Source organism: Myiozetetes cayanensis, unplaced genomic scaffold, assembly GCF_022539395.1.
Source record: "Myiozetetes cayanensis isolate MyiCay16 unplaced genomic scaffold, myiCay2020 scf2-11, whole genome shotgun sequence".
Lineage (NCBI taxonomy): Eukaryota > Metazoa > Chordata > Aves > Passeriformes > Tyrannidae > Myiozetetes > Myiozetetes cayanensis.
In genome coordinates this window covers 19,228,951-19,517,308 of record NW_026087411.1, presented here as the reverse complement: position 1 = coordinate 19,517,308, position 288,358 = coordinate 19,228,951, and the positions used below count along the sequence as shown (strand labels likewise).

Genomic DNA, 288,358 nt, shown 5'->3' with positions numbered 1-288,358 from the left:
CTAAAGCAATGCTATCAAGTCTCTTGCAACACTCAGCAGTGACTTCAGCATTTCCCAGTGTCAGTACTTGAGAGATGATATGGAGACTGTTGCTCCAAAAGCTTCTAGGAAGGCAGTAATGATGGTAGCCCAGGGAAAATGCTGCTTGCCAAATTGATGATCCTGCACATGCCTCAGGTTGACCTTGTGTGCATCATTGGATTCATTGCATCATCTTGAGTTGCAGTTCGTCATAGTTTGTGTAAGAGATTGTTGTGGTTTAGGAATGGTATTCCCCAATTTAGAAATCCCACTAGAAAGACCCCTATCCCCCCCCTCTGATGGGAGGCACAAAAGGCAGAGATCTCAGGCTGAGATAAGAAAATTTACTGGAAACAATAGTGAGATAAGAAAACAAACAGTAGCAGCAATAATATATAACAAAAGTTTACAAAAGAGAGGATGATTCATATGCAAAGATGCTCCCTTTGGACCAATGGCAGACAATGCCACCATGTTTTTTACAACCTTAGGCCACATCCTTTTCGGAAGCCAGAAAGGCCCTCTGCCCCCACCAATGACATGAGGTGGTATAGAATAACCTCTGGGTTCTGGCCTAAACTAGGACAGTGACAGTGCTAACCAGGCCTGGACTGGGCAGAAGGGGGGTGGGTGGGTAAAGGAGAGAACAAGAAAATAAGGAGAGATGCCATCAGAACAGGTGACAATCTTGTGGTGCAGCAGCCCTGAGTCAAGATATAGATCCTGATCAAGTGCTGTCATCTCTAGCAGAGGGAGGGTTGCATCTCTTGGTCTCCTCCTGAACTGGAGATGCTTTTGCTGTTATGTAGTCCCTGACAACATGCTATGACGGTGCAGAAGTGAAAGGAAAGGTGTAGTTAAGTTTTATCTTTGTAGTCCCAATTGTCGAGCTGTATGATCTAAACATTTAAGAAAGGTATGTAAGGGGGAAAAGCATGTTTAGGCTGCTCTAACTTGGATATTTAAATTGTTAAATATTTGCAAAGACAGATGAAAATCCAAAGGCGATTATTTTGTCTATTATTAGCTAGTTGAACATGTTCTAATTGATGCTGTATTATCTCTTCCATTAATAAACATTACCAGGGTTTATGCAAAATTAACACTTGCAAGTATTACCTGTTTAAATGGATTCCTGAGTACAGACTAGTGCCAGTTTGCTTTTGTAGGTTTAAGAAAATTACTAAACTTGAAGTGTCTTACAGCCACTAACTCCTGGCAAACAAATGATGATGCCACATGACTTCTCTTGGATAGTCTATCCACCACAAAATCCAATCTTTGTGTAATACATAGGGATGTTCATTTGGTATGTTAAAACATAAATGGACTTACAGTGAAATTGAAAACTGCTGATGAAACCTGGGGTTATAACATCTAGAACTCTGCTTAGAAGCGTGTCTTTGAGGCAAAGTTTGTGGGACATTCTCTTCCTCAGGTTTCGATTGTAAATGTACATAAAGCTCTATCAGTAACTGAGCTGAAAAAGAAAAATAAAATCCACTTTTTAATTATAAAAGAGCCAGTGTTTCACATCTGGGCTCTGAGTAGAGAAGTGAAAGGAGCCAAGGTAGGCAGTACTGAAGCAACAATACTAAAGGCACATGTCTCTGTAAGAAATCTCTCTCTGCACTGGATGTGAGTGAGGAAGCTGTGCAATGCCCTGGTTTTATATTGCCTGCAATATAAAAACAAAACAAAATTTGTCGTAAACAGCAGGTAACCTATACTCGGTGATTTCATGTCAGCTTGCTCACAATTTACCTTGTCAAAAGCAGAGGTCTGCTGACGCATCCCTACTTTCCTGCTTAAGGGTCAGACTAAAAGATTTAGGCCCCATAGCCTGTGTCTTAGGGCAGTTTCTGTCCCTGCTTCTGTTGATGTCAGCAAAGAAAGGAGAATAAGTACTTGGAGCACAGCAGAATTACTCCTTGGTTGATATTTGAGTTAGCTGTCTGGGGGGTCCATCTCAATCCAGAGCCTGGATTGAGAAGTAGTGCCAAGCAAATTGGAGTGTGTCTTCTGGGATGTATTTTCAGCCTGTAAACTAATGGGTTTGTTTATATAGTTGAAATTCAAGGTTCCCAAATAAGCATCTTCTGGGACGTAGCGGCACAATTTGAAGTATGTAGATGTGGTAGAAAGGTTACATGCCATTAAGTGTTTAATAAAACAAAACCAAACACCCAATCCCCTAAAACAGATTAACTTCATAATTCTAGGTATTTTGTAAAAAGTGTCTAATATTTTCTCCTGCAGTTGAGTTTTGTTTGGTTTTGGTTGTTTGATTGGTTTTGTTTGTTTTGTTTGCTTTGTTTTTGTTTGTTGTTTTGTTTGAGTTTTGTTTGCTTTCGTTTTTTTTGTTTGGTTGGTTTTGTTCGGCTTTGTTTTGTTTGTTTCTGTTCAGTTTTGATTATTTTGTTGTTGTTGGTTTGTGTTGTTTTGTTTGTTTTGTTCGGTTTTGGTGTTTATTTTGTTTGTTTTCGTGTTTTGGATTTTGGGATTGTTTTTGCTTGGGTTTTGGTTTTTGTTGGTTGGTTTTGTTGTTGGTTGGTGGTGGTTGGTGGTGGTGGTTGTTGGTGGTGGTTTGTTGTTGGTGGTGGTTGGTGGTGGTGGTTTGTTGTTATTTGGTGGTGGTTGTTTGGTGGTGGCTGGTGGTGTGGCGGGTGGTGGTGGCGGTTGTTGCTTGTTTCTGGTTGTTTGGGTTTTGTTTGTTTTTCTTTGATTTTTGTTGTTTGGTGTTTTTGTTTCTTTTTTGGTTTGGTGGGTTTTGTTTGGGTTTTTTGTTTGGGGTTTTTTTGCAGGGTTTTTGTTTGGTTTTTTTGTTTGGGTTTTTTGTTGTTTGTTTTTTATTATTATGAGGTTTTAGAAGTTCCTGAAATCATAAACACAATGCATCTTGTGAAAACTGTTCTGCTTCCTGTAGTGTTCCTAAGTGGGAGATTTACTGCACAAAGCTGTCGTGGGAGCCACAAAAGTAGAAGGCACCCATGGCAGGATGCCGTAGATGTCAGCCAGCCAGCAGATCCAAATGAAGCATTGATTTGCTATTTTTCTGTTACCAGATAATAATAGTCCCTGTTGTGATCTCAGGCTCCTGTTGCACTGCAGTTGTAGACTTTTATGCTCTCACCTTCCTTCTTATTCTTCTTTTTTCTGTCTGCAATTAGCTCCTCTTACCAGCTAATATTCCTGCAGACACTTAGCTCCTGTTTCTAGCTTCCTCAAATCTGTATAGGTACTGCTGAGGAAAATGTGCAGAATATTCTCCCTGCTCTGAATGAAGTTCACTGCCACCTCCAGCAGGTAGGAGCAGGGTTTGCAGTATAAATTGTGCTCCTACCTGGAGTCTTGTCTCAGGGAAGGCTATTCATGCACAACAGGGTTGGCACAGAGCAGTGATGTGCAAGGGGAGCAGGGTCAGTACAGCTGGCAGATCCCTGCCACGGCTGAACTCCATCAGGCTTCTAGCTTTCACTCAAAGTCTAGCAGTTTCTCAGTAGATGATTTATATTCACTTTGGTTTTGTTTGCATAAGAAGCTTGTTCTTTCTGTAAACTCACACCAAGGAATCACTGATTTCTGCTGAAGTTTTAAAAAAAAAGAAATTCAGAGCAAGCCAGAATAGCAGACACTATTCCTTCATAGTCCTAGAGGGTCTCACCAGACCCAACTTGAATCCTGTATCCCATCATCTCACTATATACTCAACTTTCTCTCACCCTGGAAATACCTTGAATTTGGGAAGTGGCATTTAAGTTCCCACTTCAGAGATTGGGCAGTGTCTAGTTTTGAAGCAAAACAGGTAAGAGGTACTTAGCCTACTAGGATGAAACCAACCAAGAAGAAAAAAAGTGAGTAAAAGCATTTAAAAGTGGGAAGAGGTGTGAAGGCCTTCTCAAAAGTCAGTAGATAATTGGAGTGTATTTTGTATTATTTAAGATATCATCTGGCAACTGCAGTTTGGCCTTACAACAGCCCATTAAAGGAGAATTCTTTTTTTTAATATACCACAAAGATAAAACTTACATAGAAAGCTTGTAAATGTGTGTTTAGAATAAAGAACTTTTGTCTTAGTGCCAAATGAAATCTTTTGGAAACTGACTGTCTTCTTTACTGTGGAGAAATATATCCTTCCTACATCTGTTAGCAGCAAATTTTGACATCTGTTACCTAATAAGTAAATTTATCTGCTGCTCTTCTATTTTGAGACTTACTAATTTAGAAAAATGTTGAAAAGGAAGGTGTGTGGAATGCTCCTTTCCTCTGAGACATAAATACACATGGCTAAATTGAAGACAAGTTCATGTGAAATGCCTCTGTTATCCAAATGCCACATTTTAGGTTATTACATTTTTACAAATATTGCAGTGGCAGAGCAGCTGTAAGAAAGGTGATACAGGGAGAATGCTAAACAAGAGAAATGATGCCTGTACTCTGCAATTGCTACGTATCAGGAAGAGGAATGTATGTGGCAGGGGATCACCTGGGAGGTGGCGGGAGCTCAGAGGAAAGGCTGCCCTGAGAGAATTCAAAGCTTCTGCTGGGTTTCTGTGAGGACTTTGGAGATGGCATACATTTATATTGTAGGGAGAGGTAAAATCTGCACTCCACAGGGTTCGGCTGTGAAACCTTTTCTAAGATCAGTGACACCAAAAAGGACAGGAAGTAGATTCTTCCTCAACTTGAATATCCCAGCAGTAGCCTGGCAGACTTTTAAGATAGAAATAGAGGAATTAAAGGCACAATTGCAAAGAGCAAGGAAACTCTCTGCTTTGCAAATAGTACCTGGTGGCCAAACAGGAGCAGGAGCTGATAGAAGGAAAGAGCAGAGCAGCTTTGTTAACATCAGTAGGAAAATAGTGGCTTTGGAATGCAAGCCCTAAGGACTAAAGATCAAAGTACTGGGGTCCATACCCTTGGCCAGATGATGTGTTGAAATAAAATAATAGCTCTGCCTACAGATGCTACAGGTTGAGCAACGTTACCATGCCAGTATTCTGTGTAAAGAACGATCATTCAAATGCAGGAGAAGAAAGACAATTAAATAACTGGAGATGGAGTATTCAGAGAGCACCATGGAAGCAGAACAGCTAAAGATAATTAAATTACATAGAAATAAATTAGTTACCATAATGGTCAGATTAGGAAATAAAACACAGAAGCATAATCCTGCCAAATATTTGAGTAGAGCAGCAGAATTGGAACTTAACTGAACTGACAAATGAGAGAAAGATTTATAGCTCTTGCCTAAATTTACAAACAATTATGAATATTCAAATTTTACTGTCACATCTGAAAGCAATCACAACTCATCCTGAATAGACCTTGTTAAAATCCTAAATTTCAGTCTTTTCTATAAGGTTTTGAGGCAATGTTAGTTGATGACTTTGACTGACATTGTTAAACCTGAAGGATTTTGAGTCTGCTTTGCATCTCAGGCAAATTTACACTCAAAAGAAGTTAGTCTTGTGCATATGAAAAATAAAACCTTGCTTATCACAAGACCTGTGAACCAGAATGGTGACACTTGCATGGCTTCAGTAATGACAAACCCTTATTCACTTCCTGCCATGGCTGTGACTTAATTTCACTACTTTGTACCTGAAAACAAACTGTGAACAAAGGTAAACAGCAGAGAGATTATCTTCTCTTAGCACTTTCTGAAACCAGCAGGATGAATTAGCTGCTGCTGTCTCATCTTGTGGCAGTCATTTGTTATGCCCCTTGCCTGGGACTGTTTTTTGCCTTGTTCAGAAGGAATGGCTGTGTCTGTTGAAGGGCAGCTGGACTGTGAGTGAGGCCAAAGCTGTTTTAGGGGTGGCTGACACCCTCTGTGAATGTTGTACAATGCTGCTACCACAGCTTGGTACCCAAAGATGGTGGCTGTACCACCTTGGTTCCTGTAGCCATGCAGCTCACAGTGGTGAGGAGGGGTAGGGTGCTTCCTTTTTGTGGAGTTGGAGGCATCCCCGTTTCCCAGGCACAGCCCCAGACAGGGGATGAGGTCTGGGACTGCCCTGCTTTCTTTAGGGAGAGAATAAGCTATGGTCATCCCAGGTTTTGCTTAGCCTGAGCCTTGCTCTGGACTGTCCCATAGGGAGTGGGTATCTCTGGGAAAACTCTCATGATGTGGTCCATAGAGGACCATGGTCATCTCCAGTCTTTCGTAGGTAGCAGTGCTGAATTGCTTGCCGGATAAACTTGGGTGAGGCTGAATTAACAGGGTGATAGAGGGAGGAGATGGATGGATGGATGGATGGATGGATGGATGGATGGAGTCCTGAGAACATGCAGTACTGAGGTACCCTTCACACCTCCAGCATTAGTATCCCAGGCTGGGGTGAGCCATGTCGCACAGGATCATGCACACCAGGAGCCTGCTGAGGTGTGTGGGTGTCACTGCTGAGCTACAGCTGTGCTCCTCACGTGGACAGGAACATCCAAGAAAGTGCAGAGCAGGTTCTGATTTTTTTTAAATTTAATTTCAAAACTTACTGACCTTTCATTGTGGTTCTGTCAGCATCCCTTCTCTTACAGTCTGAAGCTCCTTTCTAGGCTGCTACATGTGCAGATCGGTCTGTCTTTCATAGTGACTTTGAACTGACTGGAAAGAAATCTTTCTTTTCTTTTTTATTTTTAATAGTAAGCCTCCATGGGCTACATTTTGACTTTGCAGGGGAGAAAGTATGAAGTAGTAGTAGCAATTGATGTATGGGGAAAATCTGGATATTAATAAATACAGCAATCCCAATGAGGCTAGAGCAATGTAAAGAGATTGATGTTTTTTCTCAGGTCGCAGTTTTGCCTCTGGCAGTATTAGCATAGATGCCATTTATTCATCAGTGTGATTTGTTTACAAAGGTAGCTGTATTCCTGCATTCTGTATTATATTTTGAGGTGGGTTTTTTTCCCACCAACTTGGAACTTGAGGACTGATAATAGGATGGTGAAGCTGCTGGGACTTGGTTACTTTTCAGGGGTGATCAAGAAATGAAGAGCCGAGTGTACCTTTGATTAATGCAGTAACTAACTTGGTTGTACCAATCTAGGGGGAGCTGTTGACTCCCTCAAACCAGGGAGGCCCTCTAGAGAGACCTGGACAAATTAGGGGACTGGGCAATCACCAACCATATGAAGTTCAATAAAGGAAAATGCTAGACTTTGCACTTGGGATGGGGCAACCCTGGCTGTACGTACAGACTGGGGAAAGAAATGCTGGAAAGCAGAGCTATGGAATCTTGGTTGATGGCAAGTTGAATGTGAGTCAGCAGTGCGCTGTCAGCCAGGAGGGCCAACTGTGTCCTGGGGGGCATCAGGCAAAGCATCACCAGCTGGTCAAGGGAGGGAATTGTCCCGCTCTGCTCTCCACTGGGGTGACCTCACCTTGAATACTGTGTGCAGTTTTGGGCACTGTAATAAAAGAGAGATATTAAGCTGGTAGAGAGTGTCCAATGGAGGGCAATAAAGATGGTGAAGGGCCTTGAGGGGAGCAGCTGAGGTCACTTGGTCAACCTGGAGGAGACTGAGGGGAGATCTCACTGTAGTTACAACTTCCTTGTGAGGGGTAGTGGAGAGGCAAGCACTGATCTCATTTTTGTGGTGACCAGTGACAGGACCTGAGGGAATGGCCTGAAGTTGTGTTAGAGAAGGTTAAGATTGGAAATTAAAAAGAGGTTCTTCACCCAGAGGTTTTTGGGCACTGGAACAGGCTCCCCAGGGAAGTGGTCACAGCACCAAACCTGATGGAGTTCAAGAGGTGTTTAAACAATGCCCTCAGGCACATGATGTGACTCTTGGGGATGGTTCTGTGCAGGGACAGGAGTTGAACTCAATGATCTTTGTGGGTCCCATCCAACTCAGCATATTCTGTGATTCTGTGAAATGATTAGTTTGGCCTTTCTTAATGTTCATGCTCTGCATCATGGAAACACTGCATAACCATTCATGATTTTCTGTCTGCTTTCTCTTTTCCTCCTTGTCATGAATCAAGGGAAAATGCATGTGGTGCCCTGCATTCATTATGAGAATAATTTTGATGGCTAGGGTAACCAGGATGCTTAATGTTGTGAGGGAACAGTATTTTCAAGAATGCTTTAAATAACATGTTTAAGCAAACAGTTGGGCAGTCATAACCTCCCACAGATATGAAATTATCTCTAGCTTCCAAGAGGAGAGAAATTTTAATAATTTCTCATCTTTCATAGTTTGTATTTGTTTTTGTATTTATTTAACAAGTTGACACTCCTCATTAAAATTACTAACTTGTTAAAGGCTCTGGTTTAAAATAAAAAAGAATTAAAAATGAAAAAAAGAGAAAAAAAAATAAAAAGAGCCCAGAAAACAAACTAAGGCTTCAAAATATGTTCTACTGCCAGAAAAAATGGTGTGAAAATAAATCTTTCAAATCACTTTTCAATAAATGCAAAATAAAGGCCAATTTTACTATACTAGCAAATAAATGGCTGTTTAAGCAAGCCAAGACACTGGCTGTAATGACAGCTACACTGCAGCTGGCCTGTCACCACAAATGGTTTTAGCAGGCTGTGTTTCCAGCTTTGCAGCTCTCCATTCATCTGAGCTGATGCTGCTTATGAATAAGTTAAGGAAACAGTGGTAATGTTTCAGTTTATACCCTCCAGAAAGGCTCGCTGTGATACATCTTTGCAAGGAGTTGGCCATTCCTAGGTAGCTTCTGGGTCCTCCATACCTTCCATGTGTGCACACCACTTCCAGATTAATTTTGGAGCCCCTGCAATGCGCTTTCCTCTCCCGGCTGTGCAGTCCCCAGGTGATAAGAGGCAGGATGCACCTGCAGCCCGGCTGTGAAACACCAGACAGCTGCTGGCTGGGCACTGCTGTGCCAGGAGCAGGAGCCATCCCAGCAGATGGGCAGCAGTGAGATGGAGCTGTTGCTTAAGCTGCAAGGTGGTAAACCTTGCCTACCAGAAACATTCCCAAATGAGAAGTCTTCTCACCTCCTCAGAAATCACAAGCAGAGAAGATCCAAAGATAATACACATCTTGAGTTGGTTTAGATATTTTGAGATGCACACAGTTTATGGTTCCAGGCTGATCCGTAGTCTCTAGGGCTAGAAATGCAATTAGAAGGAAAGATGTGTTTGTATGTGTGGGTGGGTGTGTAATATTCTCAGGCTTATGGCCTTAAGAGGAAACGGTAAATAGCATATGAAACTCCATAAAATGGTAAGCGTTGGCAGTTTTGTTCCTCGAGGATTATGTACCAGCCGAAAGAAGAAAAATGTGTTACCTAATAGGATAGACAGTATCTTGGCAAGCATGAGACTGGCAGGTATTACGCATGGGCAGAGTATGGTCAATATTGTGTTTGCTATGATTAAAGTTTGTTGCTAGTGTGTGATGAGAAATTTTCAGCAGTGAATTCTGGTGGTTGTTTGCAGAGGTTGTAAAAAATGGAAGATTCTTTCAAAACCAGTAAGGAGCAAATACTACTTTTCTTCAGTTGCACAAGCTATGCCCCCTTACACCTCCTACAGGATAAATCAGTAGATAAATCAGAGTTCAAAATACACGTGGTTGATCTGCTCAAGAGACAACTGTACCAATAAATTAGTATTTTTTTACTATGTATGTAATATATAAATGGCACATTCACAGATGTCAAATAAGCTTCCCTAACTAAGGAAACTGCTCAACACTTCAGATCTTAGTATCAGTGCTTAAAGTACAACCCTAATAGCATCAGTGTAGTAGAAACAATTTAGCAGAATAGCACAGACTTTATATAGGGTTATCTTTAGGCTGATAATTTTAGTCTTCAGTTACTCTTGCTGAATTAATAGTCTTCCTGAATATCTCTTTGATTTGAAATCTGCAAGCTTGACATTAGCTTTTCAGCTAGTTCTCCAGTATTGCAAACCTTACCTGTTTCCTTCACCCAGCAAATACGGAGGGAAGATAAAGCATACAGGATTTGGCCACATTCTCATAAATTCATGGAACATGAGATTTCTTGCTGTGAGAAAAACAGCTAAATGATTGCTGCTTTATCTAGTAAAACAAATGTGTCCTTCCCAAGAGAGACGATAATTCTTACTGACCTGAATATTTACTTGTAGATTTTGCCACTAAATATCAGTTCTTCAGAAGAGCTCAGATCCTACTTCAGCATCTAAATGAAGCTTTTGAAATACTTTGCTTCCAGCTGCTCGTCCCAAGGACTAGATGCCCAAATGAGAATACACACACACATACCTTAGTGTCTAAATTGGGATCTTTAGGTGCTGGGCTCATTTAAAGTTGAAGAAAATTGAAAGAATAATGGTAAGCTGCACTCAGAGAATTGCTAAAAAGGCTGGTGCTAACTGGGAAATGAAATGGCAGCTTTTTAATGCTGCTGTTTTAGAAAGTAAGTATCTGAAATTAGTCCCCTAAATTCTTATTTAGACACCCTTCTTTAAATCACATGTATATAGATGAAGATGGAGATACCACACTCATACATACCCATTTTAGACTAACATTACATAAAACCCAACATGGGTAATACCAGCTATCACTAATAAGCTATATTTCCACTAAATTGCTGCAGAACTGCTGCACTGAGAGGTGGATGTGAGGAGAAGCACTGGGAGACCGTGCCCTGATTGTCTTGTGCTACAAGGTGAATGGTGAAGAGATTATTTGAAAAACTAAATCCTGGTGTACTAGGTTTTTGGTGTAAATACTCTCCTTTTTGTGGAAATGACAAGATCATCTTCTGGGCTAAAGGCACAGCTGGTGCTCAAATCCAGGCTACTAAAAGGGGCCAGTGATGAAGGGTTGCAGCAGAAATTGAGAGTCTTCCAAGGAAGAAACTAGAATATTTAGTGTTTTAGAAAGCCTCACGTATGTATAATTGGGACTCTTTATCGCAGAGTTGAAAATGATGGGACATTAGGATAGTACACAGCAGTTCTGTGGTTCTGCAAGCATCGAGGAGAGGCATATAAATCTTTTAGCATGGGACCTCTTGGCTTAAATGGAGAGATTTCTAAGAGACCCCATGTTCTTGTGTAACTGCCTGCGAGGACATTTGCCTGAAGGAGCCCGTTTTGGCCACTGCTGAGGACAAGCTGGCTGACTGCACGGGCTGCTGCTCCCAGCCACGTCGACAGCTTGTGTGGTCACTGCGTGGCCTTGAGTGTCAAATAATCAAGTAGGTACTCAGTCTGACATCTCTTCAGCTTAGCCTTCCACTTCTGCTTCTGAAAAGAGCTGAGCTCCAGGTCAGCACTGAAAAAGTCTGAAATAGATGAAAGTTGGAGAGGAGGAGGAGTGAAAAGCAAGAGAAAATGGCTATTTATAACCATCTAATAATTTGGTTGATTTTTGTGGTCTACCTAAAGACATTTTTGGTCTTTTGTGATGGGACATGTGCTCAGCTTAGAGAAGGAGGTAATTATACTGTGGGAAAACAGAGCATATATGTTTGATATGATGTGCATAATAACATAAATTTAGCGTATATGTAAAGATGATTTCAGCTGTCTCATACAGAAAGGCAGCTGGATTTTGGGACTAGGCCACCCACTGTCAGGAGAAAAATGCTTGAATCTTCAATACCTTTGATTCACGGGCTTTAGGAGGTGAGAATCGTACTGTCACAGCATGTGCCTGGGAAGCATGTTAAATTTCCTACGCCTTGTCCTCTCCCTCTCTCTCACAGTCTGCTTCTAAATTGAACTCTTTGGAGATAAAACTTTGTTTCTGATACCTCTACATAAATCCCGTTTTCCATTTTGACAGGAATTTTACTGAAAAAAAAAGTTTTTTCCTCTTGTCTCTGCAGCACTGAAGATTTTGTACTTGTCCTTTCTTGAAATATCTAAGTTAATTTTATAGCTATTGAAGAGCGTAGTGTAAATGCAGCTTTATAACCTTTAACCACCACACAACACCCTCGTCTTTGTAATCTCCGCCTCCTGTACCTATTCTTGAAAACTGCCTGAAGCAATGTTTCTTCCTCATAAATCTGAGCCTTTAAGAGAGGTATCGTTGCATGCAGTGCTATAGCTGAAGTAGTCTATCTGGCTGATTTTTTTGCGACAATGCCTTTTTGATGTGTTGCTGGTAAATGGCTTTTTTTTGTAAGAGATTACAGTCACAGTAAAAATCCCTATAATGACAAAAATAACTATTATGGGCAATGCTGGAATTTCCACTGATTTGTAGTTTACCTTTAGCTGCTGGTTAAGTTTTTTGTCAATTATTTCTTTTGGTGCTTTCTATATACGGACCACAGAAGGTTTTGTTCTTCCTCAGTCTCAAGTCCCACACCATCAATTAGTACAGGAACACGGGTTGCTCAGCAGTATTTGAATCCAAGCAAACCTAAACTGAGCAATAATAATGCTTACCAGTGCCTGCAGAGGAGCCAAGGCTGCATCTGTGTGAAAAAACACCAACAGCTTTTCACTTGCAAAACTCGTAAATGTAGCAATTACATAAGGCAAATTGTGAGGGGGAGTGGTTTATTAGTGACTGCCTTTATATGATAACTTCTGTGCAGAAAATGAATCATCTGATACAGAAATGGCTCTTCAGGGACCAACATATGCAGATGAGCCCAGATCTGCATTTAAAAGATAAGAAAGAGATCTCTTAGAATATATCTGGAAGAATAATACTGCAAATCGGTGTGGTTTTGGCAGGTAACTAAAGAAAAAATATCCATATTTAGATACTTAGATGCTAGGCACCAAGAGAGAGTTACGCCTTTTCTATGTAGTAACTCTGAGAGATGTAAGTTTTCTAACACATCTAAAAATGGGGCTGCTGATGTTGATGCCTGTTTATTTCCAGAGTGTGTGTAGTTGGGTGAGCCATAGGATAATGGTGGAAGCCCCTTTCCTGTAGAGAAGGAAGCAGGGTGTGTGTAATGGCAAGAGCAACAAGCAGGTCTGTAGGGGCACACAAACTCATGCTGTCAGACGGGTATGGCAAAATATGCTGCCAGAGCTCTTGAGAAGTCCTGATCCAACTGAAAACTGAAGGTCTATCTGCGTCTCTGTGTGTTGAATGCACACCTTCAGGGTTTTGTTGGCACAGAGCAGCTCGCTTTCTAAAGCAGAGTAATTAATCATAGCCACAGAGAGAGCAGAAATGGCCACTCGGGGTTAATGAGTGTGTGACAGCAATGAAGTTGTGTGTGTTGGCAGAAACTGTCCCTTGGTGGAGTGCTGTGGATGTAAACATCCCTCACATTCTGCATAATTGTATGACCAGAGTATTGCCTAGTGTGTCCATTTAATTTCGCAATGGGAAAAAATGGAGTTTTGTTTGGTTTTTTGGTTTTTGTTTTTGTGGTTTTTTTTTTTGTTTTGTTTTTGTTTTTGTTTTTTCAAATGGTATCTTTGGAATATTGATATCACCGACAGTTAACTTGTCCCTTTCAGTCATGGAACTGGTGCTTCAAGACCCTTTGTCCTCTGACTAATCGATGTCCTGAATAACATGTTTTTCAGAATATAACATTTCTTTCCCTAAACATTAGATGCTCTGTCTTGTATCAGTACATGCACGGTGCAAGCATAGCTGTGTTCATAGTCAGCTCAGAAGTTTCAGCAATGGAGTCTAAAGACAAGCATGATGCTCACATCAAATGGGATGGTGATTGTCTCTGCCTGCATAAGAGATCCTTGGATTCCAGTGCTGAGAGATTATTCTGTATTTTTTTAATAACTAGAAGATACCATTTGGAGAATATTTTCCTGTTCTTGCCTCCACATTTTCCCTAAAATATCTTCACCTAGTTCAGGAGAGGTTCTCATTTAGAAAGTTTTGTGACATTGATCTATTGCTGCTCTGTTGACTTCTACAGAGTCTACCTTTGATGCAGTGTCTGTGAACTCACACATTGACCTTCATCCCCAGTCAGGCCAAGCAGAAAGATTAGAACTTGAAAATACTTTATGCCAATGCCACCAGACTCTATTAAGAGCATGAGGTTAGGATAAAGTTCTGCTCCACTCTTGCTTGATGACTTGTCTCCTTAAGATATTTTCAATATCTTCAAACCTTCAGTTAGCTGTAAGTTTTCATTTCTCCTTGGTCTGTGCTGTGCTTTATCTCCATTGTTAACAGCTCCACTTTTATTGCATTCCACAATATTTGAAAAGAGGTTGCATCCAAACCTCCTAATCCCATCTTTGCTAGAGGATGAAAGGAGACGTGAAAGAAGTATAGCTGAGGGGAAAAATATCCCAAATTACACTGCTGTATCGGAGCGTGAGAAGGAAAGGCAGAGAACACAATGCCATCATCTACAAATCATTTTGTCCCTTAGAGATTGAATTACCTAATGACAAAGTTATTCCTGCCAAGTTCTGATGGCTTTTTGCCTTCACAACGTCTGCATTAATCAGTAACTTCACTTGGAAGTGTTTCTGCAGAGTATTGTTCTTGTGTCAGTCATCAGACAGTGATACCTTGCTAGATGAGAAAGAGCCTCCTCTTATGCAGTTTGTTCAGTGATCTAACTAAATACATACCTGTGGTACTTAGACATCACTGGAACACAACTGAGGTGCATCAGTTATGAGTCCATTGGGTGGTCACAGGATCATTTGTGATCATGAAATAATAACACTGAACAAGTGCAAAAAAGACAAACATGACTAGAACATGTGCCAGGACAATGACTTCCAGCCTGAAGTATCTGGAGTATCATGTGAAGCTTGTTAAGAGTGTTCTTTAGAAATGCATTCAGTATGGAAAAGATAAGAAGGGCTTCAAGGAATGGAAAACCTATAATAGGTGAAAGTTCTTTCCTTGTTTCACACAGTAAAGCAAGACCCGGGGAGCAGCATGAGTGGAAGAAAAATCAATTTAAGGAAAATTCTGGCCTCAAACCATGTTGGACTGGACAGCCTGCAGCAGGAGTAGTAAAGGAAAAAAAAAAGCTGAACTATCTGTCAGAAGAATTATTAATTCATTCAAGTATTTATATGATGTGGTGCCTGCAATGATATAAGTTTACTCTCAGTAATCTGAGAGATTCTTTCCAATTCCATCTTCTCACTGCCCACAAGGGAGTGTAGTGGTCACTGGTGTGGTGGTATAATCCAGTACTTTTTTTCCAGCTAGAACACATTCTGCCAGGAGCAGCTGGTTAGTAGGAAACTGGTCTGTTTTTCTTACAAAGAAAGAAAAATTAGTCAGGAAGGATTTTACTATTGGTGGTAGAATAGGCACTTGTCAAACAAATAAAAAGAAGCCACAACACCCTGTTTTTAGTTTTAATTCCAGTATTTGGTATCGAATCTACTTAGTTTCCAGTATAAATCATAAGAGCCCATGTTTTCCACTGTAAACTGAGCATTGTGCTTTGAAGTGAGTGAGATATAGCAGTTCTGAAGTCTTCCTTGTACAGTCACATTTCCGCAAAACAACTTGCAGGATGTTATGAGAAATTAAACTTGCATTTTACTGTAAAATATGTTTTCTTTCAGTGTTGATTTACTGAAGTTCTTGTAGTCCTTTCCTTGCTCATCTTCCTGTCATGAACACAACTAGTTCATATGTCTTCCCTAGAGTTTCTACAACCTCCTCCTTTCTGTGCAAGTGAATAGTGATGATAAGATCTCTCATGACAAGTTTTTTTAATTTATTAAAGGTTTAGAGTTTGTTGGAAATTCACCAACATTTTTGCGGTGGGGGGTGTACAGGAAGAAGAAAATCTGGCAAAGAAGATAAATTGAATGGGCCTGGTAATCAGGGACATTTCAGACTGGTTTTACTGTGTTCCTTGTGTGCTATTTGGTCACTTAGGGAAACTCAGAACTCATTTGGAGAGTACAGTGTGGCTGAGGTACGGTATAGCTGAAGGTTATCCGTACATCACTGCAGACACAGTTTAGGTTGAAGAAGACAAATCTCTGGTTTCACACTAACTGGTAAAGACTCAGTGTGCTGACTACCTGCTGAGGGCTGTCTTTGTTAATATGGGCAATGTCTTGAATGATGACTTTCTTGGGATGCTTTTTTTCTTACTGAATGTATTTGTAAATTCCAGAATATTTACTGAAGACTGAATGTTGTCAAACATTTAGATAAACAAGTGATCTGAAACAGCTTATGTCACTGACTAATCCAGGTGCTCTGTGTGAAGGAATTTTCTATCTATTAGCTATACTCTCATTTTTTCCTTTAATTTTATGCTCTTTAAAGCATTTTTTTATTATTATTTTGTCATCTGTGTCACTACTACTAGCGTATACTACTAGAATCACAAACCCTTTTTAAAATAATTGAATATTGATGATCAGCTAATATATTAAAGAGTGCTGATGTAAAGATTTTTTCCATAATTTTCACCATACAAGTGCTGTGGTGAATCGACTATTTTATCTGTCTTCCTCTTTAATATCAAGTATACTGAATTTTGTAGACTAACTGAAATATAAATAAATGACAAGGAAAACCACTTTATGTTGCTGAAAGTGCATACTGACTGTATTTCAGAAATTTGTGTAACTTCATAACTTTGTGCAGAACAGCAAAGTACTGACCTGTTATAAGTGAGAAAGGAATGATTCCAATGATATTCAAAAATCATAGCAGATCCAAGTTATGTAAAAATAATAGCAATTCTTGTGGACTTCACAATTATGCAAAAAACCTTCAGATTTGGGGCTTGGTCTTTGGGTTTTTTTGCATATCAGGTTATCTCACGCAGTGGGAGCTGAATAATTCACAGTATAATTTAAGGAGAAATTCAATTTTTACATGAAGTACATACAACACTTCTGTGTATGTTTGTATGCATGTGAAGACCCAGTACAGAAAATTGAGTTTATCATATACCAGTATTCTCTCAGCCATCTCATACACTCCACAAAATAAGTTGCTTTTTCATGTTCTAATTATATACAGTTTAACTAAATTTACCTAATGAAATATTTTACTTAAAGAGAGGTTGCCAGATGAGGTGTTCACACATCAATTGCCTAAAACGCAGGGTTTACAGTTCAATAGCTTTGAAAACAATGACAGTGAAATTGCATTAGTGGACCATTTTCCTTTGTAAGTGTTTGAAAATCAATGGGACAACTTAAACAGGGTATTTCTGGAGAAGGAAAAAATGTTATGGACCTATACTGCAGCAAAAGAACTCCAGTCAAGGTATTTTGAATGTGTTGATAAACTATCGAGTGCTCTGATGTTTGAGCACCAGTTGATAAGCAAGGCTCAGTCTCACTCATATTTAATTTTTTTTATTCTTTTATACTTTGGCTTTAAGTATCCCAGATAGGCAGAAGAGAGGGAAATGGGTGCTCAAAAATGTCAGGTGAAAAACAGGGAGCTGAAATGTTTGGACTTGTTTTGGAGTGCCACCAACACTCTGATTTTACTGGTACACTTTGACAAGCTCTGGCCATTAATTTTCCACTCCTCAAAGTAAACATGAACACGACAGTAAAACAATAGAGTTGTCTTTTCAGATGACTTCTTTTTGTTTCCTTCATGCTGTTTATATTCCAGACATCACTATCTTCTTCTTGATCTAAGTTTCCTTTCATAAATTTTAAACCTTTCTGTTAGATGAAGTTTTCCAGCTGCTCTGAAAATCAGCCTTTGTGAATATTAGTGAACTAAACCCAAGTCTGACTCCTCCTTCAAGATCAAACCCAAATATTGGTCCCCTTTCCTTTTTGTAATACCATCTTTTTCCCAGAAGAAGGTCAAGCTTTTCTGTACATGTGTGGAAAACTCAGAGCTACACCCAGCACTTGAAGAACCTCTCCATAACAGCCATGGCCTTGAGACCCTCTTGGTTTCTTGGGCAGTGTTTCATGGAAACATAGTATGGCCAAAGCAAAATTCAGTGGTTATACTAAAATCACTTAGGCTGCTTGTACTGTGGAAAGATGCTGATATGAGTGAGACAAATTGTTGTCAGAAATAGTTTAAAAAAATAATATGTGTTGCTGAGGTTACAGTCTTAAGATCATTAAAGTCTGTTGCAAGTGGTATAGGTGAGAGAATCAGTGAAAATACTTGTGAGTACTGTGCAACAGTCCTCACTTATATGTATTAATACATTAAACAACACTTCATTATTTTTAAGCATAGTTAGTAATCTCTTCATTACCTCTTGCTTGTCTACTTCGTAAAAAGACAGGAATAATACGGCTGTCACAATAGGACATTCGTCAGCAAGAAAATTAATCTCTTGTGCAGCCAAACACTCTCAGCAACACGAGAGCTATACAAGGCCACTTCTGAGTAACAAAAGGGACAGTTTTGCCCTTGGATGTGTACAGATGGTATTCAGTGAAGTTCAAGGAAGCTAAGGCACATCTTAGTAGCAGGAATAGTTGAGATTTGTGAAAGATTAATGCTAGAAAAGGTGGTCTCTTTTTTTCACGTGTGTATAATTGATGTGACTGTGGGGCAGTGGTAAAGCACAAGCAAATATACAAAATTTGTACTATGCAGGAGGGTTATAATTGAAAAAAGAGAAGAGAAAACAGAGGGAGGAAGAGCTAGCTGTTATTTTTCTCCTTGGTTAAGGGGAAAAAAAAAAAAGCCTTCTCCTTCCTTTTAAAAGTAGTCCTACTTCTATCAGTACATTGCTTTCTGGGCAGCAGCATAGGGAGGAGAAGGAAAAAGAGGATTTTTCCTCTGTCATATTCCTTTCTGTTTTTCTTGTTCTGGCCTGCTGAAACAATCTATTTTTGTAAACAAAACCCCTAAAAGATGCAGTCTCCAAGAAAGAGCTAGGTCTCTGAGTCCCCTCTGGAGCAAACAGCTCTAAGTTAAACCCCAAATGGTGGCATGCCTGCCACTATTGAGAGTAATGCTTAGTCCTTAAGAAAGCAATGTGCATACACCAAAAACATGATCATTGTGGAGCTGACCAATTCGTGTGAATGTGATAATTATCAAAAGAAATATTAATCTTTTCTCTCTAATGGTAAATGGGATTTTTTGGTGAGATTTAGTTTGTCCCTGAAATAAGATATCTGTGTTTTTCTAGGTGCTTGTCATAAACTGACCTGTAGTACTATTAACTAAAGGAAAATCTTTTTCCTCAGGTAAGTAAGAAATAAAGAAGCCATAGCTGAAAAGGTAAGTGCTATTGACAAGAATGTACTTTTTAGGATAATGGGTTTGTGTGCATGTGTGTATGTCCTGATGAATAGCCAGAGCTGTAGATTTCTGAAGAGCCTACAACAGTGGTATGTTACAGCATGACAGTGTTACTGGTTACCAAGGGTAACATGAAGTGTGGGTTTAAAGATATTTCTCTTGGTATTGCAAACATTTTACATTTTCTCTAGGTTGATAGTAGATGACATAATGTTTGCACTCAGCTTTTGAGACTGTCTCTTTAAAGGAAGAATGAATTAGTTAATTGGGCATCTTTGAACATCAGAAACAGCTCATAAGAAATTTATACCACCACGTTTCCCAGGGTCTCATTCCAGTGCTAACACAAGTTTAAAATAAATAAAGCAAACTTGTATTATAGCTGATAGCTTCTGATATGCTTGTACCTGTGTTAATGTGATAACTGCAGATCTTGAATTAAGATATCTCTAAGGGCAAGCTAAAAGATTGCCTAATCTTAATATTGCTGAAAGTAAGTCAGTATTGTTTTTAAAGCTTTGTATTGAGAACTGTCTTTACCCCAGTACAGGGTAATATCTTCATTCCTGTTTTGTCACTCTCAGACTGAATATTTGTATAGAAGATATATTATGGCTATTATGTATAAATTACAGCATACAAAACTTGGTTTACTTATTTCTGTAACGTAGGTACCACTTCTGCATGTGGTCACTTTATGCCATGTTACTATTTTGAATGAATTATCTTCTGTGGAAGGTCAGCCATTTCGATGTCTTTCTCATGACAGGAGCTAGACAGTATTACCAGTTGTAATTTTCAGTTCATAAACTAAACTGCTGCACAACATAACATGCTCCTGTTGGCTTCACCTTGGGTAGCTGAATGTTATTCCTTTGTTAAATGGTCCTTAGGTGGAGTCTGAGCATTTTCTTTGGAAAGCTTCTGATTCACAGAGCACACATGCACTTTCTTGACTGGAGGTGTTAGCAGAGATAGCTGCTCAGCTCCCTTGGGACCAAGCACTGGGACAGGAGCAGAGGTTGTAATTTGGTGTGTCTTGGAAGGACCTTATCCCTTTTTCTACACTTAGCAGTTCCTACTTGATGTTTCTGTGTACTTTCCTGTGTAGTGCAAAAGAGTTTCATTTATTAACCACCTCCTGAGGCATTCACTTTATTTTCCATATATGCAGTCACTCAATATCTGTCTCAAGGTTGCACTGTTGGAGCTGGGTATCATAATAAAGCACCCAGGCCAAAGATGCCTCCTTGGAACAGAAGAAAGATAATGATAAGAAAGCAAAAGTCCTTCTCTACATGCTGTATAAAACTCTAACTTGAGCATTTGTCTGTCTGCCTGGTGAAGGCTGTCACGAGTCCAAAAGAGGAATTTTACACAGAATGAATTGGAAGACCATGCATATTGGGGCACAAGAGTAAGAACTCTGTCACTCCCTGTGTGAACACTGATGTTCCCAAAGTACAAGAAAGGAGGATGCCTTGGAGGGTTGTTTGCAAGAAAATTGTCAACTGAGCAGGTAGATTAGGTGAACATCTCTTATGTTTGCTATAGCTCCAACTGGATATCGTGACTGTTCATAAATGAGTTTTAATATTCCCTCTTTCTCAACTGCAAATTACATTCCTTGTTCTATTTCTCAGTAGTTCATAGAAAACCAAAACTATGTAAGCTCTCAGCATACGGAGAGGGTAAGCATTGTGTGTGGCCTCTCTCACCTCTTGAACTGTGCTGCAGACCTGGATCCACAGCCATGTGGGCTTCTGATGCTGTCATCTGTGTTCATTGTCAGGGAACACAGGAATAGAAAGTAAGAGGGAAATGAATGTTCAGAGAGTTGAGTGACACTGTGGGATCAAATGCAAGAAATAATGCAGGGGCAGATTTGTAAAAGAGATGTTTGCTGTGGCTTCTGATAGAAAACAATGTTCTTCTCCAGCTCTAATGAAGTCCACAGGCCAACAAGCAAAAGGGCACATCACCAGTATTAATTTACTGGAATGTCCTAGAAGAAGACCAATATGAAATATTAATCCCTGTGAGAGACAAATTACTGATGTGACCTTTGACCATGTCTGAAGTGTGTCTGCATGTAGGATTCCTCTGGTGGTTTGTTGACAATTTGGAGTACAGGCAGTACAATCCCTACAGCTGTGAAGTCACTCTGCATCTTCGTCAGAGAGGGTCTTTCCTCTTTTTGTCTCCCACAATGGCATTATGGCTGTGGGTTTTTTCAGCTTCACAATAGCAGCTGGTCAGGCAGAAAGCACGAAGAGGACCATGAACTGTATCTCGAACTAGGCAAGTTCAGATGTTTGCTGCAAATGTGATTTGTATCAAGGAATATCTGGAGAGAAAGGATAGACAAAGAGAGGCTGCTGATGTGCAAGCAGGATGCAGTGCTCCTGACAAAGTCCAACAGAGGAGCAGGTGGGGAAAATGACATAAAAGCAAGAAACTGCAATGTTTAGAAACTATCATTCACCTTTTCAGGGTACTGTATGATTAATATGACTACCCAAGTCAGCAAGCGGTGAGTGTGTATAATTAATGGTGTGCCAATGATTTATGGATCAAGGACTACTTGCTCTAAGCATAGTCTCATAATTCTAAATAATAAATAAAGTAATAATTTATTCGTTTTGGGAGCAGTTCTTCATCAGAAAAAGGAAAGAGAATTCTTCTTGTTGGTTATTTGTTGCATACTCTTCACTCGGGTGTATTTAGTGGCTTATACGCTGGCCTGGCAAAGGAGAGGAGAACCTAGTGTATGCTATAGTGAAAATAATATTTTTGTTGTTCTGTCTGAATGCTTAAAGATTAACAAAGTCCTCTGTGGCTATGGGTGTTCCCGTAACTACTGGTTTTGGCTGTTTTCCAAAACATGGACTTTAATCTGAGAAAGAAGTGGTAGAAAAATCCTGCCATGTTTTATGCAGATTTCCTGGTCAAAGCAGGTGCAATTGGATGCTGACTATGCAGCCTGTACCAGTGCACTTCAGCATGCCCCAGAAATCTGGAGCAAAGCTGAGGGAGGAGAAAAAACCCAAAACATAACAGATGCTATCATCATTGTCCTTTTAATCACTGCCAGATTTCCTACCTGTGGGCTTCAGTTGTACTGTGGGCTATGTGAATTGGTGTGACTAGAAGATAAAAGCTTTCATAAATTTTAGGTAACCAGGAAAATGGCAGTAACTGCTTCATGCCTCATCATCACCTGAAACCTTCTGCAAGCCTGTAAGCTCTGGGAGGGCAGAGGCTATAGAGCATCACTTTTATCTATACAGTTCCTGATACAATGGGACTTTGATTCCTGATTGAGGTTTCAAACTATGACTAAATATTTTATGGTAATTAATATCAAGGCTTAAAATATGCAAATGCATGCAGCTATAGCTCATGCCTTCATATTACCCCAGTGAAATAGGAGAGGGCAGTGTAGTGGGAACAGAGAGGCTCAGTTCATTCAGCTGTTGACCAAACAAGGAAGCTGCAGGTTTTCTGTATATTGTTTATTATTATTCTTTATGGGGTTTTTTTGTTATTCTTTGATATTCTCTCATAGCACTGCTGAATGGAGGTGGTCCACTTGTTGAGTCTACTCTCTACCTGCACTTCTCCAGGTAGTGTAGATGGTGGTCAAGCTGCACGTTCCTTTTCATCACCTGTGGGTGTTTTGGATCATTGATAAATAGTGTTCTTACTGTGGCTCATTGCAACAGACACTAAAAATATTGCAGGAGTTAGATCACTTTAGTGGTGACATCATGCCAGCACTGTCACCTAGGTAATGGAACTAATTGCCATAGCAACAAGGCTTTATCATTCAGCAGCCCCAACATTTTTGACATATGGAGTAAAGTAAAGATTTGAAGTAGGACACAAATGAAACATATCTGATTGGGCTAAGTCATATTAATGGTTATGAAAGGGAATCTTCTGTGCAGAGTAAATCACATCAGAGTAAATGATATATCTTTTAGAGGCCCATTTACTTCAAATTAAAGTGTTTAATGTAAAAAAACTTTCTTCCTCTGGGGAAAAAATAGCAGCATTTAATTAAAACAAGCAGATAATAAACCTGATTGTTTAACGTTATTGTACAACCCCTGGGTATTGCTCCTATTCTAGGCATTGTATGAGACTAAGGAAATTACAAGGTACTTCTAATAAATTTTAGCTGAGCATTATCTCACTTCAGGGTTAATCATATACCTTGCCAAAATGTGATTGTGGTGGGAGCTCTGAAGACTGGTGACAAAAGTGCCCTTAGCCCTGCCCTGGGGATCTCCAGCTTACTTGTGTACTTCCAGCAGTGCCGGCTCTGCCTCAGCCTTTTTTGGGAACAGCATAACCTCCAGCTACACCTGACACAATCTAATCCCACTAGGATTAGATCCAAAATTACAAAAAGTCAGAGTGAAGTTTTCCCTTGCTTTTGCTCTAAGCAGTGCAACTTTTGCTATAGAGTCAGTAGACCCATGTTTCACTCTGTGTGTTCTTCTCTTGCTTTACTTGGAAATTAAATACTGCAAGTACTCCTTCATTTTATTTTCTGGTCCCTGGACTATTAGTATTGCACATTTGACCACGGGCAGCAATGCTGCTTCTGCAGTTGGCATAGAGTGCATCAAGAAGGAATGCAGAGCTTTAGAGGCAAAGGTGAAGGATATTGTTAGTCCTTCTTGATCCAGTAGATGAGGGAAAAGTTTGAATAAGTGTGGACACATCCTGCAAGGTGACAAATGACTATGTAGTTAGCTGAGAAGGTGAGTAAAGACATCTTTGACATCAGGCTTGGCAACCTAGTGAGGAGGGCTTTAACTAAAATCATGAGGGCTGTGATAACAGGTTGCACTTTAATGAGGATAAAGGTTGGGATGGCAGGATGAAGTCCTCTTTGGTCAGTCAGGAAATCTGCAGATCATGGACTCTGGTCCTGAAGAGACTACTTTAATTTCCTTGCCTGGAAGTGCAGCACACTGGGAGCCAAAAATGGCAGGGAGTGTTTGAAGTGTGTAGGGTAATTTCTTAAGGCAAATACTGCATAAGTTAACATAGTTGTGATGTTCTTCTACTCACAAACAAGGAAGATCTGGTTGAGAATGAGACAAGCAGTGGTAGCCTTGAGTGTGGTGGTCATGAAATAGTGGAGATCAAGAGGCTGACAACAGTGAAGAAGACAAGTAGCAGTGTAGATCCCGGAGCTAGGGGGAGAAGGGTTTGATGTATTTAGGAAACTGGTTGGTAAGATACTGTGGGAGACAGCTGTGTCTTACCAGTCTTGCTGTTTAAAAACAGCAAGAATGATACTCAGGAAAAGTACAGGTCAATTGAGCATCTGTGTTTGTACGAATGAATACTCTCAGAACACGTTTTTGGACGTGTGGAGGGAAAAGAAGTTGGAAGTACCACTCATTAGACCCCATCTAGAGTACTGCATCCAAATGGAAGACCCCTGGTTCAAGAAAGGTATCAGTGAACTGGAGAAAGCTTAGGGGAGGTGACTGAGATCTTTGGAGCAGGATCACTTGCCCTGTAAAGGTAGAAAAACACTGCAAGAGGCTACACAGAGAGGTCACAGTTGCTCCATCCTTGGAGGCTTTCAAACCCCGACTGGACAAAGCACTGAGAAACTTGTTCTGAATTCAGTGTTGATCCTGCTTTGAGCAGGAGGTTAGGCTGGAGATGTTCCCAACTCTCTTCCAACTGGAGTTATTCAGTGACTTTGTGATTTTACTGGAAGATACAATTCCTCTTTATTCATCCTAATCTTTCTACCTATATCTAATCTCTTAAAGCTGCATCCCTATGGTGTCTTGTGAAGCAAGTGCTTGCCTGTACTGAGGTATGCATTACCATTTTAATCAACACGACTATATTGGTTCAGGCATAAACAGTGAACAAGTTCTCAGACAAAGAACAGTGACTCACTGTTAGTTTCTGCCTCCAACATAAATATTAGCTGCTCCTCAGTAAATGTAACTGATCTGTGCTTAAAAATGCAGTACTTGGCAGATAAAATGTCATTTCTTCCAATTATTTTTCCATATTATACAGGCTCAGTATTAACTTAAGCTTTTCACTCTGATGGAATTAGATGTAATAATGACTTTTAACATATTGTCTGATTGCTTTCCTTATCAGGAGTTCAGGTTTGCGTTTCCACCTTTAGTATCAAGCCATTTCTAATAGAAGATGAGACTTTGGGCAATTAGGTTGGAGGGTCGAAATAATCCTGACAATTACTTTTCATTCTAATCGAGACTGTAAGGATGTAACTTGGCACTAAGAATTTCCCTATGCATCTTGTAAGTTTTTCTCATCATCACCCTTCCAGGCACACTTACAAATAGGTGCTTTGTGGTTTATGTTCTATAACCTCAATGGCTTTGGGTCTTGAAAGCCAATTTTAAAGGCTCAGAAAAATCACAGCAAAACAGCTGCTTGGTTTTATAAAATATAAATGGTATAATTGAAAATGCACAGATGGCTTCTTGGTGATGCATTTCACAAACATGCTTAGATGTTGTTCAAAATATGAATTTGAATAAATCTGTGATTAATAATTCTGTAGCTGGTGACAGCAACTATTGGTGTGAGAGCAGGTAGTCAGATATCAGAGGCTTATTTTTCCCTTTTTTGGTTTTACTATGACTTTGAACAGTGTGGAAACATGATGGAGGATTATCACTGGTAGAAACAAAAGTGTAGCTTCATCTCAGCTTGAACCACTGCACTCTTTTCATCAGGAGAGTATGGGTGGTTTTTATTTGCTGTGCTCACATGAAAAGAATAAAGAGGAAGAGATGCTACCACCTTCATAACGTGTGCAGAATAATTTTGAGTCACAGACATTTAGTGAAAAATACCCAGTATTTTGTAATACACTTGAATAATAATTGCCTTAAGAGGGAAAAAAGGGTCCTTCATTGAGTGCTGGTAGGGATTTCTTCTCTGATTTAAGCAGTCACTGAAAGGAGATTGTTTATTTTGGTTAAGCTACATGACAAGAATGGTTTGAAAGAAGCAATCGAATGCTTTTCCTTGCATACTGATCGTTCATTATATAGCTATCAATAACTGCCTAATAAAACTAGTCCAAAATAAATCACGCTTTCTTAACTGCTTGGTAAAAATTGGACAACACTTCAGTGCACTTCTCAATACAGTAGCACTTTACAAAAGCAATCTATACTCTAAGCACCCATTGCTGTTACCAATTCGTTAAAATGTTACGTTAATATATTCAGGTTCCTTTATTGGAAAGTGAAAGCCAGCAACAAAGCCAACAAAGATGCATGTGTCTGATTATACCATGCCAGAAGTAAATAATAGAGCGTTATTCAATTCATGGCACAAGTAATGGATTTTGGATAGCAGCATACATCCTTTTGAAAAATGATGGACATGTCAAAATGAAATATGCCATAGTCAAAAAGTACAAACTTCTAAAGTAAATGATGATAAGTTCAAGACCTGTGCCTGTAATTTTGAGGTTCAAATAAGTTTTATTTGTTTCATTAAAAAAAAAAAGAAAAAAAAAAAAAAAAAGAAAAAAAGACCAGCAATCACATTTCATTTAATCAAAACTTCAGCTTTAGTGAAATGTTCACAGGATTTTCCAGCATGTGCCTTGTATCTGTAAAACTTAGAGCAATTGGAGACACGTATTGGAAGTGAGGCAATACAGGCAGAAAAGCATGCACATTTAAAATATTTTGTGTTAACCAGAAGTGATCAACTTGGCAGTCATGCTTCAGGCATGTTTGGGTTAGATTTCATTGAAAATAACTGCTAATTAATAAAATTCAGTGCTTCTAAACATTCAGGCCTGGAAATCTCAGTGCGGGCATCTGAAACCAATGAGTGAAAACTCCGTATGGAAATGTTGATCCTGAAATCCAATACAGTAGTCTCTATTCAACTAATAGTGTTTTAGCTACAGTAAAACCTGGACAGAAGGCCTGCAATACATTACCTGAGTAAAGCTGCTGATAAAGGAAGTGTGTGGAGTCTGTCCTGTTATTTGCAGCAATGAGGACATGATAACCTGCATTTGCGTATCATGAGAAAGTCCGACTGTTTGCTTATTGGAGGCTTGTATTTATTGAGCTGATCCACACCAGCTTCAGCCACCGCTGCACAGTTAAAGGCTTTTGCTGCCCTTTTTATGGGGACTTATATGGACTTTGCTTTTTGAAGCATGTTTTTCCACAACTTAGTTAAGGAAGCCTTCTGGGACCTAAGATCTCATTTGTCTGCTGCCTCGCCGTCACCTCTTCCTCTTGCAAACATAGTGAAAAGGTAAAGAAAGGACAAGAGGGCACGATCTTAAGCTCTGCCAGGTTAGATATTAGGAAGAAATTTTTTAAAGAGAAAGTAATCAGACATTGGAATTGACTGTCTGGGAAGGTGGTGGATTCACCATCCCTGGAGGCTTTAAAGATGAGACTGGATGTGGCACTTAGTGCCATGGTCTAGTAACCGCGGCAGTATTAGATCAAGGGTTGGACTTGATGATCTCAGAGGTCTTTTCCAACCCGGTTGATTCTGTGATTCTAAAGTGGAATTGGAATAGAACTTCATCTGCATGAGAAGGCCACATCTTTGTGTAGCTGTGACACTGATGGACAGGGTTTAGTGGTGGACTTATCAGTGTTAGCTTTATAGGTGGAACTTCATGATCTTGAACTGTTTTTTCCAACCTAAATGATTCTATCATTCTATGGAGAAGTGAGTGGAAGCTCAGGAAGTCAAGTAATCCATCTCCCTACCAGCCAGGTCCAATCACACCCCCGTGGCTCAGCGTAGGTTTTCAACCCAGTCTGTGAGGGAATTTTGGCAGACTGCTGACAATTCAGAGGTGCCACATATTGCTTGGCTTGTGCAGAGGAATATGTATGTGCTTCCCTCCCATCAGAGAGATATGGAGAAAATGCATCTATCTATATGTGCCACGGCTGCAACTGATAGGAAGAATGCATGTTCTACGAGGTCACACATGTCCCAAGGACTGTATCATCCCTTGCCAACTAGATGACAAGCTTGTACAGATTTGAAAGAAGATGTAGAGTCATGGTAAGGAAAGGGGGTTAACGTAGCAAAAGGAAAAATGTGGGGTACTAAAAATCTGATGAAGGAGTTACAACAGATAGGTCAATAAAGGGATGCTGTTAGGAATTGCTGTATGTTAAAGCATGGCAGAACTTCCATCAGGGAAGAGGAACTGTAGAGGGGAACCTAATGAGCACTGAGGAAAGGAGTCTGAAGTAAGCAAGTAGAGGAAAAGTGGTTTTTTAACTTCTATGGGTAAATTGGAGTTTTTAATGGACTACTTATGTGAATCTGTTACTAAAGATCTTGAGATGGAATTTCTAAAAATTCCATAGATAATTAAGTATCTTTACTGCTGAAAGCTTTTCCCAATATCTACTCTTGCTGTAGTTGAAGTTCATTAGCTTTTTACAATCTTCCTTTGACACGGGTAAGAGCTTTTTACAGTGTTCTTTTGCATAGATGAACACTGTTATATGCTGCCTCTTAGCATTTTCCTTAAACCAAAGTAGCCCAAATTTTTTCAGAAAATAGATCTTTTTGTCACTCACTACTTTTCCCCAAGTGTTCCATATCTGCTGAGAAGCATTATGGCCAAAACTGAATGCACTGTTCCCAGAGAGGCCTCGTGAGCCCCAAGGAGAAGGGAAGGATTGCTTTATGTAATTACTTTACTAATGTAAAACTTTGCATTTGTCTCTTACTTAATATGTTTGCAGACCTGTCAATTGGTCTTCTGGAGTTCCTCCTTCTGGGAGGCAATCAGCTGACTAGGGGGCAGAGCGCACTCATCCACCTGGGATTTAAACAGCTACTGGGAGTGAGGCAAACAGGAGTGGGCAAACAGGGTCATGGCGAGGCAGTTTGTGCAGGCAGGGCAAGCAGGAGGGCACAGCCACCTCCCAGCTCTCTCAGGTGAGGTGTTTTTTTTTTTAATTTGTGGATTTTTTTGTGGATTTGTGTTTTATTTTGTTTTCCCCCGCAACTCCACTATAGCTAGCAATGGTTTCCAAAAAAGTGAAAGCCGTTGCTGCTGTTATCACAAGGGGTGTGTTAACACAGACAGAACCCCCCAAGAAGGACACCAAGAAGGACGCAGCTGTTCAGGTCTCTGGCTGTGCAAAGCGTTTGAGCCTGGTGTCAGTACCAGAGGACAGTGTGAGTGGTGTCTGTGTACGATGTGAGCAGGTGAATGATTTGCTTTGCCTGGTGGCAGAACTCAGGGACGAGGTAGAGAGGTTAAGAGGCATTAGGGCAAGTTAAAGGGAAATTGACTGGTGGAGTCATACCCTTTCAACCCCAAAAGAAGTCCAGCAGGGAACGGTGAAGCCCTCCCCTCCTGCCAAAAGGCAGAAGGAGCAAACCAAGTAGATGGGGAGAATGGAAACAGGTCCCTGATCAAAGAGGTAAAAGAACTCCTTCTAACCCCTGTCACCTCCCCGACTGCTCTTAAAGAACAGATATGAGGCCTTGGACCCAGAGAGTCAGGTAGAGGACAGTCAGGAGGATGATCTATCTGGAAGGTCTCCTGGTTGCACCCTGTCTACCAGACAGATTACAACCACAGCTATAAAGAAAAAAAAAGGGTAGTTGTAGTTGGTGACTCCCTTCTGGGGGAACTGAGGGCCCTATATATTGACTGGACCCATCCCACAGGGAGGTCTGCTGCCTTCCCAGGGCCCGGCTGAGGGATATTAGTAGGAGACTCCCTGAGATAACTCGGCCCTCAGGTTTTTTTTTATTAACCACTGTAGGTAGTCCAGACTGGCAGCGATGACATTAATGGAAGAAGTACCAGGACAATTAAAAAGGATTTCAAGGCGCTGGGTCAATTAATTAATGGGACAAGAGCACAGGCAGTGTTCGCCTCAGTTCCTGCAGTAGCAAGGATGAATGAGGAGAGGAGTAGGAAAACCCGTCTCATCAAAAGTGGCCAAAGGACTGGTGCTGCCAGCAGAATTTTGGTTTTTATGACCATGGGGCAAATTCCATGGTACCTAGTCTCCTCAAATCAGATGGGCTTCATCTAGCAAGGGCAAAAGGACTATAGCCCGTAAATTGTTGGGGCTGATCAGGAGGGCTTTAAACTAGGTTTGAAGGGGGAAGGGATTGAAACTAGGCTCTCCAGAGATGAGCCTGAGAGTGGAAAGCCTGAGTTAGGAGTGAAATCAGCAGCCCAGCTGAAGTGCATGTACACCAATGCATGCAGTATGGGTGACAAACAGGAGGAGCCGGAAGCCATCGTGCAGCAGGAAAGCTGTGATGTAGTCGCCATCACAGAAACGTGGTGGGATGAGTGGCATGACTGGAGTGCTGTCAGGGATGGCTGCAAGCTCTTCAGAAGGGACAGGCAAGGTTGGAGAGGTGGAGGGGTGGCTCTGTATGTTAGAGAGTCTCTTGACTCTGTAGAACTTGAAGTCAGTAGCAATAAGGTTGAGTGCCTGTGGATCAGAATCAAGGGGAAGGCCAAGAAGGCTGACATCCTGGTGGGAGTCTGTTACAGACCACCCAGTCAGGATAATGAGGGTGATGAATTATTCTACAGGCAGCTGGCGGATATCTCAAAATTGCCAGCCCTTGTTCCTGTGGGTGACTTTAACCTGCCAGATGTCTGCTGGGAACTCCACACAGTGGAGAAGAGGCAGTCTAGGAGATTCCTAGAACTTAAAGAGGATAATTTCCCGCTTCAGCTGGCAAATGAGCCTGCCAGAGGTAGGGCCCCACTAGACCTTCTGTTCACAGAGAGGGGCTGGTGAGAGATGTGGTGGTCAGAGGCCGTCTGGGGCACAGGGACCATGAAATAATAGAGTTTTCAATACTCAGGGATGCAAGGAGGGCCATCAGTAAAACCTCTATGCTGGACTTCCATAGGGCGGATTTCAGATTATTCAAAAGACTAGTTCAGAGTGTACCCTGGGAAACAACCCTTGAAAACAAAGGGGTCCAGGAGGGATGGATGTGCTTCAAGAATGAAGTCCTGACTGCACAGGAGTATGTTGTCCGAGTCTGCCAAAAGGCAAGCCAATAGGGAAGATGACTGGTCTGGCTGAACAGGGAGATTTTAAAGGAAATTTTGTCAAAAAAGAGAGCCTACCAATTATGGTTTAGGAACATAGTTAAGTCTTGTAGAAAGAAAATTAGATGAAGGCAAAATTTGAACTCAGTCTTGCCACTTCTGTTAAGGATAACAAAAAGTCTTTCTACAGATACATCAATAGCAAAAGGAGGGACAAGGAAAACCTCCATTCTTTATTGGACATGGGTGGGAACATGGCTATCAAAGATGAGGAAAAGGCTGAGGTATTTAACACCTTCTTTACCTCAGTTTTCAACAGTAAGACAGGTTCTCCTGAGGACAGCTGGCTTCTGGAACTTGTAGACAGAGATAAGAAGCTGAGTAATCTCCCTACAATCAAGGAGGAAACAGTTAGTGACCTACTGGATCTTCACAAGTCTATGGGACCAGATGGGATCCATCCTAGGGTGATGAAGGAGCTGGTGGAAGAGCTTGCCAAGCCACTCTCCATCATTTACTAACAGTCCTGGCTCACTGGGGAGGTCCCAGATGATTGGAAGTTGGTGAATGTTACCCAAATCCACAAAAAGGCCCAGAAGGAGAACCTGGGAAACTCCAGGCCTGTCAACCTGACCTCAGTGCCTGGCAAGGTTAAGGAGCAGATCATCCTGAGTACAATCACACAGCACCTACAGGATGGACAAGGGATTAGACCCAGCCAGCATGAATTTAGGAAGGGCAGGTCCTGTCTGACCAACCCGATCTCCTTTTATGACCAGGTGACCCGCCTGGTGGATGAGGGAAAGGCTGTGGATGTGTCTACCTGGACTTCAGCAAAGCCTTTGACACCTTCTCCCACAGCACACTCCTGGAAAAGCTGCAGCCCATGGCTTGGACAGGGGCACTCTGTGCTGGGTTAGGAACTGGCTGGAGGGCCGGGCCCAGAGAGTGCTGGTGAACGGGGCTGCATCCAGCTGGCGGCCGGTCACCAGTGGTGTCCCCAGGGATCAGTGCTGGGCCCAGTCCTGTTTAACATCTTTATCAGTGATTTAGATGAGGGGATTGAGTCCACCATTAGCAAATTTGCAGATGACACCAAGCTGATGGGGAGTACCAATCAGCTGGAAGGCAGGAGGGCTCTGCAGAGGGACCTGGATAGGCTGGAGAGTTGGGCTGATTCCAACAGGATGAGGTTCAACAAGGCCAAGTGCTGGGTCCTGCACTTTGGCCACAACAACCCCCTGCAGCGCTACAGGCTGGTCACGGAGTGGCTGGAGAGCAGCCAGGCAGAAAGGGATCTGGAAGTTTGGATCGACAGGAGGCTGAACATGAACCAGCAGTGTGTCCAGGTGGCCAAGAAGGCCAATGGCATCCTGGCCTGGATCAGGAACAGTGTGGGCAGCAGGACGAGGGAAGTGATTGTTCCCCTGTACTCAGTGCTGGTGAGGCCACACCTGGAGTACTGTGTCCAGTTCTGGACCCCTCAGTTCAGGAAGGATATTGAGGTGCTGGAGCAGGTCCAGAGAAGAGCAACCAGGCTGGTGAAGGGACTCAAGCACAAGTCCTATGAGGAGAGGCTGAGGGAGCTGGGGTTGTTTAGCCTGGAGAAGAGGAGGCTCAGGGGAAACCTCATCACTGTCTACAACTCCCTGAAAGGAGGTTGTAGCCAGGTGGGAGTCATTCTCTTCTCCCAGGCAACTACCAGTAAGACAAGGGGGCATGGTCTTAAGCTGTGCCAGGGGAGATTTAGGTTAGATATTAGGAAGAAATTGTTTACAGAGTGGGTAACTAGGTATTAGAATGGGCTGCCCAGGGAAGCGGTGGATTCTCCGTCCCTGGAGGTTTTTAAGATGAGACTTCATGTGGCACTTAGTAACTGTGGTTGTGTTGGATCAAGGGTTGGATTTGATGATCTCAGAGATCCTTAACAGCCCCACTGATTCTATGGTTTAACACATATTCTGTATTTTATCATCTGGTTGTAAATGAATCATGGAGAGGACACATCCCTCCACAGAGTGGTATTGCATGGGATTGCACTCTGGCAGTGTGCACTCTCTGGATGTATAGACTCTCTGGATATTTTTCAGGACACTTTGGTGTCCACCCTCTATTTTCATTTATAGTGTTTCTTAGGTCATAGGAGATAAAGTCAGAAATCTTACCAAAGTCAAGATATATGGCATAAAATATGTATACACTCGTTCTCCAAGAGCTGAAATTGTGTGGTCTATAATATTCTTTTTTCTACTTTATGGTAAAGTAGCATTGCCTTTATCACTTTGTGGTCTTTTGGATCTCCAATTAATTTTCAGAAATTCTCAAAGATAACCACTAGGAAATCTGAGACTTCTTCAGCCAGTTCTACAAAATTGTTTTATGAGAAATTTAATCAGACTGAGCCACTTGGAAAACATCTAGTTTATCTTTATCTAAGAATTCATGGCACTGCTCTGAGAGATCATTCGTCCTTATCTATAGGTGTTTAAATAAGTAAGCACCTTAATTACAGCTGACCTTTTTAATAAAGAATGAAATGAAAAGGCATTGATGTTGAGATTAAGTTCATCGTCTCAGCTTTCTCTAAGCCTATCTTATGCTAAGAACTGCATCATCCATAAAACAAAGAGGAATAAAGGACCTCAGTAACTTTCCAGACTCTCTGAATCCCTGGCACTTAGAAACCCATCCTATCACTTTGGATCGAATTTTACTGGGGGAATAACAAGTATAGCTGGAATGTGTTCAAGGACTTCATATTATTTTGAGTCATTTGAGACAGGAAGGGTAAAAGGGGAATATGGGGATGTTTTCTGGCAAAGTGTCAGTTGAGTCCCCAGTGGAACAGGTAACATGAGATTGGCACCAGACTCCCAAGTCTCAACTGCAAATGGCTCTAAAGGACCTGATAGTCCACCTTGAATAAAAAAGTAATTTTTTTAATGCTATCTTTTTAAAGGTTTTTCATGCTCTGACATAAGAGAATATTAGCTGCAATAAAGAATATCAGTAAGCCTGAGTCATAGATGGGAGTATGATAGGAGTATAAAACAAGACTCCATAAATTTTAAATGTTTTGGCAAATCAGAAACAGCAGTCAAAAACATTTGTAGTGTACTGTGCAATATAAAACAAGGGATTATTCTGATGCACTTGCATACACCAAACACATTGTTTTGCCTTTAACATCCACTGCAGTCTCTCAGTACAGATTTTGATAAAAAAACCTGAATGAGTATGAATTCTACCACTGACAGAAGAGCCAAAAAATGCAATAGTTGTATTTCTGAGTCTTGCATGGATATGTCTTTTATTGCCAAGGGTGTCTGGTCATCAAGTCAAATGGGAAAATCTCACAGGATTTCTGTAATACCAGAGGAAAACAGCAAGTATTAGCTCTGACATTTCTTTTTTCTTTCTTTTTTTTTTTTTAAGACAAAGGCTTAAAGGCAAAGGCCTTTAATATGACTTTATCATCTTGAATAGCTCCGACAGGAGTTTGGACTTCTTAGGAGGCTGCAAGAAAGTTGCAGACATTGAGGGAATTGACAGAAATGTAGCACTTGGGACTTTCTTTAGTGCGTTTTTGCTGAACCAATAATTTTCAAGAGTAATGTTTCTGGAATTATTATGGTTCCCAATAAGAAAGATGCTTTAAAAACATATATATGTGTATGTGTGGGAACAAATCCTGTTCCAACCGAACTCCTCAATCTCTTGCCCTTACTGGACAAATTGACTTTAGGGAAGAAATATTCAAAGGCATCTTCTTGTAGTGATATCAGTTGTCATCCCATCAGGGATAAGAAGAAAGGACAAGATTTTCCTCACAACCTCATGATGTAGGATGCTGAGAAGGCTGAATTCCAAACCTGGTTGATGCCCTGAGTCTGCTGAGAGGCAGCTCTGGTTGCCAGGAAAGCAATGATGTTTTGGTCTTCTTATCCTCCTGTGCCTGAGCTGCTGCATCTTCCTGGTAGTGTAACTCCAACACATCTCTCAGTAGGATTACAGGCTACTGAGGACCTTGCTCAGTTGTCCCTGTTTCTAAGGCATAGAATAGCTGAGGAAGGAAAAAAAGTTCATGTGTAAGCAGTATTCTAGCCTTCTGTAAAATGTCTACTGTTGTGCCAGATGGGAAAATGTTAGTTAAACTTATAGTAACTTAATTAAATTAAGATAGAGTTTGATAAGTGAAAATTATAAAGTGATTGTGAATGGTTGTCCAGAGGAATCTGGCGAAAGATCATACTGAAAAGGAAACTGTTAGAAAATGTCTAACAAAGTGGAATTATCAGGTTGGGTCATAACCTGATTTAATATTTTCATCAACCATCTCAATACCAAAAAGTAGGAGTGAATTAATGACTTTTTTCCTGGTGATGTAAATGTGGGACATATTAATAATAAAAATGTGAATTACCATGTTATATAGAAATAATTAGATGACTTTGAGATCAGGAACCATATAAATGTGATGGACCATTATAGTACAAAATGAAAAAAATATGCATTTTGGGACCATGAACAAGAATTTCAGGCATTAACTAGTGCTTGAGCAGAGAAGAAACCAGGTCATATGTTTTAGTCAGCTATAACATAGCTATGAAAAAGTGCACTGGGGTCATAAGTTATTAAATTCTTCTTTGGATGTAGTGACTTCCATGCTGTCTAAAAGGCTCTGGTATGACTGTATCTGAAATACTGCATCTCTGTGTATAATCTCACAAAAATTACTTCAAGATAGAATGAGTGAGAAGGGTATTATGCTTTTAGCAGCCCATCTTATGAAAGAAATTCAGAAGTGCGGTTTCTTCAGGTGAGAAAAAACAAAGGCTGAGAGGGATATGATGGTCATCTACAGATTTAGCAAAGGATGAGACTTGAAAGAAGGGAGGAAGAGGGAAAAGAGCTCTTTGAGGAGAAATGGCAGCAACGACACGACAACATTTTCATACAGAAAAAGGGGAAAAACAGTTCTGAGAGATTTCCTGTACAGATAGCATGATTCCTGCAACTCGTTTTTAGGATAGGAATTGATGTGTTTTAGTGGAGAGTTTGTGAAACCCTGTTACCTAGTACAGCATGGGGCTGCAGGCAGATGATTGCAGATGTCCCTCTTACTCCTGTGCTTCAAGCTTCTCTGTGAAAATCGCCATTCCCTCCACTGCTCCCTGTTCCTCTCTGCTTGCTCCCATTTTCAGAACTGCCCAAATATATTTTATTTATTTTATTTGCATTGCTTATTCTGCAGTGGACATGGTTTGACTGGGTGTTTTCCTGAGATGGACTTGCCTTAGAAAGGGAACAAAAATTCATGCACTTTGCTCAGCCCTGTAGAGTCACGTGCAAGAGCTGTACTCACTGGTTCGCCTGCTTTTTTAATAGGAAAGAAATTCTACTTCACACTGGCTTTTCAGCTCACAGACAGGAGGCGAGAGAAGCACTGACGGTTTGAAGCAGAATTCAGAATTCATACTATTCAGTAACTAGGAACTCTGATGTTTTTGTGTAAGATCAGAGAAAAGCTCCTTGTATTAACATTCAAATAGGTGCATAAAGTAGTTATTGTTTTCCTGGCCATACCAAGTATGCTGCCATATGCTCACAGTCAGAAATGGCATGAGGTACTATTCATAATGGCTTTTATTTATGACAGTTTCTGGGATCCAGAGCTCTAGCTATAATGGCTCAGCAGGTTTCCACAGCTCAGCTGTGACTAGACCTAATTCTGATTCATTCAGACTGTTCCTGCAGTCAAAGCCAGTAGCAAATAGGAAAGATACTACTGATAAATTGCAGATAGAAAAAATATAAAATCAATAAAACAATTATAGCTGGTCCAATCAGAAACAAGTAGAGAAATTAAGAAGTTGAAGAAAGAACACGGGAATAAAATCCACCATGATTAGTACTAAGTGTGTAGTGCTTATCACAAGAGAGTCAGATACTTAGATATTATGCAGCAGGACAAAAGAATACAGAAAAAATGCTGCTGAGGAAGAAGCTATGTACACTTAAGGCTAAGTGTCTTGCAGGGTCAGGAGTGGTTTAGAAAAGTACCACCCCTGGCATCACATTCAGTTCTGTTTTGCACCTCTTTTCCCTTCTCCACTGTTGCTCCTGTGAGATTTTTGCAGTCAATTGCCAGCTCAGTGGTCAGTAAATTGCCAACTCAGTAGTTAAAAAGATAAAGACTACTAAGAGGTTTTGCTCTTCCCAAACATAGCATCCTCTGCATGTTTGCTAGGTTACAGAATGTGAAACAAGCCATTCAGGGCTGGGTTTGAATGGTCATCAGCCCTTGCCACTTTTCACAAACTCTGCATGCGGCAAAGGAGTATTTGTTAGAAGAATTTGTTGTTTCAGCCAAGGATTTAGCAAGTCGTGTCTAAATTTACTGTTACTTTGCAGGAGGAACTGCATCCTTTCAGGAGTTATCGGTAGGGGAAAGAAGGAGCTCTGTTGCACTATGTGATGGCATTCACAACAGCAGGACAAAGGCTGAGGGATACTGGGAGAAAATTATGCTGAAGGAAAATGCATATTGCCTCTGAAATGTTTTTGTAGCTCTTTTGAAAGATTAGAAAAAGACCCACCGTCATATTGGTAATATGTTTAACATGATCTTACCTGTGTTCAGCCAATTTTGACTGCAGTTATGTTTAACTGAATAATTGTTTATCTAGCGGAGAATAAATCACAGCTCACCAGCAGCAACTTTCTCAGAAGCCCTGTGAGCTTGCTTGGGTAGGAATTTACAAGTTAAAAGGGTTCCCAAAAATATGCTCCCCACATCTCAGCCAATATCCTACCTTTTCTGTTCCCCAGCACGGTTCCTGTCTGTAAGAAGGAAGGACTAGTCCCTCCCTAGCACTAGCCTGAGGCCTTTTGGCAAAATCACAGGTTATTTCTGGGCTGAACCCCAAATTCCTTTAGTTCCCTATGTGCCCTTACCTGTGTTATCTTAGCATTCAAGAGGACACAGACCTTTCGCCTCCCACTCAGCCTAAATTAGTATATGATAAGTTCTCCATCACTGCATGACTCTGATCCAGGGGAAGTCACGGACCTAGGGGAAGTCAGAGGATCTCACTTGCACCCTACATCAGGTATATGTGAACTGGGATCCAGCTGCCCACCCTGGTATGTTGCTTGACTTCCTGCTGGGGCAAGACCTGGGTATGCAATATCCCTTCCCCACAGTGACTTCCAAAGGGGAGAAAGCCTATGCACAAGTGCAGGGAGTTGTAGTGCATTCTACAGATCCAGAAGATCTCTCCACTGTTTAGTAGTGGCTGTTGACAGCCCTTGGCTGATGGAGACTGGCTATCAATACTTGTAAGTCCTCACTTCTATCCTCAAATAGGTATCTGAGCAGAAGTAAGAAGCAGGTAGATACTCATTCCTTCTTCTCTCACTGATTTGTGTGATGAAGATGGTTGGACACTGACAGTTTTTCCTGCTGGTCACCCTGGAGGATAATTAATAACCAAGATACCAGTTTGACTCCTGATCTACTGCAGTACTTGCTTCTTTAGAGATTACAAAAAGAATTTAGGAATTGCTCTTGAATGTGAAATACTCTATCTTTTCTATGGACACTTGAATTTAGCTGAGCTCAACCTGATGTCGCACTTTACTGCAATCCAATCATGATAGCAAAGAAAGAATTTTGTCTGTGTTGCCTGCCATGTAAAAGTAAACTTTGAAAAGTTACAGATGCCTCGTTCTCTAAATTCCTCACTAAATTTGTGTGAGACCTGAATTGATGGAAACAAAACAGAAGTTTTTTTGATTGTCTAGAATCTGTGTGATCCACTGGAATCTGCAGAGTCGTTACTTCCCTGTAGTAAGTGTCCCATTCCCAGTATCAGCAGCCAAGTGGAGTTGAATGTGATTTGTATAAGCAAAGAAAAAAAAATTGTCATCTCTGGGATGCATACACTTGGTTTGGCTAAGTTCTGATGAAATGTCACTGTGGGTTTTTTCCCCAGGGTGCTGCAAAGAGGCTTTTACCATCTAATTTCAAGAGCAGAACTAGGTCTCGTGGGACCTTGCAATTTTTTTTGCCATGTTACTCATGTTGTGGGATCTTCTGCCAGTCAATCTACCAGCAAAAACGGTAAGATTATCAAATGTAGTGTGTGTTTTGCTGCTTCTTGAAAATAGTTGAAAAAAGGGTTAAAATTATTAGCTCCTTCTTCTGTGAGCAAAATGGAGGCGAAAAAAATTGACTAATATCTAAAACTTGTACTCAAATTCACAGAACTAAGTGACACAGACCCTGGACCAGGTTCTTCCTCACAGGAAGACAGAAGGTGCTATTTCCATGTACTCCCCTGGAGACACCACTCCTTGGATTTTGGATGACTGAAATGAGGGATTCCTCTTCATCTGCCTCCAAGTGTCAGATTCTCCAAAACGGAAAAGGTAGAAAAGCAGTGTTGGGGCCATCCCACATCCTTTATGTTGGCTCCCGATGCTTGCCATGCACAGAAAAAGGAGCTGAATGCTCCTGCTTCGCTGCAGGCAAACCTGCCTGGCAGGGCTGCCTCCAGACAGGAGCTGTAGCAGGACTCCCCCAGGACCAGAGAGTTTTTTTCATTCCTCCCGCACTGTGGGCTACAATGTAAAAGCTATACCCAGGGCTCAATCTGCTTACTTCAAACATCCAATATCCTCACTGCTTTGCCAGGGAGGATTATACATTTTTCACAAAGTGAGCAAGTATGCTTTCAGAGAAAAAATATTTCCATGGCTACAGATCCTTCTCATGCGGTAGAATGGCTTATGCAACTCAGCTAACAGAGAGCTAATAAAATGAGAGCTTCCTATTTAATTTGATGAAAGGATGGCTGCGTGTTTGATGTCAACTTTCTGTTTTACACCTGAGACCCCTGGGAACTGTCTCAGGTGGCCAGAGATGCTGTCAGAGTTTTTATTTTGCATGAGGATCACACTCCATTTTTGATCCTGTAGGTTTTTGCTACTGCATTTTACACAGAAGTGGTCCTTGTGCAGTTTTGTAGTTGCAGTTAGTCCATATGCTGTTGTGCATTCATATCTCATGTGTAAGAAAACTTACCTGTTATGCAAACAGAAGTTTGACTTATGTTGCTGGCAGGGGTATGAAAGTATAAAATCATAGAGGATCTGAGCAGTGCTAAAATACCAAAAGATATTTACCTCCTTGTGCAATACTTTTGTGAAGTACTAGAATTAAGATCATGGTGTTAACAGAAGATGATGGTGCAGGGAATATCTGGCAGATAGTTTTTGTTATCTGTAGGGCACATCCTCTTGATGCCTAGACTTTCATATTTTCTCTGAAATTTTCTGTGATATGTATCGTGAGAGTAACATAAAATTTCCTTTCCTCTACCTAAGCTAAATTGCAGTTTATCTACAGGTAAAGTGTATGAGTGAAATATATAGGATTATGAGACTGTAAATGGGCTTTTGTTTTTTAGGTGTCAAATTCTTGTTGTTCTTGGTTTAATCACTTTTACAGCCAAGCAGACTAGGCAAATAGGAGGAAGTACTCAGAATTTCTGTTCATCTTTAAAACACCTGTCAAATATTTTTAGATACTTCTGATCATTTCTCTTAATCCTGCCATTGTAATGAACCTAGGATGAGTCTCCCCTTAATTTAATGAGGTGAAGGCATTTCTTGAGGATTAGACACTAGTGTGATGTATATTTGCAACTTTAAAAGTATCTGGCAAGCTAGAAAGAAATTCTGTGTTAATTGAATGACAGCTTCAGTAAAGATAAAATGAAATAATCCTCCTAATGATGTATGTATGAACCAAAACAGATGGAAGAGACATTTCACCAACATCTTCTAAGTACTAGTAAGTAAATGTGACAATATTAATTTTGGTGAAAGGACATGATTAGTACCCTTTGACTTTTTTTTATAGCAGATGAATCTAATGTATCCTATTTATATGGCTGTGAAGAGCTTCCAGTCATATTGTAAAGATTTCTAAGGGCCAATTTGAAAGAGATTGCACTACAAGTGTCAAGTTGACAAGCTCACATCCTCTCCTTGATGTGAAGTGCTAAGTTCATGAAGATGTCAATGTGTTGCCTTGCCAAGTCTCCCAGCTGGAGAGAAATACTGCATAATAGTCATGAGACTTTGAAACCAGCATTATCAGTTCAAGCATTGCAGGATTTCATGAGGAAAACCACAGCACAAGAAAGTAATTTTCAGATAAGTTACATTCGGTGGCATTATCGGAATTGATTTCACATTGCTGGGGTGGATGTACAAAATTCACGCTTGCTCTTTCAAGTCAAATAATGTTCCTGGTAAAATTCAGTGGAAGCTTTGCCTGGGCTGGCAAAAAAATCATGAACTCAAAGCAATTTCAGGCTGTTGCAGGAGATGTGCATACATTAGCACATATGAGTAGTATGCCTATACACATCTCAGTTCTAACATTCTCCTGGTTTTCTTACAATGTTAGTCTGAGCTATGATCAGCAGGGGTTATCTGGATTGGTGCCTCCTTGATTAGAACGAGTGAGAAAAGATGGGCCAAGCATTAACATATTTCAAAAGCTCTTGACAGCTGGTCTGAAAATGCCTCCTATCTTCTCAGTCTGGCTGAAACAGCGTCTGAGTCAGGGCACATTGTGAAGTCAAGGCGCATGATGGATTCACTCTTTTCCCCCAAAACAGCCCCTGAAATTAGTGGGACAGTATGGGAGTGACAAATGAAAAGGTTTAGAGCTGATGTGATTGGGTTTACTTGTGATGGGATGTCTTTAATTTGTATGGTTGCTTTTGAGAAGTGCTGTGAAGTTGTACCGAGTGTTCCTGTCCTTCTGGATAGGAGCCCTCGCCCTCTCAATAACACTTCTGTACATCTAATGAATCAGTCATTCAATACCAGTTTAAGGAGCTAGGCTTCTGAATGCTAACCATCTTTTTTTACTGCCACAGCAGTGCTGTTTTGTGTTTGACATTTTTACCCGTATTTTTAATTTGTATTTGATAAAATATGTATTCTTTTGAAGTGCATACCTTACAATGGGCAGCTTGAAAGCTACCACCAGGCTTGCCTCTCTCTGAGATGCTGCATGCTAAGCAGAGGAAATTGTCCAGCTTGTCAATGCCGAGCTAATAAGGCAATGTAAGTAATTTAAGTCCAGAGTGAGACTCTTGTCTCCCTTGGGTAGTGACCTTAAAATGTTTGAGCTGTTCCACATCAGATTCACCCTGTCTAGAAAAGAGGCTTTGAGTACTGCAGGGTAGCTCTTTGTCATTTATCCAAAAGAGAACATATTTGGTGGCTTTTTCTATGCTGTTTAGGCCAACATGAGTCATCCTCAGATCTTCTGGGGTGGCTATTGCAAAAGCAGTGCTAGACTGTGGTTCAAAGGTTCCTACCTCTCAAAAAGAGCAAGGGAGAAAGCCCAGCACCAACCAACATCCTTGTGCTCATTGAAAAGCCTCTACCTGGCTCCCAGACCTGTCTTCTGGGACTTAAAGGAAGAAATATGAGGATTATTTGAGCCAGGCAGTGTGCTGTCAGCCAATGAATACTCTCATTCTTCTCTTGAATTCTCCCATTTCAGCTTCTTGCTTTTCCAGTAAGTGGTCCTTGGAAACCACAGTAGCTGATTGCTCTTTAGTGTTGGATGTATGCATCTTTGCAATGTGTCTGGGAGGCAAATGTTAGCTCCACCAGAAGAGTCCAAACTACGACACTCAGGTTTTCGATGCCTAAAGAATTGGTGTTCAGTCTTCCATGCAGCAATACTCCTTGTGTACTGGAAAGGCATTCGATCAGCAAGAGGTCCTTATGCTAAAATTATGGCTTATAAGAATACCAAAACACTTTAGCAGTTGGATGAAGGCTTTTCTGGTAACCTTGTAGTTCTGCAATGCCTGAGGCACTGAAATATAAAGCTTTATACTTATGCTTTAACCAAGAGACCATCCAGCCTCTCTTGGATATTGCAAGGAACTTTCTCTGCTTAAGGCCTTTGAGTGGTTCTGTGATAGGAATATCCATTCTTAACTTTGGTAATGTACCATGAGATTTCCTTTCATAAGAGTTTCCCCTCAGTCTGGTTCAGTCTGTCTTCTATGTAGCTTTTGGACCTTTGCTGGAAGTAAAGCAGGTAACATAAACACTGACACAAAACATTGAAGATTCTTGTCTAATTTGCTGGAGTAGTACTGAAAACAAGGAATAAATGTAAGGAATTAAGCATAAGGAATGATTACTTGTCCTCACACAGATTCAAGTTAAAATACTGAACGTTATTTCACTTGAACGTGTTTCCCTCGATTTATTTGTTAAACACTCCATGAGAATAAATTTGATAAGCTGTACTCAGGGTTGGTGAGTTATGAAAATGGAAGTTTCATTGCTGTCCTGGTCCCAGAAGACAGTATCTTTATTACCTTTTTAGTTCAGATTCCAGGAATAATATTATGTATGAAAACATAGATCAAGCAGAAAGGCAATAGTTTTTATTTAAAGCGTGGTGTTTTTAAAAGACATAGGAAGCTGAACTGCTTTTCTTCATATGGCTGTGAAAACCCATTAGAAAAACTGAAGTTATTTTCTGTCTGTGCATTAAACTCTTGCTGCACCTTGTTATGATACTGCATGCTAGAAAACTCACATTTATATGACCTATAGGTTTTCTAAACCACCTGCATTAAAGTAGTTATGCTAAACAACATACACACAGCCTCAATTTATGTGATCTTATGAGCAACACCCACGGTGTCAGGGAGAAGCCTATTAGCCACTACCTAAGCAAGAATGATAAATGCCCTCCCTCCAAAATCACCCTGCACCCCAACCATGGAGCCATTTGAGAGAGCACCACATACACACACACTAAAGGCATCTTCACCTTATGAGGCACTGACTTCCTAATGGAAACTGGTTTTTAACATGAGCAGAGGCTAATCCATAACTTACATACTTGGGAAAATCAATCAATAAATATGCGTGTGACAATGGGATTTTTGACAAGAAGCACTGCAAAATCTTATTTACCCCCTCTACACAGCCAGCAAATATACATCAGGGAAACTGTTACTTTTGATGTAGACATATAAGTTAAATAATGCTTAAATGGCTGGCACAGGCATTGGCTACAGAGGATAAAAAGGAAAGCTGGATTAGCTAAAAATAGTTGTATTAAAAATCAGTGTATTTTCTTCCTCGAGGAGAAGCGAAAAAAAAAATGAACCCACAACTCTAATCTTGGACTAGAAGACTACAGGTAGAAAAGTTCAGGTCTTGCCCTTCTCATTTTTGAAAGACACTTTTCTAGTTCAAAGGGGCTTTGGTTTAGCTTCAGGGGAAATATCAAGGATTATAATTGGAAGACTTTTCTAGGTTTCCCTAGTTGGATTTCAAAAATACGGTATGTACTTAACAAAGCCACACACAGAAAAAAGAACAGAGCAACTTTGAAATAAACCTTTCATTCCTCCTGCTGCCATGCAGTCTGTACCGTCACCCTGCATTTTCCCTGAGAGGGAGGGGTATGGAACCAGGGATGAAGGATATTGGAAAATGGAGAAGTGCAAGATTAAAAATAAATCAAAAAAGGGAAGGCATGTTGAGAAAGGTGGATTTATGCCAGCTTCTAAATTCTCATCTTAAATGGGTACATCTGGAAAGATTTGTCTGTATTTAATGGGATATTTCTGCAATTATTTGCAACACAGTTGATTAGAAATGTTTGTGGAGATCTAAGAAGGTGGGCATCAGAAACAGCTGATTTTAACAATCTGCCTATCTATGCTGTGCTCTGAGCCTGTCCTCACTGAAAGCCATGGGAAATGAAATGCTGGCCCTACTGCAGTCAGAGGAGAGGTGTGACTGTCTTTGGGGGTTGTGCTGTAGGATTTCACTCTGGGAAACACAGTTTTTATATTAATGGCTGTCTAAATATTTGTATCTGTGCTTTCAATTCGAGGTGAAGGCTGCTAACTTCTGTCTTTTTTTTTTTTTTCTTAGGCCACTACTATGTTTTTCTGCTCCTACCTTTTCTTGGTGCATACTTTGCACTTGTTCTGATTAAATATGGTCTTCTGGGTAAAGGAGCATTAAATATTGAGAATGACACATTTCATCAATTATGTAGTTAAGATATATTAAGACAATAAAAACATACCTTCTTCATATAACTCCCTGGGGCAGAAGCTCTTATTTTGAAAACAAAGAACTTTGAACGGTATAGCTTGCAATAAATTAACCACTTTATATATTTAGAGTAAGAAATATTTGTGTTTATATATTTTAAGATCTCTAATGAAGAAGAGTCTTGCCATTTTTCTGAATTGTTTCTGAATTGCAATATAGCTGAAGACACACAAGTCATTTCAGTCTTTTAAAAAAGGCTGAAAAGGTTGATAGCTACTACAAATGATCATCCAGAAACACTTATTCACACTTTACTGGTTGCTAGGAAAACATCTTCTTGAATATATTTTCATCTGTTTGCTGTTCAGGGTTAAAAATTTACTCTTTAAAAACTCCTGATCCAAGGTTTTACAGCATTCCTGAGTCCTCAAGAATGAAGGAGTGATTAGCTTTGTTCTTTCTGTCAGGTTAAAGACACAGCAGCCAGAACCCTCAATTATTTCCCGGCTGGTCACTTCTGTGAAACCATCCAACTCCAGTGGTATTCCTTCTGCTGAAAAATGCGTTTGCCTTTTAACATTTTAGTGATAAAAACCTTAATTTTTATTCTGACCCCTGGATTGCCTGATAGTTTGACTCCATCTGTATCTTCTTCTGTGGGACCACTTAGTGTCAAAGGTTTGTGAAATGCTGGGAACTTCTCATTCAAGAGGGTTTTGATGATGACATCCCCAAGCCAGCAGTTTTAATGTTTGAGAATCAGTTCATCTGATGTTCAAAAGACTAGTGGGAGTTGGGGCTTGTGGGTTTTATTCCCTGCTCTACCACTGGTTTGTTATTTGCTGAAGACACAGAGTACCTTGTTGACAAGGCTCGCAATGCTTCATATTTTATTCCGAAAGCTCTCGTTCCTGCAGTCACTTTACAGGATATCTCAGTTTGCTGTTGTTAACAAGAGGAGAGTAAGGAAGAAAGCCAATTTCTATTCAGCTTGCTGGGAAGAGTCAGAAAAAGTAACTTATGAAAGTACTATTTCTTTAAAGGTTATTTAAAAATATCAAAATTATTGTTTCTAAGTCCAAAACCAGTACCAGATCCAAGCATGACTACTGCATGCTGTCAAAATCTGGATTCTGGTTTATGCTCAGATCTTTCTGTACTAACTAAACTCCAAGCAGTGTTTGGTTTTATCTTCCTTCGCTTTAGGAAGTTTTGTCTTGCAGACTCCTCTCAATAGTCTGAATATTAAAGCTTTAGTAATGATAGCAGTCTTCATTCTGACAGTACTGATGTTCCTTATAGGAAACTTGTTTCTAGATGCTGCCTTCGTTCTCCTTTTCCTTCTTCAGAGATTTGAAAACTTTCATTGTTTTATCCAAGACCACAGAGAAAGAACTCAAGGTCAATCTCTGCTACCAGTTTCCCAGTGAGAACTACAAGTCAGTGTTTATGTTCTCCAGATTACAAGATGCAGTGGTCACTTCCATGGTGTGACCAGTGTCTCTATTTACGGAGCTCTGATTTGAAGGGTAAAACATGGTCATGACTGGTGGACAAAAAACAGTAAAAGCAAACAATGAAAGGATGTTTTATAATATGATTATACAGGAAATTCTTATGGGAATGTGACTCACCACTGGCCTCTGTACTGTATATACCTTCTAGAAACAAGTACCCAATAACCAGAGTGGCTTTTCTTCTCTTTTGGCTTTTCTGAACAAAAATATTTTCCTCGTAAGCTTATTCTAAACTGTTAGTAAAGCCTATAGTGAAATTTAAGACACTGGCTCTTTATGCTCATTTCCATTATATCAGGAATTCCTGATGAGTAGAGCATGATGGACAGGTGCTCCCTGACTAAATCATGGGTGAAGTAGCTGTTGGCATCATGGTTATCTCATACTGTCTGTAATGAAAGAAATGACTCATTAGGAAATAATGTTTCATAAATCTAGGTAGAAATTATATAGTTAGAGGTTATAAGATGTAAAAAGGCAAAACAAAGGAGAAATAAACTAATAAAAGAACACCAACTCACCAGCTGTATAACTACTTTGTACTTTTCTAACAATGACTGATTTAGCTCTGTTTCTCTCCCAGGAGAACATCTCTAATACATAGGTGAGTGATGACCATGGGGAAAAAAAGGCTGGTTTCACCCCAAACAACAAGAAAAATGCACCCCTGAGGGAGAGAGGAAGTTTTAAATCCCTCTCAGACCAACGATGAAACAGAGCTGAAGTACCCATGGGATGCACTTCAGCCGTTCTGCACAGGCTGTGATGGAGGCAGTGTTTTCCCTGCAGCTGGCTGTATATTCTAAAAGAATTGTTAGGTCTATTTTTTGTAAAGCCCAAGAGAACAGGCACACAGCAAGCCTTGGCAGTTCCTGAGCCTCAGGGGACAGGGCCAGGACACCTCTTATTTTGTGGAGGCCTTCAAAACAGAGTGAAGGTGTGAGCTACTCAGCTCATTCCCAGTCTGAGGGTTTTCTGAGTATGTACCTGAAGACACCAAATGCAAAATAATATAGCCACCAATGGCCTCTGATATTTACAGGTTTATGCAGGAGCTGGCTCAGGAAATCCTCAAAATTGTCATACCATGTGAAAAAGTTCGTTGGAATCTAACACGTTATTTTTAGTTGTTGTTATCAATTGTGCTGCAGAGTCTGACTCTCATTCATGCTACACCCCTCCATCTCCCACATAAACACAGGCTGTCTGTAGCTGGAGTTGTGCACAACTGGAGTTATGCAAAGAGGTTGTTGGCTCTTTCAGTTCAGATTGTGATTATAGGTATGTCTGAGTCCAAGTCTCTGAGTTAGTCTGAGTTATTTCTCCTCTTAGCTTGAGAAAGCAGGGAAGCTTGAAGATGGGGAGTGCATTTGATAGAATTAAGAGGAACAAAAGGGCAGCTTTGATATCATAGCTTTAGACAAGGAGAGGAACTAAAGAGAATTATGGTGACCTCAAGTTGCCACAGAGTCTGCTTTAACTTGGACTTTGGCAGGCTGGTAGGGAAAAAAATATTCTGTTCTTTGTGGCAAATATGTGGTTTTGCCTTATCTGTTATTTGTAAGGCATGAAATCAGCATCTGACAGTTCAACCTTTGTATTGAAATCATAAATTTTCAAAGAAAGTTCAACTCTTGAAAAGGGGGAAAATATAATTTCTAGTTTCCTATTATTACCCCACACCCTTCCCTTCATAGATCTGAAAGATTCCACCCCTATAGGAATTGCTTTTACTATTTCACTTAATTTGCCTAGTGATTGTAATGTTCTGTGACTTTTTCCATAATTGTTCTATCGGAGAGGATGCCTCAGCACCCTTTCAAGACATTACTGGGGAATGAAAGTGGGAGGAACAGCAAAGGTTGAGCTGACTTCAGGACTGATGTGATCTTGCAGTTGACGGTGGGAGGCTTTTTTCCTCCTTTGCAATAACATTTGCTGCTATAGGAACTGTCAGTAAGGTGGGGAAAAGCAATTAATATTTTTGCCTCTGTCTTTCACAAAATCCTTACTTTTCTGCAAGCAAAGCTCTTGAAAGAAATCATAGTTCACCTTGAGAACTGTTAGGGGAAAAAAGAACCATAAGAACTTTCTACATGTCCTTTGCTCATTAGCAATGACAGACTGTTTAGGAAAGATATTCCACAGCACAAGTTTTGTAAATACAATTCCAATAAAATCTAATTTCAGGACAAATAAAAATCAGAAAAGGAAGCTAATTGGACATTTCTTTCAAAAGCTGCTTTTTCTTCAACTTTTTGTAGTAGAAAGTTCAGCACAGATTTTTGACAGCCTGAAAGTGCAACACAAAGGAGAATTATTATACTCTGTGTCAATTAGCTGGAATGTTTTTTAACAAAATATACCTGCCCCTTTTGCGAATTTTGCTTAGGAAGGTGGAAATCCGCCCCTGTGAGTGACTCACTAAAGTCCCGTTACCAGTACATTTATTCTATTATGTCCATCACTGATGTGTCCCGAGCCAAAAGGGAAGCAGCAGGAAACCATGACCTGTGCTCTGAGCAGTCAGATCAAATCAGGGGATTTTCACAAGGTGATGAGTTACTTTGGCCCCCATTGGAGTCCTGAGCTGCCTTTCTCTAGGGTGTTAGACAGGAGATTGCTGCCCTCAGCAAACTTCCTCACTGTGTGTCCTGGGAACAGACACTTGGCCAAGCACCTGCTGGTCCTGAGTCTCCACTTGGAGCTGGCACTGCCTTTGTTGGGTGATCTTGGTGTCTCCCAGAATGTGGAGAAAACCACTCCCTGCGTGCAATACAAGACAAGTACATATAAATTAAGGGAGACTATAATGAGCATACAACAAACTTGGCCTCTGTGTTGGAGAGTGTGCAGTTTGAAAACTTCCATTTGCAGTCTGACCATCTGTTTGGGATTTGCACCGTCAGTTTAGTAACTCTCCTACTCCAATAATCAGAAATGTGTTGCCTAGCTGTGCCCTATTGCAGTCCATAGGAATTATGGATCCAAATAGCTCTCATATATCTGAAGAGCTTTTAAAAACTTACCAAACTATTTCGAGGGCGTTGTTTTTAATTTTCCTCTGTAATGGAGTAGAGCAAAGAGCAAAACTCACACTGATGTAACCAGAATTAGGGCTTCACTCCTGTTCTTTAAACCCTCAATCTCTCCTGCATTAAATCTACTTTAAATTTTAAATATTTGTCAATGTAAATAATTTAAGAACATAAAGGGCAGTGCCTGGAGAGCCAAGTCGTGTTCATGATCTGATTTTTCTAAGCATTAAGTTGGTACCTTAATGCTCTCCTTGGATTCCATAGGTGCTCAGTAAGACTCTCTGAATTACAGATGATGCACAATGTCTGATTCATTTACAAGAGTGTTAAAGTTTCTATGTAAATGCCTTAGAAATGAGAGTGTGCCTTAAAGGTTTTTTTAAGTCCTTGGGACACTTTGTAAACAGCAAATGTCTTTGAGATGTGAATATTTCCTTTTTCAATGAAAGGCCAGCTGTACCTACAGTCTGTATGCAGGATGGATAATGGGGCTTAAAGGCTTCGACAGAAAGAGTTAATAGAGGGAAAGAATTTCCTGTGGCTTTCGAGGTTTTTCCAGTATCTGCAACCACATCCAGCCTCTGTAAACACTGGCCTTCGTAGTGAATCTTCTGCCACGTCAGGCACAAATGGATGGAACAACGAGAGTCGGGGGAGCCAGAAGTTTTTATATTCTATTCCCACCCTCAAATATCAGATTTCTTCCTCTCACCTCAGATTTCTTCTGACTTCCCCTATAAGCAGACACGTGAGTCTCTGCAGCTTTTGATGTAGCTGGGTAAGAATAAAGTGTTCATCTGGGTGGCTCTTGGTGAGATGGTGTTCAGAGGGCTCATGCCCTGATGTGAGGCTCAGTATGTGACTTACATCCCTATCACTGTCCTACACACCCTTCTGTCCATGAACATGCCTGCAGCAGCTCATGCCTGGTGATTCTGGCAAGTAGAGAGTGGGGGCTGCTTCTGAATAAAGTATGTAATCAACACAATTTATGGAAAAAAAGAAAACAAACCAACAAAACCAAAACCAAAAACCAAACAAGTGCTGAACAAAGTTCCAACTGAATCAAAAGGGAACAGAAAGGTTCCAGAGCACATCTCTTAATGCTTGTTGCACATGGTTTCTTTCTATGCTAAATGGAGAGTTCATAGGACCATAGTAAGCTTAATTTATTGAAAATTTAAGTTTAGTAAGATTCTGGGGTGGAAAGTTCTGTAGGAATTTGAAGTCTCCATAAGTCTTGGCTGGATAGTCTCATCTCTTCCTGTACATAGGAGAGATTGGAATTCTAGAGATAGGTAAGTTTCTTCAGTTGTGAGGTTCACTCTGGATTTTCTGGACCATTTGCCTGAAAAAGACTTCAGATAGAGTCTGTAGGAGTTGAAGGTTACAAGGTGTTTCCCCCGCTGGGGATCATACTTTACAATAATCTTGATTTTTAAAAAATTATTATTAATTTTTTTATCTCAATAAATATTAGTGGTTAGCTGAGTGACAGCTAAATATTTTTTTCCTCAAAACCACTCTTTTAAACAAACTGAAGGGTTAATGTAACATATTTTTCTAACAAGAATTTTTAGGTTTTTTGATTAAAAAAGGCTAATTATTTAAAAGCAGGAAAAACTTTCTGAAAATCCATTTGCATGTCTGTTGCTGAGAAATTCCTTGAAAATTTGTAGAGAATAGAGTTATGACAAGGAATTGAAGAAAGACAGCTTGTCTTTTTCATCTACTCTAATCAAGATTCTGCTCAGATGTTTTTCATGAGTTCCTCAATCTGCCAAACTTGTAGATTTTGAAGAAGAGAGCAGAGCTACAGGAGGTTTAATCTATTTTTTTTTTCAGTTCCTGTTGAATTATTACCAGTTTAATAGTGCAACTATTCTTTGCAGTGCCTGCTATTTGTTTCATGCAGTTTGATTACAAGCCTGAGTCCAGGTGAAGCCACTCACTTCATGCTACCCCTCCACCTTCCCCAGGCTGGGGGTGCTGGGCAATGTAGCTCCCTTGGGGCACTGCTCAGCAGCAGGGCTTGATGGGGCTCCTGTCCCTCCTTCCTGAGCCCCCCAGGTGAGCCAGTGCAGGAGGATGCTGCCCTGTGCTGCTGGTAAGTGCCAGAGCCATCTTGCTATGCACAAGAGCCAGGAGGAAGCATGGAAGGAGTTGTAATTTGGAGAGGTTTGTTGGCAGCACAGATTAGACCTCTGCTCAGAGCTGTGCCTAAGCAGTAGCTACCTTGTCTTTCCATTAGATAGTAAATCTTTTGTATAATACCTGCTTTAATTGAATTATGGCTCTCTTGCTTGCTGCACTCCCTGTTATAAAATCTGTGACTGTACTGGTATCACACACAAACACAGAAAGAGGGTTGTTTTGCTCAGTATTCTGTAGCATTTATGGTTACATATGGGGTTTTTATAGGTGTAGCTCAAAAGAAGCTCCTGGTTTCATTGACTTTTCCTTCCCAAAGTGAGGAAGCTGGAGATGTCTCTATATGAGCTGTGCAGAGTGTACATGAGTTTTCTTCTATATTGTGTAAATTTGAACCTGAGACCCATAGACCTATATTCTGTGAGAACCTGCCTTATTTGTCCCTACACAACTCAGTTTTGTCATTTTCATCACTAATGGGATTTTGTTACTGTGTGACCTTGTTGATACAGCAATATGTTGCCTACCATATCATCAGTAATAATAAAAGAGGGGGGAAAATGCCAGCCAAAAAAATGGTGGGGAAAAAATTATGCTAATTTCTTTCTATTCTTTTCCATGAAAAGAAAGAGGCCTCTATTATCTTAAAAGAATTATATTACTTTAGAATCCTACTTAATGTGATGAAATAGTTAAAGCACTGCTCTTCTCTAGTACAATTTGTCAAAATAGCTCTTTAAGATCTTCTTGGGGAAAGAAGGACATAAATATGAAGTGGATCCTTTCAACACAGCAAAGCCCGTCATTAGACTGGGAGGATATTGTGACACCAGACACCAAGAGAATAATTATTTTGAATGTACTTTATGATGTATCATGGGTTTATTTCAGATGTTTGTTTTCTCCTAATGTTCTATAGTTCAGCATATTTTACTATCATATTGATAAATATTATTTTCATAATATTCTCTCTGGCTATTTTTCATATGTAAAGCTGATATGCATAGTTAGGAGTGACCTGATGACTTTATGTACTGAATAAATAAGGAAAGGGAGCTAGGTATAGGAAAATGAAGTAACAATCAAGTCTCCTGTGTCACTGTCCAGTGCTACATTTGCCAGACCACACTGCCTCTTGATTTACGACTAAAGTCACCAAGGAAAGTTTATACTGCTGCCTGTCAAAAGGATATATGAAATGAGGTTGGAATCACATTCATCACAACTCCATGGCTGGCACAGCAAAGGATCATATAGGCAGTACTGAAAAGAAGGACCTGGAAATTCCACTAATTATCACTTTCTTGTAACAAACTAAGAGCAGTGTGTTCAGAAAACCATCAAATTAGTTCAAAGGCAGACTTTTTAGGAAAGGAGGTAAAAGGGTTTCTGGGATTAGTGGCCTGTAAGGGAATGCCAGTGTCAATGAGCAAGTCTCCACTGCTCAATGAAGCATCATGGTAATCACTCAGGCTGGAGCTTTCCTCTGCTGAGTCTGCCTGATGTCAGGGTGCAATGTCATGCTGAGGTGCTGATCTGATCAAAGAGAAGGAAAGCAGCACTGATGTCTAGCAAAGATATTACCTGCACAAGAGTCCGCACTGTGCTGCCTCTGGCACCATGGATATTTTGGAAAAAATAATTTGGTAACCCACAAGGTAATATTTTCTGTTGAATTCGAAACCCCTTGTGATGTCAGAGCATTTTTTTGTTTATGGAGGTGTTGTGTATTATATCAGACACAAAAGTGATATGCTGAGGATTTATACAATATGGGGTATTTTCAAAAGTGAGACAGTTTGAATCCTAGCTAATTAGTTTCCTTCCTGGTATGAAAATATCCTGCCCAGTTGGTTCACCTTGAATTTTCTGCTGGATACAATTCTTAGAGCTGGATAGTGAATTTTCTGCTGGATACACTTCTTACACATAATTAGCAGCAATTCAAGAAAGGAATAAGTATTGATATAGCATTTAATACTGTACAATCTTTTACATATGCTTGCAATTCTTATGTAGGAATTCATAACAAACTATAATCCACTGATCAGTATCCATGAAGCTCCTAGACAACCATTAAAAATAATAGCTAAAGAAGCAACAGTCAACAAGCTTTTGATGTATTCACATTGGATTATGTATTAGTTCCCTTAAAGAGAAAATGGTCTTTAAAGAAGGTCTGGAGCATGGTGCCTAGGGTGGCTGTGGAGTCACTGTCTCTGGGAGATGTTCAAAACCAGCTTTAGCTGGCCTTGCTCTGAGCAGAGGGAGCGGAATAGATGATTTTCAGAGGTAGAAATTTCTCAAACATTCTATGACTCTGAGTATATTCAAGATTTCATCCTCCGTGGAAAATGCGAGACATGGAATAAGAAAGGAAAAATAGCTCAATATATAGACTGCTTCTCTGGGCAAGCCACAATCCAATGAAATAAATTTAGGAATGTGAGCTGTGTAGCCCATAAAGCAGGCTTGCCACTTAGCCTTTAAGTAAATGGGTACTCTTATGCTTGAATCTTACATACTTAATTGCTTTGCTGAAACCAAAGAAAGAAAATAAGGACTCCTTTTTAAAAAAACATATAAATTTCCCCCAAATTAAATATGTATGTTAAGCATTGCTTGAACATATATAAATAAGTCTCAGACTAAATTTATGCAGAAGCTACTTTAACATTAATAACCTTTTGGGTTTTTACTTAAAGGAAAATTGGGGAAGAAAAATCTAGTCAGCCTTTAGCTTTCAGCTTTTTTACCAGCTTGAACTCCTGGGTTCCATATAAACAAGATTTAAGAACCAGTCTTTACAGGCTAAGTCTTAATAAAATCTGTACTATGTAGGGTTTTGTTGGCAGTGGGGTGAGGGATATGTGGAAAAGTGGTTATTTCCTTATCTTTTTTTTTTATTATTAAATCAAAATAGTTCATGATAAACAACTTATATTGTCAGCCATCTTTTGAGCCCAGGATTGGTGTCAAACAGAGTTGTTTAATGCACGGGGCCTGCCAAGTAGGCATCTTTCTTAGCAGACAGACCTAATCCTTCATGGTCCACTGACTTTACCTTTATGAGTTCTTTTGATTGGTAATTGAGAGAATAAATCTTTGAAGAACTTACATAAATGCAAAAAAGAAACCCCATTAAGATTCCAGCAGTAAAATACCTACTGGCATATTTTATATGGTACCTTTTAAGTCCTCTGCCACCTAAATTCATTTTCCTAGACAAAGATTTGAGATTGGCATCCAGCTATGGATTTTGTTTTCTTATGCATTGTCATCTGCACCCTCTATATTTTAACTTTTAATACCAGCACAGTAAGTGAACTGAGAGCTGGATTGTTCTGAAGAACTTTGCATTATTGAAGATGCAGAGCAGAATAAAGAATTCAGTGTAATAAAGCACTTTATCTTTCCTGTCCCTTTTTCAGGTATACAGAGACATTCTTTTTAGTAAATTTTAAGTCTTACACTGAGTGTAGGATTAGTTAGTGATGGACTAGTGCACCCCTTGCTAACAAAGAAACAGGAGAGAGCTCACACATAGAGTAGAGGAGGCAAATCTGAGCTTCTTGTAAAGCAAGAAAGAAAAAAGGGAACACTTGCACTTGCTACCTACCTACCTGCTAAGAATTTACCAGTCCCATAAACATGAGCTACTTTCTGTTCACTTACTTTTCAACTTTTCAGTCAAGTGACCACTAGGCCCTGGGCAATAAGTAACTCAACAAAGGGGAAAATTCAACTGAAAGCCCTAAAAGTTATAGTGAGTGTTTTCAAAGGCAAAACTTTCTCTGAAGTGTGTAGTGCACAGCTCATCCCCTATAGATTTGCTTACTGGTAGGAAGAATTATGTCAACATGACTTGTTAGGTTAAACGTAACCTCACACAGAGCATAATAAAGATTTGACCTCATTAAATTTGGAGACCTCTTGGCTTTGTGCCTCTTTACTTATCAATTTATAATTGCTCTTCCTACACATTTCTGTTATAAGATGAACACAATCACATACAAAGGGGGAAAACTGAGAATTTTAGTGGAGAAATGTAAGGGCTTTGGTCAAAAAACTGGACCGTTTACATTGTTCACATATTTGTGTAACAGTTCTAAAAGCAGTACTGTAGCAGTGCACCCATGATAGCCCATTTTCAAGAGGACACGCAGGAGATACTACATATGTAGAAAAAAATATAATTTCACAACAGATACATTGCTCATCCTGTGGGATTATGGCTGTAAAACTTGCACAAACTGCATATTGGCTTTGCAAAGAGGTAAGTTCCATTTATACAAACTAATTTACTCAGAGACTATTCTTAAAATACAAGGTTAGCTACAACTCCTATAGAAACAGCCATGCTTGCTTGTGATGTACAATTCATTGCACATTGTATTTAATATTGAGTAAGTCATAACCTTTTTGTAGGGTGGGTGAAATATGAGTAGCAGGCCTTATTTTTCTGCTTGTACTGTGGGTAGTAGGATTGAACAATATTCAAATGCTGCCACTGTGGCAAGATTGTCATGTCCTAAACGTAACCTCTTTAAAAAAAATAAAATAAAATTGAAAACCTGAAACTTATACAGGGAAATACTTGCTCTTATTTCTCTGCACAAAAGTCCAGGCATGGATGAAGAAGAAGATATCGTAATAAACACTTGAATAATTGGAAAGTAGTAATTGGTAGGTCTTAAACTCTTTGGGCAAAATCCCACAATGAGTTCATAGAGCTTGGCTGTTCAATGCTTCAGAAATCAAAAGCCAGAAAAGAAAGTCCTACCTTAAACTTTGAAATACATGATACCAAAACAAAGATGTCTTTCCATTGATACAGGCTGGGGAGAAGGGAGGACAGAGAAGTACTTTCGTTTCTGTTTCTCATGGAATTTAATACCCATGAAGTTGTCAAATTGGTAGTCTCAAAGAACCAAAAGTTTTTGTCTGGCCAAATACAGCTTATGCAGCACTAGTGCAAATATTGCTGTCCTACCACATCAATGCCTGCTGCTCTGCACAAAGAGGGAGAGCATCAGGAGGTGTTTGTAGGATGTGACCTGGCTGTCAGGCTGATGTGGTGTGTCCTCTCTCATTGACAGAACTACAGCCAATAGGGCTTTGTTGAAATGGAATTGACTTTAAGGAGAAGGTCATCCCAAATCCTAAATATTAGAAAAAGTTGCAAGCACAAGGTATAAGCTAATGCAGTAATCCAGTCCTCTGTGGTAGCAAGGTCCATTCTAAATTAATGCCATATTTGACTTAAAGTTTTCTATTATTTACCATGATGGAGTACTGTTCTACTCCCTCTGTCATAGTTCTTCCAAGTAATATCAGATGTTTAAGAACTTCCAGTAAGGAAAAATCACATAAGACCTGGGGTATATCCCATCTGTAAATTGCTTTCTCTGCCCACTCTGAAAGTTGTCATAAGATGACTCTTCTTCTTCCAGTAGTCTTAACTCCAGTGCTTTGTGTTCAGAAAGTATCTCTGAATCCAAAACGGACCCGGAGCTCCAGAGGCAGCTACACAGACCCTGTTGAAAACCTTGCACAGTGCAATGTTTCACTGTAGCATGTCATCAAAACCTACTTCATTGAGTCCATACCAAGAATTTGTAGACAATAAAGGATACCATGAGGTGACATCTGTGGTGGCATTCTGAATGGGAGCTTTAGTGTTCTCTTGATGACCCTTATGTCTAGCTTCCCAATGCTCTCTGACACTTTGCCTGAAGATCTTTTTGGAAAGCACCAGGTCTAGGTATATTTAACATTATACTCAGATTTTTTTCAATAATTAGTATTATTATTTCACTTTGCTTAATCTCTGTCTACCCTGATTTCATGTTCCTGTCACCTTTCACTTTTTTCTTCCTCTCCAGCCTGAATGTTTCTCTGCTTTTCTTTCTCTACGACATGACTCCTTCTCTTCCCTATCATTCCAATTTCCCCTGGAAATGTTGTACAGCTTCACTATCTTTTTCTTCTCCATTAGACATAATGTACTGCTTTACTGTCTGCCAAGCTGAGCATTCCTGTGTGCTACTGTCTAGAAGTGACATGGGTGATTTGGGTTTTTTCTTTTTAACTTATCTTGTAGCAGCATTCCCTAACAGAGGCAGCTGTAATGGCTCTTTGATTTTGTATTAAATTCTTTTTTAATAAGGGTAGTTATGCTGGCAAGCTTTGTTCTGCACAGAAACATATGCACAGTTAACACAATATATTTCAGATAAGTCTTCAGGTTGTCGTAAGAGACATCTCTCTAAACAGGGAATGAAAAGAGCAGCAACTTTTTAAGAAATTCCTTGCCACTGTGGGGCAATGTTCCTGGGATTTCTGTGTATATAAAATATATACATTTTGTATTAGGAATTAAATTACCGGTCAGTGCAGCAGCATCAGTATTGCAGTCATTTCTGGGTGTTTCTAGGAGAAGGTGGGGCGTGGTAGATATTGTCAGCTTTAGGTACCTTTGTAATTTAAGATGTAAAACTAGCTAGAGTAAACTTAAATTTCAACATTATTTCAGCCCACCCACTCTTCTTAATATTTACCAAGTTTGCCTTGGGCCTGGCTTTGAATTCAGTCATTTGGATGATTTTGTGATGGAAGAAAGGAAGAGACAGGCTAGGTCTTTTGAGTAGCTTGTGCCCCTACCCCACTCAAGAGATGGTGATGGCTGGAGTGATGCTCCCAGCATTTATCTGAGCAGAGAAGTGGTTAACTGTGAGGGCTGGAAATTCAGATCAGATATGCTCTTTTCTGTCTGCTGCACAGTCTGTCACATGTACCCTACCTGCCCGCCAGCCTAATTCATCTTAGAATTAATGTCCCCAGTGACGTACCAGGAGCACTTTGGGCCCTGTGGCTTCAGGCACATGCACATTTGGACAGGCATCACCACAGTGATTATACTTGGGCAACGTGTTGTGCTTTTTTTAATTTAATTTAATTTTTAATGGAGCTTGACATATTTCCAAAGTATAATCAATGCAGTGACATCTGCTTGAGCCCTGGCTCCACAGGTCCTGTCTAGCTCTAGGTCTTATTCCCAACCTTCATTTAACTAACTAATATGCATATTTAATAATGTGCACACATTTCCCTGATCTTGGAATGCAGTATCATGTCTGGCTGGAACAGTTTCAAGTTGTTATTGCCTTGTTTCTGTCTCAGGCATGGTTCAAGACTCTCTACTGCTGCATGTTAACTTTCTGCTGGCCCTAGTGTTTGAGCAGAAGCATTAATATTTTTATTTACAAGTGTAAATGAAACATTTCTGGGAGAAGTAAAATAACAGATTAAAGCTGTCATATTCTATAACCTTCTCCATATCAGGTACACATTTTCCCTTTCTGTTAAGATCACCAATTATGCTGACTGGAAGGTGAGAATGGATTTTGTCTCGTTGTTAATGTTTTGGTTTTGGGGATTTTTTTGTTGTTTTTTTTTTCTTTGTCTTTCATGTTAAATCAGATATTAAGTCCAACAGATATATATGAAGTGTTGTGTGTAGTTTTCCAGACACCTTTTCCCCCATCTCCTGATAATTGCTACAGCAGCTGAGTCCATGGGAACAATTTCTCTGAAGTGCATTTAACAATGCTAACAGATGCTACCTGCTTGGTTTGCTGACAATTTCCTTTATTCTTTAATAATGATTTCATTTAACACCTTAATGAAAACTAATGTAGGAAATAAAACTTCAAATTGTTTCAAAGTGTTCCTGTAATATATTTGGCATTGACCTTACCAATTAAATGTAATAAAAATTAAAAATTTATGTATTTTAATTGTCCATTTAATAAGTGAAAAATATAGCTTGTCTGATAAATATACAAAGATTTGTTTAGTTATTGGATTAAGTCCTTAATTTTGTGGAATTCAATTATCAGTATGAGGAGAGAGACCATATTATGGCAATAAATGTAAATTACAAATACTATTTCTTAACCGTTTTCCTTTTAATAATGAAAACTCCAATCATAAAAATATTTGTCAGCTCAAAAATTTTAGTTATCCTCTTCCATTAAAAGCATATGAAGGAATTGCATACCTTTCAGGTAGCATGATTAGGTAAATTATTTGAATTCTGTCTGGCATTGTATTCAGCATGTAAACCCATTGTAGGTAAATGGAAATTATTAATTTTCATGCTCCTGATGGAGGCTGAGCATGAATTTTAAATAATATTTGGTATCAGAAGCTGCATTTTTCTTTGGAAAATGAGTCTTTTCCCCTTTTGATATTCCCAAATCTCACTGCAGATTCAATACACTTATAAGAAGGAAATGTTAATGTGGTGCACCAGTCAGCTTTTGAACAAGAGACATTGTACACCCAGTTTGATGGTATCTGAACCACAATCCTTTTCTAAAGGGAGAAGTCTGTTCTTACACATTTAGGAAAACCATTGCGATTGGCATTGAGGTGCACATCTGAAATCCCTTGTTCTCCCTCCTCCTGTTCAGGCAGCTGCACGTGCCAGATGTGTGTAGCACCTGCCTTCTTCTCTATCTTGGTGCTTTGGACTTGACCCATTGCCTTTCTCGTGGGACTCCTGAGAGACTGTGGCACCCTCGCTTCCAAATGCTTTCATCACTCTGTGCTCCCAAAACACGGGAACAAGTTGCGTTGGGTCTGTGTGATGGCCACATGTTGTAGCAGGGAACACAAGGGCCAGCAAGCAGGAAGAGCTTTTTTAAAAGAAGGGAACCATGGATACGTAAGACTTGTCCCTTTTCAATTTTATGTTGCCTGCCAGTCTGCCTAGAGATAAAAACAGACAGTAGCTGTGCTTCCAATTAGCAATTCCTGCAGCAATTTTTGACCTGACATAAGTAACATGGCATAATATGCAATCCATGTCAAGCAACTTCATTTACTATTAGCAAACAGATACTAGGATACTGAATGATGATTCATGATCAGGACACTGGGGGAAATCTCTGTCAAATGCAATATGGCAAGTCCCACTCTATTATGCGGGTAATGCTGCAAAATCTGAGGGAATGAATTGGCAAGTTTGGAGCATAAAATAGCTGGAAAATCAGAGAGGAAAAAACCTTGGCCATGGTGACATCAGTAGGAATTCTGCCATCAGTTTCAATAGGACCAGGGTTTTACTCTGACTTTTAAAGGCAAGAGATGAAAATAATAATAATAATAATAATAATAATAGTAATAATAATAATATAATCAGAGAACTGATTATGGTAAAGGAAATTTGGCTTTTTCCTAGACCAGAAGACAAACATTGTGTCTCCTCTCTAAATCTACATTTAGATGGGCCAAAGGAATCCTGCCAAAATGATGTTGTGAAAGCAAGCCAAACATAGCTCCAGCAAGGGTAACATGGTGTCACTTCTGCCTAATGGGTGTCTCTGCATATGACTGTCAGAAAGATGCACCAGAAGTGTGCCTGTGTGAGTTGAGGACTCACAGGTAAGTGTTTCTGTGGCACTGAGTGCTTTCCAAGCCCTCCTGGGTGAGTCTCATCAGCTGTGCCAAGTGCAGGATGGAAGTAGACTTACCATAAAAAGCATTTTTGAATATTTCAGTCTTTGGAGTAGATGCTGGATTTCATGGAAGTTAGAAATTGTGTGGGAGGAACATGATAACGTGTGAGCAATTTATATTGTGTGCTGTAGTTTTGTAAACTTTTATAAGCATTTGTATAGTTTTATAGGTACTATAAGTGCCAAGATGGCTGCGGGTCTCTTTGCTAGAACAAAGGAAATCTGTGCCAAGAAGAAGGTGGAGTTTGATAAAGTAAATAATTGCCTTGTTACCTGTTAATAACCAACTATAAATGTATTCGTAATGTATGTTTTCATCTGGACAGTAACTTGTATCCAATTATGTGCTTCTTGTCATGAGACCTTGTATACAGATGCTATAAAAAGTCTGAGCTATCCTAATAAATCGGACATATTGTAGATCTCATAGGTCGTGTACTTATGTCTTGGAGCCCCTCCGCCAACAAAATTGTCAAAAGGATCAGATTAGTTATGTCCAGAGAACCCAGGCAGTTCAGGTTTTGGCTTGGATCACTTCGGTAAAATGAAAACAGTGTAAGAATTGGAAAAGGAAAAAAAGGACCACTAATTTAATTCTCAAGCAAAAAAGCTTCCCAAGAAGCTTATTTGCTGAAGTCTAAGGGAGTTGTGTTCCACAGGATCAGAACTCAACTTCAGCTTAAGGATCAAGATGGATAATTTAAAAATAATGTAACAGAAAGCCTACAATAAGGGACTGCCTTAAGAATTATAAATTAACTGGTTGTTGCCTCATAATTATTTCATTCATGAAAAGGAATAGAACAATTTCAGTTTTCAGTGCATTAAAAGAAGAGCCACTAAATTCTGCAGGAAATAATTGTGACCCTGTTCAGTTTTATCAGGTAAAAAGTGAAAATACCCTATGGCAAAAAACACAGCTCTAAACTAGTCCAAAATGCAGCTTTCAGTTCAAGATGCAGAATGGGTATTTAAAGAAAAGCTCAGACATGTGAAAGTACTCTCTCACTCTGAAGTAAAAAAGTGTCCAATTATGATAGCCTTCTTACCATTTTAGGTTTTTCCACCCCTAAAATTACAAAAATGGCTTAGAGCAGTTGTAACTCCCCTAGGGACTACATTCTTCCCAGGACATGTTTGAGCTTAGACATCTGCTGGATAATTCATGATTTTGGAAGGCTTGTTTGTTCCACAAGGGGTTATCTTCCACATCTCTCCAGCTCTGAACCAAACCCAGTGCTGTGCTGATCCTCCTCCTAGCTTGCAATGCAATTATCCTTGTATGGTGGAGCCATGCTAAACATTTTTAGTGTCATAACTTTTGCTCTTTCATTGTCAGTGTTTATTACGTTTGAGCAACGTGCTTTATCTCATCCTTGAGCAGAGCCACAGGACTCACAAGGGTCATTGTTCCTTGGCTATAAGCAAACCAAATGGCAGGTCTGCTCCTCAGCACACAGTGTAGTCCTACTATCCCTGTTGTTTCAGGACTTTCCAAATCACAGTCATGTCCAGTGCTTAGTGCTCACTTTCCCACATGGTATGTGGAAAAGGTATGCACTATAGCCAGATCTGGACATTGGAAAATATTTCCAAACCACTTTAAGCGGACACAGTTTCCTGATTTCTATCACACTCACTCTTGGCCTTGATTTCACCTGTATTCACAGGAAATAAAAGCCTTATTCAATGAGTAACCTTCAATTCTCCCTCTCCTGCCAATAGGTGTAGTCACCTTCACCTTCAGGAGTGTTAAGTGGACTTCTCATCTGAGACACTCAGGGATCATAATATACTTAACCCTGCTGGGGTTGACATGAGTGCTAAGTGTTATTCATCCTTCCTAACATCTGAAACCTAATCCTCCCATGGAAATATTGTTCCTTTTGCTTCTTGCAGCCTCCAGCTTCAGCTGGACAATTGTGCAGTGTCAGTTTGAAATTTGGGGGCCACTGACATTTAAACGGTCCCAAAGTGTTACAGACACAGCCTGAAAAGATGAAGGGTGAAGGGAAGCCTCTTGAAACAGTGTGGTTTGCTAATCCTTATAATATTAAGTTGGATATTAAGACTCTTTTATCATAGGGTTTCTGCACTGTACATCAATCCTCTCAATAACAATAGATCCTTGACATACTCCTTGTGATATTTTTATAATTTAGGTTGGGAGCTGGGTAATGACTTTTCTAAGGATTTAAAAGACAATTGGCAGTTTGGCCAATAACTGCATATTATCTTGCAAGGTGGAAAAAATACACATAGGACTTGAAATGAGGAAAAGGGTGGCAATCTACTCTTGATATTTGCTTATTGCAGACAGGCTGGCAATCTTCCTCTGTACTTTAGTCATTACCTTGTTTAGGAAAAGGGGTGCTATCCCTTTTTTTTTTTTTTAACTACATGATAATGAAAAGATGGCAGGTGAGGCAGGAAGAATACGTGGACTTTTTTTTCAGTGACAAGATTTGTCTATAAAGAATTAGGAATGGAGCTGATGATGGCTGATGGTATATATCAGTGTATAGTTGGAAAATGCTTCTGTTGGATGTATTCTAGTACACTCTAAATTCATCTTCATCTCCTTGCTTATATTCTTCAGAGCAATGTCCTTACCTTTTTCTCACATCACCTTTCCTAGAGGTTTAAAAAATAAGAAACTTCAAAAAGACACCTTTATAATTTTTCCCTGCCATTAATTCCCATCTTGACCTGCCACATGTGAAGTGCATGTCTCCTTCGTTCCTTCAGTGCACAAGTGGGGCTGGTTGGTCAAGTGGAATTGGCCCCTGCCAATCTTTCAGGGGTAGTACCCACCCTTGCCCCTGCTTTTGTGGTTGATTATATAAAGGAGAGCTTGGAACAGGTCTTCTTGGTGTAGTGGGAACTCCTGGGGTTGCAGAAGGGCTGAAGTGGAGGTCCAAGCAGGTGAAGAGCAAGTCTGCAAGTGAGGTGAGAGCATCAGCTGAGCAGTGCTAGGAGCCTGCTGGCTTACCCCATCACATCTTTCTTTTACAGTCTGCAGACCCAGCCAAGATGCCCCAGACCCTTCAGCTGTGCCGCCCTCTCTGTTCCTAATTGATGTTCACTTCTCCCTCTCCGTTCTGCTGAAGGCAAGAGTGAGATTTCCCTCTGGTGTGTGAGCACAGGGTAGGTTTCAGGAGCACGTTACTGTGGCCAGTCCACTGGGTGGTAAGACCAAGGTGGCCAAAGGATGCTTTACTTCTGGGCATGCTAAAAGGATGTTTGTGCCTTGCCTCCTCTCTGGCTGAAGCTCTGTATTCACTTTGCATTGGGATTTCTGATTAAAATAACCACTGGTACCATATTGCATAATAGGTGAAATGTGCTTAACCCATGGTTTATTTGGCAGCCATTTGCCTATGCAGTTTTATTTATGGTGTTTATTTCAAAGATTGATGGCAACTGACAGGAGGTACTGAAACAATTGATAAAGGCAACTGACATTTTGTCAGCTGTCTGGGTGACAGGAATATATTGCTTGCATTTAAACTGCTTTGAGCGAATAAATCATCATTGATGCCAAAATTCACCTTTGGCCCTTTCCAACTGGTTCTTGAAAATTGGCTGGAAAAGGTTTTTCCTTAAACAGTGAGCAACTTGCTGTAAGGAGCAGATTCTTACCCTCAGTGAAATTTCTTTGAGCAAGTATGTAAAACACTATTGAAGTAGTTGAATTCTGTCGTGGCAAAGTTGAGGACCAACAGTATTATTCTCCCCTTTGAATGCACTATAAAAAAATAACAATTTGGTGAGGACCTGTGGGGCAACTTTTAAAACTGATGAAAAGGAAGGCTCTGTGCAGTGTGTTTTAGCTATCATTTTCTCTTTGAAAAAATGCTAATAGTCTTTGGAAGGACTAAAGTCTTGCGCTTGCCAGGGCTTTCCACCTGTCTGTGATTCTCCAGCTGATGCATATTCCAATCCCACAGTGTTATGCAAGTGATCAGTTTGATGAGCTTTGTTTCTTTACTGCACCTCTAAGTCAACATAAACACCAAAATGGCAAAGTTCTCCTGTAAAAAATATTGCGTGGGCAAATGACATATGGGGTTGGCCTTATGTGGGTGGGCAAAAACTAAGGTGTGGTGAGTCTTTTTGAATGACTGTACTACCTTCAGGAAATTATCTTCTGCTGTTACAAATGTGCGGTCTTGTAGAGCTCTTAATTGCCACCATGTTTCCCAAAGGAGGCAGTGGTTTAGCCAAGGATAGGTGTGATGGAGTGCTTCTCCCCTATTCCTGCACAGCTGTATGACTCCATAAGACACTAAGGACATGATTGAAAGCGATGGGACATAGCCAAGTCCTTTATCAAACTGTTCAAATGAGGAATGAGGGAAGTCTTTTCCAGGACTTGACAATTTAGTTGCATGTGTTGGAGTTTTTTACATGATGTAAAGAACATCATTGTTGCATTAATTACCTGTATGTGCACTGACAGGGCCAGTGAACCCAGATGCTTTTCGGGATGATGTGTTGCTCAGCTACCCAGCTATTCCCTGGTATACTTTTCACTTCTTGGTGCTCTTCTTTCCATCTGAACCTGATGCTGTCATGTAGAAATAAGAAGGCAACTCTCACAAACATAAATGCAGAAAGAGACTGAATCAGTTCAGTTCCTCAGGCTAGATTTTGGGTAGGCTGCACAAAGGTAGATGAAGTTGAAAGGCCATACCCAAACACAGTCTATATCACTGCAGATTGTCACTAGGATTTGTTTGATTGTACCCAAAAAAATCCTTTGTGTTAGTGGAGCAACAACAATGAGTAACAGAAAAAGGTGTGGAGGAGAAGAGAAAGTTAATTTTGAGCTTAAATACAGCTGTTTCCATTACCACTTTTATTGCAGAGTGGTGTGGGACTATTTTAACAGTCTTGGAAATAAATTCATCCAGGATAATTAAGTTTTCCTAATTCATAAAGTCTCTACATCATGCTTAATAGCTCTGGACATGAATGCCAATAGATGTCTCCTTCTGCAGAATGTGCTCTATGAAATTTTTTCCCCGTCTCTGTCTGAAATTCCACAAATTTTCACAACTGGTATTTTTGCAGAGCTTCAGGATAAATCCCCATCTGGGTCCTGCTGTGCACCAGCACATGGAGTGTATTTATTGAAAATGGCTTGGCATTTAGACTTTTTCCATTGGCACTAATATGCACCATGCCAGGCCACATCAGGCTGTGTTACATCATGTGACTTGATGGGACTTGACATGACCTGACATAGCACAATGTATGTGTCTCCTTACATCAGAGACTAACAGAAGCACAGCTTAATAAACAGTAATAATGTACAAAATACAAAGATTTTATTGCTACCCCTGATCAGAGGCAGGTAGCACATGTTAGGTTTCTGGCACACGTTTCATTGTGAGTTTTTTGCAGTGAACTTCCATCCTGTTTTTTGTAGCCTTATGCAACTATAAATCTGCTGCTGGGTCAGAAACCACTTTTTATCATTCCGTTTTGCAAATATATTGAGAATGCAATAATGTAATAGTTCAGGCATTTTGCCACACTAAGTGATTCAGTTTATCATTCTGGCCCATAATGTTTTCATTTTGCCCTTCCTTGATCTCTTAATTTGTAGTACTGCTAAAAGTGTTATATTTAGTATGGCTTTCAACTCCTATTTTCAAAGTTTCTTTTTGCATCTCTAATGATATCCTCTATATCCTTGTAATGTAGCCAAGTTCAATACTTAATTTAAAAAGATACTTAGGTGTGGTTGAGTGACCTCTTTTGAAACTATGAGTAGCTCGTTTTGATTTCTGTAGTTTTAGTGAATGTTTTTGCACAAGCATTGCTTTGAAAAGTGAAAGTCTTAAAGAAAGCTATGCTGACGTCTCGCATGGAAATTCTCCATTGCTCTTGTGGAAGAAAATACTAGCAAGATGTAATTTCCTAGGGAAATTTGGAGGGCAAAGAAAGACAAGTCCTTCATCTCTGTAAATGAGGCAGGAATGAGGTAGGTTTTTGTCTCTGGTGGTGCAGCTGAAGGTCTGTTTGTCTTCTTCAGCTGGATTTGTCTGTTGCTCTTACATATTTTCACGACTACCAAGCACACACCAGAGACAGGAGTACATATAACATGGAGAAATGGACATTAAATAGTCCAGACATCTTCAAGGTTGCTTGTAGAGCCAGCAAGGTCAGAGTTGCAGCAGCCCCCCTGAATGTCACACCAACTTGATTTAGCTCCTGACCTGTCCATACACCTACCCCACTGTATGACTGGAGAGTGTCTTGGTGAGAGATTGCATTTCTATGTAGATGCATCTTGGTAAAACTTGAGATTCTCCTAGTACTTGAAAATGAAGCAGATATCTAAAGATGTCCTGGATGCCCACGGACAGGTTGAGATCAGTGCCTGTCTGCTGAATGTTAGAATGTCAGCATGCTAGACCAAACACTGCACTGTAAGAGTGTGGCTAGATGGCCACAAATCACAAGAGGAAGCTGATTCCAAGTTTTTTGTTCATTTGATGGTGGTATTTTTTTGGTGTGTGGTTTGTTTGTTTGTTTTAAAATATATATGTGAGATTCCTTAAGAAAATTTGACCAAAATCTTTTCTTCTAAACTAGAGATTTTGAAACACCTTCCTGGTGTTCCAGCTGTTCTGTGAACTAGCTCATCACTTCAAATGTACACCCAAGAGTATCTGTGCCCTCTGGCTTTGCCCGCTCTGAGGTTAGGTAAATTTGGGCAAGAGTGGGGTATGTTGCATGCAGTTTTTCTGTCCCCAAATTAGTTTGTCTGGAAGAAACAAGGCCTGCAGGAATATGGTGTTCACCAAGTTCTTGTGACAGGCTGGAAACAGGGTGCTGCTAAGTTTCTCATTAGCATAGCAGGACTGTGAAGGATTGTCTCACAGGGCTCCCTTTCCCACAGCTGAGGTGCTGAGAGGTGCCCAAGGTACTGAGTAATATTACTTGAATTTCAGGCTCCTTGACCAAACTGACTGCATTGTAACGAAGTCTGCAGACTGGATCATCAGCTGTGGTTAACCTCAGATGATTTGGAGAAGGTACAAGATTGCAGTAATTATATATAGGGTAACAGTCAGGTGAGTTCAAACCCTGAATATTTATCCACACCTTAATAATGACTGAGTCTTGCTAGTTATGTATGAGCTTAATCTCTGTTCAAATTCCATTCAAATTTTGTAATTTGAAGAACAAATACATGACAGCAAAAATATTACAAGAAATGCTAATTAAAAGCATGAAACCATCATTGCCACCTAGTATTTGGAGGCAAACAACTGCAAAAAGTTGAGTGATGACTATAGGTGTGGCAGTGGCAGATTAAGTACTGATGTGTGAATGAATGAATAAAAATTCTAGATGCATCTCATGAATAAAGTCTGAGGCTGTCTGAACTGCTTAAAAATATTCTTTGTATGAGTATAAAACCCAAAAATATTACCATTTTCAGTTTATGAATTTTAAATGAACCCTAAAATTAACACTTGTATCACAGGGGGAAAAATGTGTATTTCAAAGAATCAAAGGAAGAAAACGTGAAGCTGATCTTATTGACTGCTTCATAAAGAAATTGAGAAACTCACTTTACATACATTCACTTTTTGACATCTTTAAATGGTAATTTCATCTTTCAAATGTCTTTTCATTCTGTATCTTCATCTTTCTTCTTCAAAACTCCTTTCAAGCTTCTGAAGGTATTTGACTTTTCCTTAGTATCAGGCAAAATGGTTTAGAGAATTCTCAGTTATTATATGGAAGTCAGGCTTCCTCTCTTGAGTTGGGGGTGTGGAAGGGAGGAAAAACATTCAAAGTCAACTACAGCAAGATGATTTTAATCTGACAGTTTGGTTATCTGAAATTCAGTAATTTTACCCATGTGATTCTTTTAGTCCTCTTGTGCTAGCATATTCCTTATCGTACAAATAAGGTGTGGTGTAATGGGGACTTCTGAACTATTCTTCATTTTGTGAAAATTGACTGTTTCTACCTGCTTACTATTTAAGGCTGCTTCTTCTAAAATTCATTTCAAATGGGATTTGTAATCTGAGTTTTCACTCCAAATAAACTGTGGAGCTTCTAGCAACAGCCCTTTTCTTCAAAAGGTCTGGTATCCCAAAAAGCAGCAACCAGCTCTGGGAGACATCTGAGTACTGAAGCCTGCAGTAATTATGCATAAAATTTCCATTCTTCAAAATACATGTGTTGGATTTCATATTATATTCCTTTAAAATGCTTGTAACCTTCTGCATTAGATTATGATTGTTTCCTCACACTCTACTCTTCAAACTTTCACACAGAAAAGCCATATAAGTATGGAGTGGAGCAGGTAATTCAGCACTAATTTGGTTTTTCCTTTCAGAATGACTCAGATCTAACCTACCACCCTTTACACTCCAAAGGTCTTCTGTGGGTATTGCCCCACCTCAGCTGCTGCTTTAGGGTTATCTTTCTGTGCTGATTCATGGAACAAAAACCAACATTTTTCTTTGCTGTGACAGGGTAAAGGCATTTGTGATAATCAGGTCTGAGCTATTTGGTGTCAATGGACTATTTTTGGTAATTGCAATACCTGCTGCTAGAGTATACCATACCAACTGTGGAATACAGCAGAGTGGGACATGGACTTTGGAAATTTCAAGGCAGGTACTGTTGTCATCTGAAATTAGAACAGCTGCAATTATGTTGTGACAAGTGATAAGAATTTTCTATTTCAGGAAATATTTGCTTACACTTGGGATGTGTTGATCAAAAGCTCTGGGGCAAATCACAGTCTTCCTTGGGGAAGAATTTATGTCTAGACAGCAGGGTATTATTCCTCATGCCCAGCAGTGAGTACTGCAAGTTTAATATTACCCAATTTTGAATTAAAATGAATGGTTCAAGTTATAATTATTGATACACTGTTCTTTGAATAAACATTATGTTATTCCCCATCTAGAATATATCTTAACTGTAGAAACTCTACATTCTATTAATCTTAATTACCTTTACTTCACTACTTAAATCCGGGGATGGAGTTAAAATAAAAACCCTCAAGAAAACATTTACTTCTAATTGTCAAATGGCCAGTGGCTTCAATGGAGGTACAGAGTTACCCTGTGGAATGTATTGAACTGGGGAGTAAGTATCTTGTAGGGGGTTTAATGATTTTTCTTTTTTCTCCCCTAGAGTTAGCTAAAATTTTGCCTTGTCTTTTCCCAGTGTTGATGAAATGGGTTCTTCAGATCTTATGTAGCTTGGTGAACATGCGTGTGTGAAAAAAACAAAGCATAATTATTGTCTTAGAGTAACTTTTGGAAAAACCATCCTCGAATACTGTTAAGAGTAACATGTTAATTTAAAGTGAACCTTACATTGATTTCAGCATCCAATAAGAAATTGTCCCTCTATCAAAACAGGTGTCTATCTCCCTCAACTCTGACTTGACCTGTCCCAAATTGTATTTCTATCCATCAGCACACGTTCTCTCTATTGCCAACATGCCTGTCATCCTGGTGCAAGCTTGTCTGTCTTAACTCATCGTGGCTTATGGCTTCCCAAGAACACTTGTACCCATTCAGTTTGGGCAATACACATCTGTAAAACAGAAATTTTATGATGGAAGTAAGTTCATCTTTCCATTGGCTTTCATCAGTTGCAAGGACCCATCTTCTTGTGGTTTTCCAACTTCTCCAGATAAACCTTCTCTTCCTCCCTACTCTGTCTGGATGTATCATATGGTCCAGTGATGTATATTATTAGTATTCAGAATAAGTCACATTATATCCTTGCATGTTAATGTAATTTTAGGAAAGGGCTTTACAGAGTTGTGGTGTAAAGAGTGCCAAAATTGATTCCAGTCATATTAAACTTTTTTGCTCACATTTTTCTTTTCTTTTATTTAAATCCTTTGCTTTTGGGGAAAAAAACCCACCTGCTGTCTCAGTTAACAATTTCACATACCTGAAGTATAAAGCTACTGAATTTCATAAATTATTCCATCTTCTATTTTACTGATAGCATCACATTAACATAGCACTATTGTTTTTAGGGCAATGCTAATGACTGATAGAAAAAAAAAGTTCCTACAGATGCACAGAGCCTGAAGAACAGTGGCATGTGCCATTCCAGCTAGGAAAGAGAGTCTGTTTATTTTCACTGGTGATAGCAGATGTGCAGTCAACTTCCTAGGATACTAACTGTAAAGGAAAAAGCACATTTGTAAATGCTGTGAAGTGGTTTCTGATTCTTTCCAATGAACTGCAGTGGAAATGAAGGTACAGGTCTGTGAGTTGGCTGTGCTGAGGACACCCCACAGGGAGAGCATGAAGAAAAATCCAGTGAATTTACCAGTCTTTTTATGGGTTTCATCAGTGGTCATTGAGTCAACCCCTAAAACTGTGTGTTCTCTTACTGGGGAAAACCAATTTTTGAACAACACAACATGGGAATGTCAGCTTTTCACTTGCATTAATTATTCTGGTTTTGAAATTTAATAGAATAAAGTAGTCTGGGGGTTATCTATGTATCTGCTCAATCTACTTCATAATGAATTTAAAAATAATTTGAAGTGCTACAATGACAAATACTTTACCCTTGTAGAGAGACCTACCTAATATACTTTTCAAGTTTGATAAATAGAGCTTGCACATTTTGACATCAGCCTACTCCCTTGAGTGAATTTAAGTTGCATTGTATTCACTATGGGGCCATCTTCTGGTCAGTTTGCTGCTATAAATAAGCACACTATTTATAATTGTATGGAATAGAAAATGTGCATTAGAAACATTTATGATATCTACTGTAAGTGCTAATTAAATTATATGGTGAATATGTGCCTCACTGATTTAAACATGTTGAACACTTCACAATATTATAATAAATAAATTAACATATGCTCTCTTCTCCCTTGCTACCACTCTTTCTCATTATCCTGTTTAGCACCTTAATTTTAATTGACTCCTCTGCAAGCCAAACAAAAATATCAAAATTCAAACCTCCGACCAGAATTTGAAGTTTTCTGGCCACAAATATAATCTTTAGCAGTCTTTCTTTTTTTCCTGATCAGTTTGTCCCATTGCAAAAAATTCCATGTTGTATATGCAAAGCAAACAGTGACAGATCGTGATTGCTACCCCACAGCAATTATTTCCTCTTTGTAAAACCAACAGTGAATGATCTTGCAAAACTCTGAAACCAGGCTATAGATTGAGGTATTCATTTTTTTGAAGGTATTTTTTTTCCAAGTATATGCAATAGTTATAGCCTGTTCTTTCTTCATATATGTGGTCATCTGTGCAGTTTCAGCTGCATAATCAATTTTTCTGCATGAGAACTGTCTACGGGTTAGGGTGTTTATTAATAGCATTCCCCACAGTTTGCACTGGAGCCAATGCATAAAACACTTGATGGAGTCATTCCTGCCCACTCTGTGCTTTGGGTTCAGCCAATAATAACTGAAAGAAGTTTAAGATTGAGGGTAGTTATATAGACAAATGACCTGAAGATGATGATGATTATTATTGTTAATATTATTTGTAAGTACAAATGTTAATTCAGTAGTGATATTACAGGGCCCTGCCCTCAGCCCAAGAAAACACTGATAGAGCACAAATAGTAAAGTCTCACCAGTCATTGTTTAAAGAAAGGCATAAAAATAAGATTGATTCTAAACATTCAGCCCTGCTCACTAGGGATAGTATGCTGCCATTAAAGCCTGTAGGAAATACCTATGGACTGGTTTGTAGTTTGACTGAAGAATACTTTAACTACAGACTTGACAGACTTGCTGCAGGAGGCAGAAGATGGCAAAACGCTACACAGAAGGACAAGGACCATCTAGATTAGAATTTTGTGATTTCCTATGCCTTTCACCATCCATTTTCCTTGGCAGCTCTCTTGAGTACTGATCCTCGTCTCCTTGTGTCCTCCTCTTAACAGGGCTTCATTTTCTTGGCCTTATTTCCTTTCACATCTTGTTCTCTGTCTTTGGCTAAGAAGCTACAATCCAGACTGCCACCCCAACCTGTCATCTCCAGAAGAGGATTGGTCCTATTTCAGATGTCTTCCCCAGAATGTCTGAGGTCAACCGTCTTGATTGTTTCTTTCCGTCACTCACCCTGCACTGTCCTGTGCGTTGGAAAGTCTGCAAGCAACTGCCTATTATCACCATCTGACCTATCTTCTGATTGCATTGCTAAGTAATATTGGAAGAAGATTCTGCAGTGGGAAGATCCCAGGTGTGCTGCTGAAGAGTGTATAATCTCTTGGTTATAATATATAATATATATATATAATATATAATATATATTTTATATATATATAATCTCTGGTATCAGTGTATCCTAAAAGTTCTTGCCTCCAAGTATCAGTAGCACAGATTTGCTTTATGGGAAGCAGAAATGTACCATAGTCTGAAGGCAGCTGCTATCAGCAGATTTGATTGTTGCTGCAGGAACAGGAATCAAGGTGACTGCTCCATGACTAAAGGTGAAGGAGCAAAGGTCTCTGGCAGTGTATTTCCAGTCATATTTATCAGGTATGAAGTATTGGGAAGGAGGATAGGGGGGAAAGCATAGCAAAGTACTTGTCTCTTCTATAGTCCAAAGGTCCTGAATGGCCCAACCCAGATGCATTCTGGATTTTTGAGTGAACTTTCTTTGTAAGAATTAGATTTTATTGACTAAAAGTGAAAACCTTGTTATGCTGTAACAAAATATTAAGAACTACAAAGCTGTGCAGAAGGAACTCCAGATTTTTGTGTGAAAAGTCATGTTCCCTTCATCGTGAGTTTCACCCTTCCTTATAAAAGGTAAAAACTCTATTCTTATCTCATATAGGATTTTCCTGCTGTAGAGGGCAGACCTAATTTTTTTTTGGTACCTTATGGCAATCATTTTACAGGGGTAAAAAATAAATTATACTATACCTGCTTTCATTTTCCTAAGGTGTTCTATAGCTAAGGCCTAAGAAGAACCAGTGATCATATTATCATAGAATCATAAAATCAGCGGGGCTGGAAAGGACCTGAGATCATCAAGTCCAACCCTTGATCCACTACCACCACAGTTACTAGACCGTGGCACTAAGTGCCACATCCAGTCTCACCTTAAAAACCTCCAGGGACGGAGAATCCACCACTTCCCTGGGCAGCCCATTCCAATTCCTGGTTACCCTCTCTGTAAACAATTTCTTCCTAATATCCAACCTAAACTTCCCCTGGCAGAGCCTGAGACCGTGCCCTCTTGTCTTACTGATAGCTGCCTGGGAGAAGAGACCGATCCCCACCTGGCTACAACCTTCTGTCAGGTAGTTGTAGGGAGTGATGAGGTCATCCCTGAGCCTCCTCTTCTCCAGACTAAACAACCCCAGCTCCCTCAGTCCCTCCTCATATGGCTTGTGCTCAAGTCCCTTCACCAGCCTGGTTGCTCTTCTCTGGACCCACTCCAGCACCTCAATGTCCTTCCTGAACTGAGGGGTCCAGAACTGGACACAGCACTCCAGGTGCGGCCTCACCAGCACTGAGTACAGGGGAAGGATCATTTCCCTGCTCCTGCTGATCACACTGTTCCTGATGCAGGCCAGGATGCCATTGGCCGTCTTGGCCACCTGGGTATGCTGCTGGCTCATGTTCAGCCTCCTGTCGATCCAAACTTCCAGGTCCCTTTCCACCTGGCTGCTCTCCAGCCACTCTGTGCCCAGCCTGTAGCACTGCAGGGGGTTGTTGTGGCCAAAGTGCAGGATCCCTTGTCCATCCTGTAGGTGCTGTGTGATTGCACTCAGGATGATCTGCTCCATAACCTTGCCAGGCACTGAGGCCAGGCTGACAGGCCTGGAGTTTCCTGGCTTTTCCTTCCAGCTCTTTTTTTAGATTGGTGTGACATTCACCAACTTTCAGTCATCTGGGACCTCCCCAGAGAGCCAGGACTGTTGGTAAATGATGGAGAGCAGCTTGGAGAGCTCTTCCACCAGCTCACTCATCAGCCTTCGGTGGATCCCATATGGTCCCATACACTTGTGAGGATCCAGGTGGCTCAGCAGGTTGCTAACTGTTTCCTCCTTAATTACAGGGGGATTACTCACCTTCTTATCTCTGTCTAGAAGTTCCAGAAGCCAGCTGTCCTCAGGACAACCTGTCTTACTGTTGAAAACTGAGGTAAAGTTAAAATTTTGCCTTTGTCTCTCTGATTTTCTTTCTACAAGATCTAGCTATATTCCCAAACCCTTCTATATTCCTAAACTCTTCCTGAGTATCTGTTAGGCTCAATTAACACAACAGCTGTGTTCTAAAATAAACAAGAAAAAGTGGTGTACTTGCTAATGCATTAGTGAAATAATGCTGTGGAGATACAGATTGTAATAATCAAAAGCATTGGAAAATTAGGGGGATTATGGTTATTTTCCAGTGTTTGTATATTTCTTCTATTTCGCAAATAATTTTTTGTGCTCCTCCGTTTTTTGGGGTTAGATTGAGTTTTACCACTGAACGGAGTTCTGTGTTTGGGACTTCTTTCTGATTTCAAGTCCACTGTTCTTGCTTGTTGTCTCTTAATTTTTCAATGCTACTGCTAAATTGTTGTTTCTAGAAAGGATTTTTTTACTTGTTGGAAAGGCAGATCTTTGCAAGAAAGCAGTTGCCAACAGAAGCATAAGGTGAGCTTTTGGGCATTTACTGAAAAAAAATGGTGAGGTTTTATGCAGCAAAGCAGAGGAAAGGACAAATTTGTGAATATCTGAGGAATAGATGAAGTTATAAAGACATTTTTTGCAGAGTGCCTGGAGACAAACGAGAAGATGAGGAAAGAAGAGATTGAAGCTCTCAAAGCAGTGGCAGTTCTGATGTTTTTAGCTAGCACATATCTCAATAAAAACTTAGTGATATGTTTGTGTGTGTGTATGCACACATGGAGGTAATAAGTAGAGATTTAAAGTAAACAGTATTGTACAAAACAGTAGCACAGTTATTCATTGCTAGATAATAATAAAGAGAAGCATCTTTGCTTATTAAATGTTGGCGGGAAAAAAAGGAAATAAAAATGGCTATTACTTTGTGAAGGAACTTAGGAACTTGTCATTCTCTCTTTTCATGTGCAGCTACATATCCCTCCTTGAAATTTTGAGGATAGCTTGGGAAAATCTTCATGGAGGACCACTGTACACTTGTAGTGTGCTTCCTCTTCTGGTGTCCTGCAGTATGAGGCTTGGTGCTGGCATTGTTAGTACAAGAGGGGAAAAAATGGTTATAAAGCCAGGGGGGTAGGATGGACCCCAAATCTTGTGGACCTCCTATTCTTAAGATTGTAGCGACCCACCTCTGAGAAGAAACTAATATTGGCAGTGTAAACAATGTCTACAGTGAGCTAAAAGCAGTAAGGAGGAATAATCAGATAAGCAGCAGTAGCAAGGAATAAAACCAAATGAACATCAAACAAGTAGGAGCAGAGTGAAACAGATCTATGCATTGATCCCCATGACCCTTTTATATTATTTCTATTATTCCTACAAATACTTTGCAAGCAAACAAAACAGCATTGACAAGAACAAGGTTTTTCACATGTACATATGCAGCTTACAGTAGTCGTGGCATAAGCAGAGAGTGAAATAGAAACAACTCAACAGGTAGGTTGTTTCAAAAGCTAAACAGTTATTCTGTAGGTTCTTTTTTTTCTGGTTAGAATCACACAATGGTATGAAAGACATTTTTTTAAAAAAAAGCTATGTTTATGAATTTCATGCTCCTACATCAAGAGTGCCCTAAACTATGATACTAGTAAGTTGCAGTGGGTCCATCTCAAACACTGTGTTTGAATTATTGTTTTCTTCTGGGATCCAGAGGCCTCTTAACTAGAACAATGTACTTCACATTGTTCTATAAATAGTTGTCCACGACCCAGTGGAAAAATCCTGATTTACACCAATTAATCCCTGATGAATGTAATTTAGGGACACTTGTCCATAAGTGTTTAGGGGCCCTATCTGCTAATAGAAGTAAATATGAATCATAAAGAAATCAGATCTTCAGTTGAACAAAATCATATGGAGTTCCAAAACTGGAAAAAAAATGTGAAATTACAGTGTTCAGTATTTAATTTACAGTCTGGTTTTAATAAGACAGTGTTGTCTTTATCTTGCATACCTGCATGGAAGTCCCAAATGTTCAAAACAATAGAAGGAAATTGTTGCAGAGTGATTTCCATGCTGATATCTCCATTTCCCCTGAACCTAGCTGAAAATATATCGATGGATATTGCTACATTTTTCACCTCCTCCAAAGTAGAGAAATTCTGCAGTCCTCTCTTGTTTCAGATTCTGAATGACACAGTGCCCACTGCTATAGTGCCTGAGCCTTGCAGCAGTGTGTTGAGAGATGTCACTGATGCCTGTTACATGTTTCATCCTCTTTTCTCTGCTTGCCTGGGTTTTATTAGATTTCTGTATGGTATACATATGTCCAATTCATTAAGGCAGGTCGAAATAATGGTTTTCTCTTGGAAGTCTGCAGAAAATGTTGAAGCCTGTGATAGAGTCGAAAGTGTTGATGCTGCAGGGTTGTACTTCATAGCCTTGTAAAGCCCCTAAAGGAAATCTGCCTCCTGCACAAATGAGATTTACCCTTTGCAAAGACAGTTCCTCTGTGCTTGAGGACTGGCAGTGCCTGTGATCCTCCTCTCAAGTTTTACATGCTACCACCACTCCTGGATATCTTTCTACATGAGCCCCTATTTGCATCCATGGCCTAATGAATCTCAAATCTTCATATTATACCTTGCAAGTGCTGAGATGGTGGAGGATGACTGCTGCAGGGTATAATTTCCTCTGGATATGTAAAACAGGTGAGCAGCCTCCAGCCAGGTTGAAAATTTACTGCAAAAAATCTTCAGCAATGAGAACAGTTACTTGTTCCTTGTGCTGGAGACGTTTGCTGCCATGATCAATTACTTCTTATTTCTAGAAATATCCCACCGTTTTTGGTAAAAATTGTGAAAAGTGATCTTTTTGATGTGTTACATGTAGAAACAAAAGAAAACACAAAATGGAACATTCTTTCTAGTTTCAGCAACATCATGAAGAGCACTGAGTACTGTTTTCATGTTTTATAGTCTATATAAACTCAGTATAGCCCAAGACTTTCTATCTTACCATGTAAAAATTATAATATATATGAAAACATTTATTCATTTATTTGAAAGAGAAAGTATTTTGGAGCAGGTTTCATAGATCACCTTGATTCAGTCCTAACTATGTTCATTTAAAAATGTTTGCTGCGCTGGCCATTTCAGCTTCTTACAGTCTGAGTTTGCCTGCTGTGGATATGGCTCTCGTTGCATGGATCATTGAACAAAGAACAGATATGCCCTTCATTGCTCTCCTCTAATAATCGGTAGGGAAGTTGAAATTTTTGTTTCCCTGTAATAAGGTTCTCAAAAAAACAAACAAGTAAATATGCAAAAAAACCCCACCTTCTTTGGAGTTCATGGGAATGGATGCTCTCTCTGAATTATCTTGCTGACCTGTTCTCATTGTAAGTGCTTACAATTTGAGTCCCATGGTGTTTGATCATGGAATGGGCTCACATTTAAAATTTGCATCTCTGCTATTTTCACTTGCTTATCACTGGGTGTTTACATTCATCCACTTGAAATCTGCAGACTCCAATTTTCATGCCTAAGAAAGGAAAGTGCGTGCAAAAGCAAGGTTAGTGCTCATGCACATCTAAACTTATGAATGTCAAAAACCTCTTATGCTTCTTTTTGCATCCAGTATTGATTCTTTCCTTCAAAACCTTCATATAGGCGTGGTGGCTCTGATGGCACTATCTCAAACAGCAAACATTACTTAATAGCTCAAATGAAATCTCATCAAGCAACTGATCCCTAAAAGGTGTCTTCCCTGCTAAGTGCATGAAAAAATAATCCAGTTGTAAATCAAACAAATTAGTTGCCATCTATTCTTTTTGATGTTATTGTGCTATTGATAAATATAAAATCCTCAAGAACTGGCATGTCATTCTAAGTGTGTGTTTCGCATTCAAAAGAGAAGTACTCCTGTCTTATTTCAAATAATTAAAAAGTTTGCTTTTATGGGTATCTTTGTGGTGTTCTGCACCCGTGTATGAGTGACATAAGGCACCATGTTGCTCATTCAGATCCATATGTCCCTGGCCTCTTCTGTAACTAATGTCTTTGTAAAACTAAACGTATCTGCTAAAAAAAAAATTATCAGATATGACAAATAAAACCATGCTCTGAGATCAGATGAGAAATCACTGATGCAGCCATCAGTAGGCAGCCTATGTTTCTACCCCTCATGTCCCTTCCCTGTTCAGGTAACAAGGCAGTTCAGCTCATGTTGCAGTGAATTCTAACAATATTTCTATGGCTTCAGAGTGAGGCATTTTCAGTAGCTTTAGAGTCAGAAGATCCAATATGGAGTTAGAATTTGTCTGGATGGGCAAGTGCAGAATTCATCTGCCAGCAGTGAATTCAGGTTGATGGTAGGTTTTGCCTTTGAGGACACTCTCAAAGCTCTCACCCTCCAGGGATATATGACTTATCTTTCTTAGCTTTAGCAACAGTCTCTAAAGCCACATCAGTTTGAGCTACGTAGACCATTTCTTTTTACACCTGAGGACCAAAAGAGATTTTTCCTTACAGCAGTTCAATGGCTTATTAAATGGTTACCAGTGGGAATTTTAAAGTGTCATTCCAGACTCAAGTTACTAAATGAGTTTATACTTAGTTATTGGTTCTTTCATAACCCCATTCTGGCTGGGCCAGATCTTGTCATTGTCCTGTACGTGTTGTGTGATGGCACTCAAGGTGATCTGCTCCTTGACTTTCCCCAGCACTGAATTCAGGCTGACAGACCTGTAGTTCCCTGGATTCCCCTTCCAGCCCTTCTTGTAGATGGGAGTCACATTTGCTAACTTTTAATCACCTGGTTCCCCCCAGTTAGCCAGGACTGCTGATAAGTGATTGAGAATGGCTTGATGAGCTCTTCTGCCAGCTCCCTCAGTACTCCTGGGTGGATCCCACCCAACCCTTTAGACTTGGATGTGTCTAAGTGGCATAGAAGGTTTCTGACCATTGCCTCTTGGATTATGGGGGCTTCATTTTGCTCCCCATCCCCATCTTCCAGCTCAGGGGCCTGGGTACCTGAAGACCAACTGGTCTATTAAAGACTGAGGCAAAGAAGGCATTAAATGCCTCAGCCTTTTCTTCATCCTTTGTCACTGTGAGATTAGCTCAGTTGGTTAAAGTACAGTGCTAATAAAACCAAAGTTGTGGGTTCAATCTCTGTATGGGCCATTCACTTAGGAGTTGGACTTGATGATCCTTGCGCATCCCTTACAACTCAGAATAATCTGTGAAATAAGTGGGAGTAATTGAGATGGAGTGCTTTTTACTTGTTACATAATGAATCCAGTATGTAGGCATATTATGTAGAGGGAAAAACTTTTGTTTAAGGGACACCTTTTCTGTGTCTGTGCCACAGCATAAAGTGGTGTTCAAATAAGCCTTTTGCATAGTCCTGCTATCTGCCTAGCTAGAGCTATAGCAATGAGGGGGCCACCTTGGGAAAGAGGGTTGCCACTCTGAGCCCAGTGTGTCCCTGTGTGAACTAGTTCCTTTCTCATGCTGCCCCTTGCAGCAGTGAAGCACAAGAAGTTAATGTCATGCTGGCTGTAACTACAGCTCTTCCATACCCAGCCAGCCTTGTGACAGCAAGCTATTAACCAGGATGTTTGGTTACTAGAGGAGAGAAAGCCGGCAAAAGCAGCTTTCACATGATGCTATGCCTGGAAGCAGAGTGGGAATGTGCTCTTTGCAAAGACAGTCTTCTGGTTCAAAAGCAGAAGTAGGAAGAAAACTCAGGAGACTGCAAAATTTTGAAGGCTAAGTGCAGTAAGAGAATGAACAAATATGCAGTCAAATATTCCCTACAGGGCTTATGCATTACACTGGCTCACAGGCAGAGACTGGGATTTTTTTACCCAGTTCAGAAAGCCAATACTGTGGTAGAACCCCCAGAGCCCAAGTACAAGAAGGAGTTCAGGAGTACGTGTTGATACCTGCTCCCAGTTTTCTTTCCAGGCAAAGTAGGGAGTTGATGTAGTGATGGCTTTGACCTTCTCCCTCTTCCATTCCCCTTGCTGTGCAAAGTCTTGGTCACTGTTTAACAGCTTCAACTCATGCACAAGTGGTGCAAGGGCCAGTGCTCAGACTGCCTCCTGTAGAGATGTGCAAAAACATATCCTTCCTCCACAGCTACTCCTTTCGGTCTCATAGCATCTGTAATCTGGCCCTGATTATGCATGGATTATTGTACACATCTGTTGTGGTTAAACTCCATCAGGTAACTCAGCCACAAACACCTTCTCCCTCACTTCCCTCTGGTGGAATGGGGGAGAGAATCATAAGGGTAAAGGTAAGCAAATTTGTCAGTTGAGATAAGAACAGTTGAATAATTGAAATAAAATAAAATAACAAAAAGAGACAGAAACAAAATTAAAGAAAAACAAGTGATGCAAATGAAAAATAATTGCTCACCACCAGCTGGCCAATGCCCAACCTGTTCCCAAACAGCAGCTTTCACTCCCACTTTGTGGGCTGAGCATGGTGTCATATGGTATGGAATATCCTTTGGCCAGTTGGAGTCAGTTGTTCCAGCTGTGTCCCCTCCCATCATTTTGTGCATCCCCAGACTGCTCGCTGGTAAGCTTAAAAGACCTTGACTTAGTTTAAGAACTGATCAGTAACAACTAAAACTTGTTATCAGCATTACTGACAACCAAAATCCAAGCCACAGTACTATTCATATTAAGAAGCAAATTAACTCTCTTCCAGCTGAAACCAGAACACTATCCTTTAACACCAAGAGTAGGGACAGGAAAATGGTAGCACATTTTAATCATGGAAGGCTCAATAATAAGACTCTCTCCAATTGACATCACTCTAAAATTTTAATAAGGTGCAATGTAATTATCCACTTGGCCTTTATCCAGACCTAGTGCCTGTGTTCTAGCAAAGAGAATTTATGTAATACTGCTAGTGATTAGTGATCCCAGCTCTAAACCTGAGCCCTGGGTTTTGCTTGTTGCTCAGCAGCTCTTCCTGAACTGCTCTTGCTGGTGACTGTCAGGGAGACATTCAATCCAAGAACGTGAGAAGCAGTAAAGGTACATATGAAATGATGCACCCAGCTACAGATCCTATGGGTTTTGGATCCATTGTGGCTTTTGCTATGCTGAATGCTGCGGGTCAGAGAGAATTTGAGAGGCTTTTGCCCTGGAAATATTATGACCAAGGACATAATGACTGAACTTTCTTGGGAAAAAGCTTAGGGTTTTTTTTAAACTTTACTTTTTTCTCCTCTCTCCCAACCTGCTGTACATTCTTCACCAATAGTTCAACTGAAAGACAGAGCAAACAAAGCAAAACCCAAAAGGTCTAAGCTTTTATGGTTCTTTTACTGTAGCAATTAAATTACTACAGCACTGTATCATCCCAGATGATATCAACATTGAGACTATGGTGTGAACCTTTCTTTTGGGAGCAAAACTAGAAATATAAATTTTGATGAGGGAAGAGTTCAAGTCATCATTATCTGTCCATTTTCACAGGTCTTCCTAGTTTAAGGGATCCTGGCATTTGCTACTTAGAATGTTCTCTGAAAACAATAAACCAAAAGAATGATAAAAGCAAAACCTCTCTAAGCAAATAACTGGCTGTTATGAAAAGAGTTTGTTCCATTTACGATCTAAGTGTATTTTTCGCTGCTATTACTTTTTCTATTAATTTTTTTTTCAAGCAAGAAAGGGTTCCTCACTACAGCTCTTCCCTTGAACAAGTATTTTCCCGTACATAAATATATTGAAAATCTCAACAAGAGTGTAATAGCACTGAATAATGCACAAAAGGACAGTACCAATAAGATCCTTATCCCTGGTTAAGTTTTTGGGTACTAATTCATTATGAATAAAAAGTAAAAACAAGGAATGCTGGGTTTTACCACCTGCCTATCAGTTTTTCCATCAATCATCAAATTCTTGTTTGTGTTCTGAGTTATAACCCACAGGTAGGGAACTGACTTAAGCATGATCTGTGATGCAAAATAAGAGGAATTCACCTTAAATCGTCATGTACCAAACATACCTGCTAGGCTTAGGGCACAGCCTAAACCAATTAAGCACTGGTTTCTGCAGCTCTAGCACCTTATCACAGCACTTTGCAGTCTAACAGCTGTGATTGCCCAGAGCTGCAACACCTAAGGTCTCTTCACACTTAAACACTCCTCTCTCAAGTCATGTCCTCCTGGCATCAGGAGGACTTGAAATGGAATGCGCTAAATCAAAAATATTTGTCCCCTATATGTCTCATCATTTTCAAGTTTTGGAATTGTCTAAGCATTTACTAGATCTTATGGTTTGGTAAGAAAATTCTGGGTGAAAATAAGTTTTTTCCTGCCTTTTTGCTTTTTAACATCAGGTTCTCTTCATGCTTTGCTTTTCATCTGGGAAAATCACACTGGTTTATTTTCATTTCTGAGACAGCTTACTCAGTGACGATGTGTTTTGTTTTTGTCTTTCTCCCTTCATCTTTAAAAATATTTATGTTACAAGCATTTTTGGACATATGCCTTAATTGTATTGTATAAATAACAAGACTTCTCACAGAGAGGAAAACATAATGCAGAGTTAATGTACTTGCATATTTTCACCTCAGGGCTACATTTGATCCACGCTGTTGTGATAGCCACACTGGGCTCACCAGCTAAATGAATCTCTTCCTCCTGATATGCGAAATCCTTGTTAGTCATTTCAAGATATAGCAAATACCAGCCATGATTGTGCAAGAAATACATATTGCTTCAACATTACTGGTGTGTGCTGCTCGGTCATAACAATCTGCATAACCTTTGAGAAAAGTAATATTGAGGAAGCATCAAGAGCAGAGAATCAGCAAAGGAGTGAGTAATAGCCAAGAACACTCACAGTTCCCACTGAGGGATTTCTCAGGGATGAGCTGTGCTTGGGGATATGGAGGAAAAGCAGCACAGAGAATCATGGCTGTGAAGACATAGGGAGAGCAGATCTGAGATAGTCTGTACTCATCCAGATTAAAAAGTGGAGCTCTGTTGAGAAGGAGCTGTAGAAACACTGCTTGGTCCTACTGAAAGTGAGGATGGCAGAGACAGGGTTGGTCTTACTACCTGGCAAGCCAGATGTAGCTAGGAGACATAGAGGGGATAGGAATCTTCAGTAGCATTTCTGAGAGTCACATCTTCTGGGGAAAAAACCCCAAACAAGCGAACAAAAACACCCTCTTTTTTTTTCAGAAAAGGTGTTTTTTGTTTATATTTGGTCTACTCTTTTAACATCACTCATCAGTTCCTGGTGCTGAGGGGATGCTGGGTACAGAGTCAACACCAGAGCTGAGGAGACCAGGACAGAGATAGACCCCAGAGAGAACCCAGCACATCCCTTAGCACCATATATGGTTATCCTACATCTTTTCTACCCCGTCTCCCATAACAGACATGGCTCCTGTGTTGTTGTTTTGGTCAAGTATTTGATGTAAGTTTTGGGATTCTTTCTATCAAGTCTCTGCAGGCCCAGGAACATGTAATGGCTTCAGCCCTTGCCAGTTCACATTTTCAAGTTCACTTGCAATGATGATGGGGAAAACTTTTTTTAACGGTGTTTTTTGAAATTGGAGATTCTGCTGTAGTTGTGCCGTTGGGTCAGCAGGTGCCTGCAGAGCTGGTGCCTCTCTGCCACCTCATAGAGCTATTTTTCTACGATCAGGAGGGACCTGGAGCAAATAAGGCCCTCAGAAGACTTTCAAGCAATCTCACCAGGGTGGTTTCCTCACTGCTGCACACCTGCTCCTAGCCCAGGGGATGCTCGATATCAGTAGAGACTCACTGGTGCTCACAGGATTTCTTTAGAAAGCAGGAAAGAAAAACACTCCTATCAAATGTGCTAGTTCTTTAAGTTTGAAACCATGTTCAGCCACTGTAAGTTTCACCATCTCCTGCTTGTTTGATGTCAGATGTTTCACTTGCACTTTCTGATCTGCAGGAAATGTTGTATTAAATTGAGGTTTTGAAGAGCGCCCGTCTTCAGATTCCCCTCAAGAGGTCTCATCTGTCTCTGGTTCCCTCTGCACTTTTGAAAGCATGAATGTGTTCTTAAAAGCCACACTAATGTGAGGTTCACTGGTGCACTTTATGTTTCTAGTAATTTTTTAAAGGTAAATTAGACTTGCTTTGTAATCCTAGTGGAACAGGAAATAAATGAAGTACAATATGGGGAAGGTTTTTGTCCCAGTTTGCATGTCCAGTTAGGTTTGCAGATGGCACAAGCTTTAAAAAGATCAGGAACATTGATCTTTATTCTAAGCCCCTGAAAAAATGAATCTGATTTATGTCTAGTGGAAATCTCGCAAGTCGAATGACACAGAAATAAAGGGAGAACTGCTTCATTTCTGCAACCTTATTTTGCTGAAAGAAAATATGGGAAGGATTTTTAGAGGGTTATTTCTTGCTTGGTTTGGTTTTTTTAGCTTTGTCTTGCATTTTCAAAACTGTCGAGATGGATTGTTGTAATATGTTTTATCTTCTCATCTACATGAGAAATTTCATGCAAATCAAACTCAGATAACAGAAAAGCAAGAGCTGATTAGACCTGCTACTTAGGTTCTGCTTGACTCTAGTGATTGAAAAATGCTTGGGAAAAATTGTGTTAATAGGACTTGCCTTTGCATCTAAAATTAATATATTATCCATATCAACAACAATGGGAAGGGCAGTGTCAACATTGCAGGTGGTTCTAAACAGGGACTCAAACACCTTTACTCCTTAACCCTCCTGCCTCTTTTCTCAAGGACAACCTTCTAGTATTTCTCAGTTAAATCAAGTTTATCAGAGTGCCAATTAAATGGACTCTTCTGCACACAGTCATGGCATTACAGCGCATTTTGGCTTTGTTGTCAAACTTTGGTTTGCGCTGCTGACAGACTGCTGCTTTCTGTGCCTGTGCATGTGCTGGCTGATTTTCCAGCACTGCCATGGGAAAGAGCCTGCACTGTGGCCGTGCATGGGCCCTCCTGTTTCAGCATCACTGAACTCCAAGCACCTCACTGGCGACTCTGAACACAGGGAAAAAAATAAAGTCTTTAGAATAAACTGTAGAAAAGATGCAATCTGTCTCAAAGCCAGGACTAATTAATTTTCACCTTTCTTGAGGTTTGTGTGGGGTATTATTTTGTTACTTAAATGAAATTACATTTTATTGTTGAAAGGAATCTGGTGGAAAAAACCTCTTTTAAAAATGGCCTTGAAGAAAGCAGCACTGAACATAACAATTTATTTCTGCATAGCTGGGGGTGGGGGGGCATTAATGTATTTGCCTTGAGCTCTTGCATTAGTATTCCCAGCTACTAAAAAAAAATATCGTAGGGTTTCAGTTTGGGGTTTTCTTTCTTTCTTTGAGTGATTTGCCTAGCTCTATGTGATATGCTTAGTAGTTAGAATTAAAAAAGCTATTAATTTTTACCTAATTTGTTTCTACCCCTGTAGGCTCTTACTTTCTCATAGGAAATAAGGAGGGCTTTTAATGGCCTTTATTTGGCTGCACTATAGATATATTTTTTTGTTCCCCAGACATGTAAACCTGTAGTGGCTGGGCACAGATCCTGACTCTGAATCCAGACTGACCTATTTATTACCAAAAACTCATGTAGGTCTCAAAAGCCTTTTCTTTGGTCTGATACAGGTATCAGTAATGCAGATATTTTTCTATTTTTAAAGGGTGAAACCAGGTGAACAAAAACTTTTTTTTCCCAGTAAACCATATGACCAAAAAAAACGAGAAGTAGATCTTTTCTGAGGATTTTTCCCCCTCTCTTTTACAATTGCAGCATTTGCTCCCTGAACTAAGTTAACTACTTGAGGGACCTTTTATCATAAACTGTGCTGCTCAGGAGGCCAAGATATAAACAGCATTATCCACAGATTTGCAGTGAGCATCTGGTCTTTGGTTAGAGACTCTGAACTGCAGTTTATCCCTCTCTTGGAAATTGAGAGGCAGTTTACCTGGAGTAATTTGTAAAAATGGATGACAGAAATTCATGGTTAGATGTTTGTCTCTAATGTTATGTTTCAAGAAGTCTGTTGATCGATATATCATTGATCACTGGAGTTTATAAGCATTTTCACCTGTTCTTAAAACTCAAATCAGCCTGTCTCAAAACACACAGCTGATGAGTCCCCAGAATTGTCCTGTCTGAGAGGGAAGTGATCCCAGTAGTCATCCTGGGACAGATTCAGGCAGAAAAACTCAGGAATCCAAGGTAGACATAATAAAAACAAGGCTTTAGAAAGCCTTGTTGTCACAGCTTTATAATATGCAACTGAAATAATTTGAGAAAGGTGAATTATTTTCATTATCTGTAATGGGCAAGGAGTGACTGGTAATCCAGTCAAGTTCTCTGCACGGGTCAGAATCTCCCACCCAGTGGGGGTCCCAGTGCCAGCTCTCTCACTTCTTGTCTCCCTGTTTCCAGTATCATTCCCAAGTTGATTTGGGAATTTGTAGAGATACATGTTGCCTTTGTAGAGATATTTTTGGGAAGTCTTCACTACCAGAAGCCCTTGATTGTACTGGGCAAAATGCATTCAACACACTTTGAAAGCATGAAGTTGAAGGTTGTCTGATTCTGAAATGCTTATGGGAGGTGCATATTGGCAAATGCAGTAGGTGGTTGATGGCTACTTGGCAGGCACGGTGTGTTGATACTCAAGGATACACGAAGAACAGTTTCCAAAGCTAAACTGGTGTCTCTCTGTAGTGCCTTACATTTGTGGCGTCAGGGTCTTGGATGTTGGGCAATACAGGTGCCTCTTGTGTCCTAGGATACAGTTATTGTACAAGAATCCTGAAGGATGCTAATCTGCTGAGAAAAGTCTTGCCTTTAATATACGGGTAAAAGTGAAAGAAATGAATCCATAAATTCTTGTAATGTAGTGAATCAGATAATTTTGGCCATTTATTTATATTTTAAGATGAAGCAGGTACATCAGATGCATCTTACTTCAGAATATGGTGCATATAAACTGAGTACATTTGTGCTATTAAATTTAATTCACATTATACTTATATTGCTTTTACTTAACAACTCAACTACTGTGAGAGACTGGAATCGTATTTCACTCAGTTATTTAATTATTGTGTCAGAGCAAACTCTGTGTGTGTGGGGAGGGATCCAGGCCTGGAAGGCACAGGGTCTGTACCGAGATGGCAGCTCAGAAGGCTCATGGCACAGGAGCCATTTTGTTCTGCTTTTCTCTCCCGGGACCCGCCACCGTGTGACTCTTGGCAGTAACTATTTTCTCTCTCGTCTCTCTTTCTCTATTTGTTTACTCCTTTCTTCTCTTAATCTCTTGTTTCCTCTACCCTTTTCCTCCTCTTGTGGGTAAATTCAAGCCGATGGGTTGTATTTCATTAAGTTGTATGGGGTTGGTGTTTGCTGGGTGCTTTAGTGTAGTGCTTCTCCTTGGTTGTTTGTTACTCCTATAAAACCTTTTGCCAAAATGCCTATTTTCTCACTAAATTAAAAAAAAAAAGTCTCTTGGGAAAAGGTCCATTAATTTTATCTCTTTACACGAATTCAAGGTATTAAAGAATTAAAAGGCTTTGCAAGAGTTTGTGTGGGCGAATTCTTGGAGTCTTAAATAGAAGTAAAACACCTGAGCAAGCGTGTGGCTTAGACCCAGGGCTTTACAACTTCTAAGGTTGGAAACAAGCTAAACACTTAGAAATATTTATGTATTTATTCTACCATGTTTGCTCAGACCTTCTTGGGTTCTTTTTGGTCCTGCCCTGAGACTCACCCTTCCTTCACCAAAACCCCACCAGAAGAAAACCTTAGCCAGGCTCTGTTCTTGAGCGTTACTGCTTAAGTCCATGGTGAAGAAGCTTATGTTGTGAGTAGGCTACAATGTTTCTTCGTTGTTAGGGCTTCCAATGAGGCAGTGAGAGGAGCCCAGCTGGAGAGCTGTGGGCTTCCATGAGGCAGTGGGGACTAATGGCATACACCTGGTGGTGTCTCAGGTACTGCCTGACCACACCAACCTGCTAACCCGCTGTGCGAAATCAAAGCCAAAGAATTACCAGTCACTTTCCTACCTAGACTACCATATTACAAATAATGCTATAATTGAGCATTTGTACTTATTTTCTAGAAGCTGAGCATCCACTTGCAATTGGACATGGTTTGACTCTTACTAAATTATCTCAGCTGCCTCTGAGTAGCCAGCAAACAAAAAGGTCTCTACTACCGAATGAAGGGTTTTGTTTGAGAAACTGTATGTTGAGAGTTAAGTCAAAAAGTGCTGATGTTTGACACTCTTGTAGCATATTGCATTATTCATAGTATTGTTTTAATCTTGTAAAACCTCTATTTTTTTTATTTTTGTTGTTTTTCTTATTGTAACTGTTCCATTTTCCTGGTAAATGATTAAGCGTGTACTTGTTCTAATTTTCAATGCCTGCAGGTGGTAGTGAGCAGAGCCGTCTCTAACCCTTCTCTGTAAACAATACAGGTATTATTCTTCATGAAAATCACAGTGTAGCTTTCTATAGCACAGAAAGTAGCTCTAGGCACTAAGCTTTGAATTGTGAAATAACTTTATAATTTAAATGTGGGCTCATGTTAAAAAAAAGAAATAACCACAGTCAGAATAGCTACTATAGCGCAAATTGTTCATTTTGACCAAAAAGATATCCATAAGTTGTATTCTCATGGGCTGATAAATTCAGACCGTAGGTGGTTAAGTCCTGAAAAATGTACTTAAATCAGCAACTCTTTTTCTGCCTATCTCCTATGGACCTCTGTTTCTGGGGACAGCCCTTTGTAGCTGCATTGGTTCTGCTCTCCAGGTTTCACGCAAAGAAAAAGGTTTCACAGCAATACCATGGTGTGCACTTCAAGATTGCACTACTGTACTTTGTGTTGGGAACAAAGGAAGAAAACAAATTTGAACCTGGGACTATCTTTTAAATGCATTATAAGCTTGCATGGTTAGTTATAATTAAATTGTCTCATAATTTTAGTAATTAAATATAACATTGGTGAAAGAACTTAATCCAAGAAGTATTTGTTGTCTTCACAAATGGTTTTGAAAACTGCTGCTTCAGGGTTGGCATGACAGCCTTTCAGCAGCTAAAGATGAGTATAAAACACATCCTAACTATGAATGTAACTAAACAGGGATAGTTTGCTGGGCAACAAGCAGATGAGAAGATAAATTATATCTTGCATATAAAAGCACTTCAGTATTTTCTAGCTAAGGCACTGATTAGTGCTTAAAGGTGAGATTTGGGTTGATAAGGTGGTTGAAGTTACAGTTTTATCTTTAGCATAATATGTAACAGTAGGAAATGAAACTCAGCAACTATATGCATCAATTCTGCCCAAGTTGAGGTTTGTGTGGCCCAAATTCCATTTTTGTTAACACATCTGTAATCAGGGGTATTAACTACAGTATCATCATCATATAGGAGTGGATGTCTGAGTGACAGGACAGTGTAGAGGCTTGCAGTGCTGCTGCTTTGTGCTCAGTAGATGGGGTACCCCATGGCTGTTCATCTGGCAATGCACATGGATATTCATTCCTCAAGGTTAAGGTACTTCTGTGCTATAACTTTACAAAAGGCTTTTCTTTATGAACATAGAAATGATGACTTTTCTATGAAAAAAAACAAAGCAACAAGTGCTTAAGTAAATAACTGTCCTTTCTCTACAACAAAATATTAGGCACCACTAGGTAAATTCTCCTGTTGTAAAATAATTGAAGTGTTAATTTCCTTTTTACCTTTCAAGGGACTCTGGGAGGGAGAAAAATGAAAAACAAAACTTCAACATGCCTGTGGAAACATCTTGTTAATAGAACAGGAGTTTGTCCTTGTATTTAGTGTAGTAACTTTAGAATCTCGGTCCTTGCTTTGGTTAATGTTCATTAATCTATACACTAATTACTGAGTCTGACAGTGGAGACATATAAATAGTGAATGCAAACTGTGGATGGATCAAAGTGGAGTTATCAATGGTGTATTTTCAGGTGAGTAATAGCAGCTTAGGAGTTGAATAGGTTTAGCTTTCCAAGGGGTGTAAAAAATGGGGCAAAAGTGATTCTTATCACAATGTGTTGAGGAGACAAACTGGTGTATAGTAAATCTCTACTTTCAGAGAGGAATTTGCTGTGACAGTGAGACAACAGATCAGCAAATTATTGGAAGCAAGCACTGCAAATTCATTGACATATTTGCAATTCATTGCAAATTCAGCAGTATCTTTAGAGCATAAAGTTATCCCCACACATCTATTCGACATTGTTAAGTATCTCTAATGACAAATATAAAGAAAACATGCTCTGTAAGTCAATTTATTGTGCCTTAGTGCTGGATACTGCAATGCATTTTTTGCCTAGTCTTGGGCTAGTAGCAAAAAAGAACTATCCTGTCGTTTTTGTCACTTTAACATCTTTATGACAGAAATATGATTTTAAACCTTACTATTTTAAAAGCTGTGACATAGCTAGTAACTAATGCAGTTGGGTATATGTTCTGATCAAGAAAGTAAGAAACATCCTGTAATCCAAAAGGATAAGAATCATGAGTAAGTCAAGGTTTGTAAATTCCCCTGCTGACCAAACTTCTTGCTTTGGATGGGATAAAGTGTTAAATTTCTGTATGAGTGAATAAGATCTTTCCATCTTTCCTCTGCTAATCCCAAAATGCATAAAAATCTTAAATCCCTTGGGGAAAGGGGGTGGAGTAGGGGGAGCAGACAGGAGGGGCAGAAGAGACTTGACACTTCTATCAAGCCTCTTGACATTTCTGTTCCAACTTTATTTTATGATGCCCACAATTAGAAAATTGTGGGCATCACAAAATAAGGTTAGAATAGAAATTCAAAAAGCACTGTAAAACACAAGCAAGGCATATGATTCATCAATCAAATCTGGATAGATTTTTTTTTTACTAAAATTTGATGGCGTTTTCCTTTACAGTGCCCCCTAGTTACCTGGAATGGCAATACTTCACTCCTGTCCACAGCCCAGCAGGCAGTTGCCCAAATGCAGTGTTTTCTGAGACGTGTTGCAGTTACTCCCTTGAGAAATTAAATGCTACTTAAGAAACTCTGAGTAAAGTTAAGGCCTTTCATTAGATTTCAGGAACCTTTTGAATATCTTTATTTGACATAATATGCAACTACATAGAACACATGATCAAGTTTACAAGGTGCAGGAGTGAGGATTAAAAATGACAAGAGGGATTAGCCCACGGAGGGAACAGATGAAAGTCACTATTTGTAACAATGCACTTGAAGTAATGATTTTTCAAAAGCAGCTGCTACTACTAATGGTGTGTTGATGTATAGCTCCTAAAAGGTCAGTTCAGCAGAGGTATTGACAGTGTTTGGTTTGCAGTGAAGTCGTCATGCTCAAAATACTTTTTTCCCCTTTATCCCTTCCTTTTTTCCTTTTTTTCTCTTTTTGCCCACTGCAAAGGGCAGTTTATTGAGATCTTTCTTTTCTTCAGACATTTGCTAGATCTAGGAATATTGATAGAAGAAAGAGCCATTATGCAGGTTCACAATGGTGAGCCATGTCCAGCTGCTGCACCGTTATGGTAATGAGTGGATTGTTACTAACTTGCCTCTACGTAGCTTTGGCAGACAGTGTGATTTGGCTTTGTGCTGCGCTTTGCTGGACTATATCAGAACTCACTACCTTTTCCTTTAAGGCCAAAACAAAGGGGAATATGTTAGTGTTCCTGAAGTTTACAAAAGGAAATAGTGGTAAATATCCTGTTCTGTGTACAGTGCCATAAATGTAGGCTGTGCCTCATTCATTATCGGTTGCAAGCACTTACTGCTGTATTTAAATACAGAATATATGTTATAGCTGTTCCACCAGAATCCTTGCTCTTCTCCCTTGTGTACCTGCAAGGTGAGGACAGAGACCAGTTACTGTCTGGATAGAGAAGTTACACTCTATCGAACAGATACCACCTGGGTCAACACTGGGTTGCTGTGGAGCGACCTTTGAATGACTGTACTGGCTTACAGTAGCTGCATTAATCACAGAGGCACAGGCTCTTGTGCATCTCTATAATGACAGTATTTATGACTAAATATTGTATGAAGGCTCTCTGTGCTGTGTAACTCCCTGAGGTGGGTAACTTGCATCCGTTTGTGAGCATAACACTGTCTCACTTGTAAGAGAGGCGCTGAAGATGAAAGTGAACCTTTGGAGGGCTGAGCATAGCACGTTCCCCGGGATAAGGTATCCACAGTGAAATAAATGCCTGTCTTTGTACAAACCATTTGTGCACCTAGGCTGCCAAGGTAGCCCCCAGTGTATATTTTTAGTATTAATGTAGCATTTTTAAAGGTCTGCTGCCTATGAAGTAACCTTTCTTTATCCTAGACATGCTTTTTTTTTGGATGTCAATCTCATATTCCCCATAGTGTGAGCTCTTCAATCCAGCAATGCATATGTTACAGTAACTGAAATCTTCTGACCTCTGAAGGGCCTGCTTGTGAAATATAATACCGTGAACTTGCAGTGATATTTTCATTATTTGGATAAGAATCCCCTGGTCCAGTGAGAGTTGTGCTTCAGTAAGAACCAAAGAATGCCCATTAGTTCCCACTAGTGCACAGTGTATCTGAAGGAGGAATAAAGGCACGTCTGGTGTCTGTACCAATGCTATAACTTTTTGTAAACAATACACCACCTCCAGGGTCACAGCTGGGCTCATCTCTCCTCCTTCTTCTAGACCAGAATAAAAAGAGAATGCTTTAATAAGAAAGCTGAAAGAAAAACTAAGGGGAAAGGAGAGCAGGGAAAAGGGATTGGTCACATGGGAGGCAACTTCATGGATCACATCTTCATGGCAAAACTGAGCCATCCCAAGATTAGCAGCTGGCTCCTGGGGTCATACATATCCTACTGTTAGTCATACCTACCTGCTTTCTGAAAGAGGAGGTGTTTACACAGCAGAAGACTTGATTGTGAGAAGTCACTCAAATAAGCATGCTCACTGGAAATGAATTAGGTTAGCAGATCGATATTACAAGCTGGTTTGGATGTAATGAAGTTGTACCTGGTGGACAAAGAGCACTGCATATTTACATTATTTGCATCTAAACAAGGACTAATGGGGCTAGGTCTGCATAGAAAGGTCTGCATTGGTTAATATCTTAGCAGATATGAGAGAAAGTAGATTCCTGGACCACTTAGCTCCTCTGTTTTCTGTACCAAGACTCATTATTTGACTGAACCTAGAATTTCTGGAGTCACTGAAGTCTCTTTCATTTCACCACAGCATCTGTGCCAAAGGAACATCAGACTTTTGGTAAACCAGTACTTACCCTCTATTGCTAAAATATTCTCTGAAGTGGATAATTCAGGAGACAGCTGCATTGCTTGATATAAAAGCAGCAATGCCAGTCTCTCTTGAATGATGTTCTTGCATTATTAGTAATAAAGAAACTCCCTAGGAGAGAGGATGGAAACAGGAAAATGCTGCTGAAGTTTATATGCAGATCTCTAAGTTTCCTTAGCAGCATCAATTTCAGGCAAAGCTTGTCAACCATTCTGAAAATTCACCAACTCTACATGAGCAGTTTCACTGAAACATAAACTGTAGGTGCGGTTTTGATTTGAGTTTTTTTCTCAGTTATGCACACTTCAGACAGATAAAAACTCATCCATGTCAAACAAACCTGAACAGATTATGACAACCAAAAAACCTTCATCTTTTAGAAATAATGCCAGGTTTCTTTCAAATATACTTTGAACCTCTCAGTATAAATGCAGAAGAGTGGTGAAAACATCCTAACAAACCTGGTACACAAGGACAGGATTTAACACCTTAGACAGTGTTTTTTAAAGGTGTTCAGTTAAAGTTACATGGCTTAAAGAGGCAAATGTAATGATAAATGGGAAAAAAAAAATTGTAAAAAAGCTTTTACTAGTGCTCTCTGTAATGTGCATTTCTTTGTTATTTGTTTGCACTTTGCTCTCAAGACAAATGAGTAGTTAAATCACTCTGTGGGTCAAGTCATCTGGTGAAATATATTCCTCTAGGAGAAAACTGCATGTGTGGATTTGTTCTTTTCAACAGACCAGACAAACAATCAGGAAAAGAGTATAAAGAGTCTGTCTTGGTGTGTGATGAGTGAAGACTAATAAGGAGGGGCAGGCCAAAACTCAGGGAGTGAGCTGAATTTGGATCTATCAGGCTACCTAACATATGATAGATGCTGAGAGCTGATAGCATAGCATAGCATATATGTCATTTGTTGAGGTTTTGTGATGTACTTTTTTTTTTTAACTCTTTGCCTGTAACTCAGAATAAAACGGAGCTTTCTGAAAACTAATGGGTGTCCAGTTTCCTCCCCTACTGTTGCCCCTGAGAGAATACAAAGGCAAGTACTTGTGCTAGGGCTGGCTCTGTGGGCTAATCACAGTGAATCACTGTGGACTTGGAAGGCAAAATCATAGTCCTGGGGAAAAAGAGGTGATCCTGGCCAGAGAAGGGTGGGTTTATATGTGGGGGCACTAATGGGAGGCAGGAAAAGATTTTAACCCTAAATTATAGTTCTTAGGTTTTCTTTTGAAACCATAGTGAGCTACAGTTTTTTCCTGAATTCAAAGATTATGAAAGGAAGCCTATGATAATAATAATTAGTTTGACTCAAAGCATAGTAATTTATGTGAAGGGAGCATAAAATTTAGACATTGAATCACACAATTCAGTAGGAGAGGGTGGTTCATTAAGTCAGGGCAACTCCATACAAAAGTTGATAGGATCCAAAATGTTCCTCTTGAAGGATATATGTCCTCCTTTTCAATGGCACAACAGCCAGTGTTTGTCAAAGAGGAAAAGTTGGTCTCAAAAAGGGGAACATCCTCATCTGATACTTCAGCCTTTAGAGTCTACTAGTTCTCTAAGTATAATTAACACTTCTCTGGTGTATAAAACATAGCAACACAAGTGTAGGGTCACTCATTTAGCTTCTTGCAGCTCATCCTATTATCACCCTCGTGGAGCATCTAAGCAATGTAAAAAAGCGAGAAGACCACATTGCCTGTGGCAAAGTGCTTTGTTGCAGATGGACTTCACAGCCCCTGGACTTGTGCTGTCAGAAACAAAGCAACATGAAATTACCTTAACCTCTTTGCTTCTGAAACTCAGGGTATGAATGGACTAAACCAGCTCTCACTACTTTGGTAAAACTAATTCTTATATAAATAGGCCTCTAAGCTAAATGTTTCACATTTGGGTGTCTGATTCATTGAGTGTGATTCTTCATTGAAAGCTGTGTCTATATCAGAACAAACATCATCAAATCATCAGACAACACAGTTAAAATTCAAATGTCTCACATTCCAATTATCTTTAATGCTGAGAATTTTTTTTTTTAAATCATCTGATCAGCTGCAACTTTACACATTATTGGCTAAGGACTATTATAAAAATCCTCTTACTCTTTCTTCAGCATCCTTGTTTTGAATCAGCTGCAAGGACACAAGAAACAGAAGAACAAAACATGAATAGAAATGTAATGTCCTCAACTAGGGAACGCGTAGCACCAAACTGAAACAGAATTAAGAACAGAAAAAATATTCGAAGGCAAATTCATTTCCACACCTTAATCATGCAAAAATATACATAAATATATAAATATAGAATGTTTTTTGAGTAAATGCAAATACGTGTCAAGAAAAATTTTACTTATCTACTGAAAAGCATGTGTTTTAATGAAAGGTATGTTAGATTGCTTCTATACCATTTCTCCTGCAAAGTATCTTGGTTTTCACTTGGCCAATTTAGAGTCATCCTTTCCAGGAGATGAGGTTCTGACATGTAGAATTCTCTATTAATTCCTCAAAGGAATTAGTCTCTTTTTAAAGTAAAATGCAAAAAAAAAAAAAAAAAACTAATCAAGAAAATGTGTGAAAGCAGCCAAATTTATCTAGACAGAATGTGTCAACAGAAGGACACAGTCTCATCTGTGACCAGAAACATGACTGATGCTTTTTTTGTTGTTGTATACATGAACTTAGAAAAATGTTACAGTAAAAAAAGAATGTTCTGTTCTGAAAATCAAAAGTAACTAGGAAAATTGCAGATTTTTTCCTTGTACCTGGTAAAGTGCTGCATTTAAGTAACTAAAATACTTAGAAGTGTAGAAATATAAAAATTGCAGGACTTCCATTAATGCCATAATTTTTTTATTTATCTTCAAATAGAATGTCATTTATTTATCCTCTTAGTGGGCCTCAAAGTTTCCATTTGAATAGAACTGGAATGTGATTCTCTGGTTATGGGCTCTAGCTGCCTATCTCTTATAAAAATTGTCTAATTTGAGATTTCAGTACAAGACTCTTGCCAACTTGTCTGGTCTAATCAGCGCTTTCTAAAGGTCAAATCAAGATAAGGCCTTTTTTTGTGTTGAACTGGTTGATTTAAATCCTTATAAGGAGGGTACAGTCATCTTCAATTCTACTATATGGTAAAATTTTACATTTTCCTTAGTGAAAGCAAAACATTTCAGTAGGCATCCAAGTTAACAGCTCTCTACTCAGACCATATTTGTCTTGGGGCATGGGGTTATGTGATATAGCCAATATGTCTCACATAGCTCACTTCCAAGTCCTAGAGAGAACAAGTCACTATTATTTTTGATGAGGAGACAGTGGGATGAGAAGAACCACAAGAACACTTCACTTTATCTGTTGATATTCAGGTAAGTTCCATTAGGTACTCTGTTGCCATTAGGATTTTGTGGAGGTAGCCAAGATGCCCTTGTGTTAGTGAAAGCAAGCTGCCCCTTTTGCAGTGAAGCCCAAGGTATCACTGTGTCTCTCTGCTGAGGGAGGATTGCACACAACTTAGTTTTACCCTTCAGATCTGGTCTCTCACATCCAAAAGAAGATGGCTGCTCCTGCTCTCCCATGAAAATTTGGGCTGTCTGCTTAAAATGTGGCTGCCATGAGAGAGCAGTGCAAACCTATTGCTACACTCCCAAAGGGAAGGAGGGGGAGAAGTACAACACTCATACTGCTGCACAGTAACAGTCTCCCTGCTAAACAGGGAGACAAAGTCAAAGTCTCAGTTTTGTATATTCTTTATTCTGGGGTAGTGACCCCAACCCAGTGAGCACTGCAAGTCTCTTTGGCATGAAGGGACTTGCCAAACCCTGAGGAAGAAGAGCTGTGAGACTGTGACCTTCCTGTACATGGTGAGTCTGGGCTCCCTCTCCCAGTGTTAGCTACCCAGCATTACTCCCCGAATTCACAGGTTCCTCACTTGGAAGTATTTCTGTGTCTATCTCTGCCTACTGATATCAAGCTGAAACTCAACAAGACGGGCACCCAGGAAAGATATGTCTGATAGATTGGTTGCAACTTAATAAACTGCCAAGTAGGTTTGCCTACCCATAGGAGCAAAACAGTGTCCTTTAAATGGTTAAAGACCTGTCTCAAGATGCTCTTTCTCTTCAAGAGCATCTTTCCGTCTCTGAAAACAGGCTGAATTTCACAGTAAAGAGTTGCTCACAGATGTGAGCTGGTTCATGTTTCTTCTGTTTCTCAGCTTCTTCACTGAATTTTCTCACAGGGTGAGCACACTGCTTGTGCTCTGTGTATGTATGCGTGCCTACCTTCTCAAATGCCCACAATTGTTTTTCAGTTCCTCAGCCCAACCTTTGCTGATGTTTCTTCAGCTCCTTCCAGCCCTATCTGGCTGGTATAGCCTGATTTAGCCACCACATCTAGCAAACTTCCTACTGGTAGCTGCTTCCAGTTACTGGACCCTCCTGTGAACCAGAGTTCTTCTGGAGATGCAGCAAAGTGATAGTTTTTTTCTTCTCTTGGCCAAGAACCTTCTGTCTCTTTACTTGCTGAACATCAGTACTGGTGATGCCCAATATGGAAGAATTCGTTTGGTACCTTGAGTGTGCTGATATGTACTATGGCTTTCCTGCACCAGGAAATTTGGGAGACAATTTCTAACAGTGTTGCAATGTTTAATTCACACATGGATATAGGCCAGTGATATGTTGTCCATAAAAGGTCTTCCCCAAGAGACAGTCAGCACAAACCTGATGCTTCAAAGCAAAGATCGGGAAAGATGGACCTTTTTTGCCTGGTTTTGTGACAAAATTGTATATTATGTCCACCAAGTGAACTGAATTTTGCTCTACCAACATGCATCATACTCTTCCCTGGAGAGAGGTGCATGTCTTTAACCAACCCAAATGTTGGTGCAGGGCTGGGAAAATCAAGGCACCCTAATTCTAAGGCTACAGATTTCTACCTGGTAATGCTACCCCAAGATATTATTTTTTCTGTAGCTTTGGGTTTTTCTCCTGAGGCCTCTGTTGAGTAGTACAGGAAGGACACGCACTATTTCTGCTGCTAATGCCAAGTAAAGCACTGAATAAATGTCAAAATATTTGCGTCCTAAATAAGCCCATTCTTATTTTTCCTGTAGAGCATAATCATCTTTATTCCAGACAGGTTCTCTCACTCCATCAAGATCAACCTGGCCTACTTTATATGTAAACTTAACTTTGTCTAGCTAGATGCTAATACATTTTTATTTTAAAACCAAATTGCAAAATCTGTGAACATACAGGCAGAGCAAATATTGCAGAATCGGATTCTCCTCTTCTTTTCTTGTCCTCTACAAAGTAGGCTTGAATTTTGTCAGTGTGGTCTGAGAGTATTTACAGTCACACAGGTTACAGGCAAAACAAGCTGCCTTTTTAGCAAGAAATTGCCAATGTGCTTCAATCCCCAAAGAGTGTTGCCTTCCTTCCTAGGTATGATCACTCCTCCCTCTTGTAATTGTTAAATGCAAATATGAGCTTATTGTGCCCTGAACAATTTCTGTATTTTCGTTATTTTGCTACTATTACTAATGCAGATTCATTTGATCCTGTGGAATTTCTCTTGGTTTCTATGCAAATACCTGTCTTTTTTACGTCTCAATCAATCCTTCAATCCATTTTTTTTTTTGTGATGAGCAGATGCTGCATTTCAGCTAATGTTCTTTGGTAACTAAATGTTATGAAAATGATCAAAGAGATGGTGAAATATTAAGTAGTTACTTTCATTGCCTCAAGGACAAACCCAATGAAGCTTTAGTGAGCCACTGGAGTGAGTTATGCTACTTGATATGCAGTTTAGTGTTTACCAGTTACTATTCAATCAGATATCTTTATGAGAGGTAGCCTGAAACCTAAAAATATTGCTCGGTCAAAATGAATTCTAGCATGACATCATGCAATAACTTTCAATGGTCTCATTGCCAGATGAGGAGAAAAATGAAATGAGACCAACTGATGAAATAAGCTAAGAGTGAGGATTTAGATTTATGGTTAAAAAAAAATCTGGCGCAGGTGGGATATGATGAATTCTGCAATTTTTCAGCATTAAGAGTAGGAATCAGAAGAATCTCCTTCGAGAGGATGCACATGATGTTTATTTTTGCAAAGTGACCTTGTGATCCAAAAGCCATTAATTTGATAGCACAGAACATGATCGCCACCCTGTGGTTGTTGCTAGAATTAGGCAAATGTAACCCATTCCCTAATTAAAAGGCAATTAATTCTTCCTGCTGTCTGAAGCCAAGGTTTTTGTATGTGCTTTTTGGATGCAGCTGGGAGCTTGGAAAGGATGGAACAATGCTGGCTGCTCCCTTGGGAATGGAGGTTGAGAGTTGAGACTCTAGCATGACTGGGAAGAGAGGATTTATTCTGAACATGGAAGTCTTGCTTCTGTGTGTGAGCTATATATTTTACAGTTCCTGAGTTGACAGAATTCGGCTTGATTTTCACAGGATGATGAAAGACACATCCAAAACCAAAGCCACATGGGAAAATTGTGTTTTTCTGTAATTCTATATCCAAAATTGTCCAAACATTTTTCTTTAAATTTCTCATGAAAAAATCAGCATGCTATAAATGCCTAGAAGGGACTATTCACAATATTAGTCACAGTTTAATAAGAAAATAGCCTTGCACTTCCTTAGCAGTTTTTTGAGCGAAATCCCTGCCTCCCAAGGGCAATTTTATACAGGAGACTATTTGTATATGGGCTACTCATACCTGAGAAGTCTTCTTCCTTTTGCAGAAGAAGACTGAGAAGATTATAAGGCCCCACCCTGGAAGTGTTCCCAGCCTGCTGGGTGGGGCTTTGAGAAACCTGGTCTAGTAGAGGTGTCTCTGCCCATGGCAGGGGGCTGGAACTAGATGATCCTTAAGGTCCCTTCCAACCCAAACCATTGTATGATACTCTGAAACCATCATAGATAAACACCTTCTTATCTTGAAGCTTCACCTCAGTTTAACAAAATTATAAGGAACATATAAGAAAAGTTGGACTTCCTGGGGCTGGGAAGAGTCTCGGTGTCTTGTGGTCCTAATGTGCAGGACATTTCTGCAGTGTAGACTGCAGCTTCAGTGGGGAAAAAGGCTTTGTAGAGCACAAAGCAAGACCTGTTTGATGCTGCTGGATTGGCTTTTTCCATCTTTGTGCTGGATAATAAATCTCTCATCTCTCAGAGGAGCTGGAGTTGGTCCCTTCTCAGAACACCTCCCTAGTGCCATACTGTTCCTAAGCTATTGAGAGAGGCAGTCCAGGGGTGACCAGCACAAACTTTACTCACTGTAATTTAATTTAATTCAGAACTTAAAGACCTGAAAAGTTAAGTGAATGCATTTAACCCCCAGAACACTTAACCTTCAGAACAAATTAGCCACTATGGAGTCCCCACCTTACAGTAGGAGCTTATGCTAACATTTTTCTTCTACCAAATGCTTTTCCATCACACTGAGATCCTGTAAAGGACAGGAATAAATATAACCACTCACCTCAAAATCAAGATTGGAGGTGAAGAAATATAACAGCAGCACAGTGTTACCATAGTAACAAAAGCTCTAAAGTGATCTAATCTACTGTTAAATTCCAGCTCAGAGATGAACAAAAATCAACATAACAGAATAAATGTTATATTAAAAAGGGAATGAGGATATTTTGAGACTGATATTATATTTGTGTCCCAAAATATAGCATGAAAAACATCTTGGAAAAGAGAGGAAAATTTTAGCCATTTGAGTTTCACATTTATCATATGTGTTTCTTATTTGAACTCTAATTAATCTCTGGTGAGGTTAGCTGGCAGGTGACTTTTTAACATACTGCCCAAGTTTACTCACACAGATGTATTGCTTTTCAGAATATTCCCCTCCTGTCACTCCGGTAACGCAGATGGTGAATGGTGGCCCATACGCTTTATGTCCCAGATTTTTCAAGCCATTAAATCCTCACACCCATAACTGTTGCAGGATCTAAATGAGTTCAAACACTGAATCTCTTCAAAAATTGGTTTAGACGATGAGGAGCCTCTGAAGGAGCCCGCACAGCTAGGCAGAGCCATTTTCAGCGTGTTTCTCTTCCTGATGAATGTTGATATGTCAGTAAGTATTTTCATTCTGTTTAAAAATAAATTAAAAAAGCAAATCATTAAAGCTTCACATGAAGCTTATTGCCCAGCCCAAGCCCCACCAAAAAAAAGAACAACAAACCAGAGGTTCTGAAATGTGGACATTTCCTGCACTATTCCATGGCATATCACTCTGAGTGTGGACACCATGCATTACCTCAACAGGGTGAAAGTAACAATTTTCTTTCAAGTTTTGTTTTAATATCATTAGGTACACTGTAGCTGCAGCTATTAGGGAAGATTCGCTGTGATTTTGGTTTGGGGAATTGGAGGTTGGGGGTTTTTATGTTAAGCTGTCTCTACTTGTGCTGTATGTTTGAGATTTTAAATACTTACTATTTAAGCATTTCTAAAGTAGAAGATAAAAATTTCATGTTAGTAGTCTAGCTGAGTTTGATACAATTTTGGCATCTGCATAATAATGTAAAAGTACCCAGAAAATATCTGAACCAGCACCAATACATTTGAAATAATTTCTGAAGGAATTTGTTAACAGGCATTTAAAAATGTTCAAGGTAAAGAAGATATATTCTAGTGACAGAGTTTGACAAAAAAATACAGTCCCTCTGAATCGAAGCATCTGGCATATAACTCATAACAAGGTATGTTGTCATGATCAAAGACACCCCAGAATTTTTCTCTGCTTCATACTGAAGAATAAATTAACTTTGTGTATGTTTTAAAAGTAGTATTTCCAGTGTATTTCATCAGCAAGAAACAGATGAAAATAACGTTTGCAGAGCATCTCTTTCAGTTTACCCTAATAGTTTACAAACAGCATGTGAACAGCATGCTTTTGAGTCAAGTTTTCCTTTTCTAATGGGAGATGTGCTCTTCGGAAATGACAATTCATTTGCATGCAATTTGCACTCTGCATTTTTGCAAGAATGCATTTGACGTTTTGCACTTTTCTCTGGCAGTTGCCTTTAATTTTCTCAGTACAGAATAAAAGTTAAGATCAGATTTTGAAAGACAGACCCTACATAGACTTAAAAGCATTATTTGAAAAGAAGGCAGGGCACTCTTTCCAGCTCTCTTTTGCACGTTGTGTAAAGTCTAATAATTTTTTTTCTGTTATCAAATCATGTATGTGTTTCTTTCTCCTTTATACCATCCACCAGACACCATTGAATCTTCCATAAAGTTCTTGCCTCAATATTGAGAGGTAGGGAAAGTAGAGCTATTTCTCAGGCAATAATCCTTGCTTTTATGGTCTATTCTCCTTCACATTGATTGCTTGAATTTGAAACTCTCATGACATTTTGTAGGCAATAAAAACCAGAGGAAGAATGTGTTTCTTTTCGGTGGTATATTATTATTAAGCCAGGTAGAGCTGCTTACAAACTTGGTGCAGTCACTGTCACCAAATTCAGGAAAATGAAGAAAAAGAGCAATTTCCATGAAGGATGGGACTGGAGCTTCCTTCAGCTGTTTCACAGGTATCTTTTCCTTTTTTTCAGCTCAGTTTGCCATCATTCTGTTTGAAATTTAACTGAACTTGAATAGATGAAATTCACTTGTGAAGAAAAATACCATCATTCTCCTCTCTCAAACTGGGCACTAAACAAATATTCTGTAGTACAGTGCAGTTTACAGAGGTACTGGGATAACTAAAGAGTCTCTGACCCTCCATGTGCATCAGGTTATTTTACACTCTAATGGACATTTTTGAGGTCCTGCTGGACCTATGACATTTCTTCACACTAAAGTGATCAAGTAAAGAGTGCAAGATGATATGTGTTGATACAGAGGAGCAGAATCAAACTTATAATTCAATTTTCAGGCATATTTCCTCAACAGGGTTAAGATTTTTGTTGCATGTAGCATATTTATTCAGTTTCTATATATTATATATATATATAAATATATATATCACTCTGTATAATGTAGATTCAGGGAAATATAGCAACATGTAGAGGATCTTGTAGGTGAGCAACACTTTGACATCTTCTTTTCATCAAACCTGAATCATTATTTTAGTTACCTTTGGAGGTTCCAGACAGTATTTCAATCCCTCTGATTCTTGCATTGTGAAATCATATTTTAAATAGACTACTCAACCTATAATTTCACCTTTTTCAACTGGGAAAAGGAAGATCTCAGTGAGAGCAAAGTGATCGAGGCTTATTAAGAAGAAGCAGTTGGATTTATGATTCCATGGCAGGATTGTAACGTCAGAAATTTCAGAGCCTGAGTCACCTCCAAACTCTGAGCAATTCTGATTAGATTTATCTAATTCTGAGAGATGACCCATTAAAACCTCTTACTTACTAGGGGATGGTTTCCTCAAGACCAGATCCAGCTATCCAGAGCATGCTCAGTAAATTCAGACTTAACATAAGAAGGCGTAACTTCTTCAGAAGTGTGATGTCTAAATAGAATAGGAGAGCCATCACAATATGAGTGAAAGTGACAAAGAAGTACAGTGTTATATGTGACAGACCCAAAGTACAAAATGAATGAGACATAAATGCCTTAATAGACAGGAGACAAAATCAAGGAAAGTTAGTAAAAATAAAATTAAGATCCTCCAGACCAGGACCTGATTGTTCTTTTGTTAAGTCTATGCCTGTTCTCTTGGTGTTCCTCAGGGCCAACCACTTTGCAGACAAGGAACACAAGAATGTCTCTTACTGGGGGTGACCAGTGGTCCATGCAGCTCTGTGTCTTGTTTCTAATATTGATCAGGAGCAGGTATTTGTGAAAGCAACGTAAGAGCAGAGGGAATACAAGGTTGCACTTCTCCCAGCACTTCCCCAACTTCTGTCACTCAGTGGCTACAGGTCAAGCCTGCTGCTTTAGTCACATTTTTCAGGCTCCATTCCTTCCATTAATTTATGTACTGTTTTTGTGGTGGTGGGTTGTTTTAGGGTTTTTTCTAGACCTGTTTAGACACTAACTCCCATAGTGTCCTTGGCAATTAATTTTGATATTTGAGTAATAGATTGTGGTTAAAAAAGATAAATCTGCTTTCTTTTCCTAGTTTTAATCTGCTGTGTGATAATACAGAAATTAAGAAGCACCAAATCAAACTGGGGAATAATGAATAACTTGTTCCCTAAACTCCTTTGCAATGACTTTCCTTATTTTTTCATTACTCCATCCTATCTTCCCTTATCATTTTTTTACAAGTTTAGAAAACCTTAGTCAGTATGATCTTTCTTTATATGGATACTGTGTTTTTAACTTGGATCATTTGGTTGTCTTTATCTGTTTGCTGCTGCTGTTCTATTCTTTTAAAGGTGGGGTGCCTAGAAAGGCATGTAGTATTCCAACTGTGGGAACACCATGGGTTTATAAAGTGGCATAATGATGTTTTTGCTGTTGTTTTTCATCCTTCGTTAATGATTCTTGCCATTCTGTTTTCCTTGCTTACTGCTCCTGTGGCATGAACTGATGTTTTCAAAGAACTATCCATCATGACTCCAAGATCTTTCCTGAATGTTGAGAGGTAATTTAGAGTACATTAATATATATATTTAGACTATTTTTCCCTCAAATGCTATGCTTTAAATTTTACCCGACATTGATTGATTGTCTCTTCATTCAGTATTGCGAGATCATTCTGCTACTTCTCATAATCAGTTTTCATTTTTAGTACCCTGAATAATATTTGAATCATAAAGAAACTCTGTCACCTATTTATTCATTTCCTGAGCTTTAAATACATTGAGGAGGATTCATATGGGCCCACAGTTTAAATTCCCTGTGTTATGAAACATGACTATCCTTATGCTTTACATTATACCTTTTAATAAACCATTTATCCTGTAGAGGACCTTCCTTGTACTTCCATACAATTTAATTTTTTAAGACCCTTTGGGAAGAAACCTCATTGAAAAACCTCATTGGAAATCCAAGTATAGAAGATCAATTGAAATGGCCTTATCCCCATTTATCATCTCCTTCCTGAATACCCTCATGAGACATGGCTTTGTGTCTTGGCTTTCCTATGCTGCATCTATTTGTCTGTGTGCTACTTCTTTCTTTATTACAATTTTTATCATTGGTATAAAAAGTTAGATTTGATGGTCTGAACTTTCCCTAGTTTTTCACTGATCCATTAAAGAAAAACACAGAATTCCATATGTCTCTGCTGAAGCCTGTTTAAGTGATATGTGTTCCATGTGTAATTTCTTTTAGGACTCTTACTGGAATACTACTACTTACTCTTTTCTGATCTTAAACCTTGCTTGTTTACACTTCAGTTTGAGGCGGTTGCTCTGGCTTTTTTCCGTAGAGAAACTATATTTCACCTCTCAATTATTTCCTAACAAACACTGAATGCATTGATTTCACTTCTCTAATAAAGCACAATCCTTTTGACTAATTGTTGCTCCTAGACACTCTTTGGCAGACACGCTATTATTGATATATTATTTTGGAAAAAAAGTCTTTGCTTTTTGTAAATCGATCCTTAAAATCTCTTTTGCCTGTCAATAATGTGATTTTTAGGTTTGACTTCCTAACATACCCTTTACCATTTTCTTCAGCTAAGTACAGCTTCCAGTTCTTGATTTGCTGAGTTTGCTGGAAGCAAGAAAGTAGATTCCAATGTGATTTGTTATCCTCCTTCCCTTCCTTCATAAGAAAAAATGAAATGGTTAACAGTATTGAAGTGTGAATTATCTCTGCAAGGCACTCAAATCAATCCTGTGCTGAGGGATTTCATATCCCCCACTGCTCCAGAGACTTGATGAAACATGAGGATAAATGAAGACACAGCAGCATGGGCTTCAGTATGTTGCTAATGCATTGCTGGCTGAAGTCAGTACTGCTGTACCTTCAGTGCTAACAGTGCTGCTGGAGAGGGGTAGATTAAAACTCAGTAGCTTTGCAGTGCAGTCATCACTCAAGCATTGCCTGCAACAGCACCTTTTGTCACCTCAGGTGTCTGAGACCTGTCACCTTAAACAGACACCAATTTCAAACCCAAATGCAGCATTCATAGTTCACTTTGTGTACATGGTTTCTACCAAATACCCACGGTATGTTCTGAAGTCACTATGCTATGAAAGCAACTCCCCGAAGGCACTTGTTACTAATGTGCCTTGTTTTGCTGTTAATATGCCCAGTGTTGCTACTGTCATCAGTAAAATGTATTGCAAAGGGAATGCTTCTTTACAAGGAGATTCTGCATGCTGGTTCGTCTTGGAAATACTGAGGGGGAAAGCTGTAGATGCACACTCTCTAAGTGTACGGATTTCTTGTTCTTCAGTTTTGAGACGGGGAACATTTATGAATGTCTTGGTGAGAGCAAGGGCAACAACATGTGGGGGAAGGGAGCTAAGGGAATGTTTCTAAAGGAGGCTTTGTTGGCAGGAAGCAGATTTGAGTTTGCACCTACAGCTGGTTTATGAAAAAAAAAACAACAACCAAAACCTCAAAAAATTTTTCCCCAAACCAAGCTTCATCAAGAATATATGTAAGGATAGAAAAAATACTTCTGAGCTTCTCTGATTGGGGTACTCTCTCTGCAGGTATTTAAGGTTTTCTTCGTCTATTCTAAGAGCTATCAAGTGCTTTTTGGAAAGATTATTCTGCTGAATGTTTTAACATCTTTCTGATGAGGTACCCTGCTGCCTGCCAAGTCAGCAAGCCTGGACCTTAGGGTGTTTAAAATCTGGTTTCGTATTCTAAGTACAGGGACTATAGCTTAATTTTCCTCAGATTTAAAAAACACAGGAGCTGCTAAGTTCATGAAGAAACATATATCATATTATTCAGGCAAATGAAACTTTTGGAAAAAAAGCCTTTCCATAAAGACATTTGGTTTAAGAATATTGCAATGCTGAACAAGGCATTTAGGCAACGATACTGTAAAACTTTTAAAAACATAAAATGTCTGACCAAATTTGGACTTTGTGCTAACAAAATCATGCATAACTGCCACGATGCTCGTAAGTGCAGTATTCCAGTGTTCAAGATCTCGTTCTGTGAAAATACTCATTATTTAATGACTGAGAATTTGGAGTTTTCCAAAGCTTTTTAGGAATTTGTCCTGTAGTTTCTGTCTGACACTAAGGCCAGTTGTTTTTAAAATGGTTAAACAATCCTTGCTAATGAATTCTTTAATCTTGGTTTTGCATCAGCATTGCTACCTTTCCATTTTATAGTAATGACATTTGTTAGGCTATGTATCAGTCCTTATCAGTTCTTCCTATTACCTTCAGTCTCACTTTTACAGGTGAAATACTATTAGGGTTGGAAGAAATCCTTAATAGCTTCTTTAATCTCCTTTTAACTCTAATAAAAGTAATTTCCCTACTGTAGACCATCTCTAATCCATGGATATTTCAGTCTAGGATATTACCAGGATATTACTAATATGTATGATACATTATTCCTAATGCTGTGTGTTGCTGTCATTATTTCACTGTATCTCTTCACACTTTTGACGACATAGTGAGTATGGGTGCTCATACATCTGGTCATATATTTTCTCCTGAATAAACAGGGTGTAATTTAATATTTTTCATAGTGTTTTAAGCACCTTTTTTGGTTTTTTTTTTTTTGGCACATCACACACTTCTAACCTAGTCTTTGGACTGGAACACTGGCTTGTGTTTACTGTTGGCCTTGGAGATAACTTTTATTCCTTATCCTATTTGCACCTTCAAAAGTTGGTCCACCTCTTCTCAAAATGCAATAATTTCTCATAGTTTCAAGATTTATAGGCCAAACATTAAGTATGAAGTAAGAAAAAGGGCATTATTCTTACTTTAAATTTTCTTTTCAAGTATCTTTTCTTAAACTCCATTTCTGCAGGTCTCTTACATATTTATACACAATAATCAAATATGTTTTTGAAATGTAAAATACTTTCACATAACTTTGAAATGATTTCCTTTTACATTAAGGTATCTGGAACAGCTATCACTTGTGTTTTACTCAGCTAGGGTCTGTCTCACATCTGAAAGGCAGAACTTTGATACTCTTCTTTTGCTACATCTAAAGTAGCTCTCTGTCCATGTACCAGTAGATCAGTAGAAGAATATAAATGTTGAGATCTGTGATGCAAATGTCAGAGAAAAATTTGCACTAAAAGCTAGTAAAAAGCTACAGAAACTCTAGAAAGTTTCCAGTAATATGTATTAATAACCTACCTTTGTGGGTAATTAAGCTGTTACCCTGTCAGTTTTATATAAAAATTCTTGAACAATTTGCATCTTGTCCCTTATCCATAAAAGACGTAAAACAAGCAATGATTTAAAGGCCTACCTTAAGATGGTAATGTTTCTAGTATTGTACCCTTTTCCACAAAGTTAGCAGGAACTTTCCTGAATCTGAAGTTCTCCAAAGTTAATTTAATCACAACAGAAATAAGCGTTATGATTCAACCCCATTCAGGAAGAGAAAAGCAGACATGCTATGCTTGCACTTTTTTTTCTCTGTTGGGAATACAGAGCAGGTTGGTTGCCCTTCTTTTTTCTAAAATAAGCCCAAATTTCTCTGTAATACTGAATTCAAGGTTTGCTGAGAGCAGTCACATACAATAGAACAAGCATTGTGTATTTCAGAAAGCTGTAAATCCTAGTGCTGGACTGAAAAGCATCCCAGAGGAATGTGGCCTTGGCTGACAGTGTTTCTTAATGCTGACAGTTCCTCTTCTCAGAGAGGAAAAAGCAACTTCCCATGTTTCTCCTCTGATTGTAAACTGTGGGGTTAGTTAGTATGCTGAATCTGTGCAGATTTTCATTTCTGATAAAACTTAGCCTGAGAGGTATTTGTTGATGATTGTCAACAATCAGATGAATTATAGATGATGTTGGTAAACAAAATGCTGCCTTGATGAATGATGAGTTGGCTATACTATGACATGACTGCTAAGTCATTCAAAGCACTGATTAAACCCATTACAGTAAAATAATCACCATCCATTACCTTTAATGTCGTGAACTGACAACCTAGTTAAGGCAGCTGATGGTGTCAGCAAAATGATTTGTTGGTCCTCATGTCCAATGACAATAAATCACTTCAATAAATCAATGAACAGTAGCAATAAAACAATATATTTTCATTTTTTTTGACATTCAATTACAGAGTGTGTATACAGACTTGTTCTTAAACATTCAGTGATATGACAGGATTCAGCATCCACCAGCAACTAATACATACAGTTGCTGAGATCTTGTTTTGTCCAATCACATTTTACCCTTAGTTTTGTTTTTTGCTGCATCTGCTGTTGTGATACATGACTTGTACAAAACCAGATTCATTTTCAGGTATTAAGGCAGAATTTTTATATATATATTTTTTTACCTCATCTGAAGAAGTTTCAGAGTGGCCAGGTGGAAAGGGACCTGGGGGTGCTGATTGACAGGAAGCTGAACATGAGCCAGCAGTGTGCCCAGGTGGCCAAGAAGGCCAATGGCATCCTGGCCTGCATCAAGAACAGTGTGGCCAGCAGGAGCAGGGAAGTGATCCTTCCCCTGTACTCTGCGTTGGTGAGGCCGCACCTTGAGTATTGTGTTCAGCTTTGGGCCCCTCAGTTCAGGAAGGATATTGAGGTGCTGGAGCGGGTCCAGAGAAGAGCAACCAGGCTGGTGAAGGGACTTGAGCACAAGTCCTATGAGGAGAGGCTGAGGGAGCTGGGATTATTTAGTCTAGAGAAGAGAAGGCTTAGAGGTGACCTCATCACTCTCTTCAACTACCTGAGGGGAAGTTATAGCCAGGTGGGGATTGGTCTCTTCTCCCAGGCAACCAACAACAGGACAAGGGGACATGGGCTCAAGCTCTGTCAGGGGAAGTTTAGGTTAGATGTTAGGAAGAAATTCTTTACAGAGAGGGTGATCAGGTATTGGAACATCCTGCCCAGAGAGGTGGTGGATTCACCATCCCTGGAAGTTTTTAAAAAGAGATTGGACATGGCCCTTAGTGCCATGATATAGTAATTAGAGTTGGATCAGGGGTTGGACTTGATGATCTTGGAGGTCTTTTCCAACCCAATCTATTCTATGATTCTATGATTCTTCTTCTAAATAGGTTTCTATAGGTATGGTATTTTTTGAAAGGATAATGGTCACATTCCTGTTTTTTCACTTTTCTAGTATCACCTCTAGGCTAATAAAGTCTATAATTTGGCTTTCACGGTAAACAAAAAGTGAACTTAAGCATTTGATCAGCCAGAACTGAGCTGAGCTCCTGTGGTACTCAGGAATGAGCAGTCAATGACACTGCTAAAACCCAACTCAGCCAATAGGGATCATCTTGTCTCTGTTCTGGTGTTATTGGGGCTGTGCTGAATAACAGCCCTGGCAGAAAAACAACAGGTTTGGGAACACTGGATTTTGTTTTAGAAATATACATCTGTATCTACGTGTTTCTCTCTCTTGTCATAGGTATGTCCATCTGTTGTGTGTAGTTATCAAATTTTGGGCATGCATAGAATTACCAATCCCTAGAAAGCAATCATACACTCCTTGGATATTATGAAAGACAAGACACCTCCCAAATACTTGTAATGATAAAGTATTTTTTATCTAGGGTTTTAAGCTTTTTATGTAAAGATTGGCAACCTCAAAGTCTTTTTTTGTTTGTTTTTTTGGGGGTTTTTTGGTTGTTTTTGTTTGTTTGGTTGGTTGGTTGGTTTGTGTTTTTTGGTTTTAGTTTTGGATTTTTGTTGTTTTTGGTTTTTTGGTTTGTTTTTTTTTGGCTAAAGAAAAAGTTCAGAATACTAAAGCATTTTTCTCTGGATCCCTTCCTCTGCCCCACCCTTGTGCACAGACTCCCCCAGACTCTTAAAATACTCTGATGAATTCACAGGGCATAGTTTTTTGACGTAATTCAGGTTACCTATTACGGATAAGAAGAAAGAGATGGAAACCTGTGCACTGTGGATTCTCTGTACTGCACCTTCTTACCATTCACATGCCCCAAGTACCTATTTGGATGGACTTGATTTATTTGTGTCACACTTGCGTTGTAAGTTTACTGTCAGCAGGAACAGGTATTTTCCACATATGTGAAAAGAGAAGAAGAAGGATCTGTGGTGTTTTTTCCCCAGTATAGTCCCAGAGGTTGAAAGGAGGAGCTGCGGCCGAGGAAGGGAGTAACACATCTCACCTTCATTGACTGATGCTGACTCCTACACCTTAAGTGACTTCAGCATACGGGGCCTTGCCTTTAATGGCTATGTTAACTAAAGTAAGAAGTTCCAAATATATGCATCAACTGTTACATTGTAATCTTTTTTTACTGATCCAAGTTTGAAAATCATGTCCAGAGTGTTTTTCTGCACCACTAGCCTGAGAGGTCACCAGCCAGGCACGTGGGGTTGGATGGGTTACCATTGCCAGCTTCTGTGCAGGACACCAAGCCTCCTCTGAAAATAACATTCAGTTCTGGCTTGCTCCTGGTAGTGACTTTACCTGGGATCTGTTTCCTTGAGCACTTGCCTGCTGGGGACAGAAAGACTGTCATTGAGATGAAACTTTTTCCATGTGGCTGCATTGCATGGCATATGAAAGATTTTTCCATTTCTTTCTAAAAATGGATCTGTCAGTAGAGAATGATGGGTCTCACTGGACATATGGGCAGTAAGAACTAGGAAAGCTGAATGTCACTAAGGGATGGTAAAAATGAAATGTTTGACTATAAATTATTTTTTATGTCATATTTAGATTACAATATAGAAAATGCACGTAGTCAATATGAGTTATGTAGCAGACACCGGAATGTGTCAAGAAATGCTCCATTTTTGATGAAAATAAACTATGATGGAGACTTGCAATGACTTTGCAGGAGACATAAGTTGTTGATCCTTATTCCACAAGTAATATCTGCAGCAAATACTTCTGAAATGACAACTTTCAGAACATTGTGAGGTATTTGCTGTGTAAGGGTTATTAAGAGGTCATTTGAGATAACAATCTTCAATTTAGTTCTGCAAAACCTCAGCAATTGCTCAGAAGACAGGCAGTAAAGCAGACTACTGTCTTGTATTGAATCCTCTGCCTGTGAGATCTGTGCAAGCAGTTATAGTTTATAAAAGGGGAATGCACAAAGCTTTTATGAAAAAAGTTGAATATTTTCAGTTTGTATTAAAAGTAAGGGATTATTTGTCTTATCATCAGTGAGAACTGGATTCTTTCTTGTAACAGTGATTCATTTAGCTGATTATATCTCGCCCTCCAAACTCTGTATATTCAACCTCACGGCCATTTACAGGAACTTCTTGGCACACTGGTGCCTTGCCTTGCAAAGCAGAGCCTGTGCCTTTAATCATCAGGTGTGCTTTTGCCTAGAAATTTCTATCTTTAGGCCCTATTTGACTGTTTCATACTTAGTTTATTGAGTCAACTTCAAAATGGTCAGAATGGGGCTGGGAGCATGGCTTCTTTCCTGAGAGACTGAACTTCCTTCCCTGCTGGCAGTGGACCACTTGGGCATAGTGGATCACATCCTCCCTGTGTCGCGACGCTGTCACTCCTGCTGTTGAAAGGAGAGGAGGGGAATGGGCTCTCCACCAGCCCTCTCTTCTATTGACTAAAGCTTGGACCAAACCCCATGTGAGAGGCTCAGGTGTTCTTCATTCCAGCCTTACCTGAGACACAATGCCAATGGCCTCTGGCAAGGTAGTTCGTATTCAAGTCAGGGCTGCAATCAAAGGATTCTACAAGTGTTGAGATGAGCACCATGCTTTAGAGTCCTCACCAGAGGCTGACAGTGCCAGTTTCCGCAGTTTTGGAGCAAAGAGGGAATTCTATTATAATCTCAATCAGTCTGGCCATCTCTAAGTTTGATTAGGCTATGTGGAATTTCAGCTGCTAGAGACACAGACTGTTTATTAGGCAGTCTGCCTGGGGAGAATGAGAGCATCTATAAAGAATTTTCAACATATGCTGTTCTGTACTTTGCTAAAACTGCAAAGGACAATAAGAAAATGGGTGATGCACAGTAGATTAACCTTAAAAGTAACATTCAACTCATAGTTCTTTATAGAGCCCTGACTCTGAGGAGTTGTGTAATTTTTTTTTTTTAAATGAAGCAATTATTTTTTGTATTTTCAATAGCTAAATTATGAGTCTTGTACTATAGTAGTACTTACTGTACCTTTGGAAAGCATTCAGCACTGTGTACTGGTAGTATCTGAGAACACATATCTGAAATGATGGCTTGAATGAGGCAAAGAGACAAGTTGTTATGAAACTTGCTCTCCTACTTTCATTAAAAAATTTCTAGTGAACACACTTCAATATTCCTGTTATCATTGCCTCAAGATTAATAAGAATATGACACAAAATATTGATTTAAAATGTGTATTTTTACTTATGTATTAATATTTTATATAGTTTTAAAGGTTTCTATAAAATTGCTTTCATTTAGTATATATGAGGAGATCCTATTACATGATAGTCTGTGGTCTTCCTTGGCTCAGAATAAGATGAATGCATTAACCTTTTTCAAATGTCATCTATAAAATCTATGCAATGAAATAGTTAAGCACATAAGCTCCAACCCAATCAATATTTATTTCTTGGAGAAAACTGACTCTGCAGCATATCTTTTCCATCTCTATAAACATTTATATATCAACCTTAACAATTGTGTCTGTTTCCTTTCAAAGCTGATGTCAAATTTCTGAAGGTGTCCTAATTTGATAATAGCATAAATATTGGAAGCTGACCCCAAAGTTTCTTTCTCAAAGTCCTTCTGTGCTTGCTTATGGTGGCAGGAAATGAAAAATTAAAGACTGAGAACACACAGATCCTGCAAAATCCTTGAAAGCTCTAACAAACCCTGGTGACACCTGCAATGCATCATTCAGTATTGCTGCATGTGGCGCAGAGAAAACTGGGCAGATTCAGTTCGTTATGGCAAGAACAATTTGAAGGAATGCTCTAAAACAGGGGGAGAAAAAGGAAATAATGCAAACACCATCAGCAGGTGGGCAGATAATTAGAAGGAAAAAAAAAGTAAAAGGCAGGCATCTGAAATTTAGCTAGTATTACCTTTTTGGTCACATTTTATCTCCCCATGGGCCACTGTCTCCATCAGAACAACCGTGTGTGGGGTGACTTGTGCCACAGCTGGCAGTCAGCAGTGCCTCGGGGTTCAGACCAGCAGGGACATTGGCTACTGAAGCATCCTCTGCTCCTCAGAGAACGTGCATCTCCATGGCCTAGGATAAAGATCAGTGTAAGGGCAGAGAGGGGAGAGGAGGGTGGGAGAGGAGGAGTACAAGCACATCCAATTTTTATAACTCTCACAGTGCTTCCCCTTTGTCTTTGACACCTGCCCTGGAGCACACACAGCACACTGCCAAATAGCACCTTGTCACAAGGACCAAAGCCGTGATTACACAATGACAAGGTTAATAAGGCAATTTTACTTCACACTAGTAAATTACAATAAGAAACCACACAGCAAAGATGATCTTCTGAGAAAAGAAAGAGAGGTTTTTTAAATTGTCCACTTTTTATAATACCTTGCCACTGAAACCACCAGAGCGCCATACTATAGTTGTATAATAAAAAAAGCAAACCAAAAAACAATGCAAAAAGCAAAACAACTGAAAAACCCTAAACCCAACAATAAAAAAGCCCCTGCTTTTCTCTTCTCCATTTTGTCAGCCCAGCGTAATGATGTTCAAAACCTGATTTGTTTGTTTGTTTTGGTAGGGGCTGTGATAGCGGTATATAAACAGCTATTAAAAGCATGCTTCCCATGACTTGCTGGGAAAAAGAAGTAAAACTTATATTTCATCATTAACTTTGCTGTTTCGATTAAAATGTAAAAGTTGTTCACTTTATTGCCTTGTAAGGCTCTCTCAGCTGCCAATAATCTCAATTTGTGCCTTCATTTCTCCCATAAGAAGAATGTATTCAGGACTTGGGATTTGATATATAATGAGACTATAGTTGTATTTAAATTTTGAATTGGAAAACTAAAAAAAATTTACCAAAATATTGTCAAGATTCAGAGCAAATTAATCAAGTGAAAATACTGGGTTAAGCAAATGTGTGTATATACACCTTGTCTTGCAGAATGTCATCCAGAATAGTTTTTAGATTAGATCTCTATTGGAATATCTCTATTAATGGAGTTTAAGAGCACATTTACCTTTCTCACAGCTGTAGCCAGTAGCCTCTGTGAAGTAAATTACATTCTCATTATTTGCACTGGTTCTGGCAGCCAGACACCACTTACTTTGAAGGCAGAAGGGGAGAAAAAGAGGAGTGAGCTCTCTGAAAAACATCCTCCAGCAAATCCAGTTGTATCTATGTCAAATGCTCCTGACATGGACTGATCCTTAGTAGCTGTGTGCTTAGACAATGTGACTTAGACATTTCAAACTTGCATTTCTTGCACCTCTTGACCTTTGTTGTTGATGTTGTTGTGAATTTAGACTCATCAGTAAGTTAATAAACCAGAACTGTTGTGGCACAAACACGTCTCACTGAGCCACCTTGTTTCTGGTTGGACATTTTGGTAGGAGAGACACTTGTTTGGAATCTTCAGCCAGTGAGGTTCATTTAGCAGAGCCTGGAGTCTGCCATAGCTCTGGCTCAGTCCTCAGGAATATGATTTCTGTGGCAGAGCCTAATGAACAGCTGTTACCAGTGTGGTTGCACCACAAGGCTCTGCTTACAACCTGTGGTTACAGAAAACATTTTGCTGACTTTAAACAAATTGATGAAAGAAAAAGACTGACAACTATTTTGTTGTCCCAGGAAGGAATCTAGTCTCTCTTGTTCGAAAAAGATTGTGATCAGTAGAAGGTTCTATCAAAGAAGTGTATCAGTAATTTCTTTATTAGGTTAACCAAAAAGAAAATTTTTGTTGGTTTTTTGTGGGTTTTTTTCCTAACATCTGATTTTCCAGTAGTTTTTGCCTGAATAATAAGCATGAGTTACAGTATTTGTGTTATTACGTCACTCCTTGCATTGCCTTGTCCAGTTGAAAGATTTAGAAATGTTATAAAACACAGGGGCTCTCAAGCCAAATGTTTATTTTATACAGAGAGCCTAAATTGTCTAAATTAGCACAGGTTATGTTTTCTATTTCCTGGTGGCCATTGTGTCATACCACTCCAACAACAGGAAGCAGGAGTCGAAGCAAATGGCTCACAGATCAAACACAGGTCTTCTAATATATCTTTTTTCCAAGGTACCTGACAAATATGTGCAAACACACTCAAGGACAGTCAGGCTTGATTAGGAAAAGTAGTTGTGTTCAGACTCTGACATGCTGTGTTTGAGGGCTGGCAAATGCAATACAGATGTGGCTAGATATCTGGCAGCTGTGTTTGATGATCAAAACCTGTACAGTTTTGTTTCTTTTTTTTTTTTGTTTAGTGGTTATGAACTGCATTAGCACAAAGAGAAGTTGATTGCAATCCCTTCACTTCATCTGACCTGTTTCTGTAAGAAGAAAATTTTTCAGATAAGTAATTAAATGTATTAATGGCAGAAAAGTAGCATAGTGGTTGAGGAGAGTCAAAGAGTTTGATTTTTTTTTTGTTTTCTTTTAATGGATAGCATGGATTATTCGTGATGTGCTTTGCTCTGGTGGCTAATGAGACGTACTGAGCTCCAAGGAACATCATAGGAGTAAACTGATTTGTCAATGGCGTCCTTAGTTCTCATGAGCCAGGAGAAGTCCATAGGTCTCCATGGAGAACACCTCCCCAGGCAATAGAATTTCATTTTTCTTCATATATATTTGTTTCATATTGTTGTGTCATATACTTTTGAATTCCGCATTGGGCTAATGCTCAGTTATTGAGGGTTGCTGTGTTCAGCTCGGAAGGAGAGCTCTTGGGAACTGAATTTTAAAGATGTTTCTGTTGCAACTGCTAGGAATGAGTTACTGCATGGTAATGAGAATGGCAGGTTACACGGTGAGGAGGAGTTCAAAGTCAGTTCGGAGCAAAGCAGATTCCTGCAAGACTCTTGGTTTCACATTGTTCTCTGAAATCTCTCCTGCCACACAAAAGAGATGGTGTGTTACCCATGCGGCACTGCTTCATTGTGTTGATGTAATGATTTAAAACAGGAGTCTGTGATCTGGTAAACTAGTTTAAACCAATCTGTAGTGTGCAAACATAAAATGTGATGTAAATCCAAAGTAAAATGGATTTTAATTCAAACACATACCCTCAAAGCAAACTCATGAATATTCTGATTGAAGGCACTTATCTGGCTATCTTGAAAGACACCTGACAGTTTATGAACTATCCCAATAGTGACACCAGAATGAGCTGAATCCTACTTCAGAAATTGCAAAGATGCTGGAGCAAACTGGTAGCATTATTTATGGTTGTACTTACTAGATTGTGGTTACACATACTGTCTTTATCATTACCTTTAAGTTTTGCAGTCTCTTTAATCTAAGTAAATCAGTGAAGTACTTTCACCATGCTCCTTCTGTGCCTCCACACTAGGTCCTGCTTGGATTTGAAATCTAATAAATGGTCCTCTTAATTAATCATTCTGTGAAAAACCTGTAGTTTAGTTGTTTCTTATGCATAAAGGTCCTGTGGTTCTCAATCAATTAAGAGATGAATCTGAAAATAAATACATAAATAAAATGAAAAAGTGGAAAAAATTTCTGCAATTATAAGGTATAACCAAGGCAGTCAAAAAGACAGTGAATGCTAGAAGAAACTTTATTATGTATTGTCAGTAAATATAACAATAAAACTTTTAAATCTCTGGAATCCTACTAAGATTGCATCCCCTTCCATAATAAAAGGGATTTATTATCAGTGGATACACTGTATACACTGCAAAATGATGCTGCCTTCATGCAAGATGGATGTGCAGTATCAACAGTGAGCACTCCCACACTATTTAGGTATCACATGGTTTGTAGGCTTGTAAAACTAAATGGCTTGTTTGTGAAGAAATCTGTTTGTAAAGCTGCCACAGCTGTAGTAAGTCAGCCTAGGAGTGGCTCTGATGCCTCTTCTGGTACCTCCAGGAAACTCCTGCAGCAAAAGGTTCTAACACACTCTTTACTGTTACATCTTTTTTTCCCCCCATAGGAATATTTGTAAATTTGGGGTCAGCTTTTTCCTGCCTTTTTCTAATTGCTGATGTAAGCATTCCTAGTTCCTAGGCTGCACTATGGACACAGCCTTTTTGGCACACCTTCACATCCCAATATCTTTTAATCCTGTGATGGCAGCAGGTACTTCTGTACAAGTGGGTAGGAACACTACCTCGTCCTTTGGCAGTGTCTTTTTGGTCCTCTGGATTGTTCATATCCTTTTGTAGTAATTCCTATATCCAAATTTAAGCTTTTCCATATTTTCTTGCCACTGGTGACATTTATTTAAATATTTAGGGAGACTGCAGTTCTAAAACCTCCACTCAGTCCAAAGTCCATACCTGCCTTATACAGACCAGTCCCATGGTAGTTTACCTTTTGCCTTTGTTTCTAGCAGCTATTTGGATCAGATCTGAGCTCTTTGCAGTGTCCCCAGTCATTCACACCTCTGTAGTAAGATTCTTGCTTTATACCATACTTCTGTAAACTACTGTAAACTCTAAACATGATCAGATTTCATTTTGTGCAGCTTTTAGCCACAGCCTGCTGCTGCCAGCTGGCCTCAGAAGACTTATTTTCCATCACCTGCAGTTGGTCACACTCGCCCAGTCTAAGATTGCTGCTTATCACTGTTGTTTTAACAATATTGCATCTGGCACCACAACCCAGCTGGAATTAAAACATTCATTCAATAGTACAGCTGGAAATATGGCAACTGAGTGACAGGTGACTGGCTTTGACTGTGCATACACTGTAAGAGTCCTTGCTTTTAGTGGAATTGCACCGCAGACAGCAGCCTCTGAACTAAAGCCCTCTGCATCCTTTGGCTGTGTATGCACTGCTCACTCCTTTCTTCCTGAAATAGCTGCAGCACTGGGGATTACAGATGGCTCTATTTCACATTCTCCTTGCACCTCTTCCTTTCTCACTCTTCACCGCTGTCTTTAGTTTAAAACTATTTCTTTGAGAGTGCGTGTGTGTAGGTTGTGGGTTTGATTTTGGTTGGTTGGTTGGTTGGTTGGTTATTTTTTTGTTGGGTTTGGGGTTTTTTTGTTTTGCTGGTTTTTTGGTTTCTTTTCTTATTTTAATTTTGGGATTTATTTTTCTTTGTTGGTTGGTTGGTTTGGTTTTGGGTTGGATTTTTTGGGGTTTTTTTGTTCCAAAACTGTGATTTTGCTGTGTTTTCAATTCACTTGAGTGGTCCAAGTGAGTTGGTAGTATTTGGAGATACCTGTCTGGAGACAAAGAAATGCTCTCTCAGCAAAATCTCCTGTAGCTGGGATCCTAGGCTGGTAGTGAGTAATCTCCAAAACTACAGGTAAATGAGAGAGTTTTCACTTCTAAATTTAAAATTCTTGATACTCATTTTTGAGTAAACACATGGTAGGTCTCTTTTGGCTAAATTTGTTTAGGGTCATAGTGCTTATGCAACATTTCTGTTGGACCTCTGGTGTTTCAGTTATTGCTCTTGGCAATGGTGTTATTCTACTTTTCCTTTTTTTTTTTTCCCCCCAGTATGATGGTTAATACCCCCTTCTTCTTCGACTTCCAGTTCTTCATCTTTTAGCAGCTGTCACTAGTTCTGGATACAGACTTTGTTTTCCTCGAATTTATGTTTGTGCCAGATTCTTTGTTAGAAATTCAGCAAGGCCAGTGATCTGAGTCACTCTATGCTAATCACCTTCTCTGCCTTGCTGTGTATCTCACTAGACTGCCTTCACCACACTTCACATACCACACATTGGCTCCTAAAACTGGAGAGTTTCATGCTGGTAAATCTAAGTTACTCTGTATTTAGCAGCTTACTTCAGAGGTGCTGCAAATGCAGCATGGACCCCTCCTACAATGCATAGGTGGATGTCATGGTTCTTCCCACAGATCCTTCCTCTGTTTTGCATTTTATGCACTTCTGGTCTGAACAGGGGGAATATCTCTAGGGCAGAGACAGTAGTTTAAGCTCTATTTTCCATGAGTGTTTAGTACTTTCTCAAACAGCATTCTTACTCTTTCTAGGAAAGGCAGTTTGCTATGCACCCAGACAACATTCTGAAGCTATGCCAGACAGGCTGTCTTTTAGATTTGTCTTTGCATCATTTTTCTGTTCTGGGAACACATTTCTCTTTTTTCCACCTACTGAAAAAAACTCCATCTTTTTAACAGGAATGGGATTCTGTTTGGTAAGAAGGAATCAGGATGCTGGACTGGGATGTAGGATGCCTGGGTTCAGTACCCAGAGCTACTGCAGAACTTCAGTGACCTAGTCCAAGACAAGTACACTCACCACTTACCAGATCTTCTCTGTAAGGTGATTTCTACACCTCATTATCCATCACCTATCATAAGTGGTTTGGATTAGGTGTTAGTTTTCTTTGAGTACTAGAGTAGCAAAGTCTCAATATTGATTCTTCCAGCTTTGCGTAAAATGTGCCCAGATTGACAAAAAGTCAACCCAGGCTGAGGAGGGAACAGATTTTTTAGGTGGGGTTGGAGTTTAATAAAACTCAGGGAACTGAGCTTGCCCCACAGAGAAATTTTCTGTAGCCACAGGTTGTGAAAAAATGATGACTGCTTATTTGACCTTTTTATTTTTACACAGCAGTACAGCTCTCCTCAGCTTCGAAGGGGAATGCTGGAAGTATAAAACTGTATTTTTAAAATGCACTTTTGATACCAGAGAATACAGCAGAACTTGAGAGATCCACAAGACCAAAAATGTTTGAATAATTTAATGTATTGAACTTCTAAGCCACAAATTTCAAGAGGGCAGTTAATACACAACCTTGATATTTACTTTATGTATGTGATTGCTTTAATCCTGTGAATTAGCAGTACTTTTCTCTCCATTTTAGGGCATGGAAGTTGAGGTACACATGCATGTAGAGGTTATGCAGAAAGTCTGTGATAGATTTATTATTCTGCACCTGAATCAGAAACCTTAGCCAAAAGGAAGGAAAGGGAGAAACAAAAACACAATATGATGTCTTGAGAACTGTTAATAGAAACCAAATACTTAAAAATTTCCTTTTTTTTTTTTTTAGTCTAAATGGAGAATTTAGTTACACTGCATGCATATTTTTTTTTAATTGTAGAGTTTATGTATACCTTAAAATGAGAAATTTAAAAGAGGATTGACCAAAATGGCAGAGTTGTTGACTTTTTGACTATATTTATATATATTTTGTATTCAGACAAGTTATCTGTGTTTAGTTATTTGCATCTTTGACTGCCTGGAGAATTCTCATATCTTATTCAACCTTTTACTTTGGATTGTTTTTCTTTTTTGTTTTGACTATTAAAAACCTTTTGATACTGCTATCACAGAAATAGATGTAATATAACAATATATAAGATTACAAATTGTACCAAAGTAGCACAAAATGTCAGACCTGGGAATAGGTCTGACAAAAAGAGGGGGAGTGGGTGTAGCCATATGTAGAGAGCTGCTTGGAATTCATCATTTTCAACAATCCAAATCATTATTCCTCATTGTGGATAATCAAGGAGGAGGGGGGGGAATTAAATATGCAGTTTTATTTAACAGAAATGTTTTGAAGATGTATGGAATTCTTTGTGAATAATTCATGCTCTTTAACATCAGAAGCACTGAAACAAAAAAAAAAGGTGGGCACTTCTGCTGAGATGTGGCAGTTTAGAAACAAATTAGCACTCTTGCCACATGTAAATACCACTGAAACAGGATGGCTGTAACATCAGGGAAAAAAATCTTTGCTAAAAAGTCTGCAGCGATATAGATGATCTCTTATTCAGAAAGTAAATTATTCATTTTGTCCTTGATCAATTCCAGCTAACATGTATTTGCGGCTCACAACTACTTCTCTAAAACATAAAAGTGACTCACAGGGAGAAAAAAAAGTCATGCTTGGGGAAAAGAGCATCAAGGAAACCCTGCCACAATGTAGCCTTCTCCATCTTATGCCCCTACCAGGCATCTCTGATTAAATAACCCTTTCAATGACTTTGGCACTAACAAGTTATTTAAATTTATCTTGCCTCTTCCAGTATATTGTTCTACTTATTTTTCTACAAGGTTGGACACAAAATTGAAATGAAAAAGGAAAAGAAATATTGGAATGTGCTTTCAAATTGGGGCGGCTGAACAGCAGCAGGTGTAGTGTGGGCTGTAGGGTGAAGCCTGTGAGGGACAGGTGACAGCTCTGTCACTTCATGTAAACTTTCATATGTTCCCTTCTGTGAACCTGCACCAGCACAGTAATGCAGGTATCAATTAATATTTTTTTCTATATCTGCATATAGAGTCCCTAGTTTTGCAGTCCAAAGTGAAGTAATGGGAATCTGCTGGTTCTTAAAAATGATTGCTTCTTGTTTGAAGAAAATTTCGACTTTGTGGCAGGTACAAATTGTCTGTCACATGCTTCCTGCAGGGTATGCTGAGCAACTGAGTCACTACTGGGGAGACCCTGTCAATGGACAGCCTTGGAGATTTCTTCATTTCGTCACGTTCTAGCAATACATTCTGTCCTTCCCATTACAGGGAATGCATGAAGAAAAGCATTCTCTGGGATTGATATTTCTGTCTGTTTTTCTCGGTACTTTGGTGCCTTCTGGATGATCTGTAGATCCATTTTATCTAACATTTTAAACTTCTTGGAAAACGGGATGCCAACTTTTTGTGTTCAGCATTCAAAAGCTGAAATATTTCTGAAAATGTTTCCGTATACAAGCAGAGTCCTTCTTATTACCACGTGTGCTTGCTGTTAGCATATCTCTTCTTGTTTTCAGGGGTGAACACCTTTGAACACTCAGGACAGGACACCTTTGGCTACACAGATATGGGTTAGGTAGAAGCACAGTGTGTACCAGTTACACCCTAATGCCAGGATATTTTCACTACCTAGGTTACAAAATGATACTTGTCTCGAGAAGCCAAACAGAACAGAAATGTGCCAGTCTTTTAAAATACTGGTTTACCACCTCTTTGTTACTTTTTCCAGACATAGATAAATAGAACTATGATTTGGTGGTAAGGCTCATCCAAATCAAACTGAACAATGAGCCTTTTTTGGAATTGTTGCAGGGTGCCCTGCACCACTTCTTTTCGATTTTACATGCATGCAGAGAAGGTCAAGCAGTGAATTAGCAGACACCTTTGATGGTGCCAAAGACAACAACCTGCTTCAATACATTATCAAATAATAGACTATAAATTATGTAAGCACTGAAATGCCAAGCAGCAAACAGCATTTTCACTGCTAAATAGAATCACCAAATTCATTAGAAACTGCCAACCCGATGATGTAATTTTCTGAGGAGTCTGAATTTTAACTCTTTGTCACCAACCTTCCTTTTCCTTTTGCCTCTCTATCAAATGCAGACTTTTTTTATCATGTTCCCTTGTTATGCGATCCTTCATCCATCCCTGCCTCCAATATGCAGACACTGTGTTTCAGTTCATGTTCAGATCGATTACATAAGCTGACAGATTGCTAAGGCAGCTCTGGAGGGGCACCACAGAGGAATAAAATATTGAGTATGCAAAGCTAAGGAGTAAAACGCCTGAAAATGGAGCTGGCAACATGGAGCTCTGCTCCTTTGTGTGCTGCTGAGCTCCACACTTTCCATACACAGATGATAGAGATGTGACAAACCTTCATATGATGGAGGTTGTGCATGCATCAGTGTGGTATGTCCTGAGACAGGTCCTGTAGCCCCTGGGAGATGGGAACCACAGCTGGCCAGGGCTTTGAGCATCCATGGTAGTGAGAAGATCTCAAAGGAAATGGAAACAAAAAAAAATTGAAGGTGTAAAAGGCAGATTTTATTAGAAATTGAACTATGATTTTTTTTAATTTATTTTTAAAATTTTTAATTTTAATTTAATATTTTAATTTAATAATTTATTTATTTTATTTTAATATTTTTAATGAGCATTAATAGTGTTGCCTAAATGGCTGTGGGAAAAAAAGATATCAATAGGATAGACAGAAAAGTATTGAGCACCTTGGTTTCAGGGAACAAAACCACCTCATTAGTAAGAACTTGATGTATCTAAGTCAAGGGAGTCTTCTAGAAGTTGAAGCAACCTTGAAAAGGGAAGTATTGTGTATGAAAACTTGTTTCTACAGAGTTTCCCAGAGTCTATGGACAAATAGTGTTCTGCTAATACAGTTGTTAGGCATACCAGGGCAAAGAGTGCCACATATGCAAAATGCCATCATCATTTATTGACAAAATGACCCATAGACTCTATGAACTAAGTAAAAATTAGGCTAAAACAAAACAAAACCCTAAGGCAAATATTAATGAACAGGAAGTCCACAGTCTAGCATGATACTTGGTCCCTATTTAAGTTCAGCAAAAAGCATGATCACTGGGTATATAGTGGGCAATTGCAGAGCTCTGCAGGGAAATGTAGTAGTTCATATGCTGTTTCAATAGAGACTGCTGTCTGTGCATTATTTTGGGAAGCCACTAAAATTCAGTGAATCATTAATAAAGGATAAAAAACATAATGTTAAAATACAACAGAAGTACCAAATCAAGGTATTTGCTTCTGAACATTTTACTTGCTAAGCTCTTTGCTGTCAAGGAATTCTGTAATTCCTAAAAACATCTCTCTACTTTTCATGACCATATATAGCTTTTAGGACAAAAAAAAAAAGCATCTTTTTTTTTTTTGCATTTTATCTCACTATTTCACTGAACACTGAAATTTTGTTAAAGCCTCCAAAGCAAAGAAAATGTGAAAATTAATTTCACTACCACTCTGAAAAAAAAGAAACCACCAAAAGACCGTGCCATGTCCTATGGTACTGTGTTTCTGTGAGAAAGCCTAGGGGAGGGAACACATAGAATTATGTGTTTCAGAGCTGAATTTTGCTCTGATGATTTTCTACTTGTGATAATTTGCTAGTAAGACCGCTTAAGGCAGAGCTGTAGTTGTTCTACATCTTAGTTCAGATGGTCTTGCTTCCTTTTGCAAGCAGACTTGAAGAAATGATAAGAGAAATGTTTTTTTCCCATTTACTCTTTGCACCAAGAGATCAGACGTTTCTTGGTGCTCAGAAGTTGATTAGCTTAATAAAGGAGAAGCAAAAATAATTTTCTTTGATGCATTTCTTCAGAATAGGGCAAACTGTCCTAAGGCAGTGGAATTCCCTAACCAAGGAATATACTCAAGCTAGTATCCAAGTTTAAGCATGAGCTGTGATTTTGGTATGCATGAAACAATTCAAATTCATAAAATTAGATGTACTTGGCAAGCAATGATTTCAACTCTCTGTAATGAGCCACTGTCCTTACATGAATCTGGAGGCAGTAAGGATATATGACTCAAGAGCTCACTGCTAGAAAGTGTCTCCCATTTCTAGAATTATCAGTATCAGCATATTGCAGTGCTATACTTCTATACAAGACAGTGAGTAGGTTGAAGAGAAAACATCAGAGATTAACATAAATAAAGTATTTCAATAACATAGTAGAAGATCTTCAGCTGCTGTGGAACGCTAATTCTCTTAAAGTCAGGACTGGCCAATGTAGGGTCTCCCATTCCTAAATCTGGTGACAATGTTCACACCAAGGTTTTACTATTCTGTCTCCAGAAGTGCTCATAAATGGATACATAAGGCAGTCAAACTTATGTAATACCTTCCCCTAATATTCTCTCAGCCTCCAGCTTCATACATATCTGGGGATTTCCTAAGTCTCTTGTGGCTTGTTCATTTAGCAACTCAAAATCCTCTCTCTTTGAGTTAATCACTGAATTTTTCCTTGAATCAGTGTCCACTGTTGCACCCACAATACACCTTAAGAAGGAATTACACAGATCTGCTATCTGTTGTGTTAAACAGCTCTCCTTGCTTCATATGATGACAGGTAGTTCGTGGAATGAAAGAGATACTGAAAAAAATTGGTTCCAAACCATAATTTCTATCCAAATTCTGCTAAATCAGCAATTTTTTTCAGCATCTTCATTGTGACCCCTGTGTCCTAGCGATTTTTTGTTTTCCCCAGGTCAGAACTGTCCCTTTTCCCCCTGACTTGCTTGACTTTGATGAAGAATTTTGCTAAAAACGTTTTGGAAATACAAACAGACTATATCAATTAGATCCCATTTTTCTGCAAGGATCTGTAAGTCAGGATTTCCTTCAGCAGTTTCTCAAAAATCTGGCATTTTAGCATGCTTGGTAGCTACCTCCTTTATTACAGTTTCTGCTAATTTGCCCAGCGTTGTCATGATTACAGGCTTGTGATTCCCCAGATCTCCCTGGAACCTTTTTTAAAGTATTGATATTACACCCATTCTTTGAATTGGAGGACATTTTAAGTAGTTAATATGCTTACATATCACCATTAGTCACTCAACTACTTGATTTGAGGTGTGTAAGACCTCCTAGGTGACTGCCACTTGGTTTTTGCAATAGGTTACTGGTCACCTGGAGCTGAAGTTAACTAGTGTAATAGTATTATCTGCCCTCACTGGCTCTCTGACTCTGCCAGAACAGAGTAGTCCCTGTCACCAGCTTCCTAAGGGATATCCTTACCACTAGATGGATGTATCTCAGTGTGATGATGTGCCCCTCTTCCTCTTCTAATGATGCTTCTGGAATTAATCATCCTCTGCAAGCCTCCCCATCTTCTTTCTGGGAAGATGCACTGAAAAATAGATGGAAGAAATCTTGAATGCTGCACCTTTCTCCGCAGCCAGCCTTCTACCCTGTGCTGTGCCATAGTCAGTTCCTTTTGAAGGTGTCATCTGCTTCAGAATTAGGTTGAGCTAAGAAGTCAAGTACAGTCAGGAGTGTGGGATCTATTGTTTCAACCTTTTTGCAAAATGGGGTGGATTCAGAGTTTTGCATCTGGGAAATGCTTGATTTTTCTTTAATGAATCTGCAACTCTAATCTCACCATGGGATCTGAAGACTAAGCAGGATCAAATAGTATTTACTTCTCTACCTCGTCCTGCTGTCAGAAATGTGCCACATAATGCTCTGACAGATCAACTGAAGACAAAGAAGAAAAGGGATGAAACAGAAGCTATTTACAGATGCTTAACTTTGGTGCTGTCACCTTCATACATGGCAGAAATGTCACCTTCTCCTACACACATTGGAGAATGCTCCCTACAACAGCTGTGGTCTGTCAGTGACGAAAGCCAGAGTTTGTGGTAGGATGTGAAAGTGTGAATATTGGCCACAATCAGCCTTGGGAATGTTTTCCTGCTGCAGCAGGCATGCTTTCTGCCCAGAAGCTGAATGACTTTCTGGTGCTCTTCCAGCTGACACTAGCTTTAGATTTGGCCAACTATTCTATCAGAATGGTATATTTGATCTGGGTTTCTGTTTCCCCCAAAATGTTATAGACCTTTACAGTAGATTGTGTACCTTGACTATTACTCATTCTTTTTTCTTTAGGCATAGGTTGTGCATATTGTTATGCCAGTACAGCAAGGTTGCATAACAACATGCAGAGACTAAAGATGTTAATTCCTTTTTTTTTTTTTCCCAATAGATTCTTTTTAGGTCATTTTATTCCTCATTCAAAATTCAATCCTTTTCCCACAGTTCTGTGTCACTGCTAGCATTTGGTAAAATCACTTCTATAATGAATTGGAATTGAGATCTATTAGGGTGACCAGTGGCTTAATGGCTCAACTGTAACTACTCCTTGAATCAGCTCCTGGGTAATAAGCGAAGCAAGAATAGCTCCTTATCTTGTGTGCTGCACTACCTGAGGTTCCTGCAGGCAACCATTATTACCTGCTACTTCATACACTGTTTGGCCAGATAATGTCTTGCAATTAGGCCTTAAGAGTGAGCAATGGAAAGCTCTCCATAAAAGCTGATTATATTGGAGCCCAGCAGCACATCCCTACCACCATTCTCTGAGATTTATTGCCTTTTTGATGTCTCACTGTTGCTTCTCAAATCCAGAGGCAAGCTGTTTATGCAGACTGCTGCAGTCCAAATCTTCAGCAGTGGTACTCTGGTATTGCTGCACTGAAGCCAAGGTCAGTATGGACTATGTGCTTCTCACTTATATCCCTTCATATTCCATAATGTTAGCTGTATCCTGTTGGTACTTTTCCGTTTCTTTTATTGTCACACGCATTTTCAGCTGGTATAAATGGGATGTTGACATTTACTCAATGGATCCATTGTTGGAATCAGGCTTGCTTCATTGTTTTTGCATAGATGATGAAATGTTTATGGAGACTGCGGGAGCACAAACATAGAAATCCTTGAAAGTTTGGTGAATGTCAATACAGTTTGTGAATAAATCTTTACTGACCTTTATGGTTGCACTACAATGCATGGAAGGGTTGGACAGATTAAAATAGTCCCAACAGTAGCACCATATCCTGAGTAGATATAAACTGATTTGCTTGTGCAGAGCAGCAAACAAGTACAGCTGGCTCATGAGGACAGCACTGCAAGTGTGGATTTAACCAATTATTCTGGGATGCAGAATCTATAAGGAAATTTTCAGCCTTCCTGCATTTTGAAGATGGCATCCATATGTGGTCAAGGAGCCTTCTCTTCACTTCCCAGAGCTGCTGTGGTTTGGAAGGGAGTAAAACACTATTCTCTAGCTTTGTATTTAGACAAGCAACAGTGATCTCCCTGAGCCTGGCTACGCAGTGCTCTCTCTCCAAGGGCACACTACACACTACTCTGCAAGCAGAGGCAAGGTCATTTTGCCCACATGCCAGACCAATCAGGAGTTATAATGTATAAGACTGTTTAGCACTGAGCATGAACTAATAAGCCCTAATGAGACTTCTGCTCAACTTGGAGCACACACAAAATATGCTTGTAAAATATCACGTAGATACTTTTTCAGAGACAGTACAAAAACCTCCCTTGAGAGCTCTTTGGCCTTCATTACTTGGTTTGGCACCATTTAACAGGCTGTGCTTTGCCTTTGCGGTCCATGTTAAAAGCCATAAAAGCAAAGAAAGGTGACCATGAAAGGTAAAATAGTCTTGCACCCTTCCACAGGCAGGTGTTTTTTTGGGGTTGTTATGCCTAAACTGTGGTCAATTTAGTCCAAAAGGTATTTGGTTTTTTCATCTCAGGCAGGTGCAAAATTACAGGATATGTCATTTGTTGATAAATTATATCATGCTAAACCATGTCATGTGAGTCAAAAGGGTAAGGAAAATTGTAGTAGAGGTAAGACAAATGAAATACGTTGGTGGAGCATGACTTTTCTTTCTTCTTTGAGTTTACAGTATTCAGTAGATTTCAATCTTTTTTCAATATCTAAAATTTTTCTTCTTTAACCCATCAGTGAACCATATCCCAGCATCATCACAAGGGTGGCAGCAGCCAGAAGAGCCTTTCTGAGTGAAAGACACGCAATCTGTCAGGGTGGGCAGGCTAAGACAAATCTGTTAGCACTTTCTTTTCCTACGCAGGTCAGAGTCTTCTGGTACACTGGCCAGATTTCAATTTGGGTAGCTTTACATCTGTTGGGACTTCAACTGTGGCTTGTAAAGTTTGTTTGAGTCCTTCAAAAAGCAAGTAAGTCCTATGTAAATGTCAGGTATGATGAAGGAATTTGAGACCTTGATGGGATGTGAGGGAGAACCACAGTGCGTTTCTGTCCTTCCCCTTTCTCGCCCTTATGGATGCCAGTGAGTTTCTGCAGGCAGCAGTGATACTTCTCCATTGCCAGATCATAGCTGGATGTGCAGAGAACAGTGCAAATGCCAAACGTGGCGGCAGCTGGGCCAGGGGTAGGTCAGCAGTCCTATGCGTGTGTTTGCAATGCAGGGCCCATAAGCACAGCTTCCTGTCTTGGGCACATCACTACGGGGATATACTTGTGCACAAACCTCCACCTCCCTGGGATTTCCGCTCTGCACCTCGGTGAATCTACCCACCACCAGGCTGCAGATGTGCCATTAGTTTCCCTGACATCATCGGTAAAATGATGTTAGAGGTCTTTCTGTGCTATAGAAGTGGGGACAAAAATGGGCATTAGAACTGCGAGGCAGTTGAGAATATGGTAATGAGGACTACTATAAAGCACCTGAGAGAGATGGGCAAGCTTCTTTTTCATCATCTGCAGAATCTCATTAGTCTGCCTGCCATTCCTTTCTTTGCCTTAAGAGCAATGTCAGGACCTTATTCTTCTCCTCCTTTTGCAGCGAACTGTGACTGACCTGCTCCCTCTGTGCTGAGAACACTGGCAGGCAGATCAAGTATTGGAGGCTCCTCTTTGTCACCTTCCATGCAATAACCTGCTTCCTGGCAGAAAAAGTGTCAAAGGAAAATTATTCCAAGGAGTAATATATCACTGGACAGTCTTACAGCACTAATTCAAGCTTGCTGAAGCAACTTGGAGCTGCTCCATTTTATTTTCCAGAGCTCCAGCTGCATAAAGACTTAGACATGCCCAGCTTTCCTTTCAATGCTCATTTGCTTACTTTTAAGTGCATGTGTCATTTTTCATTATTGTATATGCTAAGGGGCAGATCCTGAATTTTTTAGTCATGTTTGGCAGAACCTTGTTCCATAAATAATCCTATTAACTCCAGTGGATCTGTTTCTGGAAAACAGTACTGTTCAGCAGCAGCCGAGGAGTCCCAGCAGGAAGCGCAGGGAAGAGTGGAAGAGGAAAATGGCTGCCGGAGATCGGAACAATATTTATGTTTTAATGTAGCTCCATATCAGTCATTGAATGGAATAAAATATTTTTTTTACTTTGATGTAAAAGCTTCAGCGAAAGTAGGCAAAACCTCAAATGCTCCTTCACAGACACTTTAAAATGAATGTGCAATATTCATTCTCACTGTATAGTGCTAAAAAAAAACTCGGTGACTCTTTGGCTCCTAATTGTCACCTCAGGCAGCTTATTTAGCCTACCTGTCATGAAGGTAAGAAATATACAACACACTGTAACTCTTGCAAAGTAAATGAGTCACTTTTTTTAGCCTTCCTCTCTCAATATTAATAACCCACACTAATTGCACAATGCTTCTTTTTTTTTCTTTTCTCCTTTTTCTTCAATCTGCTACAGGGATTAGTTAGTTACTTGCATCTTCTTTAGAGATCTTAACAAGTGTTAATTTGTCATTCTTACCTTTTCTTTTTTTTTTCTTTTTTTTCTTTCTTTTTTTTTTAAGTGTCAGAATGAAATTAATTTCCCAGAAGGATATTTAGTGTCTTTCATGTATCAATCACAGCTGAGTTCTTCCTTTTCTCATGCAGAGATGGTTCCTCCTAAGCTGTATGAGGTCAAGAAAAGAGAAGATACAGTTTTACGCATTGCAGAGTATCTTGATAGTGTTTAGGGACCTATGGTATGCTGTAAAGATATTTCCAGTTCAGACCTCTTTAATGTATTTTAATGCTGGAAATGCTCATCCAATCTAATGGCTCTGGCCAAACAACAGGTAGCTAGCGCTGTCTATGGGCCAATTGTAAGTACTAGAAGAATTAAACAAGTTTTGTCTTTGCAGCTATCTCTGAATTTCAGTCTTTGAAATTCCTCGTGTATGCTCTACCAGGCAGCTCTCTTTCTTTAATATAAGATGATAATTATGGCATGTTGTGGAGGCATCATTAAAGTTTCTTTAATTCACTTTATGTCATAATAAATTGTACTTGAACGAATTAATAGCCTCTTGAATTTCAATGAGTAAGAAGTTCAGGTTTGTTGCTAAACTGCGTAGCTTCCTGAATGGCAGGCTCATGAACTTTGAAATTGTGGACAGGGAGTATTGCCAACCTATTTTTTTCGTGCTGATGAACATTTCTCCTTTATTTATGGATTGAAGACTAATAGCTGAGTAGTATACTGTAACCATGCTCAAAAGCAACCAGACCAAGTCCCTGAACAATCTAGTTTGACCTCACACTGGTCCTGTAAACCTCCATGGAATGAGACAGCATGACCTGTCTAGCAGTCTGTGCCACTGCTTGACTGTCCTTAAGATGAAAAATTATCTTCTTGTAGCCATCCTGAATGTCACTTGTTTCAACTTATTTCTGTTATGTTTTCTTCTCCCACCCTGCACTTTGCAATCAGCCTGGTCGACTTCTTGATCATCATCCTATCTGTGCTGGGAACTGTTTTTCTGAGTCCACAGACCATCACTTCATAGGTACTGGGGCTACTGTTAGGTCCCCACAGGCCATCCCTTCCCTAGGTTGAACAAACCCTGGTCTTTCAGCTTCAGCTTACAAAATACTCCTGCCCTGACCATCTTGGTGGCTTACCCTGAACTCCCTCAGTTAAATGATGTCTTTCTTCTGCTGGGCATCCCAGAATGGATGCTGTGCTGACAATGTAGTCTAAGAAGTCCTGAATAAAGGGGAATAATCACTTCTCTCAATTTTCTGGCATATCTGCTCCCTGAGCAGGCAGTGCACACCCTGCCTCGCTGGAAGGAGCTTGTCCTCCACAGATTTGGGTCTTTGGATTTGTCCCTGTTGGATTTTATGAGGTTCTACTGCTGCCAGTGTGAACAGTGTATGGTTATTGATGTCTGTAGGCAGGTCTCCTTGACTCTACAGTTAGGCAAAGTTTCTCCTGCCTCACATCTCTGACCTTCAGATACCCTTTTCTGGCTGGGAAAGGCATCAGGAAAGAATAAATGATGCAAACTGCAATTCTAGGCAGGCTTTGGTGTCTCTCCTGCATTATTTTGGTCTAGTCAAACCCACTCATGGACAGTGCAAAGAAAGAGTACTTCTATAACTGTGCTTCTACAGACATGTGACAGAAACCTAGCAGATGGGCCGCATCTTTTATTATCAACTGGGGATGAACAGACCTGAACCCGAGGAGCAGTACTAGATGGAATGGCAAAGATTATTCTCTGACTTCACCGTTCTCTCTTGCATATGTCTCCTGTGGTCTGAAAATACATGAGGGGATATATCCTCAGATTGCCTCAGAAAAATCAGATAGATAAAGGGCCGAGTGGGAGCTTGTCAGCCATCAAAGCCATAAAAGTATTGGGGCAGAGTGAAATAAAGTCGAAATTCCCCTGCACAAGCACACGCTCACTGCTGAGAAATGTCAGCAGACACATTAGAAGTGTCCAAGACCCTTCTGTGCTGGGCAGTGTCCTTCCTGTGCTAAATAGACAGGCAGGACCATTTACATCAGTTCCTAATTAGTTTTTAAGGAGGGGGAGGTGGCTAAGGGAGGGAAGCAAGACACACAGTACACTTGGTTATTGCTGCTCCATACTCTGCAGAGGTGTGATTTAATAAGAGGACAACAAATCACAGCCAAGTTTTGAAGTCAAGAGTCAGGCAGTCACAGGAAATCTGTGTGAGCATAATTCCATAAAACTTCTAATCCTCTCCTTACACTAGTGTGCGTTGTCTTCCCAAGTCAATGCACTCCCTCTGGTGGCAAATTTACTTTCTCAGTTTCAATCTTTTTTTGGAGTTAAGGTTGCATATGAGCAGATGGCTAAAAAAAAAGAGAACAAGAAGCTACTGCTTTTATTAGGCTACTTTGTTGTTTTATATTCTCGACACTGAGGGCACAGATAAAGCCTATCCATTCAAATGTGTTTAAAAATAATCCTCACATGTGGAAAAAGAGGAAGCTAAAAATATTCTGTTCAGAAAGGCTATTTCTGGAAAGAGCCTAAACCATTATATTTTTATCAGGTAAATGGTCTGTTGGCCTCAGTGATCTGCTGTTTTAAAACCCATGTTGGTCATTCATAAAAGGTAAATCAATGATGTGTTGAAGTCCGTCTTAGTAATTTCCTCTAATTTCCTCATAGGTGTCTATCTGTTCCATCTCACACTGCAAGCTTTTCTGAATAGAAAACACCTTTTGCTGCTCATACCATGGTAGTCAGGATAATAGATGCCACTGCTGCCTGTAAAGCTATAGGGAGAAACTATGTGATGGAAATCATCAAGAGAACAAGAAATCTCCACTCTGACAGATAAACTTTTTTTAATGTGTTTTCTTATGTCATCTGTTCATACAAATGATTTATTTGCCTACTCATTTTTAGAGAATGCTTATTGTTAAACAAAGCCAGCATTCAAGTGGTATTCGGTAATTAAACACTATTCTAGGCTAGGAAACATCAGTAGAAACAGTATTTACTTAATTAGCTGTCATGTTGTGCTTCAAAAGACAGAAACAAAAGTAGATGCTCCTGTGAACTTACTTTCCTGTAGGTTGATGCACTCCATCATCTGGTGAGCTTCCTGCCTTAAGAAAAAGAGCTCTTCCCACACCTCCAACACCTGGATTTAGATGCTGAGCTGACCACATCTGCACTGTAGTGGAAGGACTTAGAGTTGTATTTGGAGCAAGTTTATTGAGGGCAAGAGATAGAGAGCTGGGATGGCTCATTTTAATTTTCACTGTAACCTCACTAATCTGGGTGACAGCGTGGCCTGGGACAGGCACTACTGCTTGGGCAGAGGATGGGGTCCATATAACCCTTTTGTTCCTCTGGCTTAGTGCTCACAGAATGAGACCAAAGCTAATTTTAGAGTCCACTGTTGATGTTAGAGGCCAGTCCTATCAACCAGGCTCTATTACTATTGTCATACAAAAAAAGAACCCTTGGTGACTATATGACCTTGAATTAACTGTCTGTCCCAGATGCCATCTAATTACATAGTCTGTAATGTCATCATTGAATATCTGTCATAATTCACTTAATTGCATGTCTGTTGCTACAGTACTTCAATTTGGGGAAATTTCTGTTTTCTTACTCAGGAAAACAGTTTGCACTCTCAAGACCAATTTGCCAGCTGGAGCATAGTTCTTCTGCAAATGGATGCAAAGATAAGGCTCTTGTAAATATCTGAAAACACCATCATCTCTGCATTTACACATTCAACAGTAAGAATCTCAAAGACAGTGCATCACAGCCATCTCCATGAGATAGGTCCTTGCTCCTGGCACACCATGCTCTGAAATTGTCAGTGTGTGTAGGTGGGGTAGGTGGGAGTTTGCCACCTTCATTGCTTTCGAGAAGCTAATGAGGAAGAAGTATGAAACCCTGTGATGGCACAAAGATGTGGGACATACTTAGGAGTAGCTTTAAGTTACCGTCATGGATCATCTGCAACAGGTTGTTTGGGTTTTCAGGCATGGTTGTAGCTGCAACCATGGTGCTCAAGAACTTGTGAATGCAACCTCCCCAGAAGGAGACCAGGAGGTGGTTTTTTCCCCCTCTTTTACATGGATGTTCTTCCTGAGAGGAGATGACTGTGCTCCTGAACTGGTACTGAGAGGATCATCATCCTATTAATCCATCCAGGAGACTGTAATGATGTGGCTGTGTGCCATTTGACAGTAGTGTAGAGAAATTAGGAGAGACGCTTCCAGGTGAAAACACTAATAAACACCAGAGGCTATTCTATAAGACCTTGGATCATACATATTAAACAACTCAGAGATCCTTCTGAATCTTCATTTATCCTCAGATAGTTTTAGTGTGGTCTTGAATTAGTGCTCGCTCTGCTATGAATGAAATGTCAGTTCAGTTTAGCATACTAGTCTGGTTTTATTGAATGTAATGATAACTACATATTTCCTTCGAATTCTTATCTCCACAGTACTAAAAGAGAAACTTCTGGTCTGAGTGGGAGATTTTTATTACTTAATAATTGTCATCTCATTCTTAACTGTTGTAAATGAAAGTGAAGCGATATGTACTGTACTGATAAAATGGCCTCTCCAAACAAATATGGGAAGGAGCCTACCTCCATCCAATTTTTATTCATTAGGCTCATGATTTGCTACTGAGCCTGACCTGATGTTTTAGAAAATCTATGTTTACTAGTTGTATTAAATTACAGTATACTTATTATAGCTTTGGAAGTCACTAATAATTGCAAAGATCTTGTAGCCACAGTGATATTTTTGATCTCCTCGCTTTTGCATGTGGAAAAAATGAAAAAAAAATTTTTATCATCTGAAAAAAATTTTGTGGTTTGATATACAAACCACAAAGTTAATCAAATTGCAATGTCTTCATATCAGTGAAAATTATTTTTCTGAGAATGTTACCACTTTTTAAATTATGTGATAAATATTACTCTCCATTTCATCAGTATAACATGACCGTTTATATTGATATACTTCAGGATGAAGAGATATGACTTTAATTCCTCTGTAACTAAATATTCTTGTGCTATGTATGTTCTTCAAGCTTTACCTTTTTTATTTTGGGGGGGATTTTCCAGCCTGCTTTTAGACAACAACTGTAGAAGCTAGAGACTTCTAATGAAAAGACAAAACCCCAAAAGCCTCAAATGAGTTGTTTTCCTGGCATTTGTTTAAATCCTGAAGTAATGGACTTAAATCCTTGCAATGGGCTACAGCAAAATTTTACTAAATGGGAATTTGTTTGATCATAGGGTGCAATTCTGTATTTTATATCCATTTGAGTATGAAGGCAACTGAAGATTTACATATTTCAGAAGATCATGTAGGTATAAAATCTTTCAAAGGAAAGGGCATAGAGAGATATGAGGAAAAAAGTCACTAATGTTTTAGAAATTTTTCTTTTTCTGGCAGTCACTGTCATGAGCAAAATGGGCTGTGTTTTACACAGGCAATTAAAGGAATACTATTACAATTCATTATAAGCTTACCATTGTTAGAAAGAGATTGTCATGATTTTTTCTTACCCTTTTTTTTTGTTTGAACATTGCTCTTCTCATCTTAAGTAAGCTTAAATGACTGGAGGGGGGGGGAAATAACAAATATTTGGTTGATATTTGGTAAAATTGAGATAGCTTTTAAGGTAACCTAAAGAATTACTTTAATTATTTTTTAAATCTTAATTAGCTCCCTTCAGAAACATCTACATTATGAGGCTTATTTTAAAGGTGAGAAGGATGGAATCTTTTGGTCAGCACACTTCAGAGAAAAGATGATATCTTCTGTCTCATTACATATGTTTATGCTTTTTGATTATGGAAGAAGAAAACAAAACCAGACATTACAAAAAAAAAAAAAAACACAACACCACCAAGCTAACAACAGATTTTAACAAGATTAAGAAATCCTTCCAGGCAACATGAAGAATTAAATGTAAGTCAAGTTCAGCAGAATCACCTGTGGCTCCCTCACTTACTTAAAATGCACATGGTTTATACGGGGCTGTGTATCTGAAACAGCTATTTACAGTTTAAAAGAAAAACAAACAAACAAAACCATCAAACCAAACAAAAAACCCCCCACCATTATCTCAAAATGCTCACTTCAGGCATCTTGTAGAGAAACCCTGGTTCCAGACAATAGTCTGGTGCAGCGTGACTCAGTGACAGCAAAGAGTTCACAAGGTCCCTTCCTCAAGGATTAATATTTGTAACAATATCTTTTAGCTCAGTCAAATAGAAAACAAAGAAAATAAGAACTCAAGGAGTCTTTAGAATTCAACATCCAGGCCTCGAAGCTGTTTTGCTCCTGTTGTGTTACAAATAGTCATTTGGCATATTTCTGGGATTTCTTTTCCAGATGATGAAATTAGTTTGCCAGTCCACAGGGACTGTTGGGAATGTGACATTTTCTTCTGTTTGTGTTCCTATAAAGATGCCAAAGGAAAAAGAAGATGAATCAGCAAGTGCATGAAGAATAATCACAGCTGAAAAAAAGGCATGCTATTTAGCTCTGGTTTGAGGATTGTAGAGCTTTTAACCTATCAAATAGATTATATGCCATATAAAAAAATAACACATTTCTTTTGCCTAAGAGAAATACAAAAGCAGGGGCTCTTGGGTCTGTGAAGGGGAGCATAACTAGGGTGTTTCTCCTTCAGGCACAAAAGGGTCTGGACTGTATAAAATAAAAATGTCTTGTTGTCCCTTTTGGTGTTACGAAAAAATACATGCAGCTGAGGAGGACGGACCTTTTCCCGAGGCAGATATCCACTGCATTAAAAGAACCCAGGTTAGTACAGCTGGGCCCCATGATTTCAACACCACTCTAAATATAAAATACTTGTGTCATGGAAGATCAGCATTGCTCATCTCTATTCCTACTCTTAAGGCCATAAGGAATCTGGGGTCGTGAAGTGAAACTTGCTGAGGAGTCATCCCCCAAGAGCCACATGGTTTGTCCCAGCTTTTGAGGCGGATCTTCTATCCAGGGAGTTGGTCTGGGAGGTCTCTGTGTTCCTCCCTTTGATATGAAGGAGACGGACACAGATGTGAAGGCAGAGATGTCTTCAGTCCTTGCCTGCTTGCTGTTTTTCCTGGTGGGCTGCCTGGGATGCCAACACCACGCCTGTCGCTGCATGGGAAGGGTCTTCATTTGTCAGGAAAGCAAGGTGGTCCATGTTCCCCGGGACATCCCTGCCAACACCACCGAACTGTAAGTAGGGAAAGGGGATGGTTCTGAGCAGCAGCCTTGTTGCCAGCTCACAAAACAAACTGCTGCTTGGCAAGCCAAAGTTCAGGTTTATAGGGAGTATCTTGGGAGATTTAATGCTGGATGCTTGCAAAGCAAAGCCCTTCCTTCAACATTCACTTAAGTACATCCTAAAGCTCCTCTCCATTTCTCTGATCATGCTCATTTTAAGATCTCTGTTAAGGAACAATATAGCACATTATAATGTGAAGTGCAGACTAAATACTGAACAAGCTTCCTTGGTGCTGTGACACTGATTTGAAGCATTAAGTCTAAGCTCTCTTTACAGCTCGCTTTAGCGTTGTCGGAACGTGTAGTATAACTTGTCTGCCCTAAACAACTTGATGATGAGCATTTGTGTTTGTACTGCAGGAGCTTTCCAAAGGTTTGTGCTCATTTGCCAAGAAGAAACGTAATGTTTTCTTTTTGAAATCAGAAAGGCGTTGCAGAGAGCAATCCTCCTCCATCAGCTGTAGGGAGTACAATGTAGGGAGAACAATGTGAAGATACTGTACCGAGTTACTCAAGAATGGGGTTTATCTATCTTAAAGTTGCTCTTTGTTTTTCATAAAGTAGTGTGAGCAATAGTGTATGGCAGCTGTGTAAGTAGCGCAGGCGAGCAAACATGTTTACACAAAGGCAAATATGTAATGGTGCAAGCAACTGTTTTCATTTTAATTTTTTTTTTAAACAAATTATATCACCTCTTCCCTACACCCACAGCTGTCTTACATTGTTATGACCTAAAACAAAAACAAAAGGATAGTCCTGAGTAAAACCTTTAATTTATGTTGAGTGGCAAGTTTGGAACAAGGATACAATGAAGAATGATATGTCACTAGTTGGAAAAATATACCCCGTCTCAATTTTACACACTGTGATATGTCCTTGGTTACTATGCCACAGTTTTCCTAGGGCAGAAGTTTTGTTTTCTACAGAAGGAGGAGTTGTTATGTTCACTGAGTAAGCAGACTGCGGAGAAAACTTGAGAGAAATGTCTGAATTAACCACAAAAGGTCAGTAAAAGTTTAAATCATTCTCACAACTAGAGGGAAAAATAATCCATCTGTGATGTAGGTCATCTAAATCCTGAGTGAACTGTGCTCCAGGCATGTACTGCTAATTTTGTTTAATTTTTCTTTGATTGTGTCTTTAGATTACACAGTTAAGGTCTGCCTTCTAGGGATTAAGCAAAAGCGTTGTTTTTATTAATTCTGCAAAAAAGTAGAATATCACTGAAAAGCACCTGTTAGTAAAATGGGGTTTGTTCTCTCCTTGTTAATTCTCAAGGGTTTGTTGAGGATACTAATTTGTGGGTTCCTCAGCACAAGTATGTATTCTCTGAAACAGGCAGACATTAGTGTGACTGAAGACAGGGAACAAATCCTTTCTTCTGGCAGCACTGTGCCAATATTGGAGTTAGAATCTCTGGACTTGGCTGTCTTCTAACTTTCTCTCTCACAAAATAAACCAGCTTTTGGTTCCTCAGGAAGCAATTCTGATTCCATTCAATCAGTGTAGCCCTAGGACTGATTTCAGCATGGCTTAAAAATTTGAAAACTGCCTAGAGTTGCTTTGAATATACCAAAACTTAGAATTAGTAAAGCCAGATACATTACCTGAACAGCTAAGTGACAGATAAATATTGGATTTTTCCTTTAGGATCAAAGTGGAACTCTAGAAAAGTGTTTTCCTCTGCATCTCTCCGTTGAGTGCCCAGTGGGGTAATTCAGGTTACTAAAATAAGTTTTACTGCTCCAGATGACATTGCAGGTGCACTCTTGGTGACAGAAAAAGCTTGCTTTATATTTCCTGAAAAGGCCTCAATGACTGAAAAGGGTTTAAAAATCAATATAGCAAATTGAGCATAGAAGGCCACAGTGTCTAAGAACCTTCTACAGGGCAAAAGCAGAGACTTCTTGCTACGTACAGCTCCTGCAAGGTACTTTTTTCACTTAAGAGATCACTTTGGAAGTGTTGAATCAGTCTGGTTCTGTTTGATGTAAAGAAGAGCGGTTTCTTCAGTACACTTAGAGCTCCTCACCTTCCCTTACATGGCCTTGATAGCTCTCCTAAGTTACGTTAGAGTCCTTCCCTAGTGCCTTTAAAATGTTGAATAACATACTGGTGAATACTTTGGACCGAGAACAGAAGCCTGATAAGCCTCAAGCACTTGTTGTGTTTCTATTTCACTACAGCTGTTTCTGAAGTAGGGACACTGGCATGTGGCAGCCAACTCTCTCACTTAGTAGGAAAACTCAGGATAAAGGTAAAAATATGATCCTCATTAACCATTATCTGTTTGACATTGGTGATTTTTTAATTGTTGTTATTATTATTTTTTAGTGTTTGAGGGTTGATCACTGGCACGTGCTGCTGTGATGGGTTTCTTTATGATTGGTTTCCCACCAGTGAGAGCTTACACTCCACAGTAAACAAGAGCTCTGCAGTGTGGTACATGAGACAGGGTTTTCATCCTGGTTGGATTAGCATCTGCCTTAGCAAAGTTATTGCAAAGGGGAAGGCTGGAAGCCTCTTACAGTGAGTGATTTCGTTTTGTACTTACCATGTGGAAACAGAGCAGGAATCAGAATCCACAGGGTTTCATTACTCTTCTTGCTGCTGCATCTACTTTTTCACTTACAGGCCAGAATCTCATGAGAGGATAGTTACAGCTTGGTTTGTACATTGCTTTTTGCAGATTTGCAAGCATTCTGCAGCTGGCATGTTCTGAATGTTTGCAGAGGAGTCTGTGGTTATTAGCTGGTTTGCTTTTGTTCTATTTTTGCCTGGATAGAAGAATTTTTGGGGTTTTTTTAATAGACACCAAAATGCCTAAGAGAATTGGAGTCAATCCATTAGAAACCAGAGGCCGAAAGTTCAGATGGGAAATGTCTGTGTCAAAGTACAAACTGTTAATTGCCTCTGGGGAAGAGGGGAGGGAGTGACTCAGTAGTAACAAAAGGCAGTTTGCTCCTTGAAGATTTATACCAGTTTTAAAATGTAGTGTCAAGCTTTGTAATCCATCATCAGTATTCACTAAGATTTCATTTAGTTATTAGAGGTCTTGCTTTGACATAGTAATGGAAGCAAAAAACTTATTCTCAGAAGGGTTCCTTCTTAAGATTTAACAAAATACTTTCAGCAGAAATATTTGAGTATCATCAAGTAACGTGATAACAGGAAATGACCTCAAGTTGGGCTAGGGGCAGTTTGGACTGAATATTAGGAAAAACTTCTTCACTGAAAGGGTGGTCAGGCACTGGAATAGGCTGCCCAGGGAAGTGGTGGAATCACCATCCCTGTAAGTGTTCAAAAGACACGTGGATGTGGCACTTGGGGACATAATTTAGTGGTGAACATGATGGTGCTGGATTAGTCTTTGGACTCAGGCATCTTAGAGCTCTCTTCCAACCTTAATGATTCCATGATTCTATGATTCTGTGAGGCAGTTTAGCCATTGTCAGAGCAGTTTAGAGGTATATTATATAGAGTGTTTTCTCCCAAGCATCTGCAAACTATAAACAGCAGGGTTTTTTACTTGCTTGCTGCATAGGTGTTTTTGTACAACTGCTCAAGGATATTTATTTTAGACTATCAAGTCAAGGCTGAGTAGATGTCTAAGCACTAAAACACTGGTTGTCTTGAAATAGCAAGTTCTGGGTTTTGTATGGAGTGAGTCAAATGTGCTTCCCAGGGACAGAAGCTGCAAATGATGTGAACAATACCTGCAGCACTGTTATTGACAGCTGCAATTAGGAATTTTTTTATTCTTTCACACTTAGAGTTGAAATTACACTGAAACCTGCAAACAACTAAGGTTCTTGCTCAGGTGTTTATACGGGTGGATTGAACTTAACCTAGGAAAGACAAGGTGTGAAGAAGATAAAGTAAACTAAGGAAATGAAGACCCATGAAACCTTGAATTCCCTGTTTTATGGAGGTTAATCATAGATTTAATCAATAAATACACATATTTTCAGAATGGGATGAGAATAAATTCACAGCAGAACATAGGGAGAACATGCTACATGCTGGCTAAAGCCTTTTAAAATATTGTTACTGTTTAATTCAAACCAGCTTTGCCTCTGTTAGGGTTACATTCTTCTCATCCCGAATTTATGATCAATTCATACTTTAAAGCAGAAAGCAATAGAGTTGCTGAACAATTACTGTCTGTATATCAGTGCAGTGGTCCAACACTTATGCTGGACTCTGTATTTGGTATTTTAATTGGGAGCATAAAAAGAAATAGGCAGATCATAAAAGGGAAAAAGAAGAAAAGGGAGAAATTTATACAAAAGGATAATAAACTCTGCAGGACAGATCCTCAGCTAATACAAATGACAAAATATATATCTCTATAGAAACATTCCGTTCCTAAAGCTTCAGGAGCCTTTGAACACAAGGAGGTATGCTGCACACAATAGGAGCTGCTTTGCGGTGCAGTACTCTGCTGGCTTACTCATGAAGCTATAAATAAATACATACACATGACTGTCACCTTACTAATATGGCCTGCAGCTTGATGCATGTGTGAGAGATGTATGTTCATTCAAGTCTTAAGATGTATAGATGTCTGCATATATATATATAATGAATCTTTGAAATGAAAGTGCATTCACTTAAACTGTAATGGCAAGTAAGACTTGTTAAATCACTGAGCTCTTTGCAGGGAGATAGTGAAAACCAAGACTTGATTTTGTTTGCATGCAGCATTAAAAGGGTACCAAGTTGATGCCCTTCGCTGGGTCCAGCCACAGAGAGATTCTCCCAGTGTATAATCTCTGGCTTTTCCAGTGCTCTCTGTCTCACACACACACATGTGCAAACCAGCCTGTGCCAAATCCCCACGCATCTGATACCAGGCAGAATGGGTTCCTGGGCTACTTCTCTCCATGCCCTGAAATAAAACCTCTCTGTTAGATATGTTAGCTTTGATCTGCTTCAGTTCCTCCAAAGAATAAAAATGTGCCTACTGAATGAGATAATAATCAATGTTTTTCTAAAGTGTTTGGAAGATTAAACTAGTAATTTGTAGGTGTTACATTTTCTTGTCTCAAATATGGTGTCTTCATCTTGGGTGTCTCCCCATTTAAGTAATGAATATAGTTAAAACCTACGAGAGCTTGACAGTAATGTTATTCATGAGATGCGAGCTGGTAAATACGAAGGTTTAGTGTAGAGGCACAGCAGGAAAGAAAAGCCCCAATAAGATCTGAAATAAGTAGTTTTAAACTAAAATGTGGTCAAAATTAAGAAGTTAGTAAGCCTGGGGCACATTACAAAGTAGGATGGAGGTCTATCTTTTACTTCTCCGACAACAACATGAATCACAAAGCAGATTTGAGGACTCATGAATTCCCTGGTGTCATGCAGCAGTTAATTTCCTTTGCTCTGAATGGTATGTCAGCCTAAACACTTCAACACTATGGATGATTTCCTAGCTTCATTTACTCCCCTTACAACAGTTTCTCACAACTCATCAGTTTTCACTCCACAGAACTCAAATGCTGTATTTCAGACTTTGTTGCCTTCTCTTGTCTAATATTAAAATGTATTAAATTCATCTGTCATCCCATGTAGGGACACTGGCACAGGAAATCCTATTGATACTCAAAGATGATTATGGCTAGCTGGGAGAGCAGAGCATAGATAGAGCTCTAGGGAAAAGTTTTGAAGGGTGCTTTTATGAGTTTGAATGACATTAAAGTGCTTATGTGTGTCTGACTCAGCTTCACTGAGTTTCCTTCTCAGCCCTTGCATAGGGAGCTCAGGGTATTTATGCACAGAGGGATGCAGAAAGGATGCAGAGGGATGCAGTGTGTGTATCCCTCATGCTCTGGCCCAGCAGGGTACAAGCTTCTGTACTGTAAGAGCCATCAAGCCTGGACAACTCATCTGTTATCCCTGTATCTGCATTTGTCCATGCAATATGCTTTCAGCTTCTCACTCAGGTTTATAAATGGCAGCTTGGGAATTTGAGTTAATCAGTTTCTGGATCAGGCCCTTAGCAGATTCATATCAGAATTGCAGTCCTGAAGGATAAAGCTTATTATCTCCCTCAATATTCCAGGCCATGCCACTTGAAAAAAAAAAAAAAAAAAAAAAAAAAAAAGAATTTAAAAACACTTCTCAAATACTTGGTAATCCCGGAAACATTTCTGAGGTGATTTCTGGAGATCTCCAGTGGGAGGTATTTTGAAAAGCTCCAAATTGCATTCCTCTGGAAGAGTATCACACACAAAATGTTAAACCTGATAAGCCAGCAGGAGAAAGTCTGCTGTGCAGCTCCAGGGTTTCCTTTGCAGATGCCAAGGTGGTCTCATTGGGCTGACATGTCATTGAAAATACTGCTTATGTGAGAGTTTAACAAGAGTGAAAGAAGAGAGTGGATGAGAAATACCGCAAAAACAGGGAGGAGAGTTGCATGGAGGAGAGATGCTAAGTGGATATACATCCTGAAGGGGACATCAGTTTGTATGCAGGAGGGGTGCCTGCAAAGCCAAACAGAATTATCTACCAAAGGAAAACAAACAAACCAGTTAGACACCCAACAGGAGCAAAAGAAATCCATGCAGTGTTCAACATGCCTCACTCTCTTCTGTCTTGGTGGCATTTTAGTTAGTTCTGCTTAACTTTCCCAAGTCCTTGTGCAGGCAAGTTAAAAGATAATTGGGGTAGGTTCACAGTTAATTTAAATCGTCATAGCTTCATTAACTTCAGTGGAAAGGACTCAGTTCATTTTCACTGTCTGACGATGGGGACCTCTGTCAGCCGTGTGTTGTTCATTTTGGCAGCAGCTGATTTGTAAGGAGAGTGTGTGTGTGTGTGTGTGTGTGTGTGTGTGTGTGTGTGTCAGTAAACAAGATACATTGGGCACAAAAGACAGGTATTATTTTTTGTAGAAGTCTATCAGTTTTACACAGTGAGGGCAAGCACTTTGGTAGGAAAAGTCACTTTTCTTTGTTTAAGACCTTGACCTTTTCAGACAAAACCTGTAAATGATTTCACACACTTTGCCTGTAGTTTGATTGGGCTGCTCTTATTAGCAGTGAAATTTAAGTCATTAAAATGAAACTTATTTCAAATTATAGGTCAGAGTCAAACATGGATTTCACATAAGAGCACAGAAAATTATTTCTTCTAATTGTCTTGCATGCACTATAACACAGAACCAATTTTCTGCCTTTTTCTCAGGTGCAGTTTCCTTGCTTTTGCGGGTCTAGAGTCAGGAAAGCTTGTGATTTGTTTACTTTTGCTCAGTGTTTTCCTCCAACTATCTTTAGGTGTTTCAGCTCAGCCTGGAAGGTATGGATGGTTCTTATCTCCCACTACCTTATCAAGCTGCTCAGGTACATTTGCTCCTTGTTAGCTAGAGGAGAATTTACAGACTGTTATAATACGCAGAGAGAAATACTTGTCTGAGTGGGATGAAAACAGCCTCTAACCCACCTCAGCTGAATGAGCCTTTGTTTTTCATAAGTACATTGAGCTTACTGAGTCTCTGTCTTTGCCTGGACTGCTGAATAATTCTGTATATCCTTAAATGTAACATATTTAGAGCGTGGTATAGACAGGACAGCCTCAATTTTAAATATATAGCTGCGAGGTGGGCTGCAGGATGAAGCTTTCACCTCTGTCTGCTCAAGAATGCATTTACAAGTCAGCATTTTAGCATATTTGCCTGGAAATCCTGTTTTGTGAACTTCCATGTAACATTATTCTGGTAAGGGTCCTATTGACATAAAGTTTCCCCATATCTACATACATGAGGATGTACTTTCTGATATGAATCCTTGTCCAAATACAGTCAGTTAATTGGAATTAATTAGCAAATATTTATTTGTCAGAAATCTGTGAATCTTCAGTGGTTTTCTAAAAACACTATGTGCATAAGCACGCAGTGGGGAAAACGTCCAAGTTTTCAGTGTTTGATTCATCTTTTGTTTGAGAGTGGAGAGAGTAGGGAATATACCTTCAAATGACGGTCAGCAGATAATTTTAATTTGAAATAATAGCATGCAATGAAGAACTGTGCAAATGATTGACTGTGTGAAGACTGGAAAAGAAAATGGCACTTGTTTCCTCAGGAGAGTTTCTGGTGTACTGTATTTATGTTCTAACCATAAAATTTTGGGATGCAGTGGGATATTCAGAAAGTTATCTTCCCTCATCTTTACCCCAAAACAAGATCTTACCCCAAGAAGTGAAGAGAACAGCATGTGTGCACACACCTGTGCACATGCACAGGGTGTCTGTGTTTAACTTCTTCCTCCACCAGTTTGGCTCCGGGCAAAGAATATGAGATTGGAAAACAGTAGCACATATATAGTTGTAACTGTTAAGGTGGCCCAGGCTCAGGTGGAAGAGAGTAACAGTGGAAGGAAGGACTGTCTGCCCGTCCCTTTTTACTAAAGCCAGGAGCATGGGTTGGAAAGAAGTGATATATAGTTATTTGAGGTTGGTTTTCTTCACTGAAAAGATTTGTCCCATAGGCAGACAAAGAAATAAAATGGTATCCTTTACACACCTTCTGAAAGCCTTTCAATTATTTATATTCTCTTCTATGCCTTGTGTTTAGAAATGATTCCTGGTGTAACACCCCTGCCTACCCTTGGCTTTGAGAGATTTGGAATTCAGTGCTTACCTTCAGAATTTCTTCCTTCATTTGTAGCATCACATGATGTAAATATATTAGTCTATTGCTCTTGGTAGCCCAACGGGCATTTTTGAGGACAGACCCTTCGTAAATGAACAGTGAGAAACACTCACACCTGTGAGAGCCACAGACACTCACCAAGGTAGGAAAACACATCTATCTCCAGCTTTGGAAGCACGACATGTGCTGCTTTCTCTGGCATGTCCAGTCTCTCCCACAACCTTTGAAAAAAGGAGCACAGATCGACCAAGTCCATTTTTAACTTCTTGATAACTACTGGTAAGCAATCAATTCTGAAGAGTCTTTCCTTGGAGTCCAGTCTCCCAGTAAGAATGTTTATACACACACATAAATTTCTGAACAAGCAAGGTATAAGAAGAGAAGCTATAAACCTCACATGCTCTGCAAAGACAGTGGGTTGGTGCTAAAAATCTTGTCTTGTCCCCAAGGTTTTTCTTGGCCAACAGAGCTGCTATGGAAATGTTTTGCTTTTCTTATTTTGGCAAGTGGAGAATCATAAAAGAAGTACAGACTGTGTCAGAAAATGACAGCAAACCCAGAAATGCCCTGGCAGAACAACTCTCTCTAGGTGGAATTACTGGTTTGGGGAAATACTCACTGTATCCGAATCCCATGTGCTGTAATTTCCTATCTGCAGTATATTGTTGCCATGGCAGATGAAGCCCAGACCTCATTCTTCAGTCCTTTGAAATCAGCATTAGTGGCCCCTGTGAGGGAATACCCTACAAGAAAATCCAGGGTTTGATTCCGCTGGCATTCGTACACATCCTAATTGCCTGCCCACGCAGCTCCGCTGCCTCCCAGTGGGACGAATCGCAGGTGTGAAACTACCCATCTGTGAGTATTTGCACATTCAGGACTTTGTGCTATTGTGTTAGACAGAAAACCACTGTGGGTAAAAATAAAAGGGATGTTGAAAGCACAAATGAAGTAGGTAAACAACTGTTTAAATTTATTTAAAATTATCTGGAAAGACTTTAATTGTTGTAATGGACCACGTGGAAATGATAAGACTTTCCTAGGGCTTATGAAGTTTCCTATAAATACTAACAGACTTCACAGCATTCCTGTTAAGTATGTAAACATAATTTTATCCATTACAGAAACAGCAAAGCTATGGGTTGGAAAAGACAAGTAATTTTCCAAGAATACAAGGTAACAAATCAGTGGCTTAGCCTGTTCAGCACCTTTTTCACCAGACTGCACTCCTATGGTAGTGTGTTTCCTTTTTCCAAATAACAAACAAACAAACAAACAAAATTACCTCTTACAGATTCATATTTCTTTCTAATAACTATTTCTCAGCAGAGAAAGTCATAACTCTACTATTTTTTAATGTTCAAATGATGCATATAGTTTCAGGGGTTTTCCCCTCAAATGCATTTTTATTTATCTGGTACCTCTGCATCATCACCTTTTCCACTTTTTCCATTTCTGTACTTTTTTTTTTGTACCAGCTTCTGTGACTATTAGAAGAGCAGCATTTCACAGTAGTGTTACAGTCAGTAATTTAAAGACAGCTGAGGTGGAGATTTTTGTGGGCATTTCAATTATGGCTAACTGTTGGCTCTGTTATGGTCAGTAGGGCTGCCTATGGAGCACTAATTGGGAGGTTTTCACCCTTTATGAGTTTAATTATCTGTATATTTCTCCTTAGCTCAAGCCTTTTGCAAATACGTGAATGTTGCATCTACAGGATTTTTTTATATATATACAGTATTCATATAGCAAACCATATTATTTTGAATTTCTTCATTTCTCTTCCTGTTATTGCTGTGTTATATCAGTGTGGCTGAGCACGCTGCAATGGCCCACACCCCAGATATCAGGTTGGTTTCTGAACACTTTACCCTAGAATTTGGAGCACGTTCATCCAGGGCTTTATAGGAGCACTGTACAGGCTGGATGTGGAGGCACGAGTCTCCACAGAGTTCCCATTGAAGAGTACTTGCCCTTGCAGGTACTGATGCCCTGGTCTGGTGGGGACAGCAAGGGCTTTGACGTTTTGTTTGTCTGTCAGAAACATGAACACTGTGTGGAAGAGACGCTCCAGCGGTACTGGAAACAGGGAGGCTGTCCCTTTGTTCAAAGCTTTGAAAGACTTTATTTTTATTTCCCCCTCTGTGTCAGGCTGCCAAGAGGCAGCCTGGGTTCTAGGTATAGATTAATCTATTTAGTGCCCTCCAAGCTGAATGCACGTAGTAGTGGTTATCAGCTAAAGTAGGGAATGGGGCAGGGGGTGCTTCAGAAGTTCCTGCTTGTGTCTTCTTGAAGATTTTCTGCATTCCACAGAAAGCTTGTTAACTTCTGAGTTGGTTGGATGGCAGACTGTTATTTTGATTAGCAATGCCTGACTTGCCAGCTAGACTACGTCTTTACAGTGTTCATTGTGTAAAGGAGTTTATACACTTCTGTAAAGCACCACATGCTAGTATCCTACTTTTACGAACAACAGCTTTGAGCTTCAGCCTGTGTTCTGTAGCAGCACTCAGGGCTTTGTTAGTCTGAACTGAAGTAATTCAAGTTTTTTCTCAATCCTAGAAGCCTACAAGTCCCAGAAGCCTTAAGCTTCAATATGATGTCAACTGCTTTTCTTAAAATGGTCCAAAGAAGGAAAAAGGTGCATCCCAAACTATATGGAGGTCTAAATTTCACCTTCATCACCAAGTATACCATCAGTGTAGGAGTTTCCATGGCTTTGAGTTCCCTCTGCTGGAAAGTCTTTTCAGCCTCAGCATCTGTATTTCAGCAGCTGCTGTAATAGAAGCTAATGCCCAGGCTTCCTCTGCTAGCCTGCCTACGAGCATGCTTCCAAGCTATGCTTGACTTGCATGGTCATCTGAATGTTTTTTTCCTCCTGCTGATCTTATTGAAGAAGTGATGATGGAAAATACTTTGCAGATAAAAAACAGTGTCAAACCAATCACTAATCATCCCCTGCTATCTCGATGCTGAAATACTCACTAAATCATAGGTTACTTTTGCCAGATAAATGATGATCAGCTAAAGCATCTGTGTGTTTTGAAGGACTACCCTTGAATGAAAGAGGTAGGAAAATCAAAACGCATACACAGAGGTGGAAAGTATGTTGGTTGTGGCTTTCTATACTTTCATTGCATGTTATATAGAATGAGGAAAAAGCTGAGGAGCTTGCTGCCTTCTTTACCTCAGTCTTCAACCGTAAGAGCAGTTACCCTCTGGGTCACAAGCCCCTGAGCTGGTAGACAGGGATGGAGAGCAGAATAGGCCTCCTATAGTCCAGGAAGGGGTAGGTGGTGACCTACTGTGCCACTTGGAGGTTCACAAGTCCATGGCACCAGATGGGATCCATCCCAGGGTGCTGAGGGAGCTGAAGGCAGAGCTTGCTAAGCTGCTCTGTGTCATTTATCATCAGTCCTGCTTAACCAGGGAGGTCCCAGATGCACAGAGATTGGCCAACAGGACACCCATCCACAAGAAGGGCTGGAAGGAGGATCTGGGGAACTGCCAGGCCTCTCAGCCTGACCTAACTGTCCAGGAAGGTTATGGAACTGATAATCTTGAGTACAATCACTAGTGTTCACTGTGTGAATACATACAGGACAACCAATGAATCAGACCCAGCCAGGATGGATTTAGGAATGGTATGTCCCATCTCATCAACCTGATCTCCTTTTATGACCAGGTAACCCATCTAGTGGATGAGGGAAAGGGGGAAAGGCTTTGGAGTTCAGTAGATTCCATCCACCTGGACTTCAGTAAAACCTCTGACTCCATCTCTGACAGCATGGTCCTGGAAAAGCTGGCAGCCCATGCCTTGGACAGCCGCACTCCTTGCTGGATTAAGAACTGACTGAAAGACTGGACCCAGAGAACAGTGGTGAATGGCACCAGTGGGTGGCTGGTCCCTAGTGGTGTCCCCCAGGCATCAGCATTGGGCCCAGTCCTGTTCAATATCTTTACTGAAGATCTACATGAGGAGATCAAGTGTACCCTCAGTAAATTTGGGGACAGAACCAAGTTGGGTGGGAGTGTTGATCTGCTGGAGGATAGGAAGGCTCTGCAGAAGGATCTGTGCAGGCTGGATGGATGGGCTGAGGCCAACAGTACAAGGACCAAATTCCAGGTCCTACCCTTTGACCACAACAACCCCAGGCAGCGCTACAGGCTCAGGGAAGAGGGTCTGGAAAGTGGCCTAGCAGAAAAGAACCTGGGGGTGCTGGTCCACAGTGGCTGAACATGAGCCAGCAGAGTGCCCAGGTGGGCAAGAAGACCAGTGTCATCCTGGCGTGTATAAGCAATAGTGTGGCCATCAGGACTAGGGAAGCAATTGTCCCCTTGTACTCGGCACTGGTGAGGCCACACCCCTAGTGCTGTGTCCAGTTCTGGGCCCCTTACTGCAAGAAATACACTGAGGTGCTGGAGCAGGTCCAGGTATGGCCAACAGAGCTGTGTGAGGGTCTAGAGTGTAGGTCCTATGAAGAGGGGCTGAAGGAGTTGTGGTTGTTTAGGCTGCAGAAGAGGAGACTCGGGGAGAGCTCATCACTCTCTACAACTACCTGAAAGAAGGCTGTAGCCAGGTGTGGTTTAACCTCTTCTCTCAGACAACCAGTGACAGGACGAGAGGACCATAGACTCAAGATGTGCCAAGAGAGGTTCAGGTTGGACATGATGAGAAATTTCTTCACAGAAAGGGTGACTAAACATTGGAATGGACTGCCCAGGTGGAGTCACCATCCCTGGAGGTGTTTAAGAAAAGATGGGACAGGGCACTTAGTGCCACATTCTAGTTGACAGGGTGGTTCTGTCAAAGGTTGGACTCAATCATCTTGGAGGGTCCCTTTCAAGATCTCAGAGATCTTTTCCAGCCTAATCAGTTCTGTAATTCTGTGATCTGCTCTTCAGTAACTCAGTGTATGGTCCCCTAGTACTGTGTTCAGTAACAGGAATAACAGTAGCACTTATACAAACTGCAAGTTTTGCCAAAAGCAACACTACAGTCTTACAAACAAAGCCCTGAAATATAAACATTCTTTATAACTGTCAACTCAGAGCAAATGTTCATTTTCTCATTGTCAAAATAATTCCTTAATCTGAGAAAGTGAGAAAGAATGACTGCTATTCTACCTCCTCATTGAACAATCTATTTGCAAGAATAGATATGGACATTACATTTAAAAAAAAAAAAAAAAAGTGGTTGGCTAGTGTGATGAAATAATCAAAGTGACTGACATATCAAGCACTGCATCTAACCAAACAGCTCAAAGGGTATAAATTAGTGGCACATTCTCTTGATAAAGTAATCAGCTACAAAATTCATACATTCTCTCATTTTTTTGCAAGGCCATCTCACCTTTAAAACCTATAAGACTTTTTACTATATAAAACAGAGCAGAAAGATAGGAGATCCTGCAAGGAAGCTGCAATTAGAATAAAGTAATGATGCAGACCTTTGAAATAACTCTGAGGGAAAACGTAATGATTCTGGAAGGGTATGTGTGAAACTTCCCAATGACATTTCAGGTTTGGTGGTTGATGCTGACTGTCATTTTTGCTTGCCCTTAAGCTAAACCAAATATGGTTAACCAAGCCTTTTGCAGCAAATTCTATCAGCCAGATAAGATGTGCAGTACTTAATGTACGGTACATTGGCTGATTGTGGATGTCGCCAGAGAAGAGTGTGAGGCCAACTCATTTTTTTGTTACGAACTCTGATCAGGACAATTCCATCTCAGCATGTAGAGATTATCACTGTGCTGCTGATTGGTTAACCTCTGTTCCCATTTGTCAGGCTCTTGCATGCAATAAAAGGTCTATCCGATACATATTGAAAAATCAGAGGAAGAATTCCTATTGATTTCCATTAGACTGTACCATAATATTGGCCCAGTCTTTTATTCCATAGCTTTAGCACTTGGTCATCAGTACTAAGTGTCAGCTAACAGAAGCCAAAGAGTCATGGTAACTTTTTTCTCATATGACTCAGGAATAGATGTTTATATAAAATGAGAGCATTAGGCAAAGCCAAGTTTTTATACAATTTATACCCCTTTAATTATCTTCTGTCACAGCAAGTTATCATTGTTTTTAATTAAGCAGACATCCTCAGACTGTCAAGATGTGCTGTTTCATCCCTGCTGGAAATGTTTATTTCTGTTTTGAAATTTTAATATGAAATATCAAGGAGGTGGAAGGAGAGCAGAGGTTTCAAGCACCCAGATATCCAGTACTACATCTTATGTTTCCCTAACTCTGTCTTCAAGGTGAGCAGTCAAGATAAGCCAGTGATCTGCAGCCCATCTAATTTGTTTTTCCATCATTTTCTTAAGTTGTCTTATGTGCAATAATCATTACAGTGTAAGTGACACTGCTAGGAAAATCAATTCTTCCTCACTGAATAGAAAATAAATTACACTACACTTGAATCATAATTGGTATTTTCTTTATTTTGTTGGACTTGAAGTTAACCACTGAGTACTTTGCCCAAGAAAGTTCTGTGTCTTCTGGCAAAGGCACTGATTGCTATAAAACATTAAGGAATCTACTTCTTATCAAAATGTAATAAAAAATGCTTGTGGATCTATACTGAAATTTCTGTCAGATGTTCAGTATTACGACCTTGAAGACTATAAAGTCTCTGAATATTTATTAGCAAGATGGAAGTCTATTCCAGATAGGCTTTGAACCATGCTCTTCACTGGAGCATGTGAATGACTTTCAATAGTACATCTGTCATATATTCTATTATTACAAGATTACTATTCATCTTCTGCTGTTTATCTATAATTCAACCACAGCAATGAAAAAAGACTCTTCTGTGCTATATGTGAGCACAAAGCCCACGTAAGTGATGCCAGCTTTTCAGCCTGAGGATGAATGGGAGTTAGCAGAGGTTATCAGCACCAAGCATTGTTCTCACACCTCTAGAGCTGTCACATGGTGTTCCAAAAGCCTCTTCAGTTTTGCTGTATTTGAATATATAAATTCAGGACTGGTAGCTTGTACTTGGCTTACATTTAACAAAAGGCTCTGTTGGAGGGGTAGAAAAAAAGAGGTGAGGGATGTTTAATTGCTTTAGTTTCCTGTGTAGGATTTGTTCTTCAGAGCTGATGGTTGGGGTGTGTAGGATAAAACCCTAGAGATGAAAGAGGAGCTCATAGTGGTGTCCTGGTGATGAACAATACATACAGAACCAGGGCTGGTGATCTGGAGTTCAACCAAGACTTGAAAAGCTGTTTGGAGCTTCAATACGCTTTTCCTTTGTTTCATTATTGGGAGACAAGCCCACTATTAATCAAAATTATCTTATCTGAAGTAGGGTCATCCCTATATATTACTCTGAGTAAGGAGGCATGTAGGATTTTCTACTTTATCCTACCCTTGCTGGTGGCATGTGGTGTTGCAGACAGTTTGTGTGCTGTTCCCTTACATGGCTGTGACCGACCTGGAGCCCGGCTCTTGTCATAACATCCATCCGCCTTTCAAAGGTGTCCTGTGCAGAGTGGGGACCCAACTGCTGGCACATTCCTGCTCTGCTCCTTAGTGACCAGCCCCCTGTTAGTATGACACTGCAGCTTCCCCAGAGCAAATCCCTTTGAGGATGAAGAACCCAACACCAATACAAAGCATAAAGAAGAAAACAAGGTGCCTGCGTGCAACTACCCCCTCCCATTGCCAAAAGCCCAACTGAAGTTAATGACATTCCCTTGCTCCCCTCCAGTGGATAATCCTTGGCTGACTATTTGGGGTAGAGGGAAATTCTGAATGATCTCCAGCACTCTTCCCTAACCTAATATGTGGAAAGAAACTTTTCCAGTCATTTGATCAAGAATCTCTTCACCTGAGCATGAAATCCTATATATAATGCAGGATACTTTGTGCTTCTTTGTCAGTCTAGATCTGTCCTCTCTGTAAATTCCTGCATTTATCTTCAGGACAAAGGATTAGTTTTCTGATTTACTTATTATTTTTTTAGGATTTTTTTTTCCTTCTGGGGAATGGAAAAGGAGAGGAAGTCTGTGTTTGTGTTTGGATAACCAGGAGTATTTTCAGGCTCTCTGTCCACCTCTGTGTACAGCTGTTCTGGGAGAGATACTGAAAAGCTGCAAGTAGATTCTTGTGTCACCTTATCACAAGAGATACAAGAGAAGACACCCCTTGGCTTATAAGGATAAGCTACAACCTTGATCGATTTGATCTGTGCTTTTGTTCTTTTTCATAATTTGAGCTATTGATTCCATTTATTAAAACTAATTTAAAAAACACAAGCCCTGAGTGCTCTGCTGTTCCAGATCAGGCTGCTCCAGGCAGTCTGATCTGAAGCTAATCCATTTATTTTCACTCTGTTTTCAAGCAGAGTTCTGTTCTGTGTTTCATTTTCTTTGTTCCCTGTTTCCCTCGGAAAAAAAAAAAAAAAAAAAAAAAAAGACATTTTATTTCACACCTCCAGTGCAAGCAGTGGGGTTTAGATTCCTTTCTCTGATATATGAAGTGAACTCAGGAAAGTTTACCTGACCTGTTTTCATGCAGGGTTTGTTCAGATGGTGGCCCACAGTGTATTGTTCTCTATTGTCTTAAATCAAAGCACTACCTTTATGTTACAAAAGAAAGTATTTACTTACATGTGCTCATCTTGCCATCCTGGAGTTAATGGGACTTACTGTGTTCCTGAATTAAGGACCAGCAGAGGAAGTCCTTTCTCTACTACTTCCTGGGAAGCACAGGTTTGTCTAGGGGCTGGTTGATAGTTCTCTGAACTATCTTTTATTCAGACTTAGATAAATCAAATTAAACCCTTATATTAAAAATGGATTAAAAATAGAGCCTTAGGGAAGTAGACACCTTTTAGCGCCAAGCTCGATTTGAGTTTCTGGGCAAGGATCAGCATTTATTGACTTAATAGTATTTTTTTACTGTCAGTGGATTTTCCCAGTGATACTACTGTAGCCTTGTTTCCCCCAGGTTTAACAAAATTATTTAAATCTTCAACCTCGAAATTCCTCAGCTGGTTAAAAGCTCTCTGTGTGTCATGCTTGTACAGGGACCATGTATCATAGCTACTGCATCTATCAGTGTTTGTTGCTGTACTGTGTTCTCCCACAATAAAAAAAAACTCATAGCCACTTCCTAATTTATTGTGAGGTCTGCTTGGTCACCCTCACGGTCTAAAGCCTATGATTTCCTCTGCAATATGTCAGAACTATCAGCTGAACTCAATCAAGCAAAACATAAGCTTTGATATTGTCATGAAGGAAATGGGCATAGGGTAGCATAGAGTAACATCCTCCAAAGCCTTGGTCTACTTTTAAAAACGTTGTACTTTATTTCAAAATCAATATGGGCACAGGAAGATGGGGTTGGTGTTACTGAATATTTCTCTGTAGGTTAGAAATCCTTTATGTTGTGCATTAGGAAGATATCTTTGTTTTGACTGGAAAGCCACAGGTAGAATACTGATAGGATGGATACTTGCTACAAGCAACAGTTAGGCAAAACCACAGCTGTCCAGGTACAGTAAGAAAGCAAACCCATGCAGCTTGTTTACAACGTGGTCTTGCCCCAAACCTTCACAGAGATGTTGTATATCCCAGAAATTATCTGCTGTGAGCGGTCAGCAGCTCAAATTTGACCCATCAGCACCAACTAAGGGCATACTAGGTCTAGTTTCCACAGTCTGCTTCCTTGCCCCCAGGTGTCCAGGCAGGGTTATAGCCCAGCAAAGGCAGATGATGATAAGTTTTTCTTCTGTAAGAAGGGATTCTCTCCTTTGTCTGCTCTCTCTCTGCAATATAAGCTATGGCTATGCTAAGGTGAATCAAGAATCCTATGCACAACAGGGATTCTTGGGTGCTGCAAAGGGTAGCTTAAGAATAGGGCCACACAATACTTCTCCAGCCTCCAAATAATTCCTGTCCAGGGGGTTGCTTGAAATTCTTGTTGTTTGTTTAGTAATCCTAATTTATCTCTCCTCAAATCACTTGTACATTCTATATGTCAGTCCACATCCCCTTAGCCGTGCACAGGATCATCCCCAAGAGTCACATCATGTGCTCAAGAGTATCATCCAAACACTTCTTAAACTTTGTCAGGCTTGGTGCTGTGACCACTTCCCTGGGGAGCCTGTTCCAGCATCCATCCACCTTCTGGTGAAGTACCTCTTTCTAATATCTAAACCTCCCCTGACTTCAGGTCATTCCTTTGGGTCCTGTCACTGGTCACTACAGAGAAGAGATCAATGCCTGCCCCTCCTCTTCCCCTCACAAGGAAGTTGTAAGTGCAATGAGATCTGCCCTTAGTCTCCCCTTCTCCAGGCTGAGCAGACCAAGTGCCCTCAGCCGCTCCTCATATCACTTCCCCTCTAGGCACTTCACCATCTTCATTGCCCTCCTTTGGATTCTCTCCAGTAGCTTAATATCTTTCCTATATTGTGGTGCCCAAAACTGCACACCATATTCAAGGTGAGGCAGCCCCAGTGCAGAGCAGAGCAGGACAATCACCTCCCTCAAACAGCTGGTGATGTTTTGCCTGATACCCCCCAGGACATGGTTGGCCTTCCTGTCTGCCAGGGCACTGCTGACTCAGATTCAACTTGCTGTAAACCAGGACACCCAAGTCCCTTTCCCTAGCACTGCTTTCAAGCATCTCATTCCCCGGTCTGTACATACACCCAGGACTGCCCCATCCCAGCTGCACAATCCAGGACTTTCCGTTGTTAAACTGCATCCAAGTAATTTATGAAGATGTTGAAGAGTACAAGGCCCAAGATGGATCCCTGTGGAACCCCACTAGTAACGGTTTACCAGTCTGATGTCACTCCATTCACTGTTACCCTCTGTGCTCAACCCGTGAGCCAATTGCTCACCCACCACATGACGTGTTTATCCAGTTTTGTGCTGGACATTTTGTCCAGAAGGATTCTGGGAGAGACAGTATTGAAAGCTTTGCTGAAATGCAAAAAGGTTACATCAATTGGCTTCTCTTGAGCACCTAGTTGGGCTACCTTGTCATAAAAGGAAATCAGGTTTGATAAACAAGACTCTCCTCTCACAAAGCTGTGCTGGCTTGACCAGTGACTATGTTGTCTTTCAGGTGTTTCTCAATACTTCCCAGAATAATCTTCTCCATAATGTTATCAGGCACTGAAGTGAGACTGACAGCCTGTAGTTTCCAGGGTCCTCCTTCATGCCCTACTTGAAAATCAGGACAATGTTCACCATCTTCCAGTCAGCTGGAACATCTCCGGATTCCCAAGCCCACTCAAAAATCATTGAGAGAGATTTTGTGATGACATCAGCCAGGTCTTTGTGGATTCCGGGTGAATCCCATCAGGCCCCATAGATATGTAAGGATCCAGCTGGAGCAGCAGATCTTGCACAATTTTGGGATTGACTGGGAGCTGATTGTTCTTGCAGTCATGGTCCTCCACTCAGCGCACTGACACCCCCTTGGTTTGTCATCCATGTTGAAGACAGAGGCAAAGAAAGTGTCAAACACCTCTGCCTTGTCTCTGTCCCTGTTTGTGAGGTGATTAGCCTCGTCCTGTAACAGGCTGGTGTATTAGGAGCCTCAGTCTGCTTTATAGTCCACCTCCCAAAGAGGGAGCTGGGAGAAGAGGAAGGGACAACTTGAGACTTGCAGTGGCAATGCAATTTGCCTGATTTTACAAAGATTATCAAAATGACCAACCAAAAGAATTTGTGGCGAGCTGACACATTCTTTGAATATTTTTATTATTAAAGAATGCTAAAGTGTTCTTGCCACATTTATTTTTGGAAGAATCTTGTAGAGGCCATTCTGTGCAATGAAATAAGAGTCTGAACAAGGTGCTGAAAACATTGCCCCTGATTGAGCTTTACTCTTTAATCTTCTGCCTAAGGAGCAATTCTTTCTTTTGCAGCATAAGAAAACTTGCATGAACTGTAAATATTGAAGAACACTTCAACACTTCAGTCTAGATATCACCTGTTTCAAAGAGTGCCAGAATAGATGGCATTTGATCATGCTGATCTGGGTATGCCTCCCCATTTTGGCTGAGTCTCAGACTGACTGCAGTCCAGGTTCTTTGCCTCCCTGATATGTATCTCAACAGAGAGATGTGTACCTCTCCAGCTCTGCCTGGTTCAGGGACATCCTGAGTAAAGGGATATTTTGGCAGTCAACCCTCTTCAGGTATTTTACTTTCATGTGTTCATCCATTTCTCTTGAATGTCTGCCACCCACAATGTCCTGTAGCAAGGAGGTTACAGTGTTGAACTACATGCTGTGTGAAGACTGGTTGGAAAAGGTTGGAAAAGACTTCCAAGATCACTGAGTCCAAACAGTAATCTAGTACCACTGTGTCCACCACTAAATCATATGCCCAAGTGCCACATCCACCTGCCTTTTTTTAATCCAATTTAATGCAAGGAGATGCCCATCACAGTCCTTTAGAGTTTATGACACAGTCATCTTTTCAAGGAAGATGGTGGAAGGGTGTGTAGGAAGAGGGCAGAAGCCTAGGTTTCATCCACTGTGGTTAAATGTTGCAAAGAACACATTTTCACAGGCATATGCTAAGCTTTTTCTTAGAATTCTTCCATAATCTGCAGCTGTGCCATGGTCAGGTCAATTTTCTCCCATTTCTATTTCACTGTTGTGTCACCCTTTTCAAGAGGACTGTATATGTTTATTAAGTACTCCAGAGAGGGTTCACGTTTGAGAAGCACTCTGAAGGTGGAAGCATGAAGCACATCTTTATTCTGGATATAAGGTAGTATTTCAGTTGCCACTGGGGTCAGGCTGGCCTCTTTCCGAAACAATAATACTCACTTCCAAATGCAACAAAGATCCATGCTTGACACCATGGCAAGCTTTACCCTGTGTGTTACTGAGAAGAGACCTGTCAGTCTTAAAGGACATAAAGTACAGTTAGTGATTTTAAGGATACTGGTACACTCGCTGCTATGCTATATTTAGTCAGGAACATCATTTTATTATGTTAAAATAAATTCTTGGCTAGTGGAAGGTAGATGAATAAATTCAGTGGTTGCAGTGGCAAAGTAATTCTTGCTCAAATAAAAGGAAAACATAATTATTTATATTTTTTTTCACAAGGAGAAGTAATGAGAATTCCTTGCTTTTTCATTCCCTATCAAATTGGTGATGTCTATAGGGGAGAGATCTCAATAATAGAGAAAGGCTGCGAGGGAGAAGAGATGCTCTCAGGAGAGTGCAGGATGAAATTGAAAGAGTCCAGGCACCTGCAATTGATATCTTTGTGGTTGTTTCCCTCAGCAATCTCTAATAGATGAGCTGAGAAAAGTTCTTGGCATGGAAACTCTGTGACTAGGAAGAGGACCAATGATGTGGGAATGTGTGGCAGTAAGCAGGAATGTTTGCAGGACAGGACTTGAATAAAATGTGCAAAGTGCTCTACAGTGTGAGGACTTTTAATCTCTTTTACACATACAATTATAAGTTCTTTTACACATACTTGTTGCTCACTTTAATCTCATGGGTACTTTCATTCTCAATTTGCTTTGTGGTTCATCCTCTTGCACAGCCAGCAGCAATTCCAGAAGTCAGCTTCCATCCTCCTGAAAGAGTCAGCAGAAACATTCAGATTAGAGGAAGACATGACCAGAGGGAATTTGCTTTTTCACATGGTGAAAACTAAAGTTCCAGGGGTTAACTTCTGTAACTTTTAGAGTTATTTCAAAACCTAAGTATTTAAAATTTAAATGTTGGCTTCAGTATGTAAAAAGAAGTAAACACTTCACTCACTACTGTTGGGGAGAAGTGGGAGCATATGGTGTAGGCCAAGCACATTTCTGTATTTCAGGTTAGTTATGTTAGCACAAGTCTAGCTGGTGCCCTGAGAACAGCAGAGTACGTGCTGTTTGCATCTGGGACCCCTCCTTTGGGAAATGCTGTTTTCCCGAGACTGCCAGCTGAGTTAGCTGTGTTTGGCACTCACACTGCTTTTGGAAAATACAGCACGTATTAGATAGCAGAGAGAATATTTACTTTTACAAAGCTCATATTCAGATACAGAGGAAAAAAAGTGCAATCAAATCTCCAAGTGCTGTTTCTTAAACGGTTTCTGACTGTTCTGGGATCAGGAGTATCTGATATCTCATTACAACTTCAAACAAGCCTTTGGATGTATCCAAATTAATCCAAATATTTGGTGGGGACCCTGTTACTTATTAGGCTGTGTGTGCTAATTAGGGAATGTAACAGTGAGTGTCTTTCTTTTTATTTTATTAATATTCTGGTATATTTCAGCTGTTTCCTGTTAAGCAGCATAGGTATAGTGCCTATGAAGATATGGATGAGAAAGGAGATAAAAAGAACACTAGCTGTTTCTAATTAATTTACCAAGCAAGATAAAGTGAGAAAAGTTATTTGGTGTTTTGCTGCACTGCAATGGTTCAGCAAGAAGTTTTACAGCAAAGCTTTCTTTTTCTCTTTTACCTTTACTAAGGCACCCAACTCGGAACTTAAGGGATTTTGTCCCTGGAGAATTTGTCTCACTTCATAAAAATAGCATCATGTATGGTGGGCCTGCCAACATAGAAAGTCCCAAGGTCTTAGAGGTAGAAACACTACACACAGAGAACACTTGTCACCTTTCTCCTACGATCTCAGACAATGAACTGTTCTCTCCCTGCTGTGAAATAAGATCTTTTTTGACACATTCTTGAGACAGGAAAAGAGTCTAAGTGACTGGCTGTGTGTGAGCAGGATGGCTATTCTTGTACTGAATCAAAAGAGGGGAAGAAAGTTCTGAAGACAATACCTAAAAAGCCTCCCATGTGGTTGGACTATGGACATTTTCCAGAACCCTATTTGTCTTGACAAGTTGCTCATGGAAAAGAACACAAAGTAAAACACTTTTTTTTTGCAAGAACGAAACACCCAGTACTTGTACAATACTCCTTTTCTTAGGAAAATATGCAGAGATGGTGATATAAATAGATGCAACACCACAAGTGTGCTCAGAGTGAATAAAATTTTAATGGCTCCTCACCATAAAGATGGTTGCACATATCAAGGTCAGATTTTAAGGAAGTTGCACATTTATCACATGCTGTACATTTTTCAAAGGCCCACGTGAGTAAGCTGTGAGGAACGAGGATGTGCTCTCTGAAAAGTTGTGTAGTGTCTTACAAGATAATCAATACTAATAAAAGTATAGCTATTTGTAAAAATAAAGCAATCACTATTTCCTGGCTCTCTGTAACCAAGATGGGATAACTTCATTCACTTCTGTTATTTATCTTACGCAGAACACTTTTCACAGCATGCCTTTGACATTAATAGAAGCAATTTTAACTGTGCTTTCAAGCCTACTGCTGGCCTTTATTTGTGGGTAACTCATTCCAAGCAGTTAAACTCTTCCTGGATGCGAACATGATAACTGTGATTCTGCTCATAGGCCTAAAGAAGACTTGTTTGTTGCAATTTGTGCTTGGCAGCAAACCTTTTTTCTCTGTGTGTACTTAATGTAGAGGAATCCAGAGCTCCAGCTTTGCTTTGCTCAAGGGCTGGGTAAGCTTTAGGGGAGGTGATCCTTCCTGCCAAGACAGCATTGCTTTACCTGCTGCAAGGGTGCAGGATGCACACTTGGACTTGCAGCCACCTGGATCCACTGAAGAGGATGCTTGTATGAGAGGGTGCTCTGCCCAGAGGAGGTGTCATTTGTGTTTGTGACGTATCTTGCGCGTTGCTGCTACTTGCACCTAAATCTTTAACAAAATTGTTTGTCAGAGACTTTATGAGTTAACAACACACACAGGCATCTCGTCTGAATAGTCACAACTCTTTTCCTCTCTAGCTTCACCTTAATGTAAAGCAACCAAACCTAAATTCACTGAAATAACTACATTAAGTGTAGAGCATTAAATAAATATCTCGAAATGACTAAAAGTCCTAGTGTTGGCATTTCTTTCTCTGACTGGGAATTTTGCCATCTTCTCTTTTTTCCTTGTCCTCCATCTTGTTTTGTTCTTTTTTTTTTTTTCCTCAGTGCCCTGTCTCTAGATTCATCCCACCCTATTAAAGCAGAGCTATTCAAAAGCATCTTGGAGATTTATTTTTAACTGCCTGCACGTGTGGCCTCAGAAAGAAACTATCTACAGCGTCACAGGGGGCTGATATGGCAGTGTTACTGAGGACAGCCTATGCTTTGTCCAGAAATGAAAAGGGTATCAGTGCTGAGACTAAACATGCCATGGTTTTGGAAAACTAAGGAAAGGAGGAGGGAGAGTAAGTCTTACAAGTACATTGCTTGACCAAATTTACAGTCTTTTAGATGCTTGCTTTTTTTTTTTTCCCTCACAACAATTTTCTGTCCTTCCTTATCTCTCCTTATCAGCTGTTAGCTGCTGAGGGGCACTGTGTGCAACTTATTAGCTGACCTAAGCAAGGTCCTCTGGGAAAAACAAATCCCACAGCTAATTTGTTGTGTGCCTGTGTGAGCACCATCACAGCTCTGCTGGGGAAACAGGAATTTTGTTATCCATGTTATGGTATTGCGGGCACTCTGCAAGTGAAATGCCAACAGGACATTAAGTGATCTTGAAATGCTTCCCTTCAGCTTTTTGTGGCTGGGAGGCATTATTACACTGGGCAAGTGTTCACTAAATTTAGAATAGGAATGCCATCAGTACTATTCATTATCCTTTTCATCTAATTCCAAAAAGAAAAGGAAGTTATTTTCTAAGGGAGACCACTGGAAAAGATTAAGGGGTGACTCTTTATGAGCTGCTGCACATATTGCCTTTTAGATTCAGACCTGTAAAGCAGATGGGCATCTTTATAAACACATTTCTAATTATATTTACTTTGTCTGTACATTACTTTGTTTAATAGCTCACAAACCAGAATATTTTCTTTACATCACTCTCAGACCTGAAGGGACCCCCAGGTAGCATAACTGAAAGGAGGACATGTGGCCTCTCAGATTAATCCTATGTTTTTCAGTCAGATAGAAGAATGTTTTTTCCCCTGTGTTGCTGAGCATGATGATATATGGTGTGGTGCAACATTATATGGTATGGAATATTCCCCTGCTTAGTTTGGGTCACCTGCCCAATGTGTGCCCCCAGCTTTTAGCCTACCCCCCAAAGTCTTCATTGCAGGGGAAAAGTAAGAAACAAAGGCAGCCTCAGTGCTATGCACAGTTCAGCAAAAGCTGGAAGATTAGTGGGTATCAGTTTTGGTCAAAGGTCTAAACCACAGCACCATGTAAGGTGCTGTAAAGGAAATTCACTCTCTCCTAGTCACTCCCAGTACAACCTGAAAGACAGAAGGGGATCTCTGTTTCTTTCTTCTCCATAAAATGTATATTGCCTAGGTTTTCCTTGGAATACTCACCTTTACCAGCTTTTATCATCCCTCAAAAGGGAGAAACCAGCTGCACAGTCGAGATAACTTGTCCTTTTGCAAGCACTTGAAAGGGATGAGCAGCTGACTTAAGCACATTAGGTGGCCGCAGTGATCATATGCTTCAATCCAGATTGTGCATGTTAGCATGGGATTATGGTCTTTCCCTCATAAATCCATTTTGATCTGTGTGACGTAGGGCCTCTAAGGCTGGATCGTGTCTCAGCTGAACAAATGAATTGCAAAGCCCTTCCTCCATTATTTAAGTGTGCCTGTGCTATCAGGGTACACTTTTTGAAATTAATCTATAGTTACATGAATAGTCATTATTAGAAAAATATTCTACTTGGCTTTGGTTTTCTCTTAGGATAATGCTGTTGTTGTCTGGAAAGACAAGCCAGCAGGATGGTGGGAGACGTTTTTGTTACTGCTGGTGCCAGTCCTTGTGATCCCATCAGACTTACAAAGTCCCCACTTTAGCATCTCATGAAATTGAGGTGACTAATGTAAATCTTTCTCTGTTCTTAAATTAAAGCCCTGTGAGAGTTGAAAATAGCTTTGCAGCATGATATGAATGCACTCTAAAGTCTTTAAAACCAAAAAGCAAATTAAACCAAGCTTTTTGCATTTAGCTTGATGGTTTTTGAAACCTGATGTTTTAGTATCCGATTTATGACTTTTGTACTCCTCTCTTCCTGCTGCTAGGAAAGGGAAAACATAGCTATGACTGAAAGCAGCTACAAGCTACTTAATAGATTACAGAGATTTTCCACCTAGGCAACTGATTAGGAAAAATACTTTCATGTTCACATATATCTACATATGCCCTTTCCCAGTGAGATGTTCACTAGAATCAGACCCTAGTCATAGTGAAGTCATGTGGCAGTGTGAACACATTTCAGTGAGCCGCAGGCTTACAAATGTTCTTCATAAATTTAAATTAAATTGCATTTAGCTCAAAGGAATCTCATGATTCATTCCAATGAGAATTGGGACAAAAGTTTAGGGCCAAGGTGACACAGCTCAATTGATTTACGCCATCTGGGATGTGGTCTGCAGTATCTATTTGCCTCCTATTATGGCATGAAAAGCAAAACAGTCCTTCACTGTTGCATTAACTAATCAAGCAAAAACAGAAAAAAAAAACCATCCAGGGTGCAGGTTTGTGTTGATTTGTGCATTTAATCAAGAGCACATTAAATGGGTCATAGCGTCATTTTGTCTTTTTCTGATGTAAAGCAAAGACTCATCTGTTGCTTGTGCTGGAACCTCCAGCCAATCTCCAAAGCAAGAAGCAAAAACAGAGAAACAACCACAAGAATTACAGATAGTAAAATAAATTTCATTGTAAATCCTTTTGTGACAAAATGCACATTGCTGCAGAGGATTAGAAGGTGATAGCATCAGTGTATTATCTCAAAGATTAAAGTAAAATGTTCTTTAAAATCCTATCACATTTATTTCTTTGGAATCAAATTTGGTGATTTAGTATTATGGCCACATAATCTTTTTGGCTTTTTATTTTATTTTCCTTTGGTCCTTAAGTTATAAAGTTTATAGTATCTGCTTAATATAGTTCATTTTAACATCATGAATTTGCAATTTACATGAGCTAGGGAAGATAATTCTACAATGCACACACTTTTCTGATTAACTGTGTGTGACTTAAGTAGATCTGAGAAATGAGTTTTAAAGAGTGTTTTGAAAGACTTAAATTCAACCAGGCTTTATGAAGCAGAAATTATTTTATTTTTTTTAAGCAGTCTAATTTCTGATAATCAGTGCATACCTTTGTTGTGCCAGATTATTGCCGGGAGCGGGGAGCGGGGGGAGGCGTCTGGCAAGGAAGGGTGCTGGAAATGGGGGACACAAAAGCAGAGTGGGAGCAAGTTCTGATGGAAAATTTATGCCAAACAGCATCTCAGTAATTGTTCAAGAAAAACGTTTGGAACCAGGGTCTGAAAATTCATTTGCTGAATATGTAAAATACATAATTTTGAACATAAATGGCTAACCTCACAAATGTGTCTTTACACTGATTTGCTTAATGTGCACACTTCAGAGGTTTCCTATGCCCTTTTTTTCAGAGACATTTAGCAGAAATGACCTGTATGGGTCCACTTTTTTAACTTCTAATTTACCAAGTCTTTTTCATCACCCATACCTTGGGCACCAGAACTTGAATAATGACATCCAGTCCTCCATCCTTTTATGATGAGGTCAATCTCTTTTCTGTTACTGGATTCCTGTGGGTCTGGACGGGAGAACATTAATTTTTCTGGAGGGGTTTTTTTCCTTCATGTCATATATTCTGCCTGTCTCAACTACTTCAGCTGAAGAAGACTCTATTTTAGGAAAAGGTCAATAAATCTTTTCATAACTGGAAATGTTAGGGGGTTATTAAGGAACATTTTAGCAGTACCTGCTAATTTCTGTTCTTTGCATCATTTCCTCTATAGGCTTTGAAATTAAGTGGCACTATGATATTTCTCTCATACTAGACACAACCATATAGAAACAAGATGTATTTGTATTGTTTGCTCTTCACAATGATATAAAGTGTAAGTCATCTGTGTTACTGACTTCATATTAAGTGTTCTAAATAACCAGGTTTACATGTCTCTGTATAAATAAAGAAATCAGTAGGAGACAGTTCTGCCCTACTCCTGACAGCTGTAGCTTTAAGTAGCAACATATTTTTAGTGGCTTCATAAGAGAGAAATTTACTCACACACATTCATGAGACAAATAAAAATTATATAATAAAGAGGCATATAAAAAACTTAAAAATTAAAAGTAGAAAAAGTTGTCGAAATTTTGCATGTTCAGTCCATAAAGTAGAAGTGTGATTGTAGAACTAGAGCAGACAGTTCTATCAATAAACTCTCTAAGAATCACTTTCAACAGATGTATTTAAGTCAGAATTTAGAGACCTCTCCCAGATATCAGGGCATGTATAGAAATAATGGGCCACATTTACATCTGTCTTACAGTTCTGTACATAGTGAATAACAATAGTTACTATTGTCATTCTTCTATTTCCAGCTATGTATATTACCTTCACACAGTGTAGGATAACCATCTCATGTGTGACCATCCGGGGCTTGTTTCCTTTCCTCTGCTTTCTGCGCTCTCATTTGTTAAGTTTTTGGCGGCTCCTACACTGCAGTCCTTTCTAGGATTTCTGGGACCTGTTGTAGCACAAATAATATTAGCATCACTAAACTCTGGACTTAAAAAAGTGTAATTATCAATTTTATAATTTGTCTGAGGGAAATCAGCTCTAAGGCCTCTAGAGAGGGTGGTAAGTTCCCCCTTGTCTTCTTTGGTGGCACAAGAAGTCTAGCCCTGGCTGCATGATGCTTGAGCCTGGACAGGGAGAGGTCCCTTGGCCACTTAGCATCCTCCTGAGGCATGAAATTCAAGGGTCTGTAGCACTCAGGGTAAGGGAAGACTTGAAGAGAGGACTCCCATTCCATGTCTCTGCTTTGGCTGCCAGGGCTGCATTGAGGGATGACAATTCTTCCTCCCTCATGACAAAGCCTGCTGTAAGTGGGGTCCTTGTGTGTGATGAGGCTGGTGCTGAAAGCCCTGGGAGATGAGATCTGAAGTTTCCTGGAGGCTAACTTTGCATACAGATTTTTGGATCACCTAACCTTCAATCTAACCTTCCTCATGCCTGTTGGGCACCTGGCTCTAGGTTTTCAATTCCACACCATTCACTGAAGAGAGTTTTTCACTGAGAGCTTTTCAGTGCTCTCCTTGCTGGTGTTTAAGTGCTAACATCAGTTTTTAGGACCAAATACTGCTTGTCTCTCTAAGATACATGTTTTTTAAAGGAAGCTTTTCTTTAACTGTTTGTTGTGTTTGTTAACTGTTTGTTAACTGTTTGTTTCTTTAACTGTTTGTCTCAAGCAAACATGCTTGAAAAAGACTGAATTAATTTCTTTAACACTTCAATATTGCCAGCAACAAAACCAAGGAAATGCTTTTCAATTAATTTCTCCATGTACCTCAGAAAGAATTGGTACTGAACAGCCAGTATCTCAAGTTAAGTACAGATTGATTCTTGGAGACTAATTGATGAGATTTATTGACAATACAGCATTTGGCTAGTTATAATAGACTCCTATTCATTATACAGTTGATAATTCAACAAGTAGCTGATTCTAATTTTCAGTGTTCATTATACCATTAACACTGACTTTATTAGCCTACTCAGAGATGTTTAAAAACAATTAACCCTAATTTTTTTAAAGTGAAATGTGAGATTTCAGCTATTAAACTTCAATTCTACTTTAACTGCTCCGGGGCATTAGACACGTGGCTCCTTATTAATGCAGGATATCAGGGTCTTCAATAAAGAAACTCAAGGTCTGATTTTTAATTCTATGCAGATGTGGCTTTTCTCATATAAGTAACCCCATTTATGAATGAGGTTCCCTTCCTTCCATTAGTTTCTGTATCAGAATGTAATTTTTTGTTGTGGTGAAGCATGGTGTAGGCCAGTATTTAATTAAAAGATTGCAAATGTCCGATGACCTGAGCCTGCAGAGAGAGGATTCATTTTAGCACATTGCCATAAAAAAATTATAGGTGGCTTTTCAGACAAAGCCTGCTTTCTAGGGCTCAGAAATTAGGCTTGCATTTCTACAAAGCAGAGTTTGAGAAAGATTTCAAAACAGATCAAAGTTAAAGAGTTTCCTGATGGTTCAGCTTTGTAGCATTAAGCCTGCTGGGTGTTCTGCAAGGATCCATTGTACCTAACTGCTCTGAAAGCACAGCCGTAGCTTTGCATGCATTACACCAGCCCTGTTTTCAGTAGGGTTTTACAAATTGCCTAATCCAGGATAGGCCTTTTCTGGGAAGCTCTTTTATCCTTCTAACATTTGCATAATGATCTCAATACTGTAATTCTTGTGTGACAGTATGTTGAAGCTCTTACTGATTTACATTAATGATAGTACAAGAATAATGAAATACCAAATTGACTTCATCGTCTTTCAGGACTGAGAATACCATAAATTTCAATGTTTGAAAGTGTGGGGCCAAGTTCACTCCTGGTGTAATCACAGTGACATCTCTAGAGCTAGGTGAGGTGTGCATTGACTTTGCCCTGCTTAAGTCAATATTAACTCATGAGAGGGTAGATTCTTCTAAAGACCTACAATTAAAAAATGGGAACCTTTCGCACTGGTACTCTGTCAGAGTAATACTTTTCCCCCTAGAACTTTGATTAAAACTTGATAATCTCCCATGAAAATTCTAACTTAATAATTTGAAATAAAACATAGATGAGGATTGCATTAATACTTTATGTGAACAGTAAGAAAGTCTCTTGTTTTGAGCACTGTGTTAAAATTTGCAGGACTGCACAGCAGGCAATAGCAGGCTGAGTTCCCCTTTCTGTCCTGCTGCAGACCTTACAATGAGGCAGCATAGACACAAGATGAAAGACAATCCCAAACAGCCATACAAAAACAGTTCTGAGACAATAATAATTTGGAGTGATCTGGAAGATGTGCTCACTGGAAAAAAGACTTCCATAGTAATTCAGGAAAAAAAGTAATTTCCATTTCCATGGGAAAATAGACTAAGAAGGTGATCACAGAGTGCGATGTATGTATGTATGTAACATGTTCATGTATGTAACACAGGTGGGTTTGTTGGTTTTTTTAAAGAAAAAAAAAATTTTTTTTAACAACTGTCACTCAATGCAACCAGTATTATATGATGTCTTGCAACGAGCAGGTCATGATAATATATACAATTGTTGGTTCTCACTAACTATAAAATATAAATATAATAATGGCCAGTCTTTGCGAGCGAAGATCCAGGGAAGGTCTTTACACCTTCCAGCCTACGCATTGGATTTTTTAGGTGAGACACAGTGTGCGCGGAACTGAGCCCACCCTTTAATCCTAAGGTTCATCTGCAGGGGCCAAGCAAGCTTGGACGGTGGCAGCGAGGTCCTTAGGACGTAGATGGATTGCCTACAGGGCTAACGAGCTCCATCTGCCTGGGAGTGGCCCTGACCTGAATCGAACCGGGCCTCAGCGGTGACAGCACCGTGCCCTTACCACTAGACCACCAGGGGCTCCAGTTCTCACTAACTATGAATGATTAAATGTGTGAAAGAAAACAATTACCCAGGTAACACCTTATTTCTCCAAAGAGTAGTAGAAACCCTTTCATTTGTTAAGCACCATCAGAAGTTTTCTAGTCCTCTTTGTTTATTGTGACTAAAGGAGATTACTCCAATTTAACAAAAAGGTTTATATGATATTTTAAAAGGTTTTTCTTCATCAAGCATATTCTGTGACCTTTAAAAATGATAAAAATGTTGTCTTGGAGCATTTATGATCGAGTTGTGTATTCCAAAGTCCCAGTTTTGGTGCACATTATCATCTAATTAGAAGAGAGATTGTGAGAAGCAATAAAGTTAATAAAGTTGCACCAATGGGAGATAGTAGCTGACTCCTTAAATTGTCTTTGCAGCAGGTTAAGGTTTATCCTGCATGAGCATAGATGTACCACCTTACAGCCTCGTAAACATCTCACCCCCATCTGGGTCCAGAGGGCTGCTTAATCCTTGTGCTTGAGCATCACTCAAAAGAGCGGTCGAGATGAGAAAGGCGCTGTTCACTCCCAGCACACAGAGCAGCTGCAGGTCTGGATTTACCACTGAAATAAACAGGGAAGTGGCAACCACTGATGGATGCTTTTTCCCCTGAGGAGCCCCAGTGGTCCTCCAGCGCTGTGCTGCAATTTTGGTCAGGGCAGTTGGAGTCCCACAAATGCTTTGAATATTACAGCTGTATTTCGATGCCAAAGCTTTCAGCCCAGAGACTGTCCCTGTACCAGTGTAGCCTTGTAGCCTCTCCTGTGCTACCAAGACTACTGTGCAGTCCTGTGTTGTGAACAGAGAATAATCACCCCATTTTCTCTATTTTCAGGAGATTTGTCCTCACCAAGATGAGAGTTGTTCCAAAAGGAGCTTTCACAGGACTTCTTGACCTGGAGAAAATGTATGTATTATGTCAACAACTATTTTACTGCAAGCAGCAGTCTCTGGTTGCATCTCTCTATCTTTAAGCTTCATATATTTCATCTTTTGGTATTAAAAAAAAAAAAAAAAAGAAACTTTTTCTATTAACACCACATGTTCCAGAAAAATGTTGTCACAAATACATTTTCATATCAACAAATGGGCAGTCTTCAGTCAAAGGATTGGTTGAACATGGAGTGTCATTGCAGTTAATAAATACAGTGTTGTATCAGAAGATCACTGGAAACTGATTTTTTTGAGAGTTTTGGAATGAAACAGTGGAAAGATTAGGGAGGAAAGCACTCCTGTTAAGAACAGGTCAGCCAATTCCCTTTCCCTATAATGAATAAATAGGATTGTTTCGTGCATGTTCAGAGTCCGCTGGCAAGATGTGGGCGTGAAGTTTCTTACAGGTGACAGATCCAAAAATCTTAGCACACAAAGAGTGTAAGAACCTAATTTCTGTGACTTTTAGTGATAAGATGGAGATGCAATTATGAACACCTCTGATGAACCAAATGTAGCTTACACTCATTAGTATGCTCTTGTGGATGTGTTGCAGTTCCACCACTAGAAGGATTATTACCTTTTTTATTATTATTATTACCCTTAGTAATATGTTTCTTCACAACTGTTCTTTAACAACAGAAAATCTATGGGTTATTTGGTGCTAGCACCAGGAATTAGAACCATCACTGTCCGACCTAAACTATTGTTGGGCATGTATGATTTTTCCGATTTATTTCATATATGGGCAAATCACAATATTTGACTAAGAAACACAGCCAGTGCTTGCACTGTGAGAGGAGAGGATCACAAAAAGGCTCTTCACCCAAGAGGAGTCTGGGTGGGAGTGGGGCACTTAAAATTCAGTGTCCTTTTCAGTGCTGTGTGTGTAATGGCAAAGCTCAAAAGGACAGTTCTCTGCACCATTTCTACCCTTCTCCCTTGTACTCTTGCACAAGAAAGGAATTTAGCAAGAAAGTAAACACACCAGAAAGTATGACCAAGAAAGGGAAAGGATTTTGAGACTGGAGAAGGATGGATTATGGATGGATGGATGGATGGATGGATGGAGAACAAACAATGAGAAGGACTGAAGAGCTGCTAGTCAGTAGCAAGTGGTAAAGCTCACATGGTATCTGGCCTTTTCTGCAATAGGAGATCCATTTCAGGGATTTACTGTAGGTTCAGGAGTCTTCTCTTAGCATGTACAAACTAAAAAACTTCCCACTTATGGATCCAACCTCTCATAAACCCAGCAAGCACCACCATAAAAGGTCATTTTTCTTGATAAAAGTCCTAGTTAGGACTGAGATCAGCTCTGTGTTGCCAATTTTTTGGCACTGATTTCTCCCCAGTCCTGTGGAGTTCCTTTTAGCCTAGTCCTTATGGAAAACCACTGAGCTCTCTGGTCTATGAAGTGAGTTGCAAAGTGCATTGTGAACTGCTTCTGTTATCTTTAATTACCCAGAAACCATATGTCAGATAGGTATGAAGGCATTGAATAGGTTGTCTCTAAGTGATGATTTATTCTTAACCAAAAAAATTATATATGGAAATGGGCTCAATTTAAAAATACATCTGTCTACTAGTAGTACACGGAGGAGAAATGGGGACAGACAGTTTATAGCAAAACATCCTTGAAAATAAAAGTGTGATAAATATGTAAATGAGACCAATCAACATCAACAAAGATGCAGTATTTGCAGATGATATGGCAAACAGATAAAATTTGAAATAGCTTGCAAATCCTAAACCTAACCCATAAAACATTCATCAGAAATATTCATAATAATGTAGGGACAAAAAAGTGGGTAATCAAATAATAGATTTGCATATAAAAACACAGCCTTTGTATGAAAGCCTTTTTACTCTTGCAAGATCATGCACAGAAAGAAAGATTAAGCAAACTGTAGCCTATTTAAGGAAAATAGATATTAATATTGTGATACCTCCATATGGTAAAATGTGGATAACCTGATGTACACAAATTAGATACTTCAATGTAGTATATATATGTGCTCACCTAGAATTAAATAGACTAAAAATGAAGTGACAATATTTCCTGAATGCATTACTGAAGAAAAACCAGTATCTTGTGCAGTCAACACAATTTTTTGTGTCCACATAATTTTTTTCACTAATAAATCATTCCTAAGTGTGTTTCTGAGAACCGGGTGGGTTTTAAAGACCAGAATTTGGAGGGAAATGGTGGTCTTTGGAATCATTTTTTGGGAATGAGCTGCCTGATTACAAGTTAGAATGTGGTGGTCAGAAATTATAGTGTTTTCAACTCTCGGTGAAGTAGGGAAGGAGGTGAGCAAAACGGCTGCCTTGGACTTTGGGAGGGCAGAATTTGGCTGTGGATATAGTTTTCCTAGACTTCAGTAAAATGTTTAATACTGTCTCCCACAGCATGCTCCTGGAAAGGCTGGCAACCTGTGGCTTGGACAGCTGCACTCTTTGGTGGATTAAGAACTGACTGGATGACTGGGCCCAGAGAGCAGTGGTGAATGGCACCAGTGGGTGGCTTGTCACTAGTGGTGTCCCCCAGGCATCAGCAACTTAAACTTTCGTAGAAAAAACTATTTCAGGAACCCACAGGTCTGTGGAACAGCCTTGTCATCTTGTTGCTACCAGCTCTCTGACTTCTGCACAACTCTGCATTCGTGTTAATTTAGCAAATAGGTGTTCAGAAAAGCAGATTAGTTATTCTTGGTACATGTTTAGTCTACTCCTAAGTCTTATACAACTGGCGCGTGGCAGTTCGTCTCGACTCCTGCTTAACCAACCTGTTTACACTCCCAGAACTAATTAACATTCCGGTTACTAAATTAAAAAGCAGTGCCGTGCAGGCACATACCTGGCAAAGTCAATTTGACATGCTCTGCAGCAGCTATGTCATCTTCAACCTGCACTGAAAGTGCTTCATTTGGAGACCCTCTGAAGCAATATTGTCTCTCTTTTTCTGTTACTAAGTTTCTTCCTGTTACTACAATGTAGCAAAGTAGATTGGGAACATTGATCTAAGAAGGCCTGGTTGGGGCATCATATTTATAGGAAGTTTGGTCTGATTATGTTACCCTGTGCAAGCCAAAGAGGCCTCACGTCTGTACTCTGGGGCACAATCCCCTTGAAAATTCATCATTAGTTATTTGTTCTTTTTGTAGGTGTCATGGAACATATGCACCTACTATCTACCACTTCCTTATGAATTTGTATGAAAAAGTAGCTCTTAATCTTGTATTTACTTCATCACTTAGTGCATTCAAGCTTTCGTGTTTTGTTTTGATTTGATTTTCTGCTGAGACTGTTGATCCAGTGATCGCTAATAAGAACAAATGCTGCTGGTCTGTGACGTAGATACATGAGCACCAGCTTACTTCATCTACAACAACCAACACAATGTATGTATGATGCTAAAATCTCTCCTGTTTGGCCCTGTAGGATAAAAGGCAAGTCACACTTTCCTTTGACTTAATTAGATCATACTGTGTTATCTTTTATGTTTTAGCCAAACTCAGGTGAGGTACTTGAGGACAGCAGACACCAGAAGAGAGTATTTTGAATCAAGGGATATCTCTCTTCCTGCAGCTGATGAAGGAGCAGAGTTCTTGGCTTGACTGTGAAAGTCTCATCAGGATAATCTGGCATACTGGAAGTCTTCACTTTATTTAGCAAGTTTTAAAACCTGGTGGATTGATAGGTTCACTATCCAGACGTTCTTCAGCAGTAGCCACCAAAGTTGCCTGGGCTAGCAAATGGCTCACCCACCCCATGTGCTCCTGAAAAGAGCTTCAGTAAGCTCTGGCATGTGAGCCTGTAACACTTGTCAGCCCGAGAGTGGGGAGGGAAGGGGAGGCAGGAATCACATGATCACCCGAGGATGAGTAGTCTGTGTCTTCTGCTACCAAGAAAGCTGTTCAGCATTTTGCAGCTTCTCCAGTTTTTCTTGCACAGTGTATTGTGTGCTGCTTCATTTGGTATGCAAAAGGCTGTGTTTAAATAAGATCATTAAAGCTATTTTGAGAAAATTGTTAGGATTCAGTGTAACCAAGACATTTGGAAATTGGTTCTAGGCAGGAGTTCCTTTCTATCTTTTGTTGCATCTTTTGGATAAATGTGCTATTTATTATTTTACAAGCAGCAAAGTAAGGATTTTTAGGATCTGCTGTGATACACAAGTAGTACATGTTTACAAAAATATTTATTTACATCCCTTAGGTGAAAGGGGGACACAGTGCATTCTGTGTACCAGAGTACATACTGAATCAAGTAACAATCATACTTTGGTAATAAATAGTCCAGGATATATTCCCAAGGTGCAACCCTATGGATATCAAATTCCGATTTACATTAAAAAAAGTTATGTGAAACATTCTGCACCTTAAGGACAGGTCATGAAAATGAGTATGCCAGTTAATGCATTTAAATTAGTCTAAATATACATTTTTCTCTCAGGGAGTAGAGGACTACTGTTCAAAAACATTAAGGTGAGTAACCAACATAGGCAAAGGAATTCAAAATTCGGGCTGTCATCCCAAGGAATAAATGCTTTAATGGGGCCACTGTTGTGATGTGGGGCTTTCCCAGCTGTACACCTGGTCTAGTCCTGCACGACTCAGCAGGTAGGCTGCTGGTCAGGCAGGGAGCAATCACAGGAGGCTTCCTGGCTCCTGCGAGTGGACTTACAAGTCCCAGATGCCCCCATTTCAGCTGTTTAATGATGATCAGAGGTTTTCAAGCAGGACTTTTCTATAGTGGAGGGATTGCTTGCACTTCAGGCCTCTGATCTAGCAGCAAAATGTAAGAAAGCTTATCCTCTGCTAGGCATGCCATACATGTTTCATAGCCCAACAGCATCCAGGGTGTCAGTCTTCATTCACCCATCACAAACAACACTGTACCCTTTGAAACGGGTTCCCTCAAATGGGATTTGAAAGGTGAATAGCTATGCAAGCTCCTCCCAAGGGTCCTGTAACACATCGTTGGTGGAGGAGCTGGGCAGAGCTGTGCCTTTTGCCACTGTCTCTCCGTGTGGCTGTGAGCGGCTGGGGTACATTTTCTTCTCCAGGGAGTGCCATGGCTTCAGATGACCCTCCTGCAGCCTTTGCAAATATCATCCCATGGACAGCAAACTTTTGTGTTTGGTATGAATACATAGGAAGCCTGGATGTTCTCAATTCAAATTATTTCACGAAAGTAGAAGCTATGCCTTGGGTTCTAAACATAACAAGTAATGAACAAGAAACAGGTGGTTTTATTACAATCTATAAACATTTTTCTGCATCATCATCTGGCATTCCACTTTTCCCTGCCAAAGCTTATCTATGGAATAGGCCTTGCACTTGCAATTATTGTCATCCCTTGCACAATTACATAAAAATGAAGTAGGAATTTATTATCCATGTCAGCAGCTCACTGCTGATGTCAAAGAGCTTTGCTATATATTGGGGAAAGTATGATCTAATCTCAATCTTTTGCTAATGCTTGGTGGAACAAAATTAATAATAAGGTAAAAACCCCTAGAAGAAGAAGCTAGGAAATGTAAAATCAATTAGTAGTGTCCATATCAACATTTTCTAAATTTTCTATTCAAAAAGTCCCAGAAAATCATGCTAATATTTGCATATTTTAATTGAAACACATTAGAGTACAAGAAAGGAAGTATTCCATAATTCTGTCTATGTGGTTTATTATCTTGATGCTTGCTGTCTTTGATATAATAAATTTAGAATAGAAAAAAAATAAATACGTTTTGTTATTACTCCCTTTTTTTGAACAAGAATGAGCTTTGTGGTAATGAACTGTTAGCAGAATCTTTATTTGTAAGCTGCATTGGTGTGAAGCCTGTGTTAAAGACTGAAGTATTTAATGGGAGAATCATCTTGCACATCATTTCTGGTCCCTGTTTTACAGATGTCTAGACAGAGAAAAAAAAAAGAGGAATCCACTTGTCTGAATGTATACTAAATGCTTTAATGCCTTTCCCCAGCGACATACTGTTCAGATTACCTGAATTCATAAAAGATGAAATATGGGCAAATGGTTGTGTGAGTTCCCACTCTTCTTTAGGAAGAAACTTTGATCCAATGTTCCATTCCTTCCTCCGTGAAAACAAGCCAGATAAAACTAAGTGCATACTAAATTAAGATTAGAATATCTAAATGTAGGCTCTGCAGTAGCCATATTTGTTCAAAATGAGATTTGAGGGTGAAATACACAGTTCTTAAAAAAAAGTCTCAATCCAGTGTCCAAAAAAAAAAAAACACCACACAAAGAAAACCTCTGCAAATAAAAATGCTGTGAATTATTAAGATTTTTTTCCCCAATTAGTAGGATTATTTCTCAATAGGCTTGCCTTGCATTTACACTGTGTTCTGGGTGTCCTCTGCTGCTACTAGAGCAAGATGCTCGGCCAGACAGGTTGCAGGTTTGGCATCACAGGGAGAAATTTGCTTCCTCCGAATCATTACATTTTGCAAGGCAGCTTCAATCTAGGTCCTTGCATTAGAGGCATAAAGCTGATTACTGAAACTGGCAAACCTACTCAAGGAGCCTCAGAATTGATGGTTGTCCCGTGGTGCAGAATTAAGACTATAATCTTTCTTCCCTTCTCCTGTGGCAAAGCTTAATGCATACTGACGAGGCTGGTATGTCTGCTTACTGGCCAGCTTTTTGAGATTCATGTCAGGTGCTTTTGAGTGGGTTTTTTGTTTCAAGAGGGAAAGATGGATGATGGTAGAGTCCAAAATTTTTCCCCAAAATGTGTCACTTCTTCAGTTTCCATCTCTTCCTTCCATGAGCTTCACTCTGTTTTAAGCAAAGGAAGTTTCAAGTTGTATTTTGTTAAGAGATTCTTGTACTTTCAAGGTAGAATAAACGACCATCTAAATGACTTTGTAAATATATAAAAATACGTATTTGCTAAGTAACATAAATAATTCTTACACTGGATGAGTGATACATTTATTAAACTTACATATGTCTATCACAAAATGAAATGAGAACTCAGAATTGCTGGTTCTATTTACATTTTACATTTTCAGATATAATTCATTGCTCATACATGGCAAAAGATGGTTCCTCTCATAATGATGTGTCAGAATATTTTCCTGATTTAAATAATTATATTTTTCTTTATAAAATCAGTATATTCATTCTAATACCTCTAAATAATTTGTTTTAAAAAAGGAGTCCCTTTTGCATGTTAGTTACATAATAATACCCCACTTTCTGGATAGAATTCAGAATTAAAATGTACTGACTTGAAAACCGAAACAAGTGTAAATACAAAATTATTTAAAAACAAAATTAAATAAAAGCAGCATTAAAGTCAACAAACATTTTTAAAGAGTTGTAAAAGGTAACTATAAAAAGGTTTCTTTCTACCAAAAAAAACCCACTCAAACAAAACAAAACAAAAAACCCCAACCAAACCTACATTCTTGTGTGAAATCAAATAAAAAAGCAATTCTGAGAGAAAACACATGCATTTGAAAGAGGTTGCACCCCACCTGGTTGTTATGGCACCTGCATCTTCATCTGACAGACAGGCTGATGAGGGGTCTGTGGCTCCTGGTACATCACTGTGCTGTGCTCCATGGTAGGAGTCTGTGGGAATTCAGGTGACAGCATATCCCCAGAGACATCGTAGTGCCCTCTCCTTCCAGCTTCTAGGTTTCCTTTAAAAATGGGACTCTTAAAAAAAAAAAAAAAAAAAAAAATTAGAAAAGACAGGGAGTTTTAATGAGAAAAAAGGTTTTTAAATGATTTTTTAAAATTAATCTTATTGAGTGTATTATAACTGTATAAGTGAGTGAGTGCAAAAGGTGTGACTTCCTGAAATTGTGCCCAATCTTCTCTAAATGGGATTTTCTTCAATGTTTATTTTTGCACAACTAATATTGTTTGTTAGAAAGAAGAAGTCCAGCAGCAGATAGGAAACAGTAATTCAGTTTCAGGAGGACTTCAGAAACACATTCCCATATTAATTTTATCCAGCTTTTCTGTTTATTTTAGAAATAATGTTAGTGGAATTGGCATCTTGCAATGAAGGAGTGTTTCCCATTATACAAATGCTGATATAACCCTCAGCATTTATGGAAAAAAATGTTGAGATGAAGTCAAGACATTTATTTTCCAAGCTGGAGATGTTTATTCTTTGACAACATTATATTGCATGGCCTTTATTTCTATTATGCCAAATGATTGATGTGGATTTAATCATTAGTTTGATGGCTGCTTTGCTAAGTGGAGAGGCAACTGAGCATTTTATCGTTATTAGTGAGCTGCATTTTGATTTTTCTATCAAAGGCACTGCTGACCGTAATTCATCCCAGGTGTAAAACCAGAGATTCATTGTGCCCATTGTTTGTTTTGCGACCAAGCCAAGAACAATTTGCTCTCAAAACACTGTGGATATTTGTTTTGATTTCTAGAGCAGGAGCCTGGTTTTGATGAAGGCTTCCATATATGTGTTTGATTCTTTAAAAATAAGAGTAGTGTACGTTTTGTGACTAAACTGCTTCCCATATGGTAGAATATATATACTTACATGCTTGAATACATGCATATGTGTGTACATATACATAAAGCAGTCTGGAAAAGATTTAAATTGCTAGGACTTAGAATGGTAGACAGATACTAAGCCAGAAAATATTTTGAATGCTTGGGGAGCCAACATCACAGATGGAAATCACAAATGATTGTGAGAGAAATGGAGAAAGCTGAAAAACTATTGGTGTCTGTGCATTTTCCAGGGTAGATGGCAGAAAACTAGGATTTGGGGACAGGGACAGGCTTTTGACTTTCCCAGTTCAGAACCTCATCTCTAAGAGCTGCTGATGCCACTTACTGAAGGAAGACGTTCAAGAGAACATTTCTGGAACAATTATGGAATAATTCATCTACATGGAGAATATGTTTTGTCCACCTCATAGGATGCTTTCTCCTCTGAGGAAAAGAAGTGCACATAATAAATAGGGGGCTGCTCAGCACAAACTCTGGGAGTGGTTTCTCTATGTTGTCTTGTGCTGTGAGGCTTCTTCACTGAAAGCAGGAGTAATGAGGAATTTCACATGAGGATATAATTAAATTAGTTTTTGTTACTTGGAAGGAGTGTTTACTTCTGTCTTGCTTGTCTGGTCAAGAGCATAAGGATTTACATCTTTATCTGGAAATGTTTTCCTTTCTAGTGTAATTATGAAGTTGATCATTAGACACGTCTAATCCTTTTGTCAAACTTATCTTTTATTTTGAACGAGATTTTATGTTGATATGTTTTTCATCTTTATTTTCCACATTTTTAAGTCTTCTTGTGCTAGATTTTTAAGATTTTGGCTTTTTCCATCTGTGCTGTGAGAAAGGCTGATCACAATACAGTGAAAAGGATGTCCTTATTTATTACTTCTGTTTCCAGCTAGATAAGGCTCTTTAGGACAGTTGGCAGCATTAGAGTTCCCTGGAGGAAGGGCTGATGGGTGTTTCCTTTGTGGGCTAGTGGAATTTTCTGGAGGGGAACAGCTTTGAGGCACTGCAAGTGGTAGGAGGTTTACAGGCCAGAGATGGATATGTGCCACCCAAGGACTGCACTGGGCAGCAGGGAGCAGCACCAGGGATAATGAACAGGGTTTGAAAGATGTTTAGGCAGAGCTTACTGCCACTAGAAATGAGCCATTGAGGAACTTGGCCATTCAGTACTTAAAGAGGGACTATAAAAAACATGGAGAAAAGCATTTTAGCAGAGCCTGTCACAATAGAACAAAGCGTAATGGTTTTAGACTAAAAGAGGGTTGATTGAGACTACATATAAGGAAGAAGCTTTTTACTGTTAGGGTGCTGAACCATTGGAATGTGTTACCCAGAGAACTGGTGGATGCCCCATCCCTGGGAACATTCAAGGTCAGGTTGGATGGTGCTCTGAGCAACCTGGTCTAGTTGAAGATGTCCCTCAGGGAAGCTGGACTAGATGACCTTTAAAGATTCCTTACAACCCAAATTAATCTGTGATTCTATGAACTTCAAACCTCGAAAGGCACTGGATGTCAGGTTAGAGGAGGGTATAAATTCTTCTAAGTTCTCTTCCAACATCCTATAAGGTTTTTCTGCTTTAAAGTTAATTATCCTAGTTGATATTCTAATAGAAGCTGCCTTTTTTGAGCTTAAAACCCTTTCATTTTTCTTTTGGGCATTCTGTGCAGAGAAAGGTCAAGACATAATGCCTAAAAACTCATGGCTTGAAGTGCCATTGTACGGCACTATCCAGACTGTCTTGTCACTACATTTTCACTGTGTGCCATGTCTTGGCTCCTCCGTTCCCTGAGCTCGACCTTCTATTTTGGGACCCAGTGCTATGAGCTGGCGTGAGCTGAGGCTGAAGGCACATTTGCAGCAGAGGAGTAACCTCTGGAGAGGAACAGAGCAGAGAGACAAGTGGCAATGAATTTCTAGAGAGGAAAGCAAATGGATCACAGTCCATCTGCGACAGCCGTGTGCCGGGGCATAATTGACAACATTCACTGTTTATTTAAAAGTAAGCATGGTTTTGCCTGTGTTTTTTGGTAGCAGACTTAAACACACTAACAAGTGGCTTTTCATGAGCCTTCATCTGTCAGTATCAAGGATCCTGTTTTGTATTCCCAGGACCCAGAGTACCTCTGAATAGCACATTATGTTTCCATCCTACTGTGCTGCCAGGCACTGTGTTTCAGGATAACAGATAACATGTTAACGACTGAAATAGACTGTAAAAATGAAGGGGGAATTGTGTCAGCAATGGGCAATCACTCAGGTCTCTAGAGGGAAGGCTTCCTAATAGGATCTCAGCTAAGCACTGCATGAGCTTAGCTCCCAGGGAGAATCTTCATGTGAACTGGACAGTGTCAGCTTATTCCCAGTTTCAGGGATCTTTCCCACACAGGGAGGTTGTTTTCAGATGTCGCTATGTTGATAAAAATCTATGACATATTTGTTCTTGATTTTGGTGGTGTGCAATCAGTATCTTTCCCAGCAATGTGACAGTAAGGTGTCTTTTTATCTGCAGTTCTAAGGATGTTTCTGTTCTCCGTATTTTGTAAATCTGTTGGCAGGCTAAAAGCTTTCTGCAGTCGAGCAACTGGCAAAGCTCTCATTTGCCATGACTCCTTTTGTTCATAGGAGAGTGAGTAATAGCAGAACAGTGACCATTCTTCGGGGAAGATTGTCCAGGAGCCTGCTTCTCCTCTACCTGCCCTTACTCACTCTCAGTAGCCTTTTTAAAAATCTATAGAGCTTACTCCAGTGCTGACCTTGTCTAATCATATTGATTGTTAGTAACTGAAGGCTAATTAGGAAGCAAGTTGCTATGGTAATTCTTGAGTCATACATATAAAGAAAAAATACTGCTAAAACCACTAGTGCATGGTGACTATTAGCATAGTTAAACAAATTAAAAAATATAATTCATTCAGAGATATACTTGAATTCAAATGAAGATACAATATGCAACAAGGAAGATTTTTCCCTTGCTACCACATTTTCCTCTTTCGTAGGCATTTTGTTCTTTTATTTGTCCGTTGAAGGAGTAATGCATAATTTTAGGACTAAATGACAAAGTAGGCTTCGGGTTGTTCTCAACCTCCTACCCCACAAGCCCACACAAAATATGTCGCAACAAGTTTTGTGTGACAGGCGAATGACTCAAGCAGAGGGTAATAGGACTTGGAACACCCCAGATTTCTGGGTCATTTGTTCATATCCAGTCCGCATGTGTGTGATGAACGCTTTATTTTCACATGGGTAGGCTGATGGCTTGCATACCATGAGAGGGTGATCTCAGCCTATGCCCTCAGGAGATGGTGATTCATTGCAAGCTAGGGCTGCTGCAGCTGGTTTTCAGCAGCATCAACCTCTTTTGGCCAGACTTTGAAATGGCTCTGCAGCAGAGCTGGGGTCTCAGTGGGTGTCCATGGTCCTTTGTGGGGCACTGTGGGAAGGTTTGATTGCTTTGTCTGGGCTGTGCTTCATCTGTGGATAAATGGAAGATTTTGCCATTCACATCTCATAGTGTTTTTACCTTATCTTTTATTTTATGTGAGCAAAAAGAAAATCAAGTGAGTTCTTCCTTGTTTAATGGGGGCCTTCCTCCTCCTCCTTACTAACTAGTCATGTCACAGACAAATCTGAGCTCTCCTAACAGGTCTCCATCTGCACATCTTTAAGGAGGAGAAGGATATGAGAGCATGCATCCTGTTGCTACCCTTCTGGACAGTTTGACTGATGAGGCAAAATGTATCTAGGAGAGTCACAGGTCTAGATAGGAGGTAGGAGTGTACTGAGCTCAGGTCATATCCTGAACTCCACAGGAGTTTCTCTCCCCCTCTCCATCTTCAGTGGATCAATGTCCTTAAATTGACTTTAGCAGCACACAGAAAAAAGTGAGCAGAAATGGAGTCACTGTGTAGTATTAATATCTTTTAACAGGTCTCACAGATAAATATTCTCTGTATGGCTTCTTGGGACCTGTAAGCTCACAGAGATTTGTTCATTTAACTGAAAATAAGTTATAAAAACAACAACAACAACAAAACAAAAAATCAAAAACCAAAACCAACCAAACAAACAAACAAACACAAAACACCTCAACCCACAACCAAAAAAAAAACCAAAAACCACACAACAAAAGATGGAAGTATGTTTGAATTCATTAGGATCAACTAAATCCAAAACATCTGATTTGGGGCTTTGTGTGGTCCTGAAGTTAAATAGGTGCAACTATAGAAACAAATCCTGCCATTTTGAAGTACCCACTACATGATTCCAGTAATTTAGGTAAAAGACAAAAATTAAAATGCCATGTAATTACCTGCTGCATAATCTGTCCTCACCAAAGGCATGGGTATGGGGCACAAGGGATTCAGGTGGGGAATCTCTTAACCACAGCGATACTACAGGGCCATTTTGGAACTGACAGACAGAATATGATGAAACCCTGCTACCTCTGTGTAGAAGAATGTGATGTCTGTTGGTTACTTTCCACTCGTTGTATCTTTCTGCATGCAAGAAAAATGCACTTCTGCCCAGGGATCTGGCCCAAATTTGGGTAACTTCAAGACAGAACATCTTTCAGACAGAACTCTGATCATGTTCCATAGTATGCCTTATTGTATTTGTTTCTTCATTCTCCTGTTAAAATAATTCAAAAATACATGTTCTGTTTTCAGTCTGATGGAAAAATAATATTGCTTTTGTCTTTGAATTCAGTATTTAACATGCAAAAAAAAAAATCCTTTAAATCTGAGAGCTAATTTGCTCTCATGGGATTGCCTTTGAGTTTGTGTGCTTCTGTGTCTTTCTGTGTATTGAGCTATGTGTTTTCTGGAGACAACACTTATTTAAAATTACAGGAAAATATGCACTCCTCTAAAACACAGAATGTCAATGCAAATACAGATCCACTCTGTTAAAACCAATGGGTCCATTCCTTCTGCTGCAGTCTGAAATCTTCTTCAGTCTCAACTAAAACAATGATAGTAATCAGAAATGATGGCTTTAATTTTCTTTCTTTATTTTTAAAGCATATTTCATCAAAATGAATTTTCCAAACAGTAACTTTTGTGGTCTGGGATCTCTTCAGGATTTTTTTCCCCTCATCAGTAGTATTTTCTCAGAGAGTTTTACTGTAAACACAAAAAGGTTTTGCCAGGCTTGCGTGCTATGGAAACACCGTAAGTTCCATTTTGTTTACATCAATATAGGAAACCAGACAGAAAAAAATATCATAAGTATATGCAATACAGTTCAGCAAAGGAATAGACACAGTGACTTTTAAAGGAAACATAACTTTTTATTCAAACCACGTTTCCTGTTCAGCCTCCTTTTTTAGTGCTGTGACTGGGGAGGAAGATCCCTCTTACTTTTCTCTTGATGAAGAAGAGACACCTAATTTCAATAAGGCTCTTTGCATCCTCTCTAGCTCAAACTTCTTTCTGTGCCCCCACTTAGATATGACCCAAGACAGGGAGAAGGAAAAGGGCTCCAAGGTAGACAAAAGTACTCATACATAGGAGAAAGAAATTGTTCCCAAATGGCCAAGAATTACCTTTGGGTTCTCAAGGGTTTTCCTCATTCCTATGGAGACTCCTGAGGAGGAATCAATGCTTAGAGCTCCCCATCAAAGGTCTGAATCCAGTCTGAGGACTTTCTTGTGAAAGCCTCACAGCAGCAGATGATAGCAGAAAGCCTTTTCTTGTCTGGCACTTCCACTAGCTTGGGTTACACAGCGTAGCTGTGGCAGTGACCCTTCACAGCACACATGAGAGCCTCCTTGTAAATGGGGTTAGATGTGCAGAAATGCTGCTCTTGGCTGATTTTAGTGAGTAAGCACCATCGTGGGGCCATGGCTTTATTATTTTTATTGCTTTTATTGGAATATTGTGTGTACACACACTCAAACATAGAAATATATTATTATATTGAATTCTTGCCCAAGTTTTATGACATCTTCCCCCTTTAAGACTTTCTTATCTTGTACAGTCTTATTGTGTACAGTCTTGCAGTGTTTGCTCATAAAGGGTGGTTATTTCTGTCAGAGAATCTCAGGTGGAAGCATATGATTTTCCAAGGTTGCATAGTGGACAGCTGTTCAGCTATTTGTAAAATAAGACTCTAGATGTATTGAATCAGGCTGCTCTCAGCTGCCATCAGCCACTTGGAAAAAGAGTTAGGGATTGTATATAATTCCCATGTTTGAATACTATGTCATCTCTGCCTCCTCCAATATAGAACCTGAAGATTTGGGGTTAATGCTAATTTTTGCTGCTTATGATAGTATCATAATCAGATGAATAATCCTCATTGAACACTTGTTTTGTAAATCTTTTTGATTTAGCAGTTTTGATTTGAGTTTTTGTTTTCTCTGGCAGCCTGTTAGAAGGCCAAAGTTTGGATTTAACTTTGGAAACATAAAAGAATATCCTTTTCCTGGGTAGGTTGTGTCTGAGGGCCACAATCACGCAAATATTTATGTGGTAGCATCTTGGCTGAGCCTGGTGCCAAAGCTCAAGGAACAGTTTGTAGGGTTCAGGCCTCAGTTAGACACAAACCACAAAAATAGCAAGTAGTTTTTATGGAATGGAAGAATAAGTGCAAATAGAAAAGAGGAGAGAAGGAAATATGCGTGCTGGAAAAAGTATTTCACTGGGAGATATTGAATAGGAGAAACCTAAATCCTTTCAGGAGGACATTTGGAAGATGTAGTGCACTGTGTTAGCAGCTGTAGGATGATGTCTATATTCATAATTGGGTTTAACATTAGGCAAGGCTAATATATTTCTCATGATGGGTCAAGTCATGGATACTTATTTTCACTGAAGTGGGTGTATCTACATTATTTGCTCTGGTAATAATACTCAGTATTCCCTCATAAGCCTGGGAAGATTTTTAATGCCAGAATTGAGGAGTAAGAGGGATTTTTTAGAATTTTCCCTTTTAGTTCAAATGTTTAATTGTGCCTATCTGAGGTACTTGCTATTCTGTATCTTCCTGTTTCTGTAGTACATTGGAGTTAGTAATGAACTCACCTCCAGAGGCTTCTTATGAATGTGTGCTTCATTAAAGCATTTCAAAACTGTTGAAGTATCTGAAATCAGCTTCTTCAAGATGATCTGTTTGGAAAGGCTGTCACTAGACTTTGGGTCCTGGAAGCCACATGTTCTCCCAGTCCAAGACAGTCTGCTTATTGGTTTTCCCCAGAAATTATTTTCCCCACTTCCTCGTTCAGCTGTTCTCATGAATGATTATCTTAAATGTAGTCTCCTCATCTGCCCAGGTCATCTTAATAAACTATTCATCATTAGCTAGCTATCAAAGCCAAGAGAGAAGTAATAAAAGATAAGTGCAATAAATGCTGCTAGCCCATTTCCATAGAAGGAGTTACAATTTGGGTATGAAGGTTGTGTCAGCATCTCTGAACGAGGATGTTTCTTCATCAGCTGGACAACCATCCTCGTCTACCAGCATGGTCTCAAGATTCTCTGGAGCCCATCATGACTGAGAAAAAAAGTGCTGTTGCCAGTGTGGGTGTTTTTATTTTAGACACATTTCTTTGTCTTACATTAAAGCTTTCATAGTCAAAGATAAAATTTAGTGATATCTGAAGCAGGGGGCAGCAGGTATGTCTGCCCCAGTGGCAGGAGGGCACGTAGTTCTAAGCCCCATCTCTCTGGGCTGCCAGCTTTTCTGTGGAAAGCTGACGTTTCCTCCAAAGACCCTTACTCATTTGACCCCACAAAGCTTCATGCATTTTCAGCCTTGCTGGCAATAAACTAAAACTAGTATAATACACCCCCGTAGTGCTGGAGTATGAGGAGATATCTATCCCCTCAAACTGTACTGATTATAAAATCAATTCCTGCAACGATGCGGCTTCGTCTGTTGGATCCGGTCGTTATCAGTCCCAATTCTGCAGACTAATCGCGTGCTTTTTCAGATTAGAGAGACCAGTTTAAAACTGTTACATGGACAATTAATTTGATGCAACCAAACTCTCAACAGACTTTCATCTGGATTGCTGGCATGGTGCTAAAGCACCAATAGAAATAAAATCCCCTTTACTTCTATCTGCTGTGTGGAAATTTGCATTTTATTTTTTCCCATGCCTGCACTGATTTATTGGAGAATATGGTTTCATTCCCTTTGGAGAAGACAGGAAGACACAGCATTGGCGCCTCCTGATAATCTCCTTCAAAGATCGATGTATACACTATTTTGCTCAAATTGGAGGTTGCTAATAAAGCTTAGTTGGTTAAATGGATATTCCACTTATTTAGTGAGGTATGTGTGTATCTTCAGCAAAGAGATCATGAGAAGAGTCAGTGCTTGAATTCATTTTTGAAGAGTCAATATCTACTAAGAGATATTACCCTGCAATTCCCTGCTGTTCAATAAATCATGGTAGGGAGACAAGTTTTTCATGTTCACAAGGAAAGTGAGAGGAGAGAGTGTCAACCATCTATTTTTGAAAGGTCAAAAGTCTCTAATACTTTTAAGAAAAATAGCTTTTCTTTGTAACCTTTTTAAATCAATGTAGTAGCATTTTGCTGTCACTTTAGAGGAAAGTTTTCAAAAGGAGATTTCGGACCAGCTTGGTTCTGATCAGACTGAAAGAAATAAGAGCTACTCTATCCATGACATGGAGACAAAGCTAACCAGGTGTTTAATTTTGCAGTTCAGACACATTGCAGTCTGGTCCCATGGGGGCTCACCCAGCGAATGCTGGGCAGGATTGCCTGGGTGACACCACACTACTGCTATTTACTTCTTAAGCTTGACATAAATTGTGGCATCAGTCAAACCACTGAGCAAAACTGACCGGTTAAATAGCTCTAAAGAGTATTTATATTTGAGGAAAGGGGAAAAAAATAAACATTGTTGGCTTTTTTTGTTCCTTCCTTTTTCCCTTAAATGAACACAATGCTATTGGTTTGTAAAAGTGCAGAGAGCAGGGAGGCTGCCTGCTCTGGGAGCCAGTACCTGATACCTCCAGTATCACTGCTGATTGCAGGTACCTACAGAGTGAAAAAAAGTGTTCACAGGAATCCATGGGATAGTTATGCCACAAGAAACTGCCTCAAAAGCTGAGGTTAAAAGGCCAAAAGACACAATTATAATGTATCACAGGAAATAAAGGGTGAACAGATCAACTATTTAGCCAATGTATTTACCTACTCTGGAAGGGAGTGTGAGGAAGGCTACACAAGTATATAGAGAGTGGCTAGCTTCCTGCACTACAGAGTAGGGCCTTGTGACTGGAGAGGGGATATCCCCCCTTCACAACATGTGCCATGTCACTTTTGACACAAGTTACCACTTACTCTTCTACATTAACCTTCTGTATGTGTATATACACACACATAGATACACACATTTTTTTAAAATAGACACATTTCCTAGAAGGGAAAAAAATTACTCTATCCCTATCTGTGTGGTCTGCTCTCATCCTGAAAGGAATTCTTATCATAAAAGACATAAGTTTTCAGTCTTTTATTCTTTCGTTATTTTGAAATAAAAGAACACTTGGCTCCAAGGTCATTAGTTTGTGAGTTTAATACAGTCCTGCTTTTGCTGTAAGACTTTGATTAGACTAAGAGACTTTGTCTTTAGTGGACTACAAAGAAACTGCCATGAACTGTAAGTTCCTCACTAACAGGATTGTTTAAAAGGCCATTTCAATGTAACTTGATTTTTATGGGTCATGCTCTGAGTGCAGCTGGTTTGAAGAGGAATACTTCCTATGTGTCACACAGGACTCTGTCACAGACGTCACGAAAACACATGCCCAGCCCAGCCTTAGGGCAGATTTGTAGGCAGGTTAAACAATTTTCCATCTCTCTCCCTACTGTCAGAGGCTCTGGCTGTCACACACAGGAGTGCTATACTGCAGTCAGTTGCCAGTGAATAGGTAATAATGACTCCAGTTTGCTACTTTAGTGGTGAGTTAGGGGAGATCCCTTAGTCGTGTGATGTCACATCTTAGTCTTACATTCTCTTTGCAGAAAAATAAAAACAATTGTCCTTTGTACCTTTGTAAAATGTTTTTACTGAATACTTTTTTCCTCTTTTAGGCTGTGTTTGAGTAAACAATTTGTGCTTTCAAGGATCACTGTTGATTTCAATATGACTGTGGATGCTGTGAAAACTGAACTCAGCCAGACACCTAAGCACTTTGCAACCACTGGGTAGTTTGGAGATTTGGGGTTTTTTAAGAAATTGCCCCTGATTGTCTTGCATACCATCCATTCAAAGGCTTGCCTGTAACAGAAATGATGCTCCGATTGCCAGCTGGATTTCCTGCAATAGCTAGCAGTAGAGCTAACAGTATCATTCATTACAAACAAACAACGTAGTAACAACCCTATCTTCTCTCTTGATGACATATAATAAGATATGCATTATGAGCAATCATCTGTTTGTGTGTATTTATACTGTAAGACAAATCACTTGCACAAACACTAGCCAGCAATCCCTTTTTTTTCTCTTTGTAGCTGCTGCCACAGGTATTATTTGCTCTCCTCTGCAGAGGATCTGAGTCTGCTGAGTTAGCTGTTTGATTTGAGCAGCAGTGGTTTGTACTCTTAGTGCCATAGATACCTGTATCCAAGATGGTGTTCTTTGGGTTTTCCATGAGCAGGTGTGCATTTTTTGCCAGGTATGAATAAATTGCTCATGCAAATTATGCAACCAAAACCCAGATTAGTGTTGCCTATTGTGCACAGTATGTGACTGATCACCTAAACTGAATGGTTTTATTTTATTTATCCATCTTACCTGAATGACAGCCTTAGCAGGTATATGTTCAGCCCAAAGGACAAGAATAGCAATGGCTTTCTGTCAGAAAACAGCACTTTATTACTGGAATTCATCTGCAAAGAATGATGATGAGTAAGGTCATCACCAACAGGATTTCCTAGAGAGAGTGTAGAAGAGGATGCACAGTTCATTGCAGGAGACAGAGTCTTGTCCTTTTCCCTCATCTCTGCAATCCCCTGATCACAAAGGATGAAGCCCAACACCAGAAGGGTTACTGCCTTCTGCCACTGACAAGTTTCCCTTTTGTTCCTTTTACTGATCTAGAGATGCTCATAACCTCAACAGCTGCAGCAGTGATTTGCTTGAGGTGAAAGACAAAAAAAAAAAAAAAAGTCATTGTAAATGGACGTATTTTCATTGCCTGTTAAAAAAACCCTAAACTGTCACCTCTGTACCTGTGAATGGGAATGTTAGAATGAAAGCCAAGTCATTCACCAAATCTCTGAAACATCCCCCACATGCAAGGGTTATTTAATTCTGTTGAAAACTAATCTTTAAAAAACTTAATATTTAAAAACCCTTATCTTGCAAAAACAGTTTAGAGGTTCTTATCTTCCTAACTCTCTTAATTCTTTTCCTTAATGGTGAATTCTTCAAGCCTTCCAAAGTGTCATGGCCTGCTTGTGCCTTGCCTTAATCAGATCTGTATCTTCCATTCCTTGAATCGAAACAAAGCCAATAACCTATCCCACTCTTAGGAAGCCAACACACTCTCCTGATGCAGAAACATTCATTTTTAAGCAGTCCATTAAAAGAGGTATGTCATCCAAGTTGTTCCAAAGTTAGATAGCAGATTGGATCATAAAAAATTATTACCCTCAACAGCACTATCTGCTGGATGAGGTCACTACTGTATTATGGTTTCTTAATAACCTTTTTTTCCCTGTATGAGGCCAACAAATCTGCAACATTTTTCCCTGAACTGCTTAGTGGCGTGAAATCTCTTCTGGCTAAATGGATTTGTTAGTAGTAAATGTTCTGCTTTTTCTGGTGGTTTTCTATTTTTTTCAAGACAACTGATTTTTTAGATTGTGGGGAATGGCAAATGTACTGCTGACCACCCAAAAAGAGCACAAGCAAAACCAAACCAAATTTTAAAAGCGTGAGACACCTGCCATGTTGTTAAATCTTCTAAACTGTAGATAGGAAAGTGAATTGAGTACTGTCATACAAATACATCGTAGGGGATGAATGCTTCTGTTCTATTGTTCTAGATATGTCTACAGATATTTTATAATGTGTTATTTTTAAAGAAAACAGGAAGATAATAAACAGTCTTTGAGATATCCCTTGCAATGGCTGTGTACCTCGCATGGTGTGAAGGAATTCCTGCCTCAGTTGAAGCGTTTCATTGCTGCTGAAAATTAAATAGTAACGTGGAACATATTCACGTGAGAGCTTGTGGTGCAGCACTGCTAAACAAATCCAGCTCTCATTACACCCTACCAAGCACCTATTATCAGTCCTCATGTAATTTTATTGTTTTACTCTCCAGTCAGTTTAGAGCTCCTGGAGTGGAAGAGAGCTGGATTTCTTCCATAAGAAAACCTTGAGGAAACAGGAGGGAAAATTTCTTATTAAACTAAAAAAATAATCAACCACTAAGATTTTTTTAAAATTGAAAAGGTCAGATGAAAAACTTACCTTCTTTTACAAGGCTTTTGTTTGTCTTAAATGGGTCAGTAATTTGTCAGGTATGGTTTAATTGTTACTTAGAAGGGAGTAGAATACTTTTTATATTCCTCATAATAATTTTTGTGATTATTTTTTGACTGTGCACTTGACATTATAATCTATTGTTTTACCTCAGGCCTATTTGAATCTATTTGCAACCATCATAATTTCAAAAGAACAAGTGTCATCCAGTTTGCAATCTTACTACTTATCCGAGGTTTCATTTCAAAGATGTGCACAGTTATCTTGCCATTAAAATCCAGGAGGCCATCACACTATCACTGAATTACTTCTGTAATACAAATTTTACTTCCTGCAGCTGACCTCAGCCTGGGAAAATGACATTTTTGCACCATTTCCAAAAAATCGGCAATGGGGAATCTTTTGGCATAGCTGTCTTTACCTTGACCTTCCTGGTCAGTGCCAGCATAAGGGATGTAACTGGGACAGGTTGCACTGCAGTAATGCCCACTTGGTTCACCAGGAAAGCTCCTGAGCTATCAATTACACCAGAGCCTGAGACCTCTCTTTGCCATCTCGCAGATTAAGGAAGCAAAGAAATGTGTGCTCTGGACTAGCAGGAGATGCATTCTAGTGTGTTGATAACAGTAAACTGACCATTCATTTTCTGCAGTTCTGTGACTGTAAGTGGGCATTAACTCGGTTCAGATGAGATTAAATAGTTTTTTTTTTCTCCAAGGTGGGAAAGTATTCTTCATTTCTGTGGTCTCCAGCTCCTGTTAATAAGGGTACATCTGCTGGTGGCTTAGATTTAATCTCTGTACTTCACATTGGGTCTAGACAGCAGTGTCCTATTGCTGAAGTTGTGTCATATTTCTTGAGAACTTTTTAGCTATCTTTATTTCAGTCACCTTCATCCCCTATTTTCTTCACTGAGTTAAAAGGTTTCCTTAAGTTTCTATTAGTAATTTGTAATTTCTGAAATCCAATAGCCCATGGTGAATGGACCCTGATTTCAAATGCACAGGGCATGGTGACAGCAGGAGGTGCAGGGCTGCCACTACAGATACAAACTCCAGCCTCAGAAGGTGTCTATTCCTGACTGTTTTGTTTGGCATGGCAGTACTCGGCAGTATTTCTGGGGTCTGTTTTCTTATCTGACACCTAGCTTGGGTTTAGCAAATAAATTCCTAGTGAATTTTTCACTTGTCCATTCTCTACTTCACCATGGCTTGAAATATCTTGACTTCTAAATTATTTTTCAGAGAGATCTCACAGAATGATGCCTTGGAGGTCATAGAAGCAAATGTGTTTTCCAACCTTCCCAAACTACATGAAATGTAAGTAATGAGCAATCTAAATGCAAAGGAGACAATTATAAAGATTCATTATAGGCATATCAAAGGTTCTGCAGTTTGGTTCAGGTAAGCACTGAGGTATTCATAGTGGTATAGGAACATTTGAAATCACTCTTTGTCTCTTCCATCTTCTTATCGAACTGTCCTTTTCTGTACCTGGTCAGCCTAAAACTTATCCTCAGATCACTGCCAGTATCAAAAGGTGCTGGGGTCTGCCAGTCTGTGGTAGGCTGGTCTTTGAAATCATGCAGATCTTCTGCTGTCAAAAGAAAATCTCGGCATATTATTCCACTACACCACAGGACAAACACAATTTTAAGATCAATATATTGATGTATTTTCTCTGATGTTTCATTTCCTCTTTGCAGAAGAATTGAGAAAGCCAACAACCTTGTGTACATTGATGCAGATGCCTTCCAACACCTTCCAAGCCTCAGATATTTGTAAGATCTTTTTCTCTTTGCAAGTACTATAGTCACTTTGAATGACACACGTGTTTCTGTGCTGAGCACTTCTGGTGATTCCCAGGATGATGCCCTCTCCTTGCTACGAGCTGCACATTGTCAGTCCACATTTTCATGCCTTCAGTCCTCAGAAAAGCTGAATAGCTTCCAAGGAGTAGTCCCACACACAAATTCCTCGAGCCTTTCTAAGCAACACGTTGAAACTGAATGATGAGAAGAGGAGCTGGACCATTTTATGTCTATAGAAACAGATTAAAGTTGAAATTCCTCCTGAGAGCTTTGGGACAAAAAATCTCTCTCATCTGTCTTTACCATGTTTCTGCCTTCTGTTATGTGTCATACACATGGCCTTAACCATTCAAATTCCTATTTCTTTAACAAAGGCTGTGCTGTAGCTGTGGTTTTCATTAATGCTTGGTGTGAGATGATTAAATCCCTAAAATACAAACATATTGATGTATGGCATAGCTTTATTTCATCAACTAGCCTCACTGAGAATGTCATTTGCACAACTGTGGTTGCCACATCTGCTTCCATGGGGTTGCCATCAAAATTCAGTGCTAATTAAATGCATCCTTAAAATAAACTGTTACTCAAATATATTTTCACAGCTTTTGGTGCATGTTTTTAACATGACTAATAATCTCTCCTCTACATCGAAACCACAGTGAAGTCCAATGAACTCCGTTTAACAGTAATGGTTTTTAATCGTCATAGCTTAAACAGCTTAAGTGGTGCTCTTTGGTGACCCATAGGCACCCAGCAGGATACCAACTTAACTTTTGTGTGGCTGTCCACCTGACCACATATACCCCTTCGTATTCTCCTGACTCACGCAAGAAACCTTACTCATACAAGAAGCCTTGTTTTCCTTACTCATCTAAGAAGCCTGACCATGATTTCTACATTTCAGTACATAAAAATAAGTGTTTCATTGTCTGTTTAGATATTTCTTAAAGATATGTATGGAGTCAGAAAGTATGAAATCAGGTCAGTGGTCTAATAAGCATAGCTCCCAGTAAGTTAATGAGTATATAAAGTCTTTGAAAATCACTAGTATATGACAGGTTCTGGGCTCAAAAATGCCAAGAGGCATTGCTTTGAATTTGTACTAGAAGATTTGAGATTTAAGATTTGGACTTTAGGAGATAAGATATATTTAGCACTACATAAACCATTATAGTTTAAACCCTCATTGAACTGTGGTCAGAGTTGTAGTAGAATTGTTGCTCTCCCCAGGATTTTGACTGATTTCTGCTTTGCCAAATTCATCAGGCACCTTGATTAACTTTTCTATGTGCATAACTGAAACACAGATTTTCTCTTGACAGCAGGGAAATGAAGCTTTAAGTTTGCATTTTCATGAGGAGAAATCATATGCCTTTTTCCTCTTATTTTGAGCCTAAGTCATTCAGCGGTGACTACTGTCTTTGAGTAGCTCTGCCTACCTATGAACGAAACCACAGCATTTGTTTATGCCATGTAAAATCCCCAGAGCAAGCTGCTATGGGTAGTACAGTTGTCGGATGTACAGAAGAGTAGAAAGAATGAGGGTACATTTATCTCATACAAAATTGAAGAAGAAAAAGTGTAAACACACTAATGAGCACACTAATTTCAGTGGTTGTTTAAACATGGGACGCAGAAACCATAGCTCGTGAGGAAAAGGAAAATTCCCTCTTTAAATACCTGAAGTAGTGAAAGTTTTTCTCTTGACTCTAAGTGGATATTGCCTCTTTTGGAAGTTTGTCATTCCACACTCCCATACATGTGGACTCAAATATTTAGAGATTCTACATGAATAAAAATTCAGCTGCAGCAGCAACACTATGGCCTATAGAAGCAACAGATTAAAAATACAGAGGATTGCTTGTCTACCTCACCATTCCCCCTCCTCTTTATCTAGCTTTACTTGCTAGCGGTTATCAGAGGGAAATGTATTTTGAGTGTTTTTTAAGCTTTTTTCTCTTGTGGGCATACAGGGCTAGAAGAGACTCTCCACACTACTGTATTCCATTTTGTCCTGAATCCACTTCATATATCCCAATAATTAAGTGCTTTATTGACATTCTTGATGCTCTTCACTGTTCCCTGCTTTCCTCTTTTTTCTGGGAGAGGCTTTTCCAGAAACTCAATGATTTGATGACTAAAACATTTCCTCTAATTTTATACATGACCACTTAATTCACATTCATTCTCGTGCCAAAGCTTTTCTCTAATTTATGCTGAGAAAATTCATCTTTGGTGTTTACTCCACTAATGGATTTAAGCTGCATTCCTGCTGTGCCTACATTTTGGGAGGCAAACCCCCAGTCTTGTAGGACTATAAATAGTACAAAAGGTGTGGGCTTCACAGCCCAAAGCTTCTGAGCAGATGAATGTAGGTGTTGTGCTAATGACAGGATTTGTGGAAGCTGTGCTAGGCATACAGATCAGTGCAACACTGCTGGCTTCAGTGGAGCTACACCATTTCTCACCACAGGGACCAGGAGCAGGACACAAAGTCCCTGCTGGAGCCTTTTAGGTAGCAGTAGGCCCAGGTGTGATGCTGAGTTACATCATGCTCAGATCACTCTCTCTGCATACAGCCGCACCTTCATGTTCTCTCTTGGTACATTTCTGTAGGAAAGACTGCCATTTTCTCCATCCCCTGGTTTCTCCCACTAGTGCTTGCCCTTGTAGAAACTGAAAAGGCAAGAAAACATTACTGTTTGAAAGAATAGGATAGTTAATTTAATGAGAGAGCAGAAACCTTGATGGAAGGCTGTAAAACAGCATCTGGTAAAGGTAACCCAGTCCTCATATTCACCTTCCTATGGTGTGCAAGGAAGGGTCAGTTAGTGAAAATACAAGGCAAGATGCTGAGGGAGTAAATGGATTGATGGTTTTTCAGTTCAGTTAGTTTTTGTTTTGGTTTGGGTTTTTTTGTGGTGGTTGGTTGGGGTTTTTTATACAATACAGAAGTAAATGGTTGTAAACATGTGGAACTATAATTTAAAATAATTCCGAAACAGGTTAAGCACCTATGTGGATAGAAAAGCTACGAACAGCTATTGCAGAAATGATAAAAATTTTAAGGCCGTGAAAGAAAACTTGTAAACTTTTGTACATTACAGCCTAATTTTCACATTAATTGCTGGAAGATAGGAGTAGGACATTGTTTCATCAATATCTTGACACAAAACAGATTAGGAGATTCTGTCTGACCATGCCAGGAGGTATAGCCAGACCCAGCTGCAACAAGCATGACAAAGCATGGAGACTTGGGTACCTGCCTACTGTTGGATCATCGTGGTTCTTCTGAAGCTATGATGGTAGTCTGGCAGCGTACAAGACATATGGTCTAATTCCTTACACAGTACTGTGACTGTGACAAAACTGTTAAAACATAATTGGGAAAAATCTTCCAGAAAAATATATATTTACTGACAGCTTTCATATAAAAACACAGAGACTAAAATTAATCAGTCTTAATGCCGAGACTGAGTCCAGGTACCACAGCCCGTCAGTTTAACACATTGCTTGCAATGCTTTCTCTGTGCTTCTTCAAAAATAGTTGTATAGCCACTAGGCCTTATTTATGGGCAGACAAGAAGCTCAGGCTAGCTTTGTCATCCTCTCATCAGGTTCTTGGGCTTTTTACAGCCACCAGCTGTTGAACATGAATATGCTTTTATCTCTGTCACCTTGGGTACAATTACATTTCCTGCTCACCCCACTCCCTTTGTCTGCTGCACCTCAACATTAATAATAATAATGGCCAGTCTTTGCAAGCAAAGATCTGGGGAAGGTCTTTACACCTTCCAGCCTGCGCATTGGATTTTTTAGGTGAGACACAGTGTGCGTGGAACTGAGCCCACCCTTTAATCCTAAGGTTCATCTGCCGGGGCCAAGTGAGCTTGGACGGTGGCAGTGAAGTCCTTAGGATGTAGATGGATTGCCTTTACAGGGCTAACGAGCCCCACCTGCCCAGGAGTGTCCCTGACCGGGAATCGAACCTGGGCCTCGGCAGTGACAGCGCCGCACCCTTAACCACTAGACCACCAGGGGCTCCCAACCTCAGCATTACTAGTATGGTAAAAACACTAAGGAGAGAAAAATACTGAAAAATGCAAAGATGAATAACCTAGACCTTCTAGAAACACACAAGTTTAACTTTCTCACCAGTCTTTTAGAAGGAGTGAAGAGAACTACTAATTGGTCTTCTAGGGTATATGCCAGAGGGACAGACTGTTTCAGAAAGGTAACTTACTGACCTTTTCATGGGTACAAGATTATTTATCTGGCTCTCATTAAGGAGACCTGTGGCATTGTCTGTTTAATAATGTAGTGATGGCTTTTCAAACCCATTTTCTTTCCAAAATTAGTTCTCATATGTAATCTGTGTCCTTCAGTTCTTTTTTAGTGGGGTGTTGATGCTCTGTATTAAGCAATCTTAGTTTACAATAGAAAGATTTAAATGCAACACTCCTTTCAGGTCAATTTTGAGAGCATACAGCTGAGTTGTTGGAGGGGAGGGGCAATGTAGGTCTCCATGGTATGTGTTTTGTCTGCAAAAGGAGCAGAGCCCTTTTGCAGAACCCTCCAAAGTCTTGCAGCTGCTTGTACCTGCCTGGTCTTATTTCGTGGAGGACCTGACACACGGGTATCTGGCATGTTTCCTAAACCCAAGCCTATACTTGCTGCAGATGCAGCAAAGCCCACAAAATTACTGATCCTTTGCATGGAGTTGACTCTTCAACAAACAGAAGGGATGCTCCACTACTTCCTTCTGCATGGCAGCCTCACGGTTAAAGCCCTTCCCCCAGAAGTGGGTGTTGCAGATGTAAGGAGCCTGGGGTAAGTGAGTCAGAGGAATGTCTTGCTGGAATCAGGCTCACATGCAGCATGAAGTAACCAGTGTGATTAAGGGACACAAAAATAATGCTTCCTTAGTGATGTTGTATTTATCTCTGCCTACCTTGAGTTTGCAATTTAGCAAATACCCACAGTAAATTGATGAGGTAAACTGTGTTCCCAGATTTGTCAGAATAGCTCCTACAATTTGGCATAAAAAAGAGCAGACATCTTGTTATATCTGGAGATAAGCAGCCAGAATCTTCCAGGAATTAGTTTCGGAAAGATTTTTTTTTTTTTCTCTACTGATCGTGGTGCTATGTTTTCTTAAGTGCTGACTCTGGTAAGCCTTTTCAGAAAGACAATTAATGCTTTGGAAAGCAGCCATCAGCTGCCTGAAAAAAAAAAAAAAACAGGTTCTTACAAAGCTGTTTATGCATGGCAAGAGGGGGACTCAGTTGTAACACAGATTAAAGAGGACAATTGTTTAAAGTGAGGCTACTAAGGAGGTATACATTATATGGTAAATATATTGACAAAGCTGTCCTGCAGGAAAGATATTCAGTAAATTGTATTATCTGCATTCTAAAAAGATTATCCACTTAAAGGCCTCTGGAGATTTGCTGGTTGAATAAAAAGACAGGGAAGATCTAGGCTGCAGTCTAGCTAAATATTTTTTTAGTTCTTTTTCTGCATTTAATTAAAAGAACATCCTCTCCCGCTCCTAATCACCACTCTGTGCTTCTGTGCAATCAGTGCATTGTGCCACCTGTAGATTTACTTCAATATGTAATGATTTGTCAAAGATGCTTTCTTCTTCATCTCATGCTGATCAGTTGACACCAGTGAAAATTGAGCCCTGTACACTTTGGAAATACTGGAAAGATCTGAACTAACCCAAGGCATTGAGGATGTTTTTTCACACATGTATGGTGAAAGCCCTGCTAACCAATTTAGAATTTTGATATACTGGGTGGAAGTTGCCATTGGGAGCAGTGTTTGAATAATATTTGTTAGAGTACTGTCGCCTTTCATTGCTGCACCAGGAAGACTGAGATTTTCTTGGGAAAGCTTCTGGTGTCTTTTCCTCTGTCCTGCAATAGCCACACACTACTTGACAGCAATTTCCTTCTTCATTTACCTACTAAAGGAAATGCATGCCATAATTTGTAGTTAAAAGGGCCTTTTAAAAGGATTGCATCAATTTTTAATGTATGACTCATTTAAAATTAAAGGCAACTTTCAACTAAAATCTTGTATATCTCCAGTAATTTAAAGAGTGTATTTTAAAGTACTGTAAGGAGGAGTTAGATTCTTCTCCTATTGCTTCTAATTTTTGTCAGTGAACTCCTTTTATAAAGTGTAAGTGCAGAAGTACTTTAAGTAATAAGGGCCTTGTGTAATCCACCTGCTTCATTAATCATGCTTTCTATTTAACTGTATGTAATAGTTTTTCAAAGGCATTTCTGTAGAGCTTTCTTGGTCACATATGACAGCTGTTATTTTTAAGCTAATGCAATGTCAGACCATCCTGACTCCTGAGACGAAACAGTCATGACATTTCAGCAACTTTCCCAAATTAGCTTCTTGAATATTCACTATACTACTTTAATTTTTCCCTGCATATAAAGTATTGCTTTTTGTTATAAGATGAGACAGATCAAAGTTGGCTTTTCAGCATCTGAAGATACCCAGACACCATCTCAGGGAGCTCAGAGCAGTACTTATGCAAGTGAATGACTATTTTATGGACCTATGTGTCATCCTGAGTTCCCAAATGTAGGATTTGGTTGTCACATGCAGGCATTCAGTTTCAGTTCAGATTATGAAACCTGAAAGACTACACCTCTCCTGAAATAATCTAGGTTCATAAAAAATATCAGATGAATGATGTTACATTTTTCCAGTCTCAGCCAGTCCTTTCTGCTACAATTCAACTATTTCAGGAATGATTCTGGAAAAAAAACCAAACCAAAAAAACAGTCACATCTATTAATGAAGAACAAAAAATACCTTTTATATACTATTAATATGTTCCTTAAAGAACCAATATTCTCAGTGGAAGGTTACCTTCTCTACCATCTCATGTATTAAAACCACAAAGATATAAGCAAACTTTCAAGAATCCTTTTTTGTTTGTTTGTTTGGTGGAGTAAACATGAGACTTTTTGGTGTTTGTGAAAAGCTCCCAAATGGTCAGAGTCCAGGCTGGTCCAGCTCCTCCCTCCTGCACTCATCCCTCCTTTCAGCCATCAGCAGCCACCAGTCATCTCCTGCTGCATGGCAATATCATGTTGGTCCTGCCCTTGCTACTGCTCTGGATGACAAAATTAGACATGGTACAGCTCTGTGAATACCTGTGACCGTGTGTCCTCACTGGCTACGGGCACAGGATGGTCCTTCAGAGTCAGCATTTCTGGGATGGTGTTTCATGGACAGGAACTGCAATGCAGAGGTCATGATGCTCAGTGCAGTGGGAGGGTGGAGGTAGTTAACTATAGAGTCTCAGGTCCATTTCCACTTACACAGACTTCTGAAATGCTCCCATGTGTTTCGTTCCTCACTATCAGAGGTGCTGGGGAATAAAGCGACATAATTATTTCCTAATTTCATGAATTAATTGTATTTCCTATGGAATTAATGTATCCCCTATTAGAGTAGAAGGTTAAAATTGTGGTAATTGAGTTGATACTTTTGTCTTAAAACAGCTACTATGAAAAAAATTATCCTGTGTCAGTGCAGTTGATTTCTTAGAATACAGTTGGGAAATTAATACGGACAGTTCATCATCAGGAGGAACTGTGTAATTATCCAAGGTAGAGTTTCTCCTTTTATTTCAGTGGGACAGACTTCAGCTTGTAGTTTGGAGAAAAACCTCTTTAAATTACAATGTGAAGTTTCATATTGGCAAATCCCATGTTTGTGGCTAACCTCTGCCTTTTGTGGCTACCATTTTAAAAGGTGAGTGTTCTTTCTTCTTTATTAGTTATCAGTTTTTTCATGTGGCAGAGTGAATAATCTTTGTCTGTTCTCTCCCCCTTAGGTTAATATCAAATACTGGCCTTCGGTTTTTACCTGCTGTCCATAAAGTTCAGTCTTTCCAGAAAGTTTTGCTGTAAGTTTGAACATTTGCTTTTCAGTTTTTAAAAGCTCCCTTTGAAAGTTCTTCTGCTCCAAAAAAGCCTTTCAAGACATGATTCCCCTTGTGTTCATTTATTAGCTTCGCAGTAGCATTTTGGGCTGTAATTTTGCAGGCATTGATGATAATGTGGCTCCAAGGGTCTCAGTTCTCTCTAGGTGTCTCTTCTACAAAGCACTGTAACTTGCACTTTACAGACCACTCTTCCTTAAACTACACAAGGAGCATGTGTCTGGATGGCCCGGGGGACAGTAACAGCCTTTTACTCCTCTTTCTCAAGTTCAAATCCAAATCAGGATGGTGGCAGAGGAAATTTGTTGCCACTTGGTGACAGTTTTCTGGCCTGCATGGGAAGAGTCAGTGATCTCAGAGCTGTGTTCCATGAAAGATGGCCACATCACAGAAGAAAGAAGAAAAAATAAAATAAAAAAAAAATCTAAACTCAGGCAATTACCTTTTACCATGCTTTTTTTTTTTCCCCTTGCAGTAAAACTGTCCAGAGAATGGAAAATCTTTTCTATGGAAAATTCAAGTGCCAACAGGGAACAAAAATATTTGTGTAAAATTCTGTGTGAAAACAACCGTTTTTTTTCTGTTAAAGCACCTTTTATTCTGTTAAAAAACTGTGTATTAGATTGATTTTTTTTTTTCACTGACAAAAATGTTGACATACATTTTTTCAATCAGTTCTTAGTATAATTCAAAGCATTCTTTTGGACAAGAGTTATTAATTCACATGCGAAGTTCTACATCTTCAGATCTTTGACTGGAAGATTTCTAGCTGCAGAAACATTAATCCTGCAGTTGTCTTAGTAATAACCATTAATATAAATAAAAATGCATATAAAACATAGAGAGAGATGTCTGAATATAGTATACATACATATAAGACAAGAAATCCATTTCTGTAATACACTTGACATAGGTAATTCCGAGAACTTCACTCCTCAAAACCATAAAGGAAATGCAACAGAGCCTTCTGCCTGTATCCCTTGGTATCCCTAGTCTTAACTAGACTGGAATTACTGTGTCCTGCAGAGCAGGAGTTATTTGGTGTTTTTTTTTCAGGTGAAACTTCTCACTTTCCTGTAAGAATAAGAAGACCTTGATACCATTTGAATCCCAAACTAGGCCTTGGTTCAAACCCTGATCCCACTGGACTCAGTAATAGAATTCCCACTAGAATTTCCAATTCAGTTGTGCCAATATTTAAGTCCCAAAAATGGGTTTTGATGGGGCATCGATGTTTATAAAGGCCTCGTGCAGATCCTTAGTAGAGGGATACAGTTCTCTTTTATGGGTACCTTGCTCCCTCCCTATTCCTGCCTCTGCTGACCTCAGTTTGCAGAATGAAGACTCTCTGTAAGTGTCACTTAATAAAGAGTTGTGACTGCACTGAAGTGTCAGCATGAAATAATTTTGGAACCATACTTAATTTCAAGATTTGCAGATAATTAATTTTGTTCTGTGCTTTCCAACAGAAACAGCATGGAAACAGCCAGTCTAAATTATGAGTAATACTATTTAACTTCTTTGAGGTGTATTTTGAGCCAGCAAGAGAACATTCCTTTTTTCGTATCAGCCACAACTGACGAAAGACAGAAATTCCTACTTGTCAGTTCAACCAACTGCATTGACAGGGCTCTGTGTCTTAAGTTCTTAAGCACATATGAAGCTTATAAGCAACCCTGTTGACATCAGCAGGGGAATGATTCATGGGCTGGTAGGTACCCTGCTGAATTAGGCCAAAGAGGCTAATGGCTTTCCTTCTTCTGACTGGGAGGCTGTGAGAAGGGGTGGCCTCACAGCCCCTCAGATTGCATTTTCTGGGTAGTATGTTTGCTGGAGGAACTATTTCATCCACCTCAGGGTTATAGACCTGAGCTTTTATGCATTTTAATGACTTCAGCCTATTTGGGAAGAAAGTACGGGGGCGTTGGAAAGGTTTTGTTCCAGCCTTTTTTATCAGGAAGATTTGTGCTCTGCAAAAAAAATGTCTTGAAAACTTACATCATTACCCTCAGCCTATAGTAGGTCCTCAGATTGAATATAAGGGAAAATACTGTGTTTGAAACAGCATATTGTATTGAAAGGCTCACAGAAGTACAAAAAGGCGTAGTTTCTATTGTATTTTATTTTTCAGAGATATTCAAGACAATATCAATATACGTGTAATTGAAAGAAATTCATTCGTGGGCCTGAGTTCTGAAAGTGTGATTCTGTGAGTAGACATAGAAAATTCATTATTCTCCTTGTTAGCTCATTTCTTTTCCAGAGCAGGCTCAAGAAAAACAGCAGTTGAGCACTATTTCATATACTTCCAAATTCAATTTGATGTTTTAGATTTCTCCCCTGCCTCTGAGGTCTCCATATTCTGTTTTCCTGACATGAAAAAATGAATGTTTTGAGGTTTTTTGTTGTATTCTACTCCTGCTCTTTATTTTAAAAGCACAGGAGAGAGCAAATTTAGTAATTACTAATGCCAAGTTTAAACACCTACAGCAACAGTCCATGTGATACAAATTGTGTTCCAGAGGATGGCATGACTCATAAATATTTACATTCAGACATACCATTCAAAGAAGTTTATTACTTGGGCAAAACATGTGTAGATGTTGTGGAAATGTGGTATATTTGTACACAATGTTAATGCATTGATACAGGCGGGTTCATAATGCAGTTTCAAGCTGCATGGTTAGGTGACTACATTTGACTTGAGCAGTCATGTATTTTAATCAACTAGCTCTCTTCTTTGATCCTTTCTGTATATCAAAGCATACTGTTTCCTTGCTAACAAGCTGCCTTCATTTCACCTACGCAGTGGCCAGACTGGAAAAATTTCCCACTCTGTGTGTGTGGTTTACCTCACATACTGAAGGAGACAAGCAAGATTTGAATTGACTGATTGGGCTCACATTGATTTTGGTGGGATCAAGGTCAGACCATCAATAATTGAAGAAAAGCCAGGAGCAGGTCACTTAGCTCTGTCTCTTCTTTTCCCCCATCAGTTATGCACAACCTCTGTCTACTTCAAGTTCTGAAGTTTTAAACACAGACACACAGACCCATACACACAGAGGTTTCCCAAATATATTCAGGTAATGACATTGCAAGTACACTGGTTCATCTTTTCTTCTGTGATGATAATATTAGCTGATCACTTGGGACTTTGTATTTTCAAAGCACTGCCCAACAAGTACTGTATGTTTCCATAATACCACTAAGGGATGAGATACACATCCCAGATTTTTGCTGTGCTTTGATCTCTCCTTGTCACTTGAGCAGATGAAATTGGCTTCCCCTCTCCCTAGAAAGTCTCATTGCTTATATCAGGAAGAAATTCTTTACTGTGAGAGTCATGAGGCACTGGAACAGGTTGCCCCATGCCTGGAAGTGTTAAAGGCCAGGTTGGATGGGACTTTGAGCAACCTGGTCTAGTGGAAGGTATCACTGTCCACAGTAGTGAGTTTTGAACTGGGTGATTTTTAAGGTCCCTTCTGATCCAAACAATTCTATTATACTACCATAGAATTACTGACTGGGTATTGAAGGATAGAGCTTACTGAGGACTTGCTAGCAAATTTGGTTTGCTAGCAAAATTGGCCTGGGATTGTATCATGTCCAGTTCCAGCTGCTTTGCCCTGCCTCCTCAACAGCCCCATTGCCATGGGCTCCCAGCACCCACCAGTGTGTGCAAGAGCTGCAAGAGCTGTGCAAGCAGACCTGTCCACCACCACCCAGGTCAGGCGATGTCCTGACTTTGCTGTAGTTCTGCCCTGGGACAGAGGCCCCGTGTGTGCCCTTTGAGAGTCCCTGATTAGGTTTCCCTTGTGCTGTGCTGAACTTAGCTCATTTTAGACCCAAATTTGCTGATTTTCTATACAAAACTGAAGTCACAGCAGTGCAATAGGAAGTTTAGTTAAACACCATTTCATGAAACCAGACATGTCAAGATGATTAACATTACCCAGAACCCACTGAACCCGCAGATTCTATGGAGAAACAATTTTAATAGGTTTAGCTGTGGCAGGCTCCAAACATATTTAAGCCAGTAATTCAGATTGCATCTGATCTTATGCTATGCATGGGATCAGCACAGATACGAACTGAGGATACATATGATAATAAAGTGCTAGAAATTTATGGAAGACATTCACCTTGCTTCCAGGTCTGCATACCACTTAGGTCTAAGATAGATCTTTCCTGCCCTGAAATAGGGTGTAAATGGTACCTCAGGGGCAGCGACCTCCTGAACTGGCAGAATTTTAAAGCATGTTTTAAAAATCTGCTATGGCCATGAAAGGGTAAGTAAAGGCCTCTATATTCAAGCTCTGGATCTTTGCCTCCATTGTCACCTGTTGCTAATGTAAGAGTTAGTGGAGTCAGTAAGAATGCTGGTTGAAGTGAGGAGAGAATTTGTCTCAACAAAAACTTGTCTATAAGCACTATAATGAAGTCTTGGGATTTAGGTAATTTTTTTTTTCCTTTTTTACTATTCCAGTGCTATTAGACAGGTGACAGGAGTGTATAGTCCACCCTGTATGGCAACAGTGACTTTTTTACGACCTTAGTATCTCATTGCATTAGCATCATGTTCAGTAAGAAAATGCAGCTAAGTGCTAGTACTATGATTAAAAACATATATATCAGCCTGGCAGCTACAAATGGATAGGATCAATTTAATATAATAACTGTTTTAAATGCTGTAAGCAGGGACACGTCTCTCCTCTGTGCCTGCTCACTCATGTCTAATAGTGCTTGCAAGTGAAGGGGATGGTGACAGTTCTCCTGATCCGACCTGACAGACATTATAGACACAGAGCTGTGTACATCTGCCTGTCATGGTCAAAAGAGTAATCCTTTCGGCCAGACCCTTAACTGATTTTCGTGCTGACCTTAGTTCACCACCTCAGACCTTAGATAAGCGGGTCACTTGCATGCTCAGCTTTCGAAGTGAATTAGGAAAAAAAAAGTCCAAGTTTACTGACAGTTTAATTAAATCAGGCCATTTCTGCCATCAGTCAGACCTGTCATTGCCTGTTGGAGAGGGCGTGAGCTGCAAAGTGACGTTTAAAGCAAGATGAAAGATTGCACCATAAAGATGATAAATATAACTGACCCAAATGTAAATTTTTAGGACCGTGAAGGGACAGAGGGAAGGACGTTAAACGTTAATTAGGTAATGCACTAGAGTAAAAACTTGGCAGAAAGCCCCAGGAGCTTCAATTCCCAGTTTTATTGCCTGTGTCTCCTCTTGGGGGAAGAAGTCTGGGGAGGTGGGACTGGGGCAATAGAGCAAGCAGGAAGGTAATTTGTCATGGAAGCAGACACAGCAGGAATCACCCACTTTCCCCAGCAGTTTGGCACCACTGCCAACCCCCTTCTGCCCTCCTACCTGGCTCAGTGACAATCAGTCTCCCTTCTGCACCTGCCTGGCTGAGCATGTGAGAACATGGCAAACAGCAGTCTTTTTGCTCTAATAGCTGGCAAAGATTGAGCAATGGTCCAGAGTTTCAAAAGTCTTGCTAAACAGTAAAACTAAGTGGCACTAACAGCACCAAGAGGAAAGATCCTCATCTCACCCCTCTTGGGATTAACCTGGAACAGCCACACCAGCTCCTCTGCAGCATTCCCAGTGGAGCCATAGCAGTGCCAGCATCTTCACCAGCTCTGCCCTTACTTCAGAAACTTACTCTAGTGGTCATCTCTGATGGTAGCACTCATCTGCCCTATTCATGTCTGTGTTCTACAAAGTCTTTGTCCAAATATTGGGATCTTACCAGCTAGTATTCATAGAAATTTCACCATTTCAATATCCATTTAACAGTTTTATTTGTTTGAGATCCCTTTCACTGCTTTGAATTACATACATTTTAGTCATGAAGCATGAATAAGAACACAGCTCTCTTTTTCTTTTCTCTATTGCAGATGGCTGAATAAAAATGGAATTCGGGAAATTGAGAATTATGCATTTAATGGAACATATCTGGATGAGCTGTAACTATTTCTGTTGTTTACTATTCTGAAAAGTGATAATTAGAAGATAGTAACTGCTGCAAGATTTATTTTTTTTTATTTCAGCTTGTTGCAACATAAATATTGTGTTTTTTCAGAAATCTAAGTGATAATCACAACCTAGAAAAATTACCAAATGAGGTCTTCCAGGGAGCCAATGGGCCTGTTGTTTTGTAAGTAATATTTGGATAATACTTTTCTCATTATTGACTACCTAGAAAATATCACAGAAGAACATACGAACGCCAGTCTGGGTTTCAACGTCTCACAAACCTTGAATTTCAAAACCAGACGTAATTCTGAATATACTTAAAAAAAAAAAATCAGTCTAGATCCTTATCTTCATTTTGTCCTCAAGTTTTTGAAGTATTTAGAGTGAGAGATTTAGATTAAGGTTGCTCTCCATGGTTGATTAAACTGTGTAAGACAGAAGCAGTTTTGCTTTTGGTTACTTTTTCAGAGAAAAAGGCTTCTGTTTTTTTGTTTGAGCAAAATGAAGAATAGGTGAGTGGTTCTCAGTGCTTAAATCTGGATTACTTTCCACCGAAGATCTTCCCCTGTATCTGTGAAGCTTAATTTAAAGAAAGATTCCTATCGTACAGGGTTAGGGACTGGACTGTCTCATCTCCTGTAGAGATAGGTATGACATACATCCCCCACAGTTACAACAGAATGTCTTTGGTGGGTGATGAAATGGAAATAGAGCTCTCAGCAGTAGAGAATTCAGCAGTAGGATGCTCATGGATCTCAGTAAACATTTTACCTCAAGCCATAGTTTCCATGGGGTCTGAAAATGCCTGTGATTGTGCAGAACTGTTTGTTTTTCTGAGCACAAGCCACAACATGTAAGAGCTGCAACAGAGATGTAGGAGTCTTTTTTTGTCTCACCCATTTGTCAGAACATTTCTCTTTTCCCATCTATCCTGCTTGTCCAGAGAGGGCTAAAAGTCACCCAGAAAAAGTGAAAGGGGTCATTGGTGTTCTTGGAAGATTTTACACTGATGTTAGAGTAGCTAGAATCTAAAACAGAAAGAGAAAAATGTCTGATTAACCTTGAGTTCAGTCCAGAGCTCTTCTGAAGGCATTTTGTTTCCACATTGTGATGGCCAGTGCACCTATGATATAAAGAGCTATGGTATGGGTTACTGTATTCTGTTTCACTTCCCTCACTTCCTAAAAGCCTCTTCCTTCTTTGGAAAAGACTGCCAGTGGAGCGTCTTTTCATCAGTAATGTCATAGGTGTTTCTTAGGAAAATCATTGTTTCCTGTAACAAAAAGTAAATGCATTTTCTTTGCAAGCTATAACTGATACAGTCATATTCTGGATGTTTATCAAATTGATTTGCCTGTAGTTGAGATTCCTTTGATAGTTCAATTTCTAACACTGAGTTATTTGTGTAAAAAGTTTTCTGTTCCATTAGCAGTACATCCACTATTCCATGGATGGAAAATTACCTTTTTATCCTGGATGAGATCATGAAAGAACAGCCTTCTTACTCATCCATCAGTGTAGTGTACACCAGGGATGCGCTTTCACTTGTGGAAATGATTGACCCATAATCGTATCTTTGCTGGGACAAATAGTTTTGCTGCAATCAAATCCATGTTGCAGACTGCAATGTTTTATTACAATGAATGTCGGGGGGGTTAACTCTTGACCTTCCTGAACCAGTGTTCTACAGTCAATTAGTGCCAACTTCTATTCTATAATTCAGCGTATTAAAAGAATATAAAAGAAACACAAATAATCAGAAAGCACCAATCTCAGCCCTTGTACAGACTACAGAGTTTCACAAATCAATTCCTCTCTCAGACTTACTGCTCTTATCTGAATTAGAATATCTCTTTTGGATAGACATCAAGTTTTGAATTAAAAGATTTCAGTGCTGACAGCAGGCAAGTAAATCCAGTACTAATAAATCCCACACCTATACCTATTCCTTGCATACAGAAATACACTGTGTTTCCAACTTGGAGTTTCATAGCTTCAATTTTCAGCCACATTATTTCATATAATTGTTTTCTGCTGCTCTCAGAGCTGTAGTGGCTTACATCAGCTTTTGCTGCTGTCCTTAGTTCTCTGTGTCCTGACTCAATGCAAGGTGTGGTTTGGCAGTGGTCCATCCTACCCTTGCAATTTGTCTTCAGTGAGAAACCCACATAGGGGGCTACAGGAGAGCTCCAGTAAATCCCCAGGTCAACAACCAAGACCCTGAAGCGCAGCCAGAGATCAGTTTAGATATATGGAGAAAATTCTCACCAACCACTCTACCACCCTCTGTTTTCTGCTCTGGCAACTATTTCCCACCATTTCTGTATGTGCCTTTCAAACCTCATCAGTTGGTCAGTATTTTTGCTAATCCAACAGAGACTCCCAGTGGGAAAGGGAAGTGATTGGAAGAGAAGTCAGATTCATTTTGCTGTTCCTGCACCAGCTGCTGTCAAGGCTGATGACTAACAGCCAAGCAGAAATAACATAGGAACACATATTCCAATGGTAGATGCCTTCTGATTTTATTTCCTATTGCCACTTTATGATCATGTTCATCATGATTATTTAAATTATCAAGCCTTTAGCTAGAGAGCAACATCCCAAAGGACCTCTGCACTGAGGCCTGTGTGTGGTAACTCAGTGGAGTAAGTTACTAAACCACACACACAGTGTCTATCTTTGCTGTTTGGGGGCATGTCAGTGGTCTATTGATAACTATCCCTCACAGGCATGTCAGCAAACCCCTGAAGGAGTTTACAAAACACATTCCCTAACTCACTTCTGTTTATGTGCAACAATGAACATAAAAAGTAAAATTTTTAAAATAAGAATAAAATATTTTTGTGGAAAAATATTTCATATTTATGAAATTCTTTAGACATTATGAGAGACCTAGTAACCTTTTTGCTATTTTTAAGGCCAGGTGGTATTCCTATGCATATTTGCTTGTTATTTCCACACAGTGTAATAACAGTTTGGACTTGGTAATGATTTTTAGCTAACAAGCCAAAGAAAACATTTTCCATGTTCTTTTTTAGAATTATGAAGTTTCACATCCTCTTAATGATGCAATGAGTGATGCTATCTGTGGATTTAGGCAGAAAACTGCTGTTCAGTTGTTGGCTCATGAGCATATACTCTGGGTGACAGTTTTCATTAGGCAGTGCACTAATGGCAATAGTCAGCCCATGTGAAAATCGAGGTTGCTCTTTGCAACCTAATTACCTCTTCAAGTGTCCAAGTCAAGAAATCGATAGCCTAAAATTTCTCTTCCCTTGCTGTTTTCAGCTCCTGTAAGAAACAGGCGCAGGACCTCAGGACTCTTTCTGTGAGAAGAGTGGCTTCTCTCTGCCTGCCCTGCAGAAGTTCATATTATTTTTGAGTACACTGGTCTATTTTCCCTTCCAGTAGAAATTATGGCCCTAGTTCGGGGCAGTGGAGTGGAGTCTGTGTTTGCTCCTCTGCTGCCAGAGTTCACAGTCCAGTTGTTGTAGGTGGTACATTCCTTTAGAGCCTGGATGTAAAGCCCTGGCTGTAGGCACAGTGTGGACACATCATCTTCACCCAACACCAATTTTAAAAAACCGCTTTATCAGCTGCCTGTGAATTTGTTAGGCTTGGCTGGAGTTCAAACAGAGCCCTTCCCTGGCATTAATTTTCTTTCTTAAACCAGAGGACAGAGATGCAAATGTGTGTATGATACAAAGCAACTGTCTAGACTTCATTTCATGCTGCTAAAACCTGGTCTCCCCCTCACAAGGCACCACTCTACTGTATTAAAAGGATAATAAAAACAATTTGTGCACATTGGGTAATAGAGATCAAATAACATGTTGTCCAGACATCATACTGTTACAGCTGAATTGGAAACTGCATCTTCAAGGGGACATGGAGAAAACTACAAATGTTGTCTGTCCAATTCCTTGATTAAGGAAAAATATTGTCTTTTCTTGGAGAATTAAGAGCAGAGCAGCCTCAGCAACCACTGTATCCTGGATCAGTCTCAGGCCATAAGAGCACAAGGGTCTAAGGGAAGAGGACAGGGTGATTTTGTGCAGTTCATTTTTACCTTTTCTTTTAAGAGAAAGAAGTGTGTTCTCATGCTGTCATGATCCAAGGGACACAGTTTGTGCCCCAGTGAAGGAAATATGGAGATGTTTTGCCCCAGCTGTTACACCCTGAACCTATGAGGAAGGATTCCCAAATATCTCAGCCTGGAGATGGAGCACCCTTGGTCCTTCTTCCTTTCCCCACCTGCATGGCACAAGATTTAGTGTTTGCAGAATGTTTCCTTTTAACAGCCCCTCTAATGCTCTCTTTATGGGTGCTGGTTCCATTGCTGCCTCTCACAGCCTGTCCCACACAGTAATTGCCTTCCACATAAATGCTTCTCTCCTAACCTCCTGTAATCTTGTCCCATTCTTTGCTTCAGCCTGTGCTATATTTGTTTTTTAAACCTCTGGGAATGTTTTGTTGGTTTTGGTTTTTTGTTTCTAACAGTCTGAACAATGTCACCCCTGTCTGTCTTTAATCTCCTTTTCTTCCTAATGAGTACAAAACCTGATATATCCAACCTGTCCTCACATCTGTACCTCCATGTGAGCTTCTTTCTTTGTGTTTATTGCTTTTTCCACAGCAGCCTTCCCATGATGTGATGTTCATAAAGCAAAAACTTCTACTGTGATTTCATAAGCCTTTTTTATTCTGTAAGATTATTCTGGGGTGATTGTTGCATTTACTGGATATTGCTAAACCCAGTATCATATGGTGCTAATGGTTTATGTCCCTGCTAATTCTTACCCAGAACATTATGGGACTTTTTTCTTTATTTCTCACAGACTAACATCACTTGATTGTTGTTTGCAATGCATGTTAGTTCAGATTGCTGGAGGAACACCTAATTTTTCACTGGATCCTCTTTTCAGTGTAGATTTCCAGCTGATCTGTTTCTAATTACTACTCTGAGAATGAGTAGGACAGTCTAAAACACATATCCGTTGTTGAGCAGAAGTAAATTTGCTTTTTACCAAGATTTTCATCTGTTTTCTTAAAGGGATATTTCAAGCACGAAAATCAGTTTCCTGCCAAGTCATGGATTAGAACTCATTAAGAAGCTAAGAGCAAGGTCTACATACAATTTAAAAAAGCTTCCTGATCTAAGCAAATTTAGATCTTTGATTGAAGCAAACTTCACATATCCTAGCCATTGCTGTGCATTTGCAAACTGGAAAAGACAAAAGTAAGTGATTTAATTTGTTTTTCTTCTTGGAGCTTTTCAGCATTTGATAACAAATTAAATAAAATTCCTCAAAGTCTGGATAGAAAAGTCTCTTTAGTGCAGCTAAGTAAATGGATAGAAATAAATAAATATACAATACATACGAGTTTTTGCATGCTACACACTGCACTGCCTCCACATTACAGGGAATTGTTAACTTTTAACAGCTGTGTTATTTCACCATCAGTACTTTCCCCCTTTGCAGCTCTGTCCCCACCTGTTTGTAGGTCCATGTTTCACTGGGACCTGCTGTCCTGGATCAGCCTGGAGACACGATGAAAACATTAAACGGAAAAAGTTTGATAGCTTTTCAGGAGGTAGCTGGGGAGAAAGCTGTGTTTGCAGAGAAGCTGGTCAATACTTGTCCATCAATTCAGGAGGGTAACAGGACCACTGAGTGATGCAAAACACTCTTCTCTCAGAAAGCTTCACTGATATTGGAACACTGTCAAGCCAAGCGTCAGAGATACCTTATCTCTTGAGTTGACATCGACAACATTTCTGGACGTGATTTCTGAAATGGTTAACCTAGAGCAGATCCATGTTATCCAAATCAACAGAGGGTGTGTGGGAGGGTATGGTGTCTTTTTAGACATTTAGTAATTTTCCATTCTTATTTTAATTTTCCATTAGTGAGTTGCAGTGAGACTTCAGGTATCAATGATTCTTGTTGAGTATTTTCACCTGCTCAGGCAGTCTTGAAATGTACACTTTAAGTAGTTAATGAACCTCCTGAATTTGTGCCACTGGAAAACATGACGAGCTGGTACCTACTGAAACCCCTGTTATTGTTTGAAGTTCTTCCTTTACTGGATGTCCTGAAAGACTTGGACTTTGCCATGGCAGAAAAAAAAAATCATGAACCATTGTTGTAAATCAAGACATCATCTTCAGAAGTTGCATAAAACTTCAAAGAGCAGTGAAACCATGTAAAAAGGCATAAACTGTTAGTAACTTCTATTTTAACACTTAAAATAGACATTTATTTTACTTTTAGCATTGTACTGTCACCAAACAATGGAAGCTAACTGAGTTTGCTTGTACTGATAGTTAATAAATATCACCTACATGTGTTTACCAAACTGTCTGTGTAAAGAATGCAAGTGTAATGCTGGAGACTGCAGTGACAAGGGAAGTATCTGACAGAATCCATCTCCCATTGTCCATTTTTGTTCCAAAATGCTAAACTTTTCACTAGAACAATTTATCAGCAGGAGATGTTTTCACATACTTGTGCAGTCTAATCTAGACACAGTGCTTGGTAACTTATATGTAGGAATGTGTCCAGTCCTTCCAGCACTGATGACACAGCAGCATATTCCAATGAGTCCAGTGAAAGCATCTTTAATCCTGAATGTGCAAAGGGACGTTGATGTCACTATGATTCATATTTTTGAAGGTACTTTGCTTCTGGGCTGCTTGGGCTTAAACAGGACCCAAATCACAGAATCCACCCCTTAAATTAGGCAACTGGATTTTTCAAAAACAAAGTAGAAGTTGCTATTGAAGGAAGGCTACAGAAGGAAACAGTCCTGACCTTGTGGTAAGCTCTAAGTATCTAGTCCCCTCTCTTGGGCTTTAAAATAACTTCCATGTCTCATACTAGCCCCAGGGAATTGAAGCCCACAGCACTCACTTCCCCTCTTGTATAGCCCCTCTTTTGGAGGCCTTTGCCCTGGCAGGCAAGAAGCCAAGAACATGAAACATCACTTTCCACAGCCTGGGTAAGTGCAATTTTGCAAAGAAATGCCAACAAACCTGTACAGAGCTCACATAACCCAGTGAAGGATGGCCAGCAAGCTGAGCTGGAGTACCATGTAGTGGTGGGGTTGCTTCTGGAGAAGTTTGGTCCCAATTTCAGTCTCCTGTATCAGGTGTGATGTAATGGTGAGAAATAGTATGTAAGATGGAGATGCTCTTGTTTATAATATATGATATATGATATAGGAGTACTTGAATGAATGCACATATGAACTGTACCACCCTGGTCAACAGAACAAAATTGAATGTATTTATGTGTCTTTAATAGTTACCAGATGAATTTTTTACTAAATATTAAGCATAAATGCAAATATACTAGAACCAATTACTTAGATCAACCCTTCCTGTTAGCTGCTTTTTAACATAATTAAAAATGGTCATTTCTTTCATACAGTTGTGTCTTGTACTGAAATTGGTGGGAAACTGACATCCTTTCTCCAGCTTAAAGAAAGAAAATGGATACATGTGTTCAGTTTGAATACTGAAGATATTACAATACACTTCAAAAGAGATGAGTCACACATAGAGTAGCTACAACAGCTTTCATTTCAAAGCAGTTTTCATGACAGCTGGCACAAGTTGTGAGTGCATTGAAGGCTGCTCAGGCTGTTTAAAAGTTATTAATAGTTTGTATAGTGCTTGATCACACAACATGTAATATTTCTTTGGCAAGAGCCGTGCTTGTTTCAGTCCAGCAGCATCACTTGTGGTGGTGGGAACTGTGGGGTGTCCTGACTTGTCATGCACCTTCACAAGAGACAGTCATTATTCTGTGACTATTTGACTCTCAGAACACTTTCAGGTAGTCCAGAGAGTATAAAAAGGATGCCTCATGACCCCCAGAAGTGCATGTCTAAGGATCACAGCAGCAGCTTCTGTTCACATGGGAACTCTGGGAAGGAATTAAGATAGGGATGTGTGGTGCCTTTCTGGCTGCCAGTTCATGTTAGATTTCCCCTCTTTGACACTTTTGCAGCACTCAAACTCTTAGAAAAAATAAATTACCATAGCTGATCCTACTCGGTCACCTCTCCTAAATCCATCTGCACCAGCAAACAGGTGCTGTTGTGATAATGGGAAGTTTAAACCTGTTATAGCAACAGTGCTTTCTAAATTTTGGAGAAGGTAGAATCAAGCTCTGCCAGTCTGAGGCAAATTTTAAGACAATTTTGATGTTTTTCCCATTCCCATAAGGACTATATGCTAAATATTGATCTGTGGATTGATCATACTTGAATATTGTGATGCTGGCCTAACAGAAGGTAAGCTGCATTCTTAAGACAAGTCCAGTAGAGTATGTTGAACTCCCTCACATTTTTCTGTGACTGGAAAATAATATCCTTGAAGTGTGGATAGGGCAGAGGTTGGATGTTAAAACCCTCAACTTGACATATACCATTATGAACTTCAGTAAGCTTTTGGCTTTCTTTGACATAAAGATCACCTTCTGCCTAAAAGAATGACATTGGTATGACTCTGTCCTTACACTTGATCGTTATTCTTCAGAGGAGCTGTCACTTGAAATCCCACTTTTTCAAAAAATGTGACAGCATCAGGAGTCACGTTTGGACCTCGTCTCATGAGAACACACTATCAGTTGCTCACAACTCACCTTTGTCACTTTTTGGTGAGAATGATTGGTTTGAGATAGGGCTTAATACAGAACCTAGGTTAAGACTATTTGTTCTGCTGAGCATGTTTCTCGGCACACAAAATCCTGCTGTCACCAGTTCCAGACAAAGCGCATAAAAGGTAGTACAAAGGTAGTAATTTTTGTTTATTTTTGTCAGAGCGTTTTGTCAGTTTCAATTTTATTCTCCAAGTTGCCCTTTCTCTAGTTTATTTTTCTAGTTTACTTGAGCAAAATAATGCTAAACAGTAACATAATTTTTCAGAGTGAATAAATGGACTGTATTACAATACCAGGGGCCTCAAAAGCAGGCAAGGACACACCCACCCCTTGACAAACAATGTTTAATTTGTTGCTCTGAATGCACTGTGCAGCCCAAGGAGCAAATATCACAGGGCAAAGATACAGTAAGGAGTCAGTATCAGAGGATGGCTCTTCCTTCCCTTGGGATTTTGCAGCTGCCCATCTTACTTGCTCTCAATGCAGGTAACCAGCCTCGTCAGGCTCCTCGGAGCAAACACAGCAGCTAAATCTGTGGGACCCTGCTTCTACTTGGGACCACTGGCTGTAAAATAATTCAAGAATTAATAAATTGCAATAATCAGAAACATTTAATTAGCCTTACATAGCAGTCTTGTTAGGGAATAGATTTAAGTCCAGGCAGTGCCTCCAAAATTTGGGAAAAGGTTTACTTTTAACTAATGCTGAGAAATGATTGGATACAAACATTTCACTCAGTTCATTTACAAAGAACCACCAATTGCAGTAGCTTTCAGTACCCCTGGGTGACTGTTGCACTAAAAATGAGGGACTTTCTGTCTCGTTATTGCTCCTTGGAAGCCTATATTCCCTTTCAGCTAGAGAACTGTTGATATATTGATCAATACAGTGGACCCCTCACTCATCCTTATGCGAGTAGAACACGGGAGCAAAATGTAATGCCTTGTTATTGCTATTGTGACCTTCATAGTGCATATTTGACCTCACAGAAAATCAGTTTTCTGCCTCAGTTGACAGGCAAGATAAAAAATATTGATAATAGTAGAGGATGTTCAGAACCTCATAGGAAATGTCTCTCACCTTCTGGTGCTGGGCCTTCATTAGTTTTTGTTTCTCACAGACCTTTTAAACTCAATTTTTGGAAGATATAGTGAGTGCACAAAGTCAAAGGGTAAAATTAGGTTACAAAGAAGAATTCTCCCTTTTAAACCACTACCAGTTGTTCAAAATTTTCAACCTAACTTGCCTAGAGAGTTCTTCTCTTGACTGTACTGAAAGTCAGAGTGGAAGTTAAGCTGGGGTCCTGTCCTGGAAATTTTACACCTAAATTGCAATCTGGGTTGTAGCTGAATGTAGGTAGAGCTGAACTCTGTTGGTTTTGCAACACATTTTCACCTACTTTATTTTCTAACTCAGATTAGGTCTGCATCCAAAACTATGGACACCAGTTTATGGCACAGCAAATTTCAAAGGCAGGAGAAGCTGTTGTAAAGTCTGTCCCTTCATTTTCTGTTTATACAGGAATACACCTTAATATTTCTTAACTTGATAGACCTAATCATCTTTCTATCATCTCAACTAAAATAGTTGTTTCTTCAATTTTTTTAGGGATGGAGAAGGGCATAGAGCTAATACTCTGTGAGATGAAATCAAACACAAAACTATCAAAAATACTATTTTTTCCCCTTGAAACTCTTCTCCTTTATTTACTTGTGCTGCTAAAAATTCTTAAAATGTTTAAAAAATACTTTCTGGCAGAAACAAAAGCAACTACTGTTTCCATTAAAATGTTGCGTTGGGTTGGGTTGGGTTGGGTTGGGTTGGCATGGCTTGTCTTGGTTTTGATTCACTTGCTTTCTAAGCCATTTTCTTTGAAAAGCAGTTTTTAAACAAAATGGTCTACCATGTCTTGTGTTTATGTTTGCATCTGGCTACTAGATAATATCTGGAAGCCTACCTGAACTTATTTGTGCTAATTTTTTTGTGTGTGTTTTACTGGACAGTAATGGTATGAGATACTTAGAAGTAGCACAAACTGGAGTTGTTCTGTGCCCTGATGGAGTTACGTAACTATTACCATGGTGATGGTCAAAACCTCTAGGAAAAAGGGAATTTAAAAATAATATGAAGGGATAGTAGCATTACTGTGGTTATACAGAGTCCTTATGAACACAGATGAATTGACTAATTCTTCAAAGCTCAGTCTTACATTGCTATTAATCATCATGTATTTCCCCACGCACAAATCAGCTTATCAACGACAGGCTATGTGAGAAATTCAGTTCAAATAAGGGAGGCTTCTTAGAGAGACTGTTATCCAGGTGGATAACTCTATCATGGGTGTTAGGTAAACATTAGTCTTTTGTTTCCCTTACATTTTATGATGTTTCCAAATCATTTACATTTCTTGTAATATTTTATAAATAAGGACCAGCCAGACTATTAATTTCAAGCTCCAGGGTAATCTGTATATTCAGCTAACCAGAAAAACTGAGCTGTTAATGGAAACTGGATGATACTGTGTTGTATGCCTCCCACTGTGTCTCTTAGCTTCCAACTCCACTCTTTTTACAATTTCAGCACCGAATTGCATCCGATATGTACCATGTCTCAGGCCAAGCAAGACCTTAAGGAGCAGCCTGGCGAAAAGCTACAGATACAATCCGCAGCTGAAGATTATATTTCAAGCTATGGCATAGGATTTGACCCAACAAAGAATGACTTTGACTATGGTTTATGCAATGAAGTAGTTAACGTAGCTTGCTCACCAAAACCTGATGCTTTCAATCCATGTGAAGATATCATGGGGTACAACATTCTGAGAGTCCTGATATGGTTTATCAGCATTTTAGCTATCACTGGGAACATTGTTGTCCTCATTATATTAATAAGCAGTCAATACAAGCTCACTGTGCCTCGCTTTCTGATGTGCAATCTTGCATTTGCAGATCTCTGCATAGGCATCTATCTGTTGTTTATTGCATCTGTAGATATCCAGACCAAAAGCCAGTATTACAACTACGCCATAGACTGGCAAACTGGGGCAGGATGCAATACTGCAGGATTTTTCACAGTGTTTGCAAGCGAACTCTCGGTCTACACACTGACTGTGATCACCCTGGAGAGGTGGCACACCATCACCTACGCCATGCAGCTGCACCGCAAGGTCCGACTGCGTCATGCTGTGATTATAATGGTTTTTGGCTGGCTGTTTGCTTTCTCAGTAGCACTTCTTCCCATATTTGGAGTCAGCAGCTACATGAAGGTCAGCATCTGTTTGCCCATGGATATAGAAACACCATTTTCTCAGGCCTACGTTGTATGTCTTTTAGTACTGAATGTGCTCGCATTTGTGATTATATGCGTGTGCTACATCTGCATCTACTCTACCGTGAGGAACCCCAACGTGATCTCTTCCAACAGTGACACCAAGATTGCCAAGCGCATGGCCATACTGATCTTCACAGACTTCCTCTGCATGGCACCCATATCTTTTTTCGCAATATCGGCCTCACTCAAGGTTCCTCTCATCACCGTGTCCAAATCCAAGATCCTTCTGGTTTTGTTTTACCCCATCAACTCCTGTGCTAACCCTTTCCTCTATGCCATTTTCACCAAGACTTTCCGCAGGGATTTCTTCATTCTGTTGAGCAAGTTTGGTTGCTGTGAAATGCAAGCCCAGATTTACAGAACAGAGACCTCCTCATCTGCTCCTAATTTCCACACAAGAAATGGTCATTGTTCTCCTGCATCAAAAAACAGTGAGGGCCCTATTTATTCACTGGTTCCTCTGAATCACTTGAACTGAAACACTCGCATGAATTTGTGTCTGAGGTAGTGTGATAATCACTTCCAACAGTGCATTTGAATAATGACTTTAGCATAGCATGTAAACTTATGTTTTATGAGGAAAGAAAAAATTATTTCCACTTCGCTATTTTTGTTCAATGAACAACCATCAATAAGTGGCAAATCATCTTCAGCAGTTCTTGAAGACCAAAGTGCCAAAGTCTTCTCGTAGAATTGCCTTAAGAAAGAAATGAGATCATAAACCAGTATCTCCCACCATGCAGGCAGAGACTCCCTCATTCTAGGAAGATGTTAGCTGCTTACTGAGAATTAATATGTAGAAATAATTTCTTTTCATGTGAAGTGTGTTATAACAATGACAAATAATTAGGTTTTCTCATTAATCGTACTTCCTGGGGTTACAGGAGACAGAAGGCCAACGTAAGCCTCCTTGAGCACAGACTTATTAGGAATGAGAATATTGTGTGTTGTTTCCATTTCTGTTGACCACACCCATCTCCAGCTGTGCTGATGTTTTCTGTTCCATGATTCCATCAAACATCCATGATGTTTTCTGTCCACTGCATGGTCCTGCCTTATTCTGCACAGAAGTGTCACTTGGGGTGGGTTTTGTGTCGATATAGATTGGCAGGCTCAGAGAAACATATTTCATCTAAGTTTGTCTCTAGAAGTTGGTTTGGTTTGGGGTTTGTTTTCAAGTTAAGAAAGCGCAAGAACAAAGGCGAGAGAAACCTCTGATAATAAGGAGGATGTTTTCTCAAGTTGTTCTCACAGAGTTGGGTTGAATTGTATGTCTGGACCCCTTGGATATGCCAAGATGGGCCAATGGGCTGCTCTAAAATGATACACAAGGCAGGTTTACCATAAAATGGTATTAGTGCATTACACTGCCTGGACTGTGAAAAGGGCAATGGAACTAGGCATGGCTTTTGAAACCCTGAGTAAAAGTTTATGGGAAATCCTAATTTTTTGCAAAATATTTTTAGGATTTTATTATCAGATGATGGTCCACATTGGAAGACCTGAAATAAACCATAAGCTGCATATGTTGAAATAACAAAACAAAAAAAACACCACCAAACACCAAAAAACAAACAAACAAACAAAAGAAACCTTTTCATCCAGATTTCCTGATTTTACAGGAATTTTTTATTAACATCTGAATGAATGTACAGACTTTTTACATGATTTGCATAACAAACTTTTTGAGGGTTAATCATTCCAAATTGCAACAAAGATTTAGGGATGGGTAGGGTTTTCTCATGCTGGTTTCGTGGATATGTGTGGATATGTGGGCATAAAGAAAAGACCAAGAGAGGAGTCTGGGCTTTATTTCCACCTCACAAACAATTCACAGTTCTGCCCAATGAGATTATAAATCTTTGGAATCTTCATGGTTAAATGTGATGTGCTTTAAATATTTCCTACATACAGCTCATAAAATTTCAGTACCAAATCTTGATGCTTCTATCTATAATCTCCCATCATCAGCTTCACTTTTCAGTATCTGAACCTGATGTGAATAACTACAGGAGGTGATTATTCATTCAGTCCTAACCAGGAAAGGAACTATCAGCTCCCTAGTGCATAAAACAGGGGACATCAAAAGAGTGTGGCTTGGGGGATGATATTTCATTACTCAACACAAGTAACACTCCCTCCAAGATCCAGGAGAAGTAAGAATGAAAAACAAGAGCATGAAAGACAGTTCATCTCTGGGAAGATCTTCTGACTATTCAGAGGAATGATTTTTTTTACAAATACTTTATATCATATATAGCGTTATGGTGTGCAGCCATTAAAACCCATCCGGATGGAAGTGACTGAATGATGATGTTCCAAAATGACAGACACTCTAGTTACATTTTAAAAAGGCTCCTGATTCTATTCTTGGGTCAAAAATGAGAGGTGTTATTTGGCAAATACTATCCCATTTTTGTTGATAAATAGGGAAAAGTCTTGTAGTGCATCATGTTATGCTTTTTTGCCTTGGTGCTGTCCATTTGTCAAGGATGAGACCTGGCAGTTCAGGAAAGCACAGGCATCATAGTCTAGAAGCCAGTTTTGTAAATTGTCTTGTCAGGCACATGGGCTTGGTACAGCTGATCTGCTTCATGCAAACCCATTGCCTAGACATTTGCAGAATTTTAAATATGCTTTACAAATTAGCATCTCTGAAAAGAGACCTTGCAGGATCGTATCTTGTATACAGAGTCAGACCAGTGCCCAAGGGATGAAGCCACCTTAGCCCATGGCTCTTCCTCCAGAGGATGCTAGAGCTGATACTTGAAGAGCAAGTAGAACTTGCCTTGTCCCAAGCAAGAGGACATGTCATCCTGCCCACACATGCTGCTCAGGAGCTCTGGTGGCAACTCAGGCTGTGGCAGGACCTCCAAAGCTGGGAGGTTGACCATGCAGTTTTCAAGACAAAAACCTCCTTCTAGTCCTTAGAATTCCTTGGCTTTAACTATTCTTTGGATTTTAATTTTAATAATTTTCCAGATTCTAAGACACATTTGTGTGACCTGTGTCTTTCTCTGCATGGGACATAGGTCTGTTTGTAGCAATTTTTTAAGCAGTATTTTTTGTTTGAAGAAAGTAGTATAAGAAAAAAAATGCAAGATACGTTTTTTTCATGCTTGTAATGTACAAAAAACCTACCGGTGGCTGGTGTGGATTTTCTCAGCACTGAACAACATGTTTATGTTGTAATCTTTAAACTGTTTTACACTTCCCTTTTTGAAATCTATTTTAATAAAACCAGTATCACAACAAAGTGCCTTGAGAACAAGTGTATGGCCAGAGATATGCTGACAAAGTATGCAATAAATGTTTCTGCTTATCTGGAGAGCTCCATTTATGCAGCACAGCCTCCACAGTCAGGTCACTGTGACCTACAGATGAAGCTCAGCTGGTGAGATACTCTGCATAGAAAACCCTCCTGTAGACTCCTGGATAGTTAACAAAGCACAGAGAGGTATGTTTGAAACCTCCAACAAATAACATACTAAGACTGACCTGTTTGGGTTTTTAACAAATCTCTCTTCTATTAATTCATATTTCTTATTAAATAAGATATTATCCGTTGATAGAGCTCAGACAGGCATTTTCCTCCTTTTCAATATATGTAAATGGTGGTTGTTAAATGATACATTCTAATTTTTTTCCCCTCCATTTTACACCCAGGGCATGAAATTCTATTTTGTGGAATATTCTCCTCAGACAAATAAGTATGTGTCTGTGTGTGCACATGTGTAGGAGAGAGGCCACAGGTAACAAGAAAACTGAGTCAAAGCCTAACTCCAACTCACAGAAAAAACCTTGGAGTTGTTCTGTTTTGGAGCCCATTGCTAGCTTGCTCCAAAAACCACCTGACAATAGACAATGTTGTAATACCTTCTGGTTTTCCTTGCTGCCCTTATGTGGCCATCCATTGCATTTTAGACTTCACCAAGCCCCAAAAATGCCCAGTTAAAGAATTATGACTCTCTTTGCCCTTATGGTGCCAACACCAGTGACACAAAGGGACTGTGCTGGCAGTGAGGACATGATAAGCAACTTCTTCATTTGTTTGATAAAGCATCGTTCTTTCAGGCAGGTACCTTATGGGGAACCCAAACCTGACCTCCCTAAGAAACACTCATCTTGTGATGGGAAATGAGAAATGGGACTATTTCAGCTTGGCAGACTAAGGGCAGCATCACAGAAATTGTCACCATGGGTAAAGGTAATAGAAGCAGCTGGTCAAAGGCGTCAATAAAAGCAAAAACCTGACTCAGTAGAGAAAATGAACCATGATCCATTTTCTTTATAGCTTTGCTCTGGGGGTTGCACAGATATGCCAAGCAGAGTTTGCTCATTAGAAGGCAGGTCTACATTTGAGCTTGTTAAGAATGCAAGATGAGATTTGCATCCCATTTAGCAAGTCTTCAAAATCATTTGACCACATTTCTTTCCTGTAGATTCCCTCCTAATCATTCCACTGAGGACAAAGCAGATAATCTTACATTTAATTTATGCAGTTTTGTTGTTAAGAAGAGTTAATAATGTGAAATGATTTATCCTCAAGGAATAATTTAAACATCCCTCCCCGTCCCTGAATGAAAGAACAGAAAAGAAAGGTGGGTCTGGTTCAAACGGTCAAGTAAGCACATACAAACCTCCTCACAGATTTGCATCTTTAATGTGGGCATATGCAATCTCCCATTGTGTATGCAAATGTGAATGGCTCATACACACTCTTCTTCAGTGAGAGTTTTTGTCTAAGTACTTGGTTACAAGCACATATTTGAAAATGTGGACCTTGTTGCTTTAAAATATTCTAGCACAGGAGTAGGATTTTATAGCTGTCATCTGGATAATTAAACTCTTCATTAACAGTTGTTCTCGAACCAGTGGGTGACCTTTAATTAGGGATGAAAGTACTCAGGAATGGATTTCAAGCATTAAGAAGCTGCAGAGGAGCCCTTTGCCCCCCACTTTACAAGTCCATTGAAAACATTTCATAAAACATTGGTTTTCCAAGAGGAATGATGCTGTGTAAGACAAAAATATTTTTCCAGGCCCAACTTATCAGATGTATGCTTCACTTTAACTTGTTGTAACTAAAATATTATATTTTGTTTTTTCTGTCTCATGAAGACTTCGCCATGTGTTCCTGGGTCTTTGTTATCCCAATCTGGACATTTGCATCAAGTTTGTACCCCCACCAATAAAAGAACAGGGAAAATTAACAAATTCACAATGAGAGTAGAGCCCAGATGGGGGCACATTGTATTTATGAGTAGGTTGAAAATTGCAGGGCAAGACTGAGTAATATGGAAATTTCTGTTGAGTTATCTGAATATCCAGTGTTAAAATTTTGCATTAAAGGGGATATTTTAGCTGGAGTATTGTTCCCAGGAAGTAATAGAAATTTGCATGGAAGAATCCTATGGAGAGATAAACTTTAAAGAAAGTTCAAGTCAGGATATTTTATTTCATTGTTGAAGAATTGTGCTAAGAAAAAAGCAAGAGATTGATGAAAACAACACGTACACAAGGTCTCTGGAAAAAAGGATAGCAGCTCCTTTAGGGAACACCCAGGCACCACACTGGACCATCACCAGTCACCTTGGCATTGCAATCCTTTGTATTGCTTGTGAGCTACAAATGCCTGATTAGCTTTAAATACTCCCCGTTTCTTCTTTTCTTGACTATGCTGTCAGGACAGGCATGTACCCCTTGGACATCTGTACCCTTGACTCTTCATTGCCTCAACTTTATCACACCTTGGTCCTTTCCAAAATGATAGCTTGTGCTATCTGTGCCTAGAAGTGTGTTCTGCTTTACCTGCAATCATGTAGGAACAGAATCCACAACCCTTAGAAATATTTCTTCAGAAATCAGCAGTTGGAAGATCAGAAGCCTGCTCATAGCTCTCTGTACCAGCGTGCACATGTATTCTTATGTTGCCTTCCTGTTTCCCTCTCCCATTTTTGGTTATTTGTTTGAGTGACTGTGGTGAGGATAACTGGCTCTTTCCCAAGCTTAAGACATTCTGCTTTGAAATAGTCACTGTTTGAGCCAGCTGACTTCCATAAATCAGGATGATGAAAATCGATTCCTCTCCCTGACTCTATACCTTCCCTGGACTTTGTTGGGGGGAAAAAAAATCTTAATTTTAAATGGAGGATATACATTTTTTTCTTTCCCACATTGCCAGCTGCATTTTAGCCTTGTCCCACAAATGTCATGGTGGCATAAGGCATCCCTAAGTGCAGCAGGAGAAACTGGGGAAGGAGGAGGGAGGAATCAGTCTCAATAAAGTGGGCCCATCAAAAGCTAGAAATGCACAGCCAAATTAGAGCAGTTTTTAAAGGATCCCCACATGCTCCAAAGACTGTCAGAACCCATGTTGAGTAAAAGCCCAAAGCCATTCTTTTTTTTTAAATTTGTGCACTAAAGTCTGCAGTAAAACAGGATTCACTCTACCGTGGGGTCTCTGCATGTGTCTATATGGCCGTAGACTGTGCCAAATACTGAGTTTAACAAGGGCACCAGAACCAGAGGTTTTCCTCAATGTACCTGGTGCTGAAATACTCTGTTTCTCAGCAGAGCCAAGTTGCTTGGACTAGGCCAAAAATTGAGTTGAACTACCCTTTTTTTCTAGAAGTGGCATAGGCATGGCAAAGTGTTCTCAACCACGTTAAATTAATCAAGGTTTGGAGTTTTTTTCCAGCAACTTCAGCTTCTCCAGCTGCCCATCATTACTGTTCTCCTAGTTTATTTGTTCTTCCTTCCTTTCTTCTTTCAAACACCTCTGCAGCCCACAATCACTGCTTTTAGTATCAGTTTCCCTTCCTTCCAGGGATGGTGGCATCTTTTTGTGTGATTACACCAAAGTCACAACTGAAACACTCATTAGTCACTGAAAAAGCTTTCAAGGCATCAGTATTCTATTTTTTCACATGGAGGTGTTGTTTACTTCATGGTAAAGCTCAGAATGTTTTTCCACACATTTAACACCATCATTACTATTTCTGAGCTTCAGCGTCTCTCCTACAGTACACTATTAATGAAGGCACCAGCTGGATGGTGCCTTTGGTCTCGGTTTCTCTGTCCCTTGTGCACCTGTGTAGACAAGTGCCACCATTCTCAGACCGTCAAAAGAGACCTCCCAGTTGGACTGCCCTGACTATAGGTGCTAGTCCTGTTTTGATGTTCATCAGCGCCAGCAGAAGAGATCTGCTTTCGTCCATGAGGAGGGCCACCTGTGAAGTCATGAGAAACTGGGGAGGAAACAGGTGACCTGCTTTCACAACAGCCTTGTCACTGCCCAAAGACCTCAAAGAGCACTTGAAGGGCAGCCAAATCATAACATATATAATTGCAATTTGGCATCTCTCCACGTTGCTTTAGGTAAACTGGCATGATAAACCTTTAGGTAAACACAGCATTGGGGGGCTATTCTGGGACACTGCTAAGTGGAGTCGCAGTTTGTAAAGAACCGTGAGACCTCTCCTGTAAAAAATGCGTGCATGCATTTGACACCATGAGTCAAAAAAGATTACCAAGAGTTAACTATTTGGGTAATCGGGCAATTATCATGCAACTAATTAGGTCTGACCTAATTTCTGGAAAATAACTATCCAGGTAATCGTTTTGTTTGTTTCCTCTCTCGGAATAATTCATCAGCAAATACATTTGTTTTCTTTCTGCAAAGGTCCCATGTGAGTTGTAGCCCAAGTGGCTTCTGGTTACTTCTTTCCTAATTAAAGACCCTGTGTCCCTTTTTTCAGAAGGTGAGAAACACTGCCACTTGAGAAACACTGCCACAAAAGAAACACTTCTCTTGCCTATCAGACACAGATGGTGGTGCCTAAGGCTGCGAGCGAACTGAAGTTGTTTGCATAATGCAATCTCCACGCTTTCCCCACTCCTGCAAAGCTCAGGTTAACAGTTGCATGTAGACAAGAGTGAACAGTGTAAGCAGAGAACTATAGGTGTTAGGAATTAGGCATCCAGGATTCATGGACATTCATGGGGAGGACTCCTTAGAAGGCTTGAGGTTTTAGGATCCCTTTAGTCTCAGAAAACTAAAGGGAACTGAGGGAAGAGGTTTTGGTTTTGCATGAGACAAGATGATCATCTGCCCTATTTTAATTAATACTTGTTTACACAAAGGCTGGTCCCCAGCAGTGCTCTTCTTAGCCTCATGGTTTTCTCTCCTCCCAAAAAACTAAAAAGACTTTTGAAGGGTAAGCCTGAAGAAGCACTCACTGCTAGCAGAGTGAGGAGAATTACAATTGAGGGAAGGAGCGAGGGAGGAAGGAAGGGAGCAAGGGAGGTTACAGAATCGACCAGGTTGGAAAAAACCTCCGAATCCAGCCCTTGATCCACTACCACCGTGGTTACTAGACCATGGCACTAAGTGCCACATCCAATCTCAGCTTGAAAACCTCCAGGGATGGAGAATCCACCACTTCCCTGGGCAGCCCATTCCAATGCCTGATTACCCTCTCTGTAAAGAATTTCTTCCTAATATCCAACCTAAACCTCCCCTGGCACAGCTTGAGATCATGCCCTCTTGTCTTACTGAGAGCTGCCTGGGAGAAGAGATCAACCCTCACCTGGCTACAACCTCCTTTCAGGGAGTTGTAGAGAGTGATGAGGTCACCTCTAAGCCTCCTCTTCTCCAGACTAAACAACCCCAGCTCCCTCAGCCCCTCCTCACAGGACTTACGCTCAAGTCCCTTCACCAGTCTTGTTGCTCTTCTCTGGACCTGCTCCAGCACCTCAATATCCTTCCTGAACTGAGGGGCCCAGAACTGAACACAATACTCAAGGTGTGACCTCACCAGTGCTGAGTACAGGGGAAGGATCACTTCCTGCTCCTGCTGGCCACACTGTTCCTGATGCAGGCCAGGATGCCATTGGCCTTCTTGGCCACCTGGGCACACTGCTGGCTCATGTTCAGCTTCCTGTCAATCAGCATCTGCAGATCCCTTTCCTCCTGACTGCTCTCCAGCCACTCTGTCCCCAGCCTGTAGCACTGCAGGGGTTGTTGTGGCCAAAGTGCAGGACCCGGCACTTGGCCCTGTTGAACCTCATCCCGTTGGAATCAGCCCAACTCTACAGCTTGTCCAGGTCCCTCAGAAGAGCCCTCCTGCCTTCCAGCACATAAACGTGCCGCCCCCCCCATCGCTTGGTGTCATCTGCAAATTTGCTAATGATGGGAGGGAGATGGCGGGAGGGATGGATGCATGAATGAATGCATGGATGGATGGATGGACGGATGGATGGATGGATGAACAGTGTCCAGGAAAACAAGATGCACTTAGTAGGAGCTTTTGCCATATTCCAGAAGTAGAACAATTTTCTTACGGCTGCATCCAGAAACCACATGGTATTGGAGTAAAATCTTCTATGTCTTGTACTCTTCAGCCAGCAAAGAGAAGATGGCTGTCTGAGGAGAGAGTCATAGTGAAGCTTTCAAAGGCTTTATACTTTTTTTTAATGTTGGCAAGCTCTGAGGAAAAAGTGTTGGGGAAGAAGAGGACAACAGAATGAAATTTCTCTTACTTGAAATAAAACTGTACAAATAATTTTTATGAAGGGAGTGAAAAGACTTGCACTGAGGTGGCTCATAAAAAAAACCCCAATGTTTAATTTTTCTAAGCTGGGCCTCCTGGAGTGACCAATGCTCTGCACAGAGACTAATATTCATCCCTGTTCAGAGAACCAGCACAAGGACTATTTCCACAATAAATGACCTTTAAAGTGGGGCTGACATGATATGTAAGTTTTGTACTGGCCCTCTTCACTGCAGCAAATTGCATGTTGAGAAGGGAATGCCTGTCTTTTGCCTATGAAAAATTGCCCATTCCTTCCGTGTCACCCCCAGCCACTCCTAACACACATTTGTTTACGTGCACTTTTGGCTCCAAGGCTGTGCATCACACAGTAGCACCAGAGCAACATACTATTTTAAAATAAAATGTGTGGTAAAATTATTCCCCAAAAGATAGGCAACTCCTGCCTATTACCTGGGATTGAGACAGTGTGTTTTGAGCTGAAAATCACCGAAAAGAGACAAACAGGCTACAGGAGCACATGAAGTCATGTCTGTTCTAGCTGTATGGGTTAAAAAAAACAGAGGGAAGAAAGCCTAGTCAAGTAGAAGGTGTACTGAATTTGGGTGTCTCAGCTCTCAGCCTCTCCAAGCAAACACCCTCCTCTCTGCAAAGGGTGGTTGAAGGGCTGGAAGATGACAAGAGGGAAGGGTAAAGCCCACAAAGTATTTTATCTTCTCAGCTGCCAAGCAACTGGGCTCATCATTCCTTCTGACAGGGATTCATATGTCTTCTTACCTAGAAACAAAGCCAAATTAACTCCTCCGTTGAATTACAGCCAAATTTACATAATACACACACACACAAAAAATGCATTTCACCACCAAGCACCACTTTTATCATTAGCAAATGCAACTCTCTCACTGCCTCATCACCTCCAGATTTTATCTCCATCTTTTCTTACAACTTCCATGAAAAAAAGTCTTTTTCTAACCAAGTTCTTCCTACCACCGGAAGGCCTGTCTGCAAGGAGCAAGTCTTGCTGTCCTCTCCCGCCTGCAGAGGGTACTGATATCTCTGCTAGTGTCAAAGTAAGCTCTCTTCCCACCTGTGACAGGTATGCCAGGACCCCATCCCTCGTTGCTTCCTGGGCAATAACACCAAAAGTCAACAATCACAGCAGCACCTGCACTCTTCTTCACACCTCAGAGGCCATCCAAGCTGCACAGCCTGACAAACTTATAAATCTGTATGCAAGGCGTGCTCTCACCAGACTGCAAGTTAGGTGCTGCAAAACAAGAGCAAGACCTCAATGCTTTTGCAGAATTGCTTTTGCTCATGTGCTGCATCAGGGTAACTTACAGAGAAAAGCACATGAAATAATTGAGTATATATTAACCCACCTACTGTGTGGGTATTAAAGCAAAACAGATAGTGGAGGCTGCATGGAGAGAGCAGACAGCAGGCTGAGGTGTCCCTGCCCTCCCCTCTGTTTCACAGAGATCCTTTGTTCTAATGCAAAATTTTTTTATGCAATGTGTGTAGGGAGCAAGAACAGAGCTGGGGAAATGAACACATTGTTTTTTCCCAGTGCGCTGTTCTCGCTCCTTGCTAAGAGCCAGAACACAAAAATAAAGTGATGCTTGAACACCTTTAACTACTCAATGACAGGATGTTCAGGCTTCCTGAGAGCAAGTTGAGATCAACAGCTACTCAGAGGTCCTGGTTTTTTGGGTAGTGGGAGAGCCTCTCCTCCAGGTCTACATATTCTCTACATGTAACATTTTAAAAGCTAAGGCATCCACTTGTTCAGAGCAGGAGAGAGCATACATTTGGTCTGGTTATGAGGATCAGGCAGCACTTGCAGAGCCTACAGCTCTGCTATATTTACAGCTCCTTCTTGTCCTTCATTAGTCACCGAGTCACACTACATTTCTCTCCTGAGAGAGAAATCAGAGTAATCGCCTCCTGTGTTTTCCTACACCACCTGGAAAGGCACACGTGTTCCCTTTCTCTCTCTTTTTGCTCAAGTGCTTTTTTGTTTCTGCCCTTTCCCTCTCTGTTGCATTTCTTTGAACCAGCCCAGATATTTCACTTCTGATGGGAATATTCTGTACTCTTCAAGCACACAAACAGGTTGGGGGAGAGATCTGAGGGGCTCAAGGCAGGAAGCCTGATCTTGGTCAAGAGGCTGATGGGTGGGACTATTTTTTGAGAGAGATTCAGAAGAAGAATTAGGAAGATAAGCCTTGGCCTAGCCCAAACGATTTGTCTTGATTTAGAATAGACATTTGAAACCAAAGACTGAATCCTTCAGAAGGGCTAGGTTTAGATACTTTATGATGGAGAGGTAGAGATGCTAGCAATTATGAAAACTGGTTGTTGCATTATTTACATGACATTGGATGGCATTTTCCATCTAATAAGAACAATAGCAGAGTAAAGAAAGCTGCTGTGATTTAAAAGCCCTGCCAGATAAAAAAAGCACTGCTAAGCAGCCTCTGGCCACAAAATCAGGCTGAACTGGATGTGTGCACCCCATACTCCACTCCCAGCCAAGCTTCTAGAATTGAGAATCCACTGGAGGAAGCATAAATGCCAGTTGCTGTGAACACGCTTTTTTTTCCCTCTTCAAATTCCTGGCTCTTAGTGCATTTTCCTTCTGCCTGGTAAGCCCTGCAGGCAGAAAGAAAGGGCACAGCCTCTGCAGATGGGGACCTGGCCATGCGCTGTCTCCACCAGCTGGTTTTGGTGGGGCCAGAGGACAGGGCAAGCTTGTGCAATACACCCGAGCTCTCCCAGCACCAGGGTTTTGTGATCGCCTGCTATTTTTGTACTTTTGATGTCTCCTCACGGTTTCCTAGACATTCCCTTCAATGGGATTAACTCACAGTTGCATAGAATATCCAGTCTCAACCCATCCATATTAAAAATTCAGAATCTTCCCTTTCCTCTTCAAGTAGAAAGCGGCTGCCCTGGATTTCTACAGTATCCAGTGTTTACCATATGAATGGGCTGGCATTAGCTATGCTGCTGCTCAATACCTGTTTCTGCCAAATCCTTCCACATTATTTATAACCTGATTGCTCTGCTTTCTAGACTTTACCCACACATCTGCCAGGAATGGACTTCTGTTTTCTTCTAGGAGAAGTGAATATTCCTTCCTCCTTTCTCACACCTGCAGCCTCATCAAGTTTTTCTGGACAGTTCGTTTAACCCTTTCTCTTGCCATGACAGAGGGAGAAGAAGCTGTTACACTCTTTCTCCAAACTTCTTCTCTTAGACCAAAATTATTCCTCCTGTAGCTTTTTCTGGTTTATCTAGAAGAAGGATGTGACATTTTAGTGTAGCTTAATGAAAATGTGTGTATGGTACTAAAAATAAAACCATGACTGACTTGATTCTTTCAGTTTAGAGAGCAATAGTCTTCACATTGCAACACGAGAGTATATTGACCTCTGAGCCATTTTGGACAAACGGTATAAATTTTTCTGCAGAGGCTTAAGGTCCTGACACATTAGAGATTGTTGAGAAGTAAAATGTAGTGGCTTGTACAGCTGGTCAGACCAGAAATCCATTTTGACCTGTAATTTATTTTCCTTCTTGGAAAGTAAAGTTCCATGGACTTGCAGGGAGATTTTTGTTTACTAACCAATTTGATTAGTAAAAACACTGTGTATTAGCAAATCCCATGCTTTCACACCTCGGGAAAATGTGCTTAATTTGCCACAGAACTCCTGACCTTGCAAGCTTTAAGTGAGATGTTTAAAAAAACAACCCACAGTCCCTTTTTCATAGTACTGTCCAAGTCCTGGTTGCCATCAGGACGCTGCTGGACACCCCTTATTATTCTCTTTTGCATCAGTCCTCAGGAGTGCTGACATTCCTGGCACACGTGCAGCAGCTGGAGACACTCATTCACCACTCTGCTTCCCTAACATCTTTGATCAGGTTCAGGTCATTGTATCCCACAGGAATTTATCGCGATGGGCTTTCACATCAGTCACTTTGTGTTAGCAAAGTAGTGAAAATACTAATAAATTCTGGTCTTGCTTTGTGGCTACACAATAGGCTTTTATGTTGAAGGCTCAGAGAAGGACATGAAAACCGAGGCTGAGCAGCAGGAGCTGACAGAAGTTTCTGAGTAACTGAAAACTTTATAACAGTCTCAGAATCAGACGTTTTGCCTATGGGAATACAGCAGAGCTTGTAGCCAGGAAGGCTGGCATACAAGTGATGGCCATGCACCGTGGCAACCTCAGGTTCTTGGGGCAATCTCTGCATAAAAGGCAGAGTCTCACAGTCCCAAAGAGGTGAGTGAGCATGAAGGGCATGTCCAACCTGCTCAGGATCATCAGGGTGCTTGGACAGCTCACCCATGCCCTGGTCTATGGAAAATGTGCCACTGATAACAGTGAGAGTGTATCAACCTGCTGAACATCAAGGGAAATTTTTCCCATTGCCCAAAGAGACACTGATATTTTCAGTGCACACCTCACGCACCTTAGACTTGCAAGGTGGTGGGAAGGGTCCCCCTTCATTCCTGGGAAATGTCTCAAATGTCCCACAAATGGAACAAACTGCAGGGTAAGGCAGCTCCCTCCTGCTGCATCTTCTGGCTCAGGAGAAAGCCACGGAACCAGAGGTGAGAGGAATGAGCTGTGTGAGACAGGTCCACCACAGGGAGCCAATTCCACGGTACTCAGCTCTGCCTCATTCACAGTATGCCTTGTGGGGAGGTTTTGCCTGGATCCGCCATCACTCCCCAGATGGCAAACAGCAGGCAAAGCAATCTCCAGCATGGCACTCTCTCTTGGCTGCTGCCCCCTATCCAAGGTCAACCCTGTGCCAGAGAGTTTCCTTCTCAGCACTGCTGTGCTTGGAAAATGAGTTACTCCGAGACAACATTGCAGTGTGCTCCCACACACAGCTGCAGAGTGAGTTATTTAACAGCACAGATATTATTGAGGCACAGACTGTAACGCCTGTTTTCTTTCTGAAGTGAAAAAGGAGCATTACATCATGCCTATACTGAGAAACACTCCTTCCTTAAGGACAACAGCAGAAAGTTTATCTCAAAATGCATGATTAAAATGAAAGGGTGCTGGCAGTTAGGAAAGGGAGAGGCCATCTCCTTCCACCCTGATGCTTGTGACCTTGCCAGTGTTGTTCCTCTGCTTCCCACCTGTGGGAAACAACTATTTGAAGATATGATGGGGTGTACAAGACAAGTTTTGTAGTCCCATCTGTATAAAAGCAGCAAGGTGCCCAGAATCTCCTGGGGATCTGAGGAGAGAAAAGAACTGTGAGGGTCTCTGCAGTGCACACTCAAGTTTGATATGGAAGGGTGAGAAGGGTCTTCAGGGGATGCTCATATTTTTGGCCCTGACCCATGGCCAGCCCTGTTAACTCATCTCCAGAGGGACCTCAGCACAACCAGGTGATAAGAATTTATCCTGTCTGCCACCACTCTGCAAATGCTCAGCACTTTGCTGTCTTCTGCACATTAACAGCATCTGAAATGGGCCCAGGAAAAGAGCTATAACAGGGCTAAGTCAGATAATTGGCTGGCTGGGGTTGTAGTTTCTCCTGTGCTGTGTAGAAGATCCCCAAATTTCAATGCTGCTGCCCATGTTGTTGAAGCTGACAGGAGTTAGGATGCATTTGATACCAGGTGAGAAGCTGGAGACAATGCTGCACACGTGAGTGAACCCTTATAGGAGTCTGACAAAAGAGATTCACTCACAGCAAAAAGGCAGGCATTCATCTTGATATATCTTTTGTCACATACTGCTGCAAATATGTCATCTTGTTGCTCTCTCTCCTCCTCAAATAAGCATTGTACCTAGAACGAAATTCAGAAAAATGGATTGGTTTATTTCCAGCCCTGTAAGAGATGCACATTCACTTCAGGATTTCTCTCTCTGCACTGATAAAGACTTACACTATGCTTTCAGGGTTTTTTTTTTTAATGTATTTCCAGGTTTTTCCATTTATGGGACCAAAGGCTAATTATATCAGTAAAAAGACAATGTGTTCTGGGAGTTAGGTCTGCTATACTGAGGCCCCTGGTGGTCTAGTGGTAAGGGCGCAGCGCTGTCACCACCGAGGCCCGGGTTTGATTCCCGGTCAGGGACACTCCCGGGCAGGTGGGGCTCGTTAGCCCTTAAAGGCAACCCATCTACGTCCTAAGGACCTCGGTGCCACCGTCCAAGCTCACTTGGCCCCTTCAGATGAACCTTAGGATTAAAGGGTGGGTTCAGTTCCGCGCACACCGTGTCTCACCTAAAAAATCCAATGCGCAGGCTGGAAGGTGTAAAGACCTTCCCGGATCTTCGCTCGCGAAGACTGGCCATTATTATTACTGAGGTTACAACTCCTGTAGAGGGGCCATCTCTCTGAGGTCCCCAGTAATTCCTGCAAAACACTCCACAGGCTCAGTAGGAAGAAGATCCTTGGAGTTTCCTTGTGAAGACCATGAAAATAATTGTTTTCCATATGCCCTTGGACAAAAGTTGATGCCCAGGTTACAAATTTTAAATACAGTCAGTTTAAATGGGCTGCAGTGGTAGTGCTCACTGCAGATTTACCCTTAATCCTTTTAATAATATCAGATACTGTTTGGTGATTACACTGAGAAACTGGTTTAAATCTTCTTTAATAAGAAAATTTTTTTTTATTTTTCTGAATTGTTAGCTGTACCACAATAATCTAGTAAAATACCAAGAATTTAAGTGTCATTTATTGGCCTGGCGTTTTCACAGTTTATATGTGAATTATGATATAAGAGATACTTTCTTTGAAAAATTTGAGAAAAGTCTGAAAATTAAAACAGCAGCAGCAAACCCCTCACAAAATGAAACTTTAAACACCACCAACCATGTTCCTGAAGCTATTCTTGGAAAGGTTGTCATATTTGTGTGAAATCCTGGGGAGGGAATGTATGCAAGCATTCTGCTCAGCATGAACCCCAAACACCCACAACATTGATAGATTAAATGTAATAATATGTTTCAAAAGGGAGAAACAGTCCAAAGCAAATTATGCAACCCTTCGGCACATTTGGAACCCAGAAGGGAAAGGTGCCAGGGGAATATTGTTCTTCCACCAAACACACCGGATCCATGACAATGAACCACAAGGCTCCAAGAAAAACATACAGCCAGGTTGCCAACAACAACAAAACATGACCTGAGGAAGAAGTGCCTTTTCATAGGAGGGTTGCTCCCATCAGAGCTGTAGCTATCATCTCCAGGACTGTAGGCAGAGGCACTGCCCTGGGAAATACTTATTTCCTTTTAGAAGCACTGTTATTGAGCATTCGTGTCCACTGAGAAATGAACTTATGGTTTGGTGTAACAAGAAAATGAGGACATGAAATAGAATTCCTGCAGACCCATTCCAATGAGAGTGCCTGCATTTCATTAAATAATAAGTAAAGGAATATCTGCAACATAAAGTGTGCTTTGTTCATACGCTCTTTAAATATTTTGTTTTATTCCTTAATATTTCCTTCCTATCGGTGGTTTTGTAAGAATACTGAAATTTTGAAGATAAAGGACATCCTACCTCACATCCTCCGTCACTGAAGATTGCATGATATATATGTTTCAGCAAATGAACATACACACTAACAACACAATCAGAGCACGGAGTTAATCTTAAACCCATAAAGGGACAAAGCTAGGTAATTCACTGCCTAAATCATGGTGTAATTCTGGGCTGAACAATCCAGTTCTCCAGGAATGCACACGGTGTTTTTCAGATTGCTAGAAGACTATATTCTTCTCAGGGCTAGCTCAAGGCTCCTCGGCTGTTTTGCTGCCTCAAGGATGAGGACAAAAATAACTAATGCAGACACAAAGCAGAATCACAGTGAAAGCCCTCCAGATCCACCCAGCACTGGCTAAACCAAACCTGACTGATTTTGAAAAAAACCCTCCTTCTTCTTTAGCATCTGCTTGACTGGAGGGTCATGGACAAAATCAGGCACTTTTTAAAATATTGCTACACATTACATTATTGCTTTTCTTCTAGAATCAGAAGCAACTGGCCTGTCTTTATTGGAACAGATGCTCTATGGCATCAAATCTTGTATTAATTAATGGTCTCCCTCCAATTAATCAGTGTGTCCATTCCTATAGGCAGGTTGGGGAATTGTGGTTTACAGACCTGGGCAGCCTTCCACAGTTGGCTCACTGGGGGTATGAAAAACAAAAGGAAATAAATAATGTGGAACATAACAAATATCTAACAGGGACTGACATTGAGACTACTCTATCAGCTCCTGCATGTGAGCTCAGAAGGCCCAGAATACTTGCCACATGGATTTTATTAACAATCATGAAACAAATCAATGGAGATTCTGACACAAGAAAATTGTGCTGCTCTGGAGGCAGCTAAATTATTCCATTTGCAATTTCTGCTGAAGTTTTGCAGTCTCCAATAGGTCTCAAAGAAAATCATGCTGGAGCTAGAACCAGAAACCAGGTGAGTATCACATGACTTTGTGTATGATGGAAAATCTTTCTCACTGCTGGGTAGAAGCAAGTTACTGAGCTTAATTATTTCAAGCTGCAGTCATAAAAGGAAAAAGATTCAGATCTATTTGTCTGCTTCACAACACAGGGAGAGAGGGAAAAAAAGGAAGAAAAAGGGAAGAAAACTTCTTAATTTGAAACTATTGTCAAACTGTGCTACAGGGGTTCGTTAATGTTGTTAATGGAGTCTGAGTCAGTGTAAAGAGGAATGCTTTAAATGTGTGAATATATTCAGCACAACTGCATATGAGACCCTGTTGTTTGGGCGGCTGCCCCCTGAGGACAGATACCCTCTGGAGTTAGGGCTGCATGAAGCTGCAAACTCGTCTTCCCAGAGGGTTCACATCTCCTTGTCTCAAGCAGAGATGTTCTGCAGAGATGCTCTGCCAGCTCAGAGGCAAAGGCAGACACATTAATGATGTATTAGTGCACCAAAGACTGTTGTTCCAGGATTCAAAGCTGCACTCCAGTGATGTAGTGTAACCACAGGAGGCTTGTGCTGAGTATTGAGGTTACGCAGGGATTCTTCTTTCAGAAGTAATCTCAGTTTGTTTTTCTTGGTTTCAGTGTTTTGTTGGATAGCCTAGGAAATAATAATTTTTTTCTAAATTTCGTGATTGATCTGAAAAATTACAAGAAATTTGTTTCCGGTCATATCAGATTATCCAGAGTTTTACCTGAAAAATGACACAGGAAAACCCTAAAAACTATATATATACTGGATGAGACAAAAAAAATCATATTTTTCTTAAAAATCAAATACTCTGAATATAGTTGTCTATTATGTAATCAGGTCCTCTATTTTAAAACAAAATTTATATCAAGTTTAAATAAAAATAAGATTTTTTTTGGAAATTTTAAAAAGTAATGTAAAACTTTGAAACAAAACCTTTCATTTAGAAAATAAATAATAAATTTAAACCAATTCTTCAAAACCATGTAGTTTTCTCAGTAAATTAATTAATCAGCTATCTTTTTTTTTCTTTCTTTTCTCAGTTGGTTACTAATTAACAGCAATGTCAAATTTCTGGTGCAGCAAAGAGGAACAGGTTATAAAAGTTGCTGTGATCACTGCTGTAAGCACACAGCAAAAGTCACCAATAATTCTACTGATCTCAAGAAAAAACACTACTTCTGTCTTACAGACAGTAAACTTGAGCCACAGATCCTGAAATCACTTGTTGTGGTCATGCAGGATATCTAAAATTGATCAAGTAGCACAGCCCAAGAAGAGTGGAGCTGTAAGGGGAAATATTTAAAGAAGTCCATGATACTTGTGTTTGGTTCACAGCACCCACATGGATAATCCTTGCTATGTATTTATTTCTAGTCAGGGCCCATAAAGTTAAACTCACATTGACAGGCACTAGGTGTGTGTCTCTAGTTTGCTCTGAAAAGGTCATGTGGTCCAAGACTACTCCACAGTGGGAACCAAAACTAGAGTGAGGAGAGATGGTCAGGAAGTCACTTTTAAAACCTGCTCTGGTTCTGCCTGAAGATGCTAATGCAGATACTGCATTGCATGTACTAAGCAAGCCCAGGTCTCTGAAATGCTAATTATGGACTCATATCATTTTCTCACTTCTAACTTGCAAGAGGTCTATTGTGAAATGGTTTGAGTGTTTCAGCAGTACTAGCCAAAAAATGTAAGTTCCAGAAGTAGTTGCAGTCACAGGCAGTCAACAGTTACTGCTCAATGCCAGGAGATGTGGGCTGTCCCAGTTCCATTTTTCAAACATGCAGTTTTCTTGGTGACATCACCATTATCATAACTATGTTTAAATGGATTAGAAAGCACATACTAAGGAAATAAAAGTTGTTTAAAAGTAACACTGATACAAAATCAAATAGATATTAGAGAATCAAGAACAAATTCAGACTGGAAATTGGCAAACTGGCTCTGATTAACCAAAAAAATGAAAGTGTGAAGCAGTCTACATAGAAAATAGTAAGAGCTTGGATCTCCTACTGTTTAAAAATGAGGATGATATACTTATGAGATTGCATAAAGGGATTAAAACATAGGATTGCTGTATCAACCCTGAAACTTCCAAATTCTCAATATCTTCAAAGTAGAGAATTGATCAGAGCTCACTTGTTAATAGTGCTTGTTCACATTTTATTTATTTTGCACTTATGCATGCCTCAGATCCCCGAGACTACTAGAACAGGGGACATGGGAGCTTCTTTTGCTTTTTTCTTCCTCATTATGCATACATAACCTGGGTTGTGAAGGGCTGGTCTTTTCCCACCTTCTTCTGAAGCACGAGAACTTGTCCAAAGGAGACAGTACAGTGTGTGCTCAATGATATTAAACCCTTCCATCTGCCCATCTGGTGTATTTCCCTCATTTGTTCAGGGTTAAACTAATCATCTGGTTTGGACTCAAGCCTGTTTTCTCCAGATCAGTTTGCAACAACCATTTTTTTTCCCTTCTGACTGCTTTTAGTCTCTTTGTTTTCCATCTTTTTCTGTCAGTTGGTATGGCCACTTTCACGGTGGTCTGGGATTTCTCTTACTAGCTAAAGCCTCACACTGTATTTGCATGTTTTGGTATTTTGCCACATTTCTTCAGTTTATTTTGTAGCTGGTGAGGAAAAGAATAGTATGTGCAAGGGGTGTTCAGTGGTTCCTTGTAATGGAATGCCTAAAACATGTTGCCTTTGATGGGGAGGGACTGGTTGCTAAGACAGCTCTTTTCTTGCAGTTCCACTTTCCTGTATGGCAGCAATGACTCACTACATGCTGTTTCAGGCTAAGTAAGTAATAAATAAAAGTAAGACCCAAAGGAGATGCTGGAACAACTACTATAGTTTCAACCTTGACTCTGTATCTACAGTGACTGGTGATGAAACCCAAGACCCAAATAGTATTGAACTCTAGCCAAAACCAGAGTCTGACAGCAGATTTGTGTTACAGTGCAGGTTTTTTAATTTCTAGTTATATCTATAGTTTATTCCTTGTGCATCACTGTGACATGTTTCCCTGAAAGATACTTGTAGAACTTGAAGGCGAAGCCAGTGAAGAGTACAGACTGTCTGATGTTGTGGGGTTATGCTACTAAAGCAAAAGGGACCAACTCTTCTTTACATTTCTTGTGGATTTTGCCAGTAGTGGATAACGTCAAAGTACCACTGAGAGCTTTGTGCACATGCATTATTCAACACATGCACTTTTTTGTAATAACTTTTACGAGGGGGAAGCAGGGATGGGTAAAATGTACTATGTAAACAATATACGGAGAAATTATCGGTATGTACAAAATGATAACATTAGGCAATAAAGGTGCTACCAAAATTGATTGATATGCCTTAATAATGCCTTTCCACTTTCCTAAGGGAGACAGAACAAAATGGAGCTGAGACTTTCCTGTGTTGGAGATGATATTTTGTAAGTTCATATTTCTTTTCAATCACTTTCTAGGAAAGGATTTTGCATCGAGAGTGTAATCTTCTCTTAAAGAACTCTCCTAGTGTGCTTCTCTTTATGAACCGACATTAACTGTTATTAAAATACATATTTATTTACATGGAATTGAAAACACTCGTTTCATTTGGCTTCTACAAGTATATGGTAATGGTAAATGCATCAGGTCACTGCACTCTTTGCATGGTATTATCTCTTTTTAGATTCTGCTTGCAAATATAGGAATAGATAAGAGCAAAATATATTTTAATATACAGCAAAATACAAAGTTCTTCAAAACAAAATCATCCTTTTCCAACTGCCTTTTTTTTTAATGAGTTTTACCTAAGGGTTTGATTTCATAAGAGCTAGATGGGTATTCTGCAGTTTTTACCATCCAGAGACTTTTACTAAGAGATGACAACTGTAAAGGTGGTTTGAGATCTCCAAGTTCAGCACTTGTGTTCATAAGAAATAATCATTCTCCCGTAATGGCAAAGTTACATCTCTACAGGATCATTAAAATTCTGGAGAAAAAAACCAATGTGATTTTGTCAGTGTAAAGAGCAGTACCAATGAACTTCTTTGTCAGAAGACCCCAACCCTTCACTGTATTTAACTGCCCTTAAACACAAGCACATTCCCACTACTTTGTCACCTGAGCTTGCTCACCTCTTGAGACTGACGTCCCTACTCACATAAACCAGTGAGACACTCCTCATCTCTAAGATTTTAAGGCCAGCAAGGCAACACTAACAGAGGTATCCGCATGGCACGGACAACCTCACCCAGTATCATGTTCAGTGAACTTACAGCTTTGTTGCACTTGTGCTGAGTCCTCTGGAAAGGTAAAGTAACAATGGTTAGAAGTCTAAGTAGCATACTGAACCCAACATAAGATGCTTACATGAGTAATTCTATCACTCTTTAAAGAGAAAAGAAAGAAGAGCATGCCTTTATATATTTATGTCCATCCTGAATAATATCTCTTCCATTTCTATTCTTATTCTTTTTTCATGCTGCATTACAGAGCTGGCTTTTACCAGCACCTTCTCCTTTAGGTAGACATATAAAATGAACAGCTTGCCTCTTTGCCTTGGATAAACTAGACACACCCTAGTAATAAAAACAACTTTAAGCTCTCTTTTTAAAAGAAGTTTAATGGCTGTTAAAGCTGTCTGCACAGCGAGTGATCGAGCCTTTCTGATTAGAAACTCACTTGCACTGCAGGTTTACTGTCTTCAGGGCATGTTTTCAGACTTGCACATAATCTAGGCGCTCTTTTCTGAACCCTCTCCAATTTCTCAGTGCTTTGGTGCTTCACAGTCAGGATATCAGGACAGCGTGCAGTGCAACATTAACCACGTCACTGCTGCTTCACAGAGAGCTACTGCCACAACCCCATCCACTCTTGCCAGCCTCTCCCTTGTACACCCAAGCAATGCATCTACCTGCTCAGCCTCCACAGCCCAGCTGGCACACATGTCCAACACTCTGTCCACTGCAAGCCCTGAGCAGGTCTCAGCACTATTGCTTTGGAAGTCACAGTGCTGTTAATGAGATGCCCATCACACTTCCTCCCTAAACATGTCACTTTGCACGCCTACTGGTCTTTCCTCCAGCATTCTTGATCAGTCCACCAGTTTCACCACTACTGCAAGCTCTACAGTGATCATTATTCCAAATCAGTCATAAAATTGCTAAATAGTAGTTGATCAAGTGTCAGGTACTGGAATAAATTCTTGTGGAGAGCCAGCAGACATATCCTCCTTTGGATAACAGTTTTCCATTCACAATTACATTTTGCAACTAAGAGGATTAATCACCATATGATCAACTAGAAAGAGCCCACTATGATATTTCCAGACCACTAATATTTTCAACAAGATGGTAAGTGTCAATTGTTTTTCAGAAATCAAAATATACTGCATTGACATCATTAAGCTGAGTAAACTGATGTTTCATAAACCTAAAGCAACACTTCTTCCATTATTTTTAATTCATTACTTATGGATCCTCTTCTATTTTACATGATGTCTCCTTCAGAGAGTTGCTAGATTAATTAATCTATAATTTGCTGGGTCATTCAATTTACCCTCTTAAATTGTGACATAATATTATCTCTGGCATCCCTCAGCCCTCATGCTCCAAGATTTGCTAGAAATGAGTACAAGCAGTTCACAAATCTCCTCAGGCAACTGTTTCAATACTTCTGGATACAAGAATTGTAGTCCTGAGATTTTAAAATGTTTAACTTCGATAGTTGCTGTTTAACACCCTCCCTAATTAAGAACAGAAGAGAAAGTGTTACCACACTGAGATGTAAAATCATCATTCTCCTTCTTTCTGAGCACAGAACAAACAATTATTGAACAGTCCTGAGGCAAAGCTTTCGGGGAGAGGTACTATCTTTGTGTATCTTTAGTTTTGATCATACTGATATAGGAGATCTAATAAAAGATTTTATCACTTCCTGCAAAATATGCTTTATCTTTAATCAAGGTTCCAAAAACAACATTATGACAAACATTCCAGTTTATGAGTACCAAGACAATTTTATCCTCCTTCTCTGTGACTCTCCATGTACCAATACTAAGGTTTCATCTTCTCCTCATACATTTAAAGAACCCCTTTTAAACAGAGGCCTAAGCTGTTCAGAACTGGTTTTAGCCTCTTTTATCAACTTTCTGAATTTTCTGTTAAATAAAAGAGCCTCACATTCCAATTTCCTATCTGGGAATGTGTGTGAATGTGTATACACATATTTGGTTTCACATACAATCACTGCTCCTGCTTCTAATCAGCAGGAGACTGTGGCCTGTTTTTCCCCCACTGCTGAATTACAAGGGCTTGAAATTTAATAAACCTTTCCTGAAGAGTTATCTGTTATTGTTTGTACTCCGGTGTTTCAATTTTTTTCATTATGATTTTGTCTTTTGAGAATTATCCCTTTTTAGAGCAGAGAGGAAGCAAGGTAGAGAGGTTTCTAGATATACCTGTCTTCCAGTTAGGATCAGCAAATGTAATTTGGTTTGATCACTCACATTTCAACAACGCTTTTTACTTTCTTCCGAAGTAACCAAGCTGGCTTATTCAACAGAATAATATCTAATACATGGTTTTCTTAAAGATATGTCAAACACGATGGAGGTTTTTGTCCTTTTGTCCTTGTCTACCATGTTTAGAAACTCTAAGGTTATGGTGTGAATTGAAGAATGCATATGTGCTCCAAAATTTGATCTCCTCTGCTTATTCCCTCTGCTTAAATCACCGAGATTATTAGGGGATGCTACCTACCTCCTCCTTGTGGTGACCTACAAAGACCTCTGACCTTCACTCTTTCTCCATCATTCAGCCACTACCTCCCAGCCCTTCTGTATCTATCCCTGTGACCTTCAGCATGTAAGAACTCTTATTCTTTTAGAAATAGAGTGCTCTGAGGTTCTAATGGCATCTTTAATACAGAGAGCTCCTCCCAGCACCCAAAATAAACACACCTCTGCTGCCCAATTTAATGTTTCTACAGAGGTTATGGCCAGTATTTGGGCACTCCAAACAGTCTTGGGTCTTCCAAACAGCTCTCACTACTCCTGATAATATCCAGTTTCTTTTCACAAATGGCAATGTGTAGTTCCTCTTATTTATTTCACAAGCTTCTCATGTTTATAGAAGGGCTGTTACAAAAGTGCTTTGCTTTAAATACCTCAGTGCTTTGGTTCTTTACATTGCTGTAACCTTGAGTTTAAGTAATATGACTAGAGAAACGTGCAGTGTGTGTCTCTTAATTCACTCTCATTTGTATGCTGCTTTAAAATCTTCTGGGTCACTTTGGTCAGGCAACTCCCCAGAAGATGGGCAGCTGTCTGGGACCCAAGGCAACTCACACATCTTCCAGCCCTCTCCTGTGTCACTCCCCTGTCACTCCTCCAGTGGGCTGTCACTTGCAGCTCTGCAGTGCCAACACACACAGGTATAAATGTCTCCTTTCTCACTTAAAAGGCAGTTAAAAGTAATGGTGTAGAGAATCATACCCAAACCCCTTCTTAAATCTACTTCCTTCTCTATCTCCACGTCTCCAATCTACATTCTATGTTGCTTAAGCCCGGAGGTCCCCTCCTCCTCCCGAGTACACTCACTGCAGAGAGCTTTTCTGGATGCCCCTGTAGCATGGTGGCAGATACCTATTTCACTGAAATTATTAACTGTGCTGGTTTTGCTGACTACTATTTGTGCAGTTCACTGCTGTAGCACATAAGAAGTGTCTCCAGCCCCATTAATCACATCATTTCCCTAGAATGTTAGACATGTTATGACCACCAGGATACGACCTGCTGCTCCTCTAATATCTGCAGGTTATGGGCAAGCCACCTTATCACAATACAAATGTGTAGCATCAATAGAGGGTTGAAAGACTAAATATTCAGTCTGTATTATACAAACCAACATGGAGAGATCTACCCTCTCCCAAGCACTGTTCCTCCGGGTCTTGATGCTGTTATAAATAAACTGCATGCTGGCTATTTTGCTTTCACAAACTGGTGTTCCTCAGGCAGTACTTCACAGCCTTGGGATGAGCTACAGAGATTAGCTCCGGGTGTGCAGCCCTCAGGGATGTATTGTTGTCAGCTTTTCTCTTTTTTTTTCTGCAAGGGAGAGGAAATTTGACAAGTGCATCTAGTCTTGATAACAAAGCCATTATGGGAAATCAAGTGAGAGTGGTGCCAGTTGCTGTGTTGTGTCTCCCTCTGTTCCCTTAGTGCTTATGAGTCTATTTAAATTCTTTCTTGTGTCCAGGGACCAAGAGTGGGACACAGCATTGTTGCAAAAACCAGTCTCCTGTTTTCACTAGTAAAACATGAGCAAGTCACTGCAGAATATTAGCTGGGCTAAGAGAGACTGGCTGAGGCATCTTGCATATCTTAGCAAAGCCACCTAGAAAAAGTATTTGAATTTTAAGGCAGCAGCAGGATAAATCTTCCTCTGGCTCTCTACAGTAAACAAAGATTACATTCAGCAGGACAGATTTGCAGACAATCAGTTCAGAGTGAATTCTTAGTACAGCACTGTGGTCCTGGACAAATGCAATCATTAGGTACATAATTAAAGAGCATTGATAGAAGCAGGGAACTTATATTTTCTCTGCATATGAGACTTACCCATCTGTGATGGAAATGCTGCATCTGTCACTCAAAGAAACTCTGAAAACTTAGAAAAGATTCCAAGAAATTTCCTGAGAATGACTGAGGAATTTGAAAGTATATTTATGAAGAACCAACTCTAGGGGTTCAGGGTATTTATTCCATCATGTCTAAGGGGTTACTTCAGTGGGTCCTAAAAATTCCTATCTAGGGAAAAAGAATTTGATCAGATCTCAGTTTGTTACCTCCCAGTCAAATACATCAAAGTTCAAATGGCTAGAACCTGAAGCTAGAAATTTAATTTAATCACTGGATCAATTCCCAAGGGTAAATTGGATTCTCCATCACAGGAAAATGCTGCATAAAAAGGGGAAGAGTTGGTTTGGTTTCACTAATTATTCAAATAAGAATTAACTCAGGGCATTCCTGTGGCCTTGATGGTTGTTATGAGCTTTCCAGGATGTCGGTTTCTGTTCCTGACACACAGAAGAGGTGAAGAGCTGTCCTGCCTCCTGGCACTCAGCCTCCCTGCCACGGCCAGCACAGATCCCTCATGGGAAATCACAGCAGGCACAGGAAGGGACCACAGCCACAACATGCCCTTCTCCTGCCACTGCAGGCAGGAGGCCCACTCCTGATCATGTACAAGTCTATTCGTGCCCTGATTCCCTTTTATTTCATTTCCTTCAATACACGGTGCTCAGACACTTCTGAATTTACATTTGTATGGGATTCATAGATATATATATAGATATATACCTACTGCACACTGGCATACTTTTTCTTGAAGTGGGTAATACAGACCTTTTGTCACTCAGCACCCCTGCCTATAGCAACACACTCAGGCTTACGGCTTCAGTAAGAAAACCAGACAACCAAGAGGCAAATAGAAAAAAGTGCCCTTTAATTCCCACATGACTATTCCTGGGGTGACCCTAGCTGGCAGGAACACTCACCCATCCTCCCTCTCCTCCCTAGGCAGAACTCCCTCCTTTTTAGGGTCCTGTTTACACATACATGCTCGGGAAGGTCAAAGCAAACCTACTGCAGGCAGGAGCCGATGCACATAATTCAAAGCACATTCAGTCTTCAGCTAAGGTGGCTTCAGGGTCCTAACATGAAAGATCTGCAAGATTTAGCTGGCGTGACAGAGGATACTGTCTTTTGCACCTGCCTGTCCTCTCCACTTATTCCTATCACCAAAGCAGGAGCACGGGCAATGGGGAAGTTCTAATTCCTGGCGCCACAGTTCATTGCCTCGAGAGTTAATCCAAACTGCAATTGATTGTGTGAGCAATTAATAAGACAGAGTGATAACTGCAGCACTCACTGCGGAGAGGCTGAAGGCAGGCCAAGTTATGACCCCGCTGGAAGAAGTCTCCAGCTAGAGGAGGGAACAGACTGCTAATCGGTTAAATCTTCCCACCATGAATCACTGGAGTTTGTGCAGCAGAGTCTTTAATTCACTATAATTTAATTCTCCAAGGCATAAACTACAGAGATCTACAGCCACTTAAAACTTCTGAGTGAGAGCATCCAGGCATCTATGAATTTTCCCAAGTCTTCACATCTCCAGTTCAATTTCTACCTCTCACATAGATGAGAACCTAGAGCTACATAACTACTTTGCAGGCTCAGCCTCATGCAAACTCTCAAGAAGAGGTCTTTTATCCAAAACCAATAAATATCTATATTTTTTACGGAAAGCTAAAACTAGGCTTTAAGATGAATTAATTCTTTATATTTAAAACTATAACTTGTAAAATTATCCTTATCTTGTCCTGGAAAGTTGTTTCTTTTAATCTATAAAGATGGTGCTTTCCTATACATTTATTTATAGAGAGATGGCAAGGAAATGTTTAAATCCAGTAGAATTTCATCACTCTTATGAAAGTTACTATGCTTTTATGTTTACTTCAGAAATTTTGGTTGGGTATTGGGTTGTTTATTTTTAAGAATTTTATTTTCATATATCACCAGTATACCACTCTGAGTTTGTGGAAATTGCCACAATGCAAAAGTAGCTGATCTGTCCCAGTAAGGAATTTACACATATATATGTAAATCAGCTCCTGCACTAATGCAATGGGTATTTCTTTCTGTTCTTATCTGATCCCTTTTAGAAAAGGAAATGTTGAAACTGAACCTGGAATGTCACATTATAAATGTCAGATGCAATCAGCAGGCCAGGTTAATCAACTGTTTCCAAATTCCCTCAAGTGACACCTTTTCTGCAAAAATTTAGTGGTGGCCTCCAAGCAGAGGAAAACCAATTAGGTCCATAATTCCCACAACAGCTGATGAACCTCAAACACTTTGTAGTAGCTTTCTTGGCCCATCAGCTTCCACCTCGTCCATAGCAAACCCGCAATGCAGATGTCCAAGCACTGCTAGAGAGTGGATCTGTACCACATCAGCACTTCTGCAGTATTCACCCCTGTCCATGCTTTTTCCTCTTGTCTCTCTATAGCTGAGGACACCCAGCCTTGTATTTTCTGTAGGGTGGGAGCGCAGCTATGGCAGTTACTAGGTACAAGCTTGAGCAGTGTAGGTTCACCCTTCCTCTCCTTGCATTTATCTGGTCCTGCTGCTAATAAGCCTTCAGAGCTCAAGTAACAAACATCTTTGGAAACAAAGACTTAGGTTTTGTCCTGATTTCACTCCAGTTCCCTGCTGACAGATACCGTGAACAAGCTCTTACAACTTGTCTCACCTTTCTGATTAAAAGCATTATCTTTATGCGAGGCTAGAATTTAAGGCATCAGATTGGAGTCCAGCCACAGCGAAGTGACGGTGTTCGCTAGATAAGTATCCTCGAAGTTTTGCAGAGAGTTTGCTCTTCTGAAACAAACTGTAATGATACCATAAATAAGGGCACCACACATAAGGCACCACACAGGAGGGCTCAAACTGGATTTCAGCCTTATTTGACTGATAAAAGGGCAGCACCTTTTAACTAGGTTATGAAAAACCTTTCCAGAAATTAAAATTTAATAAACACACACAATTAAAAGAGAGAGAGAAAAACAAAGGGCTATGCAAGGACAGTCAGTTTTCTCAGGTAAAATGGAGATAATAAGAGAATATGCAAAGTACCCAGTTATAAGAAAACATATGAGCACATCAATTACTTTAAACCATAATCTCAAGCAAATGCTAGTCTTTTTCTTATTTCTAAAAATAGAACCAGATCTTTAACCCTGTCAGAGGAGTAGATAATAAGCAACAGGAACACACAGAAATGTGACTACTAATATTAAGATTCTCTCTGTATGAGAAACAGCACAGTTTCAGCTGTCCAAGCATAAATGGGAAGTGGCATAGAGGAAATCATAGTCTGCTGAGGGGAATATTTTTTCTGGGTGGGATAGTTACAGTTTTTTCAGGCTTTGTCACACAATTAATTGGTTCTCTTCTTTCATCAATGAATTTCTATCTCTGACTTTCCACTGAACGAGACCTCATGAACAAAGGTGATCTAACAAAAAGTAATACACTTTACATTAGCAAAATCACCCATTTGAACTGTTGTGTGGGAGAAGAGAAGCAGATCTGTGGAAGAAAGAGCTTCTCTCCCATGCATCCATATAAATGAATGATTTTACTAATGTAAAGAGAGGTCTACCACTGTTAAGCCTTGTCAATGAGATTAGAGACAGGGCCCTGCTGTCTGCTCCTTAAAGTATATTATTTTTTGTTAGATCACCTTTGCTCATAACATGGCCATTGAGAATTTAATGTTCTTACATATTTCACTGTCAGACTTTATTGCACATTCACGAAGGAAAGTCATTTCATCAAGTGATAAACTATGAACGATACTAAATATAGATTTATTGGAAATTCCTGTAGAAGGTAAGTGAATTCTTTCTGCCAGCTGGAATAGAGAGTACAGTCAAGCTATTTTCTTTCCTGTCCATCATTCTCAGCATAAAGAAAATGATGACTGCTAGTTCTAAAATCAGATTATCACTGCAGTGCCTATAAGCTTATTTTTGAGTACTCAGTGTTTGCCTTACTTCTGGAAGAAAATCAGTTTTAGTCTGTAGACTAAATATTTGACCAGAATCTACTGATTACAGCAAATCATTAGAAAAAAAATTATAATTCCCTTTGCAATGAAGTCAAATTTCTACATCTTCCATATAGCAGACAATAACACATTTGGCAGCACAGTAACATATTAACAAATTGGTAAAATAGCTACTAAACCCATGTGAGGATCATCACAGCTCTGCACAGCCAGAAGCCAGGCAAGAAAACCTCCCTGCCAGGGGTGGAACCTCAAAATGCAGCCTGGGCAGCTGTGGGAGAAACTGGATGGCTCCTGGACCCACGGTCCCATCCCTTGAAAGGAAGACGTGCACTGACTGACCAGAAGAAGACTCCCAATGAGCTAATTGGAGGTGTCACAAGTTGCTTTTGTCTATGTTTCTCAGCAACCATAAAGACTGGAGGGGAATGTGGAGGCTGCAGCAGGCAGTATCCCACCAAACCAGATCTGCCAGTGAGCACCAGTGGTCAGAGGAATGGTTGTTGTCACAGCCTGCTCACCACGTTACTCCTGGTGCCTGATTTTTTGCCAATAAAGGATGAGTCTATAGTGACATCCTTCTTGAAGATCACACACTACTGGCTGTGCAACTGCCTCTTTTTCAGATAGTTCAGCACTCACTGAAGATTTTTTTGGGCAACATTTAAAATGCAGTCAGAGTGGAGTTCAGTAGATTAGAACTAAATTTGATAAATTTAATATATTCCTTCTAATATACAATGGGCTGTTGATGGGGAAAGACTGTCTTGCAAGTGATCAGGAAGCACAAGCAGAGGGAGACTGAGTTTAGATGCTTGTAATCCTATTGCAGGATTGTGCTAGTCATTTTGCTTTTTCCTTTTCTATCATTTCTTTGTGGGCAGGCAGAAATGTCCCTCTAATTTGAAAAGAGCTGTGGGACTCAGCCACCCACGTGAAACTTCGCCTGTATGTGGCTGAAAATACTTGTGCAAATCCCCAGGAGGCCAGAACTTGACTTGAGAGCCCGTTTCTGCCTCTGAGGAATAAATATCGTGGCTCACCAAGAGTTTGGGTCCCCTCCAGCGGAGAGAGTGCCCTTGCCTGAGCACTGTTGACAGCACAGTTGTGTTGCTCGCTGGCAGGCAGCCTTGAGGCTGACCTTGCTAGGGCCGACCAGAGGGGCTGTTCAGCTCATTGCCTCTGACAGTGACCAAGAGCAAATGCTTACAGGAGAACATAGAGAGAAGCAGACAGCACTGCTTCCCAGTCTCCTGGGATGCCTTAAGGAGAAATTTCTGAGTTGCCTTCCTCCCGGTCACTCTGCCTGCCATCTTCATCCCACCAGAACTGCTCGTTCACTGAACAGCAAGCAAAGGAGGGTCTCTGCTCTTTTGTATACCCCTGTTTTTCTAGCATATTTCCACAAGACCCTCATGTACAGAAGGAGAGGAAGCTGGTTGCTAATGTCCATTACTGTTCTGTGGAGGAGAAGGTGAAAAATGAGGGAACAGATGTGTGGCTGAAAGGATTAGGTGATCTAAAACTAAGCTACAGGGGAAAAGGTAGTGAAACAGTATGTGTGATAACCAGAGAAGAACTGTAAAATAAGAAAAAAAATTTAAAAGAAGAGTGAAATAAAATAATGAAGGAAAAGACATTTGTCTGAAGGAGGAAGTGCATAAAGAGAAGAAAAAATGCTATGGATGCAAAAGAACAAGATAGAGTAATAAAAACCTTAGCCACAAGTGGAGAGATAAGGCAGTGAAAGGGGAAGAACTGGGAATAGCTTTATATCAAATTACAAAGTTGCTATCCTTAAACCATCTGATAATGTGATACTCACAAACCACTCCATTCAGTGCACTCTAATAGAGCGCTGGCTTTAATTTTGGTGGCTTTTCATATGTGTAGCAAACACACAAAATAATGGAGAGCAGCAGACATCCAGCCTTTTTCCATGTTCATGCACATCCAGTCCTGGAAGTTGGGCTCTGCCTTGAAACACCACCTGCAGGCAAAGATTTTCTCCCAGTGAGTTTGAACAGAGCCAAAGGTGCTTCCCCTCCTCAGAATAAAACAAGCCAGGATGACAACATGGTGACATTGCTTAATCCAGAGCCTAATGCTCCAGCCAGCTGTAGAAGGAAGAGTATCTCTCTGTCAGCAATACCCTGTTCACAGATTTTGGTCTCTGTGTTGTGTTCAATCGTCCACTCTTTTACTGATAATTACTGAGATCAAGAACAAGAAGCTGAGGTTATAAACTGATACATATAAATAGGGAATTAATTTTGGAGCATTTTAAGTTTACTCAAGAATATGATTCTTTGCTCCCCTATCTTAACCCTCAGTTATGCATGGCCCTTGCACACTAACAGGTTTGATAAAGAGACTTGCTACTTTTGACATTCAGAGAAGGAGGTTTTGGTCTGCTATTATGGGTGTTACTGATGACATTCATTATTAAGTCCACTCTCCCATCATTCTTATTTTTCTGCTATCATCTAGTTTGAAAAAGCTATAAAGTAGGATTTATTTCGCTTAACCTCTAAGAGCTAAAATAATTAAGCTTTTTATTTCATTCCATTTTCACAGTAAGGAATATATCTGAGTGCATCTACCTCAGATTTTATCACTTGAGTTAATTAGCTTAATTTGAACTAACTTACCACATTGGTAAAGGGTTGGGTTAGTCTCTAAATGTTATTTCCACACCAGTAAAGCTACCAGTTTACCAGATGGGCCCACCCAGGCACTCCATTTGGAGAAAGAGCTGTATCACCATCCAGGTACCCTCTGATGGGTCAGTGTTACCTGCCTATTTCACTCCACTGATTTTAACTTTATCACCAGATGTTGCCCTTCCATGTGGATGGTAAATCTATCCCAAAGTCAGCACCTGAATTTGAACCACAGCCACAATAGCAAAAAGACCTCCAGAAACTCACAAATCCTAACACAGCTCACCAACTAAGCCCAACTGCTACCACCACAGCAGAACACGAGTTACAAGAGGTAGGAGAGATGCATTAACCAAGTTAAGGGGAACAAGCTCTTCTGTCTAAAAGTCAGGATTCAGAGTACTCAGGTGTTAATTTAGTTTACCTGAGGGCTGTACAAGGAAGGGTTTGAGCTCCACATGAAGACATTAGAGCACAGCTGAAAGGACTGACAGGTTGACAGACCACTACACTGTTCTGCTAATACCAACCGGAGTCTCAAATAGGCTGTGATAATGTTCAAGGTGGTCAACTTGGTCAGTGGCATAGAGCCATCCTTCAATCAGAGCTCTCTTAAGTAGGTCTAAGATTAATATTTATGCATGCCAGAATAGATAGATACAGGTATGGATGCAGATGGTCTAGATATCATATAGCTTTCATAGGTAGAATAGGATAAGGATAAATATCAGTTTAGCACACAGTAACGTAGCAGTCAGACTGTGTTAGTGTAGCATTAGACAGGCTAATTGGAATTTGGATACCCAGGAAACGCTAGAAAATCCAAGCAGAGACAAGTTGGAGGTTTTAGTCCATCAAAGGAGGAAAAGACTGACTGTCTTGGATGGTAGCCAACAGAAATAACTTTAGCCTTATTTAGAATTCTTTTAAATAGTGAGATCATATCTGATTACTTTAATATACCTTTATAGTAGTAACAAGGAAACTTAAGGAAGGGACAGGGAATAACATTCACATAACTCTAGGCCACTATATATCCAGAGGTTTCTATGTGAAGGTGCCCAAACACCTCTCAAGGTGCAATTGTTATGTTTGTTGAGATTTCCACCCCACCCCTTATTAGTGCTCTTCAGGATAATCTTCCTATGGATCTGAAGCATCTAACCCTCACCCCTTTACATTTATTTTTCTTCTCATTTAGTGTCCCCATCATCCCTTGCTGCAGATGCTCCTCATCACTGCAGCACAGGAAAGTGTTGTACTGTGCAGTAGGACACCACTCATTCCTTACCCTGTGTGCTGCATGATTAGGCAGTCAGATCTCATCCCTTCCATCTGTCACCATGACAGCTCAATCATCTTGGGAGGCTTCCTTGAACTCTCACACTTCCCACACAATGGGGTCAAATAACAATTACTTCAGTTAATGGCATCTACAACACACCTGATGACAGCACCATTTTCAACAGCATCCAGTGAAGAGTTAAGCTCCACAGAGAGACAGAGCCTGATGCTCATAGACCAAACAAATTGCTTAGTGCATGTGTAGGCCAAGTAGCTGAAAGGCTGTCTAGCCTGCCAGATTTCACATCCACTGGCTAGCTTGGGGGGACATGCAGTAGCCACCAAATCTGACCTACACCCATCAGTGTCAGCTCATATCAGAAAGCTGGCAGGAGCCTGGAAAAGAAAAACAAATGTTATTGCTGCCTGACTCTGTCAAATGGGGTATTACAGAATTTTATCTTGGGAAGATGTGATATGAGAAAAACAGAAGATGCTTAGAAGTATTTTGAAAGAGAAAGTGACAAACAAAATCTTGCAGGGAGGGATTAGGGAAAGGGAAGGGAATATAGGATGGAGACAGGGAGGAAATGGGACATGTGACAGGTAGAAAAAAATCAGAGGACTCACAAAAAGGACAGAGGCGCACATAAGAATAATAAGAGGTTAAAAATGATGTGAGGGTAGGGAGTCAAGCAAGTTAGGAAGAATAATGGCAAAGCAACTTTCATGCTCTACTTTCCTCTAATAGATGAACTAAAGGATGGGATTTTCTTGTATGATCTGGAATCTCATTGTCCTTGAATCCCAGGAGGTGTCTGTTCCATTTTATACGCTGAAACTTGTGACAGGACCATATGACCTTATACTCATATCCTGTATGTGCTAGATGTGGTGTGTCCCCACCCTTAGAAGATACCTGAGCCCCATCCTTGCAGGCCCATGGACTTAGATCTGGAAAATCCTTTCTCATGTGTGTCAGAGCTGAGTTGCACACTGAAGCCTCCACCAATCCCAGCAGCACGAAATGAGGCAAATACTAGAGACACTCAAACATCACAGCTGTCACAGCCCCAGACAGTGGTTAGAGGGGAAGGAGGAGGCTGTGAGAGGAACCCAGAAAACCTCTGAGGTGAATGGGGGAGTCCTACTGCTTGGGGCAGGTGACATGGGCTCTTCTTGTTGAGCTCACTACATCACACAGAGTCAAATGTGGCACTACATGTACCTCCCAAACACCCTTTCTAGTTTAAGGCCAGATGCTGCACAAGGGGCAGAGTTTAAACAACTTCAGAACTGTGGAAGTCAGAAATGCTCAGAGTACAGCCCCTACTCACACTTCTCCAGAGAGAAGTGTTTCGTACTTTCTTCCTATGTGCATGATCAACTGAACCAGGTTTCTAGTTAGAGACTTAATCACCTGGAATTCACCCTAGCTATGGCACAACTCTGTCAGGAAGGAAAAGGGAGTGCTGCTCTCAGCACCAGCTGAACAACTCTAGCCAGAGATGATATGGCTCTTGAGATCTGGTGGGGGATGCAGAAAAAGGTTGCAAGAGGTGGGCAGGGAGGGATCTGCGTCAAGTACTCAAAGAATTAACATCACCTCCTTATACTAAAATAAGCAGGACTTTGGATAAACTGGTCTTTGTAGGTCCCTTCCAACTTAGAATATTCTGTAATTCTGTGATTCTGCCAAAATTACATAGACCTCTCATCTATGCCATAACATGAACTGAAAATATGGATGGTAATTACAGCTCCCTGTATAGTCCTAGCTCTTAACAAATAATAATTTTATTTCCATCAGAGAGAAGGAGGGATTGATTTGCGAAGTGAAGAGCTAAGGTTTGTTGATGGAACTTTCCAATTCAGGAAAAGACATGTCTTGAAAATCAGAAATTGGTAAATGAATATAAATCCACATAAGACCTTAATTCCACTCTGTCTCAATGATGCCTCTGGATTCCCTTATCACTTTACTGTGACTGCTTTTGAACTGAACCGAACATGAGCCAACCTCTCCAGACCTATAGGCTACCACTTAACTTTCTGCACAGAAAGAGCAGCACAGCTGTTAAACTGTGCACTGAGCACTCCATCCCTCTTATATCCCCACAGTCATTTGCATGCAAGGCCACTGATGCTGCACTTTCCTCACTGTAATCACACCAGCAGCCCGTGATCACCTCCCACTGAACTGCTGGCAGTTCCTTGGCCAAAAAAAAGTGCTGTGCCCTTGTCTTTCTGCAGTCCATATGGTGCTGTGGCGAAATCAGAAAAGGCATGCTGGCTCCTTCCAGAGACACACCAACATCTTTTTTGGCATAGTGGTCAGGCAGAGGGTTGCGGCTTTCCCAGACCATTTCAAATGGGGCTGCTCCAAAGTAGCTACTCGCTATGCAATGCAGCTGCCTCTGATTCTGCAAATGCAGATGGTGTACTTGCCACTGCCAGGTTCAGAGAGGCCAGCTCACACTCACATGTCTATGCTTTGCTACTGAGCTTGCAGAAACGTGTTATTTATAGGTATGGACCTTCTGGGAGGACCCAAACTCGCTGAGACATCGGGTAGAGTCAGCTAAATTTCTTATTTGATCTAATTTGAAACCTGCTGTAAAAGACCGTAGTGAAAAGTTTTATTCACACATTAAGCTCTGTGAGTTTGCAGGCTGTGTAGGACCTAATATATGGGGGGAAAGAAGTAGAGAAGGGAAGAGTGAGATAAATTATAATGAGGTCTGAAATGCAGTTAGATATTTCATACACAAAGAAGACAATTGTGCCAAACTACCCTTCTGGGCACGGTCTTTTCCTGACACAGCACATGCAGTTCTGATCACCTGGAGAGAAGGCTGAGATTTATATTATTTCCAAATTAAATTAGGAAGAAGAGTTTAAATGCAATCTACATTTGTATTGCAGAAGAAGGGGCTGGAGGCATGTTTCAGTTTGAAAGCCATACAAACCTAGGTTGAGAATTGCTGCTTTTGCAGCATACTCAGTGTGTAATGCACCAGAAGTTGTCACCTGGGCAGAGGGTGTCAATTTGCTGCCACAAGGAAAGGAAGGGATTTGGTCATTGAATTTCCCACTGTCCCAAGCATCATCCATGATGCAGGATGGTAGTGGTGGTAGATTTTGCATTAGAAGCACATTACCGATTTCCTGAGGCTTTAATTCCTGAGGGGAATTAAAGGCCTCCATCCTGAGTTTTTGTGAAAAACGACTACTCCTTCCCTATAAAATCTTTTAAAAGTATTTCTATCCCCAGGATTGACCCTTTCTCTCTTCAGATGCACTGTGTGATGTTCTGTGTTGTGATGTGCAGTGCTGGGTACTGTCTGTCAGGTCATGTTAAGCCAAAGGAGTGGCCTGAAGCAGAGACTCAGAGCCATTCCCAATAAAATGCCAGCAGAGTGGAAAGCAATAGTTGCCCATAATTTGAATTTCATGCCAGTTCATCATGGAAATCTTATGTGACAGTTTGATGTGCCCAAGAGCTTGTTCAAATAGATGCCTGCATCCTCAGAAATTCTGTTTGCTGTTTCGTGTTGCCCACACGGCTTGCTGGACACTCATCGCACAGCATAACATCGCTCCACCAGCGCCATGAATGTTTAAAATGAAAGCTTCCTCAGTAGTTGAGAAAGTACAGTTCCTAATTGTAACAGCTGTGTAGAAATGGAAAGCTGGAAACCACTGGAACTGAGTTTTAAATTGGCAACAAAGTTGCAGAGAAAAAAAAAAAAAATTACACGTTTTTGTCCTGGATGAAACAAGGTGTACATGTGTCATCCCTCTGGCAGCCACTGTGTTTTAGGCTCTGTTGCTGCCCCAAGAGAGCTTTCTCTGGCCTCTCCATGAGGCAAACACTTCTGCAGCATCTCCTCAAGGTCTGCAGGAGTTCTGCCCCTCCCCAGTCATATCAGAATTCCACCATTCACACATGCCAGCTTCACAGGAGAAGAAATGAAGGCAGTACAAAACTATGTCATCTGCTGGGAGAAAACACTGAAATCTTCTCAGTCATTGCAAGAAACTGTGATCTATACACCCAGTGGTCTGTTATCCAGGAGTTTCTCGTTGGTATCATAGCCTAGGAGAGTTTTTAAAAGGGATTTAAATGAAAATAATGAGGAAGTTTATGAATTTTTAAGGAATTTTATTCAAGAATGAAAGGCAACATGGAAGAAGATAGAGAAACATTTGCAGTGTCAATAAGGCAAAGGTATTGGAGGCTGCTGCCTTGGGCAGGAAAGAAACAGAAGCAACAACTTAATGAAAGATAATACTGAAGGGCAAGATATGTCATTCACTGAAGTCAGGACAAATAACAAGTATATTTGCTGCTTGACAGCAAAGGGAGAGCTGTGGAGAAGGACAAAATGAAATACATAGCCAAAGGGATTGGTTAAGAAAATTCTCCCTGCAACAGCATTAGGGACTGAAACCTGCAAGTCATAAATAAAGGGTAGTGCTTGCCCATTTTGCATACTTAGCATGGATGTGAATGAAACCAAGAATCTTTCACTCAGAAAAATCCCTGATGAATTCTACCCTTCTCACATCATTTCACAAGACAGCTAGAACAGCTCCAGGACACTCTGGTTTGTTCTCCAGATATTAGAGCTTTAAATTCAAGTTCAAGCTTTTAATTCTAGCATGTGCAAATTCTGTAGGTTTCCTTTGCTGCAGAGTAGGTCTCAGTGGCTCGTTCCAGCCAACATTTGTAGCATTAGGGTGTTCACTCCAGCCTGAATTCCTTCTTTGGCCACCAGTTGATCAGCTATTTAAGGGAGAAAGCAAATCCCAAAATTATCAAGAACCCCTGATCAAAACACTCAGAGATCCTTCAAGCTTTGTATGAACACCACCATAAATTCAATTCACAAGCCAAGTTAAATAATGACAAACTACTTAACCTCAACTGGCAACTTTCCTGAAGTTTTTGTTATGGAAAAATTCATCAGCCTCATGAACAGATCTGAGGCTGGGCTTCCAGGCACAAATACAGCATTGCTGTTATTGCTGTGATGACTACTTCTACAACTACTTGTTCTTTAAAAATGAGACATCACATGCATCTAAAGTTGAGAGTGCATCTCAAATAAATGGCAATCTCTGATCCCTACTGCTGACACAAGGCAGAAGGTATGTGCCAGCTCTTTGCTTATGATAATAAGCAGAGGGCAAGTGCCACCTCACCATTTTTTCAGGGAATACAGAAGGTGTTTTTCTCTCACATTGCCAATGAACAGGTTGAATCTGTTTATGATACCTTGTAGAAAGCAGGTGGTATCTGCTCGGGATGCCAAGGAACAGGTAAGTGGCATCTGCTCATCATGCTACCCAATTGTGAGTCAATTAACATTAGAGTGAATGTTTAAAATGCTTTAAAAATATTGAAATAAGAACTCAATTACATATTAAAAAAGGGGAAAAAAGTTACCTTTTTATTCCAAATCGTTTATATATAACAGTTTGGAGACTATCTCACTGACATTACTCAACTTATTGCAGGTAACTGCCTAAACCAAACTCCTTTAGGGTCACCTCCTACAAAGTTTTGTCACACAATTCCACTGATGAACCAAAGAAACTGAGCAGTATCTGGGGAGGCAAAATACTGCAGGGTAAGACAGCACTGAAGGAAGGAAAGTTAGTGTGGTCTGGTTCCTCTCTGGATCCCCCTGTTTTTTCGTAGTTCTGACATATGAAAACCCCAAATGCTAAACATATCTCACGCTTTTCCTCCTTGGTAGTAAAAAGGTATATAGAGGGAACTCAGTACTTTCTTAGCAACATGCACTCTCATAAATGGCCTTCAGACAAATTCATATCCTTGGATAGAACCTAATTTTGCTACATACCCTCTTCCAAGAGCACGAACAATGTGAGAAAACTTCAGACAAAATTATACATAGTAACAAAGTTAAAAAAAAAAAAAAATTGAATGTTTGACTTTGTAGCCAAAGCTGCATTTCTAGATTATTTAATTCTTTTCTAGCAGGTTCCTTTCACCATCTTCCCAGGTTGTTTTCAAAAGGATGGATACCCTTAGTTGTCTCCTGGAAAATGGTAACTGTTGTGAACACCTGGCAGTGCCTACCAGATCTCCTTTCCATGTGTTTCATCTCTGGCCTGGGCTCACTCACCTTCCGGGGAGGAAATGCTTCTTCAGTCCCAGTACCAACTGCTTTGTTCTAGAAGACCTTTCAAGGGACATGGTAGTTACATACAGGCCAAAGAGGAGTTGCACAGAGAGGATGTCAGTGATTCAGGTAGTCAGACACTGTCTCTTCACAGAGCAATAGTCCCTTTGGAAGCTGAGGAGGCTCCAGCCAATGCTGACAGTTACTGGTAGAGGGACAAAGATCAAATCCAGTTATTAAGCCCATTGATCTTAAAAGCTCACACAAACTCTGTGTTGAGACCCTATAGCAGCCCACTCAATTTTTAAGCCCCTAGAACAACCACCCAGGAGAAATATTTATTACAGTTAAATTAAACTCACATGAACTCTCCCATTCTTACTTCAAAAATGTGATTAAAAACTAGGAACAGTCTCCCGACTTGAGGCCTGTATAAACCCTCAACCTTTTAATTAAATGTTTTATGTGTTAGCAAAAAAACAGTTATTGCAGGAGATGGCTAAGGCCTTGTAATATGAGCTCAGCTCACCACCTTTTGAGGACTGTAAAAACGGGCAGAAAGCATAGAGACATCTTAATTTTGGTAAAACACAAAAATTAGTTAAAGTAACTTAAACCTTTGAGTTCTGAGACCTCTACCACACGACCTGTTCTCACACCTCTGCCACAAATCACACCAAATCTACATTTAATAAGGAAAGATATATGAAGTTATACAGGTTCAGTCCACTATTAGATAAATATTAAATATAAAGCTAAATACAGCTGACAAAATCAGGCAGAAGTAGCATGAGCTCATCATTTTCATCAGTATGCACAAGCCCTGGTAGTCTGTGATTTACAGTGTAGCTGAACATTACCTGTATTTGACAAACATGCATTTGAGGCCATCAGTTCAAATGAATTTCAATGCCTTCAGAGGAATAATTCCATTTATTTTTCTTTTAATCTTTGAATATACACATTCTTGTAAAGCAAACTACAGCAAGTGTTCTTGAATATGATGTTTCCTCATGATCATACAGCAATAATTACTGCTATGGAGTGGAAGTCTTTCTGAAAGATGTTTTGATATTTTAAGGTGCCGATTATAATTATGTGTTCCCAGCAGTTTAGATGGAAAACGGGTACTTCAACTTGGCATCGTCTCCTTCAACCCCCTGCTCCAAGCCTCAATTCTCTAAACACGCACAGACACACTCGAATAAGCAGGAAACAAATCTTATTATGCTAGCAGGAGGTCTAGGGGGTTCTGATTTTTAGAGCTGTAAGATGCTATTTGGGGACTGAAGCGATATGTGAAGAGAATTGCAAGTTGGAGTAGTAGTAAAAACTCCCAAAGGCAGATGAAGTCCCTTCTGTGAAGCGACTGGATCTTTGAGCAAGGGCAGCATATTGCTTCCCTTTTTGAGGTTTGCTTGTTTGCTTCACTGCTAAGGTGTGCTGCACATTTCAGTGGACTGGAGGAGTGCGGCCTGAGTCCTTCCCCAGAGCTATTCAGAGCCATCGCTGTCTCCCTTCAGCAGGCTACCAGTCTCATTGCTGGGATCACAGGGTATAAAAAAGCCCTTGGCTTCCATGCTGTGTTCACACAATATCCTTCCTGCTTTCTGCCTTTTTCAGGGGTGAGTGGAAAGAATAGGATAGCAGAGGCTGTCACGGTTCAAGGTCTGTGGTAGAAATCACGGCATGAGTCAAGCTCTCCCACCACTCCCAGAATTACATCTCTGCTTGTAAAGATACAGCCAATAATATGCTTCCACATCTCCCATATAACAGAAAAAAAAATTCAAGCAATTCAAAGCTAAATAGAAATAAAATGCAGGCTTTGTGCACACAGTGAATTATTTATATATAAAAAAAATCATTCTTTGAGGGTTGCTCCTGCATTCAGCTTGAATTTCACACAACCCCAAAAATTTTAAGCACACTCATTTATATTCTTAACAGCTATCCATTGCAGCCATGTTGATTTCCCATGATGTTTAATATTGGCTGCAACAAAGTTTTGTCTGTGCAGATTAGTGCAAAAGGATTGTTCTTCGTGCAAGCATCCGTTTATCCCCACAAGAAAAAAGTTCAGACTGCAAACAAGATCATATGTGATTAATTATTTAGCAAATGCTATCTCCCAGTCTTCCCATTTGAGAATTTTAAATTACCCAGCCAGAAGCCAGAAACATCTCCATTTAAGGTAGCTGTTCTGTTACACAATGGTAACAGGAGACAGTGAGACTGAATAGTCTGAAATCGACACAAAATCTACAGACACTTAGCTCAGACTGGGAAACATTTAAGAATACATTACCAGAGAAACCCTCTCATTTCAGCAATTTCATGGCTGCAAGATTGCAGGGATTGCTAATGCCATACATTTCATTACAACAGTACAGGCACAACACACTTTTCTGTAAGTCTTGATGACAGAACAGGGTTGTCACCCAGACATTTCTCCACCTACCTCTACCAAAGGTACCATGTCTTGTGTCATATTCCCTGACACTGACTGTGGTTTGAAATGTGCATGGAGCCAATTGACAAGCCCATTTGGAGGGAAGCCACTTCTTTACCCACTATACAAGTGGGCTGAAACAACACAAGGAGAACCACATCTCTGCTCCCACCTCCATGAGTTGCCAGATGGGTACATTTCCAGACACCACCTGCACTCATCACGCTGTGGGCGGTGGGTTATTTTCAGAGTCTGTACTAACATCTGTACTGCAGGATGAACCCACTTTACTGCATCCTGTAGAAGATGGATCTTGATGCCCCAAGACTGAAACTCAAGGGATTTTTCTTGGTGATGGGCTAGCCCTCAAATTCATATCAGATTGAACCACCTGGCAGAGCTGATCTGCAGGAGGTATTCCTCCCCTTTCCTCAGTCTAATAAATATTTGTGGATTGTAATAATAATGGCCAGTCTTCGCGAGCGAAGATCCGGGGAAGGTCTTTACACCTTCCAGCCTGCGCATTGGATTTTTTAGGTGAGACACAGTGTGCGCGGAACTGAGCCCACCCTTTAATCCTAAGGTTCATCTGCCAGGGCCAAGCAAGCTTGGACGGTGGCAGCGAGGTCCTCAGGACGTAGATGGGTTGCCTTTAAGGGCTAACGAGCTCCATCTGCCCGGGGAGTGGCCCTGACTGGGAATCAAACCCGGGCCTCGGTGGTGACAGCGCCGCACCCTTAACCACTAGACCACCAGGGGCTCCCTTGTGAATTGTAACTCACCAAATAAATCATCAAAGATGAAAATCCTCCACAGTGGATGCATATTATTACTGTGTAACTGTGTAACTGTACCTAGTTACTACCTTTGTGGCAGTGACTATCTCTAACCCTGAAAAATGAAATCAAGGTATTAGATGTAGAACCCTTTTATAGTCAGGAAAAAGGTTGACAGTCTCAGGAACTCAAAATTGAGTTTTGACATTTAATATTTCTGTTTTAGGAAGAATTGTCCTTTGTTAGAAATACTGGTTCACTGTCATACCAGTGCCTATCTCCCTCACCCTTTTAACTTAACAGATAATGATGTGCTCTTTTAGAAGCTGTGTCTGTTCTTGTCTCTTCACAAGTTTGTGCTAATTCTCATTGATAACTATAAGAATTAAATGGCTTTTGGGCAACCATTGATGCTTTACAGGGGCTTTCCCAGGAGGCAACTAACCAACCATTTGACTAATTTCTCTGTCACTAATAGAAACAGCTGTTCCTTCCACTGGTTAGTATGAAAGCTCAGCAAAAGCCCATTCTTAGGGGGAAAAAAAGTGCTTACATCTTGAATAGATGATATCAGAGACAGAGGTTCTCATAATATCTTCAGAAACACTGAGTTTCCTAAGGCACCTTAATCCCTTATCCATCTTATTTCTTTGGGGTAGGGATGGTCACAGAATTTTCTGGAGTTTTTTTAATCCCCTTAGCCAGTGGTCTTGCTGTCCTGTGCAAGATAATGCTGTCGAGGTAGTTCCCCACACACACAGCTTCTAAACTGACAAAATTACTTCCCTGTGTAGGAGCAAGAGGTACTGTTAGCTGAGACTCATCAGCCATGATAAAATTGATCCACTCCTCTGGTTCAACTCGGGACACCAGAGCAATCCTTAGACATTTGAATATTATTTCTGCAGGTCTTAGAATAATTCATTCTTTTGCCTTTCTTCCTCTAAGGTATATTTAATATATCCTCTCTGTAAGGCACTCAAAGGCTCACAGAAATTACTTCAGAGCCTGCATGAGGCTCGCTGGGATGCAGAAACTGGCCTCAGGCCATTCCACCTGGTGCTGGGATTCTGCCTGTTTTTGCAGTCCAAAATCCACGTTGAGTTGGTAACTGGTGGGAATATGTGTCGGTGCATATGCACAACAGCTGTCGAGGAAACTCCTGTAAGCAGCAGAACCTGGGAAAAAATTACATCTCTAATATGAACCTCATTTTCCTCATTTTTGTTCCATAGTACAATATTCAAAGCCGTCTCTAAGCTCTTGTCTGATTTTGTATGAAACTTGCAAAAATGGATCTTATGTTTTACAAGTTTTACTATACTAAGTTTTGACCAGCAACTCTGACAGGGAGATTTCTTCCAGAGGGGTATCAACTCTGAATAATCCTGTCTCTGGCTTTTCTGCAGCCCACAGTCCTGTAATAATCATGATAGCCTGCAGCTCTCTTTACTATTTCAGCAGTGTCCCGGCTGTTTATCTAGAAAAGTATTTTGCAGTGGTTTTGAGGGAGGCAGCCATCTGGATACACTCACTGAGTGCTGAACACAGTATAACAAGAAAACATTTAGCAAGAAGCATGGCTGTCCCTCCAACGTGCTGTTTCACAAGAGCCAATCTGTCTGTAAGATGTGCCTATAGAAACTCTTTGTTCTGTCTCCAAGGTCACATCCAGGTACCTTGATCCAAGCCAAATGCAGGCACTCCATCAGCTTCGTCTGTTAATTTTAATTCCTCTCAAATATTCTTACACTATTACAGTCTCCTCTAGAGCTGGGCTCCAAAACTGAGACGAAAACTAAGCAGCTACACAATACTGCAACATCAAGACATCAGAGAAATGAGGGGCTCAACAGAATCGTAATCCCTCCTTCCTCTGTAGAAAGCAGTGGTTCATGAAGCTGTGAGATGATCTCCACCTACATGTTTCAGCTGTGGCTACGTTCAGATCCCTGGTATTTACACCTGCATCCCTCAGCTTCACCAACACCGAAAGCTGCAGACAGAGAAATCTCCCCGTGTTCATAGCACAGTTGTACAGACACGACAGGATTGCTGGCACAGATCCTTGTCACAGCCCAGTCCCTCAGAAGTGTTCAAAACAATTTTGAACTCATGTCCTACTTGGAGAAATGTATGCAAAACCACAAATCACATCCTACCATCCAAATAGCTGAGATGTCCAATTATTAATTAACAGCTCTTTTTATACCCAGAGGATGAAACCTTGTTGCTTCTGCACATCTGTGATTCTTCAGGAAAATCACAACCAGTTGTATAGATTAATCAAGACAGTCTGAAGTGCTGCAAGGCTGCTAGAGTCTCCCTACCCCTGAAAAGCTGTACCCCTCCACACCTCTGGCAAGAAGAACTTCAGTGGGGCTGGCTATGAGGGCATCATGAGGTACCTAGAAAGACACAGGAGGCATGCTGTCAGAAGGCTGGAGCTTGTGCAGCTCCAGCTGAGAGCAAAGTGCTGGATAGTCCTGTGTGTGCTGTAAACCAAACCCCCATGCCTCCATCTCAGCATGCAGACGGGGATATTTTTAACCTCTATCCCTGTGTTGTAGTTTATGATCAGTAAAGGGGAGTTAATGCATGTCCAGGTGAATGGTATAAAAATAAGTGCATTAATATTTGTGAAGCATTTAGGTACTGTAGCAGCGAACATCAAAGGAGAGCCCAGGAGGAAAATAACAACTTGTTTGCTGAGTAAGGCTTGAATGGTGTGTGCAAATAATTCATGGGGCTGCTCATGGAACAATGAGGAAAACACGCCTAGCGAACATCTGCTCATTCTTTGTGTACCCCTCTTCTGTGCACTGGAGAATGCACAGATATGGAGAACCTGGTAGAAAAGCAGTGCTCAGGCATGTAAATATTGCACACAAATTCATTGGATTTGGACAGGCAGCCTAATTTCTAACTTCTCCTTTTGCAGGAAGGGGACTTCATTTAGTAGGATAAGTGGGCAAAATGAAAGAAATTATATCAGGCATGTGTTTCCATCATGCCTAAAACTGTTTTTGCCCACCCAGCCCAGCAGTATAGAACTAGGTTTGCTTTGGGTTCAGTTTTCTGGTACAAAATCCTCAAACCAGAAGAAATGAGGAAGAAAACAGATTTGATTCTAAAAAGACATGTTCCAGGTCCTTTGCTGTTGAAGGAGGCTAGTGAGTGTTTAAAGACTTTTGGTAGAGTAATTCTATACAGAGAAGAAATGCTTCTACATACATCAAGATTTTTTCTCTACATTTCTATCTGAGTACATTTGTACAAAATATTTTGTGCTTTGAAGTGCCAACTTTTTGTATTTGCTGATGAAATAATACAGTTCTGTTGACTTATGCATCCTTAATTTATGTAACTACATTGAAAAATGGTGGATTTGCTAAAATATTTTATTATCAAGCATTTAACATATGTTGCAGAAGTAAATCTGAACTAGATACCAGTGCAGAAGGCAGTGCTGAAAGAATAGGTGCTTATGGCCTATTCTGTTTCATTAAAATCAGTGGAACTGCTGGGATTTTTTTTCAAAAGGGCCAGGCAAGCACATTCATAGTGGAAGGATGGCTTTATGCTAAAGGGACCCAGAGGTCAGTTCTCTATTTTTAGTCCTGACATAGTCTCATTGCAATCCTGCTTTAAGTCATCTAATCTGTGGAGTAATAATGTTAATCTTGTGCTTTATAAACTCACCTTGCTCCTCCACAAATTGCTGTAAGCGCTTTTACAAGACTTAACATGTTTCTGGCTTTCAGTGATCAAACTCAAATCCACAGGCCAGGAACAAAACATTGTAAAAGCTCAAATTCCAGCTAGCACAAGGATATAAGCACAGTGCAGGGAGAAATGCCACCTGCAAATGCCTGTCAAGAGATGCACCCAGCTTTCTTTCTTTGAGACCTCTCTGCCCCTAAACTTTGCCACCTTCCTCACACAACACGTCCTTTCCCACACAGTTCCTGTTGGCCCTGGTCAGACACAGCACTCACCAGGTCTGATCTCTTACCTTTGTAGAGCAAGGCACCAGCACAGCCTCTGAAGCACGGTGTGAGAAGAAGCACTCTCTGTGGAACAAGAGGAAGACATAATACTCATGAATGAAGTTCTCATTCAACATCAAAAGCATCTTCCCATTTTGATTTTTTTTTTTTTTAATACTACTGGATTTTACTGGATTTATTCATTGTTCCTCTTGCATGCAAGGTCCTGGCCATGTAACCCTCTAACTCATAGGTTACCCAATCTACCTCAAGTCATAGTATTTTCAGAAAATTCAGTGCTGAAAAATGATTCCATTCTTTGTCCTCCTTGGCATAAGAAGCTGTGGAGTTGTACTAGCATGACACTTGGTCTGTATTTTCTTTAAAGACATAACATGAAACTTCTCCTTCCAAGACTCCAAATTCCCCCATATGCCTGTACTCTCCTAACTTCCAGATCTGAATTACTTCACTACAGCTTTACCATGAATTTAAACGAGTCTGCTGGTTGTTACTCGTTGCATGGCACACAACTCCTGGAGTTTACTGGCAGGTTCACAGCCATAGCACTCTCCATCCCATATGCTCTCAGACACACTTCTCTGCTGAAGCTGATGAGGCTCAACCAATTTCCATCAAAAGAGGTGGTTCCTAAACTGTATTTCTTTGTTGTTCTGTTTATGAACAGTTTGAATTCAAATATTTTCCTAGTGAGGCAATAGATATATAATCTATTGGATTTTGTGCAGTAAAATTAAAAAGAGCTTATTTCAAACTTATAATGGTGGTGGTTGTGCTAAAGAGAAGTAGATTATTAAATGAAGGCAACAATAAATCTGTCAGAGCAAACTGTAGAAACCATTGCCATTGGGTAGTAAAATGGCTGTGCACTGACTATTGTTTTACTATAACAGCTACCACTAAACTGCAGTTTTATCACCACCATTATTGATTTATTTTCCTGAACTTCCAGAATACAGCCCTGTTAAAATCTTAATTTAAAGAGTATTTCTTTTTTGTTAGCACTCAAAGAAGAAGAGTATCAGGACTCTACCCTTACATCAGAGGCAGCTGTGTCACTCACACCGGACTCCGCAGAGGGTATAATGTTTGAGCTTTTACCTGGAGGTGAAGCTCTGGGTAGGAATTATCTCCTCAGTCAACACCAAAAATGAGAGAAATGTGTGCAGGCTGAGCAGGGCTTAGTTTGCATGGGTGCTTTTGGCAGGAAGAAAGGACTGGGCTATGACTTCAAAGGAGATCGGTCACCATAGATCACCCAGCTGAGGAGCTCAGCCTGGACACCTGTGGACCAGAAACCTGATAACATCAGCCAGAATGATTCCTATCCAGGACACCTGAACTTGTCCAAAAGGTGCAGTGACCCAGTCACCCTTTCAGCAAAGCCTTGTAACAGACTCGACACCTTGAGGGGGATTCTTGGAGGTTTTCTAGATTTAATGAGTCAGGTTGGAAACAGATGCTGAACTTCCAGAGAAACTCAGAGTTTCATGAATTAATTTTGTCTCTGGATTACTAAGGCCTATCATGCCTAAGTCTTGTATAGATGTAGACTGAGCAATTAAATTAATTCAGAAAAAAACAGAAAATTGCCGAACTCTGTCACAAACCCTACTTTTAATTAAACACTGAGGGGGATGGGAGGAGCCTTGGTCTGTTCATCCATAAGCATCTCACAAAAAACTCTCATTTAAACTACCCTAAATTTTCTATTAATAATGTCAAGGACAACAATGTATCTACACAAACAGAAAAACTAATGAGGAAAAAACTAGCACCAGGGACATCACATGATACAGTTACTGCTGTAAAAGCAAAAAAGGTAGCTGGTCGGGTAGGAGAGAAGATTGCTTTGCCTTTGCTACTCTTTCTATTGCAGTGTCCTTTATATATGCAGGCTGAGTGGAATGCATCATAAAAGGTGACATTTTATAACAGCAGTTTGTAAATTTTACAGAAGCTTACTGCCTGTAAATCACACAGCTTATACCCTCACTGACTTTACTACTGCAAACCCAGCCATGGATAAACTCCATGCCAGTTTACTTGAAATTTATCTTTTTTATTCAGACCTAACTGAGGTCTTTTAATATTCCTTTTCTTCTAATGATAAAGACATCCTGATAATCTTATTTTCTTTACAGACATTTTGAAGGACTCTATTTTATCTTGAAAAAGCAATTCCTGGTTATGGTTGTTCCTATCTTAACATGTACTTCTGCTATCAAAAGATGTGCCTTTCCTCTTTATTTCAATTATGTGTATTTATTTGTATTCCAAATCCTCCCAGCACCTAATCCTTTGCCTAGCTTCACAGCCAGACTTCACAGGCTGTTTTTTACAGCCTATGCACAAACCTGTCCTTTATTTGGTAACATCCACGTTTATTTCATAGCAGAGCTACACAATTTATTCTCCCATCTGTGCAGCAGATATTTTCATGGTTAATCTTCACAGGCATTAATGGAAACCAATAGCACAGATTCCTTGTGCATCACTGAGAGTTTTGTGAATGAGGTGGTTAGTGAAATATCTTGTTTTTCCATGGAGCTTCATGAAGCAAAGTTCCCCAGCTAATGAGTTTCCCTCTGCTTTCAGCAGTTCTTGTTCTCTGTTTACGGTCCTGCTCATATTTCACTTTCAGTCCTAACAGAAAGCAAGCCTAGATTCTGCTCAAAACCCTGCTTCAAGGGTAGAGAAGACCACATTTTTTGGAAACCAATGGGGAAAGCTATTTCTTCAGAGTGGTTCATAATGCAATTGTTGGAAACTTCAGATCTATTTTCCTTGGCAAGCTGAGCAGGATTTGTAATCAGGTTAGATGTAGTGCTCTCGCATCTGGAGCTCAGGAAGGTGTTAGCTGTGCAAAGGTGTCGATTGCAGTGGAAATCTGCCAACATGGAGCAGTATATGACATGGCACTTCTTCAAGCTCAGCTGTTGGCTTCGTGCCTGTTTGGAGATCACATCATTTTTTAACAAGGGTGAAGCTTCCCTGACATACCTTGATTTACGTTGGGCGCTTGGCACCAGGAGCTAGCCAGTTTCCAAAATCCCTCAGGACTCTGAAAAGCACCTCATAGCCCCTTTTGGGCCCATGAAACACTTTGCTCCTTAGCTACAGAATATTTGCAGTGTCAGAGATGTTGCATTGAATGGATGAAGCCATCTCCCTTGTATCTATTCTAACCAGTGACATCAGACTAAAAATTAAATTCTGTAGTGCCTGATTGCCTTCTCAATTATTTCCCATGAATTGGGGGGTAACTTGACTAAAATAAACATTAAGTCATATTTTCTCCAAGAGAACAAGCAGCTTCACCGTGGTATGCTTTGTAGTTTTATGGCTCAGTAGAAATGTGGCTGTGAGACTGCCCAGGTAATAATAATTTCCTCTGGATGCTTGAGAGATCTGCTACAACTTTGAAGTATCATGGGTTAAAGACACCTTAATGTGAGACTGAGGTATTTTTAATGAACCTTTTAGTCCTACAAGAGGAGGGAAATGCTTACTGGGACACTGTAAAATACTAGGATTGAGGTTTTTCATATGCTAATAGGTTGAGGCATGAAGATGGTTTGCTAAGTTAGTGTGGGAGTGACCTTTAGCTCTATCATCACATCCACTGACCAATAACCTCAATATCTTAAGAAGATCTGTGTCAAACACAACAGGCATTTATTTAGTCCTCATCCACAGGGATGAACAGTCTCTATGAACACACCACTGAGGACTCTGTGGAACTGAGGACTCTGTGGGCATACACTGGTGTCACTGCTGCAGCCTTAAGCTGCCATGGCAATCATGAGAGTGTTCAGCTAATATTTACTGCTGATGCTGAAATTTCATTTCCCAGAAGACTTCCTCAAAGCATCCACAAGCAAAATCCATTTACTTCATCTTTGGTCCTCAGAGATGCATCAACATATAAAGGCATTTAATTGCTGCATTTTAAATGCTCTGCTCAGAGATTAAATATTGCACAGAAAAATGGATTCAATAAAATGGAGCACAAATCATTACAATTTCAAAACATAAATCTCTTTGTTACTGCTCTTTTGCTGCTGCTGCAAATTGTTGGCGTGTTTTATTGGAGCTCTTTTTGTCTGTTTTTCTTTTAAAGTATGTACGTAGAAAAGAGGTTGGAAAATGCAGGTGGAACGTGAGGGTATTTTTTCAGCTTGCAACAGTGAGATCAGGAAATATGTTTGGTTTATAAAATCATATGTTTGCAGGGTTCTGCTTCCATATGGGAAGTAGAAGGGTTGGATCATTTGGAAGGGAGTTCCTAAAGATATTCCAAAAGAATGAACTTTTGAGATTATCCATTTAATGTGCCAGGACATCTTTTTTTTATATGAAATTTAATCAGCATTTTGTAATGACATTATATTTTATATTGCAAATTACATATTGTAATTACCTAATTACACATTGTAAATATATGATTACATGAATTTGCACCAAAATTCATAATTACACTTAATTACACTAATTGCATCAGTCTAAGCTAATCAACTATAAAATACAAGAAAAAGTCACACAAACAAACCCTACAGAAAAGAACATTTTGAGAGTGAGCCCACACTCCCAGAGTACCCAGAGGCACAACACTGCCTTATATCTGGAAAGGAATTCATAAGTAGAGCTGTGTGGGAAACAATTTCTCTGACCTGAAGGTGCTTTTAAGCTCTCAAAAAACTGCTTCTGCTCTGTATTAGGGCAAACACACCTCTGTACCTCACAAGTTTGGGGAAGGTTTAATTATTGGGGGGGTTTCTCTTTCTCTTTAAAAATACAGGAGATTTCTCATCTTCCCCAGATGTAAGGATCTAGGGAAGGACTTGGCTTCAGTGAATTGCCAGTTTCCACCAGAAAAGCAGAAACAGCTAATGCCAGCTTCACTGGGAGCAGCAACTGCTTCACATTTCTTAAAACCTAGCCCTAAATCTTCCACTAGAGTACCAGGGCAGGATTTACCTCTGTTGTGCTGAGGGCAATGGTCTAAGGAGATGACTTAGTTCTGGAGCACAGCCTTGTTCATTTGAGGTTCATCTAGCAACCCTAGTCCTAAAGTGCTCCTTCTTGCAAAATGAATACTGGCACATTCTAACTCCATTAGCATGGATATGGATATTGCCATGTACTATTATAATTCACTTTCTTTACTAATTAGTGGCCTATTTTTCTGTTGGGTGCTTATCGTGACTCCAGGAAAGGTTTCAATCATGGAAACATATAATGCTTCTGATGCACTTTCAGTAGTTAAATCTCATCTTACATATTTATATACATTTCCTTCCTGACGAGAGAGAAAGACAGCCAATTATGGATCCTCCCTTTCCTTCCTTTCCTTAATCACTGCTGTATCGGTAATTAAAACTGTTGTACTGTAAATACATCTTTACATATCTCAAATGAAAAGGAGCTGTTGCCAATAAAGCCCACAATGTGCACACACAGTGTCATCGTGAAGGAAGCTAACAGAGAGATGCAGTGCATTTCCCCGTGGATGCACTCTTGAAAGTCCCATTAATACTCATGATTTAATGATGGGGCGGGTGAGACCGTGCTATTCCAAGGTATTTAGAAGTGACACAACTCAACTCAGGTGTAGTAGATGTGCTTTAAGATGTTACATCCCTTCTGCAGTACTCTGTTTCCCAGGAAAATAATCTCTCTGACAGCTTTTCTTATTTGCCTAATAGATTTGAAAAAAGAAAAGAGCTTTTTCTCTGCAAGCAGTGAGAGGTGAACATGCACCCTCTGTCAAAAGTGCCCTTTTCAAAATGTCCCCTTCTTCTAAACCAAGACACTGTTTTGCAGTAGGTGTGTTGTGACCCTGGGAGTGTCCCTGCTGGCAAGCAGGGGACTAGGAGGTGTTGGAAAACAGCCCCTCTGTCCAAAGCAAAGAAAACCTCATGTTCCCATGTCCCCTGTGGACTACTATCTTTAAAGGCCTTTCTAAGGCCTCTTAACTTGGCGAGTTGTACACTGTTATTCTTAGAGATATAATCGTACTCTCACATTTAATGAAAACAGGAGGGACTGACATGATGTTGCCTGTTCAACCAGAAGATCCTATCCTGAAAATACTCGACTCACACAAAACCACTACAATAAATATTGCTTATGTTCAAAACTAACAACATTTCTTTATCTACTGCCTCTAAATCAGCATCAATCACAAAAAATATTTTCAATAGAGCTAAAATTTATCATGTTTCTATTCAAAGATAGGTGACCTGAAGTTAAATTTATCCATGTAATCTCAGTTCTTGTTGTGTGTAAGTCTTTAAGCACCCAGTTATGCATTTGATTCTTCACTGGATTAATCTCCTTGGAGGTTTTCAGCAGGGCATCACTGCTTGCATCTGAGGTCTAGGTCTGCAAAAGGACTCAATTTCACAGAGTGCAAAATCATGATATCTTCAAAATCCCCTCATTGATCCCACCTTGCCTGGGAGATGTCTCAGGTTCCCAGAACTTAATTATTCCACATCTGTCAGTAAATATCTTCAAGGACTCGAGGCAGCCTCTGAAGGATATGTGTCCTGATAACATATTGAGTATCTTTGCATCTTCATTCCCATTGGGATCCCACTGGGATCTGGGAGCAAATTCACTGTTACCCTGCCTGCTTTCTCTGAAGATATCTAAAGCACATTTATGGGGCAAATCCTCTCACAAAAAGAGAAGCAGAATAGGAGAATATTTCCCCATTTATGCAGTTCAGGATACAGAGGTCTCACTCAAGATATTCAAGATCTAATGCAGCTCTCCTCTCTTTCCAAAAATATTTGACCCTCTCTGTCCCCTCACACAAACATTCAAAACAGATAACACAAGGGAACACATTGCTGCTTCTGGGTTTACCAAGTTTGTTTCACTGAAGTTCTTCCACCGCATGTAGTTTAATCCAACATATATCAAGGCAGAAACAAAGCAACACCACGTTTCAGCCTGTCCTGCACTGACATCTCCAACAGGACCAGCAGTGCCAGGCACTGAAACCTCCCCTGGCTCTAGATCTCACATTTCTACCCAGCTGAATTTTCTTACTGTTTGAATGGGGTGAAAGGACATTATTTCACTTTGCAAAGATGGGTAGCAAGTCATGGAGGTGAAACTATCCAAAGTCTCAATCAAATTCACGTGCCTGTTTGCTCCCCTCTAAGTGTTGCCTTGTTAAGTTCAACCAGGGTTATTTATTTTAGGTCTCTCAAACCAGTCCAAGCTTGAATTATCCACAAGTTACCAGAGAAAAAGAAGGAAGCATTTCTAAAGGTGATTTCCCCAAAACATCCCCCTTGTATGCACTTTGCCTGTTCCACATACAATGAACCACAGTAGACTTTCAAATATTGCTAGCAGAGGCTTTGCACAGAAGTGAAAATGTGATCTCTGCCTTTCTTTCACCTCACACTTTGTACAATGGTAACTTAAAGGCCTCCTTAGTTCTGCCCCATAGATCAAACTCCTTTGTGAGATCAGGAGTGAAGCTGATGACTATACTACTGGTGAAATGGCTTCTGCAGTATTCTGCCCCCACAGCATCACATTTGAAGTTGCGTAAATATGAATCGATTTTCATTTTAATGTCTGTTCCTGAAGGAAACATATTTATATACTCAGTCCAATGAAACCTCTCATTCTGATTTTAAGCTAGCATAAACACTTTAACACAAAATTATAGGATTTTTCCTGAACAAATAGCTCTTTTATATTGAGTAATGGATACACTTCCAATGTTTTCTCAGGCTGCTTTAAAAAAAATAACAAAATGTAAACCTATTTCTCAAAAAAAACCACCAAAAAAATCCATACAGAAACATCTTTAACCACACTGCTAATTGTGGTGAACTTTCAGACAGGTTTTTCTCTGCCTATTACCTGCAGGTGTAGGAGTGATGGTCTCGGATGTCTTTGCTCACTCACTTCATTCTCTGGCCAGTCTGTGTGCTTTAGTCTTCCTGACAAAACCACTGAGAGAAAACTAAGTATTCAGAAAAACCTCAGCATCATTTCTGTGTACAATGCTGTACTGGGCTGGTAATATTGTCACGAGATATATGAAGTTATGGACATTGAGAAAACAACTCCAGTGATGAATGTAAAACAACAGGATATTGGTTAATTTTACCTGAGGCTGTTCTGCATTGTTCTCTGAAAACATCAACTCAGTTATCAGCAAGAATCAAAAAGGCAGGTATAATATTTGAAAAGAAAATTAGAGGAATTAAATCCCAGCATTATTCCAAACCATATTGCTTTACACCACATCATATCTTGGATATTGTGCAGTTTAGCTACCCTCTTTTCTCCCTGAAAGAGGAAGCATCAGGAGCATAAAAGTTCATAGTGTTGCCTAAATAGGGAACGGCCATACAAAGGAGCTGGGAAATAGGTCAGGCTTCTGCCTGGACAAAGGATGGCAGAGGGGACATATGTGGGAGGGTAAGCTTGGCAATTATATTCAACTACAGTAAAGCCAATCTGGAAAGATTGAAAATTATTGCTTACAATCCAGGAACTAGAGAGCACCTAATAAAATTATTAGGCAGTGGGTTTAAAACACAGAGAAGGAAGTATTGTTATTACATGATACAGAATTAAAGCACAGACCTTATCACCACAGGATGTTAAAATAACTGAAGGTATAAATGGTTCTGACCATGCAAATTCATGGTAGAAAGCTTATCCGAGACTATTAAATTGGAGCATTGAGAGGCAGCCTGTATCTCTGCCTTGCTTATGGCTGAAATTTGGGTAGGTAATAGATTTATATTTTTTCCTCAAAACCTTTTCTTAAGTATCTGCTATAGTCACTGGCAGAGGAAGGGTGCTGAACTGAACTGGTCAGACTATGTCCAAAAGAGAAGATGGGGAGTGAAATGAAGTGATAGAGACAGGGTGCACCCAGCACGGTGAGGGTCATGTTGATGGAGATGTTACTTCTCCACTCCTGCCAAGAGCATTCCATAGGAGTGATGAGCAGTGGCATGGTTAAAGATGGGTCTGAGAGCCCTTTGGCTGCATGAGAAGGCAGCCTGCTTTCACACACTCACACCCCCAGCCCACTGTACATTTATCCAGAGCCAGTCTTTCCAACCTCAGGGAGCTTTTGTTCCTACAGTGAAGCTCACTCTCATTTTCTTTGTCTCCACAAAGGCAGACAGCTTAACTTGCATCCAGGTGTAATAAACAATCTGCCTTTCGAGAAAGCCAGAAAAGGAAGCACCTTAATTCTTCCCACTGAGGGCTGAAAACCCTGGCACCAAGGATGAAAGCCACAGGAACCAAAAAGCACTCTCAGAACTTCATCCCACTAAACAGACACATCCATGTGCACTGCTTTCCATAACAAGCAGCAAAAAATGATTAGTCTACCAGTTAATGGGAGTGCACACGGCTCACTTCTCTGGCTCAGCCACAAAGGAGGCAACAGCGACTGTGGTGTTTGAATCATTTCCTTACAATCACAGCTGGGCAATTAGCCTCCTGCCTTCCTTTGATGGCTAAGTTAGGAAATTGGAGAAGGAGGTAAAAGGATGATTTGGGGGAAGGGGAGCATTTACTACAGTGCATTTGGGTCAAGCCAATGTTGCTATATTATTTTTTAATTGCATTATGAGACATTTCTAAATCAAAAGTTATTTTTCTAACAATGTGTTGTAGACAAATGCCCCCCTGCTATTTCCTTTGCCCAGCCTATTTCTCAAATTCACCACAAACTCGTGAATAGTGTCAGTCACCCTAAAACTCTGGGTTTGGATGAGTTTTTCAAATTTTTCCAAATGTCTTTATCTGAATTTTCTCCAGACTTCCCCACTCTCATTATTTCAGCAGAGATGGGCTAGAAATAGCATATCCATGTTCTTATTCTTTAGATTTTTTTTTTTAAAAGGTATATTCTTTTCAACCTACTGCAAAATCATGCCTCTGCACAGTGGCTTTGATCCAAAGCTGAGTGAAGCAACATGAATCCTTCCCTTGACTTCAATGTTTGGGGACTTGGCCCTTATGCTTTTGCTGAAGAATAAGCAAAAGCTATTACATTGGCAGTGTTGAGATAATTGTTTCTTTCTTCTGTCACAGTGCCCCAGCACAAAACCGAGCACACATCTTGCTCGGCACAGCCTGAGATGCATTTCAGAGAGGCCTTTGCCAGGGCTTTTTCCAATCAAAGCGACAATTTTGAGACAAATGTCATTGATATATTCAGCAATAACAAACTCCGCTTTATTAATACGTATTCGTGTCTGGGAAAAAAAAATATCTATGGGCTTGCAAGTCAGTGTCTGTTTGAAAATCCAGTGCAGTGCAGAAATCATGGAGTGCTGTCAGCCAGACAATAGAAGCAGAACTGCTTTTTGGTCTGCTGGGAGCAAGGGAGCACAGGAGGTTCATCGTGGCTCAGGACCGGGAGGATTATGCCGCAGAAGCCAAACGCTAGAAATGGATGGGAATGCAATAAAAATTTGCATTGGAGCAGTCAGCAGGTGCTGATACAGCGACTGGCACTCACCAGACATGGACTCCATTTTATGACTTCAATTTGTTTTACTTACTCATGCAGCTCATGGTTTTAAAGAGGCTATCTGAGCAAGGCAGGGAGACTGAGATCCATATTTGTAGCAAACCATTCCCACAGCAAGGGTGAGGGAAATAATGGTGTGTCTGTGAAACAGTTGCTTCCCAAGGAAAAAAAACTAAATGAGGAATTAAATCCTCATTTTAAAAAAAAAATAAAAAAAAACATGAACAAATGTTTTTTGCAATAAACCTCTCGTTATGGATATGAAGGTTTTGTGTGAGGCAATGTCCTGCTGTGTGATTGTGTGTTTCTTGCTGCTTGTTGCTCACATCAAGGTCTAGGGAGGTTTGGTCTCTGCTGTTGGAAAACGCTGGTTGAAGGTACCATACAGAAACCAGGGGATATAAATCTGGAGTACAACGTCAGTGAATCATACCACTCTGAAAGTTTCCCACTAGACTGGGGCATGGCATCATTTGCCAGCAGAAACGATCTAAATCTCTAAATATTATCTTTATGGAAATAAATTTAGAGGAAACTTGAAAATGGGATAAGGAACTATGAAAAGGTCTGATCTGATTCCAGTGATGATTTCATTTTCTCCTCAGGAAAATATCAGAAATTGTTACTGTGTGTCACATGAAAGGCAGGGAAACTGGGCATCTAGGATATGGTTTTTAATTAAGGGATCAAACAGAAACATGTTTAGGCTTTTCAGTTCAGCTTTTCATGAGTTCTCCACAAATAGGTTTCTTGGTGTTGGTCATAGTACAGCAGGTCAGCTGGGAAATTGAACAAAGCAGCCCTCTAAGAAAGCAGTGCTTTGGTACACTAGAGGCCCTCCCTTCCTCATAATTTTTTATATGAGAGAATAGATAAAAATCTCATGCATGTACATGAGATAAAAATCTCATGTGTATACACAAAGTGTACATAAGTACATTTTTTCAATAATAAACATCTCCATGTACTTGATATAAAATTTCAAATATTCTAAGATTTTCCATCAGACCTCATGATCTACAGGATTGTTGAAGATTTCTCTATATCTTGGGATCAAGCTTCAGCAGGGCATTTTTCAGTTTCAAAAAGTCTTGTTCCCTTTTCCACTTCCTCCTTCAGATAGATCCTGCCTTGAGGTAAAATAGTTGCAATACCCTGGGGTCATGTATTAGGAAGACATCACTAACCTGCAGCGTTTATGCACATAGACAGATTTTGTGCACCATATTCTGAAACGCTGTTGATGCTTCAGAACTGATCAGTGTCCAAAACACTATTTTGGAGTACAACCTGGTGATGACATCACCATCCTTCACTAAGTGGGTGATAAGGGTAGTCGGTAATTTCAGATGAGTTTTCCCTTTCTGTTTAAAACAAGCAAACCCCCCAAAACAATACAACTTTTTTTTCCCCAGTGTGGCCCGTTTCCTCTTGCAGTGAGGTTTGGAGCCTGTCACTAGGTTAGGAAATGTGCAGGATGTGGGGCAACTTGCAAAGTGTGGAGGCTGAGATGGCAGAAGCAAATATGAGACAGAGGCAGCCAAGCGTCCACAAGGTAGGTGAAGAGATATTTACTCTTCTACTCTGGTCCTCAAAGGTAGAAAAAAGACACTAACACAAAGAAGGAAAACAAAGAGCCTCTGTTAAGGCTGCTACAACAGCATTAATACTTGATATTTGTGTAACATCATTTACTCAAACTTCAATACTACCAAGTCTCAAACTCCCATTGGAGCTTTTCAAAGGGGACAAATACATGGATAGGGGTGATCCACTGTTATAATCTACCTTCCTAATGAATTTTAACAAAGTCTGATTCCACAGGCTTTTACAGAAACTAAGCTGCAATTGCATAAGAATAAAACCCCTTGTTTGAATTATTAATTGATTAAGGCACAGGAAACCCAGGTACCAGTAAAAGGTCAGCTCATGCATGGGTGAGAAGACACTAGAAGAGCTCTCCAGGGAGTTGGGCTGTGTTGGGTCTGTGCTGTCCAACATATTCATAAGTGCTGGGGGAAAGAGGTGAAGGAAAGAGAAATGGGGTGGAAAGGTAATGGATTGGTAAAGTTTTCTGAAGAAACTTGGTGATAAGTTATGAAAGAAAAGTATTCAGTGTACTAAGGGTGAATTGTCTATGAAGACCCTTTTCAAAAGACCTTACCAGACTGAGTGACCAAGCAATAAAATGACAGGTGAAATGCAGTGTAGGTAAATGTGGAGTGAAATATATGGCTAAAAAAAATCCCACAATCCTAGCCTTGCTTATAAAGTGATGGTCTCTGAGCTGAGCTTACCCCCCATTACTATTAAGATCTTGGGTTCTTGGTAGATTAGAGAATGGTTTGGTTTGGAAGAGACCTTCAAAGGCCATCTAATCCAGCACCTACAAAATAAGCAGGGACATCTTCAACTAGACCAGGTTGTTCAGAGCCTCATCCAACCTTGAATGTTCCCAGGCATGGGGCAACTGCCCCCCCTATTCCAGTGGTTCAGCACACTCATTGTCAAAACTTTCTTCCTTATATCTAGTCTAAATATACCCTCTTTTAGTTTAAAATCATGTCCTTGTCCTATCACAGCAAGCTCTACTAAAATGTTTGCCCCCATCTTTCTTGTAAGCCCCTTTTAAGTATTAGAAGTCTGCAATAAGGTCTCCCTGGATCTTTCTCTCCTCCAGGCTAAACCATCACAAGTCTCTCAGCCTTTTATTAGAGGAGAGGTGCTCCATCCTGATCTTTTCGTGACCCTCCTCTGGACTCACCCTAACAGGTCCGTGTCCCTCTTCTGTTGCAGCCCCCAGTGCTGGACGCAGCACTCCATATGAGGTCTCACAAGGATGGAGTAGAGGGGCAGAATAACCTTCTTTGACCAGCAGGCCCCGCTTCCCTTGATGCAGCCCAGGATACAGTTGGCTTTCTGGGCTGTGAGTCCAGTGCATATTGCCAGCTCCTGTCCAGTTTTTCATCCACCAGTACCCCTAAGTCCTTCTTGGCAGGGCTTCTTTTAATCCCACATTTCCAGATTGTATTGGTAACAGGATTTGCCCCAGCCCAGGTGCCGGACCTTGCACTTGGCCTTATTGAACCTCATGAGGTTCCCACGGGCCCATTTCTCAAGCTTGTCCAGGTCCCTCTGGATGGTATCCCATCTATCAGACGTATCAAACACACCACTCAGCTTGTTGTCATCAGCATATGTGCTGAGGATACACTCATAGATAACTGATGAAAATATAGTTCAATGTTCATTATAAGTAGCTAAACAGAAAGAACAGAATAAAGAAGGTTTGATTCCCCTACATCTTGGACACTACATACATTTCTAGGCATCTGTCAGGAAAAGTCCATAGCAAACCCTCAGAGAAGTTCAGCAAGGCTGATCACAGCCACAGAACAGCTGCCCAGCATAGATCAGTGGCATTGGAGTAGTGCCATTTGTCTGGAAAGGAGGAGGTTGAGAAGGAATGTGGCAGGAGACCATGAAATCATATAATAATAATAATAATAATGGCCAGTCTTCGCGAGCGAAGATCCGGGGAAGGTCTTTACACCTTTCAGCCTGCGCATTGGATTTTTTAGGTGAGACACAGTGTGCGCGGAACTGAGCCCACCCTTTAATCCTAAGGTTCATCTGCTGGGGCCAAGCGAGCTTGGACGGTGGCAGAGAGGTCCTCAGGATGTAGATGGGTTGCCTTTAAGGGCTAACGAGCTCCATCTGGCCCGGGGAGTGTCCCTGACCGGGAATCGAACCCAGGTCTCAGTGGTGACAGCGCCGCGCCCTTACCACTAGACCACCAGGGGCTCCCATGAAATCATCTACGGCACAGGGGATGGCAGAGGGTGAATGAGGGCCAAATGGACATCAGTCTGACCCAATATTCCTTCGTGCTCCATCTTGAAGGGGCAAATGAGGCATTACTTGCTTGTCCTAAAAAGAAAGGAGACAGAGGGAAGAAGAACAGAAAAAAGAAGATTTCTGGTGAGTCTACTGAAAAGTGAATACCATGTTAACACCAAGATATATTCCATCCACATCTCAATCTGCTCAGCCCGAGGTACCTCTGTGACAAGTATTGTAGTCACCACTTTACAGAAGGGAAAACTGATACACAGAAGTTTAGTAATTGGCCCAAGGTTATGCAGGAAGTCTGAGGCAGAAACAGGTCTGCGCTCAGATCTTCAACTTCTATCTACAAAACCCAACGTGAAGTGCTGAGACAAGGAGAATGTTCCCGGAGTGGTACAAATTAGGGAATGGCACATACAGTGTGCCTCATTGTAAGCCTGTAAATGAATGTTAAACATGGATTTTGAATGCAATTATTCTGCCCTAGTTACAGAATATATTTTAAAAGGCTAACTGGCCCATGTCAGCTTTCATCACTGAGGACCTCTGTAACCAGCTCACAAATCCAGGGCTACACTTATGTGATTAAAAGAGATCTGGGGGGAAAAAGAAAGAAAAAAAAAAAGGAAAAAGAAAAAAAAAGAAAACTTAAAAAATCTAGTCTTGTTCTTTCATAGGGCTCACCACTAAATGAAGTACTTTCTCAATTTGAGGAATGTGGACCAGCAAGAAAAAGCAAGAAAGATTACAGATTGCAGGACAAACTCTGCACTGTCACATGCAAGAGGGACTGCATTGAAATTGATGGGAGTGTACTGGTGATGCCACAGGGAAAAAAATCAACCTGACATCTGTACAAAATGCTCTTTTAGCAGCAAAATACCAAGATATCCGTGTAGTTTAGGGATGAGAAATAAACACACAAACAAAATAATGTAATCAGTTTTTAACTGTTAAACCATAAGTGTTTAATCTATCTATCCCCAGTATTCAATGTCTTCCTGTGTAGCAATTTCAAAGTGGGAAGTGGGTACTCAAGTTGAAAACTAAAAAATGCAGGTATCATCACTGTTCATTTCAATTAGGCTGAAAGATGAGATGTATTGTCTGCAAAAAGGCTGCTGTGGAATATCTTGATCCTTACTCCACCCAGCAAATGCCCTGCAGAGATTGCTCTGAAGTGCTTCCTATGGAGATCATGAGGTTTTGCAGAGGATAAACACAGTTTGGCAAATAGATTTGAAATGACTGATTTACTCAGATTTCCATGTTTACTGGTTTGCCACTGCTATAATTTGTACTTGTTGTCATATCTCATCTGGCCGCATTCTGCACATTTTGTCAGAGTAGGTCTGTCAGGATTCATCTTTTGTAACTTTAGCACCACCAAATGGTTTGCTGTGTTTAAAACTCCTGTTAAGAAATGGTGGGATTTTTTTTCCTTTCCTCTCGTTTTTCCCTTTTTTTCCCCAGGATTCTTCACAGATATTAAATAAAAATTTGAAACTTTCCTACTTGGAGCATGTGCAAGATGAAACACCTCATTCCTTAGCAATCAAAATATGAAGGGGTTGTAGTCACCACTTTACAGAAGGAAAAACTGATACACAGTTTGTAGGTTAGGGTTGTAGGGTTTCCATTATTTCCTTCAAAGCCCCTAAATGCAAATGCCATTCTATGCTTAAACCTACTGGCCAAAAACATTTGTCATCCGACAGCAAGAACACTCAGTTCCCTACTGCTTTGCATATTTCTCACAGAGCATTTTCCAAAAAGCTGGCTAATATTGTAATGAACAAAAACTCTTGTCTTTTAAAGAAAAGGAGAAAGAAGGTGCCCATGCTGATGGCAGCAGTGGATGCCAAAGGGAAGAAATATAGAGATCATGTTTCTAAACACACTGAGGAATTACCTTCCCTCCCAACCCCCTTGCCAGGTATGTGTGTGTGGGCTGAGACACTGAACATCCAGTTTTTCCTAACATGAACAAATATGATGGAGTTTTCTCCATGTTCATGTTGATAAGGCTGTTTAACTGCTACATCATTTTTCTAGATATGTGTCTGTAGCACTGGAAAGTGTTTACATTCCTCTCCTTATTCGCTACATGAATAGACCTGATCAATCTGCTCTGAGACAGCTGATAAGAAAACACCTCAGTGTAGCTGAATTCTGTTGCATGTCAAAAATCTAGCAAAAAATTCACAAGAAAGAAAAAAAATGAGGTAAATATCAGAGGAGCTATACCAGGGAAATATTGGTATAGTGGTCACAGGAAGATTTACAGAGTGGATTTGCTTTAGGGGGAAGAACAAAGATAGATGTGACTAACATTCTGCCTCTTTTGAATAATTAAAAGTCATCTCAAGCTGCACAGTAAATGCAAATGGCAAAGTCAATGTACCATTTATCTCCAAAGTTTGCTCCTCACTGGAGTTATTGTTCCCAAGGACTTTTTATCAGTCTTTGAAGGTAAAACGGGTGATGGTGCTACAGAACCCACCTACATTATTGCAAGGGGTATTTACAGGTGCAAAGTGCCATGGGATGCTTTCTATCTGGCCAAGCTACCATCCTCTACAGACACAAAATGAGATGCCCTCATGGGTCAAGTGGAGTTGTATCCTCAAAAGAAGATACACTGGCTGGAGTCTCCAGTCTGAAATTACCTGTGAAGTTTAATTTACCACCCTGCTGTATTTATTTCATTACATGATCCAAAAATAAAATGTCAGTATCTGCAATCAACAGAGAAAGAATCAGAAAGACTGGAACCAAGAACTACACAAAGGAGAGCAGAAAATGAAAAAGAAAAAGAGAAAGAAAAACATACAACAAAAAAACCCAACCAAACAAAAACACCAAAACAAAGAACCCATACCATTTGAGGCTAAGGGTTTCAGCTTTTGTTTTTCAAAAAGCTACTATATCAGTGAGTAGTAGGAATCTAAACTCCCAGCTGGACTGGTTAGTCCAGAACCATAAAGGGTTATTGAAATCAAAGGGGTTCAGGCTGACAGAAAGGTCTGCCCAGAGGGATTAGAATTAAAGATCAAGACCTTGTATTTTGAGCTGACACCTCTCAGGAGAAAACTGCTTTTACAGAGGACCATAATGACTAACAGGGCTGTTTAGACCACGTTTTAGCATATCACGCTAGCATAGGAGGGCATGTTCACTGTTTCACAACCTGCACGTCTTTTACTGGAGTATTTTTCCCTCTGTTCTTGGCAGCACAGAGATGAGAGGCACCTAACATTTTATTTCACATTGTAATATTACAAGACTTAGCCAAAACCCCGTTATCTTTACTCTTTCTGCCAGTACAATTTGGACAACAAAGACAGCTTTGACTGACCCCCTACTTGTCACACAATGTTCCTTCAGGTTTCATTTTCTTTTTTTCTCCTTCATATTTAGTTTAGCACAGATCCATCTGGCTCCACTGAGGCAGCCAGGCAGAGGCACTGTGGTCCAGCAGACTCAGGACTGGCTCCCACAAGAAACTGTGCCCCTGCCCCTGGAGTCTGCAGAAGAGTTTAATGCCCCTTAGACAACAAAGTGCTGGCAGCTCAGAGCCCCTGTTTTTAGTCTTTTTGATTTCAGACTCTTTGGAACACTAC

At 40.0% G+C, this 288,358-nt stretch overlaps 1 protein-coding gene and 1 long non-coding RNA gene across 6 annotated transcripts; one reads left to right on the top strand and one right to left on the bottom strand.

Annotated features, from left to right (window-relative positions):
* Positions 1-61,498: 61,498 nt before the first annotated feature.
* Positions 61,499-225,488, top strand: FSHR (follicle stimulating hormone receptor). Of its 5 annotated transcripts, XM_050316699.1 has the most exons (11): positions 104,514-104,596; positions 106,566-106,608; positions 173,478-173,549; positions 195,820-195,894; positions 196,281-196,355; positions 204,256-204,327; positions 206,495-206,572; positions 210,280-210,348; positions 210,465-210,539; positions 215,412-215,597; positions 221,608-225,488. In XM_050316699.1, the coding sequence occupies exons 1-11, from the start codon at positions 104,557-104,559 to the stop codon at positions 222,833-222,835; spliced, it is 2,013 nt and encodes a 670-aa protein (XP_050172656.1). In that variant the 5' UTR covers positions 104,514-104,556; the 3' UTR covers positions 222,836-225,488. The 5 variants fall into 5 exon arrangements, with proteins under 5 accessions (XP_050172658.1, XP_050172656.1, XP_050172654.1 ...); XM_050316701.1 differs by lacking the exons at positions 104,514-104,596; positions 106,566-106,608 and adding an exon at positions 61,499-61,502; XM_050316697.1 differs by lacking the exons at positions 104,514-104,596; positions 106,566-106,608 and adding an exon at positions 140,272-140,456.
* A 37,785-nt stretch (positions 225,489-263,273) lies between these two features.
* On the bottom strand, positions 263,274-284,308 carry LOC126640693 (uncharacterized). Its single transcript, XR_007629119.1, has 3 exons — positions 284,207-284,308; positions 270,352-270,409; positions 263,274-263,313 (listed from the first exon to the last, which is right to left on the bottom strand). It is a non-coding gene; the product is annotated as an uncharacterized LOC126640693 (long non-coding RNA).
* Between the last annotated feature and the right edge of the window lie 4,050 nt (positions 284,309-288,358).

What these genes read in the sequence shown, in the direction of transcription:
- FSHR (XM_050316697.1), top strand. Translation starts at nt 140,272, where the DNA reads ATGAAGGAGACGGACACAGATGTGAAGGCAGAGATGTCTTCAGTCCTT. An exon ending in CTTCCCAAACTACATGAAAT is followed by an intron (nt 195,895 to 196,280) that starts GTAAGTAATGAG and finishes TCCTCTTTGCAG; the next exon opens with AAGAATTGAGAAAGCCAACA. An exon ending in GCAAACTGGAAAAGACAAAA is followed by an intron (nt 215,598 to 221,607) that starts GTAAGTGATTTA and finishes TTACAATTTCAG; the next exon opens with CACCGAATTGCATCCGATAT.